At 42.4% G+C, this 288358-nt stretch overlaps 5 protein-coding genes and 2 non-coding genes across 19 annotated transcripts in view; 2 read left to right on the top strand and 5 right to left on the bottom strand.

Annotated features, from left to right (window-relative positions):
- Window positions 1–7863: 7863 nt before the first annotated feature.
- On the bottom strand, window positions 7864–9736 carry LOC113894793. The gene is made up of 3 exons (XM_027545435.1): window positions 9659–9736; window positions 9076–9464; window positions 7864–8584 (listed from the first exon to the last, which is right to left on the bottom strand). The coding sequence occupies exons 1-3, from the start codon at window positions 9734–9736 to the stop codon at window positions 8341–8343; spliced, it is 711 nt and encodes a 236-aa protein (XP_027401236.1). The 3' UTR covers window positions 7864–8340.
- On the top strand, window positions 9036–126098 carry LEF1 (lymphoid enhancer binding factor 1). Of its 4 annotated transcripts, XM_027543868.1 has the most exons (12): window positions 9036–10426; window positions 12780–12846; window positions 14297–14430; window positions 87127–87259; window positions 93263–93353; window positions 94969–95052; window positions 97118–97240; window positions 98251–98413; window positions 107003–107110; window positions 112203–112251; window positions 112920–112960; window positions 124923–126098. In XM_027543868.1, the coding sequence occupies exons 1-11, from the start codon at window positions 10214–10216 to the stop codon at window positions 112952–112954; spliced, it is 1200 nt and encodes a 399-aa protein (XP_027399669.1). In that variant the 5' UTR covers window positions 9036–10213; the 3' UTR covers window positions 112955–112960; window positions 124923–126098. The 4 variants fall into 4 exon arrangements, with proteins under 4 accessions (XP_027399669.1, XP_027399668.1, XP_027399671.1 ...); XM_027543867.1 differs by lacking the exon at window positions 112920–112960; XM_027543870.1 differs by lacking the exon at window positions 94969–95052 and having other exon boundaries at window positions 9921–10426; window positions 124923–125610.
- Window positions 126099–133940: 7842 nt separating this feature from the next.
- HADH (hydroxyacyl-CoA dehydrogenase) lies at window positions 133941–178471 on the bottom strand. Its single transcript, XM_027543873.1, has 8 exons — window positions 178207–178471; window positions 156074–156202; window positions 153707–153864; window positions 148778–148904; window positions 145544–145633; window positions 141402–141474; window positions 135907–136023; window positions 133941–134971 (listed from the first exon to the last, which is right to left on the bottom strand). The coding sequence occupies exons 1-8, from the start codon at window positions 178336–178338 to the stop codon at window positions 134853–134855; spliced, it is 945 nt and encodes a 314-aa protein (XP_027399674.1). The 5' UTR covers window positions 178339–178471; the 3' UTR covers window positions 133941–134852.
- Window positions 178472–187995: 9524 nt separating this feature from the next.
- On the bottom strand, window positions 187996–209158 carry LOC113894046 (cytochrome P450 2U1). 2 transcript variants are annotated; one of them, XM_027543871.1, is made up of 5 exons: window positions 208096–209154; window positions 194886–195521; window positions 192970–193131; window positions 191266–191433; window positions 187996–190529 (listed from the first exon to the last, which is right to left on the bottom strand). In XM_027543871.1, the coding sequence occupies exons 1-5, from the start codon at window positions 208583–208585 to the stop codon at window positions 190354–190356; spliced, it is 1632 nt and encodes a 543-aa protein (XP_027399672.1). In that variant the 5' UTR covers window positions 208586–209154; the 3' UTR covers window positions 187996–190353. The 2 variants fall into 2 exon arrangements, with proteins under 2 accessions (XP_027399672.1, XP_027399673.1); XM_027543872.1 differs by lacking the exon at window positions 191266–191433 and having other exon boundaries at window positions 208096–209158.
- A 9939-nt stretch (window positions 209159–219097) lies between these two features.
- SGMS2 (sphingomyelin synthase 2) overlaps window positions 219098–288358 on the bottom strand; it is a 98512-nt gene continuing 29251 nt past the window's right edge. For 6 of the 9 annotated variants that reach the window (XM_027543879.1, XM_027543874.1, XM_027543876.1 and 3 more), the window contains 5 exons: window positions 243973–244672; window positions 240332–240449; window positions 231336–231489; window positions 225756–225922; window positions 219098–223844 (listed from right to left, as the gene is read on the bottom strand). In XM_027543879.1, coding sequence (XP_027399680.1) covers window positions 223641–223844; window positions 225756–225922; window positions 231336–231489; window positions 240332–240449; window positions 243973–244427 — 1098 coding nt within the window. In that variant the 5' untranslated portion in view covers window positions 244428–244672 and the 3' untranslated portion in view covers window positions 219098–223640. Of the gene's footprint in view, window positions 223845–225755; window positions 225923–231335; window positions 231490–240331; window positions 240450–243972; window positions 244673–251071; window positions 251159–275520; window positions 275611–288358 lie in introns of those variants that run through there. The other 3 variants (XM_027543882.1, XM_027543880.1, XM_027543883.1) reach the window with 2 other exon arrangements.
- On the bottom strand, window positions 257312–257383 carry TRNAC-GCA. The gene has a single exon. It is a non-coding gene; the product is annotated as a tRNA-Cys (tRNA).
- On the top strand, window positions 259698–259770 carry TRNAG-CCC. Its single transcript has one exon. It is a non-coding gene; the product is annotated as a tRNA-Gly (tRNA).

The raw sequence follows: 288358 nt of genomic DNA on the forward strand, positions 1-288358 counted from the left end.
TTCTAAAAGATTTTTTTTACATGGACCATTATTAGTCTTTATTGAGTTTATTATAATATTGTCTCTGTTTTATGTGGCATCTTAGCTCCCTGGCCACAGATCAAACTCATACCCCTGCACTGGAAGGCAAAGTCTCAGCCACTGGACTGCTGGGGAAGTTCCTATTTCATTATTCAATACATACCTGGTATATTTTCTGTGCACCAAGGGCTGTTAGAGGCAGTGGAGATATAACAAAACAAAGTCCCTACTCTCATAGAATTTACATTCTAGTGGGAAAGAAAGGTAATAAATAAGAATAAAAAATATATCAGGCAGTGAGAGTGAGGAAAGATGAAACCTGTAAAAGATGGAGTGCCCAGACTTGGGGTGAGATGGGATTGGACTATTTTTCAGATGACAAGGTCTAAGAAGTTGTCATCTGAGCAGAAACATGAAGTGGAAAAGGGAGTCCTGCGAATATCAACCTGGCCAGGAGCTTCTGGGCCAGGGCAACAACAGGTAAATAACCAAGGGGTGTGTGTGTGTGTGTGTGTGTGAGAGAGCGCGCACTTGACACACTGGAGCGAGTTGGAAGCCACCACAACTAGGAAATGGCTCTGCCTGCACTGTGATGCGCGCTGTTTTGGGGCATGTTAGGAGGTTACTGCAGAAGGGCGAGAGAGGCCTTACGAAGTTTGTCTGACTCAGCCACTGGAGATTTGCTGTTCCTGCATTACAAAGTAGAATAATCTAAAAATTATCCAGAGAATTTAAACAGCAAAGGTCAAATATCTGGACAATTTAAGCCTCAAAGCATATTTAAGAGTCTGTAAAGTTATCTTTTGGCAGTCAAAAATCACTATCAAACTTCATAGAATAGTAATTTATCTCTGTCCTTTGCTTTCTGCCAATTTAACCTAAGGGAAGTGGACTTGAGATCTGTAATTGGCAGAATGAGATTGCAGGACCTTTAAGTCAGATTCAGATCAAGCAAATTAGTTTCATTTTTGCCAAAGAAAAGTGTTTTGTTGAGCCAGATGACAATTTTGAAGCCTAAACTATTTGCACTGGCTCTGTCTACCTTCTGAACTACTCTCATAATTGCTAATTCTGAGTTTAAGGATAACAGCACACACAAGACAGACTTAAGGAAAGAACCAGAAGCTGTATCTTGGATAAATGTATAAATGAGTCTGAATAACTCCACTCACTAAGTTTGTTTTTATGGACAGAAGAAGTTCAAATAAAAGAAAGCATCCTCAAGGTTAAATGTTAGGTAGGCCAAGTCCTTCCTCTTCTGAGTGGTAGATGAAGGTTTAAAATAGGTACCCAGTTTCAAATGAAGACAAAAAAATCAATCACAAGGAACCCCAAAAGTCATGTCATGATAAAAAGGAGGCTCAATCCTGACCCTCCAGGTTGGTTTATTTACTTTGATGGAACTCATTGGAAAATTGTTCAGCTCCACGCTTCACTATGCCTGTGTAGATGTGTTTTCTGGGTACTGGATGTAGTTCCTGTCAGTCAGGCACTTTCCTGGAGCACTAAAATGTACAGATTACACACATCAAAGGCAGGCTGCAACCACTGTAGTTGAAATTTACACAAATCTGTGCTACGAGTAACTGGATAAACAATGAGACTAATGACCTTGTTCTGCATTAATCTCCATATGGCTCTGTTGGTACTGCTCTTGCCTTTAGGCAAGAAGGTTGTGGCTTTGGCTTCTAGCCTCAAACCAGGGATTAGGCGCTGGCCCAATGCTGACAGAGCCCAGAGCCCTGCTTCTATAGCCCAGGAAGCCTGAGCAGACTACAGAGGCTGTCCATTTTAAGAGGTACGTTTACCACGATTCAAAAAACACCCTTATTACCATATTCACTGAGGAAACAGATTTATAAAAATAGGAAAAATCCTTTAGTCATGCCCCCCCTGCCACCTTCAGAGAAATTACTTTCTTCCAGAGGTTTTCCCTGAGTATTTTCAGGGCCTCTCTACTGATCCCCTCAAAATAAGACAGAACCCTCAATGCCTTGGCCCCATGTTCCTCTTTCAGCCAAAAATAAATTTTAAAAATGGCTGCATCCATAAAGAAGAGTGAAAGGAAGGACTGAAGTGCACTGGCTCAGTATTTCTGTCTCATCTGGGACTTTGGGGAAAGAGTACATTAAAATTTGAAGGTTCCCCCTCCTAAGTGCTCCCCCACTCCCACATTGCGGTAGAGTCCCTTCAATACTGTTTGTGAAATTTGCATGGTGCTGCTAGAAGAGACAGTCAAAAGAGTTGGAACATCTCAAAAGGGTGCTATACCTGAGCAGCCTTGGGCCAGAGTAAAAGGAGACCAGGACACTGGAAACCACCCCTTACTCCTGCTTTCATCACTTTGTATACAGGTCGCAGTGAAAAATGTATACTGGGAGGTGGAGCTCAGGAAATGACTCCATCGGCGGGGCTACCCTGGGTTAGGATCACGCATGAACCACACTCAGCTAAAAGCCTACTACACATGTGGCACATCTGTCACTTCACACCCAGCCCCCGCCATAAACTTTATTGCCTTGTAAACTTGAGATGCCTCAATCTAAGACATGTAATCACATTCAATTTAAACAGTTTTTGGTGTCCCAAGAACACCTCTTATATACCATTCTAGTCACTCTCCTTGTGTCCTTACTTCTGTTGTTTTGAGTATATTATCCATACACATGTTGCTCCTTTCATAAGTGAGTGAAGTTGCTCAGTTGTATCCAACTCTGTAGCCTGCCAGGCTCCTCCGTCCGTGGGATTTTCCAGGCAAGGATACTGGAGTGGGTTGCCATTTCCTTCTCCAGGAGATCTTCCCGTTTCAGGGATTGAACCCGGGTCTCCCGCACTGCAGGCAGACTCTTTACTGTCTGAGCTACCAGGGAAGCTCCTTTCATAGGCCATCACATTACCAAAGCTGTTTACAAAGGCATTGTCAGCTGTGTCAAATGCCTCACAAAAAAAATCATCTAGGGAATCCCCTGGTGGTCCAGAGGTTAGGACCCCTCACTTCCATTGGAGAGGGCACAGATCACTGGCTGGGGAAACTTGCATGTCATAGGCGCAGCCAAAAAAGTCTGTACCAGTGCCATTTTTCTTCATCCATTTATCAGTTCATTAAGAGTCCATCGTAAACATGAGAAAGAGTTAAAGCACATTCCCTCTCTTCCCGTAATGTTCGTTCTCCCACCATATTCACTCCTAGGATGACAAACACTAAGGTGATTCTGATGCCTTTACAACACAACTGTTGAAGATGTGGCCAGGGTCACAGCAAGAGATGTCTAAGTGTGAAACCATCCCCATTTGGTCCTGTGGTAAAGGTGCTTAAAGTTTTTTGTTTGACACTTAGAGAACTGCTTAAAAGTCATCTTTGCTTCATACCTGACATTTGCATATACTTTCATATGCATTACCTCACTGAACCATTACAACAATCTTGTCATATAGGCTATGATTATACATATTTTGCAGAAAGGAAACTGAGCCTGGACGAGGTTAAATGGCTTGCCTGAGGTCACCACAGCATGAGGGGAAGTGGCGTACCCACCTCCAACCCAGGATTTCCGACGCTTCGCAGCACACTATTGCAAAGCTGTCTCTTTATGTTGGTTTGTTCTGAAAAACAGAATATTGCTCAAGAAGTGCATTCAATAAGAGACGTTAGAGGGTTTTTCTTTGTTGTTGTTTTTACTATAAAGACAGAAACTTTCTGGCTAGTCAGCGTGTCAGAAAAGACTTCCAAAGTCGATCAATAAGAGGACATCAAATCATAGACACCAGTTTTGATAGTAAGTGCTTTGGTAAAATAAGTCTTAACACTGGTTTTCCAGACTACACGGCACACTGAACGGTGCGTAGAAAAAGCAGCACTGTGCACAAGCAACATGTGCACACGTGTGTGTCAACGTTCTCTCCCCAAATGTGGCCGCAGAAGAAAGCGCTAAGCAGACTGAAATAAGATAATATTTATGGCTGAAGAAATTCGACTTCACATAACGGCAATTATGAACAAGATATTTTCCCTAATAAAATTACTGCAAAACAAAATCTGGAGAAACTAAGTGTTTCCCTATGTCTTCTTTATTTTACTCCATGTGCTCAAAAATGGTTGCGGCAAAGAAAGAGTATAGCAAGCAGAGGCAGAAGAGTCCTAGCCAGACGGCCTCTGCTGAGGGTTGCTTTTGCTTTAGAAACTGGAATGTGTCCAGGCTTGATTTTTATTTTCAATTCACATTTCAGATCCAGCTCCCCAAACTCTTTGATCTTTCTCCCTGTCTCCTTACCCGGAAGAGAACCCTTGGCCTTCTCAGCTGGGAGCTGGGAGCACACGTGGAAAGACTGGCTCGGATCCATATTCTTTCCAAATTTAGTCACACAAAGGGGCCGGCAAGGGAAAAAAGAAAGGATGAAAGCGGCAGCCGCCAGGACTTCAAAGGCCGCGCCGCCGCGCCGGCCCGGCGCAGGCGCCGCCCTCCGCGGATATAAGGCGCGGCTCGGGCGCGCGGGCGGCCTTTCTGCGCGGCGGTTCCGCGCGCGTCCCCGGCCCGAGGGCGGGTGGACTGGGGACCCGGCGGCTGAGGGAGGGGCCGGAGGGCGGGCCGAGACAGGTCCTCACACCAAGTGAAAGACGCCTGAGAAAAGTTTTCAGAAAGGAGGGAAAAGACTTTCACGTCCAGCCCAGGAGGCGAGCCGTCCTGGCGGCCCAGTTGTATTCCAGCTCCCACACCCGTGCCATCCCTTCCTGGGGATCCCCTTCCAGACTTTCATGCCGACTCCTTTGCGCCGGAGGCCGGGTCCCCGCGGGGGGTTGTCGGGGGGTCCGGACGCGAAGCCGAGCCGCGAGGGCGCGTGGCCGGCCTCTTCCCGGGCCTCCGCAGCTTCTCTGAGCCTATCGCGGGCTCCCCTTGTCCTAGTCCGCGAACACCCCGACTTGCCTCTTCTCGCTGCGCGTGGGCAGAGGGTCGGCCGGCCGAGCCCACAGGTCGTGGGGTGGGATGCGGCCCTTCCTCGCGGGCAGTGGGAGGACCCGGCCCGCACGATCCCAGGAGACGCCAACGGAGGACTCCAGGGGCGCGCGGGCTCCTGCAGCCGACGCCGCGGGGCTGCGTTAGGCTGCGGGCGCCCAAGAGCGTCCGCCCCGCGGGAGCCGGGCGTCCGCAGGCGGCCGGATTGGGGAAGGACGTTTTCACGGTCCCCAGAGTTCTCGGTTACCCCGGAGGGTGGGGGGAGGCTGAGGGGCTGAGTTTGCATTCGGAGGAGGCGAGAAGAGGCGGAAGAACCCCTGGGACACAAACTGCCATTTCCCGCCCCAGCTTTCCGAAAAGTCCGTTAAACTGAAGATGCCCACAGTTTTAGTCCCCTGGTGACGCCGGCGTGGGAAATGGAGGGGTGTTGGTGTTCCATCCCTGGAATCACATTATTCGTTTTTCTAGTCCTTCACGCTCGCGTCTCTCTCTTCCAGCATCCTTTTCCGTACCCCCTCCTCCGGCCACCTCCTTCCTCTGGGATCCCACCAAAGTTGTCGCTGGGAGAGAGTCCAGGCCACACAAAGGGGGAGACCCGGAGCCCGGGCGGGGACTTAGGGCTGAGGAGGCGGAGAGGGCTCTGAAGGGCACCGCGCTTTTCTCTCTTCCCTGTAATTAAGTACTCATTGGCGTGTCTGCAGCTGACTTGACTTGGCAGCGACCCCTTCCCCCCACAGGTAGGAGGGGTCTCTGGTGTGGGTGGGGGTCAGTCTAGTCCCCCTGTCCGCACCCGCGGGGGGCTGGGCTGTATGCACCCTGCCGACTTCGAGAACCGTCTTTGCAGCCCCCCTCTCTCCCTGTTCCGGCGCAGGGTGGGCGCTTCGCCCCCCACGCGCAGCGCGGGCGTCGGCGCCCGGCTTAGAAGGAAGTGTTGCTATAAAACAAGTCACAGTTCGCTCCCAATGTAAACCCCAACCAACCAAAGCCACCAAAAGGGGAAAAACCAACAGCAATCCAGTCCTTAGCAATTGTTTCACGGTCGGAATTAAATCACATCAAAACGCCCCCTGAAACCCACATCCTGAAGGAGTGAACCTGCAACAGCTAACCTTCAGTCGTTCGCTCGAGTTCACACGAACAACCTGCCTCTACATCCGAGAGAAGGGGGCGGCGGTGTCTCTCGCTCGCAACACCCACCAGGTCCCGGACCTTGCGCCCCAAAAGGCGGCTGTGTATGTTACTAGCAGCCCCACACGAATTAGAAGAGACCTCTCCGCGACACAAATACCTTTGCCAGGAACTTCACTGAACCTGTAAAGGAGGGAAGGAACGCCTTCCCCGGGGTTGCCTCGCCCGTCCAGTGTCTCCCAGCTTTTCTCCCTGAAGAGACAGACTTCGCGTGGAAATGTCCATCTCCCTCCCAGACAAAGCTTTAAAAAAAAAAAAACAAACTTGAATGAATGCTTTCTAGAAAAGCCCCTTTTAAATGCACCTTGTCAGAAGACTTGCAACAATGCTAAGGACAATCAGTGAACGAAACACCCCGCACGCCACGGGGAGGGAAAACAGTCACGCAAATAGAGTAAGACGCTGGGTGATTTCGTTAGAAACAGTGTTTCCAAAGGTGAGGTTTGCCGCAAAATGCAAAACGCAGCCACCTACCCTCAGCCCTTATAGCAAACAGTTCCCACTAGTTATTGTTCCCCCAATTCCCATCTTCTCGAGCTCTTAATCTCCAGGACACCTGGAGCTGAGCTCCAAATGACTCAGGGAGTCCAGATGATTAACATGAAGGAGTAAATGGGATTCGAATTAGTTGCGACACTTTAACGGGGAGGGGGGCAGATGTAGGAGCCGTCATTTAATCTCTTTGGCTTCCAGAAAATCCCCCCACCCCCACCCCTTGACAGTCTGATGAAAAGGAATCTCTACTCTGGCTGTTTTGGTGAAACTGCATTTTCCAGTTCTTTTCCTGTCCGTCGAATTGGCGCATTTATGGGAGGACTTTTTACTTTGTTTTCCCATATTTCTTTTAGAACAGAGGGTATGTGTGCTCAGTCACTAAGTCGTGTCTGACTCTGAGACCCCATTGACTGTAGCCTTCCAGGCTCCTCTGTCCATGGGATTTCCCAGGCAAGAATACTGGAGTGAGTTGCCATTTCCTTCTCCAAAACAGAGGGAATAAATGTCTGACATAGCTACATGTTCACATCTCTGAGACATCACACTCACCGGTGCCTAGTGAAGTTGCATGTTACCAACCAAAAAGTAAAATTGGGTTTCCCCCCATCTTTTTAGTAGTGCCTTACACATTGTAGAAAATATTCTTTAAGGCATAGCATTCTCACCTATTTGCAGAGGATTTAATGCTTTACTCTCTCTGGCTCCCATCACCAGCCCTTTAATGTTACCCTAACCTGAGACACAAGGAGCGGGACACGACTGAGCGACTGAACTGAACAGAACCTGAGACAGAAATTTTCCCTGTGACTACTGGCCATGCTCTATGAGACCAACTGAATGCTTTAAATGATAGTTTTAAAAATTGTTTCCTAGTGGATTCCCATCTCAAGTAATTACCAATAAGCGATATTTTGAGTGCTCGTTTAGAGCATTGTTAACATCTTTACTTATACGATGTCTAGCAGCATGCAATTTCTCCCTTACACAAAAGAAGAGGGATCTTTACATGCCTATTCCTATATAACAGAGCTAAAGTCTGATTCTGTAATGTTTTCCCCATTTTCAATTTAAGGGAGATGGAGACACATTTCTTCCTGTCTCTTGTTTACTGTTCTGAGGTTTTACAGATGGCTACTGTATTGGGTATAATAATTTTGCCTGGATTTTTAACTGAGGGAGTTTGAGAGCCAAGGAACAAAATGTGATGTGTTTTCAAACTTCAGCTTCGTTTATACTGTAACTTTCACAAAGCATCTCCTTAAAAGTCCTGTCCTTGTACAAAATGCATCAAAGAGACAGTGGAGGCTGGGAAATTTTTGAGGTTGAATTTGGATTTGCATCTTCAAGGGTCTCTTTGAGCCCGAAGTCTGAGGTGCCAGAGACTGCCCTGTCCTCCCTCCTTCTACCGGCTTCACTCTCCTGGGTCCTTTTGCCTCTCCCCCCCCCCCAACTTGGGTGGTTTTTTTCGTTCTTTATGAGGTTCCCACACATTGTGGCATGTATCTTCGAAAATACACGAGCGACCTAGTGTAACTGTGTGTGAGCATCCTATGGTGAGGATGTAATGAAAAAGATCTTGCTTAAAAAGCGATAATTACGATTCAGTCTTCGGTTTTTTCTTCCTCCTATTTTTCTCGTTAAGTCTGGAGGTTTTATTTTTGTTAGCATGTGTTCCCTTGTCCTTTTACATGTATTTAGGAAAGCCACAACTCTTTCTTGTTCTTCTTGCTTCCGTTCTCTCATTAGTTGAGCAATGTGTTATGTTTCCCCTTTCCCTTCTCTGTGTCCCCGATTCCCGCCTCATCCCCTCTGTCAGAGCATCTATCACTGTGGTGTCGATCACAGCTGCGGCGGCTTCTCTTTCATCTTCTTCCCACTGCCAGAGCAAGGGAGGGAGAGGGAGAGGCGGAAAAGAGGTGGGGGAGAGACTGGCGGAGGAAAGAGGAGGGTGGGTGGGAAGGGAACAAGAGAAGAGACACTTAGATGATGAAGTTAAACCGCTGGGGCAGAGTTTCTTGTCAATTTCACGCGGGCAAAGCGTGCCTTTCGTGGGTTACAAGAAACGCCGGGTCCTTCCATCCCTAGCCAAGTTGCCTGAATCTTCCCCCTAGGCGCGCGCGTACACACACACACACACACACACACACACACACACTCCCCCCCCCCCCCCCCAAACCTAGGACTCGTCCTACAGGCTCTGGGAAAAGAAAAATAAAAAAGTCCTCAATCACCACCTCCTTCTCGCCGTCCCCCTCCCCCCCCGCCTTTCTCCCCCCCCACCACCCCCACCCCAGCGGGCAGCCAAGGAAAGCTGGAGGCGGGGGAGGGGAAGGGGAGGAGAAGCGACGCAAGTGGGCAGCTTTTCAGCGCCGGCGAGGCGCGGGAGGAGGAGAGGCGGCGGGGAGGCGCAGCCGCTCACCTGCGGGGCAGGGCGCGGAGGAGGGACCAGGCTGTGCGCTCTGCGGCGGCGGAGGAGCTGGGACGCATCCGCAGCTCCGCACGCGGCCAGGCTCCAGGCGTCTCCCACCCCCTGGCCGGGGGAACCGGAGGGGTACAGCTCTTTGACAAGCGGCCCGGCGGAGGCGTGGAGAGCGGCGAGCAAAAGAGCGAGCGAGCCAGACTGAAGAAACTCGAGCCGGGAACAAAGAGGAGTCGGGTTGTATGTGTGTGAGTGTGTGTGTGCCGGCTCCAGCTCCCGGCAGAATCTTTTGGGTCCGAGGTCCCTGCTGTGACGCCCAGAGACCCAGTAGTGCCCTCCACTGCCGACTCCCTGCGCTCGCCGGCACAAAGTTTATTCTTGGCAAACTTCTACTCTTTCTCTTCCCCTCCTCCTCCGCCCCCCACCTTCTCCTCCGGCAGATTGAATGCGCCTGGAGAAGGAAAACCGAAGCGAAAGGGAAGGAAATAAGAAGCTTTGAAACGGACATCTCCAACCCGGGTGGCTTTTTTTTTTTTTAGTCCTCCAGGAAGTGGACATTTCATTATCTTCTGATTCTCCTTACACCGTCTCTACTGGGGTAAACGGGGCCGTTTTGCCCAGCTCGCTCCTTCTCTCGGGAAACAAACTCCTGGACCGTCATCCAGGGAAGCTAAGGTGGAGAGATCTGCGAAGAGTCGCGCCGACAGACCCTCCCCTGCACTTTGGAGAGTCGAAATCTCCTCCAGAACCGGCGTCCTCCGCGCGCAGACCCCGGAGACGCCGGGGCCGTGGGGCGGCCGCCCTGACAGCCTAGCCTAGCGCGCGGCACAGACGCCCCCAGAGGCGCCGGCCGCGGCGGTCCTCGCCGCCCTGTGTTGTTCGGCCTCGGGGACGGGCGCCGGCGTCGGTCTCCGCCGAGTGGGAAGGCGCGGGCGGCCACCGGGGCTCGGGTGCCGCTGCAGCAGCTCCGGCCGCCGGCTGCCAGCCCAGCGCTCTCCAGCCCGGCTTCCGCCCTCTCTACTCCCTGACGCATCCTTCCAATTCTCCTTTTCCTCTCCCCCTTTTCATTGATCCCTTCTCTTTTCTGCTGTTGCCTGGGGTGCTCCCCCCGCGGAGCGGAGATTACACAGTGGTCGGGATGCCCCAACTCTCCGGGGCAGGCGGCGGCGGTGGGGGGGACCCGGAACTCTGCGCCACGGACGAGATGATCCCCTTCAAGGACGAGGGCGATCCTCAGAAGGAGAAGATCTTCGCCGAGATCAGTCACCCTGAAGAGGAAGGTGACTTAGCCGACATCAAGTCTTCCTTGGTCAACGAATCCGAAATCATCCCGGCGAGCAACGGACACGAGGTGAGCCGGCCGCTGCCCCATCCCTGAGAGGCCTGCCGGGTCCCGGGGAAGAGCCGAGGGAGGAAGGGAGGGAAGGCGCCGGGCAGCCCGGGTCCCCGGTAGGTCTGCTGGGAGCGGGATGGGGGGTGGCTGGGCTTCTGGTCTGCGTTCTTCCTGTGTGTGGGGTGGAGGGGAGTGCAGGGAAGCGTCCAAGTGTATCAGTTTTGGCGTTCGGTGACTAAACCGTTGGTTTGCGGCCAGGAGAACCTGCGCTTAACCCACTGACGTTTCGCCTTCGGCCTTTTTGGTGGGGTTCAGAGGGTGCAGTGCATTAAGGCGAGGATGTCTGAACAGCGGTCCTGAGAAGTTCTCCCGTAGGACGGAAAACAAAGTGCACCCGCTATCTCTCGGTAGATGTCTCTGCAAAAGTGCGTACACCACCAAAGGCTTAGGTACAGACGAGCAGAGCCGCAGGGAGAGAGGAAGGGGTGGCGGACCCAACCGCCGCCGAGCGGGGCTAGCGCTGGGCCGGCCCGCGGAGGGGGCGCGCGGCGGGGGCGGTGCGGAGCCGGGTCCTCTCCGCCGCCGCGCCTGCTGCCGGAGCCGTGGGCGCGCCGAGCTGAGCCACCCCAGGAGGGCTCTCTCACTACCGGCTGGTTTTCCCCATCCATCGCCACTTAAAGGGGAAAAAAAGCACGCTTATGTTTGGGCCCGAATCAGGCCTTAAATCTATGCAGAAGAAGGGCGAGTCAGAGAGAGGCAGCGGAAGCCAGGGCACCCACTCAGGGGAGGGTGGAAAGCGCTTATCTGATCTCTTGGCCCGCTGCGGGCGATAGCGTTGGTAACCCGAGTAGAGTAAATAGAGACACGTGGGTGCTGGCGAGAGCAAGCCGCGAGCGGGACCTCGCGGAAGGGCTATTTCAGGCCTCGCGGAGAGCTTCAGAGGTGGGGGAGGCGGATGGACCCTGATACCCGACACTCCACTGGCCACCGTTGTTCAACAACTGGAGACGCTTTGGAGGAAATCCGGTAGAAAAGTCCTGACACTCAAATGGTTTCACCAACGCTTTTTGCCTCCAAAGAAATCTGGAGGGTATATTCTTTTTCCTTAAATGGCATCCTTCTGCCCCCAAAAAGAAAGCCTGTGGTTTTGGGGGCGGAGACATTTTGTGTTTTAAACAGCAAGTTTAAGGGCACCTCAGAATTACCTTCTTTATCCCAATGGCAGGGGTGAGTAACGCGTTTTGGAAGGCCCAGGGCCTGGGTCCTAAGGAAAACATTGGGGTGTTGTCTCTCCCCTGAATCTTTCATCTCAACATGCCAACTTAGGGGGGAAACTGGGGTTGCCCAGAGCATACCTAATTCCACTTAAAAGATTTGTGACTGTGTATTGGGCGGGGAGAGGAGGTCACTGGGAGGACACATGTCCAAGGAACCAAATAGCCTCCGAAACACTTGAGGCCAAACTCGTATTTGTAGAATAGCCTTTTCAAATTTCTACCCTTTTCCCTTGCCCTTCCTTTTTCTATAAATAAATTTGCCACCCACTTCACATTTTCTACATGTTTTTGCCTGGGGAGAAGGGAGCTGTGTTTGAAGCCCCAGAACTCAGGTATTAGGGCTCTGTTAATCTTTGCTGGTGATAAGTGGGCATGGGGCAGACCCAAGGAAGATGCTGAAGGGGTAATACCACCGATTTGCACGTGGTTGAATCTGGGTGGATGGTGGTTACCAGAACCGATATTAGCTGGGCTACCTTTTAGATGTCTGTAGCTCGACTCTCAAGTTTTCCTCCCTTTAACCACAGAATAGTTCACTTTTCTCTTGTAAGCTCGCACTGACAGCCATGGTAGCTTAGGAATAGGGGAGCTCCTGCTGTAATTGGTTTGGGACAATGGCCTAAGACCCCCACTTGTGAGTCATGGGCTTGTTTTTATTTAAAATGTCATTTTTGGTTGCAAAATGATATTTCAGCCTGCTTTTAATCATCTCTGACTGAAGTAAATAGTGGTTGAAGAAACTATCAAAATGATCAACCCCCATAACTGAAATTCCTATCATATTAGGTATCCACGTAGTCTTGATGTATTTTAGTAAACAGTGGTCAGAACAGCATGTGGATTGTTGACAGGTTCATTTCAGTTGTTATTGTCATTTGTAGTTTCTAGTACCGTAGAGGTAGTTCTCAGGAACACATTGAAAAGATTTCCCAGGACTCAGTCCTAGCCTGTCCTCTTAGATTAATAAAACAGGTAGATTGAGTTGCATCTAATCCCCCTTTTTTGAGTTACCAGTGGATATGCACTTATATCATCATTGTCACAAACTCTAAAGCAATTTTCTTTCTTTTGGGGGTGGGGATTTGTGCTGGTAGGTGGCCAGACAAGCACAAACCTCTCAGGAGTCCTACCATGACAAGGCCAGAGAACATCCTGATGATGGTAAGATGCTAATTCTACTTCTCCCAACTTTATTATTTAACATGTACAATTTGTGAATATTGGTACATTTGCTATTTTTATTTGCATCCAAAAAACTCGAAGCATATGTAATAAGATTGTGCCCATTGTTTGACCAAAATGGTAAAGAAAATCCAGAAAACTTATTGCTTACCTCTAATACATATTTCCATAATTATAAAACTGAATGAGTTAAGGGCTTTTGAATTTCCTTTGGCTTCCAGATTCTTTATGGAAGAGAAATGTCTATAATGAGTATTTCTCTTTTCCTCATTTTCCCTAATATTCTAATTGTCATACATCTTTAGTATTTTTTTTTCATGCATTTTTACAAACAGTGACAGTCTACACCGATTTATTTTCCAACAGGAATAGTTTCAAGTGGGTCTTCATTTGTTTGCAGTTTCTTGTTTTAGTGAGAAGCCAGGCACTATATGCACAGACTAAATACAGCTCACTAAAGAAGAATCTAATATGTAAAAATATAACACTTTAATCTTAAAATTAAGAACTATGCCTATGAAACATGATGGATTTTCTCCCCATTTCTGATTCTTGCTCAAAACTGTAAAAATCCTGCGTGTTTTTTTTTTGAGACTTAAGGAGAACTCCCTGTGACTTTAAAAGAATCTGTGATCTCGAGGGTTCCCTTGTTGAACAGCCTGCATTTCTGTTCTCCTTTAATTACTTACAATTGGCCTGACCAGAATGAAGGGTTCGCACATACATGTCAGCCAGGGGAAGAAAGGAAGAGAACTATAATATCAAGCTTCCTTCTGAGCCTCAAAGTAGATACACAGATAAAAGGGAAGAAATGTATACACTGAACACACACACGCAAACGCACTTTTCTTTGGCAGTGTGATATAAATGTAGCACATAAAATTAAGTCTCCTGGAGTTAATCCTTCATAAATTTGGGTAGTTTCCCATATGCTAGACACAACTTGCTCCGTCAGTAAAATCTAGAAAATTTCCAGAAATCCAGAAGTACAGGTAGAATTTTTTGTTTGCCTATAAAGTGGAGTGTAACTTTAGGTGTATAAATATATATGTGTGTGTATAGCTGAATAGCCTAGTGTATTTATATTATAGCTTTGTAGGCCTTTTTTCATGTGTCTGTATTTCTTAGTCCAGTTTGTTAGTATTAGAGCAAATTAAGTTAGATGGATAACACTTATTTTTGTAAAAACACCAGTCAGTACTGGAAGTAAATTGAACCACATGTTTTTAAAACATCTGGTTCACTGCTAAGCCATTTAAGAGAGTAAATACTGTCAATATAAAATAGAGCATAATAACCCAGTTATAATATTTTGTAAACAATCTCATGTAAAGTCTAATTTATAGTAGAACTATTAACTTTTCAATGAAAAATACAGTGATATAAAAGGAAGTCAAAGCATCATTGATTGTTCTTTGCCTTCTCTTAGGAAAGCATCCAGATGGAGGTCTCTACAATAAGGGACCCTCTTACTCGAGTTATTCTGGATACATAATGATGCCAAATATGAATAATGACCCATACATGTCAAATGGATCTCTTTCTCCACCCATCCCAAGAACAGTGAGTAACATGCTGATGTTGCAAATTATTTTCAGAAGTGCAAATTAATTTGTATTTTTGGCAAAATGTTTGTTTTTTTAAACTTACTGGAAATGCTTTCATTATATATGACCAGTTGTTGCTAAATAAGACATGTTATAAGGAATGGCTGCCTTAAAATGGTGCTACTTTTTGATATTTTGACCTTCGGATATTAGCTTTTGGTTTATTGGTTAAGATGAATAAAAAAACAGATCATGAGTTATCATGATATCAAGTGAATTTAAATCAACAAACTCATGATTTTATGAGTATTATGCTTTCTACTCTGATGAGAGAGAGAAATTGATTTAATCTTTCAATTAACTAAGTGGTCTATGGCTTTCACTGCTGGTAAGCTATGTAGAATCAGAATTCCTTTGGCTCACTTGGAACTGAACATTGGGAATGTTACTTCAGCTTTTAAAACAGTGTCTCATTTTGTTGTGTTAGCTAATGTTTCTTTAAAATCAGTTTAGGTGTGGGGGAGCAATGAGCTATTTTTACTTTATTGTCAGTTGCTAAGAAGTATCGCTTGAAAATAACTCTTAATGAAAAAAAATTTTTCTTTTAAGTGGTGGCTCAGTTAACTTTTAAGTTCTGAAAATGTGGAGGCATTAAAACTGCCTTATACATTACGGTTAACATGGAAACCTCAATTTATACAGTAAGAAAACATCCAAAGGGTAACTTGTGTGGTACCTGAGTGTGAAATGGAGTCCTCCCTGAGGTTCATCTCTTTGGAGGTAGTGGTGGATTTTTACTGATCCATCAATATGTTTACCTTCTTTCTGGCCTCACTCTCCCTGTGCCACCCAAAGCCCAATGAAAAACATGTATGTTTGGGTCTTGGGGATCATGTTTCAGTCTAACTGGCCTTCCTGCGAGTCAAATCTAGGATCATAAAATGGAACCTGTATCTTTGCCTTATTAGCCCAGTGCTTTCACCAAGTGAAAAGAAAAAAAAAATCAGTGGAAGACATCTGGGGCAAGTACTGTCGTTGATATCTCAGTGGACAGAATCTGGGAACCATGAGATACTCCAAAGTAGAAAAGAGAAATATTTCCTAATCAGTCATGAACAAATAAAGAGTATTTGTGCTTATCTTGATTATCTGTGGCCCTCAGCTGTTGAAGAGATCGATCTAGGAAATATAACCACTTTTTGCGGGGCACTGTGATTTAAAAGTTATTTTTTCCCATGAATTTCAAAAAGATATTTGACCTCTTAAGTAGGGAATAAGATTTTTCCAATTTTCACATAGAAGCTAAAATGGAGATCTAGGAAATCTTATGATGGTTGTTATAGGAAGTAGTGATTTCACATTTTAAAAGGCTTTTCAAATATTTAATGATAGAAATGTGTGTGCGGTACATATGAATCTCTTACCTAAAAAGTGAATGAACTAATAAAAGCAAACAGTTTTTAACATTTAGCGACCACCCAGATAAATGCTTATGAGTTTTAAAATTTGTAGGAGACTTTGTTTCTGTTGAATTAAATATGCATACATATCAGATAATTTAAAGTTGGGCTATTTTTTTCTTGTTGATGTTTTGAAGGGGTGGGGGAAGGAGACTATATTTTAGATAAGAAATAACTGAAGATTTCTGCTGAAGCCTTTTTAGAATAACAAATAATCTTTCCAACAAATCAAACTATAGTCTCTGACTTGGTAACAATAGAAAATAGCCACTAAAATAATCTTACACTTTTAGGCTGTGAACACAGTTAATAAGTATTAAGTAATACTTATAATAGTAAGTAATAAGTATGCTTAATAAGTATTTGTGAAATTTGTTCTTCAGTTCAGCCAGTTCTTCTTTCAAGGCAATAATTTTTTAAAAGTCAATATAATAAAAATCTATTGTTATTTATATTGTTATTCCCAACAATATTGAAAATTAAGCTGCTCTTCCTCTTTAAACCAGCCTTTTCCCCTAGCCCCTCAGTATACTAATCATTTTAAATTGATAGAATGGAAAGTATTTATTGTTAGTGTATATATTAAAATTTTGAGGTCAGTGAATTGAACAGTCATTCATTGTTTAGGAAAGATTTGTGGCCAGAATAAATGTTGGTGGGGGTAGAGTGGAGGAAAGGGGTGTGGTTAGGAAACAGTTACCTTACCCTCCTATCTGCTGCTTTGCTTTTATTCTGTTCCATTTTAGAACACATTTATTTTAGGCACCTTTTCTTGCCAGTATTCTGCAGTTCGCCCAATTCCAGAAGCTTTGCAGTTTTAACCACAAGACTATGTTCAATTTTTCTCTTTTAGGGTCCAGCCGAAGTGGGTCGCAGTCTTTGGTTTTTAATGGGTAACAGCTGTTTTTAATGCTAAGTCCCAAAGCACTTTAACCGGAAGGCAACCCCTCCCCTTCACCCCAACCACACTTCTGCCTCTTGCTCTTTAACTCTGTTCTTAGCAGGACTGAGTGTTTGCCTAGCGGACATCCACAGTGATAGGTTTGCATCCAGGGTGTCAGGAGCAGGGTGACCATTTGTGTTTGGACTTGGGGTGGGAGCTGTCCCTAGTCAGCCCTGCTGCTTGGATTTGCATTACAAACAACCCCTTGTTTACTGTATCTGCTGCCCTCAGGTGTTAGGATTAGAAAAACATGGAGGGGGGGTGGTGAGGGAAAACCCAACTGCCCCTTCCCCACACAGAATCTTCTGTTTGCTTGTAACCTTAGATAATCCAGAGAATACCAGCCAAGGCCAACTGGCATGCACAGGAGTGTTTCTGCTGGTAGCTCATTTTAACAATTCTATATGCATTTGCTCTTTTTAAGACAAACACTGACATATATTTGCTCACACAGCCCTTACTCATGACCTAAATATATAGAGTTACCTGCACAGAAGAACCACTATTGCCATTCAAGCTTTTTTTTTCCCCCCATCTGAAGGAAAATTTTAATTGGCTAATTACATCCTTCCAGAACTGGAATTCTTAGAGGTGTGTCTGTACTAGAAATCTTGTGAATGGGTGTCTCATAGAATTTTAAATAGGAATTCTTGTTCAGATAAATGAGGCAGGCCTAGCAAGAAAGCACCTATAATAATAACATGTTTGGTGTCAGTGTGAGTTCTTAAAGCACAGTAAACCTTGGCTTGGGATGGTCATTTTCACTGAGTGTGAGAAGATGTAGCAGCTTCTTAAATATTTCAGAGCAGGGGCTCTGGAGAGTTTATTAAAAGCATACTCCCAAGACCTTCTTTCTCTGAGTCTCATTTATGAAAATCCTTGGAGGCCAATGGCGATGTCTTAAAAAGGACTACATAGTTGGTTGCCTCCTGTGCTGGGTCCTGGCCCTTGTGTGCCTGAAAGCTGTGAGACAGTGAGCTTGGCTGCCTTTACATAGTGAAAGTTCCCATTGGCTTCATGCACTGTGGTTATTCGTCTTAGGTGTCAAACTTCCATTTGTCCCTCAAGCAACCCAAATGTTTAACACCTCTGAAGAGAAACGACTGGGTTCTCTTCAGCTGCTCAGGGAAGGAACAGTAGCAGACTCGGTGCAGGAAGCAACAGCAAGCGTCGGTGCTCAGCTCACACCAACCGCAGCGACACCTGGTCAGGACAGTGTTGCTGACTGCATCGCTGGCTTCTTTGTGATCTTTCTCAGGATGGATTTTCAGGTGGGAAAGGAAGATGTCTGTGTTTGAATTTCATCATCTTTTCTTATTTTTAGTAGATTCGTTTTTCTTATTTTTGCTCTTAAAATGCTTCAGGGTTCTTTTATAATTATTTTGAGCAGTTCACTTCTGTGGTATGGTTTTTACCTGGAGGGGGTCAACATTTTGACGTCTAATGAGCAGAATTATTCCTCTTAGAACTTTGTCTTAACCTGCCCCCACCAGCCTCCGCCCATGTTTGTGTTTGCTTACAGTTAAAATTAGATTTTTGTCATCGTTCACATCTGGAATTAAGGAACTAAGTGAACATGTCTGATCACTAAGGCAACGCTTACCCATCTGTCTCTCACACTACTGCATAGCTTTGAAAACAATCACAGAAATAGTCATCGATAGGAAGACAATGACTTATTAACAGTTCAGAGAGACTCTGGCTCTTATTTTCAGCAGAATTTTTAAGTGTCTTTTCACTTTCCTTGAGGAGCTACCTCATGTGACTTACTGATTAATGATTTAAAATTTTCTCCTATAAGTTGTCTACTTTTTGAAGCTAAGTACATGGAATTTTCCTCTTAAGTTCAGGAGAAGTTAAGTTTTAGAAAGTGTATTCTATCTCAGATTTGAATGTGATCTCAAGAGAATATGTGGGAAAGCTCCTCAGAGCCCCAAACTCTTCTGTTTGATTCATCTTAATTGTACTGCTACAGAGTAGGGAAAGGATCACAGTCAGAATAATTGGAAGTGATTGCCATTCCCCCTTCAGATAATTCAGGTATCTTATGACTGACTGGCATGCTAATTCAAGTGTCCCAGGTGCCGTGCTGACGTGACCTTTCAGGAGCTGATGTTGCCTTGCATGACTGGTGCGGCAGAAGTGTGATCGTTAGTCAGATAGGTTTTTTCGAAATGACCCTTGAAATTTCTTGTTCATTCATAAAGGCATGAGAACAACCTAGTTTCACTAAAACAAGACTATTAAGCCAACTTGCAGAAAATCTTGCTCTTTGAAGTTCCCCTCCCCCTGCCCACATGCAGGTCCTCAACTTGGTCTCATCAATCCCATTATTTTGATCCATTTCTTTCTTGCAGACAGACTTCTGTAATTCTAACAGGACAGAGTAAGGACCTCATAAATGGCTCTATCTGGACTTCAACTTGTTACCTCACATGTATTTTTCATAATACCAACTGAGAAATTTTTTACAACTTTTGAGTCTTGTTTTTAACTAATCCTGTTAGTTATTTAGGCAGAACTGTTTTTGGTGTATGTGACTGACATTTTTTTAAGCAATGGGATCATTCCATTCGTCTCTAACTCCCCTTGCTCCTCATTTACATATTATAGATAGGATTTTATAAAACTGGTTTCCCTTTGATTTCAAGATAAACTTGAAATTTAAAGAGAAAATATGCCAGCACTGTCCTTGGGCCAACAGAAAAGCACATATATTTGATTCTAAGGCAAAAGTAGAACTCAGCATTATGTAGGTGCTGCTGTTGTGGAACTGAATGTTTTTTTAAAGAAGATAGTCATTTCAAACTTGTATCTTAAAGTTATCACTTCAGTGATCATGCCACACTGATCCAGTATGTAGAAAGCTAATATTGTAGCATTTGAGAGACTTGGTAATGCTTTGTACTGTCCCAGCAGGTCCTTACTCAATTTTTTTTTTAAACTCTCAGCTTTATAACCAAAGATACACTCTCAGACACTTCATTTAGGCCTCAATTCTTATGAAATTTTAGCTATATGTATGGTACCAGCCATTGGACTTTATTTAAATAATTTTTAAAATATATTTTAGATTGATGATCACTTTTTAAACATTGTGACCTTGTGAAGTTCCTGTAGGAACTGTCGACTTTGCTGTAAAAGAAGGTGCTATAATTTAAAAAGAGGAGTGGCTCTAGCGTAGTTTTAATTTTCTTTTATTATTGTCAGATTCTGTATGAAATAGTTAACAAAACTGTTAAAAGCTGACATACAAAGGTATTTTTGTAAGTCCTTTTTTTAAAAAAAAAAAATTCTGAACATTTTTGCAATAAAGCCTATCCAACTGCAAATGATAATTGATCAGTTAATCAGAGATTACTGATGAACTTTGAGATAGTTATGTGTTAGGAAAGCACAGAATAGACACTTCAGTAGATTTGCTGAATAATGTACTAGAAAATTTTCATGTATGGTTTTCGGATATGTCCAAAGGATCTGTCTTTATTCAACCAAATCCTATATGAAAATCTGAAGGTGTCTACTAAATAATCCTTAGTGTTTTATTATATTACTTTTTTTGATTTGTTGCATCAGTGAAAAAAAAAAAACACATTTAGACCATGTCTTTAATGAAGAAGTCAGAGTCATTGCTTGCAGAATGTCAAGTTTCCAAGTAATAGCTGAAAACAGTCAGCTGGAGAGCTCCCTGCTAGAGTGAAAAAGAATGGGACTGGGTCCTCATTTGAGGACTGATCCTGAGAAGTACTTATCTTTACTTAGGTCCTGGAAACCTAATTGAACAAGAAGAGATGATGGAAATGCTTTTTTTCAGAAGGGTACTTGAGACAGAAATGAAGTCATAATAAAAAGAAAACTATCTTCAATTATGTTGCAGTATCATATGGTTAATGCTTCTCAATTCATTTTTATTCTTTCCCAGATAGAAAGGATATTTCTTTTTTCAATAACACGTGACGTACTTTGAGACACTAAAAAATTCTGCGTGTATTTTCTAAATACGTGTAGTAGCATCAGTGCTGAGTTTTCTAGACCAGTATGTGTTGTAAATTGATTATATCCTTTGGCAATATGGAGAGCAAAATTTTTGAGTCTTTATTAGGTGGAGGTAGGCAGTCTCTTGTGAAGGCTGAGCCTGTGGAGGAGGAAAGTCCTGGGCAAGATGTCAGTAGATTTGGGGTGTAGTCCCATGTCCATCACTCTCCATGACTCTCCATCAAGAGCCTTGGGCCTCCGTCAGCCTTTGTTTCCCTGTTGATCTTGAGGCATATTAATGTCTGGCTTGCTTACCTTATGTGATTGACGTGCAATTCAGATGGCACAGACCCTGCGAAAGCACTCTGTTTTCTAGCTAAGGAAGCAAAGCACAAGTCTCATCCCAGCCTGGTGGAATCCTGCCACAGAAGGTGCTTGACTGTATTTAGGAAGCTCCTGAGAAAGGGGAGAAATTGTTGTTTCTTACCGTGTCACTGTGCTGATCTGGAATCTGGATGACTGGGTAAAGGCCTTACAATAACCTTAAGAAAATATCTGTGTAAATAAAAGTTTTGGGGAGGCAGCTTTCTTCTCTTGGGCTCTTTTTTTCTCTCCTAGTTGTTAGGAGAGCACCATTTCTTCTACTAAGGGAATGAGATGCATGAGGGAACAGATTTCTAAATTAAAGATTTGTTAAAATTCTTATATCCTTCTGATATTTGGTATGAAATTTCCAGATGACTCTTAAGTCCTTGGATTGGGGTAATAATTGATTTTTATTTAGGAGACTTTTTTTCCTTCATCCTTTGAGAGCTGGGTTTCTTCTCCCCACTGCAAACAATCTATAGAGAAGAGATTTAAGAACCTCTTGTGAATGTAGAGGACGACAGGCGAGTTATTTTTCTTTCCCCTTGGAATTTTCTTCTGACTTAAGTCTTTCTTGCTTTCCTGGCACCTAAAAAAATCAGGTCCAAGGGGATAGGCTGGCCGGGCAGCAAGGAGAAATCAGTGCTTTTCTAGTCTCATTGGAAAATTCCAGCTTCCACCCTTTCAAGACTTTTCTTTTTCTCTCAGTAAAAGTCAATGAATGTTAAATATATATATCAATGTAGAGTTAGCGTTCTCCAATTTTAAACAGTATATATTCTACCTTGTAATAATTATGAACACACAGCATCTTGGCACTCTAGTTCATATGACTTGGACCCCGGAAAAAACGTATTGTGATCTTATCTCCAGTGTGTCAAACTTTGTCTTAGACTCCAAAACTTGGATTTTTTTTTTTTTAAGTCTGAAAACCAGCAGTACCAAAGTAAAAATTTTTACCAAAGTAAAAAATGTTTACTGTTTACTATAACTGGGCTAACCAGCTAAGTAGCTGACAGGGTTAGGAAAAGAATCAAGTCTCCAAGATGTTGCTTGAATTGGTTTTTACTCAATTTTTTGGTATAAGTAAAAAGTTTAAAATTAAAACTCAAATTCTTTGGAAAGGGAGAACAATTAACTTTTTTTTTTTTTTTTTAAACTATTACCATGTGTCAGGTACTGAGCTAGGCAATTTATACAAATGAAAACTGGCTGGGTGTAGTAATCTCCATGCTAAAGATAACAGCCTATCCTCAGGGGCAGTAGGAACCTGCTTTGGTTTTAGTAAGCAATGGAATCATGGCTCTTCCCTTTTTAAGGTCTGAAGACTTGTTAATTGTCATTTAAAATAACCAACCATTACTGCCTTCTGGAACATAAAACACTGATTAAATGAATCATATGTTGATTAAAATATAAAACCCCAAATTATTACTTTGACGATTTTGTTGGCAGTTTCTTTTCAGTAATGCTTAGCTATTTTTTATGAAAATAAAAAGAAAATACTTTCATTTAAAAAAGCAGTACACTAGAAAACTCAGATGACCAAAAGGAATAAAAAATATGAAATTCCTAGGATCCTGCTGTCAGAGATGGTCATCAAAGCTCACCATGCAACCTTTTAGACCTCTTCCTGTGCACGTTTAGAAATACATGTAAACATACATAAATATATATGTTATATACTCATGGCCATGGGAGCATAATATACCATTTTTTTCCTGTTTTCCCACCCGTATACAGTGGATATCTTTTTTACTCTTCTGTAACAACATTTTTAATGATGGCTAATATATTGCCTAATTTATTTAGTCTGTCCTTTGTTGGTAAAACATTTAGATATAGTATCACTTTTTTTTACCTCTAAAGCAAGATGTGATGGAATGCATATTTTCTAAGTATATCTTAGCACACATTCTGTTTCTTTGAAATGAATTACTAGAAGTGGAATTGTAGAGTCAAAGGCAATACACCTTTTTAAGCGAGGGATGGGGGTAACCCAACAATGTGATTTAACCCTAAAAAATTTTGAAGTCAGTATTTAAAAGTATTATTAGATTACATTCACATTTGGTTATGGTTGATGTTTTGAGGCCCTCTTCCAGTCAAGAATCAGTCCAGCAGGAGACAAGGAGCTGGACAGATGGGGAGCAGAATATGAGCTTCATTATTAATCAGGCTGGAGAAAGTGGCCTGAAGCATGACACAAGTTTGGACTTCCTTTGACCTCCCCACGTGGAACACCAGTAAGTCACAGACGTCCCCAACAGGGGCAGGGAGTTTACCTCCAGTGGAGCTGGGGACAAGAGCAAACTCGTGTTGGGGTAAGCTGGCCCCAAGAGAGAACAAAGGGTCAGTCTGTCCTTGCTCGGTTCTTCCTCCAAATCACCAGATATGAGTCGCTCTCCATGGGGAAAGTGAATGACGGTGCGGGAGAGACGGAGGCTACAGCTGCTGCCGAGGAGCAGAAGTTACTACTGGATGTGCCAAGCTTCAGAAGGAGGGGACAATGAGAGCGTGGTTGTCCCCTGAGTCACGATCACGGATCAGACCGATGGCCACGGCCAGTAGTGGTGACATACGTGCATATGCACGATGGGAGCTGCAGCAGAGCACTGCTGCTAGAGTCAGAAAAATTGAGATCTCGGTGTCTGCTCCTGACCCGTGACCAGAAGATCTAGATCTCGGTGTCTGCTGCTTACTCTCTGAACCTTGGTTTCTTAACCTGTAACATAGGCTGCCACTTCTTCTACTGATCCTGACAAAAGTACAATATAGGGTACTCTGCATTAGTAATAGTGTTTATGGAAGGCAGAACAACTGCATCTGAGTTTACTAGTGTTCTTATTAAAAAAGCAAATCTGTAGGCCCCTCTGCAAATGTCCTGAACCAGAGGCTGCAGACGGATCATTCGTGTACACTTTAACCCAGGTACTTCAGTGATTCTTACCTAAAGTAAGGTTTAGAAAAATAATGACCAGGTAGACTTTCAGTAATTTAACTGAGGTTCAGATATCCTCAGTGATTCATGCAAGGTCTTATACCTAGGCAGCAGTCAGGCGCTATGGCCCCAAAGCTCACTCACTACCACTCAGCCCTGTCCCTCACGGAGACCGCTGGCACTGTTCGTGGAGACCTCAGGGGGGTTGTATCCTTCCTCCACGGACCCACGTTCTTTAGCGTTCTTTTCAAAGCTTTCTGCAGTCTGAGCTCATCTGCCTTTCGAGCCTTGCCTCCTTACCCTGCAGCTTACAGTTAAGCTACATTTCCACACCCGCATCCTATTGCTTTCCCAAATTCCTGTCTTTGGGTTGTTATAGCTTGCTCTCCCTGGAATGCCCTGTTTTTTCTTCCTGCCGGCATAGTCTTGTTCATCCCTGAAGATCTGGGCTACACAGTATCTCCTCCAGGACGCTCCTCCTGACTTCACCACCAGGTAAGAGACTCTGCTCTCTCCTGGCTCCCACAGAACCTTCTTCAAACCTGTTATCACTGCTTACAATCGTTGTTGTCTCTGTGTCTGTCTGTCTCACTCACTGTTAGTTCCTTTAGATAGGGAGCTTCTCTTACTCATCTCTGTGCTCACAACCAGTTATACTACTTGGCATTAGAGCAAGTTACTCTGCAGATATTTGTGGAATATATAGAGCAAAACTTGTTAAAATGTATTAATGTAGAGCAGTAACAGCAGATATCAATCTATATTTAAATGGAGAGCCTTTAACAAAATACAGACTAATACAGAATCACAAACCTGAAATTGAGCTTAGAAATGATCTGAACATGAAGTATATAGTCCATGGACTAGACATTAGCTGTTAGTTTTGAGTCTTGAGTAAGTGCCAGGACCTGTTCTGAGCACTTAATGTATATTAGATGATTTAGTCTTCACAGGAACCCTGTGATATCCTGAATAGCCCTATTTTACAGATGAGGAGATTGAGGCATAGGGATCATACAGGTGGTTAAAGGACTGCTGTAAAACTAGACCAAAAAATGCTCGGTGAGATAAAGTAGGTAATTTGGCAGGATCACACAGCTAGTAAGTAGTGGTACCATGCTTGGATCAGACTTTGACCCTCACTGCAGGGTGCTTTGGAGAAGGAAATGGCAACCCACTCCAGTGTCCTTGCCTGGAGAATCCCAGAGATGGAGGGGCCTGGTGGACTTCGTCTATGGGGTCGCACAGAGTCGGACACGACTGAAGCGACTTAGCAGCAGCAGCAGCAGGGTGTTTTCTGCAACTTCAGCTATCACTGCCGTCACTGGCACTCAGAAGATGCTAAATGATTGTTGAATCCATGTATTTCTCATCAGGAAGATGTTAAAGATTTTTAACGTATTTGTGGTTCAGTAGCTTAGTTGTGTCCAATTCTTTGTGACCCTGTGGACTGTAGCATGCCAGGCTTTCCTATCCTTCACCATCTCCCAGAGCTTGTTCAAACTCATGTACATTGGGTCAGTGATGCCATCCAACCATCTCATCCTCTGTCATCCCCTTCTCCTCCTACCTTCTAGCTTTCCCAGCATCAGATTTTCCCCATGAGTCGACTCTTCCATCGGGTGGCCAAAGTATTGGAACTTCAGCATCAGTCCTTCTGATGAATATTCAGGGTTGATTTCCTTTAGGATTGACTGGTTTGATCTCCTTGCTGTCCAAGGGACTCTTCAACAGTCTTCTCCAGCACCACAGTTTGAAGGCATCAATTCTTTGGCACTCAGCCCTTTTTATTGTCCAGCTCTCACATTCTACATGACTACTGGAAAAACTATAGCTTTCACTATACGGACCTTTGTAGGCAGAATAATGTCTCTGCTTTTTAATGTGCTGTCTAGGTTTGTCATTGCTTTTTTTTCAAGGAGTAAGCATCTTTTAATTCCATGGTGGCAGTCACCATCTGCAGTGATTTTGGAGCCCAGGAAAACAAAGTCTCTTACTGTTTCCATTATTTCCCTATCTATTTGCCATGAAGTTATGGGGCTGGATGCCATGATCTTAGTTTTCTGAATGTTGAGTTTTAAGCCAGCTTTTTCATCTCCTCTTTCACCTTCATCAAGAGACTCTTTAATTCCTCTTTGCTTTCTACCATAAGGCTGGTGTCATCTGCATATATGAGGTTATTGATATTTCTCCCGGTAATCTTGATTCCCGCTTGTGCTTCATCCAGTCCAGCATTTCTCATGATGTACTCTGCATAGAAGTTAAATAAGCAGGGTGGCAATATACAGCCTTGATTACTCCTTTCCCAATTTTGATGTCCATTGTTCCATGTCAGGTTCTAACTGTTGTTTCTTGATCTGCATACAGGTTTCTCAGGAGGCAGGTAAGGTAGTCTGGTATTCCCATATCTTTAAGAATTTTCCACAGTTTGTTGTGATCTACACAGTCAAAGGCTTTAGAGTAGTCAATGAAGCAGAAGTAGATGTTTTTCTGGAATTCTCTAGCTTTTTCTATTATCCAGTGGATGTTGGCAATTTGATCTCTGGTTCCTCTGCCTTTTCTAAATCCAGCTTGAACATCTGGAAGTTCTTGATTCATGTACTGTTGAAGCCTAGCTTGGAGGATTTTGAGCATTACCTTGCTAGCATGTGAAATGAGTGCAATTGTGCAGTAGTTTGAGCGTTCTTTGGCATTTCCCTTCTTTGGGATTGGAATGAAAACTGACCTTTTCCAGTCCTGTGCCCACGATGATTTTTCCAGATTTGCTGCATATTGCAGCGCTTTAACCTGTAGAGGGTTTGTGAACATAAAAAATGTATGAAATTATAAATGTCTTTAACATTACTTTTGGTAGTAATAACTATGGTGCTAGTAAAAAGTGCTAGAGTTTAAGGCAACAAGTTAAATGCAGTGAAGGGAGGAGAAACTGGAGGAGATACAAAACAGATGGAGAAAGTTCTAGCCTGATGATGGAGGGGCAGTGTTAGTGGAAACAATAAATTTAGAAAGAGGAGCAAGTTTTAGGACAGACGTACATGAGTTTGACTTAAGGACTATTTTATGTTTTCTATGTTAAGAAAACAAAAAATTAACCCATATCTGCAACCCAGCATTTTACATTATGGACATCATTTTGGTCTATAATTTATCTAAGTCAGCAATGCCTCACAAGTATCACTTCACTTCCCTCTAATGCTGCCTGAACCTTGTGTAGAAGCCTCTGTGTGATAAAAAATAGAAGTGCATACTGACCACAGGTGAGGGAGGAATAGTATTAATATACTACTGTATAATATCTAATGAATTCACTTTACTTGCATTTTTCTTATTAAATACTCACTATATCACTGTGGAAGGAACACTACCAGTTTTCCCGTCTTTTCATTCAAGATAGTGACACACACAGGTTTCATTGTTCACTATAGTCTCAGAGTTTAGTAAGTGGTAGAACTTGGATTCAAAGCCACATAGCCCTGATTTAGAAGCTGGGACCCATTTTATAAACTAGTTCCTCCCTCTAAAGAATAATCCTGAGTTAGTGTCAATAAATTATATTGAAGATTAAAAGCGTCTGTTATATTTGTGCTTTATTAAACAATGTAAGTGGTTTGGCTCTAGTGGTGGCTTAAATAAGTTCTCAGAATACTTGAAAATTGTCTTCTGGTTTATTCAACACATAATCATGTAATTGCTCAATGTGTTCTTGAAAAGTCCCAGGAAATATTTGTTTCTTGGGTGTATCAGCCACATTTTGATAAATGCTTAATTTTTATGGGAATTCCTATTGCTTAATTCTAGGGTCCCAGTGTCCACATATCTTAAGGACTCAATAGATTAATCAAATAGCAGTGTGGCCAGAGGTTTTTGTCATTTTTGGAATCTCCTTGGTAAATGATGTTGCCACCTTATTCCATAAGAACTGAGTTTTATAGGCAAAAATCTGCTGCCAAAGAGTCTTCTTTGCACAATAAGCAATTAAAATGTGGTAGGTGCTTTGTTTCTAGGAGCTGTTTGTAGTGATTTTTGTGGTATCACGATATTAGGTTAAGTAAGAGAAATTAGCTTAGAATTAACTGGAATTGTGATCATTTCTGAGAAGTTATAACAGTGGGTTTCCTTAAAAAAAAAAAAAGAAAGCTTTTTTGGTAAGAAGATAATTATTAGAAACAATCTTCTTTCTCTCAAAAGAAAATGTCTCTGTTGTTGTTTTAAGGTAATATATATATTTTTAAAGTTAGGGGAAAATTCATTAAAGAACAGAAAAAAATGCAAGTGCCTTCTGTCACTTATATAATGGTTTCATTTATGTTTTCCTTAAAATTTTCTTTCTCCAACTCTACGTATAATACAAGTTTTTTTTAATAAGACGGCTCATAAGGTTACTGTTAAAATTTTTCATCAAAAATATGTTGTTGCTCATCTTCCCATATGAATAAGTAAAGATCTATATCATCATCTGTTGCCATGGCTGGATACTACCCAGGTATATGAGTATTTTAGTTTATTGATTTTATCCTCAATTATGGGTGCTTTTTGTCTTTCTTATTTTAAACAATGCTAAAATGAAACCTTGTTAAAAATACATATTTATAATCTATTTTTATAAGTTATACAGAATTAAATAGATTATAGAAATAAGTCTATTTAAATAGACTTCAGATAAATGTGTTTTTGCGTATTTATGTTTATCTGAATCACTGGATCATATCTTTCTTGATTTATGCAAGCTTTTTATATATAAATATATATATGGCTCAGCAGGTAAAGAATCTGCCTGCAGTGCAGGAGACAGAGGAGACATGGGTTCAGATCCCTGGGTCAAGAAGTTCCCCTGGAGAAGGAAATGGTGACCACTCCATTATTCTTGTCTGAAAAATCCCATGGACAGAGAAGTCTGGTGGGCTATAGGCCGGTGGGTCGCAAAAAAGTCAGACGTAACTAAGCAAATAACACGTGTTTATATATAAAGCATATTAACCATTTTGATAACAAGAAAATGCTTTCCAGCACTAGCTTGGCTCATTTCATGTAATTTATTTCAGAAGAAAGACCCTCTTTTGACTCTTGTAGGATGGTACAGTAACCAGAGAAAACATGTTATTTCCTTTCACTATCAGAAGAAGTTACCTGTTGTAGCAGTCTCTGAATTAGCCCTCAAGTCTAGGGTTAAACGAGTTTCCTGGTAGGATGAAGACAAACACCAAAGAATGTTTATTTGAGGAATGATTTCTCATTCATCTCATAAATATTCACTGAAGGTACTTATTTTGAAAGTCATTGTGCTGAGCCCTATTGTTAGTATATGACAGCAGTTTCTGAAGACAGTAGTTTTTGTATGTGCCAGCCTTTCTTGACTTGCGGATCATCTGAAATATGATAGAGAGTATTTGATTTACTTGTTTTAAAGTGGTTATGGAGATAGTTCTGTTTGGGTTGGGCCAGGAAAGTTGCTTTAATAAACACTTTTTTAAATTAAAAGGTTATGCATAGTAAGTAGTCTAAGACTTACTTAAGAAATCAATAATTTATAGAGCATTTTGTTTATATTTAATGTAAAATAAGTTAGGACATCCATCATAAAGCATTTTAAATTGGCAAGTTTATCAACATGGCTGCCAAGTTAACTGACGGTAAGAAGAAAGGCTAGGAGTCAGATCTCCTCTGTGCAGTTCTTGGTACTGTGTCTCTTTCATTAGCACCATCACCAGGAACCTTTACATTGACTCTGCTTACTCTCTAACCACATTTTAAAGAGTTATTTTTGGACTTAACCACAATTAGAATTAGGGAAACAGGATCTCAGGAAGGTAGACAAGTTTACATTTGCCTATATCACGTAGGGCTGAGAACACATGCCCTGGATCTTGAATGCCTGAATCCAAATCCAGGATCAGCTACTTGGCGCTGTCCAGTGGGCAAATTACTTTTACCTCTCTGTTTCCATTTCTTTACTTACAGTTTGAAGATTTTCCTAATAGTTGGAAACACAGCAGGAAACTATTGCCTTGAAAATGATGTTAGTTATCACAGATAGGAAATATTTGGTCAAAATCCATGGCAGGGAATCACTACCTGCTAGGAATAGGTATCAGGATAGATCTGTGAATTAAAGGCCTGGGCATGTTTGTTTTCATGTCTTCCATACTATTTATTAAATAATTCTAAACTAAAACCACATGTAATAATGTAAGTTCTTATTAACTAGATTTTTGAGGCAGTCTCATGTATCTAATTGGGGAAATTAGAGATTAAAACTTTCAAAAGGAAATGTTTGCTCCCAAGATGGAAAGAGCAAGAAAAATGTGACATTTAGCCTACAACTGAGAAACTGGTTCATAATTCAGGGACATGAGAGGTGTGTATGTAATGTTTATTCAGAAACTATTCAGATAACCAATAAATTCAGTAATGTGTATGCAATGAGAAATTTGAAAATAGTTGGCTACTTGTGGAAAAATAAATTTTAAAAGGCTTTTAGTTTTTTCTTTAAGTTCTGTTGCTAATTTCATGGGAACTGGGTGGGAGTAGTATTGACAAGAAGTTAGGCAAGGCATTTACTGGCTATTGGTCTTTGAAGGAGCTCCTAACACTTTGGACTCTTGGTTTTCTTGTCTAGAAGTGGTAACAAGTGGGGATGGCATGGACTGAGCGAGGCACAGTCACATCCATGTGCTTTCTTTGTCTGAAAGCCCCTGGGCTTCTGGGTGCCAGACCCCTGAGCTCCATCATATTTGCATCTCTCTCTTGCATTGCTTTATCAATATTGAAACCATCAGAACTGACATTAGTGCTTTGGCAAAGGAGTTTTTCTGCTCTAGGAGTACAGTAAGGTCTGATGGTATGAGAATTGGGGAGAACTGACCCAGGACTGCTTTTGCCTGGCTCTGGGAAGGCATCCTGTTGTCCATTAGTAAGTTCTGGGGGCACCCGCAGTGCAGACTAACCATACAAATGAGATATGGGCATCTAGTTTGGATGGTTCCATGCAGTTGAGTTGCTGATTGTTAAAGGTCTGCCTTCAGAGAACCAACTCATACCTCTTTCTCCTTTTCCTTTTTTCACAGCCCAGTATATTCCTAGAATTCCTTGCCCACAGTTATCACCCAGACACTGCACTTCACAAGCAAGCATCTTGTCATTTTAAAGTCACAGTTTAGCCCTGTGGACAAGGATTAAGCCACATAGCACTTTGACGCAGGGAGAACATGTCTGGGAGGGTTTTATCCTCTACCTTTTTTTTTTTTTTAATTGGGAAGGAGGAATTTACTCATGTATTTAGCATTTATTCAATGATTATATATTCTAAATAGCTTTACTGAGATGTAATTCACGTGCAGTACAATTCAGCCATTTGAGGGGTACAGTTAATGGTTTTTAACATGTTCACAGATGTCTGTGACCATCACCACAGTCAGTTTTAGAGCATTCTCATCACCACGGAAAGTAATCCCACACCCTTCAGCTGTCACACCCATCTCCCTATTCCCTTACCCCACCACCCCAGGTCTGAGCAACCAGTTAATCTTGTTTTTTTTGTCTCAATAGATTTCTCTGTTTGGGACATTTTATAAGAATGGAATCATAATAGGCAGTCCTTTGTCACTTGCTCCTTTGATTTAGCAGAGTATTTTTAAGGTTCATTCATGTTGTAGCATGTTATCACTACTTCATTCCTTTTACCCTTTGGCTCTTCATGGCTGAATCTCACCTTACAGAGGTTGGATACTTTCCCTGACACAGGTATGAGCATCGGTACAGAGAGAAGATGAATTAGGTTAGTCTGTCTGGGGAAGGGGAAAAGGTAAAGTCAGTTGATATTACAGATATATATAAATATAATATATATATAAATATAAATCAGATACATATATATAAATCAGTTATGAGAGAATATTTTTGATTGCAGTTCCCAATCAGTTAAAACATTTGACCACTGTAATTATTTATGAATTACCTACATAAATTACACATTTATCTAATAACTCAGAGTATACACTTAGGGTACTGTTTATAGTCATTGATGGAAGCTGCAGATTCTTCTTTCAAATAAAATAATCTCTAGTTATTTTGGTTAGCTTCTTGTTACATCTCATCATAGATTTTAGCACTAAGGCAGGCTCTTAAAGAGTTGTTACTAGAAGTCAGGTAACTGTCAGCTTTGCCATTTTCTTGAGTCTCCTTGTGCTTTTGTTATTAGCATCTTCAGTGCACTTGGTACTCTTGCCCATCTGACATACAGAGCAAATGCAGGCCTTTTCTGAGATGGTCTGTATATTAAAAATATTTTGTAAAGCTTAAATGTTTTAATATAAATGTGAGTGTCGATATTGTGGTGTTTTCTTCCTGCACCTCAGTGGCTGATGCTGTGTGCTCTTCCTGTGCTACATTGTAGCCCACTGTTCTAGACTGGTGGGAAAAGTAAAGGGAAGCTATATTCCTGTTTGAGCCAATGAGATATTTCTGACAAGCTGGCTGCTGTGTTTCCTGTGAAGGTTTTTTTTATGAGACAGGCACATTCTGCACACATGTGAAAAAAAAAAAAAAAAAAAAGTCTTCCTCTTTTTGGCCTGTTAGGGAGGTTCTTTTCTGTGTAGGTCACGTGCAGATGGTTCAGAATCCCCTGGGCTTGCTGCACCCTGGGTTGGGGGCTGAGGCTGTGTGCGACTCTGCCGTAGCCCTGCTAAGTTACCTCACTGGTGGTGGTGCTTTGTGCCAACGGTGCAGGATCTCCTGCTTGTCCCTGTGGCCCTGCCCTCTAGCAGCAGCCCTGTGGGAATCCTGCTGCCTTCCCAGAGATTAGATGTCTGTGCTGGGCTGTTTGCTATTTTAAACCAAAAATGTACAGTGTGTGCAAGTGATGAAACTGCTTGAAAAGAAAGCCCTCTGCTGTCTGAGACAGTCCTCAGTCATCCTGAGCACATTGGAAACCGGGCAGCATCCAAACCTTGACATATTGATGTGGCTCTCAATGGTAGATCTCTCTGCTAGTCCCCAGAGGACATGCTCGATAAGAAGCTGGTCATTTGACTTGGACAAGGCAGGGAGGCCGCTTGAAAGCATCTCTGGGTATAAGACTGTTTCTTCAAAACAAGTTTGTGACCAGCTTTGTTCTTCACTGAAGAAATATCCAAAGAAAATGGGCTTAAACTGTTGAAAGAATTTAGGTTGGAAGAATTACTTCAGAGGGAGGGATTAATAAACACTGGAATGGTTTATCAAAGGAAAAGCATAGAATCTGATTATTGAAAGGTTTTAAGAATAAATGTTTGTATGAAACGATTTAAATGCCTCACCTGGAGGGATCCAGACGGTGGGCTGTGCCTCTTCCTCCTGGGCCTCACCCACCTTGCCTCCCCCACTCTTCACCTCTGAGGCAGTTGTATTTTCTTTTCTGTCAGCAGCATGCAAACCCTCCAGGTCCTCCAAGAGATTATAGTCCTTCCTGAAGGGAAAAATAAATAGGCCAGCATATAGATTATGCTATATAACGAGTCTCCTGTGTATTATTATAGTGTTGCCACCCCAACTCTCAATTATGGCAATTTTTGCTGAGGGGCAGTCTTAGGAGTGTGTGAGCCCCCGGCTCCTGAGATTTCCTTGCTCTCAGTGTGTGTCTGCTTAGCCACGGAGGTGTTGCTCTGAAGGCTGCTGGCTGAGCAAATCGTGCTAGCTCATCTCACATCCTGTTCAGGTGACTGAAATTCTGAAATTCAAGATTTCTCTGAAGAGAGCCTTGAAGAATATTGGACTCACTAGAAAGAGCCTAGGAAACGTAGGCTGCTCGGTCGTGAGCAAGGGCCTGGGTTCAGTTAGCCGGCAGTGACTGTCCCTCAGGTATGAATGAGAAGCGGGGGATGCTTCCAGTGGCTATTCGGCTTGATCGTTTGCTGGAGAAGGCCAATCATAAAGAAGCATAAAAGAAATGCTTTTTCTTGGTAATTGGAAATTAGACTGGGGCCTTGGGGTCTAGAAAATGTGATAAGCTTATTAGGAATGCAACATAGAAAAAATAACTGGAACTTACGTCTGGCAATTTCTGAAAATGGTAAGATTCAGGAAAGATAGCATTTTTCCAAGAGAAAAAGGTCTGTATTTTGAAATGTCATTATTCGTGTTTTCTTGCTGAACTTCGTTGTTGAAATTCTAAGTTGATTTAGTTTGTACCCCTTTCCCAAGCACAAAACCAAACAAAAAATAAACTCCAAATAAAACAAGCATCAAAACTGTAACCCAGTAAACTGAGGTAGAATTTTCCAGTTCAACAAAGTTTGATACAATTTTTTCAGAGAAGATTTACAGTTGGGGACCTTACAGCCATGCCTGTTGATTCAAAATCCTGTCAAACACACAGAGGCAGCTTTTGTTCATCAATTACTTGGTGTTTCAGAACTGAGAGATATTGTACAGAATGAAAGGACACAGTTATTTGATGATCATTTCTTCAGTGTCAGTGTGTTTTAGAACTTCACAGACTTGAAAAAGCAAAAAACTCATGGTTCATGACTAATAGCTACATAAACTATATTAAATCTTTTTGAGAAGGGGGCTTTAATAAAGGAGATGAATTCATTTTTGTAAGGTTTGTAAAAGTTCTGCTTTTCCATTTTCTCTATCCTAAAGTCTCATCCTGTATTACGTTTGGAGCTTCTTTATAGATATAAATGGGGGCAGATATTTTCAAAAGCAGAAATTTAAGTATTGGAAGACAAGGGGGTTTTTTGGTAGCCAATGAGGAGAGATTACTGGACATGCATAACACTGTGTGTAACTCTGGAGATACAGTATAATGATTTATGGTTGAGTTGCTTGTTTTCTGTGTTGATTTTAAATGTGGTAATGGATATTCCCACAGTGTGCTTAATAAGTTTCCAAAATGCCTTAATTTTTAAAAAAAAATCAGAAATACCTTCACTCTTATTTGCCAGCATAAGAAAGCTTAGAATATTAGTGTTGATACGTTTTGGTTGCTATATCCTTAAGAATTTTTCTGCCGTTTGGTGGCTTCAGGTTTTGATTGAAATGTCAAGGTGTAATCATGGCAGACTGATGTGTGTTTGTGTATCTGGAGCCAGAACTGAAAAACTTCCTCTGACTTTCTGTTTTTCTTCTCTTAGTAGTAAAGAATTACGCATTTACAGTTTCCCAGATGAACGTGTAATTTATCACTGATGCAAATTTTAGCTCTCCTGGATATAAACGGGAGTGGGGAGGAGGCAGTTCTTAAGCTGCAAGGTTCACCTTGCTTGCATCAGGTGTCTGCAAAGTCTTTAGACCCAATGCACGTTAGGGTCCCTTTCCCAATTGGAATCACTTACCCCATCATTTTCATTTTACTCTTTAGGCTGGAAGAAGTGTGTATTTAGCCATCAGTTCATTTTGTGTGGTCTGAGTTATAAAAATGCCCCTGCTGGTTTTTCCATATGAAAAACATGTTTTTCATTTGTGGAAACTTATATAAATTTTTTTTTTTTTTTTTGGGCTGGGCTTTCTTTTGTGCTGCTTTAAATTAAAAGCAAATGTACTTCCCTCCCCTTCATTCTTGATTCCCCACCCCCATCTTTGCATGTTCCAATTACAGAGTTGTGAAAATAAGTCATCTTTCGGCTTTTGTTACTTTAAAACAGCTCTCGGTGATGTCAGAGTCAATACTAAAAGCATTAAGAATGCTGGCAGACTGCAATGCAGCTGCAATCCAACATGGTGCTGGAAATGGGGTTGAGAGCATAAAGGCTTTCCATATTCCCAGGGCGCACAACTGCTTGCGGCCTTGGCTTTGATCTCTTCAAAGGCTGCTGCCTCCTCCTAGATGGAGAGACTTGGCTGCCACTCGCTTGCATTGAAAAAAGGCAGAGGTCTCTATTCAGGCAGAAATCAATCACTGTGCAGAAACAATTATGTGTAATTCAACCATCATGAAAACAGGACGAGATTACGGGTTTGTTACCTGAGTGACTGTGTGGAGACAGGGAGCAGAGAACACTGGAGTCCTGCTGACATGCCACATCTCTATGACAATTACAGACATATGAATGATGTGGCAGGCGGGGGAGGCACGATGACAAATGCTGGTCACGCTGTCCAGCAGAGCAGAAAATGAGGTTACAATTGGGAGATAATGTTTGCATATGTAACCATATTTTAGCAAGCCGAACAACTTCAGGGAACAGACCCTCAGAAACTCTTGTGGGTATTTATATGAATGTATACTGGCATGTGAATGTGATATTAGCTGAATTAAGACAAAAGTCATCCTAATAATTTGAGAATTAGGCTGGAAAAGAGAAAGTAAACTTTGGGTTATTACATTTGCTAATTTGGAATTTATACTGCTGACACCAAACTCTGAAAACACAACTAAGTTCCTAACCTAGTATATGTGAGCCTGACTTTAAACATGTTCTAGTTTGAGGAACATTTTTGTTTTGAATTTGGTAATTTGCCTCAAAAAAAGCCTTTTGTTTTTTTCGTCTTAATTTAAACCCTTTGGGAAAATGATTTTGTCAGTTGTTCTGTCTTCCCTTGTTTTCACATGTTATTTTTCTAAAGCAGGCTTCTGAAATGTGTTGGAAGTTTCCTTTCATTGTGAGTAAAAACAGGGCCTTTTTTCTAGGTAGGAAATAGCTTTCTGCTTTAAGTAGAAGTATATTTAATCTCAGAGCCCTGACATGCAAAGCTGTCGAGGCATTTATTTTTATTTTAACTTGCTCTTGTCACCTAACAAAAGCTTAGGACTAACTTCACACTTTGCCAGCTAGCCCAGCTAAAGGGCGGGAAAAGGCAAAAATAAGACGAAAACCTAGATGGCTGATTATAAAACGGTATTGCTGCTGCTCAGCTTGCTACCCAGGCCTGGGTTTACCTTTCATGCTGCTCCAGCTTAGACATCAGAGGCGTGAGAGCTGCTTTGAGTTACAGATCTTCAAACAATAAGTCAAAACAAAAAATCAATCCCCTCCGGTCCCTGGGTGCAGTTATCAAAAGATAAAAGAGAAAAATAAAGTTATGCTAAAGCAGATAGAGGAAAGGAGTAGATATGCCAAGGAAACTCAGAGGACAAGTGCAGAGTTGAAGTGGGCCTCGTGTGAGCCAACATCAATGAATTTTTATCTTATCAAAAAGTTTTAGGGTTGCCAGTTCTTTTCAAACTGGATCCAGTCTGCTTGCTCCAGGGCTGCCTGGAGCATTGGCTTTTATACGGTTGCTTCCCACCCTCTCCCCCTTTAAATATAACCACATAGGAATTAGACTGCTTTTCACTCAAGGTATAAAACTTGCCACAGACTTCAACAGCAAATTAGGGGTTTCAATAATCCCTTGATATTTTGAATATAAATTGAGAAGGTTTTTTTTTTTTTTTTTTTTTAATGTTTATTGAAAGCTGTAGATTTACATGAAAAGTAAGGCAGATCTCTACAGTGTGTATTCTTTCTTCAAGCCAAATTACTAAGGAGAGCTGGAAAGCCCCCATGAATTCTTTTTGAGGTAAGAAATCTGTGTTTTCCCTCTGTTTTTTGTGGGTAATGTCAGATATTTTTGGAGATTAACTTTAACTATCTTTCTGAAGCCGTTTGGCCAGCATTTTGATATACAAGCCAGTACGTATTTTTATGAACCCAAGTTAGAGTCTAAAAGGCTTATATTTTTAGGTATTATAGAAAACTGAACCTATTTGCTCACCAATTTTATAGCTGTAAACATTTCTGAAACCAGTTCCTTCATTAACTTCCCTAAAGGTCTTTAATAAATGGCAGCTCAGATTCTCTTTTTACCTTCCCCTTGGCTTCCCTTTACTTCCTCAGTGATAGTGCCCCTGAGCTTCTGCCCAGGGAGCCACCACGCTCAGCGCCTTAACCACCGTAGAGCCTGACCTGTCCCTTGCAGGGCACTAAGTCTCTATATCTCAAGAGAGAAAAAGATAGTTTGGCTTTATAGAACTGGATGCCCTGCTATTTAAAGAAACATGTTCTATATATAAACTGTAATCACTTGAGTACAATCATCATAGCTTTCATTTGCATAGTTCAGATGACTCACTGTTGTGAAAATTAAATAAACTCAAATGGAAAACAGCCACACACTGCGGGTTGCAACTTTTATTTCCTAGTATAGAGTTAATGAGCAGAAAAATGGCAGAGCCATTTCCACACATCTAAGGCTTACAATTTTCTTGAACTATTTAATGAATGTACGTTATTATAAACGTTGAGACTAGCGAGTATGTGCTGTAGGCCCTGAGAGGAAAAAGTGAAGTTTCTTTTTAGTCTCTTATAATTAAGCTATCGTCGAGAATTGCAGTCTATATTTTTAGGCCTTTGTCCTCTGACTCTCCTTCAGGCTAGATTTGGCTTACATTTCTACTCTAGTCTCTCTCTTCCATTTCCTATCCTTAATCCCATCTTGTCATCCTTCCAGACTACTTAGCAGATGTTGTTGTAAGTGTCTTCACGTTTACATGCGAGGAAAGAAGACTGGAGGAAAATGGGTCAGGATGTATGTACATGCAACGCATGCGTACTGTGCTCTAGCAAAGTCGGGTCTGTCCCAGCTGGGAGAACCTCTAAATTCCTGACATCCCAGCCCTAAATACTGAGCTCAGAGCTTTTACTCTCACACTGGCAGTAGCAGCTCCAAGGGATTAGGAGGGGCAAGGGTGTAGGGGTGGACTGTACCCGCTAATCTCCAGCGATATCCTCAGCCTCCCCAGATAAACACCTATGCTAAGTAAAAGCATTCTTCAAGCTAGAACCTCTAATCCCTTCTTCCAACTAGATTGCTGTCCCTAAGCCCCTTTTATGTAGAAATGTACATGCTAGGTAAATTGTCAGGCATCTTCCCCTGTGTGTGTGTATACACACACATACAAATACATGTACATGTAATGCAGTGTTTCAAGCTGATGAGTTAGATTGCCTGCACTCGAATCCCAGCTCCACCATATCATGGTTGTGACCTTAAGCAAACTACTTGAAATGTTTTAGCCCTTCTTTTCCTTATCTGTATAATGGGAGTAATAGTAGTAACTGCTGTGGGGACTCTGTAAAGGTAATGCAGATGCAAAGCATTGGTGACATTTAGGTACTATGTTAGTGGTTCTTGAGTTCCTCACTCAGTCAAAACATTCTTTGCAGTTTGCTGCTCATTGTTGAGATGTTTTTATCATTTATGCACTTTTGATATTTGAATTTCTTTATGACCTACTCCCAGAGTAGACCCCCGGCTATGGAGGGAAGTGTGGAGTCCAGCATGTTTCATCTAAGCTTGAATGTCTATTGAAGATGCAATAATGAGGGGTTTTGTTGTAATGATCCTAAGAACTGCATAATCATGGGAGAAAATATATGGTTAATATTTTGTTTAACTCTTAGGTTTCATAATTTGGAGTTGAGGAAAACAATCGTAATTCACATTTTCCTAGCCTTTTTAGTATACTAAAGGAAATAGCTTATCTCTTTCAAAGGAAAAAAATTTAACCACATGAATGTTATATTTTCACATCCTATATTTGTTAGTTGGATATATTCCATAGGATGGTGTTAAGTTCTTCTACAGAGTCTATGCATATAGCATTCACTTGCATTTAGAGTGGTGAAAAGGAGAGCCATATTCAAATATTTTGAGATACAAGTGAAAAATGGGTTAAAGATGTAAAGTTTATAATATTTAGGGATTTGGTGGATGAAACAAATAGGATTCCGGTGACTGGATGACTGTAAATCCTCCCGGCTACAAGCAGAGTCTGGGCAGCACAGAAACGACTATCTGTCCTTCCTCCGTTCAGCCTGCTCCTTGCCTGCTGGCACTCGCGGCCTCCCACCATCAAGCCAGCCATCATCACGAGGCTTCACCTTCCTCCTTTCAGGTCTTTGAGGGCAGCTTTATCACAGACAAACTCCAGAATTTTAAATCTCAGTTGCAGTGTGAAGATACCCATATGATATTTAAAACATTACTTGGACACTCTGTTTTAATAGGAAATCTCCATTTTCGGTGATTTGTGTTGTTTTCGTAAAAACCATTGAAGTTAACTTATGTAACAATTTGACTCCTTTTAGCTTCAAAATTCTGTGCTGTTAGAAGAATAATGATTCAGGAGAAGGGCACCAAAGTGTATTTTAATTAATGTTAATTAACATAAGTTTTAAAATATTTGAAATAAAACCTCTGAAATTTTGACAAGTCAAACAAACTTAGTGTGTGAGTAAATAGGTTTATCCTTAGCAGAAAGGAACAATCTCTCAATTTTTTTTCCAATTTGTTTGAGGTATAATTGACAAATTAAAATTGTATATACTAAAGGTGTACAAAAAAATGATGTTTTAGTCAACTCAGAATTTTAAAGGAACACTCAGAGCTCTTAATTGCATTCATTTAATTTTCAGTGATTATGTACTTATGTAGTGACTTCACAAAAGTTATTGGCCAGTATCTCCTGTTTTACTCTTGGCTATTCGGAGTTAGAACATTCTTTCAAAATCTTACAAGCATAGCAGGGTAAACAATCACAAACATTTATGCTTTTGAAAGAAAACTACAAATCTTACTGGAGGGCACATGACCCTAAATGATTTTATATGACTGCTTCAGGCTTGCTAAGAATTAAAAAGCGAGTTTTGTGAAACATGTAAATCTTGCCTCTAGCTTTGCTGTTATAAGACTTCTAAAAGGCAGACTTTTGCATTTGACCCTGTGTGTTGCTTTCCAGATTTGAGTGGGTTTTCCAGAGTTGGAATGTTACTATGCAACATAGGCACCTAAAGTTTAAAAAAAATAAATAAAAAAGGAAGTTAAGGAGATGTGCGTTATTTCATTAGAAGTATTGAACTGGCAGTTTAGCATACGTATTTCTATCGAGATTAATGCTTTGATTTTGGAATATTTGGTTGAATAGCCAGTGCAACTGAAGTATTGAAAGTTTGGGGGGATATATATAGTAGAAGGACGAAGCAGACATAATAGAAAGATAATTTATAAATTGTAGAAAATGCTCAGTCCACATGACGTTGAAATTTAAAAGGTAAGAGTTCTTCAAAGAGCTTGGGCACGTAGTGTTTTCCTGTGCGTCTTAGAAAAGATAAACTATGCCTTATAATTTTAGAGTTTTTAATGCCATCTTCTGGAAATCATTTTGCATTTAAATTCAGAGGTGTTTCTTTTTTTCTTGTCTGCCGTGTTTTGTTCTGTTTTCCTACCTGAATTTTAACCTTTGAAAGATTTGCTTTTCACTCCACATCATCACCTTCCTATGAGTGGCTACTGCTTTCAGGTAAAATGAGATGGGTTTTTGTTCAGTTGGCCTATTAGTCTAATAACTTAGTAATTGATTTTCTTTATGAATGGTAAGGAGGAAGTCAACCTAAGGAATTTTAAAAGGATGTACTTAATCGCACATACCATTTGATGTACATTTGGGTAGCGGGGTGGAGGGCAGTGATGAAGCCAAAAAGAAGAGATTTTTTTGGAGCCAGCCTGTGATGTGAGTGGGAGGCTCCAAGTGGGGTTAGCCCCTGAAGGATTCAGAGTGGATAATTACCTACACTATAGGGCTTGAGGAGGCCTACAAGTCTCTGCTTGCCTAAAAATCTCTCCCCTGCTGGCAGCCCATTGAAGTGTCACTCAGCTGACCTACTTGCTCCCAATTCCCACTGTTAGAGGTTCTTTACAGACAAAGCAGGGGTGCTGCTGCCTCAGGCCCCTAATCTGTGCCTTAACCCAGACGCCGGGGATGGGGGCACCTTAGAGGTAGGATGGTCTAACGTTCTGGCTGGTAGACGAGTTTTATGCCTCTCCCCCGGTGAGGCCAGCCCTCTGCAAGAGTAACTCCATCATCTCTCACTATCCCGCCATCTCTCACCCCCGCAGGGAGAGGCACCTACCTTTTAGGGCCATCACTGAAGATAAATGAAATCACTCTTGCGTGTGTATTTGAGACCACTGTCATTTGCCTTCCTCTCACTCTTTTCCCCATTTTCAGGCTGAACATTCTCTGTTCCTCTAAGCCTCTGCTTTTAGAACTATTGCTGTTCTGGCCCCCCTCCTTGTTACATGCTTTGTTCTGGTTCAATAAAGGCTTGAGGTTTTAATGCCTCAGTGCTTCAGATTGGGTCTGACCACTGCAGCATAGAGCTGGTATGTGGGGTTCTTCATTCTAGGCATTAGAGTTCTATTAATGCAGCCATTAATTTGGAAAACTCAGCAGTAGCCACAGGATTAGAAAAGTTTTCATTACAATCCCAAAGAAAGGCAATGCCAAAGAATGTTCAAACTACTGTACAATTGTACTCATTTCACATGCTAGCAATACTCAAAATCCTTCAAGCTAGGCTTCAGCAGTACGTGAACCAAGAACTTCCAGATGTACAAACTGAATTTAGAAAGGGCAGAAGGACCAGAGATCAAATTGCCAACATCTGTGGGATCATAGAAAAAGCAAGAGAATTCCAGGAAAATAATCTACTTCTGTGTCATTGGCTATGCTAAAGCCTTTTAACTGTGTGGATCACAACAAACTGTAGAAAATTCTTAAAGAGGTAGAAATACTAGACCACCTCAACTGCCTCCTGAGAAACCTGAATGCCGTCAAGAAGCAACAGAACTGGCATGGAACAACGGACTGGTTCAGAACTGGGAAAGGAATACATCAAGGCTGTATGTTGTCACCCTGTTTATTTAACTTATATTCATAGTACATTATGCAAAATTCTGGGCCAGATGAATCAAAAGCTGGAATCACGCTGGTAGAAATATCAGCAACCTCAAATATGCAAATGATACCACTCTAATGGCCGAAAGCAAAGAGGAACTGAAGAGCCTCTTGATGAGGGTGAAAGAGGAGAGTGAAAAAGTTGGCTTGAAACTCAGCATTCAAAAAACTTAAGTTCGTGGCATCTAGTCCCATCACTTCATGGCAAATAGATGGGGGAAAAGTGGAAACAGTGACAGATTTTATTTTCTTGGGCTCCAAAATCACTGCAGATGGTGATTGCACCCTTGGAATTAAAAGACACTTGCTCCTTGGAAGAAAAGCTGTGACAAACCTTTACAGCAATATTAAAAAGCAGAGACATCACTTTACCAACAAAGTTCCGTATAGTGAAAGCTATGGTTTTTCCAGTAGTCATGTACGTATATAAGAGTTGGCCCATAAAGAAGGCTGAGCACTGAAGAATTGATGAATTTGAACTGTGATGCTGGGGAAGACTCTTGAAGAGTCCCTTAGGCAGCAGGGAGATCAAACCAGTCAATCCTAAAGGAAATCAACCCTGAAATATTCACTGGAAGGACTAATGCTGAAGCTCCAATAGTTTGGCCACCTGTTGCAAAGAGCCAGCTCATTGGAAAAACCCTGATGCTGGAAAAGATTGAAAGCAGGAGGGGAAGAGGGCGACAGAGAATGAGATGGTTGGGTGACATCACCCATTCAATGGATGTGAGTTTGAGCAAACTCTGGGAGATAGTGAAGGACAGGGAAGCCTGATGTGCTGCAGTCCCTGGACATGACTTAGCAACTGAACAGTGAACAGCAATGCAACCATAGGTTTTAGTCATTTCTTGACATCTGGACTCAAAGTTAATTTGGGGCAACTAAAATTACTCTCTTCTTCCAACATGTTGGTATAGGGACCCATCATATTAATCCATATTAAAGCCTCTCTTTTCAGTGTTACTTAGTCATTTCTAGCCGTTCGGGGTCATTTTGGATTCAGTGATAGTGTTTTTTACATTTGCTATTTTCTTGTCCTATTGGAATTTGAAAGGCAAGCATCTTCTTTTTCTTTAAGTCATTGATTAAAATTGTGTATGGAGACAGGGCTAAGAACAGACATACCAAGCCATTCATCAGTACCCTTTGGGTATTTTGGAAGGATCTTGCTTGGACTTAGGAATCAGGTAAGAATCCTAGTTTTAGTTTTGGCTTGCTGTGTGACCTTGAGCAGTTAACTTCTCAAGATGTTAATTTCCTTATATGTAAAGTGATGATACCACTTGATAGAACAGTTGTGAAGACTGGAGATCATGTATGTCAACTATCAAACACAGTGCTTGGCACATAATAGTGGTCAGCAAAGATTAGTTCTCTTTTTTTCCTGTGCATTGGAATCATAAAGTTTTTCTTTTTAATTAATTTAATTGGAGGCTAATTACTTTACAATACTGTGGTGGTTTTTGCCATACATTGACATGAATCAGCCACGGGTGTACATGTGTCCCCCATCCTGAACCCTCCCCACACCTCCCTTCTCATCCGATCCCTCTGGGTTGTCCCAGTGCACCAGCTTTGAGTGCCCTGCTTCGTGCATTGAACCTGGGCTGGTCATCTGTTTCACATATGGTAATATATGTGTTTCAATGCTGTTCTCTCAGATCATCCCACTGTCACCTTATCCCACAGAGTCCAAAAGTCTGTTCTTTATATCTGTGTCTCTTTTGCTAGCTTGCATATAGGGTTGTTGTTACCATCTTTCTAAATTCCATATATATGCGTTAATATACTGTATTGATATTTTTCTTTCTGACTTACTTCACTCTGTATAATAGGCTCCAGGTTTATCTGCCTCAAATGTGTTCTTTTTTAAATAGCTGAGTAATACTCCAGTGTGTATATGTACCACAGCTTTCTTATCCATTCATCTGCTGATGGACATCTGGTTGCTTCCATGTCCTGGCTATTATAAACAGTCCTGCGATGAACATTGGAGTACACGTGTCTCTTTCAATTCTGGTTTCCTCCGTGTTTCCTGGTCAGCAGTGGGATTGATGGGTTGTATGGCAGTTCTATTTCCAGTTTTTTAAGGAATCTCCACACTGTTCTCCATAGTGGCTGTACTAGTTTGCATTCCCACCAACAGTGTTAGAGGGTTCCCTTTTCTCCACACCCTCTCCAGCATTTATTTGTAGACTTTTTGATGCCAGCCATTCTGACTGGCATGAGATGGTACCTCATTGTGGTTTTGATTTGCATTTCTCTGAGAATGAGTGATGCTGAGCATCTTTTCATGTTTGTTAGCCATCTGTAAATCTTCTTTGGAGAAATGTCTGTTTAGTTCTTCGGCCCATTTTTTGATTGGGTCTTTTTTTCCCCTGGTATTGAGCTGCATGAACTGCTTGTTTATATTTTGAAGATGAATTCTTCAGTTATTTCATTTGCTATTATTTTCTTCCATTCTGAAGGCTGTCTTTTCACCTTGCTTATAGTTTCCTTCATTGTGCAAAAGCTTTTAAGTTTAATTAGGTCCCATTTTTTAATTTTTGCTTTTATTTCCATTCCTCTGGGAGGTGGGTCATAGAGGATCTTGCTGTGATTTGTGTCAGAGTGTTCTGCCTCTATTTTCCTCTAGGAGTTTTATAGTTTCTGGTCTTAATTTAGATCTTTAATCCATTTTGAGTTTATTTTTGTGTATGGTGTTAGAAAGTGTTCTTGTTTCATTCTTTTACAGGCGGTTGATCAGTTTTCCCAGCATCACTTGTTAAAGAGATTGTCTTTTCTCTGTATATTCTTTTCTTATGTCTTTTCTCTTGTATATTTTTGCCTCCTTTGTCAAAGGTAAGATGTTCATAGGTGTGGATTTATCTCTGGGCTTTCTATTTTGTTCCATTGATCTATATTTCTGTCTTTGTGCCAGTACCACACTGTCTTGATGACTATAGCTTTGTAGTATAGTCTGAAGTCAGGCAGGTTGATTCCTCCAGTTCCTTTCTTCTTTCTCAAGATTGCTTTGGCTATGGAATCATAAAGTTTAATCCTCCATCCTTATGTCTTGGATTAACTGATTCATTGTCTCCCCATCAGTTTCACAAGTCTTCTCTTTTCTAGGATTGAGGGCTGCTTTTGACTGTTCCTCTGGTGCTCTGTATTACTGCACATTTGAACCTTAAATAAAGAACTTTGGATGAGTGGGTGACTTGTTACCTAGGCCTCTTTCATTACACTGGATTAATTTATCAGTTGGTAATTTGGAAGAAAGGTGGCATAGGAGGAGATACAGTGGGTAGGAAGGAGCGGTGTGATAGCAGTCTTCAGGTAGTTGAGGAATATGGAAAAGGAAGTAGACTTACCTTGTGTAATTATAAAGGACAAAATTATACAAGTCCACAGTCCTTTATTCATAAATTTGGAATTGAAAAATACCTACAAATTGAGTGTTTTGGTAAATTTGGTAAATCTGACTGTTAATTGATATGAAGTTATTTATAATCTTTATTCTACTGAGTGTGAATATTCATATGCCTCACTGCGCAAATAAAAACATGTTTGATTATAGAGCATTGCCCTGGACCCCACTGAGGACATACATGATATGTAGTGTGTGTCCCATTTTACTTTTCTAAAATCAGAAAAATTGAGTTATAAAACATATGGTCCCAAGGGTTTTAGATAGATTGTGGACCTGTACCAAAGGGTAAATAGAAATTTTAGAAGAATACCAGTCTAGCTTAGGGAAGACTTTCTCATATACTTGGCAGTAAACTGGGATTATTTTCCAGCATGATGACATCTCTAGCACTGAGGTCATTCGTGGCAGCGGTGGGGAGGGGCTGTGCAACCATGTCTTAAAAATGTTGTCAAGGGAGTTTTATGAGTAGGAAACTGGACGTATAAAGTCTTCCAACCCTGCATGCCAGAGTGCCAGCACCTAATGACAGAGAAGCTCATAATTGCTTTACATTTATTACTTATGTCTCATGATTACTCAGAATGTGATAGTCATTGTAAAGTTTAAATTCTAAATAAAAGTTATATGATAAACTACTGTTTCATGACGTTGATTTGACCCAGACGTTCTCACAGTGGGATCTGGGGATCAGCAGCATCACCATCCCCTGGGAGTTTCTTAGAAAAAAGCAAATTTCCGTTCCCGTCTCAGGTCTGCTGAGAACTCTATAATAAGATGGGGTCCCGAACCCCATGTTTTATTAAGCCCTCCAGGTGATTCTGGTGCATGCTAATTCAGTAGGCAGCACTGAATTGCCATGACAAAAACACCTGGGGGGCCCATGGTGCCTGCAGTCTAGGCCCAGGTTATTCTCTGGGGAGTAGCTATTTCAAAGGGGCTATAAATGAAACTCAAATACAGAAGGGAGAGTATGGGGGGAGTAAAGGAATTGTAACTGGGACACGGAGAAGAGGCTCATTGGGAAGAGTGTGCTTTTAGGACAGGTAGGACTTTGGGGTACAGATGGGCTAGTATTCCTGGCTCGGAGGAAGGAACAGTTACCTGCCCACTGGGAAAGCAGTTGTCTCTAGATTGTCAGTGGGGATATAGCACTGACAAGAGAGAACCAAGGCAATATATGGGCCAGAATACTATACTACATGTTTCACATGCTTTTGGATGTGAAATCAATGTTGGACCCAAGTGCCTTAACATAATTATCCATGTTAAATTTCATCTTGCTCAAATAGGCATGTCAGTTGAGTCCTGCAATATTTTGGATTCCTGACTTTCTCAACCCCATTGCCTAATTAGATCCTCATCCAGGTAATCAGTAGAAACTTTGAACTTGTATTTGCAATCTCCCTCCAAGTTGACCTAAATCCTAACATCGTGTTAGTTGCACTTGCCGAACTACAAAGAAATAGTCTTGATTTCTTGTGTGATTTGCAAAAAAAAAAAAAAATCCCTTTGTTTAATCAGCGTACCCTAAACAACACACCACTAAACGTTTTACTGAGAACTTTTTACATTTTAAGCTTTTTATTATAAAATATGCTTTACACTATATGGTCAGCTGCCCAAGGCAGAATTTTGTCTGATTTTCAGCCTGTCAGAAACTCTGAATTTTTATTTTATGTTCTCAAAGAGCCCATGCCTCACAAAAGCCATACTGCTGACAAATAGCATGAATTGGCTTGTGCCAGAAAGCTACGGAAAATAGGGGCTCACGAGTAGGTTTTCCATAACCTCCTCTTAGATCATTCAGGCAGTTTGTGGAGACTGACTTTGATATTGTTGCTCAAGAGTTGACAGTGCTTCCAGATGCCTTTCTTTTGGCTGAAATTATGTCTAGTGATATATGGAAGTGTGTTTTTGTGATGCCTCTTGCATAACCATGTAGGCATTGCCTACGTACTTTTGAGTGGTTTAAGTTAGAAAAAACTGTTTCTATACAGCACCTTCCACCACCATGTAATAGTTTCATCCTGTTTAACACAAAAAAATGTGTACCTTACTCATTTTTTTTTCTTTGTTGGTTAAGGACGACCCTAAGCTCCAGGAAGCAACTTGGGAAGTAGGGAAGAGAACATGTTATTTTCACTTCATAGCAAATTAACTAGAAAGCCTTTTGATGAACTGTAAACAGTTAATAATGTAATCATAGGCTAATAACACTGCATCATAGGACTGTCAACATAGAGAGCCTTCTTGTGCCTTTAAGGATCTCATCAACGTTATCCAGGTAGATAGTTATCTGTCAAGCTCTTAATGGCTTCTTTTAAAGAGAATCATATAAGCGTTCTTAATCATTGGTTCTGGTCACCTGTGTTACAGGCTGTCATTCCTCTTTTTTTAAACTAAATTCCAGCTGCTGATCTAAAAGTTCTTGTATGAAGGGAGGGATTTGAAGGGCTATTTCAACTCATCCTGGAATGCAAAGAGAAGTGAAGGAAGTATTTTAAAGTGATCTTGGTAGTGATGATGTTATGGAAAAAAGAAATGAAAAATAGAATCACTATTGACTACCTCAGTGACTATTCACTTTGAATAGCACTGCTACCCATTACATGGTTTAAGAGGACAGTGTTTCTTTCCTAAGTTGTTACCATTTATTATTGGTACTTCAGTCAGGCTAAGAAAATTGTTCAAAGAATACACAAGGTGATTCCTAGGATTATACCCTAGTAATATTGATATCGGGGCTTCCCAGGTGGCTCAGAAGATAAAGAGTCTTCCTGCAATGCAGATCCCCGGGTTCGATCCCTGGGTCGGGAATATCCCCTGGAGAAGGAACTGGCAACCCACTCCAGTATTGTTGCCTGGAGAATCCCATGGACAGTGGAGCCTGGTGGGCTAGAGTCCCTGGGGTCACAAAGAGTCAGACACGAATGAACAACAACAATATTGATATAACGTTCTTTATCTAGGATATTTGCAACTAGCTTTTGATAATATAAGATAAATAGTGTATTTCTAACTTCATTAAAAAAAATTCAGATACCAAGATATGACCCTGAATTAACTGGAAACATTTTGTTGTCGGATAGACTTATGAAGAGTGAGAAGAACTGCCAAAGATAGCTTTGTCATTTGCTTTTTAAATGAAATACCCAGGGCAGGATTTTTGTTCTATATCTGAAATTTCCTCGGAATCTGAGAAGAGTTATTTCACTTGGGTTGTTCTCTCTTCTTCTGCCTCTCCTTTATCCTTGAATGACCATGTTTTTGAGAACAAAGCATTCAACATTCATGCAGTCTATACATGGTTTGAGTTTCTAACCTACTCCTTACCAAAAACAAAAAAAAATTATGACTCTGAAGCTTAGAGAAACTATGATTCAGAGATACTCTTTCCTCCAAAATTATAATTTTCTTTGGAATTCCAGTGTTCTTATAATGCTGGAGGCAAAGGGAACGTTCTAACTGACCACTGGTTCTTGGGAATGGAAAGATTTAGTATTCTTCTGTCCCTGGTGAGCTGGTTGGAACTGACCAAAGTTATATAAAGGTCAGAAAGACTGTTCAGTGGCCCAAATCCTGCAGGGTGTTCAGGGAAACTGGATTTTCTGTATTCCTTTCTTCTGCCCTTGAGAGCAGCAGGTTTGATGATGTCAGGAATTGGAGAAAGGACAGAAACAGAAGATGGGACAGAGAGAGTGGTGAAGATGGTGCCCAGCGGATGCTCTTTGGGGTTTTCCCTGGCCTTCTTTTCTGAAGTAAAAGTGATGCCTGTGATTTCGTAGTGTGGGAAGGTTTCATTTACTTTATCTGTGATATTTATTTGATTGCTACAAACAACCATTTATGATAGATGTTTTTATGCGTTCTTTTCCTCTTTTATTTTTAATATATCTTAAAGCAACAGCAAAGGAAATCAAATGAACTGATTCATACATAGCCTTACTATCCTAATAAATAGCTCTTTCATTATTTATGATCTTTTCTATTTTCTAGTCCTTGCCCACATACACAAAAGTATTTTTTTTTTGACATTTTTGTGATCATATCTGTTTAGATATTTATCCCTGATGGCTCAGACAGTAAAGAATCTGCCTGCAATGCAAAGGCTGGGGTTCAATCCCCCGGTTAGGAAAATTCCCTGGAGAGGGGGAAACTACCCACTCCAGTATTCTTGCCTGGAGAATCCCATGGACAGAGGAACCTGGCCAGCTACGGTCCATGGGGTTGCAAAGAGTCGGACATGACTGAGTGACTAATGTACACACACACAGCCTTTCAATAAGAACGGGTGTTATATATTTAAAACTGTATAGTTATTTTCTAGTTAAAAATATTTCACAATTTAGAAAAGGACAGTTTAAAGTCAACTTTAAAATAAGTTATTTTAGACAATTTATGGTTACTAAAGGGGATGAATTAGGAATACAGAATCAAACTACTATACATAAAATAGATGAGCTATAAGGATTTGTTGTATAACAGAGAATTATGCCCAGTATCTTTTAATAACCCATGATGGAATATAATCTGCAAAAGAACAGAATCTTTATGCTATACACCTAAAGCTGACATTATATTGTAAATCAGCTATACTTCAATTAAAAAGATAGGTAATGTCTTTCCAAAGGCCAAAAAATGTTCCAACTCCTTACTTTCAGTCACATCAATTTATCCTTAAAGAAAAATACATCCTCTTTTTTTTCCTTGATATTTGAATCCTACCTTGCTTTTCTATGAGTGACAGATTTCTTGTCAAGCTTTTATGATTACAGGTTTTTTTTCCCATGACGATGAAATAATTTTGCTTATATTGTTAATATTGACGTTTAGGAGCTCTTGTTCCAGTTTTATCTTCTTTGTCGTTTTTATTGAACCTCTAACTTGTCTTTGAAGGGCAAAACTAAAGATCTTTGTGAAAGTCCTGACTGCTGGACTCTCCATTAGTAAGAGGTCCTTTTGTGGGAACTCCACAACCGTTGAATATTGTCACTTTTATACTGAGGTTTGCATGTATATTTCTTTCTGAGACTACTGCCCCTCTTGAGAACTGTATGTAATTCACTTGCTGTTTTTCCCCCAACAGTCATATTTTATGAAAACATACTCTGCATGTGTTACATTAGCAGACCTTCAGTATCTGGAGAGAGAAAGAAATAGGACTTGTGGGATTGAAATGTCTAGCCCTGGACCCTGCAGAGGAGATTCGGGACCATGGTCTAAAGTGCCGGAAAAGGGGATGCAAGGACAGGCACCCAGCCTTGACCTCATTCTCTCTGCCTGGCCTCAAACATTTGAAATTTTAAATTTCCATTTTCCACTGTTCATCCTTTACTGTCGTGACAAGTTATACTCCATACATCCATAAGCTGTCTGTGACTTCCTTTTTCCCTCTATGTATTTATATTCCTAAAATCTCTGATTCCTTACAGTGGCAGAAATACTCCAGTACATTTTCTGCTTAAATGAGACGTGGCTACAATACATGCTCTGTTCTAGTACGTGAAGTATACTGTAAGACCAGTTCAGGAGACTGCTCCTTGTCCCTGAGGTAGATTGGTGGGTGGTTTTCAGTTGCATGGAGAAGAAACCAGAAAATGTATGCCAGTACAATGGCAATTGTAAATAATGAACCTCTGTGCTGGCTTCTCTCTACCCTGACTTCTCCATCCCTCTTCAGCCCCTCTCTCTGGAGGTTCACAAGATTTGACCTCAGCAATTTATATAGCCAGCTTCCTGTGGTCAGCATTTCCTTAGGTATACAACTTTATAAATGAAGTAGGTAGTTTTTAGATGTCTTTCATTCCCTTACTAGTCCCCCAGATTTGGAGGACTCTGAAATAACCTCAGGAGCCCTGCTGAAATGTAATCCAGAGAATCAACCTGTCAAATGGGAAGTGTCCAAAGTGCAGTGGCGGGTCTAACCCAGGTTTCCATTTGTTATTCTTTCTGCTAAAGTGCCCCCTCCCACACAGGGAAAACTCCTACCAGCTCACACATCATCTCTCCTCAGGGGCCCTTCTTGGGCCCTAGTTGGCCTTAATCACTCCTGTAGAATTGTTTTTTTTTTTTTTTTATTAATTCATGCCTCACAGCATTGTACACGTTGTATTGAAAGTTGTTAGTTTACATCTCCTTGCTTCCTCTTGTTAGATAGACTGTGCACAGATTCTTCAGGACAGGGGCCACCTTTATATGATTAGCCTCTAAAATAGAGCCACATGTACACAAATCAGCAAATGATGAAGTAAATGAATGGCACTGTCCATCTCATTTTTTGCCCCTAAGTATAAAAATTAAGGAGATGAATATGTTCAGAAACTGTTAAATTACAGTTTCGATTACTTCCGTTGTCATTTATCCTAACTTCTGCACGAGACAAAAGCAAAGACAAATTCTGTCTGGAAGCCCTACCTTTAAAATAGGTCTCAAAGAATTTCCATAAATAAACAAAAGAAATAGGCACTAAGAGTAAAGAAAGAAAAGCATAACACACAAGAAAACATGGCACCATAGTTAGTAGATTCAGTGGAATCAGACACCACGGTCTTTAAATCAGCATTATTATATGTATTATCCAGTATGGTGGTAGTCCTTACATCTATGTGACTCTTGAGCACTTAACTGAGAAACTGAATTTTTAATTTAATGTAGGTAGCCATATAGTTAGTGACTTCTATAATATATGGAACAGTACAGCTTTAGAAAATAGTATTATACACTTAGTTTAATATGTTTAAGAAATTAAAAAGGAATTGAAAAACATGAGCAAAGATCAAGAGACTATAGAAATATGATGACAGCTCTGAAAAAGAAACAGTTTTTAGAAAGGAAAAAGTTGAATGTTTAAAGCTGAAAATTAAAATGGATGAGTTTAAGAGCAGATTGGACTTAGCTGAAGGGAGAATTAATGAAATGGAAGAGAAATTTAAAGAGATTTTCCAGAATACATAGGAAGAGACCAAAAAAAAGGAAAATTATGAAAGTTAATGTAGAAGTTATTACATGTAAAGGCCACCCCGGAATAAGCTGATAGAATATGATAATATCAGACAAAGGATGATAAATTCTAAACTATCATGCTTTTAATAATATAACTCCAAAATCTATAAAGAAAAAATTGATAGAAACACAGGGAAATATGGACAAATCTACCTTTCAATAAAGGATTTCAACATATCTCAATAATTGATAAAATCACCAGATGTTCCTCCTCCTCAAAATAATTAAACTATAAAATATTTGAACAACACAATTAACAAACTTGACTGAATTATGTGGGTTGTTGTATCCAGCTGCTTTGTGATATACAATAATAGGCCAGGAATCATTTCAAAGGGTTAGTTATCATACAGCTGTATTCTTTCACCAAAAAGTTATTGGGTTGGCCAAAATGCTCATTTGCATTTCTCCATAATGGTGTGACAGGAAAACCTGAATGAACTTTTTGGCCAATCCAATATTAATTTAGAAGAAAACTAGAAAAACTTTCTAGTCTTCTATCGATAAGGAGAACTCTTCCAAATGCCTCAAAGGTCAAAGAAGATACTTAGGACTGAATGGTAATTAAAAGTTGGCATATGAAAACCAGTAACATGCAGCCAAAGAGATTCTTAGAAGTTTATAGCCTTAAATGCTCCTAACAGCAAAACAAGAAAGAGTAAATAAAGGTGTGGTAATATGTGATGAATCAAAGAGAATGACTGAGACGTGAGGAGTGATTGCAGCACAGTGCAGGTGAGGGGATAACCTCCATTTGCCACTAGCGGTCATTCATGACTCTGAGAGAGATTAGTCTTTCAAAATCTTGACTGGAAGATGTTGTCCAGGTTACTGGGAACAGCTGGTCCAGAGGGTGAGAAAAGGAAAGTGTTTACTCTGTAATACTCAAAATACTAGGACATGCTTCGTTTGTGCTTTGGTATCTCTATTTGTTCACTCAGAGCAAAAATGAAACCAACTTAGTTGAGTGGATTTGTATTAGCAGGTTTGGTAGATAGGTTCTCAAAGTTTAGTCTCTGAACCCCTGGGTCCCTGAGACACATTTGAGGGAGTCTATGAGAATGAGATCAGAATAGTTTTCATGATAATATTGTCCTTTTTTTTTTTCTTTTTTGCTGCTTCACTTAACTGTTAACATTTGCACACCAGTGTTATGAAAGTAACAATGAATAAGACTGGTGGCAGCACAGATCAAGGCAGTAGCACACCAACTCTATTGATAGTGATTATATTCTTTACTATAATGAATTCAGTTAAAAAATGTTGGTGTCCCTTGATAAATTAGTAAAAGTTATTTTATTATTAATAAAATAATATTTGTTTTCTTTTCTCAAGAGAATGCCTGTGTGATTTTTTACTTTACAGAATGATTAATGATCAAATATGGCTATTTAGACTTGACTTTTGGTAGACTTTTTATCAGAACTAAGTGAAGTGAGCCTGTCACTTTCTAAGGAAAATATACATTTATTACCAATAATAAAATTCAGACTTTCAAGAAAAAATTAGAATTTTGAAAGTCTTGTATCCTTCTCCATAAGCTTGAAGCCTGAATCCATAGAGACTTTTCTAATGAGATCATTAGTGATATTGGAAAATGTGATTTTGATATTGTATAATGAAATATGTTAATATGTGGAAGATCTGCAATAACAAAGTAAACCAATGTTCTCAAAATGATCAGTACTTACCATACATAGATGAAAAATCTATTCAATGTGCAAGATAGACTAATGGATTTTCATTTGACAGAGTAGGGAAAGTTCACTCATATGGTTTCGAATTTCATTTTGCAGCTAACCCTTAAGTGAAACCATCATTTGTCCAATGTAGTATAATACCTACATTAGCCTACAAGTATAAGAAGAATATTCAAAATTATCTAAAAAGGCTATTAAAATAATTCTGTTTTCACTACATATCTGTGTGAGGCCAGGTTTTCTACGTTTATTTTAATCAAAACAAGATACCATCATGCATTTTATGCTGAAGCAGATATGAAAATGCAGCTGTTTCCTATTAAGCCATATGTTAAAAGGATTTTCGAAAAGGTAAAACACTAGCACTTATTTTCCATACTAATATTATTTAAAGTCACATGTAATAAATTCATTGCTGTTGTTTTTATAAACAAGTAAATACTTTTAATTTCTGTAGGGTAATTATTAATAGATATAATCTATATAAACAAAAGCCCTTTGAGGTCCTCAATAATTTTTAAGAGTAGAAGTCTCCTGAAACAAGAAAATTTGAGAACTGCTAGTTTAGTAAGTCAGACTTTTAAGCCCTTTCATGGGAAAGACTGTATGCTACCAAAAGCATAGGTACATACTTGGGGTTTTTTTGTTTTTTGTTTTTTTAATGCTATTAAGTTACCTTACTTAATAATATTAGGTTATGTACCACACCATTCAGAATAATCCCAAATAGGCCACACTGGCAAGATGTAAGACATTTTATTGAATGCTTTGAGCTTTTCTTTTTTTTTTTTGTATGTTTAAGTGTGGGTAATTTTTCTTATCATTTTATACATGACTGTAGTTTAAATAACATTTTGAAGCCTGTAAATCTGAACCCTATCATATATTTGAAGTAGACTTGGAAATTTCTTAAGTGAAAATTTATGATGAGAATCCATCATGTCCTTTTCTAATTAAAATAAAATTTCAATGTGTTGATTCAAAGATCAAAAATAGAATGATCTTTTCTAAATGAAAGTAGAAAAGAAAATGTTCTCATTTAATAAAAACAAAGGATTTAGAACCCAAAGACTTGCTCTTTTCCTCAGTATGTGATTTTTGGTAACCTGATGTTTGCGCTTTCATCCTGAATGTGGGTGTTGGCCTTCACCTCTACAGATGGGGCGCTGATCACTACCTTTTCTCTTGGCCTCTCAGAATTCCACAGGCACAATCAGGAGATGGGAGTGAGAAAGAGGAAACAGTCATTTTACCGTGTTACTCATATGATATTCCAGAAAGTGAAAAAATTAATTAAGACTAGGAAGCCCAGCTTCCTGCAGAATTTGCATCTATAATCTACATAGTTGATCTGGTGAGAAGGCAAAAGAAATTGAGTAAAGTCCTCCTTTTTAAATTTTATTTTTATGTTTCTTTCCTTGGTGTGAGTTACTTGAGTGTATTTGGTCACAAAGCATGCACAGCGAAGGGCAGCTCCCTCAGAAGGATGCAGAGCTGTCATCTACACACACCAAAATACATGTTTGGAAAAAAATAGTTACAAAGTTTTTGCTGCAACCAACAAGAAGCTCAAGAACAGAGTTGACCAGAACAACCAGTGTATGTGAAACAAAACCCAGAGAACAGGTTGGGTGAACGTTGTGTTACAGTGTCTCATTAAAGTAAATGAGTCAAGATTGATCTAATTAACTGACACAGATTCAGCACGTTTACCCACTAAAGCAGGCAGCAGTGGCCATCTCCTGCCACAGCGTTTGCTTAAGTTACTCACCATGAGTCATTCTGCGAAGAGACTCTGCCTTTAAAAAAATAAAATAAGTAAACAAACTATTTGAAATCTTTGTCTTGTACCTGATAATCATCTAAAAGAACAGGGTAATTCTGTACTTGGGAGAGTCCCTGGCCTGAGGCCTTTCCAATCCTGAAGTGGCCTAGGAGGAAATTAGAAGAAATGTGTTTGTATTTGCCGTTCATAGGAGACACCGTTTTATCAACCTCACCTTCCTTGCTAGTTCATCTATAGCATTGTAGTTGGTATCACATTTAGCCTAAACTTCACAGTCGAGCTGTTCAGAGCCAGTATATGAAAAATATGGAGGTTGACTGCCAACAGATCTGTTGAGTATTCTTATGTCATTGTTTAACCAATGAAGAAATGTGGATTTGAAAAATGATGATGAGAGAGATGAATAAGCTCATCTTTGAAACAAACAGTGCAGCAGAAATAATCATCGCTCCTCCCATATGCTTGGAGGGAGCCTGTCCAGTGGTGTCAGATATGAATCTCACTCCTACCTCTATCGTGTACCAGCTCTGGAATCTTAGGGAACTCATTTCGCCTTTCCGAGACTCACCATTCCCCTCTCCTAAAATGGGGATAATTATAGCAATCTCAAAGGGCTGTCATTGGGATTAAACATTTGTTTAGCACAGTACTTGGTGCAGAGTTAATGCTCCAAATGGTAGTAATAGTAATTGTCACTGTTATCTTCGCTAATATTAAGTTGTATTTCCCAAGTACTAATTAAGTCCTGTTATCTTCTAGAGCCTTGGTTCTCTTATCTCTACAATGTGGGGTTGGTGGGTGAGCTCCAAGGAACTCTTCCCGCTGGACATTCTGAGCCTGGTTTAGGAGGTTGGCAAGCTGCCCAGTGGAGGGTCCATGACACTCCCAGCATCCTTGCCTCCTCTTCCTCCCCGCCCCCACCCCCCAGCAGCCCTGGCCAGTGAGCTCCCAGCGGGAGGCTGCTAGATCAAAGCCCTGGGAAAGGTCAGGCATTCCTGGCACAGCGACACTCACTCAGCTGGCTAATAGCTGCCCTTCCCTGGTCTGTCCCTGGTCTGGTCCTGCCGAGCACCAACCCCTACAAACAGAGGCTTTTCTGGAAGCTGCTTTCTGAGTACTGGGGCCCACCTGAGCTGGGGAGAAACTTAAGGGAGGATTCTTGTGTGGAGGTCACCATCAAAAAGCTTTAACTATGCTTTTGCTTTCTTCTGGGATATATAAGATATATAAGGTGAGAATAGGATGGTGGAGGTCAAGTCTTGTCAAAGATGTTAATGAGTGGTTAATGATGGCACAAGAGGTGCCACCATTAAAAATGGTGTCCTAAAACATACTAAGGGATTCTGTTTACAATATACTGAGTAAAAGACTAGATTGCAAAACATCCATCACAGTCCTGGTTTTTACATGTATGTGTGTGAAACCAATAGAGAAAAGGGAGGGGAAGAGCTTTATCTCTGTGTCAAAGTGTTTTTCTGGGTGGCAGTGTCAGGTAGTTTTTATTTGACTTTTACTTGGATTTTCTAAATGTTTTACATACGCAGAGAATTCTAGTAAGGAGAAACAAAAGCTGTTCTTTTTTTTTTTTTTTAAAGAAAGAAACCAAATTGTCTTTCAGACGAAAAAGTTTTAACCTTTCAAAGAAAAGAGGATGTGTGCATGTGAATTGTGTGCAGCAAGGCCTGGAAGCGACCTGTTGCCACTCTGGGAGGCTTGTAAGCTTGAAGCTCTGACAGGAGCAGGCTCCTTTATGAGTGCACAGCGCGTGCCCAGCACTGTTCTCAGTGCTCTGGGTCTGTTACCTTCATGGAAGTTCTGTGTGTGTGTGTGTGTGTGTGTGTGTGTGTGTATGTAAGAGAGAATGCCATGGAGAGGTGAACTGGGGTGCTGTAGCCAAATGCAGTTAATAGTGGATGTAAAGGGCTCTCTGGATCCTTTTCTCTGACCTGTTGATTCTCTGTCTTGTTAGCTGAGTCCAGCCCATGTCCTCCCACTCTCTTTACTGGATCCCAGCCCTCACTGCACACAGCAACCTTGGTTTTCAGGGTCTACTGTTCATTTTACTTGAAGCTCAAAATCTTACGTGGGTGTGAGCACATCAATGAGTCTGTGGCTTCACTCAGAATTGAAACCACCATTTCTTTCCTTTTTGTCGTAATGGCTTCACTTCTGTCTACAAAAATAACTCTTCCATAACTGCTCCTCATGGACGGAGAGAAAGCAATGTAACAAGGAAGGGGTACCCTTGGCCTGAGGGCTTCAACCCACAGACGTACCTGAGCCGTCTCTGTGTGTTACGGGCAGGCCTCTTAACTCTCTGGGCCTCAGTTTCCTCATTGGAAAAATTCAAGGACAGAATTGAATGAATTTCAAGGTCTCTCATGCCCAGGCCTGCTGCTTGGGGTAGTACAGTCCTGGGTGGCTCAGGGCCACGTTCACTGAGAAGGCGGATAGTCCCACTGATGAGGATAACCGATGTGTCACACAGGACGTGTGCCACTGACCATGGTCCCAACTGCCCTCTGTAAACCCTTTTCCAGGCACAGGGTGTTTTCCTTGCCCCTTTGGCTGCTGCTCACTGCTCTTCAGTGTCATCAGCTCATGGAGTCTGTCTGCTCGTATGCATCAGAATTGTCTTCAGTTTCCTAGAGAACATTTGTTTCCATATCACTTTGGGCTATTTCCCCAATTGTATACCTTTTCACTTCTGTGCTTTTGGTGCTTTCCTCATTTTCACCTTTCTCCTTTAACACAGGACCCTTGGAGTGGTTGTTGGGTGTTCAGTCACTCAGTCGTGTCTGATTCTTTGCCACTGCATCGACTGCAGCATGCCAGGCTTCCCTGTCCTTCACTATCTGCTGAAAGTCACTCAAACTCATGTCCATTGAGTCAGTGATGCCATCCAACCATGTCATCCTCTGTCACCTCCTTCTCCTCTTGCCCTCGATCTTTCCCAGCATCAGGGTCTTTTCCAATGAGTTGGCTCTTCATATCAGGTGGCCAAAGTATTGGAGCCTCAGCTTCAGCATCAGTCCTTCCAATGAATATTCAGAGTTGATTTCCTTAGGATTCCTTTAGGATCCTTTAGGTTTGATATCCTTGATGTCCAAAGGACTCTGAAGAGTCTTCTCCAGCCTCACAGTTTGAAAGCATCAATTCTTTGGCTTCAGTTAATTCTTAGAACGGTAGGGGTGATGAAAACTTGCTTTCTGAAAAACTGTTTTCTGGAACAGCCCAGTTTATATTTCTTATTTTCTTGCTTTATCGGCAACAGCTATGATGATGGTGATACCGCTGTTTGTATGGCTTTTTTTTTTTTGCAAAGTCTTTCATGTAGGCAAGCTTGGTCCTCCTCCCTGCTGTACTGATACATGGGCTATAGTCCACAGGGTCGTAAAGAGTCAGACATGACTGAAGGAACTTAGCACACAGTGTCCAGAGCTAAATCTTTTACAGCTAAAAGTAGAACAAGCCAACTTTCAACTCGAATCTGCCTTTTCTTTTATCCTAAACGGTGGTGACAGCAGTGGCCAAAGGGTAGAAATAGCCACATATGGCTTCATCCTCCCTTTTCTCTGTCAACACACACCCCTGCCGTGTGTTCGTGACCCCAACCTTCCCACACGGCGATTGCTGTTTTGCATCTGCCCTTCCTTCCTTTATAAAGAGTGCCAGGGAAATCTTGTTGAATTCTTCGAAGAGCAGATTTGTAGATGTCTTATGTTTTGATATTTTGACAGCGCAAGGTGCAGACTTGGGTAAGGTGCTTGTGATCTGCGGCAAAAACAGGATGTTTTAGGTGAGCCTGACTGTACAGGTGGTAGCTTGTGGCAGGGTGGGTGCTCCCTGACTTCAGTTCCCATTTCCCCCTCCACGCCCACAACAGTTGTCTTTGTGTGCAGATTAGTCATAGGACTTGTCAGGGGGCAAGTCACTCAGGAGGTGCTCCCCAGGGCCCCTGTCACACTTGGGGGCCGGATGGACCCCTCCCACCTGCCTCCTTTCTGCCTTCATCAGAAAGTTTCTGTCCTGTGTGCTCTCTCCCCTATTTCCAGATTGAAAGTTCCAGGTTGGTGGGCTTACTGGCTTAATGTACTTCTTCCTCTTTGGTCATGTGTGACACTAAACAAAGAGAATGGCTTCCACCAGTATCGTTAATTAAACACATGGCGTATTTTTCAGTTCAGTAACATCTCACCACAGCGCGTGGGCTCATGGCGATACCAGGCTTCCATTCCTGGGCTCCTCCCTTTGCAGTGTTGTTTCTACCGCACCAGTGCAGTTTCTGACAGTGGTGTTTTTGACTTTGCCTAACCCTGTACTTTGGGGATCTCTGGAGGATGTCTTAGGGATAGATAACACTTTATTGTGTGGAGTTAGACCCTGGCTTGATTCTACCGTTTCTGAGAGGGCTGTTTCTATAAAAGGGCTCAGGTGTAAAAGGAGGTGTGCATACTTAATCACATTCCTATTAAGCCATTTGTGCTAGTTACGTTTGGTTACTGTGCAACAAATGTTGACTTATTTTTACGTTTTACCTATTTAACATATATGAATGTATGTCAGTATTACGAGCTGGGAAGTGATCCAGAAATGTAACTGATAGTAGCTTACTTAATCCTTAACAGCCTGTGAACTAGGAGCTGATATCGTAGGTAAGAAGATGTACTGCCAATAGTCCAGCTTAAGCGTAGAGCCTGAATCCATCTGCCACTCTTTCATATGCCGCACCGTTCTTGTTCAGTCCTCCTCTCGCTCATCCTTTCCCAACTCTACCTCTTGTTAAGTGGAGGAGGTAAACGTCAGAATCAGGACTGGGAATCCATGTGGTAGCTGTAGAAGGGAATCTCTTTTTGTAGCCATCTCTTGTTTTTCCCTCCTGTCTTCCCCTCAAGCAGGAGTTTGTAGGGACTCTCTAGAGTGGCCTGGTTGCTGAAAGGTGACTTAGCCAACTATGCAGTTCATTAACTGGATCCGCAGGTACACTCAGCAGGTGGTGCTTTCAAAAAATAGCTACAGGCCAGTATGCTGGGAATCAAGATAAAAACACAGCTCTTGTGAAGTCATCAAAGCGGTAGCTACATTCAGGAAAAAAAAACATTGGAAATGGAAAGAAAGTCAAGAGTTGAGTCCACAGGGATGGGCATGCTTCATTTACCTTCGTAGGCGTCTGCTCAGATCATCAGCATGATTATCTTCTCTTCTTCCTTTGGTGACTCGTGTTCTTCCGTGTATCCTATGGAATACTGGGTGAGGGAATGGTAATGTGTTGATTAGCCCTATGTTGTGTTTAAAAAGAATTTAGAGGACTTCCCTAGTGATCCAGTCGCTAAGACTCTGCACTCCCAATGCAGTGGACCTGGGTTAGATCCCTGGTCAGGGAACTAGATCCCACATGCTACAACTGAGGCCCGGTGCAGCCAAGTAAATAAATAAACTTTTTTTTTTTTTTTAACTTAGAGGAAATTTCCCCAGATTTCAGGAAATTCAGCATAGAAAGAAGATTCATCTTTCTTCCAATTAATAAATGCTCAGTATGGACAAGTTCCAGAGGCCTTATGGTTGTAGGACCCATCCAAGTTTTCAAATAATATTAAAGATTGCCTTGTCCTGTTGAACAGCTACTAAGGGCTATGAATTTTCTATACGTTTTTCTTAATTCTTTTCATAACACTAATATTTAATGTTAACATTAACACTAATTTTTAATGTTAACATTTCCATTTTTCAGTGGAGGAAACAGAGAGGTTAAGTATTTAGAAAAGGACTAGGAACAGGGCAAAGTCAAGATTTGAACCTAAATCTGCCAGCCTTGCACTACACCTCGAGGCCTGTGCAGAGTGCCCATGCAAAGTGAGGGGCAGAGATTAGCTCAGATGATTTCATGAGAGAAGTGGAGAGGGGAGCATTCGTAGGAGGGTGAAGAAATAAAGAACACTGATGTGTCTGTCTCCTTGAAAAATAACATCCTTTGGTTTTTTCTCTTTTTTTATTAAATGCCAGTAGCACAAGTGTCAGTCTCAAAGACAGCTATAATCATCCTATTAGCAACCGTCTAGGCAGTATACACATGGCTGCATCACCAGCGGCAGATTGAAGCTATTACGTTGCACCAATAGTAAATACCCATAGTGTATGATGCTTGTGAGAAATTCTGACCTCAGAGAAACAAGTATTAAACACTGAAATGTGTGAATTTTAGAAAGTGAAAACATGCCCCCATAAGGGAATGATTATAATACTTAGTGACCCCTATTGCTGTACTCAAAATAGCAGACAGAAAAATTTAACAATTACGTACTGTTTGGAGGATGTTAATTTTCTACCCAGAAAACTATTCAGCCAACATTACCACCTGCCTTTCTTCCCCATCTCCCCTCCCTACTGGAGGCTGCTCACCCTTGCTGAATATAAACAATTGAAGGGAAAAGCAGCTCTGATACAAATCCTCATTATTCTCTCTTTCACACCCTTCCCCCCAGTAGACTTTAAAAGTGATAATTGCTTGAAATACTGGGAAAAAGTAATTTGTATTGGTAAAGCTCCAGTGAACTTCAAACAAATCTGTGTTCTGTAACGGTGACTTGTTTTTAATTACGGGGCTGGGTATTTCCATGGACCTGCTGCTCCTGCCCCGCACCCTCATCCTGAGAGCTTGGGACTTGATGGAAAATGACTTGTCTGGATTTTTAAGAATCTATGTGTATACAGTGGGAGACCATAGTTTAGAACCTCTGTGAATGTCTTAGTGTTCAGGAGGCTGAATGTTTTGGCTTCTGTTGCATCTAATGCTCATTGGCCACTATTCCAGGTTCTTCACATACATCTATTTCTGTTCGACATTGACATAGTTACTTACCATGAGCCAGGAACTGTTCTAAGGGGCTTGCAGATACTAACACATGTACTCTTCATGCAGTCCTGCACCTGGGCTTAGGTGGCGCTAGTGGTAAAGAGCCCACCTGCCAGTGCAGGAGACATAAGAGACAGTAGTTCAGTCCCTGGGTCAGGAAGATCCCCTGGAGGAGGACATGGCAATCCACTCCAGTATTCTTGCCTGGAAAACCCCATGGACAGAGAAGCCTGGCGGGCCACAGTACACAGCGTCGCAAAGAGTTGGAAATGACTGAGTGACTTGGCACACACACACTCTTCATGTGGCCTTTTAGGGGTGCTCCTATTCTGGTTCCCACTTTCCATGTGAAGAAACTGGGCTCATGAAGATGGAGTGACTTGGCCAAAGATCATCCAGCTGTTAAGCGACAGATGTGACATTCAAACCCAGGCAGTCTGGTCCAAACTCCGCACTTCAGCCCCTTTGTATACTAGAAGACAACTTGTTTCTCTTCTTAGAGGCCTTTCTAGATGACAGCCTCCAGCAGGGGACCAGCATTTAGCTTTCATCTGCTAAATATTGAAACAAATTGAGCAATGAGGACATGCTCAGGCTAAAAAACACTACAGGGGAATAGTTGATGGCCATGCAGGGAGTGGATTTCTCTTCTTTCTTCCAATTTAATTAGTTCTTCCACACAGGTACTCACTCAGATATGCCCAAAGATCAAGTAGCTTCTAGCAGATGTAACAAATTATCTTTTGTCTGCCAACCTCCTTTGTTATCCAAACTACATCCTTAGGTAGAAATGGAAGTTTTTACACATCAAAGTTTGTATGCTAAGGTGGGGACAGGAGGGACCTATTGCATTTCATACTTGGTCTGGATCTGATCCTGTATTCCTGGTTGACAACGAGTGAAAAACACACAGAAGTCACCCTTAATTATTAGCAAGATCTTTACTCCAGATCCTTTTAATGTAATTAAGAGGTTTAATAGAGTTAGGAGTGTGAGGGAAGAGAGAGAGAAACTTCCAGCTCAACAGGAAGGACTTGTTTGCTTGTTTTCTGTTTATTTTCAAACCTAATATTTAACAGTTAATCCTAACCTCGTGCAAGTATACCTCATAAATAAGTTAAGAAGGTAGTGATTTGTACAAGTATTGCGGGTGATCCTGTTTACTTCATGGGACAGAAAGAACTGGTGGGATGAGGTGGGAGGTCTTTCCGGTCACTTGTTTCTCCTGACCATGTGACTGTTCGTATTCTGATGGAACTGTTCCCAGTGCCAAGGCCATGAGACATCTCTCGTGTTGTAATACACATTCAGTTACTGTACACATTCAGAAGGCAACTACCAATTGTTACGCATGCTGTTGCTTTAACTTGGGTAGGAAAAACGGAGCCCAGTAGAACATTACTGCAGCACCTCTTAACCAGATCAGGTTACAAGGAGAAAACGGTGTACTGTGAGTGAGTCAATCTGGAAGAAGTCGAAAGTAAGAAAGAGGTGCTATGACAAACTGATCGCAGATAAGATGATAAACTGAGACCTTTTCATTACCAGCATGATGTTATGGCTTGTTACACAACTCATCTCTTGCAAAGCACCTGAAGGTTGATGTGGAAAATCTGAGCTATTCCGAGAGGAAACCTCAAAGTTGAAGCACACTGTTATAAAGCCACAGAGCAAGGTTGAGGTCCCTTGCAGCTGTACACTTTCCAGAGTGATTCAATAGGTGATTGGGTCTCAGTCAATACTTCCATCTTTCTCTAGAATTCAGTGCCATTGAGTTTCACTTCATGGCTCTCTCTGTCTCCCCTACCCCTTCCCTTTGTAGCCAGCCTATCTGTGGATGTCTGGCTCTGAGTCGTCAGAGTTGTGCTTTCTGAGGATATCCTGGCTCCCAATATAAGACCTTCATGTGGTAACTGTCCTCATGGGTTTTGTGCCTATATTAGGTTTTCTGAATCTTCTTCTTTCTCTTATCAATATAACAGGGGAGGTGGCAGTGGGAGGCAGCAAGGACGGGGGGAAAGAATGAAGTGGACTATTGAATTCTACACTCAGTTCAGTTCAGTCGCTCAGTTGTGTCTGACTCTTTGCAACCCCATGGACTGCAGCACACCAGGCTTCCCTGTCCATCACCAACTCCCAGAGCTTGCTCAAACTCATGTCCATCGAGTCCGTGATGCCATCCAACCATCTCATCCTCTGTTGTCCCCTTCTCCTCCTGCCTCCAATCTTTCTCAGCATCAGGGTCTTTTCCAGTGAGTCAGTTCTTTGCATCAGGTGGCCAATGTATTGGGAGTTTCAGCTTTATCATCAGTCCTTCCAGTGAATATTCAGGACTGATTTCTTTTAGGATTGACTGGTTTGATCTCCTTGCAGTTCAAGGAACTCTCAAGAGTCTTCTCCAACACCACAGTTCAAAAACATCAATTCTTCGGTGCTCAGCTTTCTTTATGGTCCAACTCTCACATCCATACATGACTACTGGAAAAACCATAGCTGACTAGATGGACCTTTGTCAGCAAAGTAATGTCTCTGCTTTTTATTATGCTGTCTAGGTTGGTCATAACTTTTCTTCCAAGGAGCAAGTGTCTTTTAATTTCATGGCTGAAGTCACCATCTGCAGTGATTTTGGAGCCCCCCAAAAATAAAGTCTGTCACTGTTTCCTTTGTTTCCCCATCTATTTACCCTGAAGAATTCCATGACAGTCAAAGCATATAACACCCCAGTTTTTTTCTTTTCATGTGCTCAGTGTGTTTGTGTGAAGATCATCACTTTCTTGACAGAAATATAGGGGAAATTTTTGTTAAAAATCTGCACTTGAAGCTGACTTCAGTGGCTCTCCAAAATAAAATTCATAATATACTGTTTCTTTTTTTATTTTTTAACATTTATTTGACTGCACCGGGTCTTAGTTGCAGCCTACGAGATTTTCATTGCCATTTGTGGGATCTTTAGTTGGCACGCTAACTCTTAGTTGCAGCAGGTGGGATCTAGTCCCCTGATCAGGGGTTGAACCCAGGCCCCTGATTTGGGCGTGCAGAGTTTAGCTACTGGACCACAGGGGAAGTCCCTGAAATTTCTTTTATACAGGAAAGCTCAAGTAACACTAAAATTTCACTTTGTTCTAAAACTGTTTTTCTTTGACTATAACGCTAATACATAACATTCTTAGTGGAAATTTTAGAGCAAACAGAAGAGCACCAGAGACAAGATTACCTCTTGTGCCACAAGTTAACCTTGAGGTTGACATTTCAGTGTATGTGTTTCCAGTCTTTTTTCTCTTCATAGATACTATGGGAACTTTCACTTTTCCCAGAACAAAGACTGCTAAATCTGTGGGACATTTCCTGAAAACCACTTTCCCTGTCAGTGCCCATGAGCTCCGTCAGGTTTGCCTACAGAGGTCGCTGACCTCAGCCCCTCTTCCAGGCATGTGTTTGTATTCATGTGGGAATAAAAATGACACCGGGCATAAAGCAGACAGAGTGGACAGGTTAAAGGCCAGTCGGCCTTTTCACGAAGACCAGTGGCCTTTTGACCACAAGGGGCCTGTGAGGTGTGGGTTTTTTTTTTTTATAGTTTCTGATCAGGCTCAAGTTGGACTCTGGATGACACGCTGTCAGTGTCTGGCCTGCTGTCTGATTTCTACTCGTGCCTCTGTTATTCCCCATTTTTCAGCCTTCTCAGTCAGGTGGGTTTCTTCTCTGATCACTCAACAAAAGTTGAAAGCAAATATAAATATGGCAGTAAACTGCCATTCATTATCAAGTGTTTTTTGATGATCGTGTGATGTCGCTTTTTCTTATCTATTTTTCTACCATTTTCCAAGTGGGCTTGGGAAAATGATTACTACTTCTGCAACCGATCTTTGAAGCTCATCCACAGTAGAGGTAGCACTAAGGGGGTAGAGGATGGCTGGGGCCAGAGCCCAGATCCTGGGCCATGCGTGGGGTCTGGGGTCGGCTCTACCACTTTCTCGCCCAGTGACCTCATGAAAATCGCTTTGTTAATTTTGTTTCATTGAAGGACAACAAAGTGCATACCCACACTGGTACGTGAGCGTGTGGTCTTGTATAACGGGGAATGGCGCCGAGAGGCTGCGGGGGTGGGGGCAGGGGAGGGGTGAACCTGGTCAGTTGAACTTCATGGCAGTCAAAGGCCATGACACCCCATTTTGTTTCCCTCAGTGGACCTAAAATGTTCTCAGAAAGTGTGTGTGCTGACAGAGCCCACTGTCATTCTTCATCCACCTGCCTCCCTCATCCTTGCCAACAAAGGCGTCCTCTCGATTCTCTGAGGCTTCTGTGTAGAAACCCGGAAGGCGGTTCTCCTGGCCTCTCCCCTCACGCCGTACGCAGCCCGCCGTCAGGCGCAGCTCGCCGTCCTCTGCCTCCTCTGAGGCACTCCCGTTGTCACTGCCACCCCTCCATCCTGTCACCTCCTGCGAGACTCGCTCGTCTCCCCGCTGACCTAGCTGTGCTTTGAACACTCCGTGTGGTAGTTACTCACGTATGGGTCTCGCCTCCAAGGTCCCTGAGAGCGGAGATGAGGTTTTCTTGTGTTTGGTCCCTTTGCCATCCTTCCTTGTCTGGCCCTGCACCTTAATATGGTAGGTACTCAATTTAAAGTTTATTGAGTTGAGCAGAAGTGAACTGATTGAACTGTTTATTCCCTGAGCCAGATTTGGCTCACTCTCGAGCCTTTCTGGTGGATTTGGTGGCTTCGTGCTCTCATAGGAGGAGCGAAGGATCGGAATCCCGGCTGTAGACAACCACGTCCCCAGCTTTCCCTGACTCGCTCTTCAAACAGACCGACGGAGGGTAGTCAAACTTGGAGCCCTTAGGCTTCTTCCAGCTCTCAAATCCCACTTTAATAAACTACTTTCCTCTTGATCACTTTGAAGTGGCAATTTTCCCCTCTCATATGACATAAAATGAATATTTCATCTCAAGCCCAGGAGTCACTCTGCACATATCCGGTGATGGGAGGCTATTGAGAGCGCTGACAGAGACTCCACATTGGAAGAGTGGGATCATTTCCATTGTTCTCTCGTAAACATTTGGCCAGATCCTCCATAGAGAAATGAGAAGACTTAAAATTTTCATACATAATGGTTAAAAACCATTATTTGAACATTATTGAAGTTAATTTTGAAACCGCTTGGGATTGGGAAGATGGAGATATTTGAAGTGAAAACAGTTTTTAAAAATTAGAGTGTAGCCTTTAAACTTTTTATTACAACCCCAGTAGTCCTCTTAAGAGAGTGGATAATACATGGCAGTGGGTTATTTACACACTTGTAACTTTAAAACTCACTGCCTTTTTAAGTATAGTATAAAATATCTGCCGTAGTACTTAGAACTCCAGGTTGCACACACAGGCTTCCCAGGTTTCTGCTGCCTATAAACCTGGCCTGCTGCTTGGGCCTGGAGATAGTTCCTGGAGGCTTTCCTTCCATGCCTGCCCTGATTCTGAGTCTAAAACGTATGCTCCCTTCAGCACCCATAAAGCATGCCTTCCTGTCTGCCTGGCAGCTGGGTGCAACCTGAGAAGTCCATGCCAGTTCCCTGGAGGCTTGCGCACACCCTAATCATCCTCTGGCAGGTTGGAGAATGCCTGGAAAAGTCTCCGGTTCCCTAGTGTCCTTTTGCAGTGGTGCCCACAGAGAGTCAGATTGATGCCTTCTATGGACCGATCCCAGAGAGAGGTCCCGGAAGGGCAGGGGCACAGCAGGACCCATAATAGCCCTCCTAATGGCTTGTAAGAAAGGCCCAGGAGTGTGTCTGTGAGGGAAATGGAGACTCACTCCTTGCTGTGTCCTCAATATGATTATCTAGGTGACATCTGTGTCCCTAAACACACAATGTGTCATGCTGTGGGCTGTGCTTTGGTTATGTATAATCCAAGTTTAGCCTTTTGAGATTGCCCTGTCATCATTGCATGTAAAATTACCAGGTTCAGAGATAGAATACACATACACAGTAAATATCACTGGTATTTGCCTTACATATGTAGTCAAATTAGCCTTCATTCAGTCCATATCAGTTATTGCACCTTTATTTTATTTTTTGAATTGAGGTATAATTCACATACCATAAAATTGCCTATTTAAATTGTACAGTTTAGTGGTTTTTAGGTATATTCTCTTAAGTTGTGGAACTGTTACACTGTTTAATTCCAGAACATTTCTATCACTTAAAAGGATCCTTACCTACCAGCAGTCATTTCTAATTTTTAACTCCCCTCAGCCCCTGACAACCACTTTCTTTCTGTCTCCATGGATTTACCTGTTCTCGACAATGCATAGAAACATGCTGGTTTATTTCACTTCATATGTAGTTCTTAAGGTTTAGCTATATTCTAGCATATATCAGAACTTCACTCTTTTTTCTAACTGCATAACATTCTATTGTATGGATGTTCCACAATTTGTTGATCCATTCATCAGTTGATGGACATTTGGAATCTTCTGCATTTTGGCCATTATGAATAATGCTGCTATGAATATTTGTGTACAATATTTATATGAACATATGCATTCAGTTCTCTTAGGTACAGTGGAATTGCTAAATCATATGGTAATTCCATATTTAACTTTTTGAGAAGTTGAAAAACTATTTTCTTACCTATTTCTTTGAAAGATTTTTAAAGGCCTAAATATCACCCAGTTAAAACATTTTTAAGGGAAGTAGGAGTTAAACAAGTTAATATATATTGTTAGAGGAAATGTAACTGAACTAGGAATAAGCCGAGTAGGAAAATGTTAGGTTGTGTTAAATACAAGAAAGCATATTATTTACAATGATTTATGTTATCTCTACATTAAACTGGCTTAAATAGGGTTGATGGAGAAAATGAATTTTCATGGATTTTTTTAATAGACATAGTCAAAGTCTGGTGAAATGAAGCTTAATTATTTTCAAGAATTAGCAGTAATAATCAAGGTTGAGAAGGTATCCTGAGCATTGCTAATTAACTGAAACACTTGAGAGCCTGAGGAAATGACCCTTGTTAACATAAACTGAAAGTTAAAGGGAAGGTGAAAAAGAGAGGCACGTAGGTTCCCTAAAATGATGCTTTTTGTTTTATAGGCAGGAATTTTCTAAATAGAATGATAGCTTATATTCTTCCTTGACGTTCTGTTCATCAGCTTGGCTTGGGAAATTGCAAGGTTCATGGATAATGTATTGATTGATTATGCTATTCATTAGTATGTTGCATAACCATTCCTAAAACATAAACACAGATGATGATGGGGCGGGCGTTGGGGGCGGAGAGTGGCAGGTTCTGTGTTGCTTTCTCGTTTGGCTATTTGCTTGACATTTCTCACACCTGTGTCTCAGGCCCTGTGGCCTGTTCCAGGTCAACTTTTCCAACCTAATGAGAGAAGTTATTAACCACTGGATAATCAGAAAATGGGCTGCATCATGGTTAGATGAAAGAAAATAGGGTTTAGTCCTGCCTTTCTTATTGACTTTGTGGTGTTGGACTTCCCTGAGCTTTCTTATCCTTGTCTAAAAAATGGGGATATTAATAATACTTTTCTTCCAGGGTGATACCAAGATCCAAATGAGACAAGGAACGTGCAGACATCTTGTAAACTAATGAAAATTGGTTTTGTCATAGTTCAGTTCGGGCTTTTCCCCCCCAGGATATCAGCCTTTCCTTAGAGTGCTCATTCATAGCTAGACCAAACTGCCAATGCTGCGTCCTCTTTGCAGTAAAGTACTTACAGGATACCTGGAATCTAGATTCCAGGGTTCCTCAGCGTTTGTTGTTTTGTAGGACCATCACTCTGTAGCCATATGACTAACAGCGCTTACAGGTACTGAATATCAGCTCAGACTGCCAGTGCAGACTCTGGGCTGGCCTTCTGGTGCATGTGTTCCTAGGTCAGGAGGCCACTATCTCCCTGCCCAGTGACAGGGGACTGCCACTTCTTAAGTCAACTGGGTTTGTCTTTGAAGGTTAATGTAGTGGTGGAGAGTCCAGGTAGACTTGGGGTGCAGGAGTACACAGTGGTACCTGTGTTTGCTGCAGAAAGGGAGAGCCCTCAGTGGAATTTTGGCAGGATGACTCATCTCATCTGGAAGTTCTGTTTCTTAATCATAATTAGCACAATCTTACAGGTCCTTGGCCTGGGAAAAATTGGTTTAAAGACAATTAAAATGTTCCTGCCCTCTAATGTACATGTGTTTTACAAGCTTTATGAATGTTCCTTCAGATTACCAGTACACACTGCCAGCAAGCCCATGCCCAATCCGAAGTGTGACATTGAGCCATCTTCAAACTGAGTTTTTAAATGTTCAGGTAAATAAGTCATCTCTGATCATACACAGTACTTTCTTTGCTTCTTGACATTCTTCTTCCTTTCTCCTGTTTACCCCTAGAAGAAACAGAACTTCAAAATATAAAACTATTGAAATTCAAAGCTTTAGAACCCTTGGGATCACAGAATCAGTGGTTCTGGAGACAGCATTGAAGATACTCAGGCCCACACTTTTATCATTTGTTGATGGCAAGAATCCAACCCTCAGACTCAAAAACATTAAGCTGTTGCACCTGATTCCTGTCTGCCCACCCCTCACATGTGTTCACCTCTCTTGCTACCTCTTGTGTTGTGAATCATCTTTGGTCTGTCTTGGCCCCTCAGTATATATATTTGCACTTTCTGTGTTATCAGGTCAATCACTAACTTCAAACATCAGTAAAATATTGGCATTCAGATGGAGTAGGTGACATGTGCTAAATTGAAATATTTATAAATTGAAATATTCTTCATGTGTTTAGATGGACCATATTGTAGTATATTTGCATCAGAGAAAAAACATTCTTAAAAAAGTTATCTTTTTTTAATACATTTTTTAATGTATTTATTCTTGGCTATGCCAGGTCTTTGTTGCTGTTGGGCTTTTCTCTAGTTGCGGCGAGTGGGGGCTGCTCTATTGCTGTGCACAGTCCTTTCATTTAGGTGGCTTCTGTTGTTGCAGAGCATGGGCTCTGGGGTGAATGGGCTTCAGTAGTTGCAGTACATGGGCTCAGTTGTGGCTAGTGGGCTCTGGAGCGCAAGTGCGCTCAGTATTTAACAAACCAAAGCTTTGTTAAAGCAAAAAGTAGAGTGTCTTAAGAATATTCCTTGATTAACCCTTAAATTATTTTTGCTCCTTTATACTTCTCCTTAAAACTCATAATTGCTTTCCAGTATCCCTAAGTTGATTCTCAATTCTCTACAGAGAATTTATGTCCTACTTCTTGAATGAATGTGCTGTAAAGACAGCAGCCTCTCATCTCCCTCTTCATTAGTATTTAGCCCAATACCAGGTTCTGTGCAGTTGACCCGGATAGTTGCACTTTGACATACTGCCCTCATGCTGGAAGCTGCATTTGTTAATGCACATATGACATAGTTTCAATTATTTGCTTTTCTGTGTAAAATTCATTTGTTATGGATAACTTTGAAAAATAATTACATTAGGTATTTTATACATTTTTGGGCTACGTGAACTATTTCCATTAGAAGAGGGAAGAAGATGCCCACAGATCTTCTACAGATCTCCTCACTCCTGTCTCCTGACTCGCCCAGTGCTGTTTAGGCCCAGGGGTGGGGAACCAGGCAGAAGTAATCGATGACCAGTGGCCACGTGTTCACAGGGCCTGGGGACATGGATCAGGTCACCTTCGATCATATAAAATGATAATCTTTGGAATTTCTTATTCTGAAATGGTTTCAGACAAAGGTAAGGATATGTTTCTGTTACTTGCAAAGAGAAATAAGGAGAGAAAAGTCTGTTTCACCTGGCGATTTAGGAAGGGATTCAGTGTTTGCCAGTGGTGTGCCGTTTCGTGTTTAACAACCCGCTTGCGGGGAAGTGGCACTGACTTTTCACATTTGCCAATTTTCATGGTATAAATAATCCCACCATGGCCAATTTCAAGCTACCAACATAGTATTAACAGGTTCTCAAAATTCCTGAAAATGTAGCAGTCAGCTCTAGAGAGCTAGGAGAAGCCAGCTGCAACACACTGCTGTAAATTAACAGTCACCTAGGTTGCTGTTGGGAGAGGTTGTAGGTCAGGCATTCAGTATCTGCCTTCAGTTCATCAGCACGTTTTCCAAAAAAAGATGCAAACTAATTTCATAAAGGACATTTACTATTCAAATAGATGCTACAAAATGTAGTTTATCTTTGATTTTATATTCACGGGAGTATCCTTTTTCAACAACAGAGAATAGTTATTGTCATCTCTGCTACTCTACTTTTCCACTGGCTGTAGGATATTTTTATTCATAATACATAAGTAGAACTGAGTTTTTAGAGTCTTTACGTTTTGCTTCCTCTTTTTTATACCATTGAGACAAATATTTTCAAGGAAAGTTTGCTATTCTAGTTTGACTTATTTGGGGGGTTTTAGATGAATCGAAATGTGGCGAATTACATAACAAAATCCTCTTAATGTAATCTACTTCTTTTGTCACTCAGGTTTTATGCCTCAGTTTCAACTCATTTCAAGATTTTGTCTTCAAATCCAAAACAAAAGGTTCTTTTTCCTTGACTCATATAAGTATATCCTATAAATAGTGATGTCTATAGCATAATTTTCACTCAAGATAAATTCTAGTGGTTTTTTTTTCAGACAATATACTCTGATGTGAGATGAGAAAGATGGTTACCTATCAAAGACTGAGTTAATCATTAACTCTGAAAATGTGTATTAGGTGTTTTTTAAAACAATCTGTGCTGACAAGTTGAAGAAGTTATATATAACTGCTGTGCAAATCACCATTTATTCAAAAGGCTCACTGACCTATAAAACACAGATATTCTTCCTTTTGTGCTATATAATATGAAATGCTATAGTTTTATATTATGTCATCTAAATATTTGGTTTTAAGCTTACTGACTTGGCCCTCAGTATGAGATATTAGAACCTAATGTTTGATTGCCAGCTCTGCCATGAAACTTTTCTGATTTTCAGTTTCCTTATCCATAAGTTTCCTTTTCTATAAAAGGAACTTTTGTTAACAAACATGCCCTTTTTTGTTTATTTGTCTTAAGTCACATTGGAGTACAGTAGGGAAAGGTGCATTCTTACCTACAGATTTTGAAACTATGAAGCAGAGCTGCCTGTTAGAAATATAATGTAAATCCGTAACTGTAAGTCATACATGTAATTTTAAATTTTCTAGTAGCCCCATCAGAAAGGTAGAGAACTTGTAAAATTAATTTTAGTAATAACTTTAACATAGTATAACCAAAATGTTATTTCAATATATAATCAATATGAAAAGTTACTGAGATATTCTACATTCTTTTTTCCACAGTAAATGTGTGAAATCCAGTGTTTTATAATGATAGCACATCTACATTTGGACTAGCTACATTTCAAGCCCTCAGAAGCTGGTGACCACTGGCTACCATGTTGGACAGCATGGCTGCGTAGAATAACTTCATAAAGCTTATCTTGGAGCATAAATGTGACATTCATACATTCATAGAAAATGAGTTGCTTTTCCTAATAAGCTTTAGCTTTCAATTCAAGTTATATAGTTAGTAGCCAAACCCTAAATAATTTGTAGTTTTTCCTTTGATTTCTGAAAGACTCTTCAGCAAATTCTATAGAAAAATGAGGATTCCCGCAGACTTAAATATTTTAAGCTGGAACTATTTTACACATATGGTACTTACTGAAATCAGACCACTTGATGGGACAAAATTGGCTCATAAGCCTTCTTACTACTGTGTGTAAATGCTTCAAACCTGATCTTAAAACAAAAGTCAATTTTATTTAAACTAAAAGCAAATGCTTTTCATAGTTATTTTACATGTCAAGGATCCCTTTTCAGTATGAAAATACCAGGTTTAAGCCTGTTGGCCCTTGCTGCTATGGAATTTTGTACCATCCATTTGCAGCCTGAGCACAGGTAAGCTCATCTGCCCTCCTGGGTAGCTGTGGGACTTCCCTGCCCTCAACGCCACGCAGTGTCCCCAGTTCCTCCTCCCCCGAGGAGATCTCGAGTCGCTCAGCGTCATGGCCTGGACCTTCTGAGTGCCGTGGGGAAATCTTCCAGCCCCCTGAAACTGCATAATAGATCCTTCTGTCATAATAGATCCTTCTGTGGTGACAGTGGGAACTTACCTTCCCTTTACATATGCTTTCCCTAGGGCAGTGGGTGGAGAGTCTCTAACCAGCCTGTGCTCAGACCAGCCCCAGAAAACCTGCTGGAGTCCGTTGAGAATGGATGGCTGGTGAGGTTAGAGGAGAACTTGCAGGGGTCCACTTGCCCCAAAGCAGTGTCCACTCTGTGGTTTCGGAGCTCCTGGAGTTGCCTCAGTGTGCCCTGTCCCGTTGCCTGTCGTCGTCACGCAGCCTTGTCACAGTGACAGAGGAGACACCGCCTGCCGCTCCTGCCCCACGCGCTCCGTGGCAGACACAACGCCCTTGCCCTGCTTCTCAACCTGCCCTCACTGACGCGGTTGCATTCCATTATTTCCCAGTGACCTACACAAACACCACTTTCAACAAGCTGAGTAAACTCCAGCTTAGTAATAAGAATAGGTTTTTATGCAGTGATTGCTGAAGCGCTTCTCTCCAGCTTAGTAATTAGAATAGATTTTTATGCAGTGATTGCTGAAGCGCTTCTCTCTTAGAACAGTGTTTAATCTCGGGTCCACGGACTGCTCCGTTCCCTCTCCGCCCCTGCACACACTGAAACCTCCCGCCCTAGTCCATTGCTGTTTTTGTATAAAAGCTTCCCTTACATCACAACGTCTGTGATCCAGAAAATGTTACAAACCATTGGAATCTCACTCTACCCATGACCTTCCTCTGTAAAATGTTACGTACACATGTGCAACCCATAGCACCCAAGCTTCTCCAGCCAAGCGCCCAGGCAGGTTCCTCCTCCTCATTCTGCCTCCTTGGAATCTAGTGACCCTTCCTTTCTCCTGTGCCTCATAGCTGTATTCAATTTCTGAATTAGCCACCGTCAGGCCTTGCTCATAATATTTTACCACTAACACAGTAAATCTCAAACCTGTTTGTTTTGGTTTTTGGTTTATCTTGAATGACTCTAGTTCTTCCTCTTATACTTTTCAAAGAGCAGTCTTTAACATGAAAAGTGAAGGCAGTGTTCAGAGGATTAGGGGTGTGGTGAAGGTGTTGTGAAATCAAATAATAGGATGTTGCAACTTTACATAATTATAAGCCATTTTCCCTTTTACTCTGATCTTTTCTCAGCTTTACCCCAGTCCATCTATTTATAGACTCCAGTTACTGAAAAGTAGGTCTCTTTTAGGCTTCCCGAATGAGTTATTGCCCTTTGTTGCCATTCTTTTCAGCAGTTCACAGTGATCAGTTCATCTGTTTGGGGTAGAATAGATCTGTATTTAATATGGAGATCCCAAGTATAAAAGTATCACTCATAGGCCGCAGAATACAGGAGACACTCAGTGAACATCCCTTCTCTTGTCTTTTTCACCCAAGCATCCAAGTTTTAACCTATAGCTGTGATGTATTTCCCTTCTACCATGTTTATTTTCTATAGAATTTAGTGCATTACTGCTGCTGCTGCTGCTGCGTCGCTTCAGTCGTGTCTGACTCTGTGCGACCCCATAGAGGGCAGCCCACCAGGCTCCCCCGTCCCTGGGATTCTCCAGGCAAGAACACTGCTGTGGGCTGCCATTTCCTTCTCCAGTGCATGAAAGTGAAAAGTGAAAGTGAAGTCGCTCAGTCGTGTCTGACTCTTCATGTTACTAGTGATTAATAAATGGTATGGGAGTTATCTGACTCTTTATTCACCCTAAAGGGTCAGATAATTAAGCCAAAAACTTTAGGTTAGACAGAACCTTGTGATAAAAGAGTTGCACTTAAATATAAAATAATGATTTCTCTAAAAAATTTTCTTAAAAGGCAAATAATTGGCCAGAATCTTATATGTTGGTTGTTATCATTCTCTTCAAAATAAATCTGTCCAGAGCCCCAACTCTGTTTAGTTCTTGCTCGTTTCTGATCCTTAAGCCATGACCCGTTGTTAATGTGGAACTTCCCTTGCACATAGCTCTCCCTGATTCCCCTGACGCTGAGAGAAGGCAAGTGGGAGATGCGAGAATCTTCTCTTAACCTTCCCCTCTGAGCCACCACCGCTGTCCGCTCTTGTGTGTGAGTAACACACTGTTGATGACATAGTCCCCAGGTTAAAAAAAGTAAAAAGGAGAGGAGGAAAACACAAAACTAAATCTCAGAACTTTCCAGTGTAACCAGAATAACTGTAACACCAGATAATAACATTTGTAATGGTACTTCATTTTTATCTGCTGAAAATCAGTCAGTGATAACATTTTGCAAACGGAGAGAAAAATGAGAAAGTGAAGTGGTTTATCTGATGACATCAGGTCTTGCAGCATCCTGAGCTGATCAGAGCCATCCTCCATCCGCTCTGTCACTCTCGCTGTTGGCTTTAGGAGAGAGTGGCTATGGGGGAGCCCTGACATAGTCACGGGAGCCCTTAGAAAGTGGGTTTTTCCAGTGGTTGTAGAAGAGGAAGTCAGTGTACGGGCTGCTTGACAGGGACTATGAGTCGGCCCATCTGACAAGCAGAAGGGACATGGGACCACCACAAGGAACAGAATTCTCCTAGCAGCAGGAGAGAGCTTGCAGAGCCTCCAGACAGAAACTCGGTCGACACCTGTGACACCCTGAGCCGAGTGCCTGGTGACACCATACCGGATTGGTCCCCGTGGAATCTGTGATTTAAACCCCCACAGTACATTGTGATGTGTTAAGCTGCTGAAATTTGCAGTAACTTTAGGCAGCAATAGAAAACATGAGGATCAATCCCTGTTTTTAATTTAAGGGTGTGAATTCTTTCTTAAACAGACTTCTTAGTGTTGAAAGCCTCATTTGGAGTTTAAGTCACAAGAAGTAGGTATTGAATGTCTCCACTTCACCAGGACCTCTGCTCGATGCTCGGGATGAGTTACCAAGACCCGCCCTCTATCTAGTGAGAGGAGACAAGAGCTAGCAATAGAGTGTGGCGAGCGCCCGGCACCCTGTCCTGGAGCTGCAAGCACGGAGCCGGTGGGAACCAAGTGTACCCGAGGAAGGGGACGAGGGCTTCTGACGGCAAAGGGCACAAGCTTGTATTCCCAGCCAGTGTGTATCAAGGATTCCTTTGAAGAAAATAATTCAAGTTGAAGGAACGAACATAAGTTTAGGGTTTTATATTGAGTTAAAAGAGTTGAAGGAGTGTGAAAAGTTTTAATGTCATTTTAAAAGATGTGGTGTATATTATGTTTGATTGTTTGCTTTTAAAATTTCTCTTGTAGATTTATAACACCAGCAAATAGAAAGAAAAAAAATGATAACTTAGTACATCATGAAAGCACTTTACCTTTGTACCTCATTAATCGATTTCTTTCTGAGCTTAACTTACCAAATATGGTACTTTTCACCTTGTTAGCTCAGATCATCCACAACCAACAACTCTCTCTGTACTGTTACTTTACCGTAGGCCACGGTTCTCAACGTGTGATCTGTGGCCCCCAGGACTCCTTGAGATAGGAGGTCCCGAGGGCAGAACTGCTCTCATGGTAACAGCAACACATTCGTCTTTTCTCCTGTGTTGGCACTTGCATCAATGGCCCGGGAGCAACAGTGGGTAAAACGATTGATGCTTTGGCACCAAATGATACTAATAGTCATTGAATTCTACGTCACAACACCCTCCTAGAGGAAAAAATGCCAGAGTCATTTAGTAATATCCTTGATGAAGCAGTAAAAAAAAAAAAACATCTTGACCCTTGGACTGCATGACTGGCAGACAAACTGTGGTTCTTTGGACTCTGGCACCTGGCAGATACTTTCTCACAAACGAGCAAGGTAAGTCTCTCTCCTCAGTGAAAACAGTTGATAGCATTTGTTGCCAGTGATAAAATTTGAGCTTTCAAGCAAAAATTAAAATATGAGAAAACGTGTAGCCACTCCTTGTGGTGGTGATTTAGTCACTAAGTCCTGTCCGACTCTTGCGACCCCGTGGACTGTAGCCCGCCAGGCTCCTCTGTCCATGGGATTCTCCAGGCAAGAATACTAGAGTGGGTTGCTGTTTCCTTTTCCAGGGGATCTTCCCGACGCAGGGATTGAACCCCAGTCTCCTGCATTGCAGGCAGGTTCTTTGCCAACTGAGCTACGAGGGAAGCCCATAGGCTTGATAATCAAATCCTTCAAGCTTTTCTGATGAGTGATGATATTAATGAATGTGATTTTTATATTGTATAACAAAATATGTCAACTCAGTGAACACTATTTTCCATATACCCAATGCAAAATGATTCATGGATATATTCAAAGCACTCGATAGAACAATCAATTTTAATATAAGAGTAGGAAAAGTGTATTGATAAGGTTTTTGATTCTACATTGCAACTAGCTTTTGAGAAACTACCACTTGTTGAGTTTTGGTTTAGTATCAAAGAAGAATATCCACAGTTATCTGAAGAAATTATTAAAAGAATCCTTCCCTTTCAACAATGTATCTTTGAGGTCAGATTTTCTTCTTATACTTCAGTCAAGATAACATATCAAAATGGAGATCTGAATGTAAAAGCAGATATAAGAATCCAGTTGTCAAGAAAACAAAAAAAGAATCCAGTTATCTTGTATTAAACCAGTTGCAGAAGGGAGAGTTTGAGGGGTGATTCACATGAAAGAAAGCACAGTTCTAAATTCTAAAATGTGCTGTGTATTAGAGATGAGTGGTTTGAATTTTGAGGAGCAGAGTATTCATTTTTTGGCCCTCTTTCCCCCTTCCTCTTTCCTTTATCCATTCCGCAAATATTTGTTGAACATATATTCCGGGACTTGACAGGTGTTTAATTTGCATTGTTCAGTAAGCCTCACCTTCATCTTGTGAGGTATGATTCCACCCATTTTACATGTGGGAATACTGAGATTCTGAAAAGCTACATGAAGTACCTAAGTAAGCATAGCGCCTGAGTGGCATTTGAATGTTTGGGATTTGAACTCTGCCTCCAGTTCCCGTGTACTTGAATATTCAACTGTATTATTGCTCACTGCATGCACTTGGCAACAAGAGGATGCCAGCACTGGGACACAGGCTGTGGACTTCAGGGTCACCAACTTGGGTTCAAATCCTGTCTCTGCTACTTAACATCCTGTGATCTTGTATGAACTACTTACCCTCTCAGAACCTTGGTTTTCTTATCTGTGAAACATAAATCACAACACCTGACTTAGGGGTACCTTCTGGATTAAGTGAGGAAACATATGGAAATCGTCACCGTATAGGGAAGTGGGAACATGGAGGGCCCTCCACACCGTTTGATTTTAGCAGCGGTTCCAGCGCTCTGCTTGGAGTCCTGCTGGTGACATCAGCCTTCTCCAAGTGGCCCATGGTCCTTTCCAGACTCTTCATCACAGTAGGGCCCAGGGCAGGCCACACTCAGCTGGCAGGGTGGTTTGGAGCAGCAGTGGAGAGAGGGGCTGAGTGGTGAGTAGTGTGGGGCGGGACGAGCAGGACATGAGTGCCTGACCGTGCCAGCACAAGTTCTGTCCCCTCTGATTATGAAGTAGCTGTGCCCAGAAGGACTCTGCCTCCTCATCTATAAATGCACCTGCCCACCTCTGGGTGAGTGCCACAGATGCAAAGGCACGGCTATAAGGAAGGCGCTTCCTGGGTGTCCAGTACACGTTAATTCCTTTCCCTACAACGTGTTCCTTCATTTCTTTGGGAGAATATTCCAGATGTCCAATAGAAACCATTCCTTTGCCTCCAGAGTTGGGCTCATGGAATATTTGTCCTTTGTGAACGTTAAGAGTTTTTCCAGTTCCTGCTCAGGAAGTCTGCAAAGTCCTGGAGCTCATCATTATCTGGAGGGGGGAGGGGGGTGCAGGGGCGGGGAACGGCTGCATCACAACCAGTCATGGTCTTAGATGTGACAGTCACATCAGATCTGAGTCAGGTGTTTACTGTGGTGGAGCTTAGGAAAGTTTTCCAAGTTACTTTAGAGTTCTCATTAACACAAAAATTATTGTATCCTTTTGGGGTATATTAAATCTGTTCTTTGTGAGAAGGCTTGAGAAGCTCAGATTTCTCAGACAGGGAAGGGAAAGCACGATACGAAATAATTTGGCTACTATTTCACAAACACCAGACTTCTGCAGAGTTTAATACAAAGTAAAGTGCCACCGTAACAATTCAGGCCAGGTGAAATTCCTCATCATAATAAGTTGGTGGAGTGTTAAAATTCCCCTGGCTTCAGTTGATCAAACGTACAGCCAATTGAAATGGAACTCAAGACCCCCACACACATCCTGTTCCTGCATGGTGAGTTTAGTGGAAATCTGGTTACATGAAAAATGGGGACTGCTCCCTGGCCAGCAGGTTTCTCCCCGAATCCCTCCACTTACCAGCAGGCCCATGGCCTGAGCCAGGAGGAAGCTGAACCATTTTTTAGTCCTTCCCAGAACCGCATCCTCAGAGGCTGCCAGCAGGTACGACAGCCCGAGTTACTGCCAGCTGCGAGTGGGTCATTTCTGGGAATGCTGCTGTGGGGGTGGCTCTCAGGGTCCCTAAGTGGCACCCACTTGGTGTCCACAGGAGGTGTGGGTTTTATTGGCTATGATGTCAGAGCCGTCTTTACCTGCAGGGACCAGCCTGGGTGGCAACCAAGCTGGCTTTCTCGGAGTGTTTTCCAACCCCGGACAGAAAGGTGGCTGTTGAGCGGGTGCAGCTCTGACCGCTCCGGCTGAGGTGCCTCTTTGTCTGACGTGATTCCTGTGCCGGGGATGGAGACCACACGCTCATTTCACGGATGTCATGTACTGTCAGCTGTGGTCCACTCTGCATCCAAGATTTTATGAACTGGGCACTTGAGGGAGGCCACGTGGTGTACTGGTAATGAACATGGTCTCTAGAGCCAGGCGTCCTGCATCTGAACCTGGCTTTGCCACTGGCCGGCTCTGGGCCTCTGGGAAAGTTACTTACCTTCTCTGTACTTCATTTTCCTCCTCCGGAAGAGGCAGATAATGGCGTCTATAAAGTACTGTACTTGGCTAAGTGTGATTTGCTGTAATTATTGTGTGCTACATGGGTAGGGTGGTCTGATGGTAGGTTTTCCAGTTTGGGAAAGTACTGTGGGCTTCCTCCTGTGTGGGTGCTGACTATAGACAGGAGAGTTGTCTTCTCAAATCCATCCTTGATATTTTGTACCCACCACCCCGCCCTTGCTTCCAGTACCTGCTCATTCCATCTTTTACCTTTGCTCCCTGCTGGGGATGTGTAGCTGGAATCAGTAGATGAAAGTCTGTGGCCTGACTTGGCCATATGCTGCTATGTGAGCTTAGACAAGGTACTGAACCCCTCTCTGAGCAGGCATGGAGGATTTGGGACAACTTGAGGCTGCCAGGTATCTTGTACAGGTGGAGTAATTGTGCATTCTGTTTTCCCGAGATGATCGAGGAAGGAACACTTGTTGGGACTATCTGGTGGTTCTCTGGAAGCTAAGACTTACCTGATTGTCCCTTTGAATGAAAAAGAATCCGCGCCCCCCATACAGGGAGACGTGTGCTGGGAAAAGCACAGGGCAGGGTGGGGAAGGATCCAGAACACTGGGGTCCATTGGTGCTGTTCCGGCTGTGCAGGACCCAGCAGAGTACCAGCCAAAAAAGATGGAGTTTCCCTCCTGCTTGGTCTCGTGGTACTGAGTGCAGTAGGGGTTTCTGTTCCTGCTGTCTTCGCAGTGACCCTGTATTCCTGGAGTTGTGCAGCGAGCAGAGCCGTCTTATTTTAAGTGCTGACAGTAGCCACGACGTGAATACCCATCCCTGTTGACCTCTGATTCTCAGCTTCCTGTCTTGGCAAATAAAAATCTTGGCCCAAATGAACTTGTGATTTCTTTCAGCTTTAATATGATACAAAGGGATACAGATACACACTCCCTATTCTTATCACCTGGTTCTTCTTCGTAGTGCTTGATGCAGTCTTTTTAGATTTTGCTTTGGGTTTTTTGTTCTGTTTTTTACATACTTCTTTTGTGTCTCCAACACCTGCATCCCCATTTTGAGGCACCTAGAAAGGATGCTGCCGTGTACAAGGACAGTGGCACCAGATCTCATCTGGCACATTTTAGGTGTTAACGAATATACGCGTATGCCCACATAGACACCTGTAACCAGGCATTATAATATAGTTTCATAAATTTGTCTGTAGAAACTGAGCGGTCAATTATTCTTTCTTTCCTCACTTACTCTCCTCCCCAGTATACAGCACATTGTTATTTGAAGATTCAAAGGCTAGAATTAAGAATGGTTATATAGGGAGTTTGGGATTGGCATGTGTACACTGCTGTATTTAAAATGCATAATCAACAAGGACCTACTGTATAGCACAGGGAACTCTGCTCAGTATTATGTAATGACCTAAATGGGAAAAGAATTTGTAAAAGAACAGATACATGTATATGTGTAACTGAATCACTTTGCTGTACACCTGAAACTGAGACATTACTCATCAACTATGCTCCAATATAAAATTTAAAAGTTAAAAAAAAAAAAAAACCCAAGGGCAGATGGGGAATCAATGGTTATATTTTCTGTCTTAAAACTTGCACAAAGTAGCGGTGCCCAGGTTCTCACCTTGTGTGAGCAGGTAGTATCAAGGGACAGTAACTCCTGACGTCAGAGGAAGCCCACAGTTCAGGGCTGAGGACACTTGACTGGAAAGGTGCTGTGCCGAGCGTCTGTGGTGTCGGTTGGATCCTTTTATATACACAGCGGAGGTGGTCAGCAGGAGGCAGACTCTAAACCTTAGAATTGTGCTCGCTCATATTATTGAGATTTCATATTGCTTTTATTATTTGGCCACAAAAATGGACATAATCCTTGTTGGCTTTAACACACCTACTAGTACTGCTTTCGCTATCCATCTTGCAAAGTATAAGACAAGGCCAGAGCTTAAATTAAAATCCTCAGCTTCTTATCTCCTTCCCACAGGAAAGCAAATCTGTGTTGAAAACCGTAAAATTAAGAGGAGAGCAAGGATAGCATAATTTAGCAAAAATTCATGGCACCAGATTCTGAGCTATATGACTGGAGGGATAGGTCAGACATTAAGAAGATGCTGCCTGCTAATGCAAGTTCCTTAAGGTGGTGCTCTGAAAATAAGAAAGGCACGTAAAATGTGCGTGTGTGTATAATATATATATATATATTTGCAGAAGATTTCTGTAATGCTTTACTCCTTTTAACTACCCTAAGAAAATATCTTTGTAGATCATTTAAATTATGCTTCTTATGAGACTTCTGAAAGGGAACTCGAAACAGTTATTCTCAAGTAGAGTTGAAATGCATTCATTTTAGCATTTGAGTGTTGAGATTTTTGCTTCCATATTTAAAGGGGTTTATAATAATAACATCCTTACACCCACCCACCCCTCACTTCCTCTAGCACTCTAAATTCCTTATATTTGAGAAGCTCATTCTGTGTACTTGGCACCCTGTATCATTAACACTTGAAAAGCATGGAAACTTTTTTTTTTAACCTTTTACACATTTATATGCATAGATGTCTGTGCAGAGGTGTGTAGAGAAAGGCGTGTGGCTTTGATAATGGTGCTCTACTTAATAAACGCCAAGGGCTATAGGAGCTGTGCGAGCTCTGCTGTTAGAGGGGAGCTGGTAATTATAAAATAGGGGGAAATCTAGCAAGGAGAGCATATCATTGTCTAAAAAAGTGTGATTTTCCCCCCCTCGCTTTTTTTTAGTTCATAAGTTTCTTTGGGTGGAGGTTGTAATGATAGGGTGTAAAGAATTACTAACCATAGAGAGAATTAAGAGTTACTAGGATAATTACTCCTGATTTTCCTGAGGATGGTTCTTTCTGTTGGAACCACGTACTTCTTATACCTAATTTGTAAAACAACAACAACAACAAAAAGTGACAGAATCAGTGTATGGAGTGGGTGCAGCCATCACACACAGGTGTGTCATGGGTTCTCAGCCATTCAGATTTGTCCCTACGCACTATGCACTATGTCCCTGTGCATTTTTCAGGGACTTACACAAAAGATGTTAATAATATATTCTTTTCTGGAGAAAGTGATTTCACATGTATTTTAGTCTGTAGAATAGTAACAGCCTATTTAAACTAGCATGGTGAAGGCATGTTTGAACTAGTGATTTAGAGAATATTTAGAATTCATTAGAGTTCCTTTTAAATTCATGAGTTACTTATTATATTTCTAAATAGATATTTTTCTGAGACAGCCTAAATTAGGAGATGAGTTTAAAATCAGAAACATATTGTGCATATAATTGTATTGAATTGTGTGTGGGGGGTAGTTTCTTTTAAAACAGTCCTCTAATTAGGTTAAACTGCCTGAGTCTTGTTTGTATTACTGATTTGCTTAGTAAGCACTTTATTAAGGGGGCAGTATGCATGGGAGATTCAGCTTTAACCAAACAACAGAATTCCAGATTTCAAATTGAATTCCAAATGAATAACCTGAGCCTTTAATAAGTGTTGCTATTATGTAGTCTTAGAATTTCAAATTAAATAGTATAATTTATTTTTAAACAAATAAGAGACATAAATATGTTAAATATAAATGTCAACAATTTGAAGTGTTCTTGTAAGCTATACTTCACATTATGCAGTTAAACCCAAGATTAGAAACTCCGTTTTATCTGTTAATACTTTTGGAACCTAGAGGAACTGAAGATGAGCTAAGCAGCTCTAAGGCATAATAAATGATGGTCATGTTTGATTGGCGAAACTATAGAACATGAAAAAATGGTATAATTTGGTTCTTAAGGATGTACAATTCTGTTTGTGTGCGCATGCTCAGTCGTGTCCAACTCTTTGCAACCCCATGGACCCGCCAGACTCCTCTGTCTGTGGGATTCTTCAGGCAAGAATACTGGGGCTGGTTACCATTTCCTCCTCTAGGGGATCTTCTCGACCCAGGGATCGAACCCACATCTCTTGTATCTCCTGCATTGGCAGGCGGGTTCTTCACTAGCTGAGCCAGATTTACTACTCTACAACTCTAGGATTATGAATTTTATAAACTAAGATGATGTCATTACAGCAAATTTATATATACGAGGTTGTTTAAAAAGTTGCCTTTCAAGTTGGAATATTTATTCATTTATCTAGTCATAATGTTTATTGAATGCCCATTTTATGCCAAACATATGTAATGAATAGAGTTACTAAAACATTCATAACTTTTGCTCCAGAAACTGTTTGTTGACTTTAAGCTAAGGAGATAATCCAAAAGGGGTGTAAATATGTATGTATAGAAAATTGATGTCATGGAATAATAGTGACCAATCTAAATCTCCAAAGGGGCCTTGGTTAAATAACTGATCGTTTTCTTGGTGGGATATTCATGTACTCAAGGCGTATTTAACATGAGAAAATCCTGAAAATCTTAAGTGGGTAGAGCAGATGATTTCAGTTGTTTAGGTCTGGAGATAATTCTTGGTTGACTTTTGAGGAGAGAGGAGACAGGAGCTGGGAGTCTGTCTTAACTGTTGTCCTTGTGGTTACTTTGCAGTCAAATAAAGTGCCCGTGGTGCAGCCATCCCACGCGGTCCATCCTCTCACCCCTCTCATCACGTACAGCGACGAGCACTTTTCTCCAGGATCACACCCGTCACACATCCCATCAGATGTCAACTCCAAACAAGGTGAGAGCCTTGCTGCCCAGGCCTCTTTGGAGAAGGAAGAGCCTCGTCTCACCAGTCTGAGTGAGCTCACCGGTGCCTCTGCTCATGTCATAACACGTGTGTAGGAGATAAGAGTACTGTATTTGATAGCAATTTTTAAATAAGCATACAAGAATTTGTTGTTGGCCTTTTCTTTTTCGGGATTAAAAAAAAAATAGTGAAGGGTCATTTTCACCGTGACAGCTCTGAAGATCTATGATCACAATATAAACCGATATGTTGTGAAAATATATTACAAATTCAGTCCTCAGCGCCCCTTGCCATATTCATTTATTTCAGCATGTACTACATGTTGATGATAGTACTGAAAAAAAAAGTTAGAAAAGGGACAAAGTAGGAGGTGTTTTTCTTCAAATGTTATATTTTTGAGGCTTGTGATTTCCTTTGGTTTCAGTAATATCCCTGTTGTGTTTTCTTTTCTTTTGGTTGTTTCTCAACAAAAATTATATTTAAAGTACAAAGGGTTTCCCAGGTGGCGCTCGTGGTAAAGAATCCACCCACCAGTGCAGGAGACCTAAGAGACACAGGTTTGATGCCTGGGTCAGGAAGATCCCCTGGAGGAGGGCATGGCAACCCACTCCAGTATTCTTGCCTGGAGAATCCCATGGACAGAGGAGCCTGGCGGCTACAGTCCATAGGGTCACAAAGAGTCGGACACGGCTGAAACGACTTAACACACACACACATAAAGTGCAAAACCATTTCTGTCTAAAGTCAAAACAGACTAAGTGTTGGTCGCTCAGCTGTGTCCAACTCTTCGTTACACCATGGACTATAGCCCACCAGACCCCTCTGTCCATAGGATTTTCCAGGCAGAAATACTAGAGTGGGTCTGCATTCAAAGCAACATGAACCTTATTTTGCTTCTCTACACTGTTACCAAGTTCTGCTTCTGTATCGTTTACAGAGAAACATATATCATAAGAAGTCTCAAAAATCAAAATGCCTGTTTGTAACCTGAGGCGTGAGGGTTGGTTTGGTTGTCGGACGGACACAAAGCACAGGTTCTCGCAGCCTCCTGGTCCCAGCATCCTCAGGAAGACCTTGAGAGAGGGGCAGTGTGTTCACAGGGGAGCCCTTGCTCTCTTCATGCACATACATACTTGGACCTCAGCAGAATCTTGAGGTGTTCAAAATGAAAGATCCTGTAAAGCCATGTGAAGGCAGAGAATGTAAAGGGTAAAGGGGTCAAACATGCCTTCTCCAGCACTTCTCCCTTTTGTCCAGCCCTATCTTTGATGGATCGTGAACAACAGTATTTAGTAAATGTGTTAAAATAACAGTGAAGTTCAGAGGTTGAGTGTTTTTCTCACCTCTCTGAACACTTTTAGGTTAAATATATATCATCTTCATTTCCCACCTTTATTAAAAAGATGACTCTTTGACAATTTAGTAGGACTTTGCTTGCTTGGAGCCCCAGTAGATCTTCTTAGAGAAGGCAAGAATCATTGTGGCGGATGTTTCTGGGTTTGTCTCTGTTTTATTCTCATTTCCAGCCCTTTCTCTCCCATACTTCCTTTTGTAAAGGACCTCCAAATAATCAAACAACAGAGGCAGATCTGTGAATATGTAGTGAGAAAGGAAACTTAAGACAAGTGTCTTAGGAAGAAAGCTGAGTTTGAGAGGAAAGCTCGAGAATGTGACCTTGGGTGTGGCAAGTTTGAGGTCCCTTTGGGATGTCTGAAGGGAAATGTGCAGGTCACAGTCCCAGCGCAGGGCCTAAGCTAGAGATGCATGTCTGGGGACCATAAAGATGCGGATGACAGTTAAAGATAGGTGTAAAAGCCCCAGACAAGCTATTATCAAAAAGAATCCAAGAGTATGTTTTATTTAGTTTTAAACTATTTCTTTACATAACAATTACATAGTATTTACCTTATCCCAGTCCCCGTTCAGAGCACTTTGAAATGAACTTACTTAAAAGAATAACATTATAAAAAATTTTAAAAGAGTAACACACAATAGTTCAGTAGTTTTTCTCTCACAAATTCTAGGAGAGTTTAGTTTTTAAAACAGAAATTTTTCTAACTGGCTACCAATTACAATTGCATTTTCTCTTCTGTTTCCATATCTTACTGCTACCCTACCTTGTTTTACCTTAATAATTGTAATTTATCATTACTCCTCAAACCTTTTCTTTTAAACAAACTTTTCAGAACTAGAGAAGGGACTAGGGGCATGACCAGAAACTGCTTGCAATTTCTTTGAAATATTTTGTGCTAAAAATCTGTGATTTTTGCATTCTACTCTATGATACTGTTTGCTTTTGTTGTAATATAAAAATCCTGTTTTTAATTACTTTTTTGTCATAGACTTAATGTATCCCATCACTATGTAGGTAGGGGGATATAAAACCTTGGTTTAAGAATCAATTTACATGATCTTGAGTTTGTATCATTCCACTTGGGTACAATCATCACCAAAAAATAAGTATGAGGGAGAAAAGTCTAACACTTACTGGGTCTCTCGGCTTTACTCTTCTCTCCCCTGCCTGCCTTTTGGTTCTATCATGTACAGCTGGTTACAGCATGGTGGTACTAAGCTGCTGATTTCAAAGTTCCTGGGAGGCTGGTTAGCTTTATCCCCTGAAATAAAAAAAAAAGAAACTCATGTTCATACTCTAACTCTAGTTGGGCTTATTCAATAAATACAAACAGTTTGTCAGCAGAACACATTCTTATTTTTAAGAAAATAGCTTTAGGTTAATTTCCTGTTAGGAATCACACTAGTTTTTACGCATGTGTGTTAGGATAGGGTGGTGGGTGCAGGTATAGTTGTAAGAAGAAGAAAGGAAGCTAATATCCATCATTTTGTTCCTCTCATTGTGTCTGATAAAAATGTTAAGAGGAAGAGCTTTTAGGAAATACTGGGTTTATGTACCTGTTTATGTATTTGTGCCCTTGTAAATAACAGCAAACATGCAACACAGCACTTACCAGGCACTTTTCTTTATTATATATGAATGCATGTACTTCTCTATTTCGTTTTTATTCTGATTCTGCAGAATAATAATTAAACAACTTCCTCAAGAACATACAGTTAGTGAGTGGCAGAACTACTGTATCCATGCAGTCTGACAGCAGAATCATTTTAGCTGTATTTATAAAAGTTAAAAAAATTTAAGGATGTATTGCATATAGCCTCCAGCATATATGCCATGCTTAATCACTCAGTGGTTTCCATCTCTTTGTGACCCCATGGACCATAGCTCTCCAGACTCCTCTGTCCATGGGGATTCTCCAGGTAAGAATACTGAAATGGGTTGCCATGCCCTCCTCCAGGGGACCTTCCCAACCCAGGTTTCCCCCATTGCAGGCAGATTCTTTACCATCTGAGCCACCAGAGGATCCCATATAATAAGTGCTCAATAAATACTCGTTAAATAAATGCTGTGTGGCACAGGAGTTGGTAGAGAGGCACACACTTTTAGGAATCTTTGGAAACGGGATCTTAAGACAACAGTGAGCTATTTAGAAAACACAGATCCACTTTCTTCTGCTCATGTAATGACCTAAGCCATACCGTGTGTGTGCGTGCAAATGGCTTATAGTACTGACCCGGCGTGGGTAATGTGTCCTTTTGTTTCACTTGTTCGTTTGTTTAGTCACTCAGAATTGTATTCAGAGCCTCCTCTGGGAGACAGCCATGGTTTGATACACAGATAAGGGAAAAAATGTTCTCTTTCTTCCCAGCAGTGTATAAGCTCATACAGGAAATCATTTGCACAAACTCACCGTAAAACATAATGAAGAACATCTTAAGTACCATGTTAAAAGTACAAATAAAATGTTGTAGATTCTAAGAAGAAAGACTTCTCACAGCAGTAAGAGAGAATAGTTCATGAGAGAAAGTTATCTGAAATATGAGTAGCATTTTAATAGAAACAGTCAAATTAAATACCCAGCATAGGAACTAGCATGTAGCAGGTGCTAAGTAAATGGCAGTTCCCTTGTTTGTTTTTAAGCAGTAAAATCAAATCCAAATACGAAAAAAAATTGTGTTTTTTGTTCTGTCAAGTTATTCCTACACCAGATCACAAATGCACTGTTGTCAGTGTGCTTAAAAACACAGATAGTGTGGAGAGCATGTTTTAAGCTCCTCTGCTCAGAGACATGTGACTGAAAGTAGTTTGCTTCTCTGCATCCCAGAGATAAGATCCCAGGACAAGTCATATTTTTTAGGCACCTAAACAGTCACTTCATCTCCCTAACAAAGGGGTTAAAGTAGACCATTCACAAAGTTCAGCCTCTAATTATGATTTCCAAGTTCAAGTTTCCACAAAGTTCCCAATGTTCTTCTGTGTTGGTCAGGTTTTTCTTTTCAAGACTGAGCAACCCCCCTGCAGAACGAGAGCTGTGGAGAATCTGGAGATGAGGGAGGCAGCAAGTTGGAGAGACTGCCCTATGATTCTGCTATGTGCCCCCTGGTGCCCCTGCCTCCCCAGGCCCAAGTTAAAACAAATCCCAAGGGCTCCTCTTGTGATCAAAAGAAGCAGTATTGACAGCTTTTTTATAAAGGGAGTTTATGGTAACTCTGCTAAAGTGAACTCCCAGCTTCCATAAAAACAGTTGCCAGGGGCTCTGCTTCAGTGAGAGAGAGTAGATCCACAGAACTGCCTTAGGTCCTATTGTATGCAATGTTTTTGGTGCATTGATGATATAAAGGAATTTAAAAAAATACTCATTAAATTTGAAAGTGATAAGAGATGAAAAAAGAAGATTTTAGACTCCTTTTAAAAACAGCAAAACCTGAGATGATCTCATGTAAACTCCGTCAAAAGAGATTAAAGACCTTTCTCCTTCCTAGCTACTTCTTCTAAGAGTTAAAGAATAGTTTGTCCTAACTTCAAAGTCAAATTAACATCAACTTTGAAGACAACACTTCTTAACCCATTCCCATATGCTCAAGGCCTTCAATATCTTTTAATATCCAATTGAATTCACAGACATTTTGAATAGTAAAAAAGCAGAATACATAAAGAACATCTGTATACTCACCTGATTTTGCATATGAGGCAATATAATTATAGCCACTGAATGTATATTCGGGTTGTTAAACCTGGGGATATATGTTTATACAGGATAATGCTCTTTTAAAGCCAGATTAACTGTGTAAAGAAACTCCTGTGGCTGTCTTCTGTTCAGAATCACTTTCCCCCAGATATGAACATAACGTTTTGTTTTGCTTTTTTATGTATGCACCGTACCCCTTCTTTCCAGTACCCAAGGTAAGATGTAGACAGAGATGTCAAATGGGACAAGGATTAGGCGTGTTCTCTGGGTGGTTTCACAGCAGCAGGGTAGTGTGCTCCAGGGAGTGTGAGCTTGAGAAACAGTGTGGCACACTCGTTGTCTGTGGAGTACAGCTGATCCAGACCGGCCTGACCTCGGAGCCCAGGGGACTCAACCCAGTGAAGAGCCCCGGTTGGAGCTGCAGTGCCAGAGACCAGATGAATCATATCACGTGCGACCATTATGGGGCTGCAGATTATTTCCAATTAATCTTTGATCTCTGAGGTATCACATTTCCCAAATCTATGTGCCCATAAGGGAGCCAGTGAAGATCTGAAACGAGCGATTTACCTAATTCTTGAACACCATGGCAGGCCTTCTGCTTATGAAGTGCTGTCATTCTACACAAAAACAGTTGTCTACCATTTTCCTGACCAGTGTAAAATGATGAGCGCAAGCTTAAGTAGTTTTACAGTCTCGTTTTGATGCCGTTTTACTCGCAGTATATTTACTGTTTTAGGAGCCCCTCAAGAGGTACCACCTTCAGACGTGTTTTCTCAGATGCTGAAATCTTGAGTAAAGATAACAAACTGACTTCTGTTAAATCACAAAAATAAATATTGTCTCATTCTCCACCTTAAGTTCTAATGACATAATGCATTTTCTTGCCTTTCTATTTCTCTCAGAAATCGAATGTCCTGTGAATCTTCCTCTCCATTGTTCTTTTTAATAGGCATGTCCAGACATCCTCCAGCTCCCGAGATCCCTACGTTTTATCCCCTGTCTCCGGGTGGTGTTGGACAGATTACCCCACCTCTTGGCTGGTAAGATCCTTCTTGCAACCTGCAGCCAGGCGTCTGAACATATATCTTCTACTCCCCGTTTATGGAAATTAGCTTTATGAATAATAACACTTGTGGAGTTGAAGAAACTTCAACACATGAGGTGCTAACTTTATTTCATTTCAATTTAAAAGATTAAAAGACATACAGACTTTGAAATGGACTGAGTCCGTTTGCTAATATGTGTAGAAAATGACTGTGTAGCATTCGCTTTGAAGCTTATAGTTTTATGGATTCAGTTTGTGGCTCTGGGCATTTACTATGCCTGTACAAAGTGTTCACTGTGGTCTTTCTTTTCTAGTTCTTTATGAACAACTTATGTTTTTGAAGCACAACCTTAGATATATTGAATATCGATCTTTGCTTATAAATGGGCAGGTGACGTAAATGGCAAATAACTGTACAAATGCAAAAGCATCTTTTGAACTTTAATAAAGTAAGCACCAGTTTGAGTTCAGAGGAGTGAAAAACAGACAAATGGACTTTATCCTTTCAGAATCCAAATGTTCTCTTATTTTGTTGTTTCTGAAAGATCCATACCACTGTTTTCAGGTTTTTTATAATTATAAAGGTAAAGAAAAAGAAATGTATTTAGGGAAGAAACAATCACTTCATACAGTGGAGCCTATTTTTATCATTTTATTGTTAGTTAGCACATAGCTTTCCCTGCCCTCACTCCCATTCCTCTCGCCCCACTGCTCACTCCATGGACAAAGGGCTGCACCTTCAGCAAACATTTTCTCTCCTTTCCTTCCTGACTCTGTGTCCTTACAGACCCCTGGAGAAAGCCCCAGTCTCCCTCCCTCACATCCTGACATTATCTCTTCTTCATAAGGAGGGCTTATCCTGTCATGGATATTCCAGCTTTCTCTCTTCTCTTTAGCATTAACTCTCGCAGTCAATAACTCTGTTTGAATTTAATTGATTATGCAAACACTTCCAAACCTACATCAATTATTCTGTCTGAACTTAGCTACTTAAGGGCAATAATCCTGGGCTGAGTTCCATCAGTGGCATCTGGAAATAAAGACTGTGTAAATGAAAAATGTGACATGTAGGAAAAACAGAGGGAGAGATGGAATTCTCAGAGCAGAGAGAAAATAACTCCAATGAATTGATCTTTTATTTCTTGCCTGCAGCATGGGTGTAAGGGTGGGAGGTGGGGTGCAGGGTTTTCAAAAATGTGTTCATTTTTATATAAACTTTTATTTCCTCCTTTCTTCCCTTCCCTGAAGTTCTCAAAGATTCTGATAAAGAATCCATTATCCTAAAAAGAATAGTTCACCATTCTCAGCTTCTGTTATATTCAGTAAGAGCTGTTTACACACCTACTTTGTTCAAAGCATCAGTGGGGCTGGAGAGGGGCAGGGGCAGGAAGCGAGTCATCCATGGACTGCAGTGGGAGAGTTCCTTCAAGGCACTAGTGATGCTTTGGGTGGGCGGAGGGTGAGGGAGGGAGGCCGTTGGGTGACTGAAGCAGTACCCCCTTCATAACACGCCCCAGATTCTGGTTGAGGGCCTCCCTTCATCAAACTCTGGTTGCTGGTTGGTAACTCGTGTTTTGTCATTGATGGGTTCCTCTCTTCTGTGACCTCAGGCAAGGTCAGCCTGTGTATCCCATCACGGGAGGCTTCAGGCAGCCCTACCCATCCTCACTGTCAGTCGACACTTCCATGTCCAGGTAGGTGGAGGTGGAACCGGGCGCGCCAGGACAGGCTGCTCTTGCGCGCTTGCGTCTCGTGCGCCTCTGCTTGCCTCTCGGCCCAGCGGGTGCACAGCTCAGCCCGCGTCTGTCTGCGCAGGGTGCCTGGCTCCCACACTAGGCGTCCTGGGGAGGCCCAGTAGGAGCCAGACTCCACGCCCCACAGCACCAGCCACACCCGTCAGGCAGACGGACCCAGCCCCGCTGGAGACCGTACCTCCTAAAGACTGCACCGCCCCCCGACGGCGGGAGGAGAAACGTCCCCAGAGGGGACATCCTAGGAAGAGCTTGTTCAGTTCCAAACATGCTGGGGTGGGTCAGCGGGAGAATTCAGACTGGCTTTTTTTTTTTTTTTTTCTGTGGGGAAGGGTGTCTCAGTTTCATGTGACGGTGTCTGAAAAGGCCCAGATAGTCTAGAGCCTTCCTGGCCCGGGGCCGTGAGAAGAGAAGGAACGGGGCCTCCGGGCTGTCAGGCCGTCCGGGCTGTGTGTCCTCGTGTGTGAATCAGGCCCCGTGTGGACGTAGTGGTGTGAAGGTCCGCGAGCTCTGCTGTGCCACACCGCTCTGTGTAACGCTTTTGCCTCGGGAAAGGACAGCTTTTGTGCCCTGTGCTTGATGTACACACATTTGTGGTGTATCATCTGTGTGTTCAATGTGGCTTTTTCAAGGGAGCTAGCATTAACATGCTGGAAGTCAAACTGTTGGGTTAGTAACTGGTTGTGAATCTTAACTTTTTTACCTATGTATGAAATTTGCAGTTTTCTGTGGTGAATTTCAGCTTTTTCAAAAATCATTTTATGCAGTAAATTGTACACCTAACTGGTTGAGAGGGAATGAAATTAATATCCTTCCTCCAAAATATATTTTATACATATATTTTAACATTGTAAAAAAAATTGTGTGATGATAGGATTTTCTCATAGGCAAATAATCAACATCACATATTTTTGCAAATGGTCCATTTTGCAAAGCATCATGATTTGATTGAATGTTTGTATTTTTCCCATGCCTCCTTAATTTTTAAAGATTTGTTTCTGAAATATTACATATCCAAGCAGAGTCCCTTCTTTCCTTCCCAGAAGAAGGAATTAACTGTACAGACGGTGATAAAGACCTGAGAATGTTTTTTGTTGAACTACATGTTTACTTTAAAACAGTTTGAAAGCAGAAGTTTCTAAAGCATATCCAAATTTATCAAAGAGCTTGTTGAAAGTACTGTCTTTGTTTTATTTTTCTTGCATGGCAGTTTCCCTCCTTTGTGTTGGATGGTGGTGGATATTTTGAGATTTTTTTTTTAATGCTCTATAAGCATACTCTGGGAAAAAGCCTTTATTTGAGCTTGTGTATCATTTTTACCTTGAAGCAGAACTGTATCCTTCCCTTTAATTAAATTCTTCCCCTTAATTTTGTTATCAATTTTCCATGAGGCTAGATCCCTCAGACACTACCTTCTTTATGTGTAGAAAATTATTTGGAATGATGCTGATGGCAACCTTATTAAATTAGAGACTGAACAAATCTTCCTGTCCCTTGTCTTCTCAGTTGCTCTCTCCTGATGTTAGGGAAAAAGCCAACAGGAGAAGACTTAATATGAAGGTCCACTCGGATGTAGACAGAGATTTTAAAATATGATGTCTTTAGATTTTAAAACCATCTTAAAAAGCTAAATCTTCATAAAATATTGTATTTCCAATAATTATTCTTACTGAAATTCTTCTCTGAAAACTGCTTTGCAAGAAAAGTGACTCACTTTTTTTTTTTTAACTCCTATTGCCTAGAGCCCTCCCAGGAAAAATGCCAGATTCCACCATTAGCTTGAAAAAAAAAAAAAAAAAATCTGTTAGGTGGTGTGTAATTATAAGTATTTTCCACCTGAATACAGAAAGGAAAGAAATTAATCATCAGCCTGCTCTTATAGTTAATATGTCTGTGTGTGAAGATGTGTTTTTACTCTCAGCCAATAGCAGTTAGTGAGTTGTTTCAAAATTCCAACCAGCTCTTGCTACAGCAGTACATTTTGTTTTCTCATCTTTCCTTCTTTCAGGTTTTCTCATCATATGATTCCTGGTCCTCCCGGTCCCCACACAACTGGCATCCCTCATCCAGCCATTGTAACGCCTCAGGTCAAACAGGAACACCCCCACACTGACAGCGACCTAATGCACGTGTAAGTCGCCTCTCTCTGCACCTGTGAACACCTTATGGTACCAAGGACTTAAACCCCACAGTTTCTCCTTTGCTGTTGCCGAATTGTACCCCTGTCTGTTATCCTGAAAGTCAGTGTAGCTCCGCCTTGAAAGCTCTGCCCCTGAGGACACCGAGCAGCTTGATTCTCAGTGCTCTGATTTGGTTCTGAGATGGAAAAGGAGCACGAATCTCAAAAGATGAAGGGAAACTCACTAAAGAGCAGAGATCTTCAGAGCGGAGAGACTGAAGATATGGAGCTGTTCAGCCATTTAGTGCAAGGCTTTAATTGGGTTCCCACTCTTGGGGAGCCTGAGAGTGAAGTAGCTTGGGGGGTTCAGTGCATTTCCTTCTAGAAATACAGTCACCCTGCATCTGCATCAGGGCTTTGGAAGCACTGAATTGAAAGGAAGGGGGCAAACCAAAACCCAGGATTTCCTATCGGACCAGGGTTGTTGCAGGCTCTTACAGCACAGCTGAATTCTCCCAAAAGATTAGTAATTAATTGAATTTCTTAGTCTAGAGTTTGTACAGGAACAGAAGGATGTGGTAGCAGGGAGCATGTGAACATTGTCCATAACACCCCTGCAAGTACAGGCAAATCCAGCATGCATTTGTCTGGGGGAGAGAGTCTAAGGTTTCATTAGCTTCTCAGAGGAGCGCTGACCCACCGAAGTTAAGAATGCCAGTTCTAGAGGAGGACTGACTTCCTGCACTGTATGTTCAGCTTTTCCTAAGGTGACCAGGGAGCATCTAAAATCTAGATGCAGCATCTGCACAAGCCCATATAGGTAAGCTTTCGCAAACCAAAGGATCCTTATGTATCAGCAGTAGATGAGTCACTCATTTAAGTGGACAGTGTCCTGGGGGCTTATAGAGAGCCCAGAGGGTGGTCCCAGCCTGAGGTGGACTCATGAAATAAGCGGATGCTCTGCTCCTCTCCTCCCATCTCTTCCTGATTCGTCTAACCCCTTCCCCACTCCCAACTTTTAGGAAGCCTCAGCATGAACAGAGAAAGGAGCAGGAGCCAAAAAGACCTCACATTAAAAAGCCTCTGAATGCTTTTATGTTATACATGAAAGAAATGAGAGCGAATGTCGTAGCTGAGTGTACTCTAAAGGAAAGTGCAGCTATCAACCAGATTCTAGGCAGAAGGGTAAGTAGTGGGATGGTATGTAAATGTTTATGGTAACCATGGAACTGGTTCATTAACAGCTGCCCAAATGCACTTACACATCAGGTAGTCATAGAATCATCTGTATAGTCACCAGTCACTCGGGGAGTAACAGAGAGAGCATGACAACCTTTAGGAGGAATGATATGATGCATTGTATCAACAACTGAGATTGTATCTGGCACTTGGAACATTTCCTGTAAATGATAACTATTTTCCTATTATCATACGTTAAATGAGTATATCTTGAGTGTCTTTTATGTGCCAGGCAGTGTAGTAGGCATTACATAATGTTTGCTGAGTAAAATAGATGTAGTCCTTGCCTTCACAGATCTTGAAGTTTTGTGACAGGATACTGATATGAAATAATTCCCTATTATATATATAATTAAAATTGTGATAAATACTGTTAATATGAAGAGCAAGAATCAGAGAATAATGGAGGTGGGGTGGGGCTGGGGAATGGCCCCCTGAGAAAGTAGTTGAGAGATGAGTGGGGGTTAACCCCTGATGAAGGGGGTGAGGTGGACTGTCCCCACATGAAGCAGTGTGTGTGCGTGTGTGTGTGCGTGTGTGTGTGCGTGTGTGTGTGTGTGCAGACTCTGAAGCAAGCAAGCAGCGAGCTACAGCAAGGCCTGTGGGGCCAGCCACATTTCTGGATAAACCCTGGCAGTCAGCAGTGGCTGCTCCTTCCAAGACGTAAGCAGATCATTCTACCTTAAAGCTTTACATAGAAGAATTGGTGTGGGCCGGAGAAGTCTTAATTCTAGAAGCATTGTTCTCTGATTCTCCAGGTGTACATGGGCCAGGTTTCTCGATCGCCCACCTTTGCTGTTGATGTTGTTGCTTTCACCCATGCAGAGGTATTTTTCTGAGCACCTGTCATGTCCCAGGCACTAGACTTATAACTAGAACAGATGCTCTTAGATTTCTTTGTCCAGCCATCAGCCCAGAGACGAGTCAGTCCTTCCCAGTACTTTTCTCAGGGTTGAAATGGGTTTAGTTGGGTATCTGAAGGGTGGTGGAGAAAATTGGAATTTTTCTCATTGAAATTGCATTTTACTATAATTACATTGAAGTTTTAGGAATGCTTCAGCTTAACTTGTATGATGCTCTTCATATACGTGTGGTGACTTCTTAAAATATGACCTTGTGTATTTGTTTTTGCAAACTCTCAAGAAATTCATGGTTTGCAAATGAACATTCAGGAGAAGGAAGGTCTTGACAACCTTTGTGGGACTTAAAGTCATGTTTTAGCTGTTGCTGATGAACGTTTTCATCATGTTTGTTAAAAACCTCATACATTTCAGCATCCATGACAGAAAACATTAGGAGATTTCCAGTCCATGTGAGGAAAGCAGATGGCGGAGAGCAGGCGTTGTTGAATTATAGATTCCTCTTGGATGGCATAAAAACGCAGCTATTTCCAATCTTCAAGACACCAGGGTTTCGGGGGTAGGATGTGGTGGCAGATTATAGCTCTTTTGGTGCCCTGTGTACAATACTCTATCTCCCTGTGGATTCTTAAACACTTAATAACAATAATTACAATGATTTTCAAAGCCAGATCATAGCAGATGAGTGATTCCCATCATTTTTTTCCCCCCTGAACCTTCAAAAGAAGAAATTAGAGGAAAAGAAGGGTTCCTTTTTTAGCTTGTGTAAAATCTTATTCCCCCTCACCCCAAGTTAAAGGTCCATGGTCCTCCAGTGGGAATTATTTTCCTGCTCAAGAGAGTTAAGGATATGATATGGATGTATGCTTCCTATTTTTAATGCACATTTCCAACAGTTGCTACTTTGTCAGCTCCCTTAACAATCCCCAGATCAGAGCATGTGTCCTAAAGGATGGTTCTCATTTAGGGTCTCTCTCTGTCTTTGATTTGGACACCTGTTTCTATTTATAGGCCTCTGAGATCTTTGATTAAGATCAGGTTTTCTATCCTTTCATAACTCCCCTCTGGCAGGATAGTTCTTGCTAGTTCTTTAAAGTTCCTAGCTTTAAAATCATGAAGTTTTACACTAGGATAATTAGAATTCTTAATAGTGGAATTGAAATTCATGCTGGAACATTTTTTCTTTTGATTTTTACTCACCTTTATCTCTAACATAGAAATGTTCATTCATATGAATGACTCAGTTTTCTTCTTCATATTATAAATAATAACATAAATATTATTTTATGGTTTTTCTTTTCAGACCTTCTAGACTATTAAAGGAAGTCCATTTATTGCATATTTAGTGTCAGAATTTCTAAATCTTGGACCTGTGTTAAGTTTCTTCAAATGGGTACTTTCCCAACAACTTGATGAATCTTTCAGTAAGCAAAAGAGATGGAAAAACGTTTTTAGTCAATATGTTTCAGAAATGCCTGTTGATATCATCTTTCTAGCTTGCATCAGACTTTACTTTTGTTTTCAATGTAAAACTTTAATATCATAATTTTACTGAACTGTTTTACTCTAGTAAATGATGCTTCGTTTGTGAATTGCATTTGTGAATTGTAAATCCCTAGGAACTAAAAGCAGTTGGAAAGGCAGGTAAGCAGTTTAGTTTGTGGTCTGTTTTTTCACTTTGAATTTTGCTCAGTTTTGTTAGCTGGGGTCTTGTCAACCTAAGTTTCCTGCTGGAACTGAAAAATTCCTGCTTGTTTAACCGGTTGTTTGGGCAGAAGACCCAACCTCCATATGTATTTTGGGAGATAAGTTTTATTTACAAGTCCAGATAAAATATATCTCTATACTGACATATTGCAGTAGCATGAGAGATTATTGATCAAATGAATGAACAAATTTACAAAGTAAGACTTCTTATCTTTTTTTCTTCTTAGTCTTCTTTTTGTTCCTTTTTGATAATGCCTTGCCTCTTGCCAATCATGTTAGCACCAGAACTATCTAAATACTAATGATGAGTCTTTTTTTTTTAAGGTAGGCTGATCTCTTGCACTGTGCCTGGTGTGGCTTTTTCTCCCCGTGAAGGGCTCTAGGTCAGAACCTCAGGTTTAGAAAAGTGGCTTCCCTTGTGGCTCAGCTGGTAAAGAATCTGCCTGCAATGCGGGAGACCTGGGTTCGATCCCTGGGTTGGGAAGATCCCCTGGAGAAGGGAATGGCTACCCACTCCAGTATTCTGGCCTGGAGAATTCCATGGACTGTGTAGTCCATGGGGTCATAGAGAGTTGGACACAACTGAGTGACTTAAACTTTCTTTCACTTTCAGTGGACAGAGGCAGTGTGACTTTTCCTGCCTCAGCTTCCACTGCTCCCCAGACATGCCTTTTTAGGCTCAGCTTGACTAATTGTGATTACTCTGCTGGTACAAAGAATTGTGTCTCAGGTAACTTCTTTCAGGTTTTGTATTTTTTCTGTCACCTCCCCATCTCCCGTCCCTCCCTCCCCCACCTTTTTTTTTTTTTAAGAAAAGTATATTATTTGATTTGCCTGTAGGCTCAGGCCAAGTCCACTGAGTGTCATGGTTCTTAACTTTACACTCTGCACTTTAAAGCAATTAAATCATTGTCCTATCAACTTAGAGGCTCTGGCCGTCAAGGGGCGGTTTGAAGGAAGTGGAATCCGTTGCCCTGCCTGTGGGTCCCACCACCTCTGGGCCGGAGGCTGGAGGGGAGGCCAGGATGAGCCACAGGCGCTGTGGTGCTGTGCTCTCTTTGGGTGAGGTCCCCTCCTGCCAGGGGCAAGGGCAGCAATTGTTTGCGTCCTTGAGGAGGCAGGTCCCCATTGTGCTGTAGGTCCTGTGTCCTGACCACTGGACCACGGTCCTCAAGCACAGCCTCTTCTTGCTCACCGGCCTCTCTCCCTCACTTCTCCTTCCCTTCTCCAGTCCAGTCATACCTTTCTGTCCATAATTAAAACAAGAGAGTAATTAAAATAAATATGCACAGTAGACATGAATGAGAAAGAACCACCCAGCCTTTAACAGGAAGTGAAATGGAAGCAGTACACCCTAGAATTGGGAGCGCTGGAGTGGAAGCGGGACTCATCCAGAGTGTGTGCAGGCGTGAGTGGTGTGGGCTCTGGCCCATGCCTCCTACAGCCACTGCCCCTGTGCCATCACCTCTGGCCAGTGGGTCCCCCAGAGTGCAGCCAGTTCTCTGGGAGTGGCTGACAACAGACCCTGGCATTTGGGAAGTAGGAAGATGCACTAGGAGACTGCTCACAGGGGGCCTGGGGTAAGTTTTATGTAAACACACACAAAGTGTCAGTGTTGTTGTTCAGTCATGCAGTCGTGTCCGACTCTGCAACCCCATGGACTACAGCACGCCAGGCCTCCCTGTCCCTCACCATCTCCCGGAGTTTGTGATGTCATCCATCCATCTCATCCTCTGACATCCTCTTCTCCTTCTGCCCTCGATCTTTCTCAGCATCAGGGACTTTTTCAGTGAGTCAGCTCTTCACATCAGATAACCAAAATAGTGGAGCTTCAGCTTCAGCATCTGTCCTTCCAGTGAATATTCTGGGTTGATTTCCCCTCAGATTGACTGCTTTGATCTCCTTGCTGTCCAAGGGATTCTCAGGAGTCTTCTCCAGCACCACAGTTCAAAGGCATCAATTCTTTGACATTCTGTCTTCTTTTTGCTTCTTAGAAGAAATGTAGTAGCCCTCATAATCAACAAGAGTCTGAAATGCAATTCATGGATGCAATCTCAAAAACAACAGAATGATCTCTGTTTGTTTCCAAGGCAAACCAGTCAATATCACAGTAATCCAAGTCTATGCCCCAACCAGTAATGCTGAAGAAGCTGAATTTGAATGGTTCTATGAAGACCTATAAGACCTTCTAGAAATAACACCCCAAAGAGATGTCTTTTTCATTATAGGGAACTGGAATGCAAAAGTAGGAGATCAAGAGATACCTGGAATAATAGGCAAAATTGCCCTTAGAGTACAAAATGAAGCAGAGCAAAGGCTAACAGAGTTTTGCCAAGAGAACACACTGGTTATAGCAAACACCTTCTTCCAACAACACAAGAGAAGACTCTACACATGGACATCAGCAGATGATCAATACCAAAATCAGATTGATTATGTTCTTTGCAGCCAAAGATGGAGAAGCTCTATACAGTCAGCAGAAACAAGACCGGGAGCTGACTGTGGCTTAGATCATGAACTCCTTATTGCCAAATTCAGACTTAAATTGAAGAAAGTAGGGAAAACTACTAGACCACTCAGGTATGACCTAAATCAAATCCCTTATGATTATACAGTGGAAGTGAGAAATAGATTAAAGGGATTAGATCTGATAGAGTTCCTGAAGAACTATGGACAGAGGTTCATGACATTGTACAGGAGGCAGTGATGAAGACCATCCCCAAGAAAAAGAAATGCAAAAAGGCAAAATGGTTGTCTGAGGAGGCCTTACAAATAGCTGAGAAAAGAAGAGAAGCTAAAGGCAAAGGAGAAAAGGAAAGATACACCCATTTGAATGCAGAGTAAGCCTTCCTCAGTGATCAGTGCAAAGCAATAGAGGAAAACGATAGAATGGAAAGACTAAAGATCTCTTCAAGCAAATTAGAGATAACAAGGAAACACTTCATGCAAAGATGGGCTCAGTAAAGGACAGAAATGGTATGGACCTAACAGAAGCAGAAGATATTAAGAGGTGGCAAGAATACACAAAAGAACTGTACAAAATATATTTTCATGACCCAGATAACCACAATGGTGTGATCACTCACCTAGAGCCAGTCATCCTGGAATGCGAAGTCAAGTGGGCCTTAAGGAAGCATCAGTAAAAACAAAGCTAATGGAGGTGATGGAATTCCAATTAAGCTATTTCCAGTCCTGAAAGATGATGCTGTGAAAGTGCTGCACTCAATATGCCAGCAAATGTGCAAAACTCAGCAGTGGCCACAGGACTGGAAAAGGCCGGTTTTCATTCCAGTCCCAAAGAAAGGCAGTGCCAAAGGGTGTTCAAACTATCGCACAATTGCACTCATCTCACATGCTAGCAAAGTAATGCTCAAAATTCTACAAGCCAGGCTTCAACAATACATGAGCCATGAACTTCCATGATGTTGAAGCTGGATTTAGAAAAGGCAGAGGAACCAGAGATAAAATTGCCAACATCCATTGGATCATCAAAAAAGCAAGGAGTTCCAGAAAAACATCTGCTTTATTGACTACGCCAAAGCCTTTGACTGTGTGGATCACAACAAACTGTGGAAAATTCTGAAAGAGGTAGGAATACCAGACCACCTGACCTTCTTCCTGAGAAATCTGTATGCAGGTCAAGAAGCAACAGTTAGAACTGGACATGGAACAACAGACTGGTTCCAAATAGGGAAAGGAGTACATCAAGGCTGTATATTGTCACCCTGCTTATTTAATTTATATGCAGAGAACATCATGAGAAACGCTGGGCTGGATGAAGCAAAAGCTGGAATCCATAAGATTGCCAAGAGAAATACAAATAGCCTCAGATACACAGATGACACCACCCTTATGGCAGAAAGTGAAGAAAAACTAAAGACCCTCTTGATGAAAGTGAAAGAGGAGAGTGAGAAAGTTGGCTTAAAGCTCAACATTCAGAAAACTAAGATCATGGCATCTGGTCCCATCACTTCATGGCAAATGGATGGGGAAAACAGTGGAAACAGTGGAGAGACTTTGATTTTTTGGACTCCAAAATCACTGCAGATGGTGACTGTAGACATGAAATTAAAAGACACTTGCTCCTTGGAAGAAAAGCTATGACCAACCTAGACTAGACAGCATATTAAAAAGCGGAGACATTACTTTGCCAACAAAGATCTGTCTAATCAAAGCTATGGTTTATCCAGTAGTCATGTATGGATGTGAGAATTGAACTCTACAGAAAGCTGAACACTGAAGAATTGATCCTTTTGAACTGTGGTGTTGAAGAAGACTCTTGAGAATCCCTTGGACTGCAAGGAGATCCAACCAGTCAATCCTAAAGGAAATCAATCAGCTCTGAATATTCATTGGAAAGACTGACGCTGAAGCTAAAACTCCAATACTTTGGCCACCTGATGAGAAGAACTGACCCATTGGAAAAGACCCTGATGCTGGGAAAGACTGAAGGCAGGAGAAGGGGATGACAGAGGATGAGATGGTTGGATGGCATCACTGACTTGATGGACATGAATTTGAGCAAGCTCCGAGAGTTGGTGATGCACAGGGAAGCCTGGGTTGCTACAGTCCATGGGGTCACAAATAGTCGGACACAACTGAGCACCTGAACTGCCTTCTTTATGGTCCAGCTCTCACAAGCATTTTTGACCATTGGAAAGACCACAGCCTTGACTGTATGAACTTGGTTGGCAGAGTAATGTCTCTGCTTTTCAACACCCTGTCTAGGTTTGTCATCGCTTTCCTGCCAAGAAGCCATCGTCTTCTGATTTCATGACTGCAGTCACTGTCCGCAGTGATTTTTGGAGACCTAGATGAGGAAAGCTATTTCTACCTTTTCCCCTTCTATTTGCCACACAGCTGGATGCTATGATCTTAGTTTTTTTAATATTTAGTTTTAAGCTAGCTCTTTGACTCTACTCCTTCACCTTCATCAAGAGGCTCTTGGTTCCTCTTCACTTTCTGCCATTAGAGTGGTATCATCTGCATATCTGAGGTTGTTGATATTTCTCCTGCCTATCTTGATTCCAGCTTGTAACTCATCCAGCCCAGCATTTCTCATGATGTGCTTGGTGTATGGTTTAAACAAACAGGGTGACAGCAGACATCCCTGCTGTACTCCTTTTTCTATCTTGAACCAGTTATTCCATACAGGATTCAGGCTGCTTAAAATCCCAAACAGTGCCTTGCAGTTTTGCTCTGTATGATCTATAGATACCTGTTACCTAAAGGGAAATGGAAAATTTGCAAGGTGTCAAGTGCTACATTCTCCAAATTAGATCCTACAGTCTGAAAGTGCAGATGTCAAAATGAATTGAGGCCATGCTCCTTGTTTTCCATCAGAAGACCAAAACACACAGTGTGCATGGTGATTATAGTGTTACCTGTGTTCTCCCTGTGGACAATTAGTGTTTCTGTAAGTGTGAGGGGAGGCTGAAGAGACTGAGACAGACTGACTTTTGATGTCTTGCTTTATAGACAGGATCATATGATGAAGGTTTCAGATTCCTCATATGACAGAGTGGGAGAGTGTGCATGTGAGGTGAGGAGATATCTGTGTGGAAAAGACCTGTGGAAATTTTGCATTAATAAATAGCAGTTGGACTCAATGGCAGAATATGCCACAAACTATGAAAAAGGGGTAAGTTGGGTGTTGAAGCTTACTGGTGAACATTCCCTTTAACTGGCCCTGGAGAAGAGAAAGGCTGGGCAAGAGGCCACTTCATTTTGGATACTTGGACAGGTTTCATGTAATGTGAGAGCAGGACAGGAAAACAAAAGTTGGAATCTCGTTGCAGCCACCAAACTCCAGATGGATTTCTGCAACACGTGGTCTTCTGCCATTTAAAAATCAAAGTTTACATTCTTAACATTTTCATTCTCCACTGTCTGAAATATGAAATATATAATACTATTGCTGTTTTGCTTTTACTTGATTTTTTTCCCCTCCTTCCCCTTTGTTTTTCAGTGGCATGCCCTCTCTCGTGAAGAGCAGGCTAAATATTATGAATTAGCGCGGAAGGAAAGACAGCTACATATGCAGCTCTATCCAGGCTGGTCTGCAAGAGACAATTATGTAAGCGCCTTCTGCACACCGACGGCTCTCTCTTCTCGCTCGTTCTCTCCCTGTGTTGCTCTCCTAAGGGAAATGTGTTGTAGAGTGGAACTAATGCTGGCATTGTTTTCTATTTTTGAAAGTTAATGAACTTTGTAATAAAGACTTCATGGTTATATTTCATTTTGAAAACTGCGCTGTCATAATTTTTTGGCTATATGCTAATGACATTTTTTAAGTAAGATTTTTTCATAAAAAAAATCCTAATCATTAAAATGTTGGTGAAAAGATTGTTTTTAAAGCCCGCAGTCTCATCATGTAAATAATGATGAGATTATTATTATTAATAACTAGTTAACTATCTTCCAGTATATTTTCTGTGCATATTTTTCCATTTTTACTTGGATGTGTGTTTGAGGGAGGGTAGGTGGGTTTGTATATACATACACTTTTGTGCCATGCTACTTGGTCTTATATACAATATGCGTTTTTTCTGTTATGGCATAGTGTTTCTATGTATCAGTTTTAATAGGTATACAATATACATTGAGTGAATGTCACAATTAACCATTTTTCCCTGATTTTTAGATATGTTATTTTTTTTTTAATAAGTGGAAATAATCCTGCGATGAACTGTGCATAATAACAGGGTTTTTTTCCCTGTATTTAGGACTTATTTTTATAGGATAGATTCAAAGTAGTGAAATTGTTGAGTACAGATTATAAAGGCTTTTGATATATATTAGATTTCTTTCCAAAAAGGATTATGTTATTTTACACTTATTATAGTGTATTCATGTGACTGTTTTGCCACAGACTAATTAGAGCTAGGTAAAAATCCATTTTTTTGTTTCATATTAACATACCCTGATGTCCATTATATATTTTATTTAGATGGAATAGGTATTATCATAATTTTCAGTTCAGTTCAGTTGCTCAGTCGTGTCCGACTCTTTGCCACCCTATGAATCGCAGCACTCCAGGCCTCCCTGTCCATCACCAACTCCCAGAGTTCACCCAAACTCATGTCCATCGAGTCAGTGATGCCATCCAGCCATCTCATCCTCTGTCGTCCCCTTCTCCTCCCTCCCCCAATCCCTCCCAGCATCAGAGTCTTTTCCAATGAGTCAAGTCTTCGCATGAGGTGGCCAAAGTATTGGAGTTTCAGCTTTAGCATCAGTCCTTCCAAAGAACACCCAGGACTGATCTCCTTTAGAATGGACTGGTTGGATCTCCTTGCAGTAAGCACCTCATTTTTATTTCCAGTTGTTTTATTACTTTATAGTTTGAACATCTTGTTCTTGTCTTGATACAACAAAAACTACTTCTGAGAAAGAATATTGTAAGTGATATCAGTTGTATCCTATTTTATAGAGGGGAATGTTTTTGGTCACTTAAGCTCTTAATTTAAAAATTTGAAGATCATTTTCATGTTTCTTGTGAGGCTTGCATTCAAAGTGCCAGCTAGGACAGTCTTCTTATTAGATGTAGTTGTCCTTTTTAAGAACGGTGAATCCACGAATCAACATGTAGATTACCGTGTGGCCATTGCTGTGCATGATCCTGTGGGGCCACAAGTATGAGGTCATACATCCCATATAATGAGGCACAGAGACTTTGGGAACACAGTCTCCTGTAACATGTTGGAAGAAAAAGTCCCTACTGGTCAGGATTTGGAGCCTCCTCATTGGATACAAGTCTGACATAGGAAGTAAGAGTCCTGCTGTTTGTGACTTGGGAGCAGCAGCTTCATCGACTCTCCTGGATTGTGTCTTGGTTGTTTTAGTAACTGCTGCATGCCAATTGTCAAGAACTGTCTTAAATGCTTTGTGTGTTGTTTTCTAGTCCTTAGGATAATCCTGTGACGTAAACAGTATTGTTACATTTTACAGATGAGGGAAATTGAAGAGTCAAGAGGTTAGGTAACTTGGCTGGGGCTATGTAGTGGCTAAGGAACAGCCAAGTCCCCCAGACTGCACAGTCTATGCCGTTTCCCTCCCCCAGACAGACCAGCTTGGTCTTCCAGGGCCTCCTTAGGAAGACAGCTTTAGTTGAAGAGTTTCCTCTCAGAACTGGCTTCTGTTCTCTGGACTGTATTTTCTGGATAGAGCCTCTGTGATGTCCTTTAAGTGGGAAGATCAATCCCCCACCCAAACTGTTTCAGTCCTAAAGTATACTCCTTTAACCCTGTCCTGGGTCTCTTCTGGATGTGGTTGGCCTGTAGGAAAGAATGGTCTTCCTTCTTTGACCCCCTAGGAGAGCTTTGCTGTGCTGAGAATTTACATAGATTAAGTGTTGCATGTTGAATGTCTTTTTTTTCTTTTTATGTTATTGAAGTATAGTTGATTTACAGTGTTCATTTCTGTTGTACAGCAAAGTGATTCAGTTATCTGTGTGTGTGTATATATATATACACACACTTTTTAATATTATTTTCCATTATGGTTTACCACAGGATACTGAATAGAGTTCCCTGTTCTGTACAATAGGAACTGGTTGTTTATCCATCCTCTATGTAATAGTTTGCATCTGTCCCAAACACCCAATCCTTTCCTTCCCCACCCCACCCACCTTGGCAACCAAAGGTTCCGTATGTCTGTGAGTTTATTTCTGTGTCATAGATATGTTCATCTGTGTTGTACTTTAGATTCTACATACAGGTGATATCATGTCTTTGAATGAAGTTTCTGATCCTTAAAGAGTGAGTTGCCACTTATAAAAAGAGATAAAAGAAACATATGTTATTTTTCTCTCTCTACCCTCCTCTCCATGTGGAGAGATGGGAAGTAGTTTTTAAGGAAGACCAGTGTAATGTGAATTTTCCTTTAAAGATTTTCCTTGGCACAACTTTTAAAGGAAGTTGTTTGCACAATTTGACTTTTAGGATCTCTTTGAATGAAGGGGAACCCCAGCTTTGTAACTTAAAATTTTTATAATAATCAAAATAAGCCTGTTAATTGCTAAGGCAAACAGAAGTCAATCAAGTGGTATCAATTTAGCTAAAGATATTACGGAGTATTCTTAGAAGTACAAGAATACAGTCTAAATAAGATATATGCCCTGTAACTTAGCTTTTCATTGTCAGAATGCTATCCTAATGCTCACTGAGATCATGTTAAATATATATCTCAATATTTAATATTAAAATGCCCTAAGGCATCACAGATTGTAAAGCTTCAATTTGTTTTTATAAATTTCATTTTTATAACTGGCTTTCATAAATCAACAGTGAACATATATTGTTAGGTGTATTGTTATATTTGTATTATTGGAGCTTCTAAATGTAGTGCTTAAAACCCCAGTACTATTTATGATTTTCATGAAAAGTTTATTTACTACACATGAAATTTTGTTTGTTTTTGTGTATTCTAACACAAATATATCCAAACTCCTTAATTTTGTCTACCATAAAGGTAAGTTCTCTTGAAGCACAGGTGTATTCCTAGAATATAGTACAGGTGATTTCACAAAAGCAACATTAGTCTGACATGTCAGGCCACAGTTGCCTGTTCTAAGCACGTGCTAGGCATGTGCTGGGTGGCAGAGACGAGCGGAGGTTCAGGCAGTGCTAACAGCCCTGTGATCAGCGGCCCAGGGACACAGCTCATCATGGCCCCTGTGAGGAGTCAGGCTATGGTGGGAAGCTCTCAGAGAAGAGTCCTAAATGACACTGGAGATGAATCTTAAAAGGGTGAATGGGAGCTTGGAGGAGGAGGAGGTGAGGAAGAAAGCTCCGTGTACGTGAAACTACCTTATTGCGCCTTCTGAAAACCATAAGTCATTGCATCTGAAAGGGAGACAGTAGATGCCTATGAGGAGCATGTGCTTCCTCTGTCCGCTCCCCTCTCCCTGGAGTACCTTAATCATCTTAAAGACGACTCCACTATTTTTGGTATGCCATTTCCCAAGGCTACTAATATCTGTTGTTTGCCTTAGTGTTTAAGAGGACAGTTTCAGTCAACTTTCCCAAGATCAGGTCATGTGACATGGAAAAAAACTATCTTGAGGTGCATAAAAATACATACTTTTATATATGTATACAATATACTCAATATAATCTTACGGTTTTATTTTTTGTGAATGTGATTATTACAGCAGACAGAGAAACTGGATGTGATATGTGTTCTGTTATACTTATTTGAAAAGACCATCCTAATCTAGGTTGGCCATTTACTATTCATATAAGTGGAATACATACTGTGTCTATGCCTTGTTACAGTTATTTTTGAGGGGAAAGTAATTATGAAGGAAAACAGAAAAGTAAACAAGGATAAATAGACCTAAAATGCAAATATGTGATTAAGATGATTTTGAAATGTATTTTAAATTGCAGGCATATTCATGTTATTATGTCTTTTGGGAAGCAAGGTCTTTAGCTGCCATAAATAAGTCTCTACAATTACCTTTTGAGTTTTCTCAGGTTCTGTCTTACCCTCCTACTGCTGTCTCGGTTATGTCGTGTCTGTGCCACAGGGGCTGAAGATCCTGTTAACATAGTGGATTTTTAATTACATGGTCAAATTCATAGTAAGGAAGATTTATCATCACCTCTACCAGAAGTGGATTCTAAGTGCGATGGTTAGCAATAAAAGGAGTACCGGAGTACCTCCTTATGTGGGCTTTCCTTGAGTGGGAGGTGGTGTCTGTGGCCACAGCCCTTGTTGTTGTTTAGCTGCTAAGTCGTGTCTGGCTCTCTGCTACCCCGTGGACTGTAGCTGCCAGGTTCCTCTGTCCATGGGACTTCCCAGGCAAGAATCCTGGAGTGGGTCTTCATTTCCTTCTCCAGGGGATCTTCCCGACCCACGGACTGAACCTGCGTCTTCTGCGTTGGCAGGTGGATTCTTTACCCCTGAGCCACCAGGGAAGCCCACCACAGCCCTGGGACATCATTAGCCTGTGTGTGTGTGGTCACTTACAATATTAAATGTGAAGCCAAAAAGACAAAGGTCACAGATCAGAATTGTTCTCTTGCTCTCGGTTTCTAGGTACAGATGGTAAAGAAAGAGATATTGAGGTGTCTTAGCTCTCAGTTGACTGCCTGCCTGTCCTTTTGTATCACGTGCGTCCATGTGCTCACAGTGCAGTCTGTGACAGTGTGCCTGTCTTCTTCCAGGGTAAGAAAAAGAAGAGGAAGAGAGAGAAGCTACAGGAATCCACATCAGGTAGGCCCCGTGTGACTTCCCAGCCCGCTCTGCTTCTGAGGAACACCTTTAAAGCAGTCTGCATCTTTCTATACACTGCTTTATTTTTCAATTATACTGTGATTCCTAAACTCGGCTTTTCTTCCTGAAATTCTTTTAAAATGTTTGCAAGACCTTTCTTTTAAATGTGACTATGTGAAGGTACCTCTAAAAAGCTCCCCCAAACCCTGTTACCGGGAATCCTCGTTGTTAACTGTGATTGTTTTCTTTTTTCCTTAGTTTTGTTTTTGCTTTTGTTGTGTGTCTTCTCTTTGCTTTAACGCTCCTGTTCTTCTAGTTGCATAATTCTCACATTACAGTTTTTTTATGATGACCCTGTGATATGCCACCTTGTATCCCCTGGAGAATCTTTTCTATGGTTTGGGGTTATTTAAAAATATAAAACATGATGCTAGGGTTTATCTTTCCTGTACAATAATTCAAGGCATCAATCAGTGAGGTCCTATTTATTTCCCCTTTTCTTTCATTAAAGATAAGGCCTCTACTTGTACTGCACAAATAAAAAATGGCTGGTATAAGAACCATAAAAAATAAAGCAAAGAGGTCCACATTATATTGTAGCTACTACGTATTTGGAATGTACAAAAACCTCTTCAATAAAAATTTGTTAAAGACACAATTTTCTGCAGGTACAGGTCCAAGAATGACAGCTGCCTACATCTGAAACATGGTAAGAACGACTCTCTGGTCCTACTGACGTTATTTATAAACAGAGGCACTTGCTTGTGAATCTTCTTGCTTATACTGATGCCGTTCAGCATTGCTCCTTTAAAGAGGAAAGACCACCAAAATCCAAGCAGTGCTTTAAAACATCTGATGGTTTTTATACCGGCTATAGACTTGCAATATAGTATGTGTCTCTCTTCTTCCCTTTTTTGCCCCTTTAATCTTTCTCCATTCCCTTTCCCCTAATTCTTGTCAAACATTCCTTACTAACCAGTGGCAATCTGCCTGCTTAAAAGACAAATAACAAAACCCAACAAAATGCCATCTTACTCTGCAAACCGGGGGCTGTGCTGGAGGAACTCAGGCCCACACTGGCCCAGGACTTGGAAGGTTTTGCTCTGTAGAGACTTTTTCTCAGTTGGGATGATATATAGAGGCTTACAAGTTACGTATTTATTTCTAGGGAGAAAGAGGCTTCATTTTTTTCTATTATTTAAATATATGGCTCGAGGACTTATTAACCATATTGTTACTATCAAGTTCGTTACTGGTAACCATTGCTAGATCTCGCTTTCATCTTTATATCTAAATTTATTTCATTCCTGCTTATTGTAGTTATTTGATTTTTGACCATGTGACCAGCATCCCTGGTGGAAACCCGGCTTTGTAAACTGCCTCATTCTTTGCTAGGCTTCGATTTCATGGTGTGTCTGTGAATTCTCAGTTCTTCTCAAAGGCGCTCCCTTTGATTCTCTTCTCTCTCGGAACCTGCATCCAGTCCCTTCAACTTGGTCTTTGGGGTCTGTCTTGAGTCTTTCTTCTCACACTCAGCAGTCCACAGCCTCAGCTCAGGTGCTCTAACTTTCCATCTGGGTTACTGTACTAGCCTTTGGATAACTGTCCTGCTGCCAGACTTCATTTCTGCCAGTTCTTTGTGTTGCTCTCAGAGGGATTTGCTGAAACACAAATGAATGGTCCACTTCCCTGCTTGAAAAGGGCCAGTGCCTCCCCGTCTGAAGGACACAGTGTAGACCACGTTAGCGCTGGCCTGCATCTACCCTCTGCTCGAGGTTCCGTGCTCTGCCTCTCCTCACCTCCAGCCATGCGTCCTGTGCTCCATACAAGCAAAATCATCTGCGTCTCCCAGATAGATGGAGGTTGCTGCACATGCTGTCCCTGTGCTCGGAAAGCCCATTTCCTCTGCCTGAGTGTGGTGTTTCTCAGGAGAAGAGCATTAGCTTGTGGGTCATTTAGTTCTTGACTAGAACCAGATGACCACTTAAACTTTTAGAACTTAATTTTGGTGCTAAAATTTCAATGGGCTTTCCTAGGAAAGCCTGCAGAGATTTTGGTACCAAATAGATATGAATTTTACATCCACTGTTTGCCCAGCTTGAGGTTCTTAATCTTCATTTCCCTCCACTCTAAAATGGGAACAGTAAGCGCCACCCCTTAGGGTTCTTTGCTTATCATCAGTGGCCTCCCTTCGTCCCTCCACCCCACACCAAGACCCAACTCAGCTGTCCTCTTCTCTGTGAGCCTTTCTTCATCTTTATTCAGAGTCCCAGAGTTCTTCACAATTTCATCATTGTTTTATGATATCAAAAGTCCTATAAAGTAGTAGTTAGTGGCAGGCTTTTCTCCAGGTATAAAGATCAGACCTTCATACAGGTGACCAAACAGGTATCAGCAAAATAATGTCACAGTTGATGTTCATATTTAATTTAGCTTAATAGCTATTACTGAGGACCTCTTCTGAGCTGGCCTTGTAGCTGGGTTACCAGGAGCACAGGCCCAGTCCCCGGGTACTTAGGGCATCATAGTTTAGAAATAGTTCTAGTAGTAAACACATATGCTTTTGTACCTTTTTTGTCACGTTTTATTTTTTGAAGACTATTGTCCTTTTAATTACTGAACACCTGGGTATGGACAGCAGCCCCTTTAATGCTTGGTTCTAAATGGAAAACCCTCATAAGCACAACATGCTAAGGACTGATAATGGTCTGATTTACTCTGTCCTCTGTTTGCACCACCATCTTTAATGCTGTTTCTATTCAAAAATCATGCAGAAATGTGTTTCTATACTTCAGACTTTAATATTTGGTTTTGTGTCCTTTATGATTATATAGTATTTTAGATTCCAAGATTAGCTAAATGCCTTTTTGTCCTAGAATGTACCCCAAATATCTCCTTTTTAAAAAATAATGTTACAGTGATCATTATGCTTCCTTGTCACTTTTGTGTTTGCTTTTTTTTTTTTTTTGAGGTCAGGGTGTCCCCTCTGCCCTGCTCCTGAAAAGCACAACAAAGCTTACCTTCCCCCAGCCCCAAGAGAAAAATTCTTGGCTCTTGTCAGCTGGGCTGCACTTAATCAGAGTCTTGAGTGTTCCTCTCCCCTCTCAGTGCTGGATCAGTCATGCAGCCTTTGAAGTCCTGTCCTCCACACTATCCTATTTTAGAGAACTGCGCTGCCAGTCATTTGATAAGAGTTACTAAGCAGAGAGGAGGTCAGATTTGCATTCATAAAGATTTCAGCAAATTAGGAATGATACTACCCCTACTGTTTCCCCACCCCTTTCTTTGTTTTAAGAATTCAGAAACTTCTATGGGTAGCAGTTGACTTGTTTAGTTACTATCCAGCATTTATTGGGCACTTTATAAATGCCAGTTAGCTCTGTAATACCTAGAAATACACACCATTGAACGAGGCTCCGGAGGTCCCTGCTCTGTACTGCTTACATTGCTGGCAGGGCAACTGATTAAAAACAGAAACGTGGAAGTGCTGTAACACAAGTAAAGCGGAGTGACGGAGGGTCGGCTTTGGAATGATGATGATAAAGGGCCTTCTGAGGAGGTGACACTCAGTAATAACCGATTATTTTCCATGGAGGGTATTCTGTGTATTGTTCTAAACGGAAGACCAGGGCAACAGAGCATCCCGCTGTTAGAAAGAGCTTAGACTGGGAGTGAGGCCACCCAGGCTCTCACATTAGCCCTCTCTGTGCCATGTGATGACCTGGGGCATTAGGTTTAAGTCAGGAGCCTCCGGTCCCTCAGCAGAAGGCAGAAGTGAAAGAGGACTATTTCCTGGCCTCTAAGCTCCCAGCTGCCTCCAGTTCCAGCTTTTCCTGGTTTGCTTTGTGCTTCCGCGGGCTGCCCTGCCTCCCAAGTGTTAGTAAAGGGACTCGAAGTCTCTTTTCTGTTTACTAATCTGTCCTCATTCTAGGTCTGGGTGGAGCGGCTCTGTAGAACTAATAAGGCGCCTGTATGATCTTGAAAACAACTTGTGCACGGTGTGCTTGCTCTTCAGTCCTGTGCAGGTCACCTCCCCCCAACCCCGGAATGAGCGACAGATGCACTGCCTCTCGTTCGAGGCTTCGCTTCCCTACTGATGCCGCCACGTGGCCTCTTGTCTGCCAGACTTCAGTCCCACTTGTGCTGGCTCCACCTTAGAGAGGAGCCCAAGACAGATGGAGTCTTTGGTTAGGCTCGATCCTGCCCACAGTGTGTGTGAGGTCTCTTAGGGCTTGCTCTCAGCTCTGAAGGGAAATCCTGGAGTCAGGCTATCCCTGCAGGAAGGCAAAGTTGATGGAACGCAGTGCCCAGACGGGGAAGATGCTGTGACTCCAACGTGAAGAGATTTTTGAGAGGGTTTCTCTCTGTACAATGAATTTACCATTACCCTACTCTCCTTAAAAGAAATTCCCATTAAATTAGATCACTGAGCTTAGAAGTCTGTGATGTAGCTCAAATGGTAGGGAGCTCTCATTACTCTGAACTAGCATGGGATATGGTGGATTATAGGGAAAAGACTCCTCTGTGAACAAAAGCCGTCTGAGAACTTGTCTCTACTCCTTAAAAGACACGAGCTTCATTTAATGCTTTCACTTTGTCGGTGGGAAATGCCATTGGAGTTGCTTCATACACCCAGCTGTGTCCCCATCTGCCTATGTGTTTCAACTTTTGTGCATTATATAAAAATAGTCATTCTGGTGAAATCAAGTTGAAACAAAGAAATTAGCATTAACCCAGTCTCAACATCTTGTAGCCAACTTTAGGAATAATTAGAATTAGGATCTACAAAAGACATTCCTCCAAATCGGAGGTGATTTCCAAGCTGTGGGATCTTTGAAGAAATCCAAATTCATCCTTAGCTTTTTTTAAACTGACTCTTCACTTGCGGGAATGCCGGGAGCCCAGGGCCCCAGGCAGTGAGACTGCACACACACTCCCGTGAAGGCCAATGTCCTAAACGCCAACTGTTTGTTCACTTGGTGAACATCCAGTGAGGTCTACTTGAGCAAATCAAGAACTGCTTTAGGCAGTGGGGTGACTTGCTAAATGAACCCTGCCCATTCCCAGAGGAACTCTCTGTTTAAGAGGATACAGACGTATAAATGAATAATTACAAAATAATATGTGCACGGTAGAGAGGAAGCACATACAGCACACTGTGTTAAAGAGAACAAGAAGTGTTAACACACAAATCAGACGAGATCAAGGAAGGCTTCCTGGAGTAGGAAGTCACGCTTGAGCTGTCCAGTCATGGAAGAATTCTTGGGTTTGAAAGAACAATGATCAAGTTGTGAGTTTCCAGTATTCTGGTACATGTTAGATTTGAAATACGTAACATCTCAAGGTTGTCAGAAGTCAAAGATGAGCATCAAGTACTTGCCTTTCTTCCTGACTTAAGATTCATGAGGAATTGAAGCAGCAAAGAATTAAAAATTTTTGAAAAGGTGGAGAAGATTATTATTCTCCATTTACTAACTTAAAAAACATTACTGATTGGTTTACTAATATTTACTTTAGCAAAACATATAAAAAGTCCATTATCTTAAAATTGTATAGATTGAAATTATGATATTTCAGTGTATTTCCTTTGATCATATAACACCAAAAGGCTAGTTTAAAAACAAGCTACCTTTAAAAAAAAAAAAAGTTAAGCACACCAAGAGATACAGACAGGCACCCATATACAGACACACTACACTATGATTTTGGCCTTGGAATAATCTTTACCTTATACACTTGCTAAACTGAGAATTTAAAATATTTTTTCCTAAATGAAAACTTTAGCCTTTATTTTCCTGGGCCAACAGGTGTGTGGGAGAAGTAATTTCTAGTATAGTAGACAGCACAATAGTTAATTGTGCAGTGCTTGGATTTGTATCTTTTAAAAATTTTTTCTAGCTTTCCATTTGATTGGACTGGAGTCCTCCTCAGAACTGACTGAAGGTCTTCCAGGAGACTTGCCTGAAGCCTGAGACTTGGCTGTGTGCTCCTAAGAGTCAGGGAGAGGTCTAAATATTTTCAGGAGTCTCCTTGAAAAAAACATTTACTTCATACAGTTTTTGAAGCTCACCCTAGTGAGTTTGACACTTTTGCCTAATCTTTGCCCTGAACTCTGTTCCCCGAGGACAGATGTAGTCACCCACATTAACTATCAGTGAGCCTCTGGTTCCCAGATTGGCTGGTCAAGTTAGAAAGCAAAGCCAACTGTTTACAGACTAGTAAAACTGGAAATACCTAGGAAACAGGAAGGCTTGTCCAAAGTCTCAAAGTAGAAATGAAGGCTTTGATAATGAGAAAGTGAAAAAACCAGGGGTGTGTTGGCGTTGGAATAATCAAGAGGGGGGCAGGCAGATGGCCACCTCGGTGCACTATGCACCGGGGGCTGAGCTGTTAGTCTAGCGCACATGGTGATTTATCTCGGCGGCTGTACGCTGGTGAAGGAACAGGGAGAGGATCATGCTTACGGTGAAAGCTCTGAAAATCTCTGCAGTGCCACAGTGTCCTTCCCATCAGTTCTGTGCCGCTCTTGAATGGTCAGAAGAGCTAAAATCAGGTTTAAGTTGCCTTGGGAAACAAATAGGAAACTGACCCCTTGGCTAGCAGGAGTGATCACGTGCCATTAAAAAATGATAGTAGAGAGAAGAACAAGGCTCTTACAACCCTCGAGACACATGGTCTTCAGTATTGTCCATGGAAACCTGTGAAATTAAGATCCAAGCACTTAAGAATAGTTCACAGAATAAAATATTTTGGACAAATTTGGTATAACAGTTTCCTCACTGAGTTGTCTGAAACAGAATTTTCCTTCTGGATAATGGAGTTTGCTAGCGAACTCTAGGTTTACCTGTTTAAGTATCAAAACATGTACTTTTTAACTCTTGTGAGTACTGCTCTTTGTTCAGCAGAGTACATGTTATTTAAATGTTTTTTAATACCTCATGCCATTATTCTGTAATGTACTGTATGGTATATGGCAACAAGGAATTGATGGTATCTGACACTTGTAAATGACCCCAAATAATAGGGGATTTCTAAAGATCTGCTCTTTTGAATTTACTGTCTTCTCATTCTGACTAGGGACTGTACCTCTCCCTGACAGTAGTAAATATGTTCCTTCAGATCCATTTTGTGGATTTGGGAACCAGAAAACAAAGCTTATTTGAATAATATATACATTAAATAGAGTCTGAGTTGGCGTATGGAAGGTGCTCTTATTGGGAAGGGTAAATGTGCCTTTTTTTTTTTTTTTGCATGAATCTTTTGTTACTGCAGTGAGAGCTTAAGGCCCTTCCACTTCCTCAGCTGTGCTCTGTGGGTCTGAAGCTGCCAGGTCTTAGATCCGAGGAGTGAGTCTAATAATCTGAGGTGATCCTGCCTTAGCAAAGTCACTCTTTTTTTTTTTGACAGAATGAGGGGGAAGAAATGAAAGCATTTCAGTCAAACAGTAGTGCCAACTTTTTTGTTTAAGTCCTAAGTCAAATCTAACTTGAAGTTTTCTAAATTTTTAGATATATCCTCTGTAAATATAACAACAAAATTTTTGCTGCCCTTTGGTATTACTTTTCCCAGGTATCACTGCATTTCTGTAGACATTGTAGAAGATATTTTATAATACATTTGATAAGAGAGACTTTGCAGAATTCTCTATTCTTAATTTTCCACCAGAAATTCTGTAAATAATACAACAGTTGCTTTTACCCCCAAACGTGCCACATGGGGTCGGAACAACAAAAACGGAACTAACACTGCTGGACGGCGCGCGTTCCGTCCTGGATGCGCTAACAGAAGCCTCTACGCCCTGCTTTGTGGCAGCCCTGTATGGGGAGGGGTCTTGGCGCTGTGTGAGGGGTGAGAAGATGTCAGTAACTTGCCTAGGGCCGTGCGGCCGGCGTGCAGCGGTGTCAGGCTCAGACCTAGCTCTGTTTCTCTTTAGCTCACGTCTCCACCCACCACAGTAACCAGCACTCAACTGCACCGTTCAGATGCTAGGCATGTAATCTGTCATGGGTGATTATCTCCTTTCACCCCCCTCAGCGTACATTATGAGGTGTAATGATGGACTATCGCTATTTCTATTTTACAGGTGAGGAGACTGAGGTTTTTACGTAACTTGCTGAGGATAACTCAGGTGATGTGATAGAGGCTGGGGTTCACCCAGCCCAGGACTGACTATTCTCAGAGCTCGTGCTCAGAACCCGTAACGCATTGTCACCTCCCTAGTATACTTAAGACTCACAGACTCCTACACATACAGAAATGACAGTGGAAAGAAAAAAGAGCCCGCGCTAGTTCTATTGCCTCACTTTTAGAAGGTGAAGTTAGCATCTTTAGTGTAGGAGAACTTGTAGAGAGAAAAGGTGAACTGGATAAAGAATTTAGAAATGGGTATGAGTCTCCATAGATACTGTCCTCCTGAAATACTTTGATATACAGAAGTAAAATGGATTTTGAGGCTCTCTTATTCAAAACTTTCCTCAAGAATATTTCTGCAGTGTTTCCCGTGGAGGTAAGAGTCTAGGGTGGGATCTGTGAGGCCCCGCCAACCAATGTGATGTACTTCCTCACAAGGGAGAGGCAAAGGGCTGATGAGAAGAGAAGCCAGTAGCTGCAGATGGAAATAAGAAAGTCCCCTAGAGCAGTTTATTAATAGTTACAGGCCTGCCTCAGAGTCATCTTAACATTGCCAAAATCTGCTTGCCCAGATAATGATTCACTCTGAATGACCACAAGGGAAGAAACCACACAGATGCAGTGACCTTGCCTTGGTCTATATGACCTGCGTCCAAGCCCAAGGCCAGTGACCCCTCATGGCCCTGACCTCTCCCTCCTTCCTCCACGTTGTGGAATCATCTTGCATCAGAGCTTATAGCTGGGGACTGGGGGCCGGCTAGCTTGATGCTGGGACTTAAGGACTAACTCCACTGTAGAAAGAATAGACAGCACCAACCTTCCCAGCCACACATTATCGTTCTTTCTTTTTCTCAAATACTGGGTAATCCTTTCAAAGACCTGAACCTGCCTTCTGTAGGTGATACTTTAAATCTTAGAGATTTAATTTCCCAGTTCATTTCCCATGCTCTTTGTCCTCCACCCTGCTCTGAGAGCAGGTCATCTTGGGGTGGACAGTGGTCTAGATGTAGACCGCCACCACCTCCACTGTCATAACAGTGCTGTTGACTGGCTCATGGGTATGGCAGGCGGGCAGGCGAGAAGCAAAGGCGTGATAATTCCGCTCTGCACTACGGTGGAAAGAAATTGGGTTGAAGGCTCAGAAGCTAATTCTGCCCCCTATGGTGACCTTAGCCAAGGCCTTTCGCCTCACACAGCCCGGTCCTTCTCTGCAGATGGGCTGAAGTCAGCGGAGCCGTTGCGGTTGCATGACGCCGTGTCTGTCCCAGTGCCTGGTGCCGCCGGGCTCAGCCCACACTGTCCCTTCCTCCTCACCAGCTCCTGTGACCTACGGGGAACCAGGAGCCCCAGCGAATCTCTAGGGGTCCCTCAGACCAGTCACTGATGAGCAAATGCCTCCATCCCCTCTAGAAGGACAGGGCAGACCAGCTCTGCCATGCTTGCTCTCTGCTCTAGAAGTCTGCTGTGTAAACACATGCAGAGGGGCACCCGCCCCAAGAGAGCAGGCTTGTGTCGGTTTGCCCAGAGGTGAGGCGGGAAAACTTGGCCGTGCCCAGGGGGTGTGTGGTGTGCTGCGGAGAGGCAGGCGCTCTTTACAAAGTCTCTGCTCCTGTTCACCTTTCACAGACTCATCTCTGATGCTCTCTCCTCAAACTTCACATCATAACTAAAAACGTTTTAAAGTTCCTGCTCCTTGCTAGTAACATTTGGGAGGGGAAGGATCTCTTATTCCAACCACCTTTGTGTGTTCCTCACTGTTTCTGTACGAGGAGGTGCTGTTACATGACAAGGCATCTCTCAGTGTGTTGTGCCCACGTGGCAGCATCTGACCGGGTGGGTCCTCATCACGTGTCAGGCCTCCTCTTCTCCACCTTGGCCCTGCTGATGGGCTTGGTTCCTTGCCCCTTCTGCTGGAGGACAGACTTGGGGGAGGGCTGGGCCACAGAACCCCAAGGATAAGGGCTGACAAAGCACTTGGCTTCCAATAGAGGCTGATGTTTGCACTTAAGAAGACATCTCCCCTTTCCCTTTCTTCACATCTTTTGAGCCAAGGTCATCTCCCAGACACAGGTCCGTCTTGAAATTGAGATTTCCCTTTAGCACTTGGGCTCTTAATAAGCAACTCTGTCTGGGCTCCTGGTTCCATTTGGTTAGCAGGATATTCTGTCAAGACTGGAGTTCAGTCCAGGAGAGAGTGCTGGATTTCAGCTGGATGGTGGGGGGAGGGTGTTTTCTTGTGCCTCCTTCAGAGTCACTCAACAAATGGCCCACGTGGTGACTCCTCGCGGAGGGAGCCCAAGCCTGACATGTAAGATGGGGCTCCAAGCTCCCTTTGAAGCGGGCACAGTAATTGCAGCTTTGATTGCACCGACTCCGCTGCTGGGTTGGGCTGCACTGGGGCTTGCCTGGCCAGCCCAGCCTCAGCCACAGGCCCCCCAGTGAAGCCTTAGATGTGGAAGTCTCCAGTCTCCCAAGCCTCATGCCTGTGGTTTCTTGAAAAGAATCTTGATTTGACCTGTTTTATATATCTGTAAAGCAACACTGGAAGGCCCCCATTTTTCCCATTTGGGGTAAAACTGGTCTCCCCTGACAACCTTATATTTTAAAGGACCAACCAGATTCAAATAAGGTGTTCATTTGATAGACAGTCTCTTTACCACTTTATTTAAACACTAGTTACACTATTAGAGCATCCAAGGTGGGAAAGAGGCGCTTTTTGATTGGAGTTGTACAGAGCACCTCTGGAACCAGCTTTCCAGGAGGATCCTGTAAGAGGATACTGTGGTAATAAAATAATGGTGGGAATGTGTGACACTACAGAAAGAACTGGCTTTTTTAGGAAATGGACCTGGCTCCGGGAGTCAGGGGTGCCCAAGCACCCTGTGCCTAGGAATCTGTGGGCAGCGCCTCCACCCCTTGCCCAGGCTCTGCCCGTCTCCTTGGAAAGCCAGGCCCTTTGCAGCGCTTCCATCCTCCTGTGTGAAGCATCTGTACTCTGCTTAAACTTTTAAAAACCACAGAGCTGTAGCATGGTTTTCCTGTCAATTGGACAAAGGGCAGTCTTGCAGGAGAGGAATTGAAACTGTCACTGAAGACCTCGCTGTGTTGAAGGCAGCATTCTGTGGCTGCTTTCCTCCCCTCGTGCTTCCACTTGCCTACTCACTAGCCACCAGATAAACATCTCTTCACAGTTGTGATGACGCGTCGTCTTGAGGGACAGCACTGGTGGTGGTGGCCGTAATCGTAACGCTGACACGTAGCTGGTCAGAGCCCTAAACGCAGGGACTCACTGTGCTCCGCGCGTCGCTCCAGGGTACTGGCCGCGCCCGTCCTCACCACAGCCCATGGCACCGCTCCTCCCAGCCCCTGGGCTCGGACCGCTCTTCTCTGAACAACACCATGTGGATTGGAACGCACCATCCTGAGTTTAGTTTCTCATTATTAAACTATTTCAAAGTTTCCTTTTACTTCTCCTCCAAGGTTTCTTTCTACTCAAAAAGCATAAAGGAATGCACTCCACTATTTAGAATTAATTTTTTTTTTCAAGGAAATGTTTGCTAATGAAAGGACGTTGCAGCACAGACGGTTGAGATTCGTCTGAGCTGCCAGGGGACCAGGTGGGGGAGGTGACCTCCCTGCAGCTGGAAGAGGCCGTCTCCCCAGTTGCAAAGGAGGGGCATTGGATGTGCTCCACAGAGGAGCTGAACTTGGGGGTGCTTTTGCTTTCCTTTAGTCTCTGATTCTGTTGCAATGTTTTATTTGTAATCACTCTTTGGGTCTAAGATTATTAAAACTTTTGGGATTTAGGGATTATCCTTTCTGAATGCTCTTGTCATTAGCAACATCTTTAAATACTTGTTCAGTGTACATCCCAAGCATAATATTAGAGATCCTAGTTGTTATAAAGGGAAAAAAAAATACTGAGAATTGAAGCCTGAATATTGGAGAAGCTTATGCTCCTCAGACTGAATATGAGCGGACAGAAGACATCCCGGCCGCACGGCTGCTTGTTGTGGGAATGTGGGGCACTCACTCACTTGAGTGTGCTTTAGTCTCCTGTCAGGGTCGCAAGGAGTGTGGCGCAACTGAAGTGACTTAGCACATACGCACGTGTGCAGAGTCCTACAACAGCTCCCCACAGTGGACTGAAAAGACCAAACACTTTAGAATGACAGACCCTCCAGAGCTGGCCGTGGCCCGCCATTACGGTTCATGTTTGGCCATTCTCTTCTGACGTTTTTCAGAGTTATTTTTAAGAACCGTGATCCAAAGTATTATGCGTATTTCCCATCATAACTCTGTACATATATATACATTACATGGAACCAAGGTAAACACTTGAGTAAAGTACACTTATTCTCTAACGTAATCTCAGGATTTAGGGCTACCTTAGGGCAATCTGTCTTAGCTATCACCAGATCAACAAAGAGGATTAATTAAATGCAGAGCTCTTAAGACGTGCTGTATGCAGCTGAGGTTCAAAATCCGTAAAGGTCTGTGGCAAATGCGCATTAACAGCATTTTATTTGTTCCTTCTCGAGGTGGAAAACGAAGTTCATTCCCAACGTGCAAAGCCAAGGCAGCGACCCCGGGACCTCTCCTGGAGATGGAAGCTTGTTGAAAACCCAGTCTCCACGGCTTGCCCAGTCGACCCCAAAGGAGAAATGACACCAACTTCACCCTGAGGTCACTGCTAGAGACGCTGATCCATAAAGACAATCACTGCCAACCCCCTTTCATCTACTGCAAGAGCCAAGTTCCACAGTAAAGCATATAAGGTTTTTTTAAAAGAAAAAGCACGAGAATGCTAGCAGGCCCTGGGTCAGCTGAGCAGCTTTCCTCCCCCCTCCGCTGTGCACTTCCCAGAGCGTCCTGCATCCGTATCTGTAACCTTCTGGCAAGGACAGTAACCTGGCTGCTTCCGCCTGCCCCAAGCACCTGAGCACTGGGAGCAGCTGCAGCAGAGCCTCCAGCATCCCCGCAGGAATGTGGGGAAGAGTTCCCTCTGTTTCCGGCTTCGTGTTTCTTCTTCTCCTCAAGCTTTTATTTAACAGTGCAAAAGGATCTGTCTTGTTTGCTTCTTTTTTTAAACTTGAATTTTTTTAAATTGACACTTCTTTTATTTTTCTTGTATATTTTGCTAGCTATGAGCTTTTTAAGTAAAATTCAAAGATCTGGAACTGTTTGAAATAAAAACGAAATGAAAAGAAGCCTCCTCCTTTTGAGAGAGATCTCGTCTGCTGAGTGGCTTCTTGTGAATTACCTGTAACAATAGTGGCCTCTCTGTCTTTGTAAGGTGTCTGATAGAGCTAAATAAACCTAACAGCCAGTCCACTCTGTGGGCAGCAGTTGGCAGTCCTCTTTATTTTTCTTATGATCTCTTTTTTTTTAATGATAACCTTAACAGATACTTTCAGCAGACCAGTTTGCAGTGAATTTTCATTTCTTTCCTTCTCACCCCCTTGTTGTAAAAAGCCCAGCACTTGAATTGTTATTACTTTAAATGTTCTGTATTTGTATCTGTTTTTATTAGCCAATTAGTGGGATTTATGCCAGTTGTTAAAACGAGCATTGATATGTACCCATTTTTTTTTTTTTTTTAATAACAAGGCACAGCCTTTGCCCCAAACTGTCAATCTAACGTTTGTCATTCCAGTTTGAGTTAACGTGCTGAGCATTTTTTAAAAGAAGCTTTGTAATAAAACATTTAAAAAGTTTTTTTTAAAGAGTGAAATTCCTGATGCTCTACAGTTGGTTATGGTGACCTGCATCCACAGGCCAGGCCAGGGCTGGGACGGAAGGCCTGCCGGCCAGCCTCCGTGAGCAGGCCCATGGCCGCCCCCTCCGCGGGCCATGAGTCCTCAGAGGCCCTGCGTGCGCGGCCTGGACCACCGCCACCGCCACGCGCAGGGCTCGGGGTGAGTCAGGGCCGCGGGATTCAGCCGGGAGCCTGCAGGCACCCTGACGGGCTCTGCCGGCAGCGCTCAGCACCTCTGCAGGTGCCCACGGTCAGACCCCCTGCTTCTCAAACTGGGCTCCCCCGTCAAGGATCCCTGTGTCTAACTCCCACTCACCTCCCCAGATGGACAGTTTCCCAATTTGGAGTCTAGAATTCTCCCTCCCTTAAGCTTCTGATACTATTATACAGCCTGGTATCAGGTTTAGCAGATCCTACATATTTTAAGTTTAAAACATCAATAGTTCATGATCTTCCACAAAGGTTCCACAATCCATTGAGCTACTTTGAGAACCACTGACACCACTGGTCTAACTTCAATCTCCTGCTGAAATTCTAGTTCTGTTTCCTTTTTTCAACCTTCAATACAGCTGGATAACAGCTGGCTACCATACTTGTAATAACCCTCCACATACTATACTTGAAGATTGCCATTAAATCACCCCTCAAATTTCTCTTCTCCAGGCTAAGTAATCCCAATCCCTTGAACCTTTCATCATTGGTCCTTTAATCATTTTCATTACTATCCTCTGGACCCTCTCCAATTCCCCCTCATTTAGTCCTAAACTTGAACCAGGGGAAAATATCTATTATGTTCAGGGGATCTACTTGTTAAAGGTTTCATATTCATTTGAAATTCTCTCCATTTTCTTAACATACATGAACCAAGTGGTTGTAACTGTTTAAAGCTGCCACTATGTTCTCTCCAGAATTAACTAGAAAATGCTGTGGAAGTGACACTGTACTTTGGAGGGAAAAAAGGTAGAAGCAACACATTGTCCCTTCTGAGCTTTAGAAAGAAACTGATTAGCAGTAAGTCTGTCCACCAAGCAAGGAGAGCAAGGGTACCAGTGCGACTCGCGCCTCAGCCAAAGCCAGTTGAGTCTCCTCTCCCGGGTTCCTCCTCTGCATTTTTATGACACTAAAAATGAATAAACGATATTGAAAGAAATGGCTTGTTTGAATCTCCTGAGCCAGTTGTTTCTTCCACAACTTGGTCCCTCCTAGTTCCCTGGATTTCCTTCAGAATAACTTTTCCCAGGTAACATGGGTGCCCACCATGGCCCATTCTACCCAAATCCTGCTTCTGCGGGCAGGAGAGTCCAGAGTGCCCTGAGAGGCACACGCAGGCCAGGGCTTCTCTCCTGGGGCATCTGGGCAGAGGGACTCCTTTCCGGCCCCTGCTTCTCTTCAGTCTTGCAGTGAGCTTGCCTCCTTCCCTGCAGTGAGCTCGGAGCTGGCCTGGGCCAAGAGGAGGACAGGCCCGCCTTCCTGTGGGGGTTCAGCCTTTTTCGAGGTCGTGGCTGGTCCCCATGGATGGGTGCTCTCCTCCTGGCTTCAGTTTGTTTGCTTGCAGGGTTGCCAGCAACCACCTGTTTAGCTGGAAGAGATCTTCAACAGTTTCACTGTCCTAAATGTCACTTGTTTCCTCCATACTTTGGTCTAAGATTCCAACAATATGTCTGCATAGGTTTCCTTTTAAAGGAGAGAAGTCACGAGGGAGAGAAGAGAAAACAAATTCCACATGACACAGTAGTTGTACAAATTACTACATCTGCCACAGGATGTTACTGTTCATACACAGAAATTTTAAGAGCTGCCCCGTGAAACCTAGGGATACATACAGATACACGCACACAAGATTTGAACTACTTTTTAACAGAAATTGAATAGACTAACAAAGGTCCATCTACTCAAAGCTATGATTTTTCCAGTAGTCATGTATGGATGTGAGAGTTGGACTATAAAGCTTGAGCGCCGAATTGATGCTTTTGAACTGTGGTGCTGGAGAAGACTCTTGAGAGGCCCTTGGACTGCAAGGAGAGCCAATCAGTCCATCCTAAAGGAAATCAGTCATGAATATTCACTGGAAGGACTGATGCTGAAGCTGAACCTCCAATACTTTAGCCACCTGATGCAAAGAACCAACTCATTGGAAAAGACCCTGATCCTGGGAAAGATTGAAGGCAGGAGAAGAGGACGACAGAGGATGAGATGGTGGGATGGCATGACCGATGCAATGGATATGAGTTTGAGTAAACTCCAGGAGTTGGTGATGGACAGGGAGGCCTGGCGTGCTGCAGTCCCTGGGGTCACAAAGAGTAGGACAGGACTGAGCGACTGAACTGACTGAACTAAGTTAAGCATCTTAATACTAATAGAAGAATGTGGTCCTCAGCAGTGTCATAGGCATAGTAAACCAGCGTTAAACACAAATGGTTGATGCACTCATCCAATACCTATTTACTTGCCCATGGGCTCTATTGAAATAACTTGCCCCCTAGGAAAATGTTTTTTGCTGTTGGTAAGCTTGTTCACCACCTGGATTTGTTATAACACAGGCATCCTTCTCTTCCAATAGTAAACTTTAAATATCAAGTTCTTATCATGGAAAGAGGTTCACAGTGGGGAAAGCCCAGGTTTGGAGAGCTGGACGGTGTCCTCCAACCCTCAGTTCACACCTCCTCTTGGGCTGAAGACAACCTCACTGACCTCTACAAACGGACAGTGAGTGGAAAATGAGAGATGCTCCACACACACAAAATAACTAGCAAATGAATTTTCTTTGAATTGCTTCATAATCTATTATTAAACAGGTTTCCCCCCACCCCCACCCTGCCAATGTAAAAAAATACTTATAAGCCATAGAACATGGGAACATATTTCTTCTATCCATGGAAGCAGTTAGTAACCAGACCTAACTATTCTCTTTTGGACCAAAGACCAAGGAAATACTTACACAAAGGGGGCAGAGTCTGGATTTTACTGGGTCATTTACACTGGTGTATTTATTATTGTTCTTTACCTATAATATCTTGAGATTATTATTAACCACCTAAGTTAATTTTTCGGAGAAGGCAATGGCAACCCACTCCTGTCCTCTTGCCTAGAAAATCCCATGGACAGAGGACCCGGGGAGGCTGAAGTCCATGGGGTGGCTAGGAGTCGGACATGACTGAGCAACTTCACTTTCACTTTTCACTTTCATGCACTGGAGAAGGCAATGGCAACCCACTCCAGTGTTCTTGCCTGGAGAATCCCAGGGATGGTGGAGCCTGGTGGCCTGCCGTCTATGGGGTTGCACAGAGTCGGACACGACTGAAGCGACTTGGCAGCAGCAGCAAGTTAATTTTTGATCTCCATTAAATATATGGAAAATCTGGTAGGAGATGTATTATTTGCTGAATGGAATGAGAAAACGGCCTACAAACAGACAATCACACAATGGTTTCTCTTTGTAGTCACAGAGGGATTAGTAGATTAGTCTCTTCTGTTTGTAACTTAATTGTCTGAGAATTTGAACTGAGTAGAATCAATGACTTATGTTCTACACTGTGATCATATTTTCTCCCATCAGGAAAATGGTATAAAACAAGCAAAGTAAAACAGAGCCTTATACAAAATGGCCTGTAGTTCTGACAGATCCCATCAACCTTGCTCACCTGGAGAAAGGCAACCCACGGTTTTAAAATCTAGCCCGCTCGAATACTCAGTTCTAGCCATCAAGCTGCACATAAAGCAAAGCCTGTGCAGTGCTCAGGGGGGCTTTACAAAGCCCAGAGGTACCTGCTGAACAGCTTCATCTGTTCCCATGCCAGCATCTAGCACAGACTGTGCCTGCTCCAATTCCAATGGTCCAGTTAGCTGGCATTCTTCCCTCAGTGCCTGATCTCAGAGAGCGCCAACCCATCCAGGCACTGCTTACAAAAATGGCCCATCTTCCAGAAGACCTAAACAAACTTCTTCAAAGAAATACAGATGGCCAATAGGCAGGCATATGGAAAGATGCTCAACACTGCTAATTAACAAAGAAATACAAATCAAAGCTACAATGAGGTACCACCTCACACCACTCAGAATGGCCATCATCAGAAAGCCTACAAATAAATGCTGGAGAAGGTGTGGAGAAAAGGAAACCCACCTACACAGCTGATGGGAATGCAAGTTGGTGCAGTCACTGTGGAAGATCGTATGGAGGTTCCTTAGAAAATTAAAAACAGAATTACCATATGATCCAGCAATCCCACTCCTGAGCATATATCCAGAAAAAAACTGGATAATTAAAAAATATACATGCACGCCTATGTTCACAGGAACATTATTCACAATAGCCAAGCCACGGAAACAAATGTCCAATGGCAGATGAATGGAGAAAGAAGATGCGATATACATATACAACGGAATACTACTCAGCCAGGAACAGAGCAAAATGCCATTTGCAACACACGGATGGACTTACAGGTTATTCATAATAATGGAATTCAGAAAGAGAAATAAAAATACCATATGGTATCACTTACGTGTAGAATCTAAAATATAACACAAAGGAACCTAAGAAACAAACACGCTCAGGGACAAGCAGAATAGACTAGTGGGAGAGGGATGTGGGAGAGGGATGGAGTGGAAGGTTAGGGTTAGGGGATGTAAGATTTTATACAGAGGACAGATAAACAACAAGGTCCCACTGTATAGCACAGAGAACTATATTCAATATTCTATAATAAACCATAATGAAAAAGAATATAAAAAATGTAACTGAATCACTTTGCTGTACAGAATTGTTCAGTCGCAAAGTCATGTTCAACTCCTTGCAACCCCATAGACCCTGGCCTGCCAGGCTCCTTTGTCCATGGGATTCTCTAGGCAAGAATACTGGAGTGGCTTGCCATGCCCTGCTCCAGGGGATCTTCCTGACACAGGGATCCAATCTGAGTCTTCCTATGTCTCTTGCATTGGCAGGGAGGTTCTTCATCACTGGGCCACCTGCAAGCCGACCCCCACCCACCCAAAGGGCAGCAGATTCTCTCTAAACATCCCCACACGCGTTGGTTCTCAGCCTAGGATGTGGGGCATCTGCTGAAGCTCTGCCAGGTGTGCAGGCCCCCTCTCAGGATGACGGCTTCCCTCCCTCACCCATCACCTTTTCCCTGACGCCAGTTAAGCAGGAGCATCACCTGGGGGCACTCAGGGCAGACAGCCTCTCCCCTGGACGCGGCGGGAGGATGGAAGGCCACAGGACCAAACGGGGCGCACCTGCTCTGGCTGCCTGGCCTGCCCGAATCCATGCCAGGCAGGCTGCCGCTGTACCTGCACACTTCCCTGCAACTTCAACACGAGCGGAAAAGCGCTGGAAATCCACCTCCCAAGAGCAGGTGGTGAAACCTCCACGGGGCTCCAGAGTTCAGCCCTTCAAACACCGCGACCAGAAAGCTTGGCTCAAACACTCCCCAGGTCTGTTGGGGATGCTTCTGTTTCCTGTCTTCTAAACCTCAGGGAGGCAAGTGATTATGAGTTCTTTCAGGTTTTCCCTTCCGGCACGTGCTCGCTCGCCTGAGAACAGGCTACGTGTTTCTGGCAGGCACGAGGCCTGGACACCCAGCCCCACCGCAGCCCTGTCCGTGTAAGGCCTGCTCTTCGCTCTGCCTTGCTGACCAGTGGTCTTCGCATTGCTCCTGTTTGCATACCACCCCTGCCCTGATTTCCGTCTCTGTTAGGAGCCTTTTTTCCGGGGTCTTAAATCATCCTCAGTTTACCAAACACAAAACATCTAATACCTAGGAGACAGCCGCCTCGCCTGCTCGCTAGATGCTTCCTGCGAGTTTCTCTTTCCGGGTCAGCCGGGAAGGGTCCGCACCCCGCCCACCGCATTGGGAAGCACTTCCGGAGCAGCAGCGGAAGTGGCCCCACGGCTTCACTTCTAGGACTCTCTTTTCAGTAGACCCGTGGGACTATTCCCAATCGTCAGCCTACTCCCCCAACGGTAAAAGTTCAGGCTCTCTGTAAGCCTGTAGGTTCGAGGTGAACCGTGGCTTCCTTTCAAATAGGGCGCAGAGGAGGAAGGTGGTCGCAATCCGTCTATTAAGCCTGGCAGAGAGCTCATCACCTAACATCCATCATCTCATTTCATCTCAGCCACTTCGTGGGACAGGACCCACCATTCTGCCAGCTCTCTCCAGAAGACAAGTAACCGCCCCCCCCCTCCCCCCCCGCCAAGGTTAGGCTGCATAGGTAAAAGAGTGGAGCTCAGCACTAGATCCCAAGTCTGTTTAATTCCAAAGCCCTTTGTGTTCATCATTTATACCAATTAATTCTGCAACAGCCATAGTTGGTCATTTTAAATAAAACATTAAATAGAATTAGATTTTTCTGTCTTTCAGGAGTTAAAATTTGTTCTGCCATAGAAATAAAAATGTGATTATAAAATATTGAGTGATTTTAAGAACAATTTACACAACCAAATGGGTTGAAAATGCAGCAATGCTTCCATTGTTCAAAGCATTTTTGATTAATATTTATGTACCATCAATGCCTGTTTACAGGAGAATTGGTTCCACAAAATTACAGCCACACTTTGTATTTTGGTAAGACTTAACTGGTTACTTAGATTGAAATGTTAAAGGGATTAAAATCAAGGTGGGTCAAGACAAAAGCTTGTTTCAAAGTGTGAAAAGTGTAATTTGCAAACTATGGAAGTGAAACTAGTGTATGTTGTATAGGTGTATAGTGTGTGTTGTATAGGCGGTGACTATACAGTAGCCGGTCCTGATTTGAAAGCAGAGGACCTGACTGACCACAAAGACCCTTCTCCCCTCGCAGCCCTTGGCAGGCAGTAGCTGTGCTCACCTGAGAAAGCAGAGACTGGAGCACGGGGCTGAGAAAGCCACTCTCCACTCCTGTGTGTAAGAAGATGTTCAAAATTCCTTCCCAGACCCAAACATGACACATGCAAGAGAATTTTCGAAAATAACAAAATATTCAGAGGCCAGGTGTTCTGACTTTCTGGCAGGCTAAGGGCACACGGAGAAACGTCAGCCAGGGAGACGGCTGCAACCCCCCACCCTCACCCCAGGCAGGCTGATGGCCACATCCCTGAGCCTGCTCTTTCCTGGAATCCAGTGGTCAAGAGTGAGCCCTGCCATTTCCAGGATGAGGGCCCACATCCTGTGGGCAGTCCAGTCAGAGAATGAGAAGGAAAGGAAGCCCCTCCTAAGCCCAGGACTCCTGTCAAAGGTCAGGAGCCAGCCTGAGAGTGAGCAGGGGGCTGTCAGACCACAGGGTAACCTTAAGTAATGGAAATGGTGAGGGTGTCACAGGTGCTTCCTTTTTTTCGTTAGGAAATATAAGAATAACCTACAAGTTTCCTAAACCAGGTTCTATGTGTGGTAGAAATGTATGCACATGGTTATTTTTCCATTATGCTGTAGTTAGATTCAAGTAAAAAAATTTAATAAGCTCCCCTTTATCCATCATGAAATGGGTGGAGGACAGTCTCTTAACCATGAGCACCGTGACCAAGAATTCCAAACAAGGATGCCCATTTTAGGGACAGTACTGTAAGGAAGTCTGGATTTGAAATTTTCAAATTTGCTGTATTTTATCAAAACCTAGTTCTAATCCTGGCTCTGTCACAAAACTTCTGGTCACCTTGAGCACATCACATCAGCTCTCTGTTAATGAGGCCACTGGACCTCAGGGTTTCTGATGTCTTTGCAGCCTCAAAATTCTATCTTGGAAGACACTTTCTCAAGCCAATGATTAAAAGAAGCTTATGTTACACTATTTCTTTCTGCTGGCAAAGAAGAAACAGATGTTCCTTAAAAACTGGTTTTTGTGCCTTTATTACTGCCTTCCTGGTAAGAAATCTGGAGTGACAGCTACAGGCAGGCTGTACATAAACACCTTCTCCGGCCACTCCTTCCTCACCATTGCCACTCAAAAAAGCGACCACAGGCCGAAGACGGCACAGCTTCCGCCTAAATTACCAGCCTTTACTTTTATAACCATTTAAACATATTATGATTTTAAATTATACATGTTTATTTCAATTCAAATTTTCACAGATTAAAAAAACTGCATTTTATTAGAGTCAATTTGCAGCAATGATTTCTCATGGGAAAAAGAGAGACAGACAATAATCATTCAGATTTCGGATTTGAACAAAACATCTTCCTGCACTTGGAGATCTTCCCACTAATCCAGCAGCAACATCTCAATGATGAGTTGAATCAAGACATGATACCTGACATCATGCCCAAAGGAGGGTAAGGCTTGAGGCTGCAGGCAGGAGATAACCCGGTAAAGGCAAGAGGCAGGTGCTGCCTCGCAGCCTCCACAGACACAACACAGTGTCAGTGGCTGGAGACTTTCCCGTGCGCTAACAATGGACACAGGATGCTCTCGCTATAAGTAAACGAATTCAGGTTCTGGCAACTCTTCATGAAAACAACAGGTTCAAAAGAAATGTCTGCTCCAAGGCACCAAGGGTGTAAAGCTTTTTAGAAGATACACAGAAATGAACAGACTGAAAAAGGGAAAGGGAATTAGCTTCTCAGTGGAGGAATCTGCCATTACTCTAACTCTTGTAAATGATTAATTCAGATAGATTACAATCAAAACGTACATCGAACAGATCGTGCTGTGGGAGGGAACATCTGACCAAAGACCATTCCCGCGGGCACTTGGGGAGCTGCTGGTATGTGCTTACGGGGCTTCGTCCTCGAGCCAGGGAAGCTGCTCACTTGTATTTGTAAAATCCTTCTCCAGATTTCTTGCCAAACTTTTTCTCTGCTACCAGCTTATTCAGGGATGGGCAGGGCTGAAACAGGGGGTTCTTTGAGTCCATTTCATGCCAACCTATTGAGAGAGGGAAAAAGAGCTTAGGATGAAGTGCTGGGTTTATTTTACATCTCAGCATTCCCAGGGTGAGTCTGTTGGCCTGAGTCGCATGAGTGAGGCCCGTGGGCCTCTCCCACGTCAGAGTAGGAACCCTTCTCCCCACGCTCTGCCTCCAGACTCGCAGAGGCAGAGGGAAGGCTGAACATGAGCCTCAAAGCAGGGTTGCACCACTGAGCCGTGTCTCGCTTGAGGCCCAGCTCTCCCATGGCCCTTCTGTTCATCCAACCCCTTCCTGGAAATAGCTGATGCCAAAGGTGTCCATTAATTTGGTGGCTGGACCCCTCAGTGACACAGTGAAATGACTTTCAGGCATGTTAAAAATCTGAATTTGCTGCTACTGGTATTTTATATCCTCATAAAGTTCTTGCTTCCACTAGAACCTCCCCTTGCTCCTTCCCATAGGTATTCTTCGTACAACTTGGTACTATGAGCTACATTCAACTTCAGTAGCCACTACAGTAAAATGAATACACAGTTTTAAATGGTTCCGCATCTTGAATGCAGTGGCTACACAGATCAGCATGCCTGACAGAATGACTGTGTACCAATGCCAGTTTCCTGGCTCTGCTATCACTGTGGCTGCTATGAGATACAACCCTAAGGGGAAACTGGTACACAGGCCCTGTCTGTGCTGTATTTCACTGAATGTGGGACTTCCTATGAATTCACAAGTCTTTCAAAACAGAAAGATTTTTTTAAAGTTACCTTATGAGACTAGGCAGTCATATTTTTCCTTCAGTCATGTTACTTGACTCTTTCAGCTGGTGGGACAGGACTTTGGAAGGTCTACTAAGGCTCCTTATCTATTTAAATAGGCATTTAATTTAATTCACAGTTGAAAGAGACTACCTCAACTCAACTCTAGACAGACAACAGGGAATTCCAGTTCTTACCGTCTAGGATGAACTTCGTAGTATCCAGCCCAACATAATCGAGAAGCTCAAACGGACCCATGGGGTAGCCAGCGCCCAGCTTCATCGCCATGTCGATGTCCTCCTTGGATGCTTCACCTAAGCAGCAGAGGGCAGCACTGAGCCACCACCACCCTTCCCATGGTCACCCTGTCCGCGCTTAGTCCCTGAATTACCAGTGTTCTACATGTCATGCACATTCAACAAAGTTCTGGAGTCAGGATTTCCAGCTTGGGTAAGATTTTTCTAAGAGGTAGCAAGATTTTCAAAGCTACTACATGAAGTTACTCTGTGAGGTAAATTCTCAAGCATTACCATTCTGTTCGTGGAGAGAGAAGGCCCCAGAGGCCGGGAAACATTAGTTACTTTCTAATGCATTGGGATTCTCCTTCTCTGGAATAACTTACTAAAAAATCCTTTAAAGCTACAGCATGTTTGTGATTGATAAAGGGACTGTTTTTTAAAAAAGGAAACAATGAAGCTATATGTTTTTCTATGTATTGTATGTATACTTTTCTTTTTTACCTTTCTTGGTTTTGTAAGTAATGAGTCATTCCTTTGAAATCCCACACAAATAAACTCTTTAGTCAAGATAATGTTTAAAGAAAAGCCGAAACCTGACTTAGAACTGCCACTCAAGTTTGAAAGTGTGTTGAGGAAACTAAGACAAGAACCAAAGTGCTTTTTCTGTGGAATATTATCCTTCACATAATGTCTGTGGACCAGAGGTCTTTAGAGAGAGCAACCTGTCCCCTTTCTCCAACATCAGGAGCACAACTAGCCTGTAACGAGTGTCTGTCTAGAATTTTGTTCCAAAGCGTAAAGAAATGGTCAGTTAAAACAAAGCTAAATAAAAAAAGTGATTAAAAAACTTGAGAGGACGTCACAACCTAAATATTTCAGATATTTTAGGCATGAGGAACAAGAACTACTTAAACAGGCATAAACGTTCTATTTTTAAAAGCATATGAAGTACTAAGATAATGCCAAAGGATTTCAAGGTGGTTCAGGATGATTAAAATACCAACCAATTATTTCTCCTGGGTGACTTTATCGGTACTCCTCTGATTAGTCAACCAGAAGTTCTTTAGAATGATTTGAGTTTCAGGTCAGAAGAGAGCAAAAATGATCACACAGACATTAGCCTTATCAGGCAGCCTCACTCATTCATTCAACTTCTGTTTAATATCTGTTATGTATCAGGCACCAGAGACTTGGAATGAAACAAAGAAAGACAAGTACTGCAGTGTTCATGATCTAATGTGAGGATTCAGATGGGCAAACCAAAACTTTCATCTAACAAGTGCTGAAGATTCAGGAAGATTCACACGGCTATGTGGGCAAAGATGGAGAGGTTTACTCACAATGCTATGACTTCACCAAAACCACTACCCAGGAATGGGTCCTGATGGTCCTGAAGAGAATCCCCAGGGAAGAGCAGGCAGGGAAGGGCATTCCAGACAGCAAGAACAGCATGTGCAAAGCAGGAATGAGAAAGCACATGGCAGCTGATAAAAGAGTCTGCTGAGAGGATTTCATTAGGCTCCCAGGCTTCTGCGGTGCAGAGGCCGAACACTGAAGCAAGCCTAGCATGCTTCTGGGGCTCGCTCCTGCTGCTCCTTGCACTGGGATCCTGTCCTCAACATCTGCAGACCTCTGCTCAGGTGCCAGAGCATCAGAGACTCCCCTCCTCTCTGCACATAACCTAAGAGCTATCAAGACTCCAGGCTAGGACTCCTGCCACCCCCTAGACCCCCTATATTTATCTTTCTCAAGGATTACTGGTCACAACCTAACATGTTATCTATTGGTTCACTTGCTATAGGCTGTCTCCCCTTATTAGAATATCAGCTTCCTGCGGATAGAAATCTCATAGCATAATGGTTCCAACTTACCTTAAAGCCATTTAATCAAATCAATATTCAGGAAAGACAATAAACCCTAGAGTCAAGAGTGTTATCCTAGATTCAGAGACTCACTTGACTATTTTATTTCTAAAAAATAATATGAAGACATAGCACATTATGGGGAAAAAAATCTGAACAGTTTTACAAAGTCAGCACAATTCTAAAAATTCTGTTCTGAGTAAGAGAGTAAAAGGAGGGGGGAGAGAGAGAAATATATAAAAGAGACTGGAATGCCAAGTGGGAGTTAAACATGGTATCATGCTTTAGATCATTAATTCCTAATTTTTAGAGTCAAGCACTTCAAATCTGATACCTTTTCCAAAAAAAATGTGCATATACACGAAATTCTGCATCAACCTTAGAAGGTTGATAGGGCCCCCCACCCCCACTCCCTATCCCCTAACTCTGGACAAAGAAAAGCATCCTCAGTGAACTCCCAGCTCTTCTACAGACCTGGGAACTGGGGACCTGCCCAAATAGGCTTCTTCTGCTGGATCATCAGCACCACCTACCGACCATTCTTGGCAAAACAACAAACCAGGGTCACAGGCAACAGGATCAGAACTTCAGCGCAGCCACCATTCTTTTATCCAACAGCAGCTACCTAAAGCCTGACTTACACAAGCACCTTGGAAATATGAAGATGAGGACCCAAACACTGAAAACGGAGTACAGTAGGAGAAGAAAGATGTGCGCCATGCGGCAGGCATGTGCCCTAAAGCAGAAGCAAAGCATAGAGTTATGACAACAACTAAGATTACATCCAGCTTGGAGCACTGGGGACGGTCCAGTGGGGCCTTGAGAGAAGGTGGGAGTAAGGCGTGAGGCAAGACAAGAAGGCAGAGGGTGAGGAGAAAGAAGGCTCCCTGGCGAGGGCACTTATCCGGTAGGCTCCGACGGAACCACTGAACGTGTCCCGAGCACGGCAGGGACACTGTGAGCAGGAGGTCACACGGTGACTGGGGCACAGGCTCGTGACACTCCCAGGTGTCACCCAAGAAAAGCTAACCACACAGCCCCACCACCCTGCCAGAGCTGCCTCTGACCCGTCAGTGGCGTCCGACAGCAAGTGCTGTCTGCTGCGGCCACCAGCCTGCTCAGAGGTCTGCAGAGAGAGCCCTGACCCCAGGGATGAGATTACAGTGGGAACACCGGCAGCACCAGGAGTGAGGACAGAGGCTGCGAGGCACTGCGGAGGAAGGCCTGACCCAGGAGCAAGGAGGCCCACAGCCAGGGAGCGTGGTGAGCGGCAGCAGTGTGCCCAAGACCCCACGGACAGTTGGCAGATGCACCGCTAAGGGCCTGTGAACTCTGAAAGCTGTTCAGCTGCCCAGGAGGCCCGAGTGGACAGTGATGGAGCGGATTCTCTGTTCTAACACCCCACACATCCTTCCGACGACCCCCTACCACTCAAAGCAGCGCTCCGCCCACCTGTCTTAAGAGGCATGCTCACCTCAGGTATATCAAGTATTTGTTATGTGCCCAAAATTCACAATGAAACCCTACTCCCTAAATACAGTGGTATAAGGAGGTAGGACCTTGTAGGAATTGAAGAGTCACGGGGGTGGAGCTCGCAGAGCTCTTCCCAGAGTCACAGGAGAGCTGGTTTCCTCGCTCCGCTCTCTACCATGTGAGGACACGAGAAGTCAGCGGTCTGCAGCCAGAGGAGGGCTCTCACCAGACACTCGATCGTGCTGGCACCCTAGTCTTGGACTATTGTCTCCAGAAATGTGAGAAATAAATTGCGGTCATTTATATACCACCCAGTCTATATCGCTGTTTTTTTTTAAGAGCACATAAGCTGACCAAAATAATGTCATACAGAGAAGTTCTCCACCATGCGTTCGGAAAGGGGTGGGCTAAGCTGCCCTCACGGTCCAACTCTGCTGCCGTGCAGAAATGGAATGCACTGTCCCCTCACCCTCCTGGACAACACGATATTGAGGAGAGCAGTTTGGAAAAGGCAGAAGCTAAGTGCGATCCCTTGTTGCCTGAGGAGCCGCACTACAGGCAGGCTGGCAGGGGGAGACTAGATGACAGGTGGGAGTCAAGTGACAAATGAACAGACATGGCAGGTGAAGGAGGGTAATCCATAACACTCTCAGATTTCAAAGGAGAACGGAGGCAGCTCAGTCACTCCAGCAGGTGAACGCAAATGGGATGGCAGGCGGGCATGTGAGCACGCTTGCCGCTGGCAGAACCGTGAGGTGGCAGAAGGGACACAGTAAGAAGCCTGAGGCTGAGGAGTCCAGACCACAGAGCGGCTTTCCAGGAAACAGCGCCCACCCACTCCAATACTCAGTCCCTCCAGCACACTGAAGCAGCACCAAGGGCAAATACAAGCACTTCCCCCTGGGGTCAGATCCCCTGCCCAGTTTCATCTCCCCGGTGGCTATGATGGTGAAGGTCAGAGGGATCCATCTGTACAGAAAAGGACCACTGCTGATGGGAGGAAAGTGGAAGACAAGAAAGTGACTTTCAACTTACAGCCAGACACGCGGTTCAGGTGAAAATGTATCAAAAGTGACAGTATGTGTCAGTGAGAAGAACACCGTTCAGAGGTGGATCACCCATATGCTATATTCTAAAACATTACATTACCAAGAAAACCCCTGTCTTTCAAAGGAGGGCAAAACGCTTCATGCTGTCTTTGAGGTGCAATTAGATGTATTTGTTGATAGAAAAACACAGAAGTGTTGGTTTGATCTTGAAGCAAAAGTGAGGCAAATGCCTCCATAAAACACAGAGAAAAGTTTTAATATTTAAAGCAGATTTTGAGGAAGCAAATATGCTTTCATCTCTCTAGAAGAGCTGGTATAAATGCTTTGTTTCAAAAATGACATTCTCAGGAGCAAGCATTTGTGAATGAAGTAACTGAAAACAATTACAGTTGCTTTTCATTCAGTCCTATTAAGGCCTGTTTGCCTTTGAAGCAGAGATGAAACAATTACCTTCCACAAATGCCATAGGGAAGGTAGGCAGGAAGATACATGACATTTTCTAACCTTGGATCATGTCCCAGGTCTATTTCTACAACAGGGAAAATCATTCTTTGTCAATCTACCAGTATTGACGAAAAACCATTTTAGACCATTCTTAAGGTTAAAAAAAAAAATGCATCATAACATCATTCAGGAAGGACCGACACCACTGTCAGAAACATTCCTTGTCACGTTACAATCTTGTTAAAATTTCCTATCTCCTGTCACAATTTTACAACCTTAGGGAATTTCAAAGGTTCCCTAGCCCAGTGATTTTTATATCACTGTCATCGTTTTAAGCAATAAACCTCTTAGCCAGAGATCCAGGATAGAAACCCACGTTGGCCTATGACTGCTCTGCCTGAGACTGTAGTTGGAGGTGGCTGAGGGGGAAGTCCCCAGAGTCACCCCCGAAGCCTCCAAGGGAATCGAGGGGGTCCTGGGAACACAGTGACAAAGGCGCCGGGCTCGGGGTGAGGCTGAGTCACGGGAGTGGGAGAACAGAAGCTCCTCCCCTGCTCCACAGGGCCCAGCCCTCGCACAGAAGGCCTCCACGCCTGCTGCCCGCGGCCCGGGCGGGGACAGCTACCTCGCTCACACAGCCTGACTGCTTCCATGAGGTACGGCACCAGAAGACGGTTCACGATAAACCCAGGCGTGTCCTGTCAGAGGAGAGAGAAAAACGGACAACAAGTGAATTTCTGTGAACTTTATCTTTACGTAAAGTCACCAGCTCGCTCCTTCTCACCCTGGATTATCACACACATTTATCAAGCTGTACATTTTCAATGTTTCAAAGCGCCAAGACAGCCTCGTTTCTATGCCACATGACAGTTTAACCAACTATTACAGTAACCAGAAGCCCCTACTGCACGGGTCCTGAAAGCAGTAAAGGCGGAGCCAGGGGGCCACTAGAAAGAGCACAGCTTTGGGAGCGGGTGGGTCTGGGCTCAGATTCGAACACTCTTTGACCTTGCATCATTCTGAAACTCAGTTTCATCATCTGTGAAATGGGAGCAGTAATTTCTACCTCACTAGTTGTGAAGATAAATGAAAGCACATAAAATGCTGCACATATAGCATTATTATGCTCCCCTCAAACAGTAGACCCTTTACTCCTCTCCTGCATTTCTTAACGAGTCTAGAAAAAGTCACACTCCACCCTGAACGCGCCTCGGGAGCACAACTTCCCAGCTGTTGAGGATTTCCTCGGGCTCTTTCTATGTGCACTCTGGCGCTGGGCACAGGACTCTGGAGCTGGGGACAGGGCCCGGGACAAACTAGCAGGTCCCAACAGACCGAGGGCCTCTCCCAGCTCACCGATCAAGACTCCTCCCAGGAAGAAGCCTTTCTTCGTTCCCCTCCTCACTCAAACACTTAACCATCTCTCCTGGAAGGATGGTGGGAATGCGGATTCTGTCTACTGACCTCTCCTGGGAGCTTGTGAGGCAGGCTCGCTTGGTACCTTTTCAGTGGTTTTTATGGAAAGTTGATTTCCATTAAGTAAACAGAGTTCCCTCTTTTAACAAAAGGCTGATGACCCTCCCTCAGGAAAAAACCCTCACCGTGGCCCAGGCTGTGAGTCCCGTTTCAAGCACACACTGGGCACTCCATACACATCTGAACAGAGATGCCCAGCTCCTGTGTTCCTCTACTCACCTGCCTGCATAATGTAGCACAGGGCCGTTCCTCCTTTCACTCTGGACCAACTGAAACCACCCCTACGCTACCTCTCAGGAATACAGAGATGCACAGAAGAGCTTTATCTGTCTAACCAAGACCATTCATATAATTATGTTGATTTATTAATAATAACCAGGGCAAACCTGTTTTTTAACTTCAAAAATTAACTGCAGAAATTCAGGACAGGGTAGGGTACCTGACTACAGGAGGCCACACCATACACAAGGTTAGAAATCAGAAAGTAGCCTGGGAAAAGTATTTTCTCCAATATACGGAGTGTTCATATATCACTACAAGGCTGCTCTGGTGGCTCAGTGGTAAAGAATCTGCCTGCCAATGCAGGAGACATGGGTTCAGTCCCTGGGTTGGGAAGATCCCCTGGAGAAGGAAATAGCAGCCCACTCCAGGATTCCTGCCTAGGAAATCCCACGGACAGAGAAATCTTGTAGGCTACAGTCCATGGGGTTGCAAAAGAGTCGGACACAGCTTAGCGACTAAACAACAAAAAATCGAAGAAATATTCAGTAAAACAAAAGAGCACGTTACCAGTAAGGTTTCAGGCAAGGGGCTTTGTCCCCATTATGATATTCAATGCTGTTGAAGATACAGAGATACTCTCATAACACTGGAATGTAAAGAGACGCGGCCCTTTGATAAAGCAATTTAACTTTATGTACTCATACACCTTACATTTTTCGTACACATTTACTTATTCATTAAACACACTTTATTTACTGTACTTATTATATAGCAGGAATTGTTTGTCCTAAGTACTTTACAAACAGTCATTCACTTATTCCTCACAGTAACCCTGTAAGGTAAGTTCTGTTGCTGCCTCTGTGTGAGGGAGAGGATGCCGAGGCACAGGGAGGTTACGAGACCCGCCCAAGGTTACACATCCAGTAAGTGCCGAAGCCAGGATGTGAGCCCAGGCAGGCTGGCTCAAGTCCACGGCCTTCACCTTTTCACACCACGCTTTGCCTGTGAAGTCTTCCTATGAAGAAAGACACGTTTTAGGCACACTGATGTCATTCTTCTATGTTGGGTGTTACTACGCTATAATCCTGGAGGTCAGATCCACATCTATTTGTGTAAATCAAGTTTCAGTGGGGCAGACGCACACTACTCCTTGCAGGTATGGTCCATGCTGCTTTCCTGTGACAGCGGCAGAATGCAGCAGTTGCAGCAGAGACTGTACACCCTAGAATACTTCTATCTGGCTCTTGAAAGAGAAGCCTGCTGACGTTTGTTCTATGTGATTTCCTCTACTATCTGGATGCCACACCAAGGGCCTGAATAACTGACCCTGAGAGTTAGTCAGGGTCTAAAAGACTCCCTGAATGCCTAAGGTAGCACCTAAAAAGAGAGTTCTGCGACGATGTAACAAGAGCAATTTCATGAGACCACAGTTCCCAGGCCTGCACCCGCCATGGCCATCCCGATGGAAAAATGGATCATCGCTCTCCGTGAATTAATGACTTTGCTGCTAAAGACCACCCCTGGCTTGTTCCTGCACTCTCATTTTACACCTAGCTTTTTCTCACACAATGGCTACTTTTTGCCATGAACAAAGCAAAAACTGGTAACAAAATACAACCATACCCTCTGGTTATTAATGTGATATATATTTTTTTAATACATAAGATTTAAAACCATAAAACTGAACCAACAAAAAATGAGTGTTAAAAAATGAGATTCCCTAATATAACACTCCAGTCCTGGAATGCAGGGGACTGGCATGTTTAAGTCTGCTCTCTTTGGCTGTTGGGGTCCACGTTGACAGATGACTTATTCAGATGATTCATAAACCACGGGAGTTTTCATGGATTAATTCAATATTGTGAGTTCAAACTTGAGACTATTTTGGAAAGTAAAAGTATGCTATGAGAAGAACCACCATGATATTTAAAAGATTACAGTCAACTAGCTATTCCACACCTGGGTATATATCTGAAAAAAAACAAAAACACTAATTCAAAAAGATATGTGCGCCCCAGTGTTCATAGCCAAGACATGGAAACAACCCAAGTGCCCATCAACAGACACCTGGCTAAGGAGACATGGCATGTATACAATGGAATACTACTCAGCCATATAAAAAAGAATGAGACTCTGCCATTTGCAGCAACATGGATGGACTTGGAGAGCATTATGCTAAGTGAGATAAGTCAGACAGAGAAAGACAAATACTGTACATCGCTTACACGTGGAATCTAAACAATACAACAAACTAATGAACAGAACAAAAGAGCAGACTCACAGATACAGAGACCAAATTAGTGGTTACCATGGGGTAGCGGTGGGGTGTGGACAGTACAGGGCTGAGAGAGGGAGACACAAACTAACGAACGTGAGACAGGTCAAGGATGCATCACTGTACAGCATGGGGAACACAGCCAATATTTTGTAGTAACTGTGAATGCAACGTAACCTTTAAAAATTACATGAAAAAATAAAAACTCTAAAAATTAAAAAAAAATTAAATTATGGTCAAAACGATAAATGACATATTTACAAATAATTGGGCTTCCCTGGTGGCTCAGTCAGTAAAGAATCCGCCTACAATGCAGGAGACCACCTGAAATGTAGGAGACACAACCCCCTCCCGTATTCTTGCCTGGGAAATCCCACGGACAGAGGAGCCTGGCAGACTACAGTTCATGGAATCACAAGGGTCGAACACGACTTAGTGAGTAAACCACCAACCATCATAAAAATTTGTAATGGCATCTTGTGACACAATTATCCTTTCAGAAAAACTACCAAGTCATGCAGAAGTGCCGTTCCTAAATCTGAGGGGAACTAAACAAGAACTACAGCAAATGCAGAGACTGAAGGTAATCAGAGCAAAGCAGGTGAGAGCACCAGGGATAACTTTACATCTAATCACCAGGACTCCTTGCTAGACGCAGCTCGCCCTCTACAGCCTGCAGACAGACCTGCAGGAAGAGTGCCCCTCTCCCACATCAGCCCACAGCAGGAGACTCCCTCCTGGAATAAGTCAGGTCCCAGAAAAATCACCCCCTCCCCGGGCTACCCATACACTACCTTGCAAGCAACAGGATGCTTCCCCAGGGCTCTGCTGAAGTCTAGCAGAGATTCAAACGTCTTCTGGCTGGTCATTGGTGTTTTAATGACCTGGAAATGCAAAGTAGAGAAGAATTATAACCATAAAATCAGCAAACAATTTCAATAGAACGGTTCAAGGAAACATTGAGGGAAAACGGCCACACAGGTGGCAAAAATAATTTTTAGTTTCAGAAAAGAAGGATCTCAAGCCAGAAACAAAATGTCCACTTCAAGACAGTGGACTATCACAGAACACACAAAATCAAGGCTAAAAAACTGATATAAATGTGTGTATATGCGTGTAGGAGGTTTCACAGACTTGTCACTGAGACTTGGGTTCAAACCCCAATCACACCACTTACCGGCTCTGTGACTCTGGGAATGTTTCTAGAAATTGAAATAACATTGAAATCACTCTACCTACCCTCAAGGAACTGAGGTGAGACTGGAATTAGATTAGGAAGTAAAGCATTAAGGGCAGCTCCAAGAAAATGCTCAGTAAATACTGGCTCTTTTTAGGGTTTTACTTGCCACTGTTAATGAGTTCAGGGAAGTAACTGGAAGTCTACTAGAATATAATGCTTGCCTTTAACACACTCTGCATGAAGACGCACCTTTTCCTAGTCCAAAGATGAAGAGAAGGAGCCCCAGGAAAACTGAGTGATGCGCCCAGGCCACCAAGGTCCTGTGGACTCTGAGGGGGTCCTGTAACCCCCTATTACACCACCCTCTCCCACACAGATGCCCCAAAGGCCAACAGCTCCCTCTGCCTCAGAACAGGCTCATCCCAGAGGGAGGCTTTCATATCCAGCAAAGGCAGGCCTATGGCTGGGGCGTGCCACCTACCCGAACCCTGGGAAGGCCCAGGCCACCCCCCGACCCTCTCTGTGAGGTGCACGGCAAGAGCATGCCTGCTGCCCCGCTCATAGCGGGCTGCAGGGCTCAACAGGGGTCGGCACCGGGCACCACACCTGGCAGTCAGCTCGCAGGAAAGAACTCGCCTGTCAGGAATTAGATTTCAGCATATGAAGAGAGACCCAGAAAAATTTATATAAGTTAAATATGTAATTGAAATGCCAGTTAAGGGACTTCAATGAGAGTCAAAGCCAACAGGCTTGGCTTCTACAGCAGACCCTTTATGTAAGCTCAGGTGAGTCAAAGCAAGCCCTGGTGCCTCCGCTTTCGCATATGAAACAGGGTGACGACATCTGACACATCCCCTCTCTTCTAAGGGGACTGTGTGGTGTAATGAGATAGTGTCTGTGCAGGATGGAAAGCGCTATATGAATGAAGAGAGTCATTAGCATTATCATTCATGCTTTAACGTGATCACGGCTTGGGATGTGCTGGTATGCTATGGCACGGAGGGAAGCTAATGAGTGAAAACAGACCAAAGGCACCATTAAGAGGGGGTTAAGGATGGCACGATACTGCTCTGCAGACACCACGAATCAAACAGCAACCTGAGGATTATTCAAGAGGAAGCGGAAACATCACCTCCATCTGGACCAAACAGACTGGGCCGTGACAAGGGCTGCGAGTCAGGGAGTTTTAAAAATAATTTGGTGACTTAAAGGAGTCAACAGTAAAGAGTCTTGTTTTGTTTTTAACAGGACGAATGCATACTTATTCATTCATCCAACAAACAATGTGCTGCAGATACTCTGTTCCAACACAGGGTCTGAAAAATTACACATATACACATATAAATGTGTCCAGTCCCAAGTACAGGAAAAGAGCCACTCAACTTACAGTTCATTTTGGTGTTTACCACCAGGGACATACACTCGAATGCTCAAGTTAAAAAATAAAAGTTGCATAAAGAGAGCACTTTTAGAAAACATTTTCTAGAAAATGTTAACATTTGTCAAACATTAACTATTAATAATCAATGTACCATATTTCCAAAGACACAAATGGACACTATCAGGTAAATGCAGTTGAAAACATTATTAGAGTTGGAATATGTCTTTATCTTCAAAACACGTACGTACATGACATAGTAACCGAAAACGTGGAAAATTTCATTTCACTTCCTTGCTCTTTCCTGCATTAGGAAAAACGCTATCTTCTATTCCCTGTGCCCCTTTCGTTCCTCAACTTCTTCAAAAACAGCCTTAGAGATTGGCAGTAAATTAGAAGCCAAGAAGCAATGTTAGTGGAAGAGAGAATTCCTATCATAGGATGGTTCAGAGTAGTCCCTGAAAGAAAACTGTAGGGAAATTTAGTCATCCTTAAACTAGATGCTAATACTTATAGAGGGGAGGGGCTGAGCATCAGGAGGTGGCAGAAACAAGGGGACGCCGGAGGGAAGCGGGCCTGGAGCAGGCAGCAGTGGGAGACCACATCTCCACTCTCCCCCAGGGAGCCCCGGCTAGTCTCTGCAGGTCTGCCCGGGTCCACAGCCCCCACACTTCGCACGGCAATAACTCCTCAAGCTCAGTACAAATGCTGTTTTAATAGAAGCTGCTCCTTGGACTCTGTAATTAGCCCCTCTATAAAAGGCAAGCTGCAGCGTTTCAGTGCAAATTATCTACTGTGACTCCACCTCCCTTGTACCTGAGTCTCGAGCAAGCAAGTGGCAGCAGCAGCCCAACAGCCCTCCCGGCCACTTCCCTCTGCCTCCTGGGGCCGAGGTCAGGAGGTTCGAGGCTCTGAGGAGCTGCTTCATAGCTGTGGTCACAACACAGAGGAGCTGCGCCTCTGTGGGGACAGTACAAAGGCCCCGTCACCGGAGCTGACACCAGTGTGACCCAGCAACAGTGGACAGTGTAATACAGAGGCTCTGGGAGGAAACCAGGCTTCTAATAAAATTCCTCATCCAGCCTGGACAAGACAACACGAACGTGTGGTTCTCCCCTATGTGGGCTCATCAGGCCAGTGATCTTCAGTACCACCTTCCCAATCTGATGCTTCTCTCTGCACTGCTCATCAGCTATGGCATAAACAATAAGTGATATTCCACACAGGTAACAGCCCTCCTGGACACCACTGGTCAAAAGAGAGGTCTGCAGAGAAATAAAGCCCAGGGGCCTTCCTAGATATGAGGTGCTGTTTCTTCCTTTGGCTCTGAAAGGAGACTGGCTAGAGAAACCCAAGCACAAGCACAACCAACCTGCCAACTTCCCACTACAATTCCCGGTGGAGTGCAATCCCCACTCAGAAGCAGGGCTGAGAGCGGGCAGAGCAAGCACTCAAGCAGACCACACTGACCTCCACAAGCTTCATCAAAGGCACTGGGTTGAAGAAATGGAGCCCGGCGAATCGGTCCTGTCTGGTGGTGGAATTGGCTAGGCTTGTGATCTGCAAAGAGGAAGTGTTGCTGGCAAAGATTGTGTGTCTGTGGAGAGAAAGACATTGGGGTGTTGGAATGAGTCCCATCTTTGGAAGCAGTCAGGGAAAAGACACAACTTCATTAACATTAGGCTGAAATCAAGTGACCTGCTTCATTTAAATTCTAGTTACCTGCTCCAAAAGTCTGCTTAGTCTTTGCTAATCCTTCCTTAATTTTCGGCAACAAAGTTTCTACTGGCTACTTGCATTATTTAGTTTATATGGTTCGTGAAGAACACAAGGAGGCAAAAACAGCAGTCACAAGATGAAACTGCGAGTGAACAAGCGCTGAGGAAAGACAGGACGCACCACAGACCCTCAGAATAAACGAAAACTGTGAAGAAACACCCGAATCCTCCGTGAGAAACATCCGACATGAACTAAAATCATCTCCCCTCAAGTGAAAAGCTTTACTTCCCCACTGATTGGGAATTGAAATGAAAACAGAAGGAAGCCAACATGGCCCAAAAGAAGTTTTAAGGCTACACTGGTAGGTTTGGGGAAGGAAGGATACGTGTATACACATGATAAACACGGCTCAACGCGTTCTAATTGCAGTGAAAGTGTCAGTCACTCAGTCGTGTCCAACTCTTTGCAGCCCCGCAGAACGCAGCCCACCAGGGTCCTCTGTCCATGGGATTCTCCAGGCAAGAATAATGGAGTGGGTTTCCACTCCAACCATTTCCTTCTCCAGGGGATCTTCCCAACCCAGGGATCAAATCCAGGTCTCCTGAATTACAGGAAGAATTTTTACCGTCTGAGCCACCAGGGAAGCCCTATTCTTATTATAAAATCTCCTTAAGAAGCAGTAGCATCTTCTTTTGTGTATATAAAATATTAAATTATTAATTTAAAAAACTCCATGCCGATTTCAACCAAATTGAGTTTTAAAGACCTCAGTCAAGCGGGGTGCCAAAGGCATGACAGGCAAGTCTTCAGAGATGGGCAAGACTGATCAGCTTTCCCACAGCACCACCTTGTGGGTAAATACACTAACTCTACTAATAACAGCAACCACAAGGGCTTGGCCACAGCACAGGAAGGGCGGTGATCCCTTACGACCAGGTTAGGGTGTTCCTGCGTGCCCAAAAGGCAGTACTCTAATCTGTCTGAAATCAGGAGGAGTGGGAGGAGAGAAGGGAAGGGAGAAGAAACCAGTAATGTGGGAAGAGCAGAGAAGAGTGAGGTTGCGGAAGCAGCTGCTGGGCTGGTGGTGTACACTGGTGTAGCCGCGCGATGGAATACTACTCAGCCACAAAAAAGGAGAAAATCACGCCATCTGCAGCAACATGGATGGACCTACAGATCTTCATACTGAGCCAGTCAGTCAGAGAAAGACAAGTATCACATGGTACCACTTCCATGTGGAACCTAGACTGGGACACAAACGAACCAAGCTAGGAAACTAACAGAATCATGGACAGAGAGCAGCCCAGGGGTTGTCAAGGGGCAGGGTCTGGGAGAGGGACAGGATGGGAGGGTGGGGTTAGAGATGTGAGATGCTACAGAGAGGATGGTAAACTGCACGGTGCTACAGTGCAGCACAGAGAGCTCTATTCAGCACCCTACGATAAACCATAATGGAGGAGAATGCGTGTATAACTGAGTCACCGAGCTGCACGGCAGAAGTCAAACACTGTAAACTAACTGTGCTGCTGCTGCTTAGTTGCTTCAGTCATATCCGACTGTGCGACCCTATGGACTGCGGCCCGCCAGGCTCCTCTGTCCACGGGCATTCTCCTGGCAAGAATACTAGAGTGTGTTGCCATGCCCTCTTCCAGGGGATCTTCCCAACCCAGGAATCAAACCCGGGTCTTCTGCAATGCAGGCAGATTCTTTACCACTGAGCTGGTATACTTCAACTTAAAAACACTGATAGAAAAACACTGACCCATTTCATGAGTAGGATTCACTGTATCTATGTACCACATCTTCCTTATCTTTCCTCTGTCAATGGGTATTTAGGTTGCTTCCATATCTTGGCCATTGTAAATAGTGCTGCAATGAACACTGAGGTGCATGTATCTTTTGAATTATGGTTTTCTCCGGATATATGCCCAGGAGTGGAATTGCTGGATCATATGGTAGCTCTATTTTTAGTTATTTAAGGAACCTCCAAACTGTTCTAGAATCCTCTTGCCAATGCAGGATAAACAGGAGATGGGGGTTCAATTCCTGAGTTGGGATGATCTCCTGGAGGAGGAAATGGCAACACACTCCAGCATGCTTGCTGGGAGAATCCCATGGACAGAGGAGCTTGGTGGGCTACAGTCCATGGGGTCGCAGAGTCAGACATGACTGAAGGGACCGAGCATGCGTACTGTTCTCCATAGTGGCTGTACCTGTTTACATTCCTAGAATGGTGCAAGAGGGTTCCCTTTTCTCCACACTCTCTCCAGCACTGACTGTGCAGATTTTTTGATGATGGCCATTCTGACTGGTGATACCTCACTTAGTTTTAATTGGCATTTCTCTAATAATTAGTGATGCTGAGCAGCTTTTCATGTGCCTTTGGCCATCTGTATCCTTTTCTGAGAAACATCTATTCAGATCTTTTGCTTATTTTCTGATTGGGTTGAATGGCTTTTTGATATTGGGCTTCATGAGTTGTCTTCCCTTGTAGCTCAGTCGGTAAAGAATCTGCCTGCAGTATAGGAGACCTGGGTTCGATCCCTGGGTCAGGAAGATCCCCTGGAGAAGGAAATGGCAACCTACTCCAGTATCCTTGCCTGGAAAATCTCATGGACAGAGCAGGAGCCTGGTGGGCTGCAGTCCATGGGGTCACAAAGAGTCGGGCATGACTGAGCGACTAACACTTACTTACTTCTTGAGTTGTCTGTATACTTTGGACGGTCAACATTTCATAGGGCTTCCCTGATGGCTCAGACAGTAAAGAATCTGCCTGCAATGCAGATCTGAGTTTGATACCAGGATCGGGAAAATCCCCTGGAGAAGGAAATGGCAACCCACTCCAGGATCCTTGCCTGGAAAATCTCATGGACATAGCAGAGCCCGGTGGGCTGCAGTCCATGGGGTCACAAAGGGTCGGACACGATAACATCTTATGGAAGTACTTTTTCCTCATTCTGAGGGTTGTCTTTTCATTTTGTTCATACTTTCCTTTGCAATGCAAAACGTTTTACATTTAATTAGGTCCCGTTTATTTTTGTTTTTATTTTCATTACTCTAGGAGGTGGATCGAAAATGATCTTGCTGTGATTTATAGATCAACAGAATAGAACAGAAAGCCCAGAGATAAACCTACGCACCTATGGTCATTTAATCTATGACAGAGGAAGCAAAAATATACAGTGGAGAAAAGACAGTCTCTTCAGTAAGTGGTGCTGGGAAAACCGGATAGCTACATGTAAAAGAATAAAATTAGAATGCTGTATGCAAAAATAAACTAAAAATGGAATACAGACCTAAATGTAAGGCGAGATACAATAAAACTCTTAGAGGAAAACAGGGGCATAACACTCTCCTACATAAATAGCACTTCACTTTTAAGGCACGAGAACAGTGACCTTTCTCAACAACTTCCAAGTTGGCTGATTTAAAGGCCAGGCAAAGGGGCTTCTCCTTAAAGAAAAAAACCTTTTTAGCCAACACCCCTAACCAAGACAGTCTGGTTTCTGTCACATGGTGCTACAGCCCCTAAGAGAAGTGAAGCTGCTCAGTCATGTGTGACTCTTTGCGACCCCATGGACTGTAGTCCTACCAGGCTCCTCCATCTGTGGAATTTTCCAGGCAAGGGTACTGGAGTCGGTTGCCATTTCCTTCTCCAGGGGATCTTCCCAACCCAGGGATCGAACCCAGGTCTCCTGCATTGCAGGTGGACACTTTACCCTCTGAGCCACCAGGGAAGCCTGTAAAGTACGTAAGCATGCTGATCAGCTGAGTGACACACGGGGGACAGAAAGACAGGCCTCTCCTCTTTGTCAGGGTCACCAGGCCACACTGCCCTAAGGGCCGTCAGGCCAGCAGGCCAGCATGCAAGTGTCTCTCTTTAGCCACTGCTCGCTGGTGACTGCCTAAGAATTACTGTTGTCATATAATCTTAATCTGACTTGAGTCCCAATCAAGACGGGTGGCGCATGGCCAAGCAACCCACAAGATGAGCATGAATGAACATGTCAGGAGCCAACACCACCAGGAGTCACAGGCAGAACTAGAGCTGCACATGTGCATGGCTCGCTGATGCCGCACAGACAGTCCTGAGCCAGGGGCCCTGCGTCTGACCTGCACGACACTAGCTCTCCTCGCCCACCCTTCGCCAGGAAGCTGGGTAACAACTCCGTGCTCCTTAAAGGACCCCAATTGTTTTGACTTAACCCACAGAAGGCTCAAAGCAGGAGGACCCTGGAAAACCATGGAAACAGAAAGCATTCCCTTCAATTACATTATTCTGTTGGTTTCATCCAAAAGAGGGGACACACCAAATTGCCCTGAGGTTGCTCAGCAGACATCTAGGGACGTGACGGAGTGCCTCCACCCTCTGGCCTGGGAGGGGCCATGACACAGACGCTGCGAGAGACCAAGACCTGTCCCTGGATGGACCCTCCAATTCACGAGGGAAAAACTCTACCCTCCTCTGGGGACAAGGATCAGATTCAGGACAGCCCACACCTCAGGAAGCAAACTGGGGGTGGAGGATGAAGAACAAAGGAAACAGTGTTGGCTCTTCTGGAAACAGCTGTAGAGTAATAAAAAGAAGTCTTAGTGTCAGGAGACTCCTTCCCAGGAGGAAAGCCCAAGCACCAGGAAGGGAGCCCCCAGCACCAACGAGGTCTCCCAGACATCACGTACTCGGCGGCAAACTTGTCCAGCCTCTTGAACAGCTCGTTCTTCATCTGCAGATTCTCTACAATGGCCTCCACCACCAAGTCTGTGCTGTGGACCACAGATGCTGCATCCGTGCTGGTCGATATGCTGCTCAGGGTCTTCGCCACAAACTCATCAGCGCCCTAATGCCGTGGGGGAAGCAGAAGAGAATGGTCACTGGGTTCGCTGGAAAATGGTCAATGTGCCACAGAGGGGGCAAGCGGGAGGGCGAGGACAGGGCAGGACACCCCAGACAACCTGAACGCGCCCTGGAATCCCGAGAAATAAACTCTCTACGTCTCTTCTTAGGGTAGATGGCATCTCAATGTGCTTCTGGACCCTAGGGCAAGAATCAGCCTGTGAACGATCCCAAGTGCTGGTCAGCACACTGTCGTGTGCCAGTCATAACCTTTCAAACTCTTAGCCGGCTCTGCTCAGGTTACTAAGCTGTTTGTTCACAGCGTCGGTGTTGGCCTGTTCTATCTGCTCTGTGTCAACAGACAGCCATGTACTGTTCCATGACAGTACAGACTTCTTGGAAGCCTGTGATCTGTCTTCCAGAAAAGGGTAAAAGTGGCTCTCAGCCCCATCTGTGAGTCTGAGAGGTGGTGCTGACTATTCCCCTCTAGCAGGAGGCAGGGAAGAGCTGCCAGACTGAGCAGTTGTTTACCAACCAACAGTCACCCATCATGTGCCGGCAACTGGTAGTTCAAGAGCACAGGCCAGATACAGCCTCTGCCCTAGAAGAGCGTACAGTCCTGTCTTTTCCTCATTTGTACCTCCAGGTTTCCACAAATAGATCTCAATCAAGGCAGAGACAAGTGGTCCCCTTATTAGCTGCTATTTTACGTCAAGATATAATTTGCCCATGAGGATTCAAAACGGTCCAGAAAAGGCATCCAAGATCATCAAAGAATAAATAATTCTCAGAGCTGTTCCAATGGTATGTGGCAGCCTGGGTGGGAGGGCAGTTGAGGGGAAAGTAGACACATGTGTATGTGTGGCTGAGTCCCTTCGCTGCCCACCACAAACTATCACAACATTGTTAATCGGCTATATTACAATTTAAGATAAAAAGTTAAAAAAAACTATCAGAGCTGATCAATAGAAATGTAACGCAAGATGGTAGCTGGTTTTAAATTTCTATCAGCTGCATTTTAACACGTGAAAACAGGTAAAATTAATTTTATTTAACCCTAAGATATCTAAGCTACTATCATTTCAACATAATCAATATAGAGATGTCTTGTGTTCTTTTCTACTCAGTCTTTGAAATCCAATGTCTATCTTACAATGCACCTTGGTTTGGACTAGCCACAGTTAAAGTGCTCAACAGCCACCTGTAGCCAGTGGCGACTGTCCTTATCAGCGGAGAGCTAGGTGAATACAGTTTATGTCAACTCAGTAAGCGGAAGCTGACCCTTCAGGCATGTCCCTGGCAGAGGCGGGAAACACCAGGAGACCAGACTCCTGAGGAGTGGCAGTCAGGAGCGAAGCACCTTGAGAACGGATGCCACCTTCTTACCCCCAGGGTGGGGCCCAGAGCCTCGGCCCAAAGAGGGACAACTGGCAGAAGTGTGCGGGGTAAAAAGTGCAGGTCATCTGGATCCGCGCACTCTGTCCTTGCTTCCCCTCGGCCCTCTTCAAATCCCACCTGACCAGATCCTCGTCATAACATGCTCCTCTCTATCGCGACCAGTGAGGACATGTGAAGGAGAGCTTAACCTGCTGTGATACCTACTGCTCAGATTTCTTTAGGGAGAACATAAAATGATCTCCTCCCCTGCTCCTCTGATTTTTAAAAGATGACTAGATTTTAAGAAGATGCAAACCCAAATCACAATGAGATACCACTTCATACCTCCTATGATGGCTGTTACAAAAATAACAATAATAATTGTAGGCCATGACGTGGAGAAATTGGAACCTCCTTGTACATTACTTGTAGGAATGTAAAATGGTCCAGCCATTGAGGATGACAGTTTGGCAGTTCCCCAAAAAGCTAAACCTAGGATTGCTGTATGACCCAGTGATTGCACTGCTAGGCATATACGTGAAAGAACTGAAAAGAGGAGCCTGAACAGACAGTACACTCATGGTCACTAGGGCACTATTCACAATAGCCAACAGGTGAAAAGAACCAACAATATGGCTATTTACGTCTCCTGTTCTGTTATCAGTCCCCATGGAATATTTAGTGATTATGTTATTATACTGGCCTAAAGTTAGGCCTGTTTTATTGGCCTCAAGTTTCAATTCAAACATTTAAAAAGCAAACAAAGGCCAGAACCCTCTCACAAATGTGAAGTGGTCAGAGAACTGGTCTTGAAGATAATGATGACAAGAAATCACCTTGGGGTTTTCTGCAAACTTCTTCTTGGCCACTTTCCGAAGACTTTCCTCAATTCCCTTTCTAGATTTTTCCAGGATGTCCTCTGTTTGGTCCACCAACACTACTGTGTGGCCAGTTGCTGCAGCAACCTAGAACAAAACAAAAACCAAAAAAAAGCAAGAAAAAATAAAAATTAAAAAAAATTAGTAGACAGGAATTCTCTGCAGTCCAGTGGTCAGGACTTGGCACTCTCACAGCTAGGGCCTGGGTTCAGTTCCTAGTTGGGGAACTAAGATCCTGCAAGCCGCTCAGCGCAGCCAAAACAAATAAAACCCAGTAGACTTTCATATTCTACATGAACTCCAGCACTATTCTACTCAAAATACCACATAAACATAACAATAAGCCAACAGAAATTAAACACACACTTCTCCTCAGGCACTGCTTTAAGTCCTTAACATGGATGACAGTTCTCAAAATAACCTTACAAGAAGATCAAGAGATGAGCCCACAGTTACACAACTGGTGTCTGGAAAGGGACATGTGGAGAGGGTTCATGTCTGCACAGTTTAGGCACACACTCACACCTGCTTTCCTTCCCAGAGTCTGAAATTCTGGCACTGGCCAGGCAGAGAGTGCCTGTGAGACCAGCCCCAGTAAAGACTCTTGGCTCTGCATCTCTAGTGAGCTGAAAGGAGGTATGATGGCCACCGGTGGGGAACTCTGTCCAGCACGGGGCAAGCAGAGGTGCTGGCTCGGGGACCTTCCGTTTTTGTCTCAGCTCCTCTGTGTGGCGGACCCTCTGGAAAAACACAAGTGATTTTCACCCTCCTCTTAACCTCTGCCTAGCTCATCCTTTGAATAGGCCAAACAGGATTCCTCAGATTCCTCCCTGCCCAGTCCCAATACACTTTCCCTCACTTCCACTTCCAGCATCACTCAGCCATTTTTTCCCCTCAGGGGTTTGGGAAGGAAGATTCAAGCACTTTTGGAACAAGCGAAAAAGCTGAAGGCAACAGAGACACAGAAAGACAGCAGAGGTACTTCGCTGGTGATTCAGCGGCTAGGACTCTGTGCTTCCACTGCAGGAGGCACATGTTCGATCCCAGGTTTGGGAACTAAGATCTCAGAAGCTGCAGCGAGTGGCCAAAGAAATAAAAAGACAAAGTTAAAGCACTGTCTTTTTGTTTTGAAACTTTAAAATCCCAATGAGAAAACACGGGAGGAAAAAAAAAAACACTCAACAATACAAAGCTCCGTATGTCAGACGTCAAAGAAAATAAAAGCCGCATGGTGAAGAACTCTGTCAGGAATCAGGTCTCAGAAGGCTGGGTACACCTTCTGTACCCCGAAGGAGTACACCTGGAAGATGCCATTCTGCCAAGGAATAAGGCATTAGCCTTAAAGAGGTGGAGCGGAGCCAGCGAGGGAAGGGGGATCACGCCATCTCCCTAGAAAGCCACTTGCAGAGTTACTGTAATCGTGTGTGACTGTGACAGTCACAGGGCATCTTTGGTTATGCTGCAGATAAGCTATGATGCCATCCCCTTAAAATTACTTTTTAAAAAAACTGCAAACAGAACCAATCCAAGAGATGAAGCAACCCTCAAAAATTCAAGTGAAGCAAGACAGACTTACAAGAACACTAAAATTCAACTGGGAAAATCCGTGGCCAAGAAGTATTTTCAGCCTAAATGAGGACTTATCCAAAGTCCTCTGATAAACACCCCCAGCTCTCCCACCCCCACTCCCGCCCATAAGGAGACATTGGGCAATTCAGTCCTTGCTTTTCTTCATCCCGTGTCTGCATGGGCACACTGGAGATGATACAGTATGCAGAAACCAGCCAAACTCAGCTATTAAATCAAAGCCCTCTAGGCAATGTTCTAGAAGAACAAAGTGCACGTGTCAAATGATCCATGTCAAAGTTACTGTGTGTGCAAAATGTCTGTTTACTTTCCCATATCAGGGGCCAAGTGTCAGAAAGGTAGCAGACAGACCTTCCCAGTGCGCCACTGATCACATCTCACTCTGCAAAACGTCCCTCAGCGACAGTGCCTCATCGGTCTTTAAAGAGGCTGCTCTTATAGGAACTTAGCTTAACTGTTTTCCCTAACTCAATTGCCTCGAACATTTTCTACAATTGTGGGATCTTTAAAATGCCTAGACTAGTATTTCTGGAAAATTCTGAAAGAGATGGGAATACCAGACTACCTGACCTGCCTCTTGAGAAACCTGTATGTAGGTCAGGAAGCAACAGTTAGAACTGGACATGGAACAACAGACTGGTTCCAAATAGGAAAAGGAGTACGTCAAAGCTGTATATTGTCACCCTGCTTACTTAACTTATATGCAGAGTACGTCATGAGAAACGCTGGGCCGGAAGAAGCACAAGCGGGAATCAAGATTGCTGGGAGAAATATCAATAACCTCAGATATGCAGATGATACCACCCTTACGGCAGAAAGTGAAGAGGAACTAAAAAGCCTCTTGATGAAAGTGAAAGTGGAGAGTGAAAAAGCTGGCTTAAAACTCAACATTCAGAAAACAAAGATCATGGCATCTGGTCCCATCACTTCATGGGAAATAGATGGGGAAACAGTGGAAACAGTGTCAGACTTTATCTTTTTGGGCTCCAAAATCACTGCAGATGGTGACTGCAGCCATGAAATTAAAAGACACTTACTCCTTGGAAGAAAAGTTATGACCAACCTAGATAGCATATTGAAAAGCAGAGACATTACTTTGCCACAAAGGTTCATCTAGTCAAGGCTATGGTTTTTCCAGTGGTCATGTATGGATGCGAGAGTTGGACTATGAAGAAACCTGAGCGCCAAAGAATTGATGCTTTTGAACTGTGGTGTTGGAGAAGACTCTTGAGAGAGTCCCTTGGACTGCAAGGAGATCCAACCAGTCCATTCTAAAGGAGATCAGCCCTGGGTATTCTTTGGAAGGAATGATACTAAAGCTGAAACTCCAGTACTTTGGCCACCTCATGCGAAGAGTTGACTCATTGGAAAAGACTCTTATGCTGGGAGGGATTGGGGGCAGGAGGAGAAGGGGACGACAGAGGATGAGATGGCTGGGTGGCATCACCAACTCGATGGACGTGAGTTTGAATGAACTCCAGGAGATGGTGATGGACAGGGAGGCCTGGCGTGCTTCGATTCATTGGGTCGCAAAGAGTCGGACACGACTGAGCGACTGAACTGAACTGAACTGAGAAAGCAATAATTGTATACTCTAAATGGTTATCCCTTTAAACACTTTCTACTTCAGCTTTCCTTATCTTGGTTTACTCATAAAGCTTCAATAAAATACAAAGGAAATCTTACAGTATTGCTATTCCATGGGCAGAAAAAGATATTCTAGTTTAAACCCAAAGTAGACATGGCTAGTGGGGAATTTCCTGGAAGTCTAGCAGTTAGGACTCTGGGCAGATTTCACGGCCATGGCCTTTGTTCAAAGCCTGGTCAGGGAACTAAGATCTCACAAGCTTGCATGGCATGGCCAAACAAACTATACCACCACCACCCCTTGATACAATTAAGACTGAATGGAGAAAATATAGGTGAAAAAGATACAATTCTTGAAATATTATCCATTTTATGATGAAGTTCTTGGTTGCATAGCAATAAACTACCATTTCAGCACAACTTCAAGCAATTTCAATGAAAGCAGTATTTTCATTCTACCCACCTGTAGACAGCAACCCAATCCAACCTAAAGAACTTCCCTTAGAATCATTTGTTTGCAGACATACCCAAGAGACACAAGGTTGGCAACATCTTGAGGGTAACTTCCTGTCTATTCATCTTCACAAACCCAGTGCCTGGTCCATGGTGGTGAGAGAGTAATAGGCAGGAAGACCAGGGGTCTCCAAACAGAGGAAATAGGCTGCAAGTGTCAGACATTTTTTTCCCTCTCTCTTAACCAGTAGGAGGAAACAAACAAGTGCTAGATTTTCTTCCCCTTCTCTACACAAATTTTAAAAGAGGGTTCTTCTGGGTTGCCATGACAACACATGGTTCTACCTGCACTTAACTTCTCAAACCTTGAGCTAACCAATGCGTTTTTCCTATGGAAATATTTGTCTTAAGCTATGTTAATGAACTATGTATTTACCATTGCCTAATGGCCCCGGACAACCCACCTTCTGCCAATGTTATGCCAAAACGCATGTTGTGGGTAAGGGGCTTGGTGACAGTCTCTGAGTTTTGAGACGTTTCCTTTCTCCAATTAGCAGACTGCTAGTAGCTATATAACATCCGGCTAAAGACTAGCAGAGGGGCACTCTTTCAGCCCCCTTCTGATGTCTACGTCAGAAGCTTTCTATATCTCTTTTATACTTTAATAAAACTTTATTACACAAAAGCTCTGAGCAATCAAGCCTCGTCACTGGCCCTGGATAGAATTATTCTCCTCCAGAGGCCAAGAATCCCAGTGTCTTTCATGGCTCAACAACAACCTTTCAGTGGGCACTCAATGTATATTTGCTGAATAAGTAAATGAACAAACAAACCACAGGTAGCCCACTGCCTGGTATGTATTAGACACCTGACAACATTTCCTGGGATGAGTCCAATGTTCTGATTTTATTCATCTACTCCAAGTGGGGCTGGTATTCCTCCCTACTGTTATGGGCTATCGTCAAGATAGAGTGAGGATGCAGGCAGCCTGTCCCTTGTCCCCATGTAATCCATGTCAGACCTGAAAGGTACATGACTGCCTCCCAGACTGGCTCAATAAGCAGATGCAACCTTAAGCATGGCCAGTAGTTAGATCTTCACTCATAGCTTCAGCTACATGCTGGTTTGAAGGCTAAGGCCAGAAAAAACATAACAAGAAGTGCTGTGTTTTTCTTGGAAGCCAAGTAATTGTACTGGGATATACAAACAATCTGGACAGTGGGGAAGCTTTCAAGTAGTTTGGGTGAAAAAAATGCAGATTATTTCAAAATGCTTTGCACCAAATGACTGAGGGCCACACAAAAGCTTTGGCTTCTCTGAGGTGAGCACTCTTGCCCCACCGCCCCAACACCTGAGCTCCCCTGGAAACACCCTTAGCGCAGCATGCTGGGCACAGCTCTGCATTCATTCCCGTCACTACTGCTCCCTCCTCTCGACTCAACAACTATGCAGGGCCTGTTCCTGGCCCCGGGACAAGGTGATGAACAAAACAAATCCCCTGCTCTCAGAGAGCTTCCACTCCTCATAAATCATCCTATTTGGTCTTCATAATAGCCTTTGGGGGAGACACTGTAAACAAAGTCTAGACGTGAGGGGCTTTGGAGCTAGGCCTGCCCATATCCCGAGCTCACATGCTGGCTGTTGACCCTGCAAGGCGTGGCTGGGTCCGAGGGGAACAGTCTGAAACAGCTCTGAACTGGGCTAGAGCCAGACTCTGGAGCCTGTCTACCAACTATGAGACAGAAAAATTCCTTAACTCTCAAAGGCTGTCTCCTCATGTAAATTGGAGCAGAAGAGTTGCTGAGAGGATCAAAAGAGTTAATACATGTTGAGAGGATTAAAAGAGTTAACACAGTAGAATTGCTGAGAGGATTAAGAGTTAAAGAACATGTGATATGCTAGGCACCCAGAACAGTGCCCAGTATATCACAACAGCTTCATGATTTTATTCTAGGCAGGCCCCTTCTTCCTTCTGTAAGGGTCCAAGGCTTAATCATAGATCCAAGTACTGCCTCTAAAGGAAAATATTTTACTTTGCCTTTAAAATTACATCTTCTCACGACTTGCCCCCTTTCTGGTTTTCATTGCCCCTTTTCAGGTTTTCTTTTCTGTGTCCTTGCATTTTTACAAACAGGTTAGGAACCCTTTTCATTTAAAAAGCAGGGGGAACACCCACAAATTTCCTTAGCCACCTGAAGCTGACCTTTGCTTCACTACAAAAGCCCTTCAACCACCAGGGGACACAGCTGTACGAGCACCAGCACTGCTGAAAGCAAGAAGGCATTAAAGGCCTTCCAGGCGCTAAAGCCAGCGCCTGTTCTTTGGCCTCATCTACTTTCCCACAGCCCCACTCGCTGCCAGCTAAGCCTTCCTTTTTGAAATTCTCCCATTTCTTATCTCTATCTGTTCCTTTTAGCCATACTAATTCTCTCAATCTTCTCAAAGGTATCTTTCAAGGTTCTGCCTTCAGTATTCTTCTCTGTCTTTACATCTTTTCTTTCTGGAACCTTAATCATTCTCATAATTCCAGCTAGGTGTGACACCAGCACATTCTGTCCTAAGCTACTCTATGCCATGTGCGTGCATGCTAGGTCGCTTCAGTCGTGTCCAACTCTGTGACCCCATGGACTGCAGCCCGCCAGGCTCCACTGTCCATGGTATTCTCCAGGCGAGCATACTGAAGTGGGTTACCAGGCCCTCCTCCAGGCGATCCTCCCGACCCAGGGATTGAACCTGTGTCTCTTGGGTCTCCTACATTGGCAGGTAGGCTCATTACCACTGAGCCACCTGGGAAGCCTGCAGTCAATGCCTTGTGACCCTAAAACCGGTTCTCTTGGCCTCCATTAATGTTGCCACTATCCTGAGGGTCACAAGAGTTGCTGGACAACACTTTTTTCTTAGCCTCAGCCCTAATTACATCCAAAGAAGTTCTATCCATCATTTAAGGCCCCTTTCAAAAGCTACCCTCCCCAAATGAATGTGCTTTTTCTTGTTTTAAACCTTACAGCTAGATTTTTACTGCTGTTACTAGGCTGCCTGACACCAGTCAAAGGTGCCACGTGGCCTCTGCTCTTAGATCTGAATGCCTTAGTGGCGACACTGATCTGGTCCTTGTGTCCCCTGCCACTCATCACCTGTACGTGGTCTTGTCCGGTAACTCACTGCTCACCACCAGGTGCCGAGAGCAGGGTGACCCAAGCCTGTGCCCTCCCCCAGCCCCATCACAATGCTCCTTGGGCTGCTTCCCGGCTCCACAACCCGGCCCTGAGGTTCCCTCCCTCAGGAAGCGCCTCCACCTCCCTGATGCCAGCCCTCTCCCCCTCGGAGAATGCTCTCTCAACCTCTAACACAGGTAGTCGCTCCTTTGTGCTCTACTGACTTACAGATATAGCAGGTCCTTCCTGCAGGACCCTAAACATAGGGAAAAAAACAGTGTGGAGCTGGTGAGAGTCACAGCTACCAATGATCACTCAGTTATGTTAACAGCAGCCCAAACCCCAGGACATGAATATAAGAGAGAAATAAAAAACAAATGGTTGTAAGCGATTTCAAGTTGTAAAAAATCTCACGAATTTTAGAATAAAGGTCATAAACCAATGACGATGTAGGAGAAATTCCATATGTGAAAGATAAATTAGACATGGAAAAATTAACTAACACCAGCTTTTGATGATGAACTCAAAATACTGAATAATAGCTAGAGACCTTTTCAAAAGACCTGCCACATCGTCTACTTCTTCAGAATCCGAAGTAGCTGTGACCACAAAGCCAAACATAGGGTAGTTCTGTCATACTCTGAACTTCAGTCCAACCAAAATTTCCAGTAAACGCAAATTTCATACACATATATGTAGTGCAGTTACATACATACGCCTTTTTTTAAACACATACTTTTTAATGTCCCTTTTTCCTTACCTAAGAAGATATATCCCATATATCTATAACATCATATTTTAAGTGTGTAAAGGCCGTATCTTAAGGTAAGGTATTTAACCCACTAAAACCTTCATCTGTGTCAGGTGGCATCCCAGATATGGCAAGCAGGGCATCTGTGCCTTCATGACGTTAGCTGTTCACACTTGTGCCTCTTCTGGATGGTGAGCAATTCAAGGGCAGCAACCACATACTACCTCTCACCCACCTCAATGTCTGGCACAAAGGCACACTTAATCTTCATGAAAAGAATGGGTGAATAATAGATCTAGTTTTTAAAAGCTTCAGTTTGTGAACTATCTTAGGAATAAGTTCTCAAGAAATCATGACTGGTTTTGCTACTAGAAACTCTTTATAACAAATTTTACATAATCAAGTTATTAATAGAATTATGAAAAATCACACATATAAAAGGATAGACAGAAAAAAAAAAAGAATAACTGGATTCTTTAGTCAATTACCAGATTAAAAAAAAAAAACACAAAAATCTCTCTATTATTTTGGTGGGCAGATCAACCACTCTCTGGCACTGGTGGTGGAGATGCCAGGCAAAGGGGAACTAGAGGGCAACTGCCACGTAATATTACCACCTCTGTACTTTCAAAACTGGACTGATGCTTCATTTCCTCCAGCATGTCAATGTGCCCTGTACCATTTATCAAAGGGGCTGTGGGCAAAGAGACACGCAGACCCTGTGTGTGCCCGTCCATCTGTGAGGGACACGTGGGAGCCAGGGCAGGGATGGCGGCAGACACACAACACAGGCTTCCCTCCAGTGTAGCTTTCTTCCCTATCACAGCAAGGAGAGGGTGAGAGGCACCTTAGTTTCTCAACTACTGCAAGGTGAGAGAGAGGGAAAATTATTTACTGTTCAGCTTTATTAGCTACAGATAATCCAGATCATCAATTACTACAGCAGGAGAATCAGTGCAACCGTTTTCAGGCTTTTTAGCCATGAAATTATTCCTCCTAAGAATGTATACAGAAGAGCAATACATAAAGCATAGGTCAGGAGAGAGGGGTTTGGGAACCACCAAGGAACCGCACTGAACTCCTAACCCTAAAGTCCATCAGAGTATAGTGTCAAAAACCTCTGATCTGTAAAGTAATTAGCCTCCAATTAAAATTCAAAACAAAAACCCTCTGATCTATTCAGACCTACTATGATGGCTATTATTTTAAAAAAAGAAACAAAAACAAAAAACATAAAATAAGTGTTAGCAAAGATATGGAGAGACTGGAACTCCTGCACACTGCTAATGCAGTCCCTGTGGAATATGCTATAAGAGTTCCTCCAAACACTAAAAATAATGACCACATTATCCAGGAATTCCACTTCTGGATATATATCCAAAAGGACTCTAACACAGACTTAGAAGCAACACTCTCACATAGCTGCAGACCATGTTCATGGCAGCATCCCCAATAACCAAAAGGTGGGAGCAGCCCGAGTGTCCACTGATGGATGAACGGGCAGACAGTGTGCTACAGACATGCAACGGAATATGACTCCACTAAAAATATCCCGATGCAATATTATTCCTCAAACAGGAAAGACATTCTGACACATGCTACAACACAGACAAACCTTTAAGGTTTTTAGATGAAATAAAGCAGTCACAAAAGGACAAATACTGAGTGATTTCTCTCATACGAAGAATCTAGAACAGTCGGATTCATAGAGACTGAAAGTAGGATGGCCACCAGAGGCTGGGGGAGGAGAGATGGGCGATTATTATTTAACGGGCATGTACTTAAATGCCACTGAACTGTACAGTTTTTTATGTGCATATTTTCAGTTTTATTAGATAAATGCCAAAGCATTTCCCAAACAGTTACACTAATCTATTGATACATTCCCACCAACAACAGGAAACATGAATTTCCTGTTTCTCCATATCCTTACCAACACTTTATCAGATTTTTCTAATTTTTCCAAGCTGATGTGTGTTATAGTATTTATTTGTAGTTTTTATTTTTTTTAATTTATTTTAATTATAGGCTAATTACTTTACAACACTGTAGTGGTTTTGTCATACGTTGACATGAATCAGCCACGGGTGTACACGTTCCCCATCCTGAACCCCCCTCCCAACTCCCTCCCCATCCCATCCCTCTGGGTCATCCCAGTGCACCAGCCCCGAGCACCCTGTCTCATGCCTCGAACCTGGACTGACGATCTGTTTCACATGTGATAATATACATGTTTCAGTGCTATTCTCTCAGATCATCCCACCCTCGCCCTCTCCCACAGAGTCCAAAAGACTGTTCAATACATCTGTGTCTCTTTTGCTGTCTCACATATAGGGTTATCGTTACCATCTTTCTAAATTCCATATATATGCGTTAGTATACTGTATTGGTGTTTTTCTTTCTGGCTTACTTCACTCTGTACAATAGGCTCCAGTTTCATCCACCTCATTAGAACTGATTCAAATGTATTCTTTTTAATGGTTGAGTAATACTCCATTGTGTATATGTACCACTGCTTTCTTATCCATTCATCTGCTGATGGACATCTAGGTTGCTTCCATGTCCTGGCTATTATAAACAGTGCTGCAATGAACATTGGGGTACATGTGTCTCCTTCAATTCTGGTTTCCTCAGTGTGTATGCCCAGCAGTGGGATTGCTGGGTCGTATGGCAGTTCTATTTCCAGTTGTTTAAGGAATCTCCACACTGTTCTCCATAGAGGCTGTACTAGTTTGCATTCCCACCAACAGTGTATCCACACCCTTTCCAGCATTGATTGCTTATAGATTTTTGGAGAGCAGCCATTTTGCCTGGCGTGAGATGGTACTTTATTGTGGTTTTGATTTGCATTTCTCTGAGAATGAGTGATGTTGAACATCTTTTCATGTGTTTGTTAGCCATCTGTATGTTTTCTTTGGAGAAATGTCTATTTAGTGAACTGTACATTTTTCAAGTAAGTTTTACTTTATGTATTTTTTTTTTACCACATACAACGCACAAAAACCTTTAATTCAACATACCTTCATTTTACTGAGAAAAGCCACAGCAACTAAAGCAAAAATATTATTCACCTAAGATCATATATCTATCCAAAAGATAATTCTGTAAAAGGTACTTCTGTCTATATTACTAACTAAGCTTTTCAATGGCTCCTGGTGATCACAAAATAAAAGCTCCTACACATGGCACGCAAGGCCCTCCAGGAAAGGGAGCCACCTCCTCTCCAGACACACTGCTCACTGTTGCCAGAGACTGCCACAAGGCGTATAGGTGCCTACAGCTGCTATCGCCTCTCACCTCCAGGCCTCTGTACTGTCCAACCTTCTCCCCAACTTCCCTCATTAACAAAGCCCAAGTATCACTTCCAGATACTAAGCACTGCCACCCCCAAGACCCTCCGAGTCCCAAGCAAGGAGTCCTCCACGTTCCGGTAATACCCCTGCACTCCCCTACCCCTGCACCCACCACACTGTGTCACAATCATCCATTTAAGTGCCGTCTCCCCTACTCCTGTGCTTAGTGCTTAGTCTCTCAGTCATGTCTGACCTTTGCAACCCCATGGACTACAGCCTGCCAGGCACCTCTGTCCATGGGAATTCTCTAGGCAGGAACTGTCATTTCCTCCCACAGGGGATCTTCCCAACCCAGGAATCGAACTCAGGTCTCCCTCATTGAGGGCAGATTCTTTGCTGTCTGAGCCACCAGGGAAGCCCAAGAATCCTGGAGTGGGTAGCCTATCCCTTCTCCAGGGAATCTTCCCAACACAGGAATCAAACCAAGGTCGCCTGCACTGCAGGTGGATTCCTTTCCAGCTGAGCTACCAGGGAAGCTCCTCTTCCTGGATTCTGACTAAATGAGACCCACACCAAGACACACTAGAATTAAAATGTCAAAAGTTAAAGACAAAGATTAATGTTGTAAAATATTAAAAGCATCAGGAGAAAACCAACTTGCTACACACAAGGGAATCCCCACTAAGACCAACAGCAGAAACATTGTAGGCCAGAAGGGAGTGGCACAATGTATACAAAGTACTGAAAACAAAAACAAAAACTTCCAACCAAGAACATTCTCCCTGGCAAAGCTCAGAGTGAAGGAGTTCAACACTACTAAATCTGTATTACAAGAAACGTTAATGGGACTTTAAGCTGAAAAGAAAGGGCACTAATTAGTAACAAGAACACATATGAAAGAATAAATCTCACTAGGAAGGTAAACATATATAAAAAAGGTGGTAGATTAATCATTTATAAAGCTAGTATAAATGTTAAAAGACAAAAAAGGCACTATGAGGTACCATTTCACACCAGTCAGAATGGCTGCGATCCAAAAGTCTACAAATAATAAATGCTGGAGAGGGTGTGGAGAAAAGGGAACCCTCTTACACTGTTGGTGGGAATGCAAACTAGTACAGCCACTATGGAGAACAGTGTGGAGATTCCTTAAAAAACTGGAAATAGAACTGCCTTATGATCCAGCAATCCCACTGCTGGGCATACACACACTGAGGAAACCAGAAGGGAAAGAGACACGTGTACCCCAATGTTCATCGCAGCACTGTTTATAATAGCCAGGACATGGAAGCAACCTAGATGTCCATCAGCAGATGAATGGATAAGAAAGCTGTGGTACATATACACAATGGAGTATTACTCAGCCATTAAAAAGAATACATTTGAATCAGTTCTAATGAGGTGGATGAAACTGGAGCCTATTATACAGAGTGAAGTAAGCCAGAAGGAAAAACACCAATACAGTATACTAATGCATATATATGGAATTTAGAAAGATGGTAACAATAACCCTGTGTACGAGACAGCAAAAGAGACACTGATGTATGGAACAGTCTTTTGGACTCTGTGGGAGAGGGAGAGGGTGGGAAGATTTGGGAGAATGGCATTGAAACATGTAAAATATCATGTATGAAACGAGATGCCAGTCCAGGTTCAATGCTGGGGGCTTGGGGCTAGTGCACTGGGACGACCCAGAGGGATGGTATGGGGAGGGAGGAGGGAGGAGGGTTCAGGATGGGGAGCACATGTATACCTGTGATGGATTCATTTTGATATTTGGCAAAACTAATACAATTATGTAAAGTTTAAAAATAAAATAAAATTTAAAAAAAAAAAACAGATAATGGTTAAATACAAAAAAAAAAAAAGCAGTTTAAAAAAAAATGATTACTATAATTAGTTAAGGGGTTATTGTTGTTGTTCAGTCACCCAATCGTATCCAACTCTGTGCGACCCCATGGACTGCAGCACGCCGGGCCTCCCTGTCCCTCACCATCTCCCAGAGTTTGCCCAAGTTCATGTCCATCCCATCGGTGATGCCATCCAGTCATCTCATCCTCTGATGCCCTCTTCTCCTTCTGTCCTCAATCTTTCCCAGCATCAGGGACTTTTCCAATGAGTCAGCTATTCACATCAGATGACCAAAATACTGGAGCTTCAGCTTCAGCATCAGTCCTTCCAATGAGCATTCAGGGCTGATTTCCCTTAAGGTTGACTGGTTTGATCTTCTTGCTGTCCAAGGAACTCTTAGGAGTTTTCTCCAGCTCCACAGTTCAAAGGCATCAATTCTTTGGTGTTCTGCGTTCTTTACGATCCAGTTCTCACAACCCTACATGACCACTGGGAAGACCACAGCCTTGACTATACGGACCTTTGTCGGCAGAGTAATGTGTCTGCTTTTCAACACACTGGCTAGGTTTGTCATAGCTTTCCCACCAAGAAGCGGCTGTTTTCTGATCTCATGGCTGCAGTCACCATCTGCAGTGATTTTAGAGCACAAGAAGAGGAAATTTGTCACTACTTCCACCTTTTCCCCTTCCATTTGCAATGCAAATAGATGCCAGATGCCATGATCTTAGCTTTTTTAATATTTGGTTTTAAGCTGGCTCTTTCACTCTCCTCCTTCACCCTCATCAAGAGGCTCTTAGTTCCTCTTCGCTTTCAGCCATTAGAGTGCTATCATCCACTTATCTGAGGTTGTTGATGTTTCTCCTGCCTATCTTGATTCCAGCTTGTAACTCATCCAGTTCAGCATTTCTCATGATGTGCTCAGCATATAGGTTAGACAAACAGGTTGACAGCAGACAGCCTTGTCATACTCCTTTCTCAATCTTGAACTAATCAGTTGTTCCATACAGCGTTCTAACTGTTGCTTCTTGACCTGCGTACAGATTTCTCAGGAGACAGATAAGATGGGCTGGTATTCCCACTCTTTAAGAGCTTTCCACAGTTTATTATGATTCACACAGTCAAAGGCTTTAGCACAGTAGATGAAACAGAGGTAGATGTTTTTCTGGAATTCCCTAGCCTTCTCTATGATCTAGCAAATGTTGGCAATTTGACCTCTGGTTGCTCTTCCTTTTCTAAACCCAGCATGGACATGTGGAAGTTCTGGGTTCACATAATGCTGAAGCCTAGCATGCAAGATTTTAAGCATGACCTTACTAGCATGAGAGATGAGTGCAATTGTCTGATGGTTAGCACATTCTTCAGTACTACCCTTCTTGGGAATTGGGATAAGAAAAGGTCCAGTCCTGTGGCCACTGCTAGGTCTTCCAGATTTGCTGACATATTGAATGCAACACCTTGATGGCATCATGCTTTAGGGTTTTGAATAGTTCTACTGGAATAGAATAGTTAAGGGATGCACAAGATAAAAAAGTATGAAACGTGACATCAAACACATAAACCAAGGAGGGTTACTAATGTTGAGCATCAAAATAGGATCAAACTTAAGTTGTTATTAAATCGAATACAGACTGTTACACATACAAGTTATTATATGTTAGCCTGATGGTAACCACAAAGAAAATTAAAGTCAATGCAGGAAATTGAAGATATCTGAAATACATATAAGAATTCATAATCAGAATTCATAAACATTTCCTACAAATCAATTAGGGGAAAATGTACAACACAATAGTAAAATAGGAATGAAATCTAATCAGACATTATATAAGAATATATATGGCCAATAAACATATGAAAAGGGGTTCACCTCATTAGTAAACAGGAAATTCTAATAAAAATACAATGAAATATCACTAAACCCACTAGAATGACTAAAGGAACAACAACATAATCCCATAGAGCAAGGAGGACCTTCACATCCTGATGGCAGAACTCTAACCTGATATAACCACTTTGGAAAACTGTTCAGCATTATCTGCTGAAGTTGAATATATTCATCTTTTGTAATCCAGCAATTCCACCCAAGAGAAACATGCACGTATGTGTGTCAAAAGACAGGACCATGACTGTGGATAGCAACCGTGCTGTGCAGGTCGGCCCAGGCAGGGCTAGAATCAGCCTGAGCAGTTCTGCTAAAGCTCAAGCACCACGATGGTCCCTGTCGAGGCGTGAGACCTACTGCTTTACAGTGCTGCTCTGCAACATTAACAAGCTTGGGGGTGGTTTGTATCCACTTATCAACACTGTTCGTAAGAGTGATATTGACGAGTCACACCCGGTTTTCAAAATTACATTACTGAAGGTTCTTACTTAGGAAAGAATTTCACATGTCTTAGATGCAAGGAAACCAATCACACTCATTTTTCTCAAATTAATCAATGAATTATTCCGAACTTTCCGAGTGGAAGAGTAGATCACAAAAATAAGCGATCCTTTTTCATCTCCCATAGATATATTTTCAATAAATAAGGAGGACTTTCCCTGGCACTTTAACTTGAGTACCAATAATCTGAATCAACCCACTGAAGACCCTCTGAGGACTCTAGTTTTATACAATAGTGACTACAAGACCTTGAGGACAAAAAGTCTGCAACGGGGAAAAAAAAATGTATTTGACGGCTATGTCCTCAACTCCAACTGACTCCTCTAGCTTTGGTGGAAAGCAGGCTTAGCCAGAGGGAAATATTTTTGGACAAGGATGCTTCAGAGCTATAAAAATAGGCCCAGTAAATAGCACACTTGTCAAAATGCCCAAGTACTCCAGTCCCAGGGCCAAGGAAACATGCCAAGCAGAAGTGTGCAGGATTTCTATATTTTTGCAAACATACCACTAGATTTGAAGCCCCTTCTCTGAATTATTACTTGAGTTATCAATTTGTGAGAATTACAGCAACTGGTCCAGTGAGGGGTTCCATGTGCCTTTACACTACAGGAGGGCTACATTTCAATATTACACTCACTCTGAAAACCGCTGAGTTTTATGTACCCTCTGCCACAACCAAATTCTGACTTCTCGATACCCAGAGGAAGTGTTCACCCAGAATAAGTACACTGAGTCACTGCTCCCCTGAGGCTGCTGCACCTCTGCATTAAGACCTGCCCTTGGGTTCTCAGGACGTGATCCAGGGAGGAAAAAAATCATAAATCAGTTGCATCTCCCAGAGCTGGCAAGTCTGGGTTCATGATTATCTCCGGTTATGCAATGCCTTGAACTTTGCCATCAATACCAGTTGTGTTCACTTACTTTAACAATCAGAAAAAGGCATTCTGTTGAAGCATTCAAGCACCACCACAGCTGGTTTATCCTTAAAACCGTTAAGTTCATTGGTTCGCCTCTTTTTTTAACTTATATTTTTATACTTAAAAAACTATTTCTAAAAAGCCAAAGGAATGTGCCTCCATTTTTAAGTGAGTCTGTTAAATACACATTTTTTTAAAAAATTCAGTAAGCATCTGGGTTTGGTGATGGAGAGAAAGAATAACTTCTCTTCCTGGACTCTTCACACCATCTCCTACAAATTCTGGAAAGGAGATGGGATAGACGGACACATCAGTGGTATCAACCAGCTCTCAATTATATTAAGAATCTCTGAAGGACATTGCCAGAATGGATACTTTCTGAGTAGAGAAGAGAGCTGCAGATCCTAACTATTCTCTAGGAAGATTAATATGGCAATGATTATTAGGAGGGTTTTTTCTTCTGTTAGATTCTGCTGAAATGAACCAATTAAGATGCTTCCTCAACAATTCAGGTATCAATCCTTGTTCTAGGAATTAGAAAGGAAAGAACAGGGGCAGGAGCATTCCTCAGAGCCTTCTGCAGAATGGTGGACATTCTGACAGCAACCCCATCTTCAGAGGTGGCCACAAGGTCAACCACAGAGGGAGGAAGCTCTCTGGGAAAGCTGGAGAGAACAAAGAAGTCATGCCAGGGGAGTCTGAGTCTATTATGGGCAGAAAGATGGTAGCAGAGTATGGAGATGATCAGCTAAATCTGGAGCTGAAGAAAGGACAAGATGCTAACTGCTGACTCCAGACACCCACAGATCCCCTTGCCCATGGAGGCCACACTTCTCCCCAAAGACAGTAGAGGCCAAAAGGTACATGCAGAACGGTGGTCATCTCAGCCACAGGAATCTCCAGCCAGCAGAACGGTAAGTCAAAGACCTGAGTTCCAGCCTTAGTTCTGCCGCTGACCCTTGAACCCAGGTGACAGCTCTGCTGGGATGATTATTATAACGGTCACAAGAAATGACAGAGACATTAAAGTACTCAGAACAGAAAAAAAGTGAACAAAACACACATACATCTGTAGTGTTTTTTAAGTGCCAGGCTCAGATTTAAATGCTCTGAGTATGAACTTACTGTAATAACCAAATACGAGTAAAGAAAGCACTAAGGTTATCTCTCAACAACCCACACAATTAGTCTTAAAATCTTTAGAATTGTTTGAACTCTCCCAAGCTGACTATCAGATCTTTTAGCATTGCTAAAAGAATCTAAAATAAGAGAAATCCTCACCAGATTAGAGCTGATGGATCTACACCAAATAAAAGCAGCTAACAATTATTAAACAGCTTCCACTGAACACATTAGTACAGTTCTAAGCACTTAGCTCATTTCCTCCCTCAGAACACTAAGAGAAGTAACACTATTTGTTGATAAGGGAAGAAGCGGAGAGAGGTTAAGAGACTCGCTCGAGATTCTCACAGCCAGGAGGAGAAGGGCTGGAACCCAAATCCAGCAGGCACCTTAAGTGCCTTTCAATCACACTTTCAATCACACTCAGCAGAAACCATCACACACTCAGCATATCCTGGAGGAAGATACAGCACAGCGACCAGCAGCATTACTTGCCTGTGGTTCCAGGAGAGCTAGGCAGTGAGGTATGTGCCTAAGGCAGAACTGGGGAGAAGAGGGAGGAAGAAGAAATGAAATTAGAAACTCAAGAAAGGGGCAGATAATTGTGAGGTGCATCCAGGACACAGCAGAGAAAACCCAAAACCTGACCGAGGTACCATTTCTGCTCTACAATGTCCAAACATATTCCATGGCATTCATTTTTCTCCCTGTCAGCCCTACCTCTTCTAGAGTATCCCCAGCCGCACCCCAAGTCCAAAGACTAACATGTCGACAGAAGCTATTTTACTGTCCCCAATACATCATGGAGATCAGAGAACAGCCCAATTAAGAACCGAGCATCAACACAGGAAGTGAGGAAAGAACTTCACGACAAACACACCCCATGCGCCTGACGACAAAGTTAACACCTGGGAATAAAACTATTCCCTCCATAAACAAGTCTGAGTCCCAAAGGAGAGCTTACAACTTAATGATGGTGCCAGGCTCCGGAGATCTTAAAACTTCTCCTAGGCCCCTGCTCTGCTTTCAAGCAAATTTCAACAGAGGCAAACTCACTGAGGCAACAGGGGAAACGTAAAGCTAACTAACACAAAGCAATTCTGATGATTCTTCTATTCAGCATCAGAAAAGTCAGAGTTGGGGGGCAGGAAAAAGAGATGGGTGAACCAATGCAGAGCCGAGAGAGGAGACTTCCAACCCACTTGAGTCCTCAGTAATACAACGTCAGGGAAACATATATCTGTAGTTTAGAATACGGCTCCCCCAACCCCATCCTGTTTTACAGCCTAAGGAGTTCTCCCCAGAAAAAATGTGCACTTTTTGCTCTTTAAGAGGGACCAAAAAAAAAGTCTTTGGGTGCAAACCCAGCTCCAACCCCCTTCAAGATGCCAATTCTCACTTCCTCAAAGTATGGCATACTAAAAGCAAGGTAAATCAGAAAGCCAAGAAGTCCACTCCTGAAATGTCATTCCCAGAAATCCCACTGGCTGCCCACCGGTAACTAAATGAAAGCCATAAACTCTCTGAGCTCCTTATATGAAAAAAAGGCAATGCAGGAAGCGAAGCTTAAACTCATTCTACAAATTGAAGAAATGCACAGCTAATAACTTTCTTCCTTTTCCACTTCTTTACAAAGCAAAAAACAACCCATCCCCTACTCAAGGGTCAATTACTGGTGGAAGTTTCTTTGCTGGCCTAAATATCCAGCTGAAGATAAACTGGCAATCAGACCCAAGTAAGAATAATGTGTGAACACACAAAACAAGTTAATCTTACTTAAATATTAACCATGAGTCAGTTGTGTGTGTGTGTTTAATTTAAAACAAGCAAAAAAAAATGACAGGCAAAGAACTCTTGGACAAAACAAATATACATATGGTCTGTACTCTGATCAACTTCATATTATTAAACACAGAACTCACTTGTCTTAAATTGCTTAATTGCTTGAGAAACGTGTCAGGCTCCCACAAAATCTAGGGTTTGTTTTTTTTTTCATCCTACTCAACATGAACTGGAACACATGCCAAAAATGACAAAATTTTAAAGTATTAAAAATGTAAATAGAACTACACCTTGATTAAAATTTAAACTACTTCAGAAAGAGTTCTGGAGAATGAAGCTAAATGCAAATTAAGGGCGTAATTTAGGTGTTACTTTGTGCTTATGCTTTTAAAACTTTACTGAAGAGGATAAAAAACGCCTTCCCTCTTTTCAGAGGTCCCCATAACAAACTGCATTGCCAACTGGCATTCACCTTGAAGATCAAACAAGAAGGGACAGAAGCACAACCAACACTCTCCATCTGAATATTACAGTCCTACCACAGCAGCAAGATCAGAGATGGGAATGCTGTGAGGGGACAATGACAAAAGGACAAGGCTAACGCCATAAAGGTAATAACCCTCAAGACAGCTAACATTCGAGTTCCTACTAAACGCCACTGTGCTAAGGGCTTGATGTGTGCTAATCCATTTGATCCCTTCACTCTCCCGGAGGCTGCTCCTACCTCAGAGATTAGTAAAATAAGGCACAGAAGCACGTTTCCCATATCAGTACTGCCAATGTGAGGCAGGCCAGCACAGGCCATCCCAGCTCCCCACAGTGAACTGAATACAATCTACAGTCAAGATGTAGCAACTAAGAAGTCTATGGCACCAAATAAGCAAAACAGATTTAGCCAGTACCAAAAGCTGTAGGTCAAGGAGCATAAAGAATGAGGCACCACTGCCTCAAATGGCATGATCTAGGGTAGAGTGCAAAAACAGATCAAAGCCAACCGACTGGCAGAAAGTGGCACAGAGATATTCTTCAGCAAAGGGTGGTTCCCCTCCACAGGATTAAAACTGCCACCCACAGTGGCTGAGGCTCTTTTAAACCTTGTTATGTAAGGACAGAATTACTTAAATCTTTGGTCTTTATCAACTTCTTGAATGACAGTTCCATTATATTTCCATTCTGAGGGGTAAACAGCTTTCTTTTTAACACCTTAGGTTTCAAAAGGCACACCTTGGTCCAACTATGCAAGGATGTGATCTACAAGTCTGAACTGCACAAGCTCCTCCCTTCTTTCTCAGATGAAAGCCCCAACATCATACTTATAATTTAAGGTTCTACCTGTGTGCATTTTTGTACTACATAACACTCTTTTTTGGCCAATAATGGATACAACATTCCAAGAACGGAGCAACTTGAATTTGTACAAAAGCTGAAGTGACACTTGCAACTTAGCTTCTAATCCTCTTCCACTGATGTCTTGACGGGACCATCAACTGTAGTTTCTAACCCATTTCCTGTATTGTTATTGGGAGCTTAAGGCTCTAATCAGAGAAGGCGATGGCACCCCACTCCAGTACTCTTGCCTGGAAAACCCCATGGACGGAGGAGCCTGGTGGACTGCAGTCCAAGGGGTAGCTAAGAGTTGGACACGACTGAGCGACTTCACTTTCACTTTTCACTTTCATGTATAGGAGAAGGAAATGGCAACCCACCCCAGTGTTCTTGCCTGGAGAATCCCAGGGAGGACGGAGCCTTGTGGGCTGCTGTCTATGGGGTCGCACAGAGTCGGACACGACTGAAGCAACATAGCAGCAGCAGCAGCAGCAAGGCTCTAATATCTTGCCACTAAGATGCTGTTTACAGGTTTTTAAGCAAATATAGTATTTTATACCTGCCCAGGATAAATCTCTCTCTCATGGCACAGGGAGCTTTGGGTGGAGCAGGGATATACAAAGGCATTCAACCTAAACTTTCTTTTGAGTATCATGTAGTATATAAAGTGTAGAACTTTCAAGGTTAAAGGGACTTACTCCTCCCACCTCACATATAATAAAGATTCCAGAACCCAGCACCAGGCATGTACACAATAAACAGGGTGATCTGAGAAGAAACAGGAGCATCTCAGGGTAAAACATTAATGAAATACAGATTTCAAGAGAAATTGCTCTCAAATTAATATGTTGCAAAAAACCTGCAGTGTAGGAAACTTTAAGGTATTACTAATAAAATTTTTTTCTAAAAAGGAAGCACAGAAAACAGACGCTGCAGCTAGAAACAGACACTAAAAAAAAAAAAAATTAAACTCTATCATGATCACTCCTCCAAGAAAAATTAGATAAATGCTCCCCGCCCACAATACAAGTAGCAAAGGGCTGAAATGCTGAGAATATTATCAGCTAAGCTATGAAAATCACGGCTACCTGATCCGATCTAGAAAATAACCGTTAAATATCAGTAAGTAAAAATACAAGAATCACAGCGTGTGTGTGTGCGCGCGCGCCTGCTCAGTCGTGTCCGACTCTTTGTGACCCCATGGACTGCAGCCCGCCAGGGTCCTCTGTCCATGGAATTCTCCAGGCAAGAATCCTGGAGTGGGCTGCCATTTCCTCCTCCAGGGGATCTTCCCAACCCAGGACCTAGGTAATAACTGCACACCTGACCCTGAATCACAGCTCAGCTGGAACCGGGCAGAGTCCTGCAGATGCAGCGAGATTAGAGGCTTCTTCAGAGCCCTCAGTCGCCCCCTCCCCCAGTCTCCCCAGCGCCAGAGGGCACTGGGTCAAAGACATCTCGTGCAGCTGTTAGTGAAGTCTCAGGGCCTCACAAGCTCCGATTGGGTAACTCTACAAAATGCTACAAAAGTGCTGACTACTATTCTTTTCAGCAAGCAAACACTCGGAGGGGAGAAAGACCATTTAGGAGAGCAGAAAACTGCTCTAACGACTGCAGAATAACTGATAAAATTAAAAGTGATCGCAGTCCGGGTCTCGGGAAGCAAACCCCGAAACCGAGGCTCGGCCCAAAGACACTAGACCTTGGGAGGAGTGGAGACCCACAGGCCCAGAAATTTCAAACTACACGGGGGAGGGTCGGGATGAAGACTCCCGTGGCGCTGGCCTCGGGCCGGACACTCCACTCCGTGTCACGGCCCGCCAGCGCCTTCCTATCAGGACGGGCAGAGAAACGAGCGGGCAGAGGTGCCCGCGGACGGCCCACCTGGGCAATGCCGGCGCCCATCAGCCCACCGCCGATGACCGTCACGTGCTTGACGAGGATTTTTTTCGCCGAGGCCGCGGCGCCGGAGGAGGAGGACATGGAGCGCACGAACTGCCTGGTTACAAAAGCCATGGAGCAGATGGCGAAAGCAGCGACAGGCACAAGACCTGGCTAAGTAGCAACCTGCACGGAGCCCAAGAAACAGCAGCTACCCGACGTCAGGGGGAGGAGGCCCAGGCGCCCAGGAGCCCGCGCGCCCTGGGCGTCGCCGTGACGTCACCGACGGCTGGGCGTAGCCTCGCGGCCCGCTTTCCCCATTGGCTGAGGCCCCAGGGACGGCGTTCGAACGTCCGTGCGCGGCGTCCAAGCCCCATTGGGCTGGTTCGGGCAGCCGCCCGCGTCTGGAGAATCCGAAGACCTGAACTCAGTCACCGCCACCAGGCCAGACGCGGAGGGGAGGTTAGCGCTCGGGTACTGGCCCAGTGTTTCCTCGGAAAAGCCACGGACCCCTTGTAAGTCGAAGTCGGTGGTGTTGCCTTGTTGACTCCTCGCTGTTAGTCCTTGTGTAAAACTCGGCGCCGAATAAATACGTGCTATTTTGCAGTGGTGATGGGGGAACCAAAAATGAGCACCTTCCATTCACGTCAGCAAATAACCAAGTCTAGGGAATATTCTATCAGATCAGACCAGTCGCTCAGTCGTGTCCGACTCTTGCGACCGCATGAATCGCAGCACGCCAGGCCTCCCTGTCCATCACCAACTCCCAGAGTTCACTGAGACTCCTGTCCATCGAGTCAGTGATGCCATCCAGCCATCTCATCCTCTGTCGTCCCCTTCTCCTTTTGCCCCCCATCCCTCCCAGCATCACAGTCTTTTCCAATGAGTCAACTCTTTGCATGAGGTGGCCAAAGTACTGGAGTTTCAGCTTTAGCATCATTCCTTCCAAAGAAATCCCAGGACTGATCTTCAGAATGGACTGGTTGGATCTCCTTGCAGTCCGAGGGACTCTCAAGAGTCTTCTCCAACACCACACTTCAAAAGCATCAATTCTTCCGCGCTCAGCCTTCTTCACAGTCCAACTCTCACATCCATACATGACCACAGGAAAAACCATAGCCTTGACTAGACGAACCTTTGTTGGCAAAGTAATGTCTCTGCTTTTCAATATGCTGTCTAGGTTGGTCATAACTTTCCTTCCAAGGAGTAAGCGTCTTTTAATTTCATGGCTGCAGTCACCATCTGCAGTGATTCTGGAGCCCAGAAAAATAAAGTCTGACACTGTTTCCACTGTTTCCCCATCTATTTCCCATGAAGTGATGGGACTGGATGCCATGATCTTCGTTTTCTGAATGTTGAGCTTTAAGCCAACTTTTTCACTCTCCACTTTCACCTTCATCAAGAGGCTTTTTAGTTCCTCTTCACTTTCTGCCATAAGGGTAGTGTCATCTGCATATCTGAGGTTATTGATATTTCTCCTGTCAATCTTGATTCCAGCTTGTGTTTCTTTCAGTCCAGCGTTTCTCATGATGTACTCTGCATATAAGTTAAATAAACTGGGTGACAATATACAGCCTTGACATACTCCTTTTCCTATTTGGAACCAGTCTGTTGTTCCATGTCCAGTTCTAACTGTTGCTTCTTGACCTGCATACAAATTTCTCAAGAGGCAGATCAGGTGGTCTGGTATTCCCATCTCTTACAGAATTTTCCACAGTTTATTGTGATCCACACAGTCAAAGGCTTTGGCATAGTCAATAAAGCAGAAATAGGGAATATTCTAACCCAGTGCGTATTGTTCCTGCTAAAAACGGAAGGAAATAAAGTGCTCACAGCCAAAGCAATGTCTACTGACACATGAGTTTTAATGTAAAAATCAGGCCCACTAAGCGAAAGAGAGATTTAACCTTTAATTGCCCATTTCAACTTTACATCTTTATCAATGCAGGGAGCGAACATGTGGACAGTTTAGTCAAAGAGCAACCTTTGTAGTGTAACTGATAACAATAGGCCAGTTTTCTCATGTGAGTAATTTTTAGTTACTGTGCCTTAGTAACACAGAATTTTTAAATTTTATTTTTAAATATTTTATAACGATTCGCCAACCCACCATCCAAAGTCGGCCTCTTCCTATTGGAAGTAACTTACATAGTGAATCCCTTGTTCACCATTCCTTTGCTTTCATCTCATTTCTAATTCTGTAAAAATACGGGAGAAGTGCTTGTGTTGAGCACTCCGTTAGGCTTGGGACATTTCTAAGGAGATCATTATTGGCTGAAGACACTGTCACATCCAAATAAAGTCTGTTAAGTGCCATAGAGTGTGTGTGTGTGTGTGTGTGTGTGTGTGCATATGTTCATTGCTCATTCGTGTCGGAATCTTTGTGACCCTACTGACTGTAGCCTACCAGACTCCTCTTGCAAAAACCAACAAGACTAGAATTGAAACGAGTAGATTACACAGAAAACCTAGTAACTTGAACAGATGAGTTAATTTATGAAGAAAAAAGCATTCCAGGCACAGGAAGCAGTACATGTAAAGGTAGAAATGTAAAAAAATATTGCCCACACGAAAAGGATGAGGAATTAGATATGTTTAGGGGTGAAGCTAGGATGGTAGAATAGGAGGATGCACAGATGATTCTTTCAGTGGATTTTCGTTCTTATTTCAAAGTTGTGTCTAATGCTAAGCCAAACATATTGTCATCACCACATATATTTTTTTAATGAGTTTGAATGCTAAGTCACTTGAGTTGTGTCCAAGTCTTTGTGATCCTATGGACTGTAGCCCACCAGTCTCCTCTGTCTGTGGAATTCTCCAGGCAGGAATACTGGAGTGCGTTGCCATGCCCTCCTCTAGGGGATCTTCCCGACATGGATGAAATTCATGGATCTCATTAGCAGGCAGTTTCTTCACCACTAGCGCCACCTGGGAAGCGCTTTATTGTGTGTAATGTAAAACATAATGCCCAAGTAATTGGTACGTTTTCAGATCTCTGAAATGGCAACCCACTCCAGTGTTCTTGCCTGGAGAATCCTAGGGACAGAGGAGCCTGGTGGGTTGCCCTCTATGGGGTCACACAGAGTCGGACACGACTGAAGCAACTTAGCAGTAGATCTCTGATTTCCTTTCCTCAGAAAAGAAAGAACCACTACAGTATTTTTCAGCAAATCTGAGCCCATCTGTATTATGTGAAGAAAGGAGCACTGGAGTGAGCATCAAGAGTCCTGCTCAGTCCCTGGTGTGGAGTATGACCATCTGCAGACAACCTGGGCTTCAGGCACCTTTCCAGCTGTATTACACTCAGAGTGTAACCCTCATTTACACTCTTCTGAACCAGGAAGGCCACACTGACCTCTATTCCTGCCCAGTCCTGATCAGATGACAGTTACAATAGAATCATTCTTCTTTTTGCCAGAAATGCAATTCTTTTCCTAAGTGCAACCTTGGGCTTCTGGGCACCTGGTAACAATTTCTGTGGTCCTTGACTTGCACCTTCACCCTGTTCTTGGGGTGGTGCTTCATTTCTCTCTGCAGGAAGAGTGGTATACTGGGAAGCATGGCCCTAGTCACTGATTAATTCAGAAACAGCAAAGGAAAGGGTATCCCTTTTTACAGGTAAGGAAACTGAGGCCCAGAGAGGTTCAGAAACTTAACTGAAGTCACACAGCTTAATGAATGGCACAGTAGAATTCAACCCCAAGACAGTCTCTTTTTGGGAGACTCATGTTTTTGACCACTATGTTTTTTGCCTCCCTTCATAGCAACCTTAAGGTGACCACTGCTATACAACTCCAAAGGTGAAGAAACTGAGGATCTGAGTGATTAAGGCATTTGTTAAATGTCACTCAGATTAATCACTGGCTAGGCTCGGATTTGAATCCATTCTAACATCACTCCTTTCATAATTTCATACTCCTTAGAAAGTGCTGCTGCTGCTAGAGGAGAAAAAAATGGGGGAGTGGGCTCCAGTAACACATAGGTATGTCTAGATTTGGAGCTTTAACTGTTATATTAATGTAATCATTAAGGTTAAGCAGATTAATATTTTTAGACCTTCCTGCTAATTATCCCCGGTACTGTAAGTTTTGCACAGTGATTCCAGTATTTACACCTGAACACTCTATACAGCCATGTGTTTTACGCCATTCTGATTTCTAGCATGTGGACTCGTGCCTCTCAAACGGAAACATCCATTAATAATTCTCTGCTGATCACCTCTACTTGGAAACCCCTCAGCTACTTCACTGTAACTTACCAAATTTGAACCTATTATTTTTCTCCTCCCACAATGCTTTTTGCCTCCTCTTGCATTCATCATCTCAGTTCATGATGACCCTGGTCATCCACCAAGAGCGTTTTCCTTCCCCCTCACCACCATGTTGGTTGGTCAAATGTCATCGATTCCACTCATTGATTCCATCCAGGATTCCTCCCTTTTGTCCCCCTCTGCATTTATTCAAACTGTCTCCCGAATAGAGGCTGAGCCCATTCCTAACATGCCTTGATGAAACTAATGTCTCTTCCTCCCAGTTAATGTTTCACATTCTTCTCAGACTGATTTCTCAAGTTATAAACTGGATCACTGCACTCCCATCCTTTTAAAAACTTTACCCACAGGATAATCACCTAACTTCTCAAGTCCTGGCCCCAGTACTCTAAACTCACTTATTTCCTTCTACTCCTTCTCAAATACTTTAAGTCCTAGCCACAAAGAACCAAGTTGATTTCCTAGCTTATAAATTGGAAACTGTCTGATATAAAGGTCCTAATATTTATAAATGAGTTGAAGGGTAAAATATATTTTGACTAACTATACTTCTGAGATTTTCAGAGCCAGGTATTTATTTATTTATTATTTTATTGAAGGGGAGGAAGCAAGGGTAAAACAAGCATTTAACAAGTGCTTAATTTGCCAGGCTCTGTGCCAAGCTTGTGACGTGTATCTTCCCATCCACTCCCATCAGTCTAACGTTACTGTTTCATAATGTATATGTTTATTTATACTCATTCATTATATTCATATAATTAAATATAATACATAATTATACTCATAATGCATATGTATATTTCATAATGTGTATGTTTCACATACGGGACAACTGAAGCTTAGAGCAGAAAATAACTTGCCTGATGTGTGATAGGGAGAGAGCACAGAGCCAGGTGTTGAGCCCCAGGCTACCCGAGTGCAAAGCTGTTGCTCATAACCGATGTCCTAACCTACTTCATCATGATGGATATGTTACAGCAGAGTAGTGAGGATGATTAGAAGGTTTTCAAGCAGAGAACATTTATAAGGACATTTCAGACAGAAAAGTGTATATGTAGCCTGTAAAGGAACAAAGAATAGAGAGTGGTCTGGAAATACAGTGAATGCAGGATGGATAACAAAAGCCCGGGGAACTTTCAGGTGAATGAAGATGAGATTGGAAAGGTAGGCAGGGGCCAGATCAGAGTGGATGTTTTTATGAGAATCATAATCACAGTCATGTTCTTTTCAGTTTGTTTTGTTTAGAAATAACTGAACTTATAGAAAAGTTTCAAGAATAGTGCAAAGAAACCCATATACCTCTTACCCACATTTGAAAGTGAAAGTGAAGTCGCTCAGTTGTGTCCACCTCTTTGCGACCCCATGGATCGTAGCCTACTAGGCTCCTCCATCCATGGAATTTTCCAGGCAAGTGTACTGGAGTGGGTTGCCATTTCCTTCTCCACGGGATCTTCCCAACCCAGGGGTCAAACCCAGGTCTCCCACATTGCAGGCAGACGCTTTACCATCTGAGCCACCAGGGAAGCCCAACCCACTTTTACCTATTGCTAATATTTTATCAAATTGCTTTATCTTATCAATTGTCTATATCTATTTTTCTATAATAGATATTTTATATACATATGATGAATAATTTCTGAACCGCTTAAAGGTAAGTTACATACATCATGGTCCTTTATAATATTTCAATGCATGTTTCCTAGGGATAGGGTGATTCTCTTATATAACAATAGTAATCAACTTTAGTAAATTTAATATGATACAACATTTCTATCCATTTGGGCACCTGTAATCCAATTTAGTTAATTGACCTAGTAATGTCCTTTATAGTTCTTTTTTCTTCTAGTACTTAATCCAGTCTAGAGTCACATATGGCATGACTCTAGACTATTTCTGTCTCTCTCTCCCCCTCTTTACAATAACAGCTTTATTGAAGTTTTAATTTGTTTTTATTTTTATGTTGAAGTGCCGGCTTTCCCATAAACATGAGTTTGTATACAAGGAAACCATAGAAAGGACCAAATATCCTTGGAAGGTATCTTTTAAAAACTATAATAATCATCAAATCACTACAAGTCTTTGCATTTCAAGTAGGAAGAGGATTGCTAAACAAACTCAGATTGGAAAAAAGCACAATAAGAACAAATGCTGCCAAGTGGGGTACAATGGGAGAAGAGAGTTTTCAGTGGCGGAACTTCCATCTTTAGCATCATGTATTAGAAATGCCAAATTGATATATTTGTTGTGGAAAATTGTCTTTTAAATGAGGCACAACCTAAAGAAAGAAAACTGAGTAATAAATCTGAATAAGAAGGAACTATAAGATATAGGTCATTTAGTAGTATTCTTCTCATTGTTGCATTAGTAATTTAATTTTAAACATGTTTGAGAAAAATAACCACAGTCTTCTGGTCTGTTTGACGTTCTAATATATTTTCTTGGGCTGTTTCTCAGTATATTTGTGCTGTGTTGTGCTCAGTCATGTCTGACTCTTTGCAACCCTGTGGAATGTAGCCTCTAGGCTCCTCTATCTGTGGAATTTTCCAGGCAAGAATACTGGAGTGAGTTGCTATTTCCTTCTCCAGGGGATCTTCCTGACCCAGGGATTGGACCTGTGTCTCCTGCGTTGGCAAGTGGATTCCTTACCACTGCGGCACTTATACCCCTTGTCAATATTTCTTTGAAATAAAACTACAACTCGAGATGAGGCATCCTTGCAAGTCATATTTTACATGATGAACATGCTCCTGTGATGTATCTGAGATTTGCTTCATAATAAATCAGTACAGAATGAGGCTGGTGGGAAGTGGGATAGTGTAGATGAAACAAGATTTGAGCTTAACTTCTGTATGTGTTTCAAAATGTCCATAATTTTTTTATGCTTGGAAAAGTCGCTTCCCATTCCCATATCAGATATTTCAGGAATACATAAAAATGTATTATTTTTACTTATTAGACCTCTTGGGATGAATTTGGGTGTTTGGAAAAGAGGGAAGAGTTGTTTAATTTTCTAAGTAATTAACCAATTGCCCTTCCCAGGTTGCGCCAGTGATAATGAAAGCACCTGACAATGCAGGAAACGCAAGAGATGCGTTTGACCCCCTGGAGAAGGAAACAGCAACTCAGCCCAGCATTCTTGCCTGGAAAATTCCATGGACAGAGGAGCCTGGCGAGCTACAGTCCACGGGGTCACAAAGAGTGGACACGACTGAGCAGGCATGCAGCAACAGCCAATGGGCCCAGCACTGCTTTTTAAAGTATTTTGTTCTTTCATACTGTGATGCCAGAGGAGACTCTTGAAGAGTCTCTTGGATAGCAGAGAGATCAAACCAGTGAATCCTAAAGGAAATCAACCCTGATACTCATTGAAAGGACTGATGCTGAAGCTCCAATACTTTGGCCACCTGATGCAAAGAGCCGGCTCATTGGAAAAGACCCTGATACTAGGAAAGATTGAGGGCAGGAAGAGAAGGGGGCAACAGAGGATGAGATGGTTGGATGGCATCACTGATGCAATGGGCATGAATTTGAGCAAATTCCAGGAGACGGTGAAGGACAGGTAAGCCTGGTGTGCTGCAGTCCATGAAGTCACAGAGTTGGACACGACTGAGTGACTGAACAACAGCGTGATGCCACTTTTATACACTAGAGGATATGCTGTTTTGTTTCATTGATTCGTCTGAATATTCTGGCATTAGTACAAAACTGTTTAGTGATTCATTACTTTAAAAGTAGTATCCAGGGACTTCCCAGTGGCCCAGTGGCTAAGCCCCCACACTTCCAATGCAGTGGATACAGATTCCATCCCTGGTCAGGAAATTAGGATCCCACATGCTGGCTGTGCAGCCAAAATAAAAAGACAATGAAAAAAACAACAAAAAAAAGATAGTATCCACAAAGAAATAAATCCTTGTGTATATGGTCAAACAATTTTGGACAGAAGTATCAAGATCATTAATTGGGGAAGACAGCCTTTTCAACAAATAGTGTTGGGAAAACTGTTATCCACATGCATGAAAGTTAGACCCTTACCTTACACCAAATAACAAAAGTCAATTCAAAATGGATCAAAGACCCTCACATAAAACCTAAAACTATAAAACTCTTAGAAGAAAACAGGGCAAAAGCCTCATGACATTGGATTTGGCAATGATTTCTTGGATATGACACTGAAGACACGGGCAACAAAAGAAAAAATAGACTGACTGCTGCTGCTGCTAAGTCGCTTCAGTCATGTCCGACTCTGTGTGACCCCACAGACGGAAGCCCACCAGGCTCCCCCGTCCCTGGGATTCTCCAGGCAAGAACACTGGAGTGGTTTGCCATTTGGACTTCATCAAAATTGAAAACTTTTGCATCAATGGTCCTCTGGCCAGAGGTGGAAGAGATGATGGAAACTGAGGATTTTAATAAACAGGGTAACTGTAAATAACGAGGAGGTCTCTGGAGGAAATAAACTGGGTGATAAATCAGGAAGTATTTTATCCACTTATGGTATTACAACAAAAACACCATAGACTTGAGATTTTTACAAATAAATTTATTTCATATGGTTCTGGAGGCTGTTGTTTAGTCACTAAGTCGTGTCTGACTCTTTTGTGACACTGTGGCCCACCAGGGTCCTCTGTCCATGGGATTTCCCAGGCAAGAATGCTAGGGTGGGTTGCCGTTTCCTTCTCTAGGGGATCTTCTGACCCAGGGATCAAACCTGCATCTCCTACATTGATCGGCGGATTCCTTACCACTGAGCCACCCTTCTGGAGGCTAGAAGTCCAAACTCAAGGCATCTGCAGATTCGGTGTCTGGTGAGAGCCTGCTTCCTGGTTCATGGACGGCTATCTCTGCACTGCGTTCTCATATGACAGAAGGGACCAGGCAGTTCTTGGGGCTCTTATAAGGACCCTAATCATTCATGAGGGCTCCACTCTCATGACATAATCACCTTCCAAAGATTCTACCTCCAAATACCATCACACTGGGGATCAGATTTCAACTAATGAATTCTTGGCAAGGAACACATACATTTAGTCTATACCAGAGAGTTCTCAGGAAAGGCCACTTTAGATTGGACCCTAGTGGAAGCCGTGCCTGCGGAGGTGACCTCTGATCTGTAACCTGTAGGAGGAAGACTGGGCCATGGAAAAAGGCTGGCAGTGGGCTCATCTAGAGGAAAAATCCATAGGGTGGGGTATTTTAAAAACTCGTTTTCCTGAGCTAAGAAGTGTAATTGAGATAAGCACTTGATACTTTGCCACCATGGGCTTGTACAGATTCATCCATCCTTCAAACCATGCAGGATTTTGATGTGGGAAATAAGAAACGTGGGCTTTAAGACAGCCCTGAGAGTAACTGTGTAAAAGAGAGCATATTTTAAAAGAATTATCCTCCTGCCTGGAGATCATGCTTACATGTGGCCATCTCTCTCTTTCTGAAGGTCTGTTCCCTCTTCCACTTCCTAACTTGACATCTGGTAAGAAAGAATTTTGCTTAGCAACTGAAATAAAACCCCCAAAACCCAGAAGTGACACTTAGTTAAAATTAAAAGTTTAATAAAAACATCAAAAATTATGTTCACGATGAGGACTAAAAGTAGGTATCAGGCAGAATTACCAAACAAAGTACTATTCTTTTTACACTTCAAGTAAATCATAAAGTACAAAATCGTAAAACATCAACACATGGGAGGAAAGCACTAAGTCTTCGCAGTGATTTGCCATAAACAGATGTTTTTAAAGTGCTACAGTTTAAGGCATTGTTTTAAAGTTTAATAAACATCTTATTTCAACATACTCTCACAGAATAGTTTTTTTTCTCAAATTAGCTGCAAACTGTTTAGGGAATACTGAAAATGTATTTATAAATCGAGGAGTAATAAATTTGCTAATGCAAAGTTAATAGTGCAATTCCAAAGCATATGCAATTTCAAATGAGGAACAAACTGCCCTGCTCATGACGCAGGGTAACCCACACCATCCATCCAAGATCTGCACAACAAACTCTCCATTCACTCACAGTGCCTAGGCATTTCATTCATTAGGTTTTCTATTTTAATTAACAAAAAATGCTCAAGGCACCTAAAGATTGGCCTGTATGTCATTTATCCATGTTGAAAATGCAGAGAGATAGGCTGCTATGGGATCTAGTGGAGGAAGTACCAAGAAGTGGTACAGGAAGAACTCTCCTGTTATAAACTGGTAGGTTTGAAACAAACAGTAGTACTTCTTCTTAATAACTACACGAAGTCCTTAGCTTCTCTAAGCTTGAGCTTCATAGCTACAAAATATCATCCTGTGACTGGACAGTCTGTAAGAATTACATAAGTATTCAACTGAAGCATAAAATATGTTGCCAGAATGAGGAAGGCTCAAAAAGAACAGCTGCTCATATTATATCACGATTCCTTCTATATATGGAATATAATGGGAGAATAAAGGAAAGGCCTGGCCACTTTGGGGGCATGTTCTCTGTGGATAGGTCTGCTCTTCACTGTCTAGGACTGCTCAGACATTTATCATCCTGGCTTCGTGGCAGCAAAAAAGGCCAGTAGCACCCCCATGATTATGATAACGAAAAACACACCCCCATATTTCCAAACACCTCCTGAAAGAGGGCGTTAACCTTTTTCGAGAACTGCTCTTTCAGAAGGAGCTTATTTATTAAGAAACAATTTAGTTATCTTAATAAGCAAAAGAATGCCTTCCTGTCTTTGTGAGTCTTCAAGGATGAGATATGTTAGGCCTAGTGGCAGGAAGGAAGAACAGGAAAGGAACGTGCAGTACAGCTCAAATCCTTCCCTTATTAATCCTAGTATCAAAATTCCTGAGCTCACTATTCAGGGCTCAAGTTAAAAGCTAGAGCTACATCCTTGTGGGTAAAGACAGCAGAAAGGAATCCTGCCATGAAGCCACTTCTTCATCTAGGCTCACTGTTGATGTAGTTGAAAGAGAAGGCAAACATACATTCAGACCATATCCATTCCTCAACATACTGAACAAGGGTTCTCTTCATCCTATGTCTACAAAAAGTAAAAACTAAAATCGTAAAAGGGTAATGATAACAAGTCCCCTAAAACTGACATAAACTCTGTTCCAAGATAAGTTCTAATTCATTGTCACTCAAGCCCACATCCTTCTCTGATGAAGTATTAAAGTCTGAACACCACTTTCATGTTGCCATGGGTCTTAAACAGGTAGGTCTTCCTTCTCCCGGATTTGTTCTCCAGAACTTAACAGCATCTTAGTGATGTCAGTAAAGATATGGGGCATTTGACCATCGTTCAAGCCGAGATGAGTGTCTGCAGTAGCTCAGTGGTAAAGAATCTGCCTGCAATGCAGGAGCCGCAGGAGACCCAGGTTTGATCCGTGGGTCTGGACGATCCCCTGGAGAAGGGAATGGCAACCCATTCTAGTATTCTTGTCTGGAGAATCGCATGGACACAGGAGCCTGGCAGGCAGTCCATAGGATCACAGAGTTGGAGACCACTGAAGTGACTTAGCATGCACACATGCATGCCAAGATATGAGGCAAGTTTTGTTACCACTGCCTTCCATGTGGAAAGACTGAGGCACTGAGAGGTGAGATGAAATGCCCACTGGTGGAGCCCACTGGGCATAAAAATCCATATTGCCTGCTTCCCCATCCACTACTTTGGTCGCAATCCCCCAAGTCACATGCATTACTGAAATGGCTGAAGTTTCCTGCAGAGGAACCCCCCCTCAAAAGCAAAAGTCCCCATGTTTGACCCTCTTTCCAATCTCTCTCTCATCTGAGGCCAACCTAGATTTTCAGAGTTGCCAGATCCACTGTCAATTACAGAAGGAAGGCTGTTTAGAAGGATGTGTATTTACATTCTCTGCACCATCTCTTCATGGAGATGTTCTTTATCTCTTTGAAATGATTATATTAAATGGATGTGGGGCTAAAGTTAGACCATATTTCCCAGTCAGGATTGGCTTTGAATCCTTAGGTAAAACAAACGTGAAACTCTGCATTAGGCTCACGAACATCAGGAACAACTCCATCTTTGCCAGCTGCTCTCCCATACACACCCGCTTCCCTAAAAATAAGACCAGAAAAAAGGGATTACAAGACCACCCCTTTTCCTACCTCAAAAGGGATACATTTATACAAAAACTCTAAATTGAGTGTTTTAAAGGCAGACACTGAGAAGTTTGAAATAAAATTGCCACATATACCCCAGGGCTTCCCATAGTCTATTAGAATTTTTACCAAGTTCACATTTTAGCTGACTCCTCACAAAAATCGATGCTCATCCTAGATAGAAACTGGAGATGGACCCAACAAGGCGGGCTACCTCGTCTCCTCCTCCATACCTACTTATCTCTTTCCCTGCTCTTACCTGGAAGATTGAAGAGAAGAGACATCACGTGAGAATCTCCGGAGCATTCCTTTTCTATAGAAAGAAGCCTCCTTGCCCTCATCTAGGGACCTAAAAGAGTAACTGCTGAGATCAGAGATCCCACCCTCTTACCCACCATTCAGGCAGGTCGAAAGCTGCTCTTAACTCTAATAGTTCTCTGGGACTTCAACAATCACCTGGACAACGCAAAAAGGAAGATTTCTAGTCACGTTTAACGATTTAAAATCAACTGCTTTCATTTTTTTTAATATGAAATGAACATAGTGGAGATGCATTATCTAAATTATTTCTCTCATATATTGGCTTGTCAAGAAAGACACATTTTTAAAACAATATCATGAAATAATAAAAGATTCTTCTGGTTCTACTTCTTTCTTAATTATACCATTAAGAAAATAAAAGTTTAACTGACCTATCCCAAAAGGAATAAACGTTTCCTTTTTAATAAGTTGTCCTTGATCATCCAGAAATCGATCAGGGTAGAAATCATTTGGTTTCTCCCAGATGGCTGGGTCTCTGTGTACTGACCATAGGTTGGGTAATATTATTGTGCCTTTAGGAATGGTAAAACCTTGGAGCACTAAAACAGAACAAAACCACAGAATCATTCAACATGCTTTTACTAATAGCTCTCAGTAAACATCACTGTTTGAAAAAAAAGAGCTAGTTATTTATCTAGGTTCTTAAGCTGCTGAGAGTAAACTTTCAGGTACTTTGAGGGCAGGGAAAAGACCTCATTAACTGTCATCGTCTCCACACGATCCCTAGACTCAGCCTAAGACAGAGCACAGGAGCTGCTCTGATGCATGCTGAGTTAATAAACCCAATCAAACCATTAAAAATTATAATTAAGAGAAACATTAAAATAGAAATCATGTGGCATGTCAAGTAAACTGTTCCAAAAAATTATAAATTCCTCCCTGGTGGCTCAGTGGTAAAGAACCCACCTGCCAATGCACGAGACACAGGTTTGATCCCTGGATTGGGAAGATCCCCTGGAAGAGGGCATGGCAACCCACTCCTGTATTCTTGACTGGAAAATCCCATGGACAGAGGAGCCTGGCAGCCACACTCCATGGAGTCACAAAGAGTCAAACATAACTTAGCAACTAAACTCAGATGGTAAAGAATCTGCCCACAATGCAGGAGACCTGTGTTTGATCCTGGGTCGGGAAGATCCCCTGGAGAAGGGAATAGCTACCCACTCCATTCTTGTCTGGAGAATTCCATGGACAGAGGAGCCTGGCAGGCTACAGTCCACAGAGTCGCAAAGAGTCAGACATGACTTGAGCGACTTTCACTTCTCTTCACTTCAGACAACAGTAATTCTTATATATAATTTACAGCTCACAGTCTTTTATGTCCACACAACAATGCAATGAAGAAGGTAAACTAAAGGGATATAACAGGACATCAGCACTGGCTCTCACCAGCTGTCAAGATCATATGTACTTTAAACAATGCCCCAAAGATGCCGCACATACTTCGTATCTAATTTCCACCCAACTGTTGAGTGATCCAATGTCATTTATAAGTGATTGCCTCCTACAATTGTCTTATAAGTAGATGCAAGGCCATTTCATCACAGGCTGTCTCCAGAGGACAACTCCTGGCTATGAAGGACATTTACAGTCTGAGAGCCTGTATGTCACTGTAGATGAGAGGCTGAAACATGTGCCCTCAGAATCAGATGGGCTCTTCTAATTCTTCACCATTTGTGCTTCAGTTGCAGAATTGTTAAAAACGATGCAGGATAATTCCCAGTTGAACTCCTTAATTCCAAATTTAGGCTAGCTCTTCGGACCTCCAAGAACAGGAGGACTGAGAGGGACCTTTGTTAACTATTGTATCTGCCAATACAGCCACATTAAAGGGAAGAATTTGCCTGACCAGTGTACATGAGCATGCTCTGAAGCCAAGAGAGATGTTTACCAGTCAGCCAGTGCTGGAATGCCAGCCAGTACAGCAAACAGGGACAGCAAGGCTGAAGCATCCCCTGGACATTTGATTATCCATGACCATGCCAAACCCCGGCTGCACCCTCACCTCAGGTCCTCTGGGTGAAGGGGCTGGGTTCCCCTCAAGGGCATTCCGAGGAGGAAGGCCCTGGACTTGCCTGTTTTCTCTGAGGTCATGTGAGGGATGGATAGCGGCACCACAGTGCTCAGCCTCTGCACCTCCATGATGGTGGCTTCTGTGTAGGGCATCTGCGCCTTGTCAGTGAGGGAGGGGGCGCGGTCAGCACCAATGACCCTTGCAATTTCTTCATGAATCTTTTCTATACAAAAAAAAAAAAAAAGGAAAGCAGAATCCAAAGGATAAGCCAGGAGAGACTGCCCTCCCATGCACACTTCCCATCACCACACCTGCCCAGCTGGGAAGTCGGCAATAGAAGCTGACTTAGCCTCCGTGAAATGAAGCACCGCTCAGATATCCCAGTAGAGGCAGCTGGTCCCAGGGACTCTGTACCAGCCTGGGACGCTTAATGGAGCATGGCACAGCAGACAGAGGGGCCAAGGGGAAGGTGCACTGGATTCAGGACCAGTCTGAATCACTCTCTCGTATCAGCTTAGAACTGGCTCTCTAAACTTTTACCTGTGATGACGTGTGACAGCTCAACATGACCCCCCGTGACCCCACTTCTTGGTGGTCACATCTTTGTGCTGTCCCCTCCCACTTTATACCAAACTGGTCTCTGTTACCAATAGAATAGGGAGAAGTAGTGGTATGACCATTCTGAGCTTGGGTTAGAGTTGACCACCATGGCTTTTGTCTGGACCACTCACTCTCGAGTCATTCATTCTGGGAGAAGCTGGCAGCCAAGTCAAGGTCTGAAGGGTAAGGCCCGCCAGCAGTCATGTGGGTGAATCATCTTGCTAGAGGATCCTCTAGTCCTAGTCAAGTCTACAGGTATTTGTCACCCCCGGCCACCATCATGATTATAATTTCCTAAGAAATCCTATGCAGAACATCCAGCCTAAGCTGCTCCAAACTCCTGATCCTCAGAAACTATGTGACATAATGAATGGTTGTTAAGATGCTAAATTTTGGGATAATCTGCTACTCATCAATAGTTAATGAATGTAGGTAGGCAAAATCCCACCTACAGTAGGCAGACAATGGTCCCCCAAGATGTCCATAATCCCTTAGAACCTGTGAATATGCTATCTTATATGGTAAAGGGACTTGGATTAAACGAAGGACCTTAAGCTGGGGAGATTATGCTGGATTTTCTCGGTGTGCACAGTCTAATTACATGGGTTTTAAAATTGGAGAACTTTTTCCAGTTGAGTTTAGAATCAGAGGGAGATATGACTACGAAAAAATGGTCGGAGAGATACAAGATTGCTGGCTTCAAAATGGGAGCAATGGGGCCACCAGCCAAAGAAGCTGGAAATGGCAAGGAGATGGATTCTCCTCCAGAGTGTCCAGCAAGGCACGCAGCCCTGCCAATGTCTTGATTTTAGCTCACTGAGACAGTGTCAGACTTCTAAGGTACAGAACTCTAAGATAACAAATTTGTGTTAAGTCACTAAGTGTGTGGTTATTTGTTGTAGGAGCAATGGAAAATGAATACACTTCTTCCCCCTGTCCTTCCACTGTGAACTTCCACTGATATTCACTACCTACTGGTATTGATGTGGTGGAACTAGCTCTGTGACCTTGTGAAAATCACAGAACTCTGGGCCTCTGGTCTCACTTTCAAAAAAGATGGATGGGTTCAGATGATTATGATTCAACTCTAAAAGAGTCTTCTCTAAAGTTCTTTCTTCATCCTAGATTTCACACAGAATCAGACCTGTAGAGATTTAGAGCAGATGCATGCAAGCTGTGGCCTTAGTGCCACTGTCTAGAATCTTGGAGTTTCACTGTTAACACCTTACCAATTCCCTATGAGATGCAAGCATTTCCATTTTGTTTTCCAGCCTGAAGATGTTGCTTATTGATAGGAGCCACAGGATCACCAAGGTTGTTGATCCTGATTTAAATATCCTGGTTTTGCCATGAATAAAGAAAACATCTGTTTATTACCTTGAATGTTGGGGTGCAGTGACATATACAGGAGGCACCAAAGCAAAGAGTTAGTTGTGGTATCAGTGCCAGCAATGAAGAGATCGCCGATGATGTAAAATAAGTAATCTTCATCAAACCCACTATTGCTGTTATTTTTCTTCTCCTCCTCCACATGGAGAAGATACATGTCTATGAAGTCCTGAGGGTTCTCTACATCCAAAGACTCTCGATGATCTTTGATGATTTTTTTAAGGAAAAGGGTTAAATCCTTTTCAATCTGTCTTAATTCCTTAAATGGTCCAAAAGGAAGGTAATAAAGCCAGGAGCATATGTTGACCAGGAGGAGCTGGGTGTTCAGACAAACTTCTAATGCTCGTGACATAAAATTAAGCATTTGCTTAAATTCACTATTAGTGTAATCAAAGCGCCGACCAAAGCACAAGGAGCAGATGATGTTAGAGACGGCGTTGTTGACAATGGGGAAAGGATTGAAAGGGGCGTCTCCGTGCTTTTGCATTTCCTCTTTCACATATCTGAACTCCTCAATAATCTTGGGCTCCAAGCTAAGCTTTCCCAAGCCAAAATGACGAAGAGTTGAATGAGAGAACTTCCTCTGTTGTCTCCAGACTGGACCATAATGTGCAAATACAATCCCTGCAAAAAGAAACCCAGGAAAGAAGGTGAGGGACAGCGAAGCTTGATTATTAACACTGAAGAGGACCAACCATAAAGTGGACTTGTACTTCTCAAGTCATTTGTGCAAAGCTCATATACGTATAGATAAGGACCACCAGCCAAGAAGAACGACTGGCAAAATTTAGTTATCCAGATAGTGTATGTTTCTAATAACAAAAATTATATCTAATTTCACTAGAAAACTTTGCTAAAAAGCTTATTATTATAACTTCAGGTGAAATAAGAGAAAACAAGGTTCGATTTCTAGAGTTACCTAAATTTCAAAATCTTATTTTCTTAAAGTGAACCCAGACTTCAGTCGTGTCCGACTCTGTGCGACCCCATAGACGGCAGCCCACCAGGCTCCCCCGTCCCTGGGATTCTCCAGGCAAGAACACTGGAGTGGGTCGCCATTTCCTTCTCCAATATCTCAAGCTAGGTACATGCATATTCTAAACATTATGAACACAAGAAGCACAGTAACAGAGCGCACATGAGGGCAGGGATAATATCTGAGTTTGCTCCTCATTAAAATCCAAACTTCTGACATAGGGCTACATACAGAGGAGGAGCTTGTTAAGTATTCACTGAATACGTGAATGACCCAACTGAATTAGAACGGTGCTCACCAAAGCTTGGATCAAAGAACGGGCAAGTAATCTAAAATGTCTGTTGTTGCAAACAGCCCTAATTTAAAAGCCTCTGAACTCTAGGACATTCACAACCACAGCTTATTTGATTCTCACTTATGTTATACATCTTTCACCATCAACCCCAACAGAATTGCTCTCAGATTTTGTATCAAATTGTTCTCAAATATTCTTTGCTTCCTGTCACTTATTTCATCCTCCTCTTTTCCATGGTGTGCTTTGTTGTTTCAGCCAGCTCTTCTTCCTTCCTATTTTTCATCTACTTCATTCCTGCTACCTTCAAGGACATGCTTCATTCACTTAACGAATATTTCTGAATGCCTACTATGTACCAGACACTGGGATGCTGTGAATACAGCTGAGAATGAAATAAAGACCTCTCTCAGTGGTTAAGTCTGTCTATGTAAAATGATTCTCAATAAAAAAAAAAAAACAGCCATATGGTCTGTTTTGAATGATCAGGTTCATATTCCTGACCGGGATCTTCCACACATCTGCTCAAATACGATATTCTTTCTAGGCCTTCTGTTTAGGTGTTTTATGACTCCCATTTGTCATCAACTACAAATTTTTGTAGAGGTTTCCCAGGTGGTGCTAGTGGTAAAGAACCTGCTTGCCAATGCAGGAGACATAATGAGACATGGGTTTGATCCCTGGGGCGGGAAAATCCCCTGCAGGAGGGCAGGGCAACCCACTCCAATATTCTTGCCTGGAGAATCTCATGGACAGAGGAGCCTGGCAGGCTACAGTCCACGGGGTCAAAAAGAACTGAACACAACTGAAGTGTTGCAGCACAGCGTAGAAATCTTTTTGGACCTCCTATGTTGAACCCATTTCCCTGGAATCTATGTCTTTTTCTTCTTTCACTACTGAATTTTGTTGAAGCCTATCCTCTAGTAGTTTCCTGGGAAAGGATACATCAGAGACAGATTTTCTAAAGATTTTCAGCACATGTATTAATTGTACCTTTCCCCCTCCATCAGAATTTTGAAAACATTGCTAACAGTATGTTGATGTGTCCTAAAATACACACACCTTCAATGTAATTGCTGCTGCTAAGTCGAGTCAGTCGTGTCCGACTCTGTGCGACCCCAGAGACGGCAGCCCACCAGGCTTCCCGGTCCCTGGGATTCTCCAGGCAAGAACACTGGAGTGGGTTGCCATTTCCTCCTCCAATGCATGAAAGTGAAAAGAGAAAGTGAAGTCACTCAGTCGTGTCTGACTGTAGCGACCCCATGGACTGCAGCCTACCAGGCTCCTTCGTCCATGGGATTTTCCAGGCAAGAGTACTGGAGTGGGGTGCCATTGCCATACTGCCATACTCCTCTCCAAAGTGGAGAAGACCCCAAAAGTGTGCCTACCAGAAGTATATTAACGATCTCTTGTCAAATAGTTGCCATCACTTGGCAGTTATCGACATTTTATTTTTGCCAGAGGGCTGAAATGTATCTCATCTGATTTTTATTTGCATGTCCCTGACTGTTACAGTGAGTTGGAACAGCTTCTCATATGGCTTTTGCCCAAGTTTCCTATTCTGTGATTTGTGCTTATAAACTGTGCAATTTTCTTCTTCTTATATATTCTACATGCAAAGCAGATACTGTCTTTCACCACGTGAATTGCTTTTTTTCATGTTTTCATGCTACTACTTGATAAACTAGTTTTAAATATGAAGGTAGTTGCATTTACCAATCTTTTCTTAGTGGTTTGTGCTGTGTATCTTATTTTAAAAATCTTTTCCTACCACAGGTTCATAAATACAACTATTTTCTTGTAAAATTAAAACATTTTGCTTTTTGACATTTAAGTCTCTATAGCCTACCTGGAGTTTATACTTATGTTAGGTATTCCTGAAGAAGGCAATGGCACCCCACTCCAGTACTCTTGCCTGGAAAATCCCATGGATGAAGGAGCCTGGTAGGCTGAAGTCCATGGAGTCTCAAAGAGTCGGACACGACTGAGCGACTTCACTTTCACTTTCATGCATTGGAGAAGGAAATGGCAACCCACTCCAGTGTTCTTGCCTGGAGAATCCCAGGGACGGGGGAGCCCGGTGGGCTGCCATGGGGTCGCACAGAGTCGGACACGACTGAATCGACTTAGCAGCAGTAGCAGTAGGTATTCCTACTTGTTGTGAAGAAGGAATCCACTTTACCCCTATTCTGAAAATCTGTTATTCAAGCACCATTAATGGAACAGCTTCTCCTTTTCCCTACTGATCTACACCACTTCCTCTGTCATACATTTGCTGTATGCCGGCAGCTCCATTACAGGTTTTCTAGTCTGCTTTCTTGTATATTGTTGCTGTTGTTTAGTTGCTAAGTTGTGCCCAACTCTTTGGGACCCCATGGACTGTAGCCCGCTAGGCTTCTCTGTCCATGGGATTCCCCAGGCAAGAATACTGGAGTGTATTGCCATTTCCTTCTCTAGGGGATCTTCCCAACCCACATTTCCTACATTAGCATGGAAACATGGGTAATCAAACCCACGTTTCCTGCATTAGCATGCAGATTCTTTATCACTAAGCCACCAGGGTAGCCCACTAGTTTTCAGACCTTTATCCTAAGAAAGGATAGTGAAGGCTCTACAAGGGTTTCCCAGGTGGCTCAGTGTAAAGAATCTGCATGCCAATGCAGGAGACACCCCTGGGTTGGGAAGATCCCCTGGAGAGGGGAATGGCTACCCACTCCAGTATTCTTGCGTGGGGAATCCCATGGACAGAGGAGCCTTGGGCTACAGTCCATGGAGTTGCAAAGAGTCCAACACTATTGAGAGACTAACACTTTCACTTTTCAAGGCTCTACAGTTGCCTTTGAGATCCACTTAAGCTGCGGTCCACAAGTATTGTTTGCATGTCTTTTCAATACATTTGAAGCATAAAGTTTTTCTTCTGTTATTCTCTTTTGCCACCTAGGTTAACTGGCTTATGCTGATTTTTTACATCGATGAGGCTAGCTTTTTAGTCTAGAATGTGATCAATTTTAATAAATCTCCAAATAAAGTAGGGAAGAATTTTTATATAAGCAATTGTTGGGTATAAGGTCCTCTTTTTTTGAAATTTAAAAAAAAACTTTTAATTTTATATTGGAGTTATCAGTTCAGTTCAGTCGCTCAGTCATGTCTGACTCTTTGCGACTCCATGAATCGCAGCACACCAGGCCAATGAACAATGTGATAATTTCAGGTGAACAGCCAAAGGGACTCAGCCACACATATACATGTATCCAATACAATTGAAATGTAGCATTGTAAAATTGTCACTTTGAAACTAAAGAAGAAACCGAAAAGATAGTGATTTTTGCATATTGTTACATGACCTTATTAAATCTTTTTTTCATATGAAGGACGAGAGCACTAAAAAATGATCCACTACAGGTAAAAATACACCAAGCCTGCCACTGTAAGGTCCTTCCCAACAAAGAAAGCTGCTAACTGTTAGAATCACATCTTCTTTATCCTTACCAAGTTTTTATCTGCCTGATCTCTCAACTATTCAAATACTTATGTTAAAATATTTTGCTCTAATGGTACTTATCAATTTCTTTTTGCAATTATGTAAGTTTTTGTTGTGTGTATATATATATATAGTAAGAATTAAAATATATAATTAAAATACACAAAAATTTTATGTATCTATGTTGTATATGCCAGACAACATTGTCAGCTACATTCAAATTTAGAAATATTTTATCTTCCTGGTTAAAAAAAAAGGGTTCCTGTTATCATCATGTAATGCCTTCCTTATTCTTTCTTTCGTTCGTTTTGGGGCTGTACTGGGTCTTCGTTGCTGCACTCCGGCTGTCTCTAGTTGCGGCGAGTGGGGGCTGCTCTCTAGGTGCAGTGCACAGGCTTTTCATCTTGCATGGTACAAGGTCATCTCTCTCTGCCCTCATTCCCCTCCCTACTTCAAATCACTGGCTGACCAAGAGGTCACTAAAATCCAAAGCTCTTCAAAAGCATCTATTTTCTGCAGGGAAGGTGGTGGTGATAAGGAACTGGTCTAACTACAGTTTATATGCACTTCTAGCAATTGCTGTTTTCAGCTCTCTGGCTCATCCCTATCTCCTGCAATCACTGGTACCTCCGATTCCTGAGCCTTTCTGGGATTCCTTAGGAAGAACTGGACCACACTCCATTAGTACCTCCCCCTGCAGAAACCTAAGGGTGGTCACCCACCACTCTCTGAAGTCATCTGCCAATCCTGTCTCCGTTTTTTGTCTTCAGATGTTGTGGTACGGGGTTATAGGAACATTTCATCATGGATGGGGTAGGTGCTTCTGTGAAAAGTTCCTCTGGTGTAGTGTGTGATTTTCAAGAAGGAATAAAAATTTATTAACTACCCCTGAAACTAGACTCTCTTTGTTTACTAAACCCCCATAAACTATTTTCTAGGGAACCACAGCTTAATCACACTTCCTGTCTTGAACCATGCCCAATCTTTTGCTGCTGTCAGCATTCAGAGGCTGTGTTATTGGGCTCCCTTCTCTTTCCTTGGAAAGATATGGTCTCTCACTCTAACTTCAGGATTTTATCCTAATTTTAACTGCCATCTAATTTAAGATGTCACATTGTCACATATGACATCTCTGGTCTGTCCTATTTCTCAAGGGATTTTATTCTTTTGTTAGGTCTTCAGTCTGTGTCACCTACTCAGCATCTTTCAAACTCTCACCTTTAAACTTATCTTTAAATCCATACATTTGGATTTTAGAAACATTTTATCTAGCAAAATGCCCTCTATTAGTTTTTCCAATATTTATTTAGAGTCCCCTATGTGCCAGCTACTAAGGGCATATGGATTTAAAAGACACAGTCACTGTTCTCGAGATGCTTTCAGTTTTTTTGAGGAACTGGATAAATCAACAACTCTACTGTTTTATGCTGGACTCTACTGAAGTTGCATAGCATATTGAAATGTTGTCTGGTGGGTTGCACTAAAGTTGCATAAGTGGTATGTATGGTATTGAGTGTTGCATTGTTGGGCTGTACAGGATTGAACGCTGTATGTTGGACTATACGGAATGTTCCGTTGTTGGGATACATTGTATTAAATGTTGTATGTTGGAGGCTACTGAGGTTTCAGTGTAGACAAGGGAAAGAGCACCCTGTCAGCTGAGTGAAAGCAGTACTTCTCAGACAGGACATCTGGGTGATACTTCATTTGTAAATAAGGATGTATATGAAGGCACATTTTAGAAAAATAAAGAACTTGGGGAAAGTTAAAAAGGGGCTGGTTTATCTTTAGGGAAAAATTCAGGTTTAGATAAGGTGGGGAAAAGGAGGGAACCCTCTCAAGAGAGGCTGGTCCTTGGGCATTGGGTATTGACAGCAACTTGACAGATATGAGGACTTCCCCAGTAGCTCAGATGGTAAAGAATCTGCCTCACATGCAGGAGACCTGGGTTTGATCCCTGGGTCAGGAAGATCCCCTGGAGTAGGAAATGGCAACCCACTCCAGTATTCTTACCTGGAGAATTCCAGGGACAGAGGAGCCTGGCAGGCTACAGTCCATGGGGTTGCAAAAGTCGGACACAACTGAGAGACTAACACTTTCACTTCGACAGATATGAAGTGCAAGACGTAAGAGGTGTCCAAGGAGACAGTGTCTGAGAATGTCAGGGATGAGAGGCATGGACAGAATTCATGGCATCAGGGTTTCAAACCTTGTAAAATACCCTGGTCGGGAAGCCAGAATGGCTTAGAGTCTTAGAGTGTTTGGAAGAGGTTCAGGCACATCTTCCAATTGTTGACACCTCCATTCTTTTTTTTTCTTTTTTTTTTTTTTTTTGACATTGGTGGCTCAGAGGTTAAAGCATCTGCCTGCAATGAGGGAGACCCAGGTTTGATCCCTGGGTCAGGAAGATCCCCTGGAGAAGGAAATGGCAACCCACTCCAGTATTCTTGCCTGGGAAATCCCATGGACAGAGGAGCCTGGTGGCCTACAGTCCACAGGATCGCAAAGAGCTGGACACGACTGAGTGACTTCACACTATTTTCTTATGTATACAATGGTTGTCTACAAAGACTTCATCTCAAGGGGATAAAAACCACTGAAAAATAAAAATGACTGCAAAGCAAAATCAGGACTCTGGTTTGGAAATGACAAAACATACCCTCAAGCTAGTTTGGCAAAAAGGCCAAGTAGGCTGTGGACGGAATAAAAAAGCAGAAAGAGCTGGGTGTCACCACCTCAGAGAGGACTAAACATCACAGAACTCCTTCTCTCCGCACCCCCTTTCACTTCTTTCTGCCTGCCTGCCTTTCTTCTTTCTTACTGTGAACCAGCTTCTCCAAGAATCAGGAGCTACCCTGAGATGCCCATTCTCCCATTTTCACCACTACAGAGAAAAGCCCTTCTAAAACCCTCTATTCTCTAGTTATAACCTGAAAAATGCCGAAGGACTCAAGTGTTTCAGTCAGGTATTCCATGGTGATACCACTTTGGAATAATTTACATTTATTAGTTTTGCCTTGAGGTTTTCAAACTATGCCATTCTGGTAAGTAAAGTACTTCTTGGGTAGACTTGGCTCTGACTTAATAAACTTCTTTTATTTGAAGTACAGTTGATTTACAATATTATATTAATTTCAGGTATACAAAATTAGTTTCAGGTATACAAGATGAGTCTGTATTTTTAAAATATACTCCATTTAACATTATTATTAATATTGGCTATATTCCTTGTAATGTACAATATACCCTTGTAGCTTATTTATTTCATACCTAGTAGTGTGTACCTCTTAACTTGACTTTGTAGCTTTATTAACTATTCCTGCTCAGGAACAGAATCAGATGGATCAATAGGTTTGATGGGCATAGCTAACGTAGAACATCTTTATGGCCTATCTAGCTGACTATAGTTTTTATGTTTAAAAACAACATCAACTTGTCTAAGCACAATCATTTGAAAAACTCAAATAACTTTCCTACATGCTAGAACTCGTTGACAATGTGTTAAGTGAACAATTTCTAGCACATCACTGTTCATGAAACATTCCTTCTCTGCTAGTCTCACCCACTTTAGTAGCAAAATTCTTTAAAAACAATTTCTTGTAAGAAACATTTAATAACACTATTGGTCTCCAGTTCCTAATATCACCTTCTCTTATAGCCTACACATCCTCCTTCTGGCTTTTATATTTTACATTTTCACATTTTATAATGTTTCTGTTGGAAATGACACTGAAGGGAGTGAGCAGGGAGTGAGGAATGCCTGGGCATTCCTCAAATCTTGCTGAGTCTCTCAGCCTTTCACTCCTGTGGCCAATCTCCTTCAAGCTGACCATGCCATCCACTTCTAGATCTATGAAGTCAACCCAGAACTCATCTGCTCCTTTATCCCTTGATGGTCATCTTGAGATAAATTTACCTTCTCCCATTTTATTCTTCACCTTTGAAACAATTCCATTAAAAGATTCCTTGACTATCTACATTTTCCTGTGCAGATGGCCTATTGTTTATTCCAAGTAAAATCCATAAGCATTTCCCTTGTTACATATGGTTCTTGCTTTACCTTCTCCTGTCAATCACCTTCACTAGCAACAGAAATTTCTTCCAGCACATTTGCCCAACATACATCCACCAGAACACCAGAGCAGCATCACCTGAGAAGTCCTAGCTGTGTCTTGGGGGAATTAATACTTTTAGGTCAGACACTGCAGCAGCAAATTATCCTGGGCACCCAAGACTTTCCCCATAAGGAGGGATCTAATAACAAACTGTGATCCAACTAATACTTAAAAACTGCCTTGTTATATATAACAACTACCTTATATATGTAATAATAACTGCATTATATATAACTACCTTATTATGTATAATAATAAATGCCTTACAATATATTTATGTATAATAACTACCTTATTATATCTAATAAGGCAGTTTTTAAGTATAGTTGGATCACAGCTTGTTATTAGATCCCTCCTTATTTAGGGAAGTCTTGAGAGCCAGGGATAATTTGGTGCTTCACTTAAAGTATTAATTCCTCCAAGAGACAGAGCCTATTGTACAGAGTGAGTGAGTCAGAAGGAGAAAGACAAACATTGTATATTAACGCATGTATATGACATTACTTTGCCAACAAAGGTTCGTCTAGTCAAGGCTATGGTTTTTCCTGTGGTCATGTATGGATGTGAGAGTTGGACTGTGAAGAAAGCTGAGCACCGAAGAATTGATGCTTTTGAACTGTGGTGTTGGAGAAGACTCTTGAGAGTCCCTTGGACTGCAAGGAGATCCAACCAGTCCATTTTGAAGGAGATCAGCCCTGGGTGTTCTTTGGAAGGACTGATGCTAAAGCTGAAACTCCAGTACTTTGGCCACCTCATGTGAAGAGTTGACTCATTGGAAAAGACTCTGATGCTGGGAGGGATTGGGGGCAGGGGGAGAAGGGAACGACAGAGGATGAGATGGCTGGATGGCATCACTGACTCGATGGACGTGAGTCTCAGTGAACTCCGGGAGTTGGCGATGGACAGGGAGGCCTGGCGTGCTGCGATTCACGGGGTCGCAAAGAGTCGGACACGACTGAGCGACTGATCTGATCTGATGGCATCTGGAAAGACGGTGCTGATGAGCCTATCTGCAGGGCAGCAGTGGACACAGACACAGAGGACAAGCTTGTGGACACAGTGGGGGAAGGGGGACGCATGGAGAGAGCAGCATGGAAACACACACGCTACCATATGCAAAACAGAGCCGGTGGGGATTCGCTGCTGACACATGGAGCTCAGCCCAGGGCTCTGTGACAGTCTAGAGGGGTAGGACGAGGGGGCAGATAGGAGGGAGGTTTAAGGGGGAGCCTGTGACTGATTCATGTTGATGTATGGCAGAAACCAGCACAGAATTGTAAAGCAATTATCTTCCAATTAAAAAAAAAACCACCTTCCTTATTATGGATTATTGACCAAACTATACATCCACCAAGAAGGACCTCAACAAAGAAAATCTAATTCTTACCTTTAAAAAATCAGGAGGAAAAGACAGACAAGCAACAAAAGTGACAATACAATGTGGTCAGTACAGCAGTAGGTGCTTGGTGCATGCATTCATTCATTTCTTGACTACTTACTCTGTGCCAATTAGTGGGGGTGCAGTGGTTAAAATGACCTAAGTCTTTACCCTCACAGAGGTCACGTTCTGGAGGGAGGTGGGGTTGGTAATAGGCTAAATGCTTTCAAAATGTTCAATGAATGAGTTTGGTGAAATATGAATGAGATTCAGTTATGATATTGGACAGTGTCTAAACTAGAAGTGAAAGGTGACACTTGACTTAAGAGATGATAAAGAGTCAGCCAAGTACAAAGTTATTCCAGGCCCAAGGATAACAAAACCCAGTAGCCTGAAGCAGTCACCAACTTGCCAGGAAGCAGCTTAGTGTGTCCAGAGCAGACACTGTACTTGAAATGTACAAGGAAGGTATGAGTAGAAAAACATAAAGTCCAAAAGGCAAACAGACGCCAGACCCTTTAGGGTACAGAACGGGGTCAGAAGCAATTGGTTTCAGTGGCAGAGTGACATGATTTGTTCTGATTCGTAGTTTTTTGTTTTTCTTTTAAGAGATCCCTTTGATTGCTGTATATATGAATGATTGGACAGAAGCAAGCAGGCTAGTTAAGAGGTTTCTGCAGTAAGAGATGAGAACTGACTGTAGCTTGGATAAGCTGGAGATGGGTAAAAGTGAATGGATACAGCACATGGATGTATCTGCAGTAGGAACTGATGAGACTTATTGACTGATAGGGAATGGGATGAGAGTTTAACTGAAAACAGTGGTATCACAGAGAAAAGAGTATCGAACCTCTGCCTGGGAGGGTAGAGAAATATGTCATAGAACACAGCCTCAGAGAGGAGACATTGAAGCAGGTATGGGGAAACAGAGCGCAAGTATTGGTGAGGATGTGGAGAAACTGGAATGTTGGCCGTTGCGGGTAGGAATGTGGGCCATTGCTGGTAGGAATGTAAAATGGCGCAGCTGCTATGGAAAATGGTATGGCAGTCACTCAAAAATTAAACATAGAGTTCCCTATGATCAAGCAATTCCATTTCTGGATTTACACCCAGAAGAACTGACAGCAGCACTTTGAGCGGTTATTTGTGGATACACCATGTTCACAGCAGCATTTTTCACAATAATCTAAAGACAGAAGTACCCAATAGTCCATCAAGGAGGAATGGATAAACAAAGTGCAGTGCAAATGTTAAATGGAACAGCAGTCACTCTTAAAAGGAAGAAAATCCTCACACGTGCCACAAGATGGATGACCCTTAAAACATTGTATGAGGTGAAATGTATCCGTCACAAAAAGATAAATACTGCATGATTCCACTTAAATAAATTACCTAGGATGGAAAATAGAATGATGGTTGCCAGAGGTTAGAGACTTTAATGTTTCGTGGGTGTTTAGTGTTTATTTAATGGGTATGAAGTTCCAGTTTTGAAAGATGAAGAGGGTTCTAGAGATAGCGGAGATACTTTCACAATGTTATTGACTTAATGACGCTGAACTGTATGCTTAAAAATGATTAAGATGGTAAATTTTATGCTATCTGTACTTCACCTCATTAAAAAGAGAGAGAGAGAGAGAAGAAAAGCAGGCAGAAGTTCTCCAGGTGGCCATGAGATCGGAAGAGAATTCCAGGTAGAAGCAGCAGCCTGTGTGAAGGCGTGCAGAGGGTGAGGTGTGGACTATGACATGTGTAATTTGTTTTTCAGTAATATCAAAATTAATGTTTTAAACATTAAAATATTAAGATCGTCTTTACTATTCATTTAAAATCCTGATGCAAAAATCTGGCTTAATCAGGGTCTAAAAAGCCTGAATCTCTTTATGCCACATTCCAAGAAGGGGAAGCAGCAGTTCATTTACTTAACAGTTACTGGCTCCTACTTCCAGGTGGCACAATGGTGAAGTATTTGCCTGCCAATGTAGGAGATGCAAGAGACAAGGTGTTCAACCCCTGGGTCAGGAGATTCCCTGGAGAAGGGAATGGCAGCCCACTCCAGCGTTCTTATCTGAAAAATTCCAGGGACAGAGGAGCCTGGTGGGCTACAGTCCATGGGGTCGCCAAGAGTCAGACACGACTGAGCACACACACACTACACTACTGCGCTACTGCACGCCAGGAAGGACGAGGAATTACTCTGTCCTCCTGGATGTCAGTCTAGTGGTGAAGACACAACTTTGGGCCCAAGGTTAGAAAATCCTGAAGCCTCAGGACTGATAGCGAAGAAAAGTACTTTTGCAATTAAACAAGTTCTAACAAGGGAGCCTAACTTACCTGCTGCAGAAGTGAGGAAAAAAAAAAAAAAAACTCCCTGCAGCAAAGACATTGAAATTAACATCTGAGTTAAGGATAGGATTGGCACAGATGGAAAAATAGTCTGGGACCCGTGCCGGCCAATACAACAGAGGGAACACTGATAAATAAAGGGCAACTGTGATATTCGACTGCAGCAGATAAGATGTTTACCAACCCTCAAAACTGCCCAACTCAGACTTCCATAAGCAGGAATCAGAGAGGCTCTGAACCTGATGTATTAGGTTTGTCAGTTGGCTCCTATCCTATGGGAAAATAATCACATTAAATTCTTGCACTCAGAAGGCCAACGGTGTAAATATCCCTCTCTCTTTTTAACCAGGCCAAAGTTCCTCGTCGGGAACACAGCCTGAAGAGTGAGGCCCCGTTCTGGGAAGGAGTGAATACTCCTGGGGCGGATGGAGCCTATCCCAGCTGGATGGACGGGATCCGGGAGTGGAAGGAGCGCCTCCCTCCACCTCCGGATGCAGGTGCGCGGCGGGCCAGGTGCGCGGCCTCAGGGGCACAGAACCCACAGCCTCTGCGCACCTGCAGCCCCAGCCGCGCGTTCACAGGGCCCGTGACCCCGAGGCGCGGCCCAGCTCACCCTTTCCCTTGGTCATGATGGAGGTCAGCGGCACCCGCGGGCGGTCGCTGAAGACCTCGGCCTGCTGCACCAGCGCCTCCCGCACGCTGTGGAAGTCGTTGAGGACCACCACCAGGTAGTGGCCGATGAAGAAGCTAAAGATGTTGCCGTACACACGGCCCAGGTCGGCCAGGAGCAACTGCACGCCCTGGCCCGAGGCATTCATTCCTCCGTTTCTCGCTCGGCGATACGGCCAGCTCTTCCTTCGGAGAAAACGCGGCAGCAGCACGAAGCCGAAGTTGCCCACCACGGGCCAGGGCGCGGGCCCGGGGGGGATGCCCCGCTCCGGGAGCCGCCACAGCCAGCTCCAGCCCAGCAGCGCGGCGAGGACGAGCAGCAGCAGCGCGCCGCCCGTGGGGTCCAGCCGCAGCAGCCCCGGGGGCGCGTGCAGGAGGCGCAGAGGCCAGGCCGCGTCCTCGGTGGGGGGCTGGGGAAGCCCGGGGGAGGCCATGGCCTGTGCACCGGTGTCCGCAGCCTCTTGCCGCAGACCCCACGAGAGTCTCCCAGACACTGGTGCCGGGCCCCAGGCCAACTCCCCTGGGCGCCCAGGGGCGGGGAGGAGACGCGGATGCCACTCCGGATTGGCTGCACCCACCGCCTCCGCCTGTCCCTCCAATCAGCGTCGCCCGAGCTGAAACGGGGACGCGCTCGCAACCGCGCTGTTGAGGTCTGCGGACCCGGCTGGGCTCGCGCCCCTCCGCTGGGTCGGACTTAGCAGTGACCTACGCCTGAAAAAAAGATTCTCGCACATATTTACGCTCTGATTGGTTATCGGACTTCCTGTGTCCATTGTCAGTTGCGTGCTTAAACCGTGCCAGGTCAATAGGCCCCTCTTATGACTCAGCCTAAACATTAGCACTTTTACCCTGAGCTGGGAGAGAGGTCCTCGCCCCGTCTCCTGGAGCAAAAAGACAGGATTGCTGCTTTATCTAAATCGGGATTCGGAGAAAGAAATGACCCTTTCTTCCACCCAGAAACAGCAGGGTGATGGAAATGCAATGTGTAGAATTTGTAGATGTAGGTGACCAACGCTTTGGAAAGGATGGGTGGGGAATAGTCGTGAGAGGGCGGGGGAGGGCGGGTGATGGAGTAAAGCGCGTAGAACTTGCGGCAGGCAGTGGTAAAATCTCTTTTGTGCGGAAAGTGAAAGCTCAGCGTGCGTTTCAGCGTGTGGCCGAGGTAAAGCACGAGACCTAATCCAGAAATTTGCTTGGAGGGTTTAATTAGCTAACAATATAAAAAGCAGGTTGTGCGAGGAGGGGTGACAGTATCGTTCTAGCTATGATACCAAACCAGAAATGCTGAGGTTGGCATATTAAGAATTGTGTAATGCTTTCCAAGTCTGTCTTTAATTTTCCATAATTATGGCTCCTCCCTTTTTTCTGACAGCACACAGGATATAATTGCATTCACATTGTTTTCCTAAGTAAGTCTCTTCTGTGATGCAGCTAGGAAGTATTATGGGCTGAATTGTGTTCACCTGAAATTCATATATTGACGTCCTAAGCCCAAGTACCTCAGAATGTGACTGTATTTGGAGACAGGGCCTTTAAAGAGGTAGAGTAAAATGAGGTCATGTAAGTGGGCCCTAACCCAGTATGACTGGTGTCTTTTTAAGAAGAGATTAGGACAGCAACAGACACAGAGGGAAGACCGTGTGAAAACACAGGAGGAAGATGGCCATCTACAAGACAGGGAGAAAGGACTCAGAATGAGATCAACCCTACCAACACCTTGATTCTTAGATTTCTAGCCTCCAGAAATTGAGGAAGTCTGTAGTACTTTGTTATGGCAGCCCTTGCAAACTAATTCAGAAAGGGAGCCCTTGTTCATAATACATACTATGGATAAATTATTTTAACATGAAACATATAGCTCATCCAGTGCTTCTTAAGGATGAATTTTCCCAAATGATATTCAGGCCTTTCTTGTCAGAAAAAGGAATACTGTCTACTTCATCCATCCTATTTTAAATAGAGGAATAATATAATAATCAGTAGCAGTAAAGGAAAGGAATACCAAAAGATCTTTGGGGTGGGGAGAGAGGGAAAGGAAGAGGAGAGGAGTATTAAGGGAAACATTTTTAAATGGAATCCCCAAAGATCATTTAAACTACTCACCTTCCCACTGGAATCCTTCTTGCTGGATTTCAGCCAGAATTGTTGGTAACAGTATATCCAAAATATCTAAGTACTATTATTTTGTTATCAAGAGTGGTGTTAAATCTTTAAAAGAGAGGTGTTAAATTACTCTATTTGTAAAACTACAATTGTCCAGCCGGCTTGTAATTCCCTGGGAAGTAAATGCTACACAGGATACCCATCCAGAGTCAGTGAGCATGAACAGAGAGAGCTTACGGCTTAAGAAGAGTTTGCAAAATGCTAATGAAAGGAAAAGTTGAAATACTAATTGTATTATTTAGTTGCACAACTCTACTCGCCATTTAAAAATTAAATCCTTCATTTCCTTTAAGTTCCTATGATTTGCTTCATATATACTCCTTCATACATACTTCCACTTATGGTATATAGGTACTTCTATGCATGTTCTCTGAGCGTCCATTTGCCCTACAGGAAACTGGGTTAACCAATGTGCCTACATCAAGTGTAAGGATTACATGAAGTAATTAGCACAATGTCTAGCATTTAGTTCAGGCTCAATGAGTACAAGCGGCAATGGTAATAATTATCTCTGGGCCCTGACTCTACAGGTTGGTGGTATTACCTTCCTTTTTCACCTCTTGCAACTTCACCTGCCTTTTCCAAAATTAGATTGTGAGACTGGCCAGTATATTAACTTACTTTCTATACTCAGCCTTTCAGACTTGTATGATGAATAAATAAACTGGCCCATCTTTAATATTACCCATATCATTCTTCTCTAGTTGAATGTATTATGATTTTCCTGGAGAGGAGATGAGGGGAGGACCCTGAAAAGTATTGGTAGAAGGCAGAATCTCAATAGTAACAAAATCCAATTCTCAAAACTTTTTAAAGTAGGAGCGGAACATATATTTTTGTTTACTGCCCAAACTGGTCCAGAGGTCCTTCAACAGAAGAGGATGGGGATTCCACCTCTTTGTAAAATAGACTGGGTACTTGGTTGCTCAGTTGTGTCCGACTCTGCAACCCCATGGACTGTAGCCCACCAGGCTCCTCTGTCCATGGGATTCTCCGGGCAAGAATACTGGACTGGGTAGCCATTTGCTTCTCCAAGGGATCTTCCTGGCCCAGAGATCAAACCTGGGTCTCCTGCATTGCAGGTGGATGCTTTACCATCTGAGCCACCAGAGAAGCCCAAAATAGACTACTACTTATCAGTAAAAAGGTATAAGGTATCATACACCCCAGAGCATGATGATTCTAAAAAACCACTATTCTGAGTCAAAGAGCCAGGCATAAAAGTCTACATACTGAAAGAACTCATTTATAACAAGTTCTAGAAAGGCACGCCTAACTCGTGGTGGTATAAACCAGGGCAGAGGGCAGGACTGACTGAGAAAGGGACATGAAACACTTTTCCAGGGGGTGAGGTGGAAATGTTGTATGTGTTGATTGGAGTGTTGGTTACCATGGGCCTACATATTTGTCAAAACTGAACTGTGCATTTCATGGAAGGTAAACTTTGTCTCAGTAAAACAAACTAAAAAAAAAAAAAAAGAAATCCAGTATCTTGGAAAGAAAAGACACAGGTGAAGTAAGAAGACTTATCTACCTATTGTGAAATGCATGCCCAATAAACAGTTATGGGATGTAGTTATAACAAGAGTGACCAGTACTTTAGTATGTAAATAGAGATAAGAAAGTGGTTAAATAGTAACATTCCTCTTAAAAGATAAACATCAGTTCAGTTCAGTCGCTCAGTCATGTCCGACTCTTTGTGACCCCATGAATGGCAGCATGCCAGGCCTCCCTGTCCATCACCAACTCCTAGAGTTCACCCAAACTCATGTGCATGGAGTCGGTGATGCCATCCAGCCATCTCATCCTCTGTCGTCCCCTTCACCTCCTGCCCCCAATCCCTCCCAGCATCAGGGTCTTTTCTAATGAATCAACTCTTTGCATGAGGTGGCCAAAGTATTGGAGTTTCAGCCTTAGCATCAGTCCTTCCAATGAACACCCAGGACTGGTCTCCTTTAGGATGGACTGGTTGGATCTCCTTGCAGTCTAAGCGACTCACAAGAGTATTCTCCAGCACCACAGTTCAAAAGCATCAATTCTTCAGTGCTCAGCTTTCTTCACAGTCAAACTCTCACATCCATACGTGACCACTGGAAAAACCATAGCCTTGACTAGACGGACCTTTGTTAGCAAAGTAATATCTCTGCTTTATAATATGCTATCTAGGTTGGTCATAACTTTCCTTCCAAGGAGTGAGTGAGAAGTCAAGTTGCTCAGTCATGTCTGACTCTTTGCGACCCCATGGACTGTAGCCTACAAGGCTCCTCTGTCCAGGCAAGAGTACTGGAGTGGGTTGCTATTTCCTTCTCCAAGGAGTAAGCTTCTTTTAATTTCATGGCTGCAATCACCAAAATAAACATAACCTTACTTTAATTAGCCTGGCCATTTGGTTACAGACTGTGGACTTTGATTTTTATGTAAGCCAAAGCAAGCTGGAATCCCTGTTCCTTTCTTCTCCCTCATTTCCATTTATTTTGCAGAACTCAGCATGGAGTCTGCCTAGATCTAAATGGGCTGCGTGGACAAGTTGTTAACCTTTCCGACTTCTTCACTGTAAAATGAGGGAGCTTAATCCAAGGCTCTAAAATGCCTCTGGTCCCTAAGATTCGCCCTCTTAAGTAGATTATCAGGACCTTGAACTTGGCCCTTGATTAATAACATGTTTAGTTAATAAAATCTGAAAAAAATAAAGTACATTCCCAAGGTCAAGTAAAGCCCTTTGCCTCAATAAAGCATAGGGTTTTTACTTCCTGATGGCAGTCAGCATGCTTTGGCTAATAATGAAGCCTCGTTTCTAAGTCTCATGTAGAATCATGTTTTAGGAGGGACATGAGTGGGTAAGGAATCCACCTGCAATGTGGGAAACCTAGGTTCAATTCCTGGGTTGGGAAAATCCCCTGGAGAAGGGAACGGCTGCCCACTCCAGTGTTCTGGCTGGAGAATTCCACGGACTATACAGCCCCCATGGGGTTGCAAAGAGTTGGACACGGCTGAGCAACTTTCACTTCAAAGGTTACCTACTCTTTCCTTTAGGCAAGAACATACTCACAGCAAATAAGATATTTGAAAATTGATAGTTTCACTCTGATTTTTAAAATGGCAATACATAGTTTTGTAGAAAATTTGAAAATGCAAGAAACTGTAAAGGAGAAAATAATAACCTTTTTATTTTTTCCACCTAGGGTTAATTTATTATATTTCTGTATGTATCCTTCCAGTCTTTTAATTCATATATCTATGATATTTTTAATTTTTATAAATAAATATGTATATGTGTCATTAACATTTTTTATGTTGTTCTCCCACAAATTATTTTTAATTACTCTCTTCTAGCCCAAGGATTCAGCAACATTTCCTGTAAAGGACCAAACAGTAAATATTTTTGGTTTTGTTGACAATTTGGCCTCTGTCACAACCGTACAATTGTGCTGTGGGAGCCGGAAAGTAGCCATAGGCAATAAATAAATGGTCATGGTTGTATTTCAGTAAAACCTCATTGAGAAAACAGGCAACCAGCTGGACTTATCCTGCAGGCCATTATCTGCTGACTTCTGGACTTTTAAAAATCTTGTTCATTGTTTAGGAATATTTCAAAATTGATCTGACCCATAGCCTATTGTCAACATGAGCTATTTTCGATTTTTTTGCTATTATGAACAATAATGTGATATATATACCTATGGTTATTTCAGTAAGATAAATACCAAGAAATAGAATTGGTACTAAGACCAAAGTACCAATAGAACAAAGTGCATACACACATACACTCATGCACTTTGTCCTTCTACCAGTGGGAGGGGATCTCTGTTAGAAGTGGGAAGCATTTCCTCTCAGATTACTTATATGCTTACACAGATTCCCCCTGCTGCCCATAAATGGCACCGCTCTTCTTATTTAACACTGATGTTTTAATAGAATCATTTTGACTGTCCTGTAAAGGGGCAGAGACGAAACCAAGACTACAGGTACGTCACAACGGTAGTCCAGTCCTCTGCTAAGAAATACTTAGTTTATTTCCAACTTCTATTAAAATTATACTGGAATAAATATGGGGGGGGCTTGTTTTTATCTAGTGTGGTAAATGTGGGGAAGGTAGGTGATGTGGGGACTTTAGAACATAAGCTCAAACACCTGACATTGTTCTCAACTGAAATCCAAAAAGCTTGTACAGCATGACAAACATATGTATCTTGAATTAAGTAGAGAATTATTAAGTTCTTGCAATTTAAAAATTCTAAAACTACTTCCAATAAAATTTTAAAATTCCATGAAGTTTATTTTCTAATTAGGCATTATTCCTGACCCCGGGATTGAACCCAGGTCTCCCACATTGCAGGCAGACGCTTTAACCTCTGCGCCACCAGGGAAGCCCCAATATATAATAGACGTATATAATCAGGCACTATCAACTGCTTTACTGTACATTACCTCCAATCTGCAACATGATGTTAGGAGGTAGAAAAATATCATTCAACAAATACTTGCTGTGGTAAGAACTTACTTAGACACTGGGACAAATACTAAGACAATTCTTTCTCTGAAGGAACTTTAATTTGGTATATTAACAGGGCTTGTCTTTTAAGATCTTAAACCAGTGGGTGTATCTCACATTTTGACAATTTTTTTTGCATGTATCTTTTAGGGAGGAATTCAGATTCAGAGAAGTAAGGCAAAGCTTTCAGGAGATGAGACTTCTGCTGAACTTTTAGGACAAGCAAGATCTGGATATACACGAATAACTTCAGAGTTAGAACTACTGTACTCAGAAGATTTAAGTGCATTTGGCTAACACTGAATGTGTCCCTTATAACAACCCCTTTCATTTCTTTCACCAGTTCTGTGAGACAGGGACTGTTACGATTTCCATCCCACAGATAAAGAAACCGAGGCGCAGAGGTTAGGCAACGTGTTTCAGGTCTTCACCTCAGCCAGTACTGGAAGAAGCGAGATTCAAACCCAGAGAACACAGGGCCACCATGTCCCCTGCCTTCTTCAGCAGGCAGGTGACAATCTGGGGCAGCACCTCACGTGGCTGGACTGGGCGCTGCAGCACAGCAGACCAGGAGGAGAGCAGCCTGACCAGGACAGAGGGGCTGCTCATTGAAGCAGCGGGCAAGTGCCTTGCATTCATCAACAGGCTCCCAGATCAGAAGAGACTCGGGGCCCAAAGAGCTTCAGAGCTGATAAAAAGTGCACTTTGCTTTTAAAAAATGTATCTGTGTAAAATCAAATGTCTGATTTTATACAAATTTGAAACCCAGATGTTATGGACTACATGTTTGTGTCCCCCTCCCCCCCCCCCCCCACACACAAATCCATCATGTTGAAATAAAACCTCTAGAGGACTGTATTCAAAGGTGTGGTCTTTGGGAGGTTATTGGGTTTAGAGGTCATACGGGTAATGAAAGGGTCCTTAGAAGAAGAGAAAGAGATCAGAGCTCTCTCTATGTGCCATGTCCCACGTGAGAGGAAACAGGGAAGATGGGCCTCACCAGAAACTGACCATGCTGGCACCGTGGCCTCCGACTTCCCAACCTCCAGAATCAGGAGAAGTGTTTGTTGTTTAAGCTACCCAGGTTATGGTATTTTGTTAAAACAGCTTAAACGACTAGGACATCAGGGAAATGTCTTTCCCCTGGTGTCAAATGTAAACATTCCCTTCAAACCATGGACTAGGAAATTGACCAGATGTAATACAAAGTATGTTCACAAAGTATGGCTCCCTCCCTGCAAAGCGCTGTGTGCCTGGGGACCCTGGGGTGTGTGCTCTGGGGGGAGTCTCCTTGCAGACCCAGGGCTCCTGCCATCTGCCGGAGGCAGGTGTGTGATGAAAGGAGAGGGAAGATGCTATCATTGCACATCGGTTACAGGGCATGGGGTTATAAAGAAGAAAAGAACACAGAGATGAAAGGACTCGAGTTAACGTGGAGACAGGACATTTGCAGAATGTGGGTCATAGCATCTTATAGAGCTCAAGGTCACGCACTGCTCAACTTTGCTCTCAACAACACAAAACTTGGTTGTCAAAAGATTTCTGCAAGAGGCCATTCTTCTCCTCCTTCATTCCTCCCATGTGGGGTGATTCTTCCATCCCACTGGTGCAATGGGGAAATTACGGGCTTGGACAGTTGTGTGCCCATCAGCAGTTGTGTGCCCCGTTTCTCTCTCTCAGTCAGAGTTCCTTCAAGTGTAAAAGGAGCACAATGAGACTCGCCTGGTGTTAAACAAGAGGACACCAACTTGCAGTGCCTGATCATGGTAGCTTAAAGGAATTTAGGTAGAGAAAGATAACTTCTTGGAAACAAGAACTGAGGCAAAGTGTGCCCAGACACTTGGTCGGATGCAAGCACATGTGTTGGACAGATTTTTAGTACAGAGAACTCACCAGTTCACACTAGGGCCAAACAATCCTATGGCTTCACTTTGGTCCTTTGGGGAGCCCAGAATCAACCCAGACCACGATGTGTCCCAAGACTCAGTTCCATTTCCTCAGAGCTTTGCCGTCCTTTGAAAGCAGGTCAATGTATCTCTTCCTCCTTTTGATTTCCCCTCGAGACTAATCCCTGAGAGTCACATTTAGAGATAAAACCTATTCACTCCCCAACCACCACCACCCCAACCTGTGTAAGGCTAAGGTGCATGACAGTAATTATGTACTATTGGAGGAAATGGCAACACACTCCAAAATTCTTGCCTGGAGAATCCCATGGACAGAGGAGCCTGGTAGGCTATAGTCCATGGGATCGCAGAGTTGGACACAACTGAAGTGATTTAGCTTTAGCATCCTATAAGGGATACTTGTAATAACTTTGTTTTATTGTAACAAATTTGTAAGCTCAAACCCAGAGATTTATTTATTTTCAAGGCCATTTTGCAGGAGAAGAGTTGACTTTTCTCCCCCTCTGAAATGTAGTAAATCCCAACTATAAGAAAAAATCAGCAGCATTGGACAAAGAACTTGTTCCAAGGATCAGTTTCCCTCTCAACAAACGAATTGGTCGATAAGAGAATAAACTTCTCCAAAAACAAGCAACAACAACTACAAAAACAAAACCTCTGAACAGTGATGGTAACCATAGTAATTATCACAGGGAGGCAGAAAACCAGAGAAAACAAGATTCAGGTTCCAGCTGTAACACTTCTTAGCTCTTTCATCTCACAAAACGAGGTCACCAACTCTTTCCTTGTCTACCTTGTGGGATTTTGTAAAGATTCAAGAATGTATGTCAAGCATAAAAACTGTAAAATGAGATGGCTCATTGTACATCTGCCACATATAAATTAAATATGCTCTAGCCACACAGTAGTGCATAATCCCAGAGAAGGTGATGGCACCTTACTCCAGCACTCTTGCCTGGAAAATCCCATGGGCGGAGCAGCCTGGTGGGCTGCAGTCCATGGGGTCTCGAAGAGTCGGACACGACTGAGCGACTTCACTTTCACTTTTCACTTTCACACATTGGAGAAGGACAAGGCAACCCACTCCAGTGTTCTTGCCTGGAGAATCCCAGGGACAGGGGAGCCTGGTGGGCTGCCGTCTATGGGATCGCACAGAATCGGACACGACTGAAGTGACTTAGCAGCAGTAGCAACAGCAGTGCATAATCCACTATTCTAACACGCATTATTACTCATTATTTGGTGAGTAATCTAGTACTATGCTTCTGATAGTCTTATATATTTTATTAGAAGAAAATGAAATGTCAGGACTTCTCTGGTGGTCCAGTGGTTGAGAATCCTCCTGCCAATGCAGGGGACATGGGTTCGATCCCTGGTCCAGGAAGATCCCACATGCCCTGGGGCAACTGGGCCCATGGGCCACAACTGAGTCCTCACTCTAGAGCTCGTGCTGAGCAAGAGGAGAAGCCACACCGCAATCAGAGGCTTGGGTGCCAAAACTAGAGAGTAGCCTCTGCTCTCTGCAACCAGAGAAAGCCACGTACAGCAACGAAGATCCAGTGCAGCCAAAAACAAAACAAAAAAAATTTTTTTTAAGGAAAGGGAAAAGTTAGGTGTCAAGGTTTGTCAAACAGCACGTTAGTTCCTTGTATCATGCATTCTTGATAAAAAAGGCAATCTTTGAGGCTCTGGCCAGCAAAATCAGCAAGCCAATATTTCAAACAGAAGGATGGAACAAGTTTTTCATCCAAAACTGGGGTGGAGGTGATGAATAGACTACTGTGATTTAGACTCACTCTATCATTTCCAGATAATCCAAAGAAACCTGAATTATCCAACAATTTGATCTTTGAACCATATTATCTTACCCTTGTCCCCTCATCCCACTGAGGTCCTTTGAAGGTCATGCCTTCATCTTTTATCAGGGGGCCTAAAACAACTTATAGCAAAGCACTGTTGCAGTGCCTACTGAAGTCTGGCTAAGGACATTACCTTGGGGCTCACTTTGTGAAAGAAGAGGATGATAATTTCTTTCAGAATTGAGCAACAGAAAGGACTCTGCTTTCCTTGAAGAATTAATGATTTATCATTTTGTTATTTTTTACTCTGTGAACAATGAGACTCTGAATTATGGAGCAGGGACCTGATTTTATACCTTTCCACGAATGACCTTACACTGTTGTGAATTATTTCTCATCTTAAATCCAAGGGCAGGAAAATAACACACCCCAGTTTAATTAGTATGATGTTATCAGCTTATTTAAAAAATAGTGCTTGAAGAAAATAACCCTCCTGTGGTTTTAATAACTACTTAAAACTAAATAATTTTTACAAACATTTAAAGAAAGCAATAATCTGTTTTAATTGAAGAAAACCCATAATACTAATTTTGAAAAGACTGTTGATGTCATGGTGGTTTATTGGGTAAATACAAAGTATAGGCTCTTGCTTTTTTTTTTTTTTTTTAAGCAAAGCCAAAGAGATTAGAAACCAAGTAGACACATTCTTTTATAGAATAGAAAATAAATTAGTTTTAACTAACAATTAGGCACTTAAAATGTAAATGTAAAATGGCATTTTGAAGTACAAACTATAGTTAACACGCCCAAATTCCTCCTGAAATGTTTCAACAAACACAAAAGCACAAGCATGGAAAACATATTTCTAAACTAAGAGAATTTCCTCTTTTGAAAAAAAGAACCTGAATTCAAATCTGTACGACAGACCAATGATTAAGGTACCAGTGGGTAGGAGAAAAGAGTTTCTGAAATTTACATATTTAATTAAAACATAAGCATTTAATAAAACTATTACAATAATATACAGTATATATCATAATGAAAAATATATGTCAGGAAAATAACGAATTCTAGACTTAGAATTTTACTTTACAACAAGGCACTTAACACATTGAAACAGTACAGTAAATTTCCGAAAGATGCAATTAGCTACCTCTCAAACCTTGTAATATTTCTTTTGTGAATATAGCAAAACATAACCATACATTTTGCAGCATCAATCATTGCATAGGAGGTAAACTAAATAATGAATTCCAACTTGGCAATTAGATTAGCTTATAGCTTCTTCGTTTTCTTTTAAAGGACAGTTTTAAATAAATCCACAATAAACAGCTATTCTTATTCATGATTCATTCAGAACACAACATAGTTATCTTAATGAGTAATAAAATAAATCAGAACTTACAAGGTGTGTATCTGTATAAAAACTTATCTTTGGGTACCTTTCGACATGATTTTCAGTGTTTAGGTATTGAAGTCAAGAGCACTTCTTAATAGAAGAAATATTTTTAGCAAGTAAGTCAAAGGAGTTAAATTATTGCAACACAATGACATTAAAAAAGGACTATACATACAAATAGAAAAGCCTTCAACATATAGCATATTAATTATAATATGTCCGATTTAAACATGTAAACTCATTTATTAAGAAATTCCTTCTCACACTTCCTTACACTACAGGAGTGAGGGTGTTAAGACCGGCTAACATTTGAAATCAGCTTTCCAGCGCAAAACAAAGTCAACAATATAAAAGAATTTTAAGAGAAATATTCAAAATGTTCAAGGGACAAGATGTTAACTCAAAAAAGTAACTGCATGAATTCTAGCATGTAAAAAAAAAAAACACACACACACACACGAGAAAGATGGCAAACTTGGTGTTTCAAGGTAAACAAAGAATAGGAAGTTATAAAGGGAGACATTAATGATTGTGATAGTGAGAGGTAAAAATGGTCTGCACATTTTCTTTGATCAGATGGATAAAATATTAGAACTATAACCCCTGTGACCTAAGTACATTTTCCCTTTGGAAAAGGTTTAAAATGCCTTTAAAATAATTCCTTTTGAAAAAAATTATTACTTTTGCATGATGCTTTCAGATTACTGGTAAAAATAATAACTTTAAAACACCTTTAAAACCTTGGAAATACCCTTGTGTCTAGTTTGTGTTCCAAGTCATATAACATATTTCCACAAGAGGGCACTGCTGTACAGCAAAGAACCTTATGCGCTGTCATCAACCGGCTCAGTCACAACCACCTTCCTTCCATAGCAAAACTCGTTTCCCAAGATGCCAGGAAATTAAATACCAAATTCCAAATTACCTTGGGTGGAACTGAGTGGGTAAGAAGACTTTATTTTCAGAGCTAATGTAGGAACTCAAAAAAAAAAAAAAAAAAAGAATCTGAAAGGAACTCATTTTCACTTGAAAGATTTTTTTTTAAATGTGGCATCATTCGTAGAAATTATATATTATAGAAATATTGCACCAAGGACTTCATCACAGAAAAAGCTTCAAACTGGAGCACTGGCTTACAAAAACAAGGATAATAGATAAGATCTTATGTTATTTCAAAAGGCAAGCTCATAATTACGTTTTTTTTCAATCGAGGTATAATTGACATAAAACATCATATGAATTTTAGGTTTACAATGTAATGATCTATTTGTACATATTGTGAAATTATCACCACAGTAAGACTAATAGTTGTTTATGTTTTATATCCCCAAGAGGCATATGGGGTTGAACCTCAAGTTTGGTTTCCTAAATGTAAATGGGTTTTGCTATTTCTCTTATTTTCCCATCTAGAAACTCTAATATTCCCCTCTCCCCTTACTGTCATACCACATGCTTCCACAGCATTTATTAAAGAGCAGTGGCATATACATGGGAGCAGCAGTGTCCTTACATGGGGTCATAGATGTTTTTAAAGTTCTTCAAAAGGTGATGGCATTTAAAAAAACAAAAACTGGATTACTTGATTAAAATGCAAAGTTTATACTGTTTTCAAGGTTGTCCAATAATCAATACACCATGATTTTTAAAGCTTAAACACCTTTCCTTACTTAATTTGAAAAAGAGTGGGTTATGCCAGATATAGCTGAATGAGGCTCTAAGGTATATCAAGTTGTTTTATTTGAATTCAAGGCTCAAGGAATATATCAGTGTTAGGAGAACAAAACTCAAGCTTCTGTGTCAGACACTTTTCCTCACAATTAGACAGGAGAAATTTAAAATCAGTATTTTCAAGTAGAATACATTGTCTTATCGCAAGCGTCAATGTTTAACAAATGAAAATAAGTGAAAATTATGTAGAATTATAGCTAAATACACCACGTAAGCTGTACATATGGTTCTTATTGACTTACTAATAAATACTGGAAAGACTTCTTGCATTTCAAAACCTGCCAAGGATGTATAGGGTTTCAATTCGTGTTTTAAATAAGTAAGTTAGTCTTTCTGCCTTCTGATTCAACCTTTAGTGTTTCTCTTTTACAGAAAGAATCATACAGAAAACATGCACAGAATTTTAGCACCAAAGGATGATGACCCTTCTGAACAGAATTGTTTTGTGCTTCTCTTAGACAAGGTAAAGTTCAATTTTGTGTACCGAGTCGAGGCCGACTCATCGACAATGACGAACTTAGGGGTGTTTTCCATTCTAAGTGGGGAGAGTTCTTTACCATCAATATAAATGTAGCTGCCTCCTGCTACCCATACTGACTTCTCCCCTCTCTGACTACTGTTGATGATTTTGTAACCTTAAATTTTTTTCTATGATTACTAGATGTTTAAAGAAATCAAGCCAAGAATTATCCAAAAGATTCAACAGCATTAAACAATGCACTAAATCTGGCCGGATTTTTTAAAAATCCATCTTTTTTTTTTTTTTTTAACATCACCTGAAAGAACTTGAGAAACAGCTACCCCCTTTACTGAGGAGCCGTCACCACCTAACGCACCCATTCCAACCGCAGATTACAGTGCAGCACCGTGGCATCATTTCAGGGTCAAAGTAAAATTGCTCAACTGTGGTATGTGTCCTTAGGACCAGTACATAAGAAACGAGTCTCTTGCTAAAAGGCAAGGATGAGATCAACTTTTGGACCCCATCTTGGTTTTTCCACAAAGCACAGTGGAACTAGGAAGAAATGGTTTTCAGTGACATGTGACCAATTGGATTTCTGAGTTCCAATTCACAGCTCCATGACAGATCTCAGCCAGGGTGTGTGTGACCTGGCAGAAAAACACAGGCTTGTTCCCCACAGGGCAGGAGTGTCAGTTTACACACGCATGTATGTTCAGCCTGTGCTACACTGTTGGCTGCCTTGGGGGGTACAGGTGTGAATTTACCAAGTGGAGAACAGAAGCCCCCCTCATTCGCATACACAGCACCATGTCTCCTCTAAACCTGTCATAGGGATCTCGAAATATTTACACACATGTGAAATCTGTGGGGTGTCTCAAATACTTCTCTATTGACTTAGTTCACTTTTTAAGTTATAAAATTATCAGTTAAAAAAAAAAATAAAGTGAAAGTGACACATAGTACATTGGCTGGTAGCAGCAGCACATATTCCCAGACCTGACCCTGACCTCCCCTGAGGTAGGGCAGAAGCAAGGTTCACCCAAAGGTCACTCACAACCCACGGCTGCGAAGCCGAACGCTAAAAACCACTCTCAACATTTGGAGATTTTATTTACACAGTAGCTGTCTATATCCAGATATCTTTATTTATTTAAAATTTTAACAAATTCTTTTGACCTTGGAGGAAAAAAAAAAATCCTGAAAAAATTCTGAAGTAGAGAGCTTTCCTGGAGAAAGAATAAGGAAGGAGTAGCATGTTCTTTGGCACCTCTTTAACAAGCTCATTAGTAAAATCCCCGTTGGAGGGCTTGTCACCAATGAATGAAGAGCCGAAGGAGAATTTTAACTTTCTCAGGATGAATTAAAAAAAAAAAAACCAGTCAAAGGGTAATACTTCGTTCATCTTTCTAATCACTTGCACAAAACTTGGTCCGCTTCTTCCTTTAGTGATCAGTTTTCCTAAAATAAAAATCAAAACTATACCTTTGGTTACAGCGATAACTCTTTTGGTGTAAGAGCCGATGCCTCTGCTCTGCTCCTCAGGTAGATTTCTCATTATCTTCGCCAATCTTCTGAACCCGTGAGTACTTCTTGCAAGATGATTTGAAGCAGCCAGGAGGCCAGGACAGAGGCCAGGAGAAGCAGCAAGGGATCGAGCCTTGTACGTTTTTCTCAAAAAAATAAAAGATGGGGAACCACCACGCTCGAGACAAGAAATTAGTCTGTGAAGACACCTTCAAGTTCTGTAAAAGGTAAAGAACAGGAAAACAAGACATATTTTTCACGATTTGCATCCTACTTTGCTTCTTAATTAAACTGTCATTTGCATTAACTGAACAGGGAAACCAGCAGAATCTGGATCACAAGCCAACAGTCGTTGTTGCTCCTTTCCCCAACTCTGATAGGGCTTTCCAGGGGGCGCTAGTGATAAAGAACCCGCCTGCCAATGAAGGAGACATAAGAAACACAGGTTCAATCCCTAGGTTGGGAAGATCCCCTGGAGAAGGGCATGGCAAGCTGCTCCAGTATTCTTGCCTGGAGAACCCCCATGGACAGAGGAGCCTGCCAGGCTACAGTCCATGGGGTCGCAAAGAGTTGGACAAAACTGCAGCGACTTAGCACGCATGCATCAACTCTGACAAGACTCTGGCTCCACCCTCCCCTCTTTGTGGCTCAGGCAAATCTGCCTGTGATTCCAGGAAGAAATGGAGACTCAGGAATGGATGTGAGAGATCTCCAGGAGGAAAAATTTTCAGGATGTGTGAGTGGTCAGATCTATGGCTCAAGGAAGACGGAAGAGTGAAAGGAGAGCTCATAAGGCTGACAGACTTTAAGGGGAAAGATGAAGATTCCGGTTCAGTGGCGTTAGTAGGTATCTAGATGGGACCGGAAGAAGGAAGATGTAAGTAGGAAACAGAGCCACAAGGACAAATGAAGTAATCCATAGAAAGGGCATTTATTAGTGGGCACAACACTAACGAGAACTGGAGTTAGATCCATAGGGAATAGCATATTTCATTGTTCACAAATTCTCATAACACTGTAAGCATCAGACAATATGGAAAATATGGTATCGGACAATAATCAGACTATCCCAAGATAAGTGGGCTTCGCTGGAGGCTAAAACAGTAAGGAGTCTGCCTGCAAAGCAGGAGACCCAGGTTCAATCCCTGGGTTGGGAAGATTCCCTGGAGAAGGGAATGACAACCCACTCCAGTATTCTTGCCTGGAAAATCCCATGGACAGAGAAGCCTGGCAGGCTATAGTCCATAGAATCGCAGAGTCAGACACAAGTGAGTGACTAACACTTTCACTTTTTTTCTCACATCCCCAGATAAGTAAGTCATGGCACGCAGACTAACCCTGTTAACACCAAGGACATACACTAAGGCTAGGAAGACACGGTGAAGGGATCATTCTGTCTTGAGACTAGAGGCAGAGAGCAGGAGATAGGCAAGGCTTCTCAGAAGAGATGACATCTGAGCCACCTCTTTGAGAATGAATGGGAGAAGAAAAAGAGAGTCATATGGGAACAAGAGGCAGCAGAAATAAGGAAGGAAGGATAAGAAAGGAAGTCAGAGAGCATAGTACCACTGAAAGATGTACAAAGTCCAGTTATTCATTAGTTACTCATTTTTGCCTGACTTTAAAAGAGTTGGTGTCTTCCTTAAAATAAGTTCTCCGAGTGCAAGCACTGTCTCACCTAGCTGCACAACAAAGCCTCTACAGAGAAGGCTCCTAAATTTTTACTCAATTTTAATTCTCCTATACATTACCTGATGAGTAAAACACTGTGCTTTATAATTACACAGCATTTTACCCTTAACTGTCATTTATATTTGTGGCATTCTTTAAGAGGCAGTCATCCCTATAAGTCACCTGACCTCAACCACCCATTTAGGTGGCAACAGCAGCTATTCCCATTAAGTACATACGTAAGTGAAGTCGCTCAGTCGTGTCTGACCCTTTGCGACCCCATAGACTGTAGCCTATCAGGCTTCTCCGTCCATGGGATTTTCCAGGCAAGAGTGCTGGAGTGGATTGCCATTTTCTTCTCCAGTTATTCCCATTAAGCTACATGAAATCCCCGCTGTGTGAAAAGGGGGTCCCCTGCCTTTAAAGAACTTATCCAAGGATAATTTCAAGGCTCTTACCTTTTCGTTGGCCATGGAATGGTACCACCAGAAGAGCCGAGTTGTGATGTAATAGGCAACGATCACGTCGACGGTATAGTGTTCATGTGCTACCAGAATGCAGATGATTCCGGCAGCGCTCAGCAGCCAGCAGATTAAGTGATACCACCAGAAGTGGCGAGGCGAATCTGGACAGCAGAAAAGTGGCAGAGGTAAGAAGCATTCCCCGAGATGAACTGAATGACGACAGTCTACCCTAAAGACCTGCGAGAAGTCTTTCTAAGGCCAAGAAGTCACTGGCGGAGAAAATGGATAACCCAAAATTATGAGTCACTGTGAACCGCCCAGGATTTGCTCAGGTTGAGGGTCAGGGGGGCAGGGGAGGCTGCTGGTAGCAGGTCTAATAGTCATTTCCCTGCTCAGGCTGCTAACACTGCTCTAGGTTTTGCTCACGCAGGTTAGTAATAAGGAAGAGAACAGAATTATTTCACATTAGGTTGGCATTGGCTCACACTGGCTCCTGTAGGGACCCCACTGGAAAGAAAAAGGGTAGAAGTCAAAAGAAAAAGGTATTGTCTATGAAAACAAGGGATGACAAAGCAAGAGTGATTTTCATTCTTACATATAAACTTATTTTCATTTCTGCAGGGAGAGAAAAATGGCATTTGTGCCTAGCAATATTTTGATTCTTAGCAATTTTATACTGTTACTGCCAATAGCAACTACAGGACAGTCCCTATACAAAGCTTGGGCTTCCCAGGTGGCTCAGTGGTAAAGAATCCACCGCAATGAAGAAGATGTGGCTTCTGGAGAAGAAAATGGAAACCCACTCCAGCATTCTTGCCTGGGAAATCTCATGGACAGAGGAGCCTGGTGGGTTACAGTCCATGGGGTTGCAAAAGTGTCAGACATGACTTAGTGACTGAACAACAGCAGCAAAGTAAAAGCTTAGGATTCTTGCTAACTCACTTACGGGTTTGACCTTACCTAGTGAGGCCACTAAGTTCATGACACTGATCAGCTTTAAGAGAGAACTAACGCCCATCACCGGAGAAGACAATGGCACCCCACTCCAGTACTCTTGCCTGGAAAATCCCATGGATGGAGGAGCCTAGAAGGCTACAGTCCATGGGGTCGCTAAGAGTCAGACACGACTGAGCGACTTCACTTTCACTTTTCACTTTCATGCATTGGAGAAGGAAATGGCAACCCACTCCAGTGTTCTTGCCTGGAGAATCCCAGGGATGGGGGAGCCTGGTGGGCTGTCGTCTATGGGGTCGTACAGAGTCAGACACGACTGAAGTGACTTAGCAGCAGCAGCAAGGCCCTTCACAGGTTAAACATGATCCTGCACCCCCAACCTTCCCACACAGGCGGTAATGACACAGGTATAAATGGAACCAGCACTCATTTCTAATAAGTCTTCTTTCTCTTGAATAACTGTTTTTTTTTTCTATTTTAAAGCTTTATTAGCTCACAAAGATAATAATTTAATACTGAAATTTATTTCATATTTAACTGTGATTATTTTTATAGTGATATTTACTTTCAAGTGTGGAAGAATGGTTGAACAGCAAAAAGATTCATTTCTAGAACTTTACATGACCCATCAAATCAGGCATGCTTCAAATAAAAAATAAAATAGCTACTGCTCTTTAGGTCCAATGTGGAACAGTAAGATGATAAACCTGTATTTGTATTTGAAAGTCTGATTTCCTACTTCTGAATGTACAACTCATCAATTCTTACTTGCTTCATCCTGCCACTAGGTTCCAGCCAATAGCTCATGGAATCTGAGAATTTTATAGCCGGGAGAAGCCTTACTTCCGTAATGTGGGGGGTCAGATCCAGTCCCCATAACAGTTCTGTTAGGCTCTGAATGTTAAAAACTGAAGTAACATGCAGAAATCTGGAGCTTTCACTAAATATGCATTCTCCAGCACCACAGCCCTTACCCTTCCCTGAAATCTCACACCAACCTTGCTTCCTTCCCATCCTCACGGGTCACCTGCTATTTACCTTAAAAGTTCAAAATGCTTGAGCAAACCAGAACTACTTTGTGTTGGTTTATCCACAAGAGGGGCTTCCCTGGTGGCTTAGACAGTAAAGAATCTGCCTGCCAATGCAGGAGACCCTGGTTCCGTCCCTGGGTCAGGAAGATCGCTTGGAAGAGGAAATGGCAACCCATTCCAGTATTCTTGCCTGCAAAATCCCATGGACAGAGGTGCCTGGTGGGCTACAGTCCATGGGGTTGCAAAGAGTCGGACACGACTGAGCGATTAACACTTACACACAAGAAGCAAAGCTGAAGTAGGTGGGGAGTAAGGAGGTGGCCCGAATGACCAATTTACTACTCACAGAATTGAAAATCAGGCTTTGGGAATATCTAGACACCCTAGCACTGCTCTCCCATAAAAATATATTCCCTTCTAGCTACTACACTGGGACCACTGCTCATTAATTGAGAACACTGGTGGACCCAAATAAAAGATTTAATACAAACTATTTTGAAACAGAAATGGTAAAATGGTAATCCTCTCTGCTCTCTCATTCTATCGCCAGGGATAACCTTGAGCTGAGAGATGATGACAATTCTTAATGAACTCCACTCTCTGTGTGGGATCCCATCCCTGCTTGTCAATGACTACCAGAGACAATGGACTCTGTGTAGTAGCAAGGTGAAAAAGAAAAAGAAAGAAAAGGTTTTCTCAACTAGTAAGACATTTGGTACTAAGAGCTAGGTGGATTTCTCCAGGCTAACTTTATAAGGAAGGAACCTAGGTCCTGATGATAATCCACTCATGACAACAGAATGTCAAACAAGGAGTGTCCCAAACGATCAAAAGTCGGGAAAGCAAAAATATACAAATGATGCGTCTAACCCTAGCAGCAGAATCTTCAAAGAAACCACTGGATCCACTGCTTACTCATAACAACAATACATGGTATAATTTAGAAGCTGACTGTTTCCCCTAATTGCATAGGAAGCGGACCTAAACATGGGATACGTGGCTCACATACAGAGCGGATCCTAAAGTTGGGTTCGTATCCAGTGTTACAGATTTGCCCTTTTCTTTCTCACCAAAGCTTAGAGAAAGCAGAATGTAATTCTTTCCTTGCTATATGCAAACTTACACAAGTTTAAAGATCTCAAGCCCAAACCATACCTTTGGAAGGAAACGTGTCTACGTACTGCACTTGCCTTTATTAAAGTAGAGAAATAATTATGAAGTTGCCCTATTGTGCTGAGGTAAAGGAACAACAATAAGCCAACATCCAGGCTGCTGCTGCTGCTGCTGCTAAGTCACTTCAGTCGTGTCCGACTCTGTGCAACCCCATAGACGGCAGCGCACCAGGCTCCCCCGTCCCTGGGATTCTCCAGGAAAGAATACTGGAGTGGGTTGCCATTTCCTTCTCCAATTCGTGAAAGTGAAAAGTGAAAGCGAAGTTGCTCAGTCGTGTCCGACTCCTAGCAACCCCACGGACTGCAGCCTACCAGGCTCCTCTGTCCATTTCTTAGCAATTCTACCAGATCAGATGACTTGGGTTTCCAAAAATTCTAAACAGAGCCACAAAACTGATAGTGGAACTGCTAAAGTCAGCCTCAATTACTAACTGTGGACTGTGGCTAATTCACTCACTTTCCTTATGCTTAAATTTCCTCTGAACATTTTGGGGGAAAACAGCGCTTCCCTCCTGGGTGGCTGCAGGGATTAAATAAGCCAATCTGCACCAAGGGCTTAGAATAGTGCCCAGCACAGAGGAACTACTCTGTCTACTCGTTGTCATTGGTAACGTCACCTCGTCTTCAGTTATCAAACTGACCCTCAGTTTTCTGGGGTATTTTCTCTTCATTATCTTGTTTTCCACCCACAGTAGCTTCACTCTTAACTTGTAACATCTCCCTGCCATCATCCTCATCTTCTATAAGCTTTTATGATGTACAGATCAGAGGGAAGATTGTACCACCCAAATGAACCTCTAAACTGGAAAGTGACTGACCTTACACAGAGATGGGACCTTTCCAGAGCAGAAGTTAGAATGAGCCCCACACACAACATAAATCGCTCTGCCTGCCACTCAGAACCAACAACCAGGTATTAGAAATTTCAGAAGACTGGAGTTGAAGGAGATACTGGTGCCCAGACAGAGCTAGGTTCCTGTCTTCTGCCACTTCCCCAACAGTGTAAGAACATAAAGAAGACAGGAAAGGTGCCGAAGGCCCTCTGCCTTCACGGCAGACAGTGTGACAAAGGCCCAACACTTAATAGACTGTTCACCCTACTCAAGGCTTGTATGTAGCATTTAGAAAGAAAACAATTCAGAAGATATACAATCGCCATCAAAAAACAAAAAGACTTCATCTACTACAGAGACTCTCATCTCTTTGGCATAATGCCCTCAAAGCAGAATTAAAACCTATATATCCCAGGCAATCTACGGGCAAGAATTCACCTCTGCTCCACTGGAAGATAAACCTTGATGGGTCTAACCTGTTTGGATTGATGATGGTTAAAAGAAGAAGGGAGAGAACTGAGCAAAGGGGACAGAAGGGAGGTCTCCTTCCCCGGCTTTCTGCCCAAAGACCCTTATGATATGCTTTGCAAGTGAACAGAATTGAGACAAGACTCCAAAAGAACACTGGCATGGGGATGGGGTATCTTGCAATTGAAGATGAAGGGTAATACTGACCAGCTGGTAAAAATGGAGGAAGAAGCATCACTACTTGAAAAGAATTTTGAGATAATGGGCCCAACTACACAAAGCCTCAGAAATCTACAAGGGGATGGGCCCAACTACACAAAGCCTCAGAAATCTACAAGGGGATGTGCTGGCAGCTAAAATCAAATACAGTCCCCACCCCTCTTTCCAAAGAACAAGATATTATTCTAGGCCCCCTCCCCATGAAGTTATTGGAATATACAAGAATTTTGTATAATGAGAATTAAGTATATAAATATGGAAAGATATTTCACATTCTCATCTCCACATTAACCAAAGCATTGGGGATAATGAAATGAATCTGTAAAACGGAAATTTCACTCAAAAGTCCTTCCCATTTGGCCCTGGAGCACACCGATTCTTTTTGCAATAAACTTAACAACGATTCCTCTTAATTCCAACATTAAAATAGCCTTTCATACCTTGGTAGCACTAGTGGTAAAGAATCCACCTGCCAAAACAAGAGACTATAAGAGACTCTGGTTTGATCCCTAGGTTAGGAAGAGCCCCTGGAGTAGGAAATGGCAAGCCACTCCAGTATTCTTGCCTGGAAAATCCCAGAGACAGAGGAGTCTGGCGAGCTACAGTCCATAGGGTTGCAAAGTCGGACACAACTCAAGGGACTTAGCATGCACACACCTTAAGAAGTACTAACCAAGGAGGGAGACATTTTGGAGGCATGCTGAATGTTAGCAAGAAGCCGGGGCTAAGACTTAACCCTTCAGTGTTCATGACTGGTTGAAATGATTTTTAATATACACACACACACCCCTCTTTCCATGGCTCTCAATTTCAACAGAATAAGCGCTCATCAGTTTCAGGGCCTAGGGATTCCAGTCACTGCAACAGTCAACAAAGCAGGAATGAATTATCACTTACATTCTTTGATGAACAAATAAGTAAGCGTCAGCACAACTGTGTGGCCGCTGAAGAGGAAGTCCCCACACAAGATGTGCGATCCCGTTATGGACAATCCACCGCCAGAGATCAGCCGTAGAATCCGCTGTACTTTGGCCTGAGAGTCTCCGTTGAGCTGAATGACACAAGAAGATCAGGAAGAAAATTCACAAGCTGATAAATCAAGTGTTAGCCTAATTTATGTGACATTTACAAAGGTCATCAGTTGTGATTTTTTTCCTTTTTAAGTCAAAAAGAATCCAAGGGGGAAGCTCCTCAAACTGGGTTTTATTCATTGCATTGGCCAGTTTTAGTGACACGTTTTAAATTATTCAGTATGTTACTAATAATACGTCTTGGTGGTGGTGTGTCCTTGGGCAAAGCTTTTAAAAATATTAATAACCAATGACTTCACCACAGTTATGCACTGAAAAGATCAAAGCTCCTCTCTTTCCTCTTTGCAGGGGAAGTCGGGGTTTCGAATAGTTAATATTTGATTTGGCTGCCCTCCACATTACTAATACTCTACAGAGTATTCCTACCTTGTGTCAAGTGGGCAGCCTAGGGAGTGCCTATAGTTGTATTAATGTCTGATCCAAACATCTGCAGTTTAAAAGAGCTGCAATTTGTTAAATAATTTAAATAGGTTTGAAAATGATGGATTAGCGATGCACTGGTTGCTTTAAAAGGAGTGGCTTGATCAAGAAAAGCATTCTCAGAGCAATAATCTGTGTGCCGTGGCAGGGGGTCAGCGAAGGGCTCGCCTGGGCGAGGGTGGAGAAGCCCCGAGAAGCCATCATGATGACACAGGAGACTGGACTAGGGCAGGAGTTTGATACAATAGTCAAAGGTTTATAACCCATTCAAACTTAAGCATACAGATCTCTCTTACATGTAGAACCTACTACAAAATGCAACAAACTAGTGAATATAACAAAAAAAGAAGCAGACTGACAGATATACAGAACAAACTAGTGGTTACCAATGAGAAGACAGAGCCAGGGAGACAGGCAACACAGGGGTGGGGACGTGGGAGGTACCAACTGCTGGGTGTAAGAGATGGAGATGCACTTGTGGGCATAAGCCATCGTCAACCCAAAGGTTTAGACCCATCAACTTTCATCTTTCGGTGGAGCACAAGTGATGACTTCTTGCCCCTCGATTGCCCAGGGTTACAGGTTTTATGGACGGACTTGCAGACACAGCGAGGCAAGGAGAGGATAGGGTGAACTGAGAAAGTAGTGGGAAGCTGCTCTATAACACAGGGAGAGCAGCCTGGTGATCTGTGATGACCTAGACGGGTGGGACGAGAGAGGGGAGGGAGGTTCCAGACGGAGGGGGTTTATATACAATTTTGACGGATCCCCATTGTTGTATGGCAGAAATCAACATAACATTGTAAAGCAATTATCTTCCAATTTAAAAAAAAGTCTCAAGGATGTATTGTACAACACAAGGAATACAACCAATATTTCATAATAACTGTAAGTGGAGTGTAACCTTTAAAAATTGTACTAAAAAACAACAACAAAACCCAAACCTTAGGTATACGGGAAGGAACAGTGGACTGAGTGGGAATACATAAGAAAATGGAATACTGAAATGCTGGGCCACCGGGTGGAAGACTTCGGATCAGCCTAATATCAACTGAATAGGTTTAGAAAAGCAAAGAATGATACTCAGAAATAAAACAAAGTAAGAGTAGACACGAGAAGAGAAATACAGAAAGACCATCAATGACTATTCGCTTGGGGCCTGTGCGCACAGCTATGCGACATGCTGCCCTTCACACTCAGTGACAATCCTTCTAGGCAACTGGCCCCTGAAACGTAGCCAGGCCGATCACAGTGGTGGTTCAAGTCTTTGGCAGCGTAGACAGGTACTGTCTTTTTACCCATCTGTACACATCTTACCCTCTTTCACCACTGCACCAAGTAGACATGCAATGGTGAAAGAGGGTAAGATGTATACAGATGGGTAAGAAGACAGTCCAGTCTCCAAAGCAGGTGGAAAACCATCCTGTTCAGTACCATAGGAACAGGGGCAGGAATCTTTGTCCAAAAATTTTCCAATGAAAAGTATCTTATGGATCTGGAAACATGTCTGGTATTCAGATGACCCCTGTAAAAAGCCAAACACACTATGCTGAGGTGACAGTTAAGTGTAGGGTTCTGTAGCACAAGATGATGGGAAATAGGATTAGAGGTCAAGGTAAGAAACTGGTTTCAAGGAAACTTAACCTCCTTCCAAAGTTGGCTCAGGCCAAGCCCAGGAGGCAAATCCGAGAGAACATACAGGTTTCAATGAGTTGACAGTCCTTAAAACAAAAATGTAAGTAACAGGTGACCCTGCCTTGAAAAGATAGATCTAGAAGGCAGTAAAGGATCCACAGGGATTCCCAGGGGGCACTAGTGGTAAAGAACCTGCCTGCCAATGCAGGAGACATGAGAGACACAGGTTCAATCCCTGGGTTGGGAAGATCTGCTGGTGAAGAGCATGGCAACCCACTCCAGTACTCTTGCCTGGAGAATCCCATAGACAGAGGAGCCTGGTGGGCTACAGTCCATGGGGTCCCAAAGAGTCGGACACGCTTGAATTACTAACACTTTCACTACTTTCTCGCTTTTCAAAGGATGCGTACCCGGGGAAGAGAAGGACTGTTGACAGAGCTGCAGGACTCACTGCAAACCACATGAAATGCTGTGAAAGCCCTTGATGTGCAGGATGGAATCCAGCATGCGCTTTATCAGATCTGAGGTGGACCTTCAGGAATTTCTGGTTGTGCGGTTGGTACGAACTGTCAACACTGAGATCAAATAAAAAGGTACGTACACTCCACCCGACCATTGTGTTCTCAGTTTTAAGAACACATTATTCTTCACTTCAAAACCATAATAATTTTTTTTTAATCCACTCACCCACCCCAACTCAACGCTTGGATTTTCTAAGTGCAAAAACACTTAATCCAAAGGTATAACCAAACCAGGAGCAAAAATACTACCACCACCCATTCTCTCCACCCCGCTCCCTTCCAGCAGTGTTCAGGTATGGAGATTTGCAATAGCAGTTCATAGGACAGAGCAAGGGCTCTCTTCTGCTCCTCCTGTACTTTCTCAGTTCGTAATCTCTCAGTCCTGTCACTGCTATCTTAGACGTCAGAACACGTTCAGCATAAATGCCAAATAGAACTTCAAGAAAGGAAGTATAAAAAGAGGGTGGACAGAAAACTGGGGAAGGGGCGGGTAACAGAGCTGAGATTAATGGATTATTTCCTGTGTGTGTGCATCCTCAGTCGCTTCAATCATGTTCGATCCTGTGTGACCCCGTGGACTGTAGCCTGCCAGGCTCCTCTGTCCACGGGATTCTCCAGGCAAGAATCCTGGAGTCAGTAGCCATTCCCTCCTCCAGGGGATCTTCCCGACCTAGGGATCGAACCTAGGCCTCCTGCATTGCAGGCGGATTCTTTACCTTCTGAGTCACCAGGGAAGCCCTAGATCTATTTCATTGGGACCTCCAGCATACACCACTTAAATTCTAGTTCCTCTTAAATTTCCTCATTTTTTATACCATCCTATGCTATTTCTGAATATAGAGTTGAAGATGTAAGAAAATAGAGAAGTATTGATCACAATAGCCAAAACAGACAGAACTCAGTGTTCTCAAGGGTTCCTCCACCTGTGACCTCCACACACCATTTCCCACAAAAATAACTTATGTACAAAAGAGATCAACTTGGCTGCTGCCAAACCAGAAACCTTTCCATCCATACATTCCCTTCAATTTAGAGGAGAAGAGGTCCTCTGATACAGCAAGGATGAGAGGGCAGTTTTCTCAGGAAAAGGAAAGTAACTGTGCCAGCCCAACATTCCTGTGGAAAAAGGGATTTGAAAACCTAAAGCATTTCATGCCAGTCCTAATAACTAGGCCAACATCCATCTAAACAAAACTGTCAGAACTCAGATGTTGTGCCTGCAAACCAAAGCTTGGGTGGGTGGGATGAAGCAAATCATAACCTAAGGACTTAAACCCTAGGATGGAGAAGGAAGGAAGGCAACCAGAAGACTGCAAGCCAACGATTCTACTGAGGGCCTTTCACTGCAGTGGCTTCTGTGATCACACCCAGTGAGTAACAGGTGACGTCAGGCATCAGTGACCGGTCAGACATCCTTCCAGGGCAAGTGGTTTCAGAACACACAGTTCCGTCATTGCTCTCAGTCACTAAGGGCATTCTATAGAGTCAGCAGCAAAGGAGACAGGTATATTATCTAACAGTTTTGTAACCACAAATCTAAGGAGCGCTGGAAGCCAGAGGCTGGACTACATTTAAAATGCAATTCTGCTCCCTGTTCTGTCAAACCACGTCATCCCTAGTCAAACAAACTGATGTGTGTTTGCTTTACTGAGCCACAATCTAGGCACCCAAACCCTGCTGATGCTTCAGAAAGAGGTTCTGGGTCTTGACAATTGAACACAGGGGCTGATTGGCAAGGATGTCCCTAAAGCTTCCTTGCAAGTCTTTGCACCTCAGTTACTCAGCAGTAACATTTGCTCTTGTGGCTTCTGAAAATTGTATGTTTTCCATAGAAGATAATCTTTAATTTACTTCTTTCTGTAAACATAGCAATTCATCCCTGTAAATCACACCTTTTACTAGGATGGGCCTGCCTTCTCTCCTGTGGCCATTTCCTCATTTAACCCACCACAATAACCCCTTAGAAGTATTTATTATGCCTCTGAACTTCTCCCATGCCTTAAATTAGTTTCACTAAAAATCAGCCAATGTTTAATTCAATATGTACACTGTTTTAATTACACACACTTTCTGCCTTGATGGTTTTAGAAAATTAGAGCTTCTCAAACCACATCTATATTTGGTGAAGGAGACTGTTGACTTCTTTAGAACAACTCTATTTTTTCTCTCCACCTTGGACATCTGCTTAGTGTTCAGTAAAAAATGTTAGGCTTTACTCCCTTGCCCAGAAAGCACATGATTTGCACGTTTCCTTTTTTATAAACCAGGGCACACTGGAGTCTAAGATGATTAACAGCTCTCGTGAGAAATGACTCTACCTGGAGAAACTATAAATCCTGCTTACAATAGTCTCAGTATCCATTCTCACACTCTGTCTCAGTAAATGGGTGAATTTAATTCAGATGACCATTATATCTACTACTGTGGGCAAGAATCCGCAGAAGAAATGGAGCTGCCCTCTTAGTGAACAGAAGAGTCCACAATGCAGTACTTGGGTGCAGTCTCAAAAATAACAGAATGATCTCCGATCATTTCCAAGGCAAATCATTCAACGTAACAGTAATCCAAGTCTATGCCCCAACCACTGAGGCCAAAGCTAAAGCTGAATGGTTCTATGAAGACCTACAAGACCTTCTAGCACTAACACCAAAAAAATATATGTCCTTTTCATCACAGGGGATTGGAATGCAAAAGTAGAAAGTAAAGAGATACTTGGAGTAACAAGCAAGTTTGGCCTTGGAGTACGAAATGAAGCAGGGCAAAGGCTAACAGAGTTCTGTCAAGAGAATAACACACTAGTCATAACAAACACCTTTGTCCAACAACACAAGAGATGACTCTCCACATGGACATCACCAGATGGTAAATATAGATATCAGACTGATTATATTCTTTGCAGCCAAAGATGGAGAAGCTCTACACAGTCAGCAAAAACAAGACCTAGAGCTGACTGTGGCTCAGATCATCGGTTCCTTATTGCAAAATTCAGAGTTAAATGGAAGAAAGTAGGGAAAACCACCAGGCCATTCAGGTAGGACCTAAATCAAATCCCTTATTATTATACAGTGGAGGTGACAAATAGATTCGAGGGACTAGATCTGGTAGACAGAATGCCTGAAGAACTATGGACAGACATTTGTAACACTGTATAGGAGGCGGTGACCAAAACTATCCCAGAGAAAAAGAAATGTAAGAAGGCAAAGTGGTTGTCTGAGAATTTAAAAATAGCTGAGGAAAGAAGAGAAGCAAAAGGTAAGGGAGAAAGGGAAAGACATACCCAACTGAATGCAAAGTTCCAGAGAATAGCAAGGAGCGATAAGAAGGCTTTCTTCAATGAACAATGCAAAGAAATAGAGGAAAACAATAGAATGGGAAAGACTAGAGATCTCTTTATGAAAACTGGAGATAACAAAGGAACATTTAATGCAAGGGTAGGCGCAATAAAGATCAGACATGGTAAGGACCTAACAGAAGCAGAAGAGATTAAGGAAAGGTGGCAAGAATACACAGAGGAGCTATACAATAAACATCTTAATGACCCAGATAACCACAATGGTGTGATTCACTAACCTAGAGCCAAACATCCTGGAGCGTGAAGTCAAGTGGGCCTTAGGAAGCATTACTACGAACAAAGCTGGTGGACATGACGGAATTCCATTTGAGCTATTTAAAATACTAAAAGATGATGCTGTTAAAGTGCTGCACTCGATGTGTCAGCAAATCTGGAAAACTGAGCAGTGGCACAGGACTGGGAAAGGTCAGTTTTCATGCCAATCTCGAAGAAAGGCAATGGCAAAGAGTGTTTAAACTACCATACAATTGCACTCATTCCACACACTAGCAATGTAATGGTAAAAATCCTCCAAGCTAGGCTTCAGCAGTACGTGAACCAAGAACTTCCAGAAATACAAACTGGGTTTAGAAAGAAAAGGCAGAGGAACCAGAGATCAAATTGCCAACATTTGTTTGATCACAGAGAAAGCAAGGGAATTCCAGAAAAACATCCACTTCTGCTTCATTGACTACGATAAAGCTTTTGATTGTGTGGATCAAAACAAACTGTGGAAAATTCTTAAAGATATGGAAATACCAGACCACCTTACCTATCTTGTCTCTTTCCTGAGAAACCTGTATGATGATCAAGAAGCAACAGTTAGAACCGGACATGAAACAATGGACAGCTTCATTCAAAATTGGGAAAGGAGTATGTCAGGCTGTATATTGTCACCCTACTTATTTAACTTATATGCAAAGCACATTATGTGAATGCCAGGCTGGATGAATCACAAGCTAGAATCAAGACTGCTGGGAGAAATATCAACAACCTCAGATACACAGATGATAATAGTCCAATGGCAGAAAGTGAAAAGGGATTAAAGAGCCTCTTGCTGAGGGTGAAAGAGGAGAATGAAAAAGCTGCCTTAAAATTCAACATTCGAAAAACTAAGACCATGGCATCTGGTCCCATCACTTCATGACAAACAGAAGCAGAAAAAGTGGAAGCAGTGACAGATTTTACTTTCTTGGGCTCCAAAATCACTGCAGACAGTGACTACAGCAATGAAATTAAAACACACTTGCTCCTTGGAAGGAAAGTTATTACAAACCTAGACAGTGTATTAAAAAGCAGAGACATCACTTTGTCGACAAAGGTCTATATAGTCAAAACTATGGTTTTTTAGTAGTCAGGTACAGATGTGAGAGTTGGAGCATAAAGAAGGCTGAGTGGGAAAGAATTGATGCTTTTGAACTGTGGTGTTGGAGAAAACTCTTGAGATTCTCTTGGACTGTAAACAGATCAAACCAGTCCATCCTAAAGGAAATCAACTCTGGATAGTCATTGGAAGGACCAATGCTGAAGCTGAAGCTCCAATACTTTGGCCACTTGATGTGAAGAGCTGACTCGTTGGAAAAGACCCTGATGCTGGGAAAGATTGAAGGTAGAAGGAGAAGCAGGTGACAGAGGATGAAATGGTTGGATGGCATCACCGACTCAATGGACATAAGTTTGAGCAAGCTCTGGGAGATGGTGAAGGACAGGGAAGCCTGGAGTGCTGCAGTCCATGGGGTCGCAAAGAAGTAGATACGACTTAGCAAATGAATAACAACAACAATCTGAGCAAAAGGCCACTCTCTCTTTCCGGTTACTAAAAACTTTGAGTTCATCCTTGATTTCTTTCTCTTAAACCCATGTCCAACTTATTAGAATATCCTGTTTGCTCTACCTTCAAAATATATCCCAAATGGAATGACTTCTCCTGACTTCCACAGTCACCACCAAGGTTTAAGTTCCTACAATGGGCTAAAGGTCCCGTGAAATATGCGGCTGCATCATCTCAACTTTTCACAACTCTGCTCAGCCACACAGGTCTCCCTGCTGTTCTGGAATGCACCACAAGGGTTATTTCCTTGTCCTGGAGTTCTCACCCCATCCACATGGCTCACTCCCTAAGCCTGGTTGTCTAAAAGCTTTCTTATTGAAGAAGTTTTCCTGACCACTCTGCAAAATAGTGTTGTTGTGTTTTAGTTGCTCAGTCATGTCTGACTCTTTGCGATCCTATGGACTGTAGCCCACCAGGCTCCTCTGTCCATGGGATTTCCCAGGCAAGAATGCTGGAGGGGGTGCCCATTTCCTTCTCCCCGGGATCTTCCCAACCAGGGATGGAACCTACGTCTCCTGCATTAGCAGGCAGATTCTATACCACTGAGCCATGGGGGACACCTGTATAAAATAGTACCTACCCTCAGAGTCCCTTTCACCCTTACTCAGCTTTGTTGTTCTCCAGCTGACAGCTACTTGACCTACCACCACAAGTCATAACAAATTATGACTTTATTTATTCATTGCCATCCTTCCATAAGAATATACATTCTCAGAGGAGGAGAACTTCATTTTGGTCATTGCTATCATACACTGCCTGGGATACAACAGGAACTTAATACTTTGAAAATGATTGGATGAATGAGAAAATGAGATGGCAAAAAAAGCAGAGTCCATAATCTGGCAGTAACTTCCGGGTAGCAGAAAATAAAAGTTTTATGCACAAAGACATACATTTTATTACCACATTTTCACTTCTCCCCCCGACCCCAAAATCTAAAGCAAAGCAGAAAATGTGTTAGATTTCAGTTAACACATATGAATGTGTCTAGGAGAACGAATAACAGAGAGCAGGTGCTCAATCACTGCTTACCATCCTCTAAAGGGTAATTCGGAGGGACTTACCTTTGGAGCACACTGGAAATGCATTCCAGGCACCGGGAGGGTAGTGACATACATTGTGATACAGCGATATAGGTATAAAGTTCCAATGATAAAAAAGAATCTGCGCCCCACTATTGACCTAAGGGAAAAATAGGGATGGGGAAAAAATAGGTTTACTGGGGCTTTTTGATCCTAAAGGCAATATAAAATAAGGTTTAACAGAATAAAAAATATCTGCAGTTTTCTGAACTAAAGATTCACATACTGCGATCAATCTAGGTGGGTTGGGCCCCAAAGGTGTGATGAGTCTCTGGTGAGTTAAAGTAGTTTAAAGGTTAAACCACCACCACTCCTTAAAAAAGCACTCTTTGCCAGAGAATTCAATGAACCTCTCTATGTTGTCAGTCAATCCACCGCATTAATAAGCCCTCTCTTGGGAACACAGCAGTGGTATAAGCGAGCCACGGCCACAGAGGAATTTAGTAATGAGCTAAGGTGATGCTACATAATTGGGCACACAGGGAAATGGGACAACTCATTTAACTAAGTTATATAAGCAAGGGTTATTTGGGGACCATCCAAAAATATTCTGACAACTTCGGCATGAACTATTTTGTCTATGACTATAGAGATTTTCAGAGAATTATATTTTGAAGACGGTCAAAGGGTCCTCGTGCATTTAAGGATATTTAAGAGTGAAGCTGTAAATTTCACCCTTATTTTATGCATTCTTGATGAGAAGAGGCAAAAAAATTTAAAAATCTACAAGTCCTTTTTCACTTTGTATGTTTTGGTGGCGACGGCCGTCTTGACTAACATTAGTCCTGTCCTTTGCCCTCTGAGTCCTTAGTCTAAGGCAGTGGTTCCTAGAAGCTGGCTCTGAGCACACTGTCTCCAAAGGGAAAGGCTTTGCCTTTCTGCACCACTGCCTCATGGGCTCCTGAATGGGCATGGAAGTTCTGAAGATAGGACTTCACTAGTGGCTCAGGGGCTAAGACTCCTCGCTCCCAATGCAGGGGGCCTGGGTTCGATCCCCAATCAGGAAACTAGATCCCACATGCCGCAACTAAAGCTCCTGCATGCCACAACTAAGATCCAGGACAGCCAAATAAATATTTTTTAGAAAATAAAAAAAAGAGTTCTGAAGATGGCCCTGCTGTGCGGTCAGAGATGGATCTATAAACTCTGGGCTCTGGGGATTAAGACACGGGTGAGACCCACAAAGCCCTTAGAATTACTAGTTGTAACTTTCCTAGTACATAAAATATATTACTCCAGGTCCCCCATTTTCAGAGCTCTCAAACTTCCCAAACCAGATCTTCCCAAAGATCTCTGGAAAAACAGACAGTTCCAGGCATGTGGCATATTTTAAGTTTTCTCTGAGACTGCAGTCTGCTGTGGATCAAGGTCTAATTCAGGTAACTGTTGAGACTTCTAATTTAAAGAATTATGTACAGATATAATTTTAGCTGTCTGTCTCCAAGAGCTATTTTAAGAAGATTCCAGGGTTCTTGGGGTCAAAATATATAGAGAAAAACCACCTTGACTAGTTGATGAAAGCATTTATTTATTGCAAGGCATCTCTTTCAAAGGCTTACTATTCTAGCATTGCCTTTTCTAGCACTGAAAAGGAACAGGTGATAAACACTGCTGACTGTCTCCATTTGGTTAAGTGAAAAACTATTCTCCCTTTGATTCAACCCCAGGCTCAAAAGGAGCGCTCAAATGTGCTCCATGCTGTTAGACAAGGTGAAGTAATAAGCAAGAATTATTATGAGTCAATTATATTCACTCCAGTATTCACAGTTCAGCAGTGCTCAGAACAGAAAATTAACTTAGAGGTGAAATATGCATTCTGCAGTCTTATTTAGTTTAAGAACTACTGCCAATTATTTTTCCCCCATCGCTTTGAAGGTGCTCTTAAGTGAGAGAGTGAGAGTACAAGCAGAATTTTTTATTCAGCTGGAATGTGCAAAACAAGTTATAAACATTACTCCACCAGTTACTAAAATGTTAGATCCGAACCTACCTGAAAAAGAAAAATTAGTGCGATTTCCCCCAACAAGTTTTTGCTGGTGGACTGTGACTGAAACAGTGGATGCTATTAAAATGCGTGGCTGGCTTATGTGACTACAAGTTTTGATGTGGTAAAACCGAAGATGGCCATGGAGAGGCAGGTAACAACAATCCTCTGGATGGACATTCAAACACACCAAGGCAGTAGTTCAGGCTGGAAGCCAGCTGCTAACCAGACCCTGGAAAATTTCTATTTTCACGGACATATACGAATAAAACTTTGCTCTAAAATAAAAGAGAGCAAATACCTTTGGCCTGAGCAGTCTCTCTTACATTGTGTCAATTCCAGACACTGAAAAGAAAAATGCTAAAAGTTTTTTAGCTTTTAGCATGAAGCATGTCATAACTAACACCTTCTGTAAGAAGTTCTAAGACAACTGACAGCTATGTGATTCACTTATACATATTGAGAGACATATTTTATTTACAAGAAAATGCTCAGGAATGACTTCAGTTTCTGGAACAAGTTTTCAAAACTGCAAACTTGATGTAGAACTCTTTAGCAAAGATATATTGAACTCTTCAACTCTCAAAGCAACAACCAATTGAAAAAATAATACAGCATAAATTCCCTCTTCAAAAAATGATCTTGTGGCATTAACACTGAAATCCTATTTGACTCTGAAGTGTATTGAATACATTAGCATATATTATACTTTCAAAAGCCTTGTTTGTGGGCTATGTTTTGATCAAATTTATATTTGTGACTTAATTACTAGAATCTTAGCAAAAAAAAAACATCTGAATGATGGCTGAGAAGAAAAGAGGAACTGAGCCCCCCCACCCCTTTTTTTTAATGGGCTAGCAGTCTGAATTCACAGGGAAACAGAAATAACCACTTCAGAGCTATGTCCTATTTTTAAGTGTCTTCAAAGCAAAAGTACCTGGCTTACTACACTTCCTGATTTCTGCTATTCTAAAAAGGGAAGACTGAAGCCAGTGAACTAGCTGCTCCTTTGTGATGGCGTGAGGAAACTAGAAGGCCTGTTTACTACAAGTAAGTAAAACCCAAACTGCATGGACCCAGGTCTAAATGCAGTTTATTAAGCAAACTCCTGTGGTTGAATTGCTAATAGGCAAATGGAAAAGAAATGTAAAATCTGAGAACTCTTGAAGAGAGGCAAACCTCAAAGCCTGCTGTGATTGACTGTAGACCAACATAGTCATCACATTCTGAGTAACAGCCGACTACTTTCCCCACCTGTCAAGAGCCTGGAATAACATAAGCATGATGAAGTGAATGTATTCCTTTCCAAGCCTCTTAATGTATCATGCAAATACCATAGTGCCAAGTTGCTTGAAATCAGAACTGCACCTTAAATTTACAAGCTTTGAGTTATCCACCATAGCATTCCTGCACCTTTACACACACCTGCCACTTCCATACAGTTGCTCAATAAATGCTGATGGAATAACGACTGGATTTACTCAAGGTTGTAGATCTTTCTTTTTCTTCTTTTCATCAAGTGCCTGGATAAGACTGAAGTTATCAGATAAAACCGAGAAAGAGCATTTCGATCACACATCTACTCACTTAAATATAAACTCCCATGGCAAACCCCCAAAACATGTTAGACCTTACTTACTTGTATCTCAAAAACAGCCACTGGGTGATCCATAATCCAACTAATATAATCCCATTTATTTCTGATACAGAAAATGCCCATTTCACCCGATCTATGTAATCAAAAAACTTGTCTGGGAGTGGAGGGCTGAGTTCCTTGGGAGGGACCCTCTCGTGCACAACCGTGATCATGACGGTTGTCAGGACAAGGTTGAAAAGAGCGTACACGAAAGCAATGCCCGTTTTCCACCACTCGAGGGGAAATTTGTTCCTCGCTTCTGTGGGCATAGCAATTTGGATGTAGTCCGGGTACTTTTTGGTGCTCTTCCGCAACCCATTGGATAAGCTCTTAGGTTTACTGTTGCCATTTTTGTTCTCTTCTTCGACAGGCTCAGGAGGTCTCGTGTAAGTGTTTGCAGGGTCATTGGTTTGATTTTCCATATGTTCCTCGAGTTTCGCTGTCTCTATGATATCCATTGTCCCCTGGTCTTCAGGTCAAAAAGGAGATGGTAAAGTTCTTGTTCTTTGAGGAAACTTGACTTTTTTTAATCCTTCTATTTCCAAGATCAACATGGACTCTTAAGACTGATCTTGTTTCCTAGTGCAAAACATAGATGGTCTCCATCTCTCTAGTGTTCCTCCTGGGCCACCATCTGCCATACGTTTACCACTTTCAGGAAAGGAAGTCAATTTTCTTTCCCCCAAAGATGTTACTATCCCACCTGGAAAAACAAAACAGAACTCTGTTCAGAAACCATGCTTGTCCACTTGCCAACCATCCAAAACAAAAACATTATCAAAATAAGGAAATAAATACCAAAGCCATTTGCTTTATAAATATATCGTCAGAACATAGTTAAAAGCTGCTGAGATGGAGTTTATTTATAAAACATTGAATTGTTTCATCTCGGAATTCTTCTCTTTTTGAGCTGATTTCAGTATAAATAGGAACATTCTAATAAACAATTCCTTTTCAATTTCTTTAAATAAAAGTCAGGACCCAGCATTGCAAACACTTCATCAGACAGTCTCACTTGTTGCTAATCATGAAGTCATAATAAGCCAGAACCTCCCCAGAGATCATATCATTCCTTCCTAAGACTGCATCTTCCCTATGAATCTTAAAAAATAAAACACTGTGAGGAGTTGCTTACATGTATGGAATACTTGTTACTCTCTGAATTTGTCGACTTTCTATTTTCATAGTAATCTTTAAGTGACTACTTTTCAGAACATATTCAAGACATTTTAAACGGTACTACCTCTGTTAATCCTTTTGCAGTCAGAGATTCACACCATACAGAAGGAACACTGACAGCCTACAAAATAACACAGTGAAAAGATACCAAAGCCTTACTAGCTATGTCTCATTTAGGGGGCAAACTCTACTGGTTTCTGGAAGAAGAAAATAATTTACTACAACCAACATAGTGAATTAGTAACTGAGAACATTTCCATGCATCATAATTTCTGTCCAACTATAGAAGCGGGCACCCAGAGGACCGGCTCAGAGGACTTACCCACCAGGACACCAGGACACCAGGACACCAGGACACCAGGATGATAGGTGCTCTTTGCTTGAAGCGCCACAGGCCCCAAAGAGCAGAGCCCTCTCTCCACAGCACAGAGCACCAGCACCACCTTTTATACGGGTCAGCAATACAGCCCCAGCTGTTCTCAATTTAGGAAAGCAGTATTTTTGTCCGGCTGGAGATCCCAGCCACCTAAAGAGGTTTCCAAACCTCGTAATTAGTCCCCACGCAGAGGACACTGCACAACTTAAGCACAAGCTTTTGCATTTTAAAGACCTCCCTTTCAGAGTGACCTCAGGGGATGGAAATTGGGAGGAGGAAAAGCTCAAAGTGATGACAGCCAAGCCTTTATTTAACGAAAGAACAAGGAAAGAAAGTTAAAATGGCACAGACGGTATGGACAGGCAGTATTTGTTGACAGTTGTGAATGGCAAACAGATCAACAAGAAATGTTTATTGTGCACCTAAATGTCCCGACACTGATGGATATGTAGGGGCAAATCAAAAGAAGTTAAAAAAAAAAATACACGCCAACCAGAATGCCACCCAAAGAGCTCAGCGTCTAACTGAAGAGGCAGAACCCAAGTGATGAAACTTTGAAGACTGACTGGCATATTGTAAGAAGAAGAATGAGGTGGATGGCTAGATCAGAATGTAGCTCTAGTTGTGTCCCAAAAATGTGTCCAGAGAAAGGCACTGTCCGTTTCCGAGGAAGTGAAAGCAAGAGGAAAGTTAGCCTAGCAGGGCTAGGTGGATCACTAAGAGATGGAGATCCGCTAAGAGCGATTACCCCTCACCTTTCTCCTGGCCCTGGGAAAAGCCTCCAGATACTAAGGCATCAGAGCACAGTGAGAAAGGACCAGGGCCCCTCTCTGTAAAATAGGCCTAACAGAGACTCTCTGCACTGCCCTGGCTCAGTGTTGTGGGAAGACTAGGTATAACGAAGAGGTGACTCAGTAAGGTATTTTCCAAAACAAACCATCAACACCATGTCAACTCCTTCTACTGGAGGTACCAAAGCACTGGGTCAGCCAGTGCTTGTTTCTTTTTGCCAACTTCAGGCTACACCACTCATAGCATCCTGCCAAACTATCATCCAAATTCCATCCAACTTTACTACTCCACAACTGCTCTGCATTTGATGTTTGTAGGGGAAAGAAGCTTGTAATTTTGAAGCCCAGGTCCACTCTAGCAGACATACAGATGGTCTTTAAAAGGTAGCTACCTAATTCTGGAACATAGAATGTAGAACAGAAGAAAATAGTTGCTTTTTTTTTTTTTTTAAAGAGGAAGCATCCAGCTATCTACCTACTGGGACAAGTGTGCGAATGACTGAAATAATTAATCATAAAGAGCTTTGTGCTCCTGGGAGGAAGAGCACTCTGAGTACAAAGCCTGTTTATTGTCATTAGTGGCAGGATTGATGTTTTCCTTGGGGTTTCATTAAGAAGATTAAATATACAAAGCACATCATCATGTGTCAACCAATCTTGGGACACAATGTTCATCATCACGACGATCATTACAACACACATTCCCACGGTGAGACTCTCCTACCAGCAAGTATCTGGAAAGTGACAAAAGCCACAGCAGTTCCTCCTGAGGCTGGCAACCCCGTTAGGTCATTGGTTTAGGGTATACTCTGCCAGAGCACAAGCAGATGAAAAGCTTTCCAAGTCTTCTTACATTGCAAAACACTGCAAGTTAGTCTAGACAATATTTTAAAAGTTTAAGATCCCTATAGACTAATCTTGCTTTTGAAGGCAAGTGCAAAACTCAGAAACTGTTAGTTTAATAACACCGCTTTGCTAGGGCTTTTTTTTTTTTTTTCTTTAAGACCAAAGTATAATTTACTCCACAAATACAAGCTTGCAAATTAGGAGGTAACTTTAATTTGTATTTTAGTAAATACAAAGAAATGTAAACCAAAAAGATATGATCATCTTGCTGCTGCTGCTGCTGCTAAGTCGCTTCAGTCGTGTCCGACTCTGTGCGACCCCAGAGACGGCAGCCCACCAGGCTCCCCCATCCCTGGGATTCTCCAGGCAAGAACACTGGAGTGGCTTGCCATTTCCTTCTCCAATGCATGAAAGTGAAAAGTGAAAGTGAAGTCGCTCAGTCGTGTCCAACTCTAGCGACCCCATGGACTGCAGCCTACCAGGCTCCTCTGTCCATGGGATTTTCCAGGCAAAAGTACTGGAGTGGGGTGCCATCGCCTTCTCCGATGATCATCTTGAGTGATGTTTAAAAGGCACTGATAAAATTCACTATCCACTTGATCTGGGGGAGAGAAAGCACTCAACAGTAGGAACAAAAGTATATATATATACAGCTATGCTCTTTCAATGCCAATATCACAATTTTAGCTGTGTAAAATGTGTTCTAATATCTACTGGGAAAAAAAATCCTATACTTTTCATCCCTAAGGGAACCTCAGGATCTTTCTGTCAAATTATAAGAAAATACACACTTTTGTTTATATGTTTTATTTTACCTCTGTTATACCATAAAGGGTTTGATCTTACCATATTAAAATACATTAATCACTTTCTCTTAATAATCCCAATAGTATTTTTCCTGTAATTTGACAAAATGATTCTATGGTTCATCAAGGAGTAAAAATGGGAGCAGCAGAAGCTTTGTACCAGTAGATATTGCATTACACAACTAATATTGGGGCAATGGCACCCAGTTATTCTATTTTGGGAAGTTATCTCAAGGCAATAAGGATGCACACAAAATATTTCTACAAGTATGCTTTCAATACATTTATAAGCAGAAATTAGAAACACTCTAATATCCAACAATAGGGAGTTAAATAAATTACAGCCATCATAATATACTTAACATACTGTTTTTGGATACAGTAACGACAAAACTGTGAGACAAGTACATAAATACTACATAAGAAGGATGCAGTATCACATTAAGTACAGAGTTAGATCTGGAAAAGTGTAGAGGGCTTCCCTGGTAGTTCAGACAGTAAAGAATCTGCCCACAATGCGGGAGACCTGGGTTTGATCCCTGGGATGGGAAGATCCCCTGGAGGAGACCATGGCAACCCATTTCAGTATTCTTGCCTCAGTAATTCCTATCAGAGCTTCAGTTCAGTGCAGTCGCTCAGTCGTACCCAACTCTTTGCAACCCCATAAATCGCAGCATGACAGGCCTCCCTGTCCATCACCAACTCCCGGAGTGCTCCCATCATGTCTATTGAGTCGGTGATGCCATCCAGCCATCTCATCCTCTGTCGTCCCCTTCTCCTCCTGCCCCCAATCCCTCCCAGCATCAGAGTCTTTTCCAATGAGTCAACTCTTCACATGAGGTGACCAAAGTATTGGAGTTTCAGCTTCAACATCAATCCTTCCAATGAACACCCAGGACTGATCTCCTTTAGGATGGACTGGTTGGATCTCCTTGCAGTCCAAGGGACTCTCAAGAGTCTTCTCCAACACCATAGTTCAAAAGCATCAATTCTTCGGTGCTCAGCTTTCTTCACAGTCCAACTCTCACATCCATACGTGACCACTGGAAAAACCATAGCCTTGACTAGACAGACTTTTGTTGGCAAAGTAATGTCTCTGCTTTTTAATATGCTGTCTAGGTTGGTCATAACTTTCCTTCCAAGGAGTAAGCGTCTTTTAATTTCATGGTCTACCAAAAATGGAAAAGGAGTAATGTAACAGAGTTTCAAGGCTTGAAGAAAAGGTGCAAGTGTGCGGTTTATGACTCACTCCCAGTTCTGATCTGAGGCTCATGGCCGCATTCCACAGAGGAGACCAAGCACAGACATGAGCTCCAGTCAACAGGCTAAGAAGCACTTTGCTTGTTAAAGTTGTATGTTGACCTGGTTGGGCATCTGGAGTGGTTAAAAAGATAAGATGTATTAAGTGTGTAAATATAGTTTAAAAATTAAGGAAACTTATTGAAGTCTATGCCAAAGCCTTTGACTGTGTGGATCACAACAAACTGTGGAAAATTCTGAAAGAGATGGGAATACCAGACCACCTGATCTGCCTCTTGAGAAATTTGTATGCAGGTCAGGAAGCAACAGTTAGAACTGGACATGGAACAACAGACTGGTTCCAAATAGGAAAAGGAGTTCATCAAGGCTGTATATTGTCACCCTGTTTATTTAACTTATATGCAGAGTACATCATGAGAAACACTGGACTGGAAGAAACACAAGTTGGAATCAAGATTGCCGGGAGAACTATCAATAACCTCAGATATGCAGATGACACCACCCTTATGGCAGAAAATGAAGAGGAACTCAAAAGCCTCTTGATGAAGGTGAAAGTGGAGAGTGAAAAAGTTGGCTTAAAGCTCAACATTCAGAAAACGAAGATCATGGCATCCGGTCCCATCACTTCATGGGAAATAGATGGGGAAACAGTGGAAACAGTGTCAGATTTTATTTTTCTGGGTTCCAAAATCACTACAGACGGTGACTGCAGCCATGAAATTAAAAGATGCTTACTCCTTGGAAGGAAAGTTATGACCAACCTAGATAGCATATTCAAAAGCAGAGACATTACTTTGCCAACAAAGGTTCATCTAGTCAAGGCTATGGTTTTTCCTGTGGTCATGTATGGATGTGAAAGTTGGACTGTGAAGAAGGCTGAGCGCCTAAGAATTGATGCTTTTGAAGTGTGGTGTTGGAGAAGACTCTTGAGAGTCCCTTGGACTGCAAGGAGATCCAACCAGTCCATTCTGAAAGAGATCAGCCCTGGGATTTCTTTGGAAGGAATGATGCTAAAGCTGAAACTCCAATACTTTGGCCACCTCATGCGAAGAGTTGACTCATTGGAAAAGACTGATGCTGGGAGGGATGGGGGGCAAGAGGAGAAGGGGACGACAGAGGATGAGATGGCTGGATGGCATCACTGACTCAATGGACGTGAGTCTCAGTGAACTCCAGGAGTTGGTGATGGACAGGGAGGCTGGGCATGCTGTGGTTCATGGGGTCGCAAAGAGTTGGACCTGACTGAGCGACTGATCTGATCTGATCTGATCTGATTGAAGTCTATATGTGGGTTTCAATGTTCAAAAAGATGTAATCTGTTGAAGATAGAGGTTAAACACTGACCAAAGAGAATGTGTTGCTAACATCCAGAAATCACAATTATGAATGAAAGAGATTTAGATGTTGCTTAAAGGCTTAAGAAAAACAAGGTCTTGAAACAGAGTTGAATGATCAATGCAAACAAAAGAGCTGATGAGTTTCTTAACAGACTACTAAAGCTTTGTTGCTGCTGCTAAGTCGCTTCAGTCGTGTCCAACTCTGTGCAACCCCGTAGACGGCAGCCCACCAGGCTCCCCCGTCCCTGAGATTCTCCAGGCAAGAACACCGGAGTGGGTTGCCATCTCCTTCTCCAATGCATGAAAGTGAAAAGTGAAAGTGAAGTCGCTCAGTCGTCTCCAACTCTTAGCGACCTACCAGCCCTTAAAAAAGAAAACCCAGGGGCTTCCCTGGTGGTTCAGCGTAAAGAGGCTGCCTTCCGATATAGGAGACACAGGTTCGATCCCTGATCCTGGAAGACCCCACATACCACAGAGCAACTAACGGCCTGCCCCACAATTACCAACCTTGTACTCTGCAGCCTGGGAGCTGCACCTCCTGAGCTCACACGGGCAACTCCTGAAGCCTGCATACCCTAGAGCCTGTGCTCCACAAGAGAAGCCACCACAGTGAGAAGCCTGAACACAACAGTTCGAGAGTAGCCTGTGCAGCAACCGAGACCTGGCATGGAAATCAACCAATCAATCAATAAAATCTAAAAAAGAAAAAAAAAAACCCCAATGTCACCATAAAGCCATGAAAAAGTCAAGCTGTAGAATAAAATGGACACAACATCATAGTTCGCAAATGTGTGTCGGGTACTGTGCTTTGGGTATTATATAATTAATCCTTAGAACAACATTAGGAAATATTTTTAAATATTTATTCATTAGCTGTGTTGGGTCTTAGTTGTGCACACGGTTCTTCCTTGCATGACTCGGGATCTTTCAGCATGGCACATGGACTCTCTAGTGATGGCAAGCAGGCTCAGGGGTTGTGGTACGTGGGCTCCAGCGTGCACAGGCAGCATGTGGGCTTAGTTGCTCCAGGCCATGTGGGATCTTAGTTCCCCGACCAGAGATCAAACCTACTGAACCTACCCTGCATTGCAAGGTGGTTTTCTCAACCACGGGACCACCAGGGAAATCCCAGGAAATATTTTAAAGAAAAGAAGTTGAGATCATGTGAAGTGCTCAAGATCAGACAGGTAGGAAGTGGCAGAGCTCAGATCTGAACCAGGAATTCGATCTCAGGAGCCCCTGTTCGGTCACAGAGGTCAACAATATAGTCAGTGAAAAAGATCGAGACAATCAGTTACAAGCTTTTTTAAAAAAAAAAGGAGAGATGCATAAACACATAGGAAAGTCTCCAGAAAATATAGGCATTTTTAAATCTTTATAATTTTGAAGAAATTAATATAAACTTAGAAAAAAAATTTAATATATAAATCACCTCTCTTGAGGGGAGAGGGGAGGAGCCTATGAAGTATTTCCCTGTTACCCATATTTCCCTTTTAATTATAAGTACTGTAACAAACACACCACTATAATAAATTTATAATATAGATATGTTGCTATGTTAACAGGATCCCAGTTTAGCTAAGAAATTTCACGCCTATAAAAGTTTTTTCAGAGACCAAGACATCTTAGCTTTTCCTTACTAACATTCTTAGAGCTTAATTTACTTGTAAAAATCCTCCTGCCTAAAATGGATAGGCGTTAGTTAGTATGATTACAGAAACAAGGGTGCCTTGTGAATCATGGCATTCTATTTCAGAAATGCCCATAAAATTTGCTAAATATTTTTACTAACAAGTTCTTGAAAACTGAAAAGAAGACTCACTGTTTAATTAATAAAAAAATGATCATATATATTTGTGAAATACTTTCCCAACAAAAGTTACATGGAAAGGCATCTTTGCCAGACCCTTACAGGTCCCACATCTGTATAAGAGTGACAGATTTAAATCAGGGGAATGGGAAGGCCTGGAAGGTAGCTTTGTGACACTATTCTGAGAATGGACTGGGAAAAAAAACTTAATTTAAAAGACAAGAATTAAATAAGCAGCTACTGTAATGACTGTAATTCTGAACTCGGGGAGAGTGATGCTTGGGTAGAGAATAAACATTTTGATTTCTGGTACTAATTTGCTATCCCACACTAAGATAGACTAGACAACTTTAGTTCTATAACTAGTTGTTATAAGAGGAAGACTCAGCCTATCAGTGGTGGTTGCTGGTAGGAATGGAGAGAGACTACAAATAGGCTGCCATTTTCTTTTTGGGGTGACGGAAATGTTCTAAAATTAGATCATGATGGTGGCTGCACAATTCTGTAAATTTACTAAAAATCATTCAACTATATGCTTAAAACACATACATTTTATAGGATGAAAGTCATAACTCAATTAAGCTGTACTCTTAAAAAAAAAAAAAAAAAGCTATAGCCCATCAAGACACATAGTTTCTAAAGACTTAGAAACCAAAGACTGACCCATGTTCTATTATTATATATTGCAGGCTCACTTATCCCTTTAAAGTGTTGTTATTTACCAGCTGAGCACTTCCTCAGCAGTGACTGAAATAACATACATTTTAAAGTTTTCTACAGACAGGATCAAGAACCCGCCAATAAAATGCAAACTGTTTAACAAAATTTGTGTAAACTGTGCTCCAAAAATAAACTGATAAGTAAATAAGATGAAGTGACAAAAAACAGATGGGTTTTCTAACAGAATTCATCAAAATTTACTATGAGTTGGACCTCAAGGGGGAAAAGTGAGGGTCTGTTTTCTTTCTCACTATTTAAAAAAAATTGGTCACTTTAACTGGCGAGGTAGTTTAATACTTGTTGAAATGAATATTTATTGACACAGAGCAAATATTAGCTGTGCAAATTTGAAAACAATAAATTTGGACTCGGGGTATTTCACAAGAAGTGATCATCTGGGGTCTGTCCACAGGGCGGTGCCGCACTCAGCCAGCAGTAACTGTTTCTGATGTCACTCAGTTTGATAGAATAAAGTACCTTCACTAAAATCTGCTGTGCAAAGTGTTCCATAGGATGTTTTCAATCTTGTCTTCTATTTCTTGTTCATCTTTTTATTGATGGCTGGAGAACTCCAAAGATTAGATTCAATTCCAGGAGAGGAATCTTAGAGGTGGAGTCCCAGGGAAAGACAATTTTAACAATCCCTGGTACGTTGTAGAACATGTAGTAACAAGGAAAATGAATGAACAAATGCATAAATAGGGGAATGAGCAAGTAGATGGACAGATTAGATAAGTAATCAGACAGACAGATGAGACCCTGAAGATAGAAGAGGGCTATAAAACAAGGTCCAAAGCTAGGGAATATTTTAAATAATCCTTTATGTTTCTTGGGGATCTAAAGCAGAGGTTCTCAGAGTTAAGGGGTAGAGTGGGGGAACACATGTTTTTCCCAAATACTGGATGATGTCTGCCCCAAGCCCCTTTCCCCGCCTCCATTCCTGATACATCTAGGAGTTCAGACAATTTCTGGAGGGTGAGGGTGGGTGGGCTTTCCAGGTGGGTTCTCCCTCCTTTGCCTGCGCGTCTGCAGGGTTTAGAAGAAAGAACAAGGCAGGAAACTTCTGCTTCCCACCCCTTTATGTATTTACAGCCCGCATGATAAACCCAGGACCCTGGGGAATAAGTAAAGAGGGTTGAAGTCTGGTATTTGTGGTAAAATGCTTACATCTACTGCAGCAGGCAAGCAAAGACCTTCCTGATAATTTAAACAGACATTTGTACCTTTAACACCCTGAACTGTGATTCTATTAATTTCCGAGCAACCCTGTCCAAGAGGTGTTTGGTCAGAGAATTATTCCGCGCTAACTGGTACCACCTGCTCCTTGTTTAATGGTCAAACAAAGTGGAAAGCACCAGCTTAGCAGAAACACCCTGGGGGCTGTATCAGAAAGGTTAAGGCTAACAGCCTAACTGAACAACAGTGGTAATTATCTGCTGCTTCATCTCTAGCTTCCGTATATACCCCAAAGATTTACACACCTAGAAACTGATTCCCGGAGGTTTTAATAATTATTACTCTGTAGTAGGAGTCTGCACAGATTACCTACTCAAGTGAGAGGTTTCTAAAAATCATAAAAAACACATTCCATTTAATATTTTCAAAAGAGAGTGGAACTTATATTTTCTTCTAACAGTGGCTGGTCTGAGAGCAAAGCAGAAGCTGGGTCTAACAGCTTAACCTTATACTCTCTAAAACATACATTTTCTAAACCATATTAGAGATCTCATTCTAAATAAATAAAGAGATCACAAAGTCAACAGCATATTTCGTCAACATAAACAACAACAAACTTTCTAGATTTGGAAGCGTAGTCTCTTACTCTAGGAAAACTGTGAGAAGGAAAAAAAGAACAGTTTCTTCAAAATAATTTCATAACTCTTTCCTTTAATAAAGCTCCTTTACTACATGCCTTTCAGATTATTTTAAAATATCTTTTGATTTCTCCCTTTACCATGTCATGACCAAACTTGGTGTCTGATTTATACAATTTCAAAAAGTTTGCATAAAATAATTAATCGGCTATTTAAATGAGTTTTTAAAAAACTGACATCTTGGAACTTTGCTTGATGTTTATGAATACATTAGAAGAAAGTCTTAGCACTTGGAGATTTGAATGAAGTCGTCTTTAAGCAAGAATCTATAGGAAGGAGTTAAAAAATCCTGCTCTAGGGTGGAGGCAAAGGGGAGACTTCAGAACAAACATTTAACCTGGGGCTGTGGTTAGCACACTTTATAGTTGTAAACAGAGGCAAATGCCTAAGAACAGGAAGCTTACTCATCCCCAGGGCTGCTGTAGGAAGGGCACCTGGGTACACTTGAGCACAATTTCCTTGTAGAGGTCTAAAGTCTAGAATCAGACATTTTAATATGCATTTAAAATACAATGGGTTCCTTGTTACTATATTTCTGCTTAGTGCACTGTGTCAACAAAACAAGAAATAGCTTAAAACAGCCTCAGAGACGAAGGGGAACACTTCCTGTTAGCAAGAATTAAAACACTGAAAAATGAAGGAAAAGGGAGGTTCTAGAGTCTGCACCCTCAGCAGGTTGGTCCCATCTGCTTGCTGCAGTTGGGGTGTGGTGTTCTCCAGGCTTTGGCAGAGGGGAAGGAGAGCAGGAGGGCTAGACAGCTCTTCAAGTCCGGTGCTGTAGCCCATCCGGTGTCCTCAAGGCAGAGCACAGTGTCATATAAGGAAAGGAAAAAGTAGGAGAGGAAAGCAGGCGTGGAAGAGCCAAGAGAAGCCTGTATAAAGCCTCCATTTCTCATTCTCTTATGCCAACCACAAAAAGGTTCTTTTGCATGACTGGCCGAATAAGCCACTGCTTTCAAATGGTATGAGGCTATAAAAAGGAATACTTTCTCCAGGGCCATTAAGGTCACTACACTTGGCTTCCAGAACTTAAACTACTATGTTGTATTTCAGTAAATTATTTCTTGCTCAAAAGCACTTATTTGACCAATGTTTCCAACCTTGGCTTTGGTTTCTGCAAATAACTCCAACACAAGGAATGGCACCCTTGGAGAAAAGGCAAGAGTAACATAAAAGATGAAAATCCTGAGTCTAACAATGCCACGTTTAGCAAGTTTGAGGAAAGCCAGTGAATGTTAGAATTGGGATTTGAAATAGATCTCTAAAATATTTATCTACTGAATTTTTACTTATCCTAATAAATTAAGGAAAAGAAGAGACGGCACAAACTGTTTATTTCTTTAATTTTCACCAGAAAGTTTGCATATTAAAAAAACTCACTTGAAGAAAATAAAAAGAAATTTGGTTTATACATCACAGCATTTAAATATTATTTTATGAAATATTAGTAAATAGTTGGATATTCAGAATAACTGCCAACAGACATGGTCTGCTAAGGAAAACGAGGCTGTTCAGAGGTAAAAGTTGGAAAGTTGCGAAGTCTCATCAACAAATGTGTCTTCTCTTGCCTGTTCTACTAAATGTTCACTGTATGGAGCTTGAACCCTCTACCACAAAGCGTAGGTGGCTGTTGGGATGATAAAGACCATATCTGAGTGAGTATCTACATACCATTGGTTTTGTAGTAACCCTTAACCCTTAGCCAACTGCCCGTTTCCCTTAAACAAAAGTCCGGAACAGAATACACAGTTCTATTTTGTATTTCTTTTAGAAATACCATAACACGAGAAATTTTGTTCTAAGATACCCAAGCTGTCCCTCCAGGAGGTAATTAGATAAAGAGAGAAAAGAGTTTGGAAAGAAAGATACAAGAAAATGAGTCAGAGTTTTTACAAGGAACCCTGAAAAGACAAAAACAATATAGAAAAGTATAGGTATCAGAGCTGACTCAAATGGCTTCTAGGGGCCCAGAGTATGTCCCATAAAAGGGCACTTACAGCTTGGGGAGTGCAGAGGGGCACTGGAGGTGAGTGAGCATCAGTCCTTCTCAGCAAAACCAGGAGAGCTCCAAGGATTTGGACAGAAAAAAGTGTGGTAGGGATGGGGAGTGAAGGGGGAGCTGACACTGTTAAACAGAAACATAACTTTGAAAGTATGGGGACTACCTTTACTGAAACATTTCTATCTGAGCAATTGTAAAGAAAGATAAGTGAAAGTGTTAGTCAATCAGTTGTGTTTGACTCTTTGCAACCCCACCGACTGTAGCCTGCCAGGCTCCTTTGTCCATGGAATTCTCCAGGCAACAATACTGGAGGGTGTTGCCATGCTCTTCTCCAGGGGATCTTCCCAACCCAGGGATTGAACCTGGGTCTTCTGCATTGCAGGCAGATTCTTTACCATCTGAGCCACCTGGGAGCGAGTGAGTGAAAGTCACTCAGTCGTGTCTGACTCTTTGAGACCCCATGGACTGTACAGTCCATGGGATTCTCCAGGCCAGAATACTGGAGTGGGTAGCCTTTCCCTTTTCCAGGGGATCTTCCCAACCCAGGGATCAAACCCAGGTCTCCCACATTGCAGGCGGATTCTTTACCAACTAAGCCACAAGGGAAGCCCGAGCCACCTAGGAAGCCCCGAGCAGTAGTAAATACAACCACAATTAAGTCAGCATATGAAACAATCAGATATTCTATTTAGCACAAATGGTTAGTTATCATATGTAAATAAACAAAAATATGTCATTTAGCATGTATTTATATGATCTATATTATATCTATATCTGGCTATATTATTCATTATAGATAGATTCACTACAAGTAACATGTAAAATCCTTTAATTATGATGATCTGTTTAATCAAGGTTTTCACGTAGGGCCTTGGCTTTCATCTTTCTTTCTTTGCATATTAAATCGGCTTTTCGTTTCCACAATCTTTGCAGTAAGGGCAGGTGATTTGATGAACCCAATCCCTGAAGTACACCCTCAAAAGCCACTAGAAGAACTTGGAAAAAGACAAGAGAAACAGAGAATGATTTCTGCTGGTTTATCCATGCAGTGAGTGAAGAATGGTCAGGAAAGGAAATAGAAGTAGAATATAAAATTCTGCGGCTCCATCTCATAGCCAGAGTTCATTTCCTTATTTTCTACACCTCCTCTGACAAATCCTAAGAAAAGAATTCCTGTGACTAAATGTCTCCCAATTACTAATAACAGAAACTTCCTACAGAATGTTTCACTGACAGATTAAATACACAAGCTTTTACTCTATTGTAACCCATGGATAAGAACACTGGAAAGTTACCTTGAAACAAAGCCTATTAAAATTTAATTTAAGCTATAATCAAAAAGAAGCATAAAAAATACAATAAGGATCATAAACTGTACAATTTTTATGAAAATCTCTCTCTTTTTAAGCACATGAGTTTTAAAAATGCTTACACTTCTTGACATATTAACTACTACTGAGAATTTATTTTGGAACAGTTTTAAATACAGAAAAAAACATTATCCAAAAATATATTTGGTTAAACATTAAAGCAATCTAAATGTCTACAGCAGACATTTTGAAGGATCCAAGAAATACATTAGGGCTTCCCTGGTGGCTCAGACAGTAAAGAGTTTGTCTGCAGTGTGGGAGACTGGGTTCAATCCCTGGGTCGGGAAGATCCCCTGGAGAAGGTAATGGTAACCCACTTCAGTATTCTTGCCTGGAAAAACTGATCCTCAGTCCATGGGGTTGCAAAGTCAGACATGACTGAAATACATTATACTTTCTGTTTAAAAAACAGCAACATATTTTTATTTTCATAAAAATTTAAATGCATGACATTTTAAAAAAAACAAGTTAATAAATACACCCTAAAGAAGGTAAGGTGTTAATGTTGGTTGTGGGATTTACCAATTATTTTCTTTTCCTCTGTTTCTTGCCTACTTTCTCCAAATTTTCTGTGACAAAAGTATTTACCTATATATCTATTAATAGATGCAACTGTATTCTCAGTTTATAAATATTATGTTTAAGATTTTAATGATGAAGAAAATACAATATGATTTCAGCAATGTAAAGATGTATGTTACATACATATTTTTAAAACTCTGAAGGAAATATACCATATATTAATACTGCTTAATGAATTTATGGGTAATTTTAACTTTTTTATTTTGATTGTATTTTCTAATTTTCCATATTAATCATTGTTGGTTAGACAGCATCACTGACTCAATGGACATGAATTTGAGAAAACTCCAGGAGACAGTGAAGGAAGGAAGCCTGGAGTGCTTCAAGGGGTTGCAAAGAGTGGGACACAACTTAGCAACTGAACAACAACAAATAATCAGGAAAATGCTAATGGTGATTTTAACTATAAGAGTGTTGACAGAGTTAACAGGGAAAATGTGCTTCTGTTCTTTAAAAAGGTATTTTGTTTTGTATAATTTCAAGTATGCAAAAAATGCATCTACAGAAAAGTCAGAGCACAAGTACACTAAAACATTAGGAACGGTTGTCCAAGTGGTAGGAGTATGAGATTTTTTCCTTCCTACATCTGTGTATAGTCCACATTTAAAAATATTTTCATTACCAATGTGTCATTTTATACCAATAGCTAAAAGTATTGGAAACCATGTATAGCTGTTGCTGTTATTTTCACAGAAATATTTGTCCACTGAAATCTTTGTTTCATGTCTTCACTCAGCCTCAATTAACTGCAATAAAAAGCATATGTTTAGGGACTTCCCTGGTGGTCGAGTGGCTAAGACTCTGCGCTCCCAATGCAGGGGATCCAGGTTCGATTCCTGGTCAGGGAACTAGATCCCACATGTTGCAACTGAAAGTTTAAATGCTGCAATTAAAACCTGGCACAGCCAGATAAAATTTTTTTTTCAGTATATGTGTAGAATTTTGCATTTTGGACAAGTCTGCAGTATCGCTGCTGTAGAGAAAGCCTGGTCAACCAGTAATTATTTTTTGGATGTTACAATCCTAACTTGAAGTAAACTCACAATTAAATTAGTCTTTACTTAGTGTTCAACTTTCAAAACAGACGTCACTGTACTAAAGTGTGATATCTTCTGCAGGGTTTATTCCCAAGAAGGGTGAAGACTGCTTTATAAATTCCCATATAATGGATGTCATTCATTCTCTCACAAAAGAAAACCAGCCAGTCATTTAGCAAATCTCCAAGCCCTCTGGGTGAATATTGGTAAATTTTGTGCAACACAAATGTTTTAGGAAGCCTGTGTATTTAAGCACTGTTGAAAATCTTTTTCCTGTTATTTGGTGGAGTTTGGCTTTGTTGTGAGCTTCTCCGGTGACTCAGACATAAAGAATCTACCTGCAATGCAAGAGACCCAGGTTCGACCCCTGGGTCAAGAAGAGCCACTGAAGAAGGAAATGACAACCCACTCCAGTATTCTTGCCTGGAGAATCCCATGGACAGAGGAGCCTGGTGGGCTATAGTCCATGGGGCTGCAGAGAGTCAGACACGACTAAGTGATTTAGCACATATATACAGCACATATTAGGTCATATGGCTCTATTCAAACAGTAATATATCTGAATGAGACATAGGGATATATTGACACTGACTTGGGTTATCAAGAGGAGGAGGGAAGGAGGAACCAAAGCGCCTTTTTATTTTTAGAAGTTTAGATTTTTAAATTGCAGATCAGTGATTCTGAACCTATACAACTCAAATCACATTATCTATCAAGATGGGACTGCTGCTGGTGCTAAGTCGCTTCAGTCGTGTCTGACTCTGTGCGATCCCATAGATGGCAGCCCACCAGGCTCCACCGTCCCTGGGATTCTAGTTATATTATAAATACTACTTGTACAATAAAATTGTTGCTGTTCAGTCGCTAAGTCATATCTGATTCTTTGCAACCCCATGGACTGTAGCCCACCAGGCTCCTCTGTCCATGGGGTCTCCCAGGCAAGAATACTGGAGTATGGGGCCATTTCCTCCTCCAGGGGATCTTCCCAAACCAGGGATCGAACCACATCTCCTGCACTGGCAGGTGGGTTCTTTACCACTGAGCCTCGAGGGAAGCCCATACAATAAAATATCATCATACTAATACAATGTTAGGTGAAGAAAGTTACAAAATGGTATATATAGCACAATTTTTTACTGTGGGGGAAAACTGCTATGCATAAATAAACTAGTTACTAGAAAGGTGATATTATATGGAACATTTACTTCCCTTTTTACCTTTTTGTGTTGAAAAAATAAGTAAGCAGCATATTTTTATTTTACTGCCTAAGAGCAAAGATAATTGTTGATTCAACAATATTTAGTGAGTACATACTCTGTATTAGGGGCTGTTGTAGGGACACAACAGTTTTTTAAAAGTCACTTCTTTCACAGAGTTTAAATTCTGCTAATGTTGTACTACAACAACAATAAAAAAATTTCAAGTGCTATGAATAAAACTAAAATAAGAGGGATGTTTAAAGTAAGATCACCAAGCTTATGAAGCAATATTCTATTTTAAATTTTTAAATGAACACTCATTATGTGGGAAAAAAATCAGTACCCCATCAAGTCAAATGAATATCAAGAACACCTATGTTCCAACTTGCTGAAACTCGATCACAGTAAACAGCTTCTAGAAACCTGTACAAATAAAACGTCTTGAAACTAAAAAGGAATCCCACTGAAGATGCTCCCCTACATACTCGAGAGTAGATTTTTGCCTTTGAGTTCTTTTCCATTTCTAATAGATTCAAATAATGTATATATGTGTCAAATATTCTAGTTCTCTTGGTCATAATGAACTTTTAAAAAACTGATCACCCCAGTACACTCTTTAAAGAAAGGTTTAACCCACATGAGGCTTTTAAGAAGAAAAGGTTAAAAATGCGATATTGTAAACACAGGAAGATTAAAAACAAAAATATTATGTGGGAACAGAAAAGTTGAAGCTGTCACATAGCCAATAAGGATTCAGAACTCAGTTTGAGTTTTGATGCAGAAATTATATTTTATCTTAAATAAGGAAAAGAGAAACTACAGATATCAAAAAAATTATTTAATGAAACGATGACCAATCTCAAGATAAGCAATACTTGAGGGTTAGATATGTAGTCAATGTTGTCCCCACTGCTGAAAGCTTAGATGAGGCAGATGAATGGTTGGCCAATCAGAACAGAGAATTATTTCTGGCTTTCTGTTGTGTGTGGAATTCGGCTCTAAGTGCTCAGGAAGGTAGCAGAAGGCTGGCTCCTGTCCTCAAGAGATTTTTGATTAAGTAACTCCTACCCTCCCCCTTCTACCCAGAAGCCACTTAAAAAGACGAATGAGCAATAAAAACAAATTTTACAAATTAGAGAAGAGTCTGAAATACATTTGAAGTTTAGTAAGCCCCAAACTGTGTATCAGATAGAAGTAAAAGTGAAAAGAAAATTCAAATAATGAACATAAAATGGGAGATGAGGGAAGACATATATATATCTTACAAACTTTAAATGTCTAGGGTACACAGATGAAAACTGAACACAATTTTTTTTTAATGTAGAAGTCTTTTTTAAATGCCAAGCTCCACAGATCAGTAACAAATAGAAAATCATTCTATTCAGTTTAGCACTGGTCTATCCTTGGGAATGAACTATGGTCACTGTTTTCTACAGAGTGAAGCAGGTTTAGAAAAAACACAGGATGATTAAAAGCATTCTCTGAACCCGAACCTCATGCTAAAAAGTAGTCAGGAAACGCTATAAACTCAATGCTCAATTAGCATCCGGAAACTAAAAGATGTAATTCCATATTTAATCTTATTTCCATTAAATGCAATTTTCGTTGATGAGTCTACATAAAGATTACTCATTCGAAACTGTCTTTTAAAAACATGCTATCAAAGTGAAAGTGAAAGTCACTCAGTCATGTCCAAATTTTTGTGATCCCATGGACTATACAGTCCATGGAATTCTCCAGGCCAGAATACTGGAGTGGGTAGCCTTTTTCGTCTCCAGGGGATCTTCTCAAACCAGGGATTGAACCTAGGTCTCCCCCATTGCAGGCAGATTCTTTACCAGCTGAACCAGCTGATTCTTTACCACGGAAGCCCAAGAATACTGGGGTGGGTAGCCTATCCCTTTTCCAGCAGATCTTCCCAACCCAGGAATCAAACCAGGATCTCCCACATTGTAGGCAGATTCTTTACCAATTGAGCTATGAGGGAAGCCCTAAAATATTTTTTAAAAATTGAAACAAAGTAACAGTCTAGAAGTTTTTCATATTCTGACTTTGAAGGTTTTTTGGTTTTGTCTTTTTTTCTTCTAACATCTCCTGTAGCATAATGTGCAGTAATAAAGATATTAGAAGACTGGGAGCCCGTTTCCAAGGCTTATACTGAACAAGAGCAAAAATGACATTCCAGTTAATATGTTTCTATACTCTAAAGTAAGGCACATTTTAAGAATGTCAAAAGGGATGATGGGCTGATGAGGGGTGTCTTTAAAGGACATGAGTGAATTTCATTTGTGGGTGAGAGGGCCTTCCCTGTGGCTTAGAGGTAAATAATCCACCTGCAAAGCAGGGGACTTGGGTCTGATCCCTGGGTTTGATCTCTGGGTTGGGAAGGTTCCCCTGGAAAAGGAAATGGCAATCCACTCCAGTATTCTTGCCTGGGAATTCTCATGGACGGAGGAGCCTGGCGGGCTACAGTCCATGGGGTCACAAAGAGTCAGACATGACTGAGCACGCATGCAGGAGGGTTATTTACAGGGTAAATAAAACCTTTCATACTGTTCATGGCAAGAATACTGAAGTGGACTGGTTCCAAACAGGAAAAGAAGTACGCCAAGGCTATATATTGTCACCCTGCTTATTTAACTTATATGCAGAGTACATCATGAGAAACGCTGGGCTGGAAGAAGCACGGGCTGGAAGAATCACAAGCTGGAATCAAGATTGCCGGGAGAAATATCAATAACCTCAGACACGCAGATGACACCACCCTTATGGCAAAGTGAAGAGGAACTAAAAAGCCTCTTTTAGTGATGAAAGTGAAAGTGGAGAGTGAAAAAGTTGGCTTAAAGCTCAACATTCAGAAAACAAAGATCATGGCATCTGGTCCCAGCACTTCATGGGAAATAGATGGGGAAACAGTGGAAACAGCGTCAGATTTTATTTTGGGGGGTTCCAAAATCACTGCAGATGGTGACTGTGGCCATGAAATTAAAAGACACTTACTCCTTGGAAGAAAAGTTATGACCAACCTAGATAGCATATTGAAAAGCAAAGACATTACTTTGCCAACAAAGGTTCGTCTAGTTAAGGCTCTGGCTCTTCCAGTGGTCATGTATGGATGTGAGAGTTGGACTGTGAAGAAAGCTGATCTCGAAGAATTGATGCTTTTGAACCGTGGTGTTGGAGAAGACTCTTGAGAGTCCCTTGGACTGCAAGGAGATCCAACCAGTCCATTCTAAAGGAGATCAGCCCCGGGTGTTCTTTGGAGGGAATGATGCTAAAGCTGAAACTCCAGTACTTTGGCCACCTCATGCGAAGAGTTGACTCATTGGAAAAGACTCTGATGCTGGGAGGGATTGGGGGCAGGGGGAGAAGGGGACGACAGAGGATGAGATGGCTGGATGGCATCACTGACTTGATGGACGTGAGTCTGGGTGAATTCCAGGAGTTGGTGATGGACAGGGAGGCCTGGCGTGCTGCGATTCATGGGGTAACTAAGAGTCGGACACAACTGAGCGACTGAACTGAACTGAAATAAAACCTTAGCAAACCTCTCAGCTTCAGATTCCTTCTTCTGCTCCCCAGACAGTCAGCCCACGTCCCATCCACTTTAATCCTGAATCTATCTTACCTAACTCTTATCTCTTAAACTCTTGTGAGCTTAGTTCAGCTCACAAACACCTTTCCTTATAGAAAGCATGAATGAGTCCAAACACATCAATAGCCACAACAAATTTCTTTCTTTTTTTTTTTTGCACAACAAATTTCTAATGGATTCAATTTATCTACCAGAAAGATACATTTAAAAAATGTTTTTAATAACAAACAAACAAAAAAAAGCTGGGACTTCTCTGGTGGTTCAGTGGTTAAGACTCCGCACTTCCACTGCAGCGGGCACAGGTTCTATCCCTAGTTGGGGAAATGAGATTCCGCATGCTGTGTGGCACAGCTAAAAAATAAAAATAAAGAATAAAAAGAAAGCCGAGTTGGGTACTAGGTATATGGAGCACTACGAGTACTTTGGACTGCTGGATACACAGTGAAAGTATTGCTATTAAGAGGAAGTGGGCAATCAGGAACAGGCTACTAAGAAGACATGAATAATCTTGCAGAAGGGAAAACTGGAGCCCCACAGACAGTCACTGGGAAAGGGGTAAACCAGTACTTCATGCAGCACACCCTCCCTCTCTGGTTTTGTTCCCAGTCCATTTCCTGCTTTATTGGCTCCTGTAAAGCCCTCGAATGGCTTCTATTGGCCAAAAGCCCATTGCTCATTTTCGCTTAAAAACAAGAACACCTTATAATAGAAATTTTTTCAAATTTTGTATTTAAAGCAGAGAGAACAGTATAGCAAACCTCATCAGTTACCATGATCATCATGGGAAAGCTATTCCAACTATCCTCTACCCTGAGTTTTTTTTTTTTTTTGGAAACAATCCCAAACATCATTTCACTTGTAAATATTTCAGTACGCCTCTTTGAGGTTATCTTTAAAAAAAAAAAAAAAAACTAATGCCATTATAGGTAAACAAAATAAATTTTATTTCCTTAATAACAAATATCTGGTCAGATCACCTTTCCCTAATTATCTTTTTTCTCTGGACTGCTTCTTAGATGCTGGTGTGTCCTTCTGTCAGGTAACACAGCTTAAAAGGACCTTCATAATCTGGCTTCTGCCTTCCTTTTCAGGCCCACTTTGAGACTCACTTTTTTCCCTTTCCCTAAACCCTGTTTCCAGACAAAGTTGTTTAATTTCTGTTAATGTTTAATGCTTAATGTTCCCTTCACATGCAACACCCGCTTTCCATACAATTTTTCAGCAGCCCGCTTACATACATGCCAAGAAATCTTTCCTGCTACAATTCCTGGACCCAGAAATGCATAGTCAAACACTGCACTCATCTTCCCAGGAGGTTACAAAACCTAGTGTACCCTTCCGTGAAGTTCCCACTGAAACACAAATGCCAATTTATAACTACAGCCTGTTAAGACACAAACCAACCTTTACCTCTGGGGTGCTTTGTGTGTGATAATTTCACCATTTTTTACTTTGCCTTTTGACTGTATATTCCTGTATAATGATTAAAACTCTTATACATGGTATTCTGGAGGTCAAAGAAGATTTAGTGCAAAGATTTCAGCAGCAAGAAAATCCACAGAAGTACTTAAACATTATATTTAATAATCATGAAGCTTTCAAATGAGAATGAGATATTTGGCAGATATCTAGCTACAGAAGTGCCAGGGACAAAAGAGCTAGTAGCAAAAGAAGATCCCAGGGCTTCCCTGGTGGCTCAGAGGTCAAGAACCCATCCGAGGGGTGAAGGTCCCCTGGAGAAGGGAATGGCAGCCCACTCCAGTATTCCTGCCTGGGGACTCCCATGGACAGAGGAGCCTGGCGGGCTACAGTCCACAGGGTCACAAAGAGTCGGACACGACTGAACTCACATGCCATATTTTAGGGCAGTATGTTCTGACCCCCATGATATTAACTCCTTGAGGCAAAAAAAAGAAAGCCTCTGATGGACAGCATGTAGTAAGCTTTTAAGCAGTTTTTCCTTCATCTATAAGGACCTACTATATAGCACATGGAACTCTACTCAATGGTATGTGCCAGTCTTGCTGGGATGCAGGCTTGGGGAGAATGGATACATGTATATGTACGGCTGAGTCCCTTCCTTATTCACCTGTAAATACCACAACATTGCTAATCAGCTATATACCAATTCAAAATGAAAACTTTAAAGCAAAAAAATAAAATTCAAAAAAAGTAAAGAGGAAGAAAAAAAAAAAGATTTCCTTCATCTAATTACATTGGAAACACCAAGTGTTGGAGGAGTACAGAGAACCACAGAGGAAGGAATGATTACCTTTTTCTACAGGTGACGTGGTGTTAAATGAGGCTGGACCAGTATTTGAGCCGGTCCTTGAATTTACTGGGCTAGGGGGAAGGACTTCTTACGTAAAAACAACCATGTCATCAGCGTAGGGAGAGTTCCAGCATTTCAGGTGTGACTTTATCCGAGCTGCACCAGTTGATCAGTGCACTGAAAGAATGCAGAGACCTCTAAAGGCTAGTGTGCTTCTTTGAAATAAAGAGGTAAACAATGTTTCCTTAACTTTTGATTAAATAAATCATTGGAGCGTAAGGAAAGGCAAGGAAATGTGTTAGCTAAGGTGAAAATTACTAAGCTCACATCTGCACCCTCAATAAACTGAGGTAATTTGTTTGGTCAGAACTTTAGTAATCAAGATCACAAATTCCTACTGCAAACATTTTTGCAACAAATAAGCAAAATAAGTGAACTCCAAAATTTATTTGAATTATTTGAGACATTTATGGCTTCCTCTGTTTTTGAAAAGAAGTTACATATGTTCAGTAAGCTTTTATGAATAATGGTTAATACAGTTTTCCATCAAATAACATAAAGGTTCCTGATGAAAGACTGAGAATCTAAATTAATGGAAATTAATCCTAAAGGAAATCAACATTGAATATTCATTGGAATGACTGTCTCTGAAGCTGAAGCTCCAGTAGTTTGGCCACTTGAACCAACTCATTGGAAAAGACCCTGATGCTGGTAAAGATTGAAGGCAAAAGGAGAAGGGGGCAGCAGAGAATGAGATGGTTAGACAGGATCACCGACTCAATGGACGTGAATTTGAGTACACTCTGGGAGATAGGGGAGGACAGAGGAACCGGGTATGCTGCAGTCCATGGGTTGCAAACAGTCGGACACGACTTAGCAACTGAACAACAACAAAATATCAGTTATAAAATAAGCAACAAGGATATACTGTATAACAGAGAAAATAAAGTCAATATTTTGTAATAACTATAAATGGAGTATAACCTTTAAAAATTGTGAATCACTCTACTGTACACTTGTAATTTATGTAATATTATTGTATATCAACTATCCTTCAATCATTAATTACTTCGGTTCTTTTTCAAATAAGTCAAACTTAAAAGCATTTGCCCCAAGTCCACATTCTACACTCAGAAAATTATTCAAAGTATAAGACTCCATATGAAATAAAGCGACCTTCAGTGAAAAATTCAGTGAATGAAGCACTGTATATAGTGTGGCTTAAGGGAAAGTGAGAAACTTTATAGAGTGCAATGGGTTTTTCTCTTACTTTTTATAGGGATCCTAAAGTTAGCCTTGGTTGCTTCCCTGATGGCTCAGATGGTAAAGAATCTGCTTGCAATGCAGGAGACATGGGTTCAGTCCCTGGGTCAGAAAGATCCCCTACAGAAGGGCATGGCAACCCACTCCAGTATGCTTGTCTGGAGAATCCCATGGACAGAGGAACCTGGCAGGCTACAGTCCATGGGGTCACATGGAGTCAGACACGACTGAGTGACTAACACTTTCACTTTACACACACTAATGTCCTACCGTGGACTATGAGGATGAGCTCTTGAGCCAGCCCAGAGAGCCACTCCTGTAATCTCGTTCTTCCTCTTGACTTTGACTTCACAGCGGATCCTTCCCTGGGAAACTCCTCCACCTGACAGAACCAGACTGCAAACTCAGGAAGAAGAATGACTCTGAATTTCACAACTCTCTCCCATCACCCAGCCACTGCTGGGCCAGTAGCCCAGTGTACAGCAACACAATCCAATCTGCTAACATTCTGCTTTCCTTTCAAAAAATAAATTCAAGAACGCTTAAAAGATCAGACTGGGATTTAATGTCAGGACTTTCTCGCTTTACCAGTGCTCCTCCCATTTCTTTCGTCCAGCCTATGGGTTTGTAGTTTGCAGCCTACACAGGGGTTCCCTTCTGCTGGCTTAGAAGGTGCGAGGACAGTCCATGTCTGATGTGCGTCAACGTCACTGGCCACCAGCCAGGTGCCCAGCGTTCAGAGGTGCTAGAATGGCTGTGAATGAATGTGTCATCTCACACACTGAGAGACTCCAGCCCTGTTGCACCCTTCTCCACAGTACCATAGGCACCTTTCTTTTTCCAACAACGTATCTGCATAATTATAATTTCCATATGGGGTACAAGACTCCAAAATTTCACCCAACTTAGAATGCTTTGTGTGACTGCATCTTTAAAAAAAATTTATTTATTTGGCTGTTCCTGGTCTTAGTTGCAGCATACAGGCTCTTGAATTTTTGCTGCAGCATGTGGGGTAGTTTAGTTATGGCTTGCAGGATCTTCAGTTGTTTCATGCAAAATCTTAGTTGTGGCATGTGGGCTCTAGTTCTCTGAACAGAGATTGAACCTGGGCCCCTGCATTGGGAGCGCGGAGCCACTGAACCACCAGGGAAGTCCCTGTGTGACTACACTTTTATTTTTATTTAATTTTTTGGCTGCGCTGCAAGGCCATGTGAGATCTTAGCTTCCAGACCAGGGATTGAACTCACGCCCCTGCATTGGAAGGGCAGAGTCTTAACCACTGGAATGTCAGGGAAGTTCCTTGCATTTTTAATTATAATGTATCTTACATAAAGAGGAGGAAAAAACATCAGGTATAAAAAAATAGTAAAGCAAAAAACGCATATAGCTTCAGATACCCTGGAAACCCCCAACCAATCTCCATGATTATATCCTCCTGCACCCGCCTAATCCAGCAGTAGTTTTTTGATATATAAATAATTTTCTAAGTAAGAAATGCTGAAAACCCTTGGAGAGGTTTCTTAAATGAGGCTCCAGTGTCTATAATTGCAGTTCTCAACATGATAAAAGAATAGATAAATCCCTAAAAAGTTCTCACCTATCGTTGGGTGTTCCTTCATCCCTAACACAGTTCTACCTTTTCCCACCCTCACCCGCCCCCATTGACCTCCCCACCCCCCCACCGCTTACTTAGGGAGTTGCCTAGAGGGTGGAGGATGTGATTGGAGCTTCCCCAATATTAGCTGGTTAATATGCACAACCACTTATGGAGTAGGTATCATTATCAATCCTCCATGTGAGGCATGAGGAAGTGAGACCCAGAAATCCAGCAAGTGGTGAGAGGTGGGATTTTATTCCAGGCAATCTTAGCCACGCTGCTAGATTTTCTGAGATCTTGATCTGTTTTTACAATCTGGAATGTGCTGGCTTTTTTTTTCCCCCTAAGAGCGGTGGATTTGCTTCCCCATGAGTCCTCCTGGGGAGATTTCACCTTTTCTTCCTCCACATTTTCTTCCCACAGTTACCACGTATTAACAGATAACAGTCTGTGTTTGCCCTAGGAGGTACGTCCTTCCAGATATTAGCTGGTCCCACCATCTAACACAGCTCCCAGCTCCGGGTCATCTGGTACCTTCAGTGCCTGCATGAATATCTGTCCAGCTCCCCAGTGACTTACAAGAGGGACACTTCCTGGAAATCTGGCCGATGGACATTTCACTGGGGTGAAGTGTTTAGAGGGTCTGAATCACTCCTGTTGCCTGGTAACAGACAACTCAGGAGGAAGGCAACTCAGGCACAGGTACAGTCAGACGCAGGACATATATTTATTCAGGGCAAACTCCTCCCAGCACTAGACTGACTGTTGATTTCATGTTTAACCTTGACACTGCTCTTTCTCATGTCACAGGGAGGGAGGAGAGGCACTTTCAATTCTTTTCAAGTCTGTACACAGATTTAACAGATCCCTCGCAGCTAAAATACAGTCTGCTTTATTTCTTCTACTGAGTTCTGAAGAAAAGCTTTAACAGAGAAAGCAATTACAGGATTCGAACACATACAAGTGAACTGGATTATAGGCTGTCATGGAACTTACCTGCCATCCCCATAAAAATTCTCTCATGAATTCATAGTTGATATAACACGTTCCTAAACAGCCCTGTGTCACTAATTCTGACCTCAGAGTCAAGAAGGAATTTTTTTCAGGCAACCAGAGGGTTGACTCCTTTGGTGGGCCACATTCCAGGTCAGAAAAACGATTACACCTTTACATATACCTGTCTTTTGAATTGATACCACAACACAAGTAGCTTTAGAATTGAAGAGGTCCATCCTCAAACACCACCAAGAATATAAATAAATGTCACTGGCCGCCTAAGGTCACCTCTCTGAGCTTTGTCTCTAAACATAAATTAGCACCCGTGCCTAGATCACTGTAGAAACCGAAACTCTAGAATAAAACACCCTGGGTTTGCATTTCATGACATTTCTCCACTAGTTATTACTGGCTCCCTAATACTTTCTGGAGCCACCTTTCTTCCTAGTCATTGTTATGCATGAAATATTCAGAGGGGGAAAGTGGTTCTGAAAAGCCACACACACCCACACATACCAGATACTGTGCTGCCTTTTGTTTTGTCCTTTTCAGCCTTCAGACGCCATCTAATTTCTTTTCTTTTTTAAAGCAGCTTAAAGACATAAATCTTTATGTTTAACACTTTTTATCAGTTTTCCATTTGAAAAATGTTAAACAGGATGTTAATATAATACAAAAACAGCATGCTAATATAATAAAGCAAAAATAAGCTTTATTTCCATCTTTGGGCCTTATGTCCTATTTGGGACATAAGCTGTCCTAAGTGATGCTTCCAGGGCTACTGGTTTGCAGTTAAACTTCAGAATCAGAGTATATTTAGGAATGAGACTGTCTGGCTAAAATTCTGTGGCTATGAAGCCAAAGAAATTTGAGTAAATCCATTTACCTAATAACCAAAGTATAGAAAGTTAAAGCAGTAAGTTTTTAAGCTGAAGTATAGGCACTGGGAAGACCAAATAACCAGTTGTGCACTCATCACTAAACACAAAACTCTCCATTCCCCAGCACCCTTCTTGTTGCCTCCATTTGTTAGATATAAACACTAAATCACAGAAATCTAAAGCATTACGCACTTTACAATAGAACACAGACTATAAGTCAAGAGACAATATCAAAGTCAATTAATTGCATGCTAAAAATATCTGTGTCACTCACCACTAATACCAATACGGACAGAGAATGTTAGTCTTTCCAAGCTGTTTGGGGCAGGGTCCCCAAGACTCCCAGTGTGATGATTCACTAGGAGGACTCACAGGACCCAGTATACAGTTGTACTCGTGGCTATTTGTTACAGCAAAGGGATACAAAGCAAAATCAGCTAAGGATAAAGGTATGTGGAGTAAAGTATAGAGGAGACCGGGAGCAAGCTTCCAAGGGCCTTTTCCCAGTAGAATCACACAGGTGGTGTTTAATTTCCCCCAAGGAGTGCTGACAACACCTGTGAAACACCGTCTACCAGAGAAGCTCATTAGTAACTCAGTGTCTGGGGTTTTTACTGGGACTGGCTACACAGGAAACTTCTGCTGGGCACATACCTAAATTCTATACTCCCGGAATGCAAGCAGGTACTCAACAGAAACCAATACTGTTTGCACAAACAGGTCAGGTGCAGTGAGCCATCCTTACCAGGAAATGGTGGGAACCCTCCTCCAATCTAAGTGACCACATGCCACCAGTCAAGGGCTAATCTTGCAAGCACTGTTTCCTAGAAGGGCAGTCTCGGCCTGCTGTGTTAACTCATCTTTGTACACTGTCCTAGTTCAATTACCTATCATAGAGCACCAAACTATATACGAAAGGTCTGACTCGTAGCAGATCACCTAGGTATATCATGAGCCTAGAAGCACTTTCACCTTGTATTATTTTCAGTATTTAAAATGTAGCATTTTCAACATGGACAAACTCACCTTACATAATAGAAGATGTAAGATGGCCTTTAGCGTCTTTTTTTGTACAATAAAAAGAGCTAAATTCTAGCCTTGTTTACATTTCTGAGCACTTTCTTTTAAAAAATATGCCACTGAAATTTCTGAATGAATAGTATTCCTAAACTGAAACTCTGAGAAACCATTTAACTTATCAGACTGGCAAAAAACAAAAAAATCCAGACCCAAATAACAGCTAGCCTCACAAATTTCTAGCAGGGGGGTGAGAATAAGATAAACCTTCTCTGGGAGGCAATTTGACAAGACAGCTATCAAAATTACACACATCCTTTATGATCTGCAATTCTACTTGGCAAATTTATACACATATAATTGTGTACATGCAGAATAACCTACACACAAAGTTATTTATTGCGGCATTGTTTAAGAGCAAGGACTGGCTACAACCCAAACCTCCATCAATAGGTCACTATTTAAATTGTGGTACATCCATACAATGGACTACTCTGTGACGAGGGGGGAAAAAAAAAAAAAAAAACGAGGAGGATGTTCTTTTTGTACTGATTTGCTAAACCCTCCTACATATATAAGGAGGAAAAAATACATTGCTCAGAAGTATAGTTTGCTATCTTCTACTTTACGAATGGGGCAAATATGAACTCATACTATGCATAGAGATACTCTGGAAAGCTGCATTAGACCAAGGCTGGGAGGGGGCAGTGAAGGCAGAATTGGGGCAGAATCTGTAAACCTGAAAAAAAAAGTGACTTAAAATCGTTTATTTGAAAAGTAATCCTTCTTTCCTAAGCCTAGGTCAAATCACCCTGGCACCTGGTTTTTCGGTTTATTGTTTTAATAAGCTTCTCTATTTTGCAGTGGTTAAAACTAAAGCATTATACAATGGCTTTATCCTGTTTTCCAAACCAGGTTCCAGCTCTATCCTTTGCATCCTGTGTCTGTCTGCCATTTTGAAGGAGCTTTCCCCCAGCACATCTGAGAGCGAGTCCGTTCCCCGTGCCTCCTTTATCCCACTTGTTTGCTGAGGATGTTCGGGGCTTTTAAAAGCTCCATGAAGACAGGGGTTTTACTTTGTTCACTGCGTTCACGACACTGAAATGAGCGCCTGGCACACAGAAACCGTTCAGTAAGTATTTAGTGAACAAATGAATTCTTTTCTTTACCCAGCTTCAATGGGACAGACACTGTAAGACGAAGGGAGAGAAAATACTGCGGTCAAATATTCAGAAATAGTTGTCATTCCTAGCATTGGCCCATTATAGGCATTCTAATCCTAGCAACATTCTTAGAAGTATTTTGAATTTTACAGAAGACAAACAAGTAAGCCTATCGAGTGCTGTGCTGAACAACAACTTAAATGCTCCTAAAAATGTATTTTTAATTAACCTGGGATTATATGGCCCTGAGGTCCATCTTTGGCTGAAGACTTTTTAGGCAAACATGATGATAACGAGTAATGATGAAAAAGAATGGCTATGTCAGAATAAACTGAGCCCCAGTCGTAAGGTGCCCATTGCTGTAGAGAAGAAAGAGAAACCCTTCTGTATTAAATATGCAACTGCTATTTTTATTTTCAAGAATAAAACTATCCTAGGAATTAAATTCAAATTACTAATACTCCAGACAGTGGATTGAGTTGCACAATGTCAACCATGAGCGTGAAAGCTTCCTTCCTTCTCAGTGAGCAAAAAGTGAAGTGAAGTCGCTCAGTCATGTCTGAGTCTTTGCAACCCCATGGACTGTGGCCTACTAGGCTTCTCCATCCATGGGATTTTCCAGGCAAGAATACTGGAGTGGGTTACCATTTCCTTCTCCAGGGATCTTCCCGACCCAGGGATCGAACCTGGGTCTCCGGCATTGGAGACAGACGCTTTAACCTCTGAGCCACCAGGGAAGCCCAAGAATACTGGAGTGGGTTGCCATGCCCGCCTCCAGGGGATCTTCCCAACCCAGGGATCGAACCAACGTCACCCGCGTTGCGGGCGCATTCTTAACCGTCTGAGCCACCAGGGAAGAATGTGTATAATTACCACATCTCTTTGACTTTAGTTTAAATACTACAGAAACAAAGTATCTTTGCTAGTAATCATTTCAGTAATGCTGTTAAACAGTTGCTCCGCTGACTGATGTTTCTTTGAAGGCTTTTAGTACCACTAATTTTTCTCAAAGCACCTTTGAGGCAATGACTGAGGGCCCTGTCTGTGGGCAGTCGTGCAAAGAGGTTAGGAAGTTTTGGTATCACCTCTATTTCTCTTGCTGTCATTTAAGACAACAATCTAACACATGAGGAAACATCCACACACGTGAAACAGCTTGAAATCTAAGACTCTCCTGACGATAAGACAGAAACTTTCAAAGTTAAGGCATGTTTTTCTTAAGGCATGTTTTGAAATGTCTTAACTAGGAAAGAGAAGATAGCAGAGAAGTTGCAGGACAACTGGTAGGCATCCAACCCTGAGCAAATCACATGTATGATCGAGCACCAGGAAGCACCCAACCTACTGTTTGCAGGCTTCCCTGGTGGGTCAGTGGGAAAGAACCTGCCGGCCAATGAAGGAGACATGGGTTTGAACCCTGGATCACGAGGATCCCCTGGAAAAGGAAATGGCAATCCACTCTAGTATTTTTGCCTGGAGAGCCCCATGGACAGAGGAGCCTAGTGGGCTACAGTCCATGGGGTCGCAAAAGAGTCAGACACAACTTAGCGACTGAACAACAACAACAATAAATCCCACCATGGTCTGTGATCCTCGCAGCAGTCAACACTGTTAAGACTTGTCAGAGATCCTTTCTGTGAAGAGCGGGAAGGGCAGAGGATGGTAGCTCTAAAAGAGAAAGTGAGAGCTTAAGTCAGAATCATGCTTTGCTATGTTTTGCTGGTTTTCTTGGAGTGAGAGTGAAATGATGAATTCTATGATACTGCCATCCCACCCCCTGGAAGAGTCCCCGGGAGGACACTGGGTCTAACAGGTACCAGCATTTCAGGAGGAGAAAAGCAACTTGTGCTTTCCGCCAACATTAGCAATACCTGACAGAACTGTTCAGAGGTGGAGCGGGGGAGGTAGGCAGAGTCCCACCCCTCATGAAGCTCAACAGCAGATAAACAAGAAGACTGTGAGAACCGCCACTGAGAGAAGTTAGAGTCAGAGTGAGGCTGGCGTGGCTGACTTAGGGATTGTGGGTGAAGTCGCTCAGTCCTGTCCGACTCTTTGCAACCCTGTGGACTGTAGCCCGTCAGGCTCCTCTGTCCATGGGATTCTCCAGGCAAGAATACTGGAGTGGGTTGCCATTTCCTTCTCCAGGGGATCTTTCCAACCCAGGGATCGAACCCAGGTCTCCTGCCTTGCAGGCAGATGCTTTATCCTCTGAGCCACCAGGGAAGCCGATTTAGGGATTAGTGGTTAGGAAATGAGCAGATAGTACTGGGCTGGCAATGTAAGGAAAAACCCGAATGAACTTTTTGGCCAACTCAATATTTGCGTTAAGACTTAATAATAATGGGAAGGGGGTGGGGCCTGGAAGTCAAGTATTTCAGGTCACAGAAGCAGCTGGTTCAAAAGCCCTGAGGCAGGAATCAGCCAGGCAGGTATCAAGAACAGAAAGGCAATGGAGCATTGAAACCCAGGAGCAGAGAGGTACAGAGGCCAGAGGCCAGGGCACTGAGGGCTTTCCAGAGCAGGTGAGGAACCACCAGTACCCAGGCTGCTGTGGAGTGCAAAATGCATCACACTCCAACAAAACGGTGAAGGATTCCCTTGCAATATGTACAACTGCTATGATATTTTAAAGGATTTTTTACAGACTTTATTTTTTAGAGTAGTTTTAGATTCACCCAGAGTCCACAGTTCACAGTTAAGGTTTGCTCTTGCTGGTGTACATTCTGTGTGCTTGGACACGTGTATAATGACATGTATCTACCATTAAACTATCAGAGTAGCTGTGCTGCCCTAAAACTCCTCTGTGCTCTACTTACTTTAACTAAAATTTGACTTGTAGATAGAAGTAAAATGTACATCATTTTCCAGAGGTTTCCAATTCATAGAACCACCTTATATCCTAAGAGTACAGCCCAAGATACACACACACACACACACACACACACACACACACACACCAGATTTGGTATTTGAAGTATATATATCTTTTAAATGCCCAACCAATATCATTAAAATCTATGTTTAACAATTACGGGACATATATGCATCCACAACCAGAAACTGATTTTCAACTGAAATCCCACTTTCACCCAAAATACTCAACTGTTGGAAAAGACTCAAGAATGAATGTGTCACTCCTAGTTATAGATCCAAGAAAAATGAAAACCCTAGTTCACACGAAACCCTGTAGACAAATGTTCTTTCTGCATTATTCGTAACATCCAAAAAGCAGAAACAACCCAAACGGCCAGCTGATGAATGGATGAATACAATGCTCTGTACCCATATAATAAAATATTATTTGGCAATAAAGAATAATGAAGTGGTGATACATGCTAAAACACAGATGAGCCTTAACAACATTATACACACTAAGTAAAAGAAGCCAGTTACAAAAAATCACATACTTCATGATTCCACTTCTGTGAAATGTGCAGAAGAGGAAAATCCACAGAGACAGAACACAGACGAGTGTTGCCAGTGGCTGGAGGCAGAGGAGATTGGGTAGTGAATATCAGTGGGTAGGGGCTTTCTTGGGGGGATGATGTAAATGTTCTAAAATTAGGTAGAGGTGATGGTTGCACACCTCTGTGAATACACTAAATGAACTGTACTCTTTAAAAGGGTGAATTTCGTGGTTATGAATTGCATCCCAATAAAGTTGTTATAAAAATTAAAGAACAAAGGTATATCTGAAATGCTGGGTACAGATGAAATAAACTTCAACTGGTCAAAAATGCTACATTCCAGTAAGGCCCATAATAGGAGGTAAGCAACTCTGTGCTCATTTCAGATACCATACAATACTCTCAGTGGGACATGTTTAATCCTTTGAAAAGATCACCCCACCATCAGAGGATGTTTTTCTCATTTGGGACCTCACTCTAGCTACTACCTCTCTCTACTCTCCCCACCAACTCCACTAACCTGACCCTGTCTGTCCAACAGCTCCGCTAATAGCCAAACTTGTAGTCACCATCGTGTTTCCCCTGGACTGCATTAATCCCTTCCTGTCCCAGTTTTCCACACTGACCTTTCTACAAATTTACTCTCATTTTAAACCCTTCAGAGGTTCCCCCTATTGAAGCCATTTCTGGAACACTGAGGTACCATTAGAAGAAATTAATTATATTCATATGCAATTAGATAGTACATGGATCAAAAGGGTCATGTGCCTCTTAATACCAAAGTTAAGTGTTAAGTGATAGTTGATCAGTTGTGTCTGTCTCTTTGCAACCCTATGGACTGTAGCCCACCAGCCTCCTCTGTCCATGGGATTTCCCAGGCAAGAATACTGGAGTGAGTTTCCCTTCTCCAGGGGATCTTCCCAACCCAGGGACTGAACACAGGTCTCCTGCATTGCAGGCAGACTGTTTACCATCTGAGCCACTAGGGAAGCCCCTTAACGTCAAAGGTGCCTACAAATGCAACCTCAGAGTATCCCCAAACTATGCCTGTCTCTGCCTTCAGGGACACTGGCTGCAGCGCTAAGAACCGCCAGTAATCTCGTGGGCTAATCTCTGCATCTGCCAACTTAAGCTACTCTATCAAAAGGATCAATGTAATTACCTGTTTATAAGGTCAAGAGTTAAGTTAGCTTAGATAAATACCTGATTAAGCAAGAACTGGGCTAATGAAGAGATTTTTCAAGAAGACACATTGGAAGGTCCAATATTTTTCAGGTACCTACACACAGCTATATATAAAAACAAGCCCAGAGTGTCAAGATGGGAGAAGCTGAAACTTAAAGTAGCTCATAAAACAGGGCCAACATTTTATTCCTTAGGTAGCAAAGGTAAATGAAATAAAAGAAGAGGAGAGAGTGGCTCCTGGCCTGTAACAATGTGGACAATTATAACTGTTTATAACATGATGGTCTTCCCTGGCGGTGCTGGTAGCAAAGAACCTGCCTGCCAATTCAGGGCTGCAGGAGATGAGGGTTTGATCCCTGGGTCAGGAAGATCCCTTGGAGGAGGGCATGGCAAACCACTCCAGTATTCTTGCCTGGGAATCCCATGGACAAAGGAGCCTGGCAGGTTACAGTCCAAAGAGTCACAAAGAGTCGGACATGCCTGAAGGGAGTTAGCACAGCACACATATTAATGATGCTGATAAAATCATCAGCTTATAGATTTTTCCATCTAGTCAAACTTAAAATGTGTGCTCTTTTTGAAAAGGAGAGGTAAAAGGAGAGGGTGCTAGACTGTAAATTCATGCTGACCATTCCAAACACTCTGTACACATCCCAGAGTAGTTGAGAAGACCCATTTAAAAGAGTGTTATGGAAGAGCTCATATATCTTAATCTGAAGTGTATGTACCATGCATCACTTCATAAAGGAATAAATTAAAGGATACAACCTACAAAGTAAGATACTCCTACAAGAGGAGCAATGCAGAACCCAAAGCCAAGTAGAGACAGGGTTCCTGATCACAGGAAGCAGTGGGAGGGGCGGGGATGTGTTTCCCGTGACTGAATACTCTCACCGGCTCCCAGTAGGGGAGCGCCACACTCAGCACCTCTGGAGCTCCTGACATGATGCATAACCTTCCGGTGCCTCAGTTTCCTCGCCTATAAATAGGGATAACAGCACTAACTTCATGGGGTCCTTAAGAGGGGTGAGGGCATTAATATTTATAAACAACTTAGAAACAGCACTTGGTGCAGAGCATGCATGACCCGTATTTGTTAGCTGACTAAAATAGAAACGAAAAGAAAAGGGGTAACAGAGGGTACTAGGTAAGTCTTAAAACACGACAAAAACTGGGCTACATATTCAGTTCTCAGTTCCTTGGCAGCCGGAGTAAAAGAGAGAAGAAACGAAATTTTCCAGGCTCAGAGGCAGACTGTGGTGTCTCCATATCTGCATGTACTGGGAGGGGAGGCGGGGAGTAGGGGATCGGTTTCCCAGGGCAAGAAAAGCTTTTCTTGACACTTGGCCCTAACATGCTCACTGCAGGTCTGTACACAGGGGTGGTGCGGGGAGCTGCCCGTGAGAATGGGGTCCTTTGTCCGAAGGACACAGCTCTGGGAGCTGCCTCAGTCCTTGAGGGTTTGCTTGCAAACATAGCTCTCTGTCCCGCCACCCCAGAGATTAGGCGCTTATTTACTGCAGACACCTGGAATTCTGGACAAACTTCTCACGTACAGGGAAATGTTATCTGGTGTAAGAAATAATAACAGGGTGCCATTCCCATGCTCTCAAGATTTCTTGTGACTTTTTGTAAGATGTATAGGTCAACCAAGAAAATGTTAACTGTCTTGTCTTTCTCACGCTTTTCTGGATAAATATAAGATGCTGAATAAAGTCATGGTCAGACCGCTTCCCTTTATGGAGATGTGTCTGAACCTTTCGACCCCATCTTTGTTGTAGAATTCCTTTGCTGTAGTTTCCTTTCTCAGCCCGGCCATGCACGTTCTCGGGACCTGATCAACTTTGCCGGCTGGCACCAGCAGGGTGGTGAGCAACAGCACCGACCAGGGAGACCACCATATGACATCACATGACAGATTTTCATCATGTGTGTGCTAGTTGCTCAGTCGTGTCCGACTCTTTGCGATCCCATGGACTGTAGCCCACCTGGCTCCTCTGTTCACTGGAATTCTCCAGGCAGGAATACTAGAGTGGGTTGCCACATCCTTCTCCAGGGTATCTTCCCAACCCAGGGATTGAACCCAGGTCTTCTGCATTGCACGAGGACTCTTTACCATCTGAGACACCAGGGATGCCCCTCAATAAATTCTGAAGCATAACTCTCCAGAGTTTTGTTTTGCTGTTGTTTTTTTTTTTTTGGCAGGAAACCAAGGCAACACAATACAAATAAGCGGCTCCAATGGTCTGGATCATTTCAGGAACACAACTGCACCAGAAATCCATCCTTTATTTCAACATCCGCCAGCCATGCATCTGACTAGAGCTGAAGAGAAGGCAGTTCCAGATTTGTGGAATAAATTCTCTATATCAGGAGACAACCAAGATGCAGCCACATAAAAACACTAAGTAACCTGATGCATAGAAAGTGACTTTCCATGGAAGCATTTGTTTTTAGGCCTAATGGACTGGAGAGTCATCGTCTGGCCTAAGAACAGCCATGATCATCTCAGGGGATTAAACAACTCAAAAGAGTACTCCTCTCTGTCATAGTCATCTCAGGCTCTACCCAACAGTTAAACGTGGAGTATTTCCAAATACAAGCACAGAAGCTCTTGTGCTTAAGGAGCACTTTATTGTAAGCTGGAAAATAGATGAAATTTTCTTTTAAAGACTAGTTGCATGAGTGCTAAGACACTCCAGTCATGTCCAACTCTTTGTGACCATATGAACTATAGCCCACCAGGTTCCTCTGTCCGTGGGATTCTCTAGGCAAGAATACCGGAGTCGGTTGCCTTTTCCTTCTCCAGGGTATCTTCCTGACCCAGGGATTGAACCTGGGCCTCCTGCATTGGCAGATGGATTCTTTACCACTAGTGCCACCTGGGAAGCCCCAAAGACTAGTTATAAGAGAGCAAACCTTAGCAAGAAAAGGACCTTTGTTCCTTCAGATATCCCCATGCTGTACATGGAAGACATGATATTTTCCACGGTTACTCCTCAAGTCCTGTGAGTACACTGATATTCCAGTGATTTGTCAGCTTTTTTCCAACAGGCAAAGTGTGTTGTTGTTCTTAAGACTGATAATCTAAGAATGTTTCTTCACATTAAAATAGTGTTCATCCTAAAGTTGTTAATCAACTATAGCAATGTATTTTCATTTTAATTCTTAGGTGGGTATTGCCAAAGCTGAGGGCTTCCCTTGTGGCTCAGCAAAGAGTCCGCCTGCAATGCAGGAGACCTGGGTTCAATCTCCCAGGTTTGGGAAAATCCTCTGGAGAAGGACACGGCCACCCACTCCAGTATTCTTACCTGGAGAATCCCCATGGACAGAGGAGCCTGGAGGGATACAGTTCATGGATTCCTGAAGACTCGGACACAACCGAGCGACTAACACTTCGACTTTCTCACTCAGTCACCGGTAAAGAGTTGCTGGCTCTTTTCTGTCAGGCTGTACACCCCATGAGGGAAAAGACCTCACGTGTCAGGTTGTCTGCTGTTTTTCTGGCACACAGGTGATGTTATTTGTTCACTGACTAACCCCCAGTTTATAAGACAGTCAGCTGTGTTCCTACCGGAGAAGGCGACGGCACCCCACTCTAGTACTCTCGCCTGGAAAATCCCATGGATGGAGGAGCCTGGTGGGCTGTAGTCCATGGGGTCGCGAAGAGTCAGACATGACTGAGCGACTTCACTTTCACTTTTTACTTTCATGCATTGGAGAAGGAAATGGCAACCCACTCCAGTGTTCTTTCCTGGAGAATCCCAGGGACGGGAGAGCCTGGTGGGCTGCCGTCTATGGGGTCGCACAGAGTTGGACACGACTGAAGCGGCTTAGCAGCAGCAGCAACAGCTGTGTTCCTAACAAGTCTCATGTGAGCCCCTTGCAAGTTAAGACAGGGAAGTCATTGAAGTAATCTTACACAGTGGGGAGGAAAGGAGGAAAGCATTTTAATATCACACAACCCACAAGTCTGATGCCTTGAAGAGTGTCAGAAGCGAAGTCCTTGGCGTATACAAGCAGGTATGAGTAAGAGAGGGAGAGAGACGGGGGCAGGATGGCCCACTAATTCAGATGGGTGCTGTACGAGTAAAATTTTATGATGAGAATGCAAACAGTGTTTTCTAATTATAGACTCTTAAATTTGAAATATCTTGAAAGGTCACTCTGTACTTCTTTCTGCCTAATACAGTAGGCAGCATTCAAGCATCCCAGAAATAGAAGTCCTTTAAAGAAAAAAAGCCCAGAGAGAAAGGTTGAACTAACAGATTAAAAAGCCCTGTGTCTCCCCCAACTCTACAGTTTCTGTTAGGTTTTCCATGAAGAAACAATCAACAATCTAGTTCTTTCCTTCAGACACAAAGTTACTGTTACATCCCAATTTCTCAACTCCTTACAGTAAAAGTCAAAATAAATAGTATCACACAATATCATAACAGTGAAACTTCAATAATTACCTGATTTTAAGGAATGCTTCTGGAGCTTTTACAACCAAAGAAAACAACCGTTCATACTTTAACGCTGAAAGTGAGACGGCGTTTTACACTCATTGGTGAGCAAAGGAACTCGAATCAAAAAAGTGAGATACCATGTTTCACATATTAAATTAGATAAAAAAAAAAACCCACAAAAATATCAAGCCACCCTCCAGGACTACCGTAAAATACATTTCTTGTATTTTACAAACTACCTATGAATGTGACATCCCATAGCCTCTGACATCACCAATAAGAGGGAAACACTAGAAAAAACTAAGTGGCCAATACTAGGGGGCTGCTTAGATAAACCGTGATGGAGGAATGCAACAGAACACTGAAATACTTCTCTACTACGATACATCCATCCGTGCAAAACAGTGACACGTGGATGACCCTATTTATCTTGCTTTTTAAAAGTCGCGAGCATAAACACTGGAAAGATCATGCAAAATTTTAACAGGTGATAGATTTATAGATGGCTTATGTTTTCCCTTTGATTATCCAGGTTCGAAATTTTCTAAAATAAACATGAGCTGTTATTAATTTTATAACTTAAAAGTTAAAGAGAAAAGGTGAGTCCTAAACTCCCAACATAAATTTCCAAATATTAGCTATCATATTAACAGTCTTTTTAAAGAGTTTGTTATGACAAGCACACAGTCTTTTTAAATACCATGTACTAAGGATAAAAATAACAAACCTCTTTTTCATTTTGGTTACTATGTGTGGTGTAGGCACATAAAAATATTCTGTCCTGGAAACTTAAAATGTTTTCTTTTTATCAAGATGCCATTTGTGGTGATGTACCACCAGGTAGCCTCTCTAGTTAAATATAGCATAATTATATAGTTCATAAAATTAAAATGAAATGTACATATTTATTGTGATGATTACTGTTGCTCAAGTATAATCCTGTCTTTGAAAATAAAAATGAAATTAGAAGTAAAAATGAAACCTGACAAACCAGAAAAATGAAGTGGATAAATATGAATTAAGACAGAAACAAATTGGGGTGGGGGGAGATATTATTAGAAACAGGCTGCCAGACAGAGAGAGGTCACCTCTGGTCAGGGAGAAAGGATGTTTGTGGGGGAGGCAGAGTGACTCCTGAGGATCTGGAAATACTATAATCAAAACCTCAAGGATTCTGTAGTATAGGTACCTGAGTAGGTTAACAGAAGGAAATACTATAATCAAAACCGCAAGGATTCTGTAGCATAGGTACCTGAGTAGGTTAACAGAAGGAAATACTATAATCAAAACCGCAAGGATTCTGTAGTATAGGTACCTGAGTAGGTTAACAGAATGAGCAGGCTAGCTACACCTGAGTAATTAAGGGATCGGTAAACTTGTGCGCGTTCATCAGCCCTCGTTTGGAAAGGTTTCTTTAGAATCCTAAATCTCTCCTTCCTGTAATCTGTGTCCTTTAGTTCTTGTTTTTCTCTCTTGTAAACTTGTTGTCCTCTCTATTCAGATTTCCAAGAGTTTGTTTACTGCAGCCTCCTCACTAGTTATCAGCAGTTTGCTTCTTCTGTTTAGAAAATGAATAATTTGTACTTACTTTAACTCTTATAAGAAGCTTCCCAGGTGGGAAATTTATTGTGGTGGATCACAATAAACTGCGGAAAATTCTGAAAGAGTTGGGAATACCTGACCACCTGACCTGCCTGTTGAGAAATCTGTATGCAGGTCAGGAAGCAACAGTTAGAACTGGACATGGAACAACAGACTGGTTCCAAATAGGAAAAGGAGTACGTCAAGGCTGTATACTGTCACCCTACTTATTTAACTTATATGCAGAGTACATCATGAGAAACATTGGGCTGGAAGAAGCACGAGCAGGAATCAAGATTGCTGGGAGAAATATCGATAACCTCAGATATGCAGATAACACCACCCTTATGGCAGAAAGTGAAGAAGAACTAAAGAGCCTCTTAATGAAAGTGAAAGAAGAGAGTGAAAAAGTTGACTTAAAGCTCAACATTCAGAAAACGAAGATCACGGCATCTGGTCCCATCACTTCATGGGAAATAGATGGGGAAACAGTGGAAACAGTGTCAGACTTTATTTTTTGGGCTCCAATATCACTGCAGATGGTGACTGCAGCCATGAAATTAAAAGACGCTTACTCCTTGGAAGGAAAGTTATGACCAACCTAGACATCATATTAAAAAGCAAAGATATTACTTTGTCAACAAAGGTCTGTCTAGTCAAGGCTATGGTTTTTCCAGTGGTCATGTATGGATATAAGAGTTGGACTATAAAGAAAGCTGAGCACCAAAGAACTGATGTTTTTGAACTGTGGTGTTGGAGAAGACTCTTGAGAGTCCCTTGGACTGCAAGGAGATCCAATCAGTCCATCCTAAAGGAGATCAGTCCTGGGTGTTCATTGGAAGGACTGATGTTGAAGCTAAAACTCCAATACTTTGGCTACCTGATGCGAAGAGCTGACTCACTGGAAAAGACCCTGATGCTGGGAAAGATTGGAGGCAGGAGCAGAAGGGGATGACAGAGAATGAGATGGTTGGATGGTATCACCGAATCAATGGAGATGAGTTTGGATAAACTCTGGGAGTTGGTGATGGACAGGGAGGCCTGGTGTGCTGTGGTTCATGGGGTTGCAAAGAGTCAGACACAACTGAGCGACTGAACTAACTAACTCCCAGGTGGCACTAGTGGTAAAAAATCCACCTGCCAATGCAGGAAATGCAAGAGACGTGGGTTTGATCCCTGGGTCGGGAAGAAGAGAGTTACCTTGTCCACCTGTGTCTCATGACCCATCTCAGACATCCTTACTCTTAGGTTTCCTTCTAAACAATGTCAAAGCAAATTACACATTAGCATATTTACATAATCTGCTGTTTCACAAAGTGATGTGTATCAAGGTCTTCTTTTAAGTCTCGGATAATGTTCAGAGGACAAAATATGAGTCAAGAAAGTAAACTCTCAGGGACTTCCCTGGTGGTCCAGTGGCTAAGACTGGCTCCCAATACAGAGAACCCAGGTTTGAACAATGGTCTATATAGTCAAAGCCACAGTTTTTCCAGCAGTCATGTATGGATGTGAGAGTTGGACCATAAAGAAGGCTGAAAGTGAAAGTATTAGCTTTCATGAAAGCTCAGCCATGTTCAACTCTTTGCAACCCTATGGACTTTAGTCCGCCAGGCTCCTCTGTTCATGGGATTCTCCAGGCAAGAATACTGGAGTGGATTGCCATTCCCTTCTCCAGGGGATCTTCCCGACCCAGGGATCGAACCTGGTCTCCCACATTGCAGGCATATTCTTTACCATCTGAGCCATCAGGGAAGCCCAAAGTGAAAGAAGGCTGAGCACCAAAGAATTGATGCTTTCAAATTGTGGTGCTGGAGAATACTCTTGAAAGTCCTTGGACTTCAAGGAGATCAAACCAGTCAATCCTAAAGGAAATCAACCCTGAATATTCATGGGAAGGACTGGTGCAGAATCTGAAACTCTAATACTTTGGCCACCTGATGCAAAGAGCCAACTTATTGGGAAAGACCTGGATGCTGGGAAAGACTGAAGGCAGGAGGAGAAGGGGGCGACAGAGTATAAGATGGTTAGATAGCATCACCAACTCAATGGATGTGAATTTGAGTGAACTCTGGGAGATAGTGGAGGACAGAGGAGCCTGGCATGCTGCAGTCCATGGGGTCACAAAGAGTCAGACACCACTTAGTGACTGAAGAACAACAACTTCAACAGGGAACTAAATCCCACAAGCCGCAACTTAAAGTTTTCATGCTATAACTAAAGATCCTGCATGCCTCAACAAAGATCAAAGCTCCTACTTGCTGCAGCTAAGACCCTGTAGAGCCAAATAAATAAAGAAATAGAAAGAAAGTAAACTCTTGGGACCAAAAAAATTTATCTGGTGTCCAAATAAAAAAAAAAAAACAACAAATAAAATACCAGGAATAACTGGAAAGGGGAAAGAAGAAAAAAGTGAAACAAGGGGCATGCTAGTAGAAATTTTTGCAACTGACTCTTGAGCAAAAAAAAAAAAAAAAAAATGAAATGAACCAAGGCATCCAGAACCCAAGAATGAAGAGCACATTTTAAGGGTAGGGGCCAGAAGTGAGAATAAACACGTGAATCAGATACCAGCCTGCTGGTAGCACCCAAGCTCTAATGGGCTGGCACAAAAATGCATGGTGATGCTGACCAAATACATAAATCAGCCATAAGCTTTTACGGTGAGCTTCTAAATCATGCATGGTCAGAGGCTACACTTCAGAGTACATGAAGGAAAAGTCTGAGTAAGCTTTATGAATGTCATTATTAATGACCATCCTAGACTCTCTCTTGCTATTGAGATACAATCGATGGGCTTTGAATACTTCGGACATCACCTTGATTTCAGAATATAGCACCTTCAAGAGAAGGATGGGGTTTAGTGCATCGAGAAAGAAACTTTGAGCCCCCCCCCCCCCAACATCCCTACAGTGTCTAAAGCTTGCCATAAAGAAAAGTGAAAAACTCCTATTTACTCTTACAGAAAGGTTTACAGATAGAAATGTTACATCACATTGTTATACCCCAATGCTACATCACATTTCTAAACAAACTTACTAAAATACGTCTAGGAAATGCAAGTATGTGTATTCTCTCCAGTAAGAATACACACATTCATTTTTCACTGTTTCATGGTACTTCAAACTGTAATAGTGTATTAGGTGGTGAGTCACTCTCTAATTGAGAGCAGTGGGAAATACGATGAAAACAAGAAAGTAGAGAGGCTTCCTGAGGGACCAAGCATGCGCAAAGAATACTTTATTACAAGCAGAAGACCTGATTTGAATCTGGATTCTGATATTCCTAAGTATATCAGAATATTCTAAGTATATCAGAATATCAGTATATTCCTAAGTGACTTTAACAGTCACTTTAACAGATTCAACATGCAGAAAACCAGCAAACTTATAGTTGAACTCAACAACACAACCAGTCCATTGGATCTAATTGACATCTCTAGACAGCTTCGGGAGAAGGCAATGGCACCCCACTCCAGTACTGTTGCCTGGAAAATCCCACGGATGGAGGAGCCTGGTAGGCTGCAGTCCATGGGGTCGCTAAGAGTCAGACACGACTGAGCAACTTCACCTTCATTTTCCACTTTCATGCATTGGAGAAGGAAATGGCAACCCACTCCAGTGTTCTTGCCTGGAGAATCCCATGGACAGAGAAGCCTGGTGGGCTGCCGTCTATGGGGTCGCACAGAGTTGGACACAACTGAAGCGACTTAGTGGAGGCAGCAGCAGACAGCTTCATCTAGTAACAGCAGAATACACATTCTTCTCAAGCTCACATGAACATGCACCAGGAGAG

Source organism: Bos indicus x Bos taurus, chromosome 6 (genome assembly GCF_003369695.1).
Source record: "Bos indicus x Bos taurus breed Angus x Brahman F1 hybrid chromosome 6, Bos_hybrid_MaternalHap_v2.0, whole genome shotgun sequence".
Lineage (NCBI taxonomy): Eukaryota > Metazoa > Chordata > Mammalia > Artiodactyla > Bovidae > Bos > Bos indicus x Bos taurus.

Coding starts and splice junctions, on each gene's coding strand:
- LOC113894793 (XM_027545435.1), bottom strand. CDS start 9,736: ATGACGGTCCAGGAGTTTGTTTCCCGAGAGAAGGAGCGAGCTGGGCAA. Junction 9,465..9,658: donor TTTACCCCAGTAGAGACGGT/GTAAGGAGAATC, acceptor GAGAAAGAGTAG/AAGTTTGCCAAGAATAAACT. Junction 8,585..9,075: donor CTCCGCGCCCTGCCCCGCAG/GTGAGCGGCTGC, acceptor TTCCTCCGCCAG/TCTCTCCCCCACCTCTTTTC.
- LEF1 (XM_027543867.1), top strand. CDS start 10,214: ATGCCCCAACTCTCCGGGGCAGGCGGCGGCGGTGGGGGGGACCCGGAA. Junction 107,111..112,202: donor GGTCTGCAAGAGACAATTAT/GTAAGCGCCTTC, acceptor GTCTTCTTCCAG/GGTAAGAAAAAGAAGAGGAA. Junction 112,252..124,922: donor GCTACAGGAATCCACATCAG/GTAGGCCCCGTG, acceptor TTCCTTCTCGAG/GTGGAAAACGAAGTTCATTC.
- HADH (XM_027543873.1), bottom strand. CDS start 178,338: ATGGCTTTTGTAACCAGGCAGTTCGTGCGCTCCATGTCCTCCTCCTCC. Junction 153,865..156,073: donor AGTTTGCAGAAAACCCCAAG/GTGATTTCTTGT, acceptor CCACGGCATTAG/GGCGCTGATGAGTTTGTGGC. Junction 136,024..141,401: donor AGTCAGGCTGTGTGAGCGAG/GTAGCTGTCCCC, acceptor TCTGCTGCTTAG/GTGAAGCATCCAAGGAGGAC.
- LOC113894046 (XM_027543871.1), bottom strand. CDS start 208,585: ATGGCCTCCCCCGGGCTTCCCCAGCCCCCCACCGAGGACGCGGCCTGG. Junction 193,132..194,885: donor ACTGCACCCCAACATTCAAG/GTAATAAACAGA, acceptor TTTTTTGTATAG/AAAAGATTCATGAAGAAATT. Junction 190,530..191,265: donor GTTTATTCCTTTTGGGATAG/GTCAGTTAAACT, acceptor TCTTATTTTTAG/GGAAGCGGGTGTGTATGGGA.